Below are 288,358 nucleotides of genomic sequence, written 5' to 3' on the forward strand. Positions count from 1 at the left end.
GGTGCAGGCGCAAGGATTACTTCATTCCATACAGGACAGGACGTGTTGTCGGGGTTTTTTCGGGATGCAATTAATTATTTTTAATATTTCTGTCTTGAAATAAAATTAGAAGCTCAAACTTTTCAAATGTGTTAATGGTGTAAAGTAAGTACCTTTTGTAAGTGAAAAAGTACAAAATCGTCTGTCCCTATTTTTGATAGAGACTAAATATCATTCTTCAGTGGTGTAGCATCTTTAATTCACATCACATAAAACACAAAAATGAGCACAAATAGGAAACTTTTATTTTCCTGAATGCATTGTATAAAGGTATAAACAAATGTACAAACATTCATATAAAGCGAACGTGTTACATTAACCCAAATACAAACATGGATTCAATAAAAATGCGCATAACCGAAAACAAAGAAACGTATCATTGGTATCAAATGGACAATCCTTTATTTGACAGATTACGTTTGATGCCGACCGACACACCCAAGATTCCTAGCGAACTTAGTCGTAACTATCTACACCACTACCCAACCCACTACTAGATCTCTACAAAATGGTGTCTCTAAATGATCAAGGCACAATGAGGTCACGTTCGAATACATCATGTATCAGTTTTCTGAAACAAATCATTCACATGACAATGACGTCATCAACAAAGTACAGTGTATCACTTCATTAACAAAATACAGTATATCAATTAACAACACTTTTCAAAAACATCGGAACTATTAACAGAATTTTTATCCGTTAAACGCTCACGTGACATTGTACCCTTGGAAGTCATTTAAATGCAACAAAGACGTTCGCGCAACCACTTCTTCCTAAACTTAAAGTAACGTGACAGACGATTCCATGTACAAAGTTGACCTTATCATCAATCAAACTATTCACTTGCCTGCCCAAATCGTGTAAAATATTCACATTCATACGTGATTGGTACCAACGTTTTCACTATACACAGAATGTAAATTCAAAACTACAAAAACACATTCATAATGCATTTGAAACACGTACTACACCAATCACAACAATTTAATATTAGAATATCCTAGAAGTTCATACCATTATCATGATGGTGGCGGTGGTTGTTGATCAGGAGGAAGAAGTAAGTCTGAATACATAGCTTCCGGATCTTTTTCAGCCTCTTTCTCTTTTATATCCTCTTCATCTTTTAGGATTTTTTCGTCAATTGTCTTTATAAAGTTTTTAACTTCATCGTCCAGCTCTTCGCGACGTTCTCGCGTTGCCTGAAGCAGATTTTGCTGTCGAATGGCCCGTTTGTTTGGTATTCTATCTGCCAAATTATCTACGTGAGATATTTCTTTCAGTTTGCGTAAGGACATAACTACAGGTTTAACAGGTTTGTCACATATTATTTTAAGTCCGCCCTCTGATTCCGGGCGGCTTGATATTGTTGTAGTTGACATGGTTCTATAAAACGGTTTCGAAGATTTTGCCCTAGAGTTTGACTGAGTTTGAGGTCTTTGACCTTTTGCACCTGGTGGAGCAGATTGTTGTCTGCGGATCCGCGGGATCGGGACGTCAGTTGCTGGAAGTACTGATGTATACCACTCCTTCGGAAATTTCTTTCTTTTATTCTTATTGATACGACGTAACCTTGCAACTCTTTGCCGTTCGTCTTCCTCTTCGTCAGCCCTGCCGTTCGGAAGAGATCGGGTTTTCCCTGTAGGTTTTCTGTAAGCAAAATCCTCTGATGAATCTGAATCACCTCCCCATGAGTCTTCCGAGTCAGAATCCCTCTTCTTTTTCTGTTTCGGACGAGGACGACGTGGTTTATTAGCGGACTGGGCTAGCAGTGGGTGTTCTGCTGTACTTTGTACTGCTTTAAGACCGACGATGCTCGCTTTTTGGTCATTGATATCCAATTCGTGCTGCAAGGTAACTCGGTGAAAATCTTTGCATAGCTGTTCGATTGTCCGAGATAACTCGTTGTCGAGTCGGTCGTTTTCGAAGTAGACGTCACTGTGGTCGATGTGAAGAAGTTGGTCTAACTTGTTTCGTTTTTTGTCCTTTTTACTCTTTGAATTCATATTTCACCTGACCTTTTCATTTTGGTCACTTGTACCTGAAATAGAAATAAAAATTATTTAGTAATTAGTAGTATACATGTACAACGATAACGTAAACAGTTAAAGTTATGTATTTTATACCAAACCACTTAAGGATTTTATTTGGATCGTTCTGTAGCTGGTCAGTGGAAATTCGCGTTGTCTAAATCAAGCCTGTTGGCACTTATTTTCGAGGAGTGGACTTAATATTTTGCAATCGAAATTTTCTTAGCATCTTTAACGAAACACAAAAGGTTGAAACATGTATGTTTCATGCAATAGCATTTCAAGGGGCTGAATATCTGTGTCTTTTGAGCAATCCATTGAGGGTATACTATTTCATAATTACAGTTCGTGTTTTTAAGGGAAAGGCATATCTCACATATTATTTTCATTATTGTAGTATTTTATTAGAAATTTATATAATCTTATTCTTATTACTTTCATTTAATTTTACAAAAACGGTTTTTGGCTTTGAATCTAAATACAGAATACAAAATGCATTCACATTCGTGTTATTGTAGAAGGTATGATGCATTCAGATGAAATATTTTTCTTCCTACTTGGATAACTTTTCTACAATAACTAAATTAAAAGTTACATTTATTAAAACACGTAGAGATCCCCGATTTGAAAACAGCCAATTCGTGAATGATTTTGTTGTACAAAATAAAAACAATGACTAGTTATATATGACTGAAATGTCTCTATTGATACTATAGCTATTTATCTATGACGCGATTGAGTGCTCAAAGCTTTGTTTGGTGACCGTGTATATAACTATACATAAGGGTCTTGCAGATTGTCCCTACGTATAGGGAGAAGATACGCCTCAGAGGCTATAGATTGTCTGCAGATGACACTTCAACGCCTCATTACACTAATTGGACGTATTGCGACACGTTTGCGCGTGTGTTGAGAAACAGGGCCTTTCTTAGCGATCATCTCTATATGACGGTCACTTATTTAATAAGAATAATAAACTCTAACATGAATCTTAGTAGACAGGAATATCTAAACCCGAGTGGAAGATTCTGACTGGTCAACCCGAGGCTTGCCGAGTGTCGAAAGCCAAAAGCTTTCACGAGGATAAAACTATCTATACCCATCTATCAGACCAATGTTTACATGTTTATTTCGTCTTGACATCATCACAAGAACGCCATAATGCGTCAAAATTGATGACGTCGTCGACAATGTTGATGACATCATGATATTATTTAGTGGATGTGAGCTGTATTTTCCCTGTCAGAACTTACTTTTCCCTATCAACTCTAGTCATAATGGAATGAAATAGGACTACTTTCTTTTGGTACAAAGTGTCAAATTTCAACACAATCGTCTATGAGTTCTTCTTTGTACTCCAGAAAGACAGGTTGGACTGGGCATTCAAGATCATCACTTGATTAGTTTCAACATTAAAGTTTTAAATGTATTTGAAATGAAAAAAAGCAACAATGAAAATCGTTTGTTTTCGTTGTCATTTATTATTATTACTTTAGCCCTTAATACAGGAAAACAATATCTAAAGTCTATGGTGCAACCTCTGATCACTTCACAATGACAAATGAACGGTTTCGAGGTTGCACGGTAGGAAATATGTTATGTGTAGTAAAGTCCTCTTCATTCATTCTTAACCATCTTCAACAGATATACTATGATGACATTTCATTAAATTTTATACAATTATCAATCAGTTAATAATTTTGTCTCAAAAAGTCCTATAGGGGCCAAAGTTTTTCCTTTTAATCATACGAGATTATGAGTTCATATTTTTATGAACTATTTCTAGTAGAACTTTATCCAAGTTGGATTTTATTCTGTGTCGTCTTTTGTTCAACCCCTTGAGAATCAAATTATAAATTGTTTACATCTCAATAGTGATTTGACCATTCTGTCCTTTGTTTACAAATAATGACCCTATGGAATCCAGTACACGATATACATGTACATGTATTGCTAAATACGAAATGTATAATGTGAGTAATGACTACGATATTGTTGTTTTAGTAGTTTGGAGAATGCTGTAAAATAATTAATTTATTTAATTGTTGAATTCATTATCTTCAACACCGAATATAACAGGTTAAAAACATAATCGTTAGAATATCTAGGTGGCATTTGAAATGTTAATCCTCTGTTGTAATAAACCCCTAACAGGTATTATATGTAAATCAGTGGCTGGTAATGAGTATCACCTACAGAAATAGATTCTGGTATTCCACATAATTTAGTAGGCCATACGCATTAAAAAGATTAAAGAACTGAAAAAGCAAAGTAAGCAGTCTAGAGAAAACAGACGACGACAATATCGATGTCTCTATCAAATTAATTAGCATGTAATTATTTGCGGGGGTTTTAATTTCGCTAAATTCGCGATCAATCCACAATCGCGAAATTTAATACCTCGCGAAATTTATCAAACTCATGGCTTTACGTATTGTAGCCTGTCATAAAAATTGGAGTTTAAAAGACTAGAAAGATAATTCGCGAAATAAACCCTCGCGAATAAGTTCAAAACAGATAATCGCGAAATTTTACACCCGCGAAATTTGACAACTATACAGAATTTTAAGAAATTATCTCATATCTAAAGTTACAACATCGCAGACCGTTTCTTTTTCTAGAAAATAAGAGAACATTTTGGACTTTTCATTTTTACCTATATAGTAGGAAACCCTTCGTTTATTAATCTAAACACACATTATCACAAGTTACATTTTAAAACCATATATAGATTATTTGTTTTAAAGGAAAATAATAATTTAAAACATACCCTTTACTTTTTTGTATTTTATTATCAATAATGTTTTATTCACAATGGCATAATAATGATGATAGGTCCTTTCTCACCTAGAAACCACGAAGTGTAACAAGAGTGACTACATTGTGCTTTATTATATTCTTAGGTCGTGTGTTCCGGCGTTTGTTTGTTTAAGAATGTTTATGAAGTTAAATAACACTAGAGGAAGTAAGAAGTTATAAAAAAGAAGTAGACAATACGAACTACAGGGGTTCTTCTGATCTTGGTGAATTTACTTTGACCGTGTTTTGATACTAGGAGAGTGTTTTAGAGCGATTGTGATACTGATTTATTATGTATCATCGTGTGGGAGAAATGTCTTTACAAGAGAATGTAAACAGGTGATATACACTGTGGTAACTGTAGAGTATTTCTCACCGCCATTGTGTTACAATCAGTCACTATACATATCCTTACTTTCGCGTAATAGCAAAATAGTAAATACAATATGTATATTATATTATCCTCATATGAATGTTACAAAATATTATAGACATTAAACTTGATACAAAGTTAGACAAACTTCAAGCATGTTTGAAACAAATTTGGTCAAGCTGATGGTTTCAATATTTATCAATATATTACGTAATTTGGTAAAGTTATAACATGGTTCAAAATATAAAAGTAAAATGTCGGCTCTTATTTTCATTTGTAATATTGATAACTCATTCATCAAATAATAGGTTTCTTTTTTTTATCGTAAACACTATCCTATCAGGTTGTGATATTTTTTTTTATTAGTTTCACTTTTATCACCATTTTCGGCTCGAGGAATCAATGACGGGTTCTATAAGAATAGTGAACGAATTGGTTACCATATACTTGAGTACCTAACGTACGTAAATGATAGTGATGCTATGATGCTTCCTGGACTGTTGGGTGATAATGATACTATATAGGGGATATTGATTAAGATCCGGGACTATTAGGTTCCTACGTGACATTCCTAGTTATCTGCTGCGTATCTACAAGTAAAACTATCCCCCTTTTAGATCTCTTTATCAATGACAACATGTTTACTTTTAAGATTGTCATTATATAAACATACGAATTATCACAGCTTGTTTAGTTTATTTTTCAACAAAATTATAAAACTGCGCTAACAAATTTATGAAAGGCTCTGTACATATTTTGTTATGGTTTTGGTTTTGTTTATTAATAATTAATTTGTTCATTAAAGGTAATATCATAAACGGATTTAGAGGATATTAAAATGTCGTGTTTCAGTAGTACCGTGACATATGTAAACTTTAAAATAACGTTTACAATCAAAACCAGAAACATATACATGTATGTATGTTTCTGTCAAAACCAAATCAACCATGCAGGTTATTGTTTACAATGTTGATAATGATTAATGTTGATTCATCCCCAGTTATGTTTTAAATTGTTTAACCATTATTTTAATAATTGTTTATATCACATAGTTTAGTTCAACTTTTACACAACTTAAATAAATAGCAAATCAGATTATAAACAAACATGATACACATACATGTAATTATACTATTGATGATCTTTAATATCTATTATAATGTGTTTTAAAATACTTAATTGATTATCAAATGCCATACGCACCTGCTGTAGCAGTGTAAAGTGACCCCTCTCCACAGAAATGACAAATCACCACCGGGTTGTCGCAAACTTTGCTCTTTAGTTGTAATAAGATGTCTGTCAACCTCAAAGTCCGGCCATAAACGACCGCTCGGATGTCACTATGTATACGGGCATGGTATATTGTTATGTTGGGTGCGATCGAGTGAATACCATTTTGGGCCCAAACCTGGCACGATGTACGGGTATACATACAGTCTGATGGCTATTGATCCACATGTAAAGGATTTTGATGCGTAATCTAGAATAAAAGTCTCTTTATAAATGGATTGTCTATCAAATAGACTATACACGTGAGGTTGGATAGGTAAATATAATAGTTGATTAAAAAACTTAATGTTTTAACCAGATAAAATGCCATGACACAATACGGACAATGCCTTGCACACCGTTGACTACACAAAGTACCCACCCCCTGTGTATCACCGCATGGAAACGTTACTGAAACACATTTGGTGAAAGAGGTCTAGCAAAGACCTAATTAAACTCCAAAACCTCAGGATCACCTTATGATCGAGTTCTTGCAGTTGGAACGTAAGGTACTGCAGTAATCGTATTTTAGAGATAAACTTATTTGATTATAAGCGGTTGTCACATCTTATCTATAATTGGGTATCTTATTGTAAGTACATTTTAATCACATTTAAGTTGAAATATTATTGTATTGATTATTCTATACAAGTTAAAATATTATTTCAGCGCTTATCTTACATTGGATGGAGTGTTATTTCATCGATTATTTCCTAGTTGGAATATTATTTTATTGTTTATTTCTTAGTTGGAATACTTAGATAAAATGCATTACATAATTGATACCAAAATGTATGCAAAATCAATTATCAAATGTAACAAACATAAGTAAATATTATTAATAATGAATACTGATGTCAAATTTGTTCACCAATGTGAATTTCTGCTATACGCCATTTCTTTTACTTTCTTTTTGTTGATAATCTACTGAAATGGGAAAATAAGCGTTTCCTATACATCATGTTTTTGTTTTAAATGATATTGACAATAAACTGTGTCGGTTCGAGGGTATCTTACTTTGATTCTTTAATTTGAAGAACGTAAAAAGAATATTACCACCAATATACATCCAATTATTTAACGTTGCATACTTATTGTATGAATCCAATTCTTCCTCGTCATAAATGTTTGACGTCCATACCCTGTTGTGTGAACGTATCCATGTACCGCTTCACACCATATAAATGTAACCATTATCAAATGATATGTTTAAATAGATGCAATGGTTTAACTATGCCTATTCAAATCTGTCCTTATGAGTCGGTGTACGGCATATTTATATAGTAGCCACGGGTTTAATTAACTCATTATGAGGGAATGTAGACACAGAATTTACTATTCATGTTTGTAGCTTTTCTGTTCATGTTCACACGAACATTAAAGGAAGGTTCACTTCCGTATTTATATTTTGATGTTTGAGTATGATCCAATAAAGGACACCGTGAACACAACATTTCAGACAATGTATCAAAATACAATGAGAGATTTAGCTTTAAATGCAATACATGAAGTATCACGATTACACTGAGCTAACATGGTACTTATTATTGCTTTCTGAAAAAAATCTATTGTAGTTTTTATTTCCATTCATAAAAATTAAAAAATAAGGTTCATAAATAGCTTTTCAACCAATTTAACAGCTTTAGTAGCTGTAGTAGCGAAATCCGGTCATTTTTGGCCAATGTTTATAGTTTGCTATAGTCTTAATACCTGGTAGAGCGCAATCTTAAATCTTAGGAGAATATGCCAATGGTGATAAATGATAGGGTGGTGACGAATTTAGAGGCCAAAAAGAGCATCAATATTCATATCTACTGTTGAATTTTATATGCTTCCACAATTTTATCCTTTCGACACGGCCTGTATAATTTTTTCATCGTCATCTGATTCTATCCAAGAAAAGAAAACGATATGACATACAAATGTATATACAAACGAAATGGGAATGGTTGCATCCTGAAATACAATCCAAGCCTTGGCCTGATCAAGGATTTGAAGTGAGCAAAATGGCCATATAGTACAATCCGTTTAACTTTCATGGAAACCGGCGTTGTCAACCATGGAGAGAAAAAGAAAAGTCGTTATTTCACTGAAGCATGGGACTTTCGAACATCATTGGACATCTTTCCTTGTGATTAATCAATGTGTTGATAGAAAGGGAGGGGGGAAACAAGGTAAAAAGAAGTTTTGGACCAATACCTCCACTGTCAATTGACCACCAAGTTTAACAAAGATCAAGAAAGAAGGAAATCTACTAAGTCTCTGCATATAGCTACAAAAAAACAACCCAAAAAAAACCAGAAAAATCAACATCAAAATCAAGCCTAAGCTCAATATTTTGTTATGTTATTCTTTTTCGTTTAATTCGCGATGTATGGATTATATCATGAAAATAACTCTCATATTTAAGGCCAAACAAAAAAAATATGTCTGTTTAGGGTTACCCGACCGACCCTAATTTTATACCCCCGACCCTAATTTTTTTTCCACTTTTCTACAAAAAAAAATGAAAGTCGCTATTTCGATCACAGACTCCTGTTACGGTTTTAGAGTGAAAGACACTAAAAGAAAAAGGAAAAAAAACCTAGCGACCCTATTTTTTCCAATGTTACCCTAATTAAAAAAGAGATAAAAAAAATTTGCTTTATCAATGTATCCTGGTTTCACTACTAAAATTTCAAAGGTTTGAAAAATATAGTCTATATATTTCTCTTTTTCTCTCTCTTTTTCCTCTTTGATGGAAATTTCTTTTCTTTTTTTTTCCTTTATTATAAAGCGATGTGTTGATAGGTTTAATAAAAGTTGCGAAACCTGGGTCCGTTCTAGTCATAGTTCTAGTAGAACGAAGAAATATGTAAGAGTTATCTTCCTTATTTAGTACTTCTATTGGCAAGAAGAGGGCAGGACAGTAGCCGTAAAGTGATTTTGCGACATAGCCTATTTATTATTTGAGTTAGGTCTACTTTGGAAGTTAGTTTGTATTCAAATTTATTTATTAACTTTATTAATTTATGTATTATGGTGATAAACTCGTAAATAACGTTAGGGTTAATGCAAAGTAATTTCGACAGTCGTAAATAGGTCGTTGACAACACGCATGGCACGTGTGCTAGATGGTGTTCCCTGGCAGACAGAAAATAGCATGTAAGATGACAAAATGTAGTTTTATAACATAACTATGATATTTCTGACTTGTTACGCTATTTTTCTTGGTAACAGAATGGGTGATCTTCAACAAATACGTCAGCAGGAGGGGCACCTTGCTGCTCATCACTTGGACCCTTCTCCAGTTCTCGACTGATATTTTTTCGTCTCTTAGAAGAATGCTTCGTATCGTCTGTGTCGTCCCATCAATGTTCAGTGGTCACATCCCAATATTCCCTTGTTTAATATTTAATAATGCAATTTCAACACCTTGAATTCTAAATCCAGGATGTCCCTTTGAAGTTATCAGGTTGGGGAAAACTGATGGTTATGGTTTTTTAGGATCTACAAAAAATAAGTGAAAATCTAAAAACTGCACATGATTTACACAGGTTGGACACATCCCTGCATATGCGTAACAGTTACTCAGTTGAGTAATCATTAATTTAGTTTCACAGAATTTCTCATTTAGGTAACTCTAACTTATTTATTATTCATAATACTCAAATTGGTAACTAGCTGTTACCCATATGCAGGGCTGTTATATATACTCACAAGTTATAAGTTCATCATGATCATGTTTTATTTCCAGAGATTAACCTTCAAAATGATTTCCGCTGATGCTGAAGATCTTGACGAACTTGTTGACCTGGGTGGTAACAGTGATGATGAGGTAATTATACAATGATCTATATTTTTCCTGTGTGAATCTGGCGCTCTGTTCATAGGACATTAAACTAATCAAACCAAATCACAATCACTTGCTGGATCACGCCCTACCAACTAGGCTACCTTGTCAACAATGATTGACCGCACAGTCCAGTTCTGTAACAGTTATAATCACTATTCTTCAACCACACATACTCTAAAATATATATATATATATATATATACAAAATGTATTGTTAAATCTGAGAATTTTATGATGCAAATTAATATTTTGGAACATCATTTACATTTACAGGTGCCGGATGCAAGAAAGCATGCCCAGCTTATCGATGCTATCACTTCCTTAGATGGAAAAAAGAAGTAAGAGGCAGAATATTTTATATTTTTATCTCACTTGGTCTGAAGGACCCAGGTGAGCTTTAGCTGCAATATTGTAGCTCAAAAGACTTTTAAACAGATAATGATGTCGTCTTTAGAGCTACAATTGCTGCTAATGGAGCAAAGTAATAGTTATGCAAACCATTATTAAAACGTTTGCATGCATTTTATTTTATTTATTTTATATTGTTTACCTATTAGACAATAAAAATTAAACCGTATAAAATATCAAATTCTCAGCTAGACATTATTTTTTTACATATACATATGAAGGCCTTTCTGAAGAGAATTTTTACCGGAAGTCTTCAAATTATGAATTTGACGTCTTGTGAGCGGTACGGTAGATATTAAAGAATGGTAGTTATGTTTGTTTAGGATAACAACATTATGTAAATGCTTGTATATATGCATAAATTAATCGGAAACCTACAACAAAGTAAAGAAAATTGTGCCCGAGTGATTTTCGGAGGCGCTGCTCCACTACGACACATAGGGACCAATTTGTACCCGGCCAAAAGATATAGTAGGCCGGGTACGTATATTCGTTCTAGCCTAGGTGAGCTTATGCCATACCATGGCGTCTGTCAACAATCGACTTCTCCTCCATAACTGTGGTCAGAATTCAACAAATTTTGACTGGTAGCATCCTTATGGGTTACTTACTGAAAATTGTACAAATGATGGGGTTGACCCCCCAGGGGCCTGAGGGGCGGAGCCAAAAGGGGTCAATTTGGTTATTTCCATATAAGGGACTTCTTCTCTGAAACTAAGCATGGGATTGCACCCATAATGCAATGGTAGCATCCTTATAAGGTGGGGATTCAAAATTGTACAAATGATGGGGCTGACCCCCCAGGGGCCTGAGGGGCGGGGTCAATTTGGCTATTTCCATATAAACAACTTATTCTCTGAAACTAAGCATGGGATAGCACACATAATGCAATTGTACATCCTTTTAGGGTGGGAATCAAAATTGTACAAATGATGGGGCTGACCCCCTGGGGGCCTGAGGGGCGGGGTCAAAAGGGGTCAATTTGGCTGTATCATATTAACAACTTCTCTGCAACTAAGCATGGGATAGCACTCATAATACAATGGTAGCATCCTTAAAGGGTGGGGATTCAAAATTGTAAAAATGATAGGGCTGACCCCTGGGGCCTTAGGCGTGTAGCCAAAAAGGTTAATTAGGCTACTATTTTTATATAAATTACTTCCTCTCTGAAATTATGTATTGCGTAGCATATTCGTATGGTATCAATAGCTTCATTATATGGTTGGGATTCAAAATTAAACAAAATGTGGGGTCAATTTGTCTTTGTGATTTTTGAGTCACTAATTACTAAATTACAGAATTACTCAAAAAAACATAACCAGGTCAACGATACAGGCCCTCTGGGCCTCTTGTCTTTTAATTCTTTGATATTTTGTAGATGTTGAAATAATAAATATACCATAGCTTTTAACTCTTTTAAGTGCATTATGATTTCAAACACAAGCACTATCTTGGTACAATGAAGCTAGAAACACTACTGTATGCTAAATGTATTGTATGTTTCATAATTTAATATTATTTAGATAAGGAAATGGTAGATATAGGCCTTAACTTCTGAGAGGCCACTGTGACAATGTCCTGATTAATTTTGTGTTTTGTAAGAATTTTCTTTCTGATATTATTGGAACACCTATAACAGATTCCTTTACACAGAGAAAGATATAAATCAAATGAAAAACTTTTTCATAATATAATTAATTTTCAAAAAATGAAATCATTGTGTCTACATTTGTGTATAATGATGTTGTAGTCACAGACTTAGTCAAAGAACGGTCCCAACAGCTCAAGTGTCTGAGTTTGGCTTTACTGGTAGTAATGACAGTAAGTATAGTCACAAAGATAACTTTTATCTTATCTCAAAAGAATAAAGTAACACTCAATATTAGTAGTACTATATTATATTGCAGTCATATGTATTATTCAATCCAATATTAATTCTTTACTGTAAAATCATACAAAAACAAGTATTTATTAGATATTTGTTTTTGTATGATTTTAAAATGTACCTATTTGCAGTTATTGAAAATCTAGATCACTGTGAAGATATATTCTTTGTTATAGTCAACATATTGAGATTGATATGAATATTAATTTTGATAGAAGTAGATAAATATCTTTCTTCATTAAAAAAATGATCCCTCATCAATTTAAGCTTTATTTGTTTACATCATCCAAATCATCCAAATATTTGTAGCTGGCTTTTATGTAATTGATTGATTAAGTATAATTGTATTTAACAGAAAAATCCAAAGTAAGACTGCATGAACTGGTAGGTTCACTGAAGGATACTACTAGTCATGGGGAACTGAAGAAACATCTCCGTACTATAGACAAGCGCAGCAAAGTAGTGTCTGTGCCCTTGCCCAAGCATGAACAAGCAAAGGTAAGCTGTTTCATAGTGTAATTTTTCTACCTGCAGTTAAAGTACAATAATATTTTTGAAAGGCATCATATGTTAACAATGTAGAAGCAAGTCTCGGCTATCACATATGCATGTTCATAATATAACTTACAATGAACTTCTGTTTTAGATTGAGCGGTCAGTTGCCTATGAGAAGACGAGCGATGAGCTGAAGAAATGGGATCCAGTTATAAAAGAGAATAGAACGGTATGTACTGGAAGTTAATAACAACATATACAAGAAATGCTTATTGGGTTCTAAAAGAGTAATGTTCAGAACAGTACAAAACTAAAGAAACAAAATTTAACAGTTATGAAATGAAAATTTCTAAATACTGATAATTTGCCATATTTACCCATTTTTCAAAAGTCAACATGCTCTAAGGTAGGTTCCATATAAATGTAAGGGGTAATCGCGATCGGCCAGTGCTCTTTTAACACTTATTTGTCCTCCCCCATTAATATTGATTGATTTTAAGCTTGCATAGATTGTTTTATTAAAGGAATATTTGTCAAATCAATAAAAGTTTCAACTTAAATAAACTACATTTTATGATAAACTTTACTCAATGCATTAAGATAGATAATTATGTACATGCAGGCAGAGCAGATTGTGTTTCCTTTAAACCAACCATCTTTAAAACTACATACAGCAAGGAAATTTGCAGGAATCAAAGTGAGTACAGCTATTAACTGTTAATATTTTTTTTCTAGCATTGTTTTAATTATAAATTTTAGGTAATCAAATATTTTACTCTATTCTGACAATAGATAAACAGCATTAGAGGGTAGTTGTTATTTGACTGTTTAGCAACATGTTGAGAGGAATTATGTTTCACTTTCATTTTCTAAAAATCAACAAATCAATTGATGCAGGTACATTGTATGATTCATGAATATACATTCAGTTATATTTCCACATTATCTTGAAATGTTAAGGAGATACATTTTATAATACTCTAGTAAGCCACAGTTAATAGCTCTTGGTCAACACTTTCTAAAGAATAACTTATACCATTATTTTTTTTCTAATTCTTAGATCTACAACTTACAGTACATACATGTAAATGTAGTTCTAGAGTATAGCAGTTTAATATAGCCAAGTTAACTGTAGTATGACCCCTATGTCATGTTGCTATGTTGTTTAATGTTGCTTACATGTTACAGCCCAGTACTCCTCTCGAGATGGAAGTGGCTGCATTACTGCATGGTAGTCAGAACGTTCCAACTAATAATAAGGAATTGACAAAAGCTGAAGAGAAAGCACTGCAAGCTATGAGTATTGAGGAGGTCAGATTTTGCTCCTGTTTATTTGAAGTTTATCTTAACCATCAAAAATTCTTATTGCATATTAAATTAAGCATTTTTGGCAATAATTTGATACTATAACTCTTGATTTAATATCATAAAGGCATACATATGAATCTTGATGTAATTCTATGTTTGCATAATACAGAGTTATCCCCCCTTGTTGGTAGGTATTGATTGTGACATGTTTGTTTGAGCCTAGCGTAATAATTTTGAGAGAAGCATGCATAAATTCTGCACAGATACCTCTGTAAAGGTTACTATGCAAAGACAGAATGCAGGTATATTAAAACATATTTTAGTATTATGAAAGCAATTATCATACTGAGCGTTGACACTCTGTATTGCACTGTTAAAGTGAATAGTCGGGCAAAGAAAACCAGTCTAAATGCGTTCATTGGCCTTCCAAAAGTTCTCACATATTAATAAGACGGTCAAGTTCTGCTTAGTTTCCCAGTTCTGACCATTAAAGTAAAGAAAAGTTGAAAGCATTGAAAGCGAGGCTGTGTGGAAATGTAACCCGGACATAGTGAGCCGGGAGGACGTTTTAGAATTCCCATACTTTAAATTAATTTCTTTGTACGCAGACAGATTTTGACGAGAGATTTTTATTTTTCCATTTCATAAGAAATTATACTGGATACATTCACACCATTTTTACCGACTTTAGCCATCCCTGCCCGACTGTTCACTTTAAAATGTTCTTTGAATATATATGTGAATTAATGAATTTTAATTAGTCTTTATACTTATCACGTAGGCAAAAGAGAGAAGAGCAGAGTTACAAAAGCACAGAGCACTACTCTCTTACAAGGAATCCAAGGCCCGCTGGCAGAAAAAGATTAAAAGTAAAAAGTAAGTAACCACAGACATTTGTCATAAACATTATTGTTATTGATATGTTTTACCTTATTTCACAGGAGATGAAAATGGATAATACTAAATAAAAAATCATGATCCATTACTTTTCATACTTTTATGCTGCATTGACTGTTTTTAGCTCACCATCTGATGATGGCTTTATTCTAAATCGCCTTTTGTCCGTCTTCCATGGTAAGACTTTAAATTATGATTGTTACCGCTATTTCTTGAGAAGTACTCCACAGATATTTCTGAAATTTTACATGCATGATTTCCTTGGTCTCTAAGAGTGTCATGCTAATTTTGAGACTGCCAGGCAGCCATTTTGGATTTTGATGGTTAAAGTTTGTTACTGCTGTTTCTAAGAAAGTACTGAAGGGATCAGTACTAAAGCGTTCTGTCTCAAATTTCATATCCATGTTCCCCCTAAGGCCTTTGTTTTGCATATTGCATTTTTTAACCAATCAGTGAACAAGAAGGCAGACAGGCTGCAATCTTAGATTTTGATAATTTAAGTTTGTTACCACAATTTCTTAGAAAGTACTGGATATATCTGTCTAAAATTTAATATGTAGGTTTCCCTAGGACAATAGTTGTGCATATTGAAGGGATCTGTCTCAAGTTTAATGTGCAGGTTCCCCTAGGGCCCTAATTGTGTATATTGCATTTTGGGACCGATTGGTGACCAGGCCGCCATCTTGGATTTTGATAGTTGTAGTTTGTTTCCCTTATTTCTCAGAAAGTGTCGAAGCATCTGCCTCAAATTTCATATGTAGTATATTTGAAAAAGTTTAAAAAGCAGAGAAAAGGTCCCTTTTTCCATTGTCAGACATAGATCATTCTTTGGTGGGCAGATCCCTCTAGGATTTCTTGTTAATGATAAGTTTGTGCTGCTGCAAGAGTTGATTCCTCTGAAATAGTTGATCATTTGTAGAAATGTTTATATATTTTGAAGTTGAGATGTTAAAGTTAGGAAAACCATTATAGCACAAATACAGGAGTAATTTTTTAATGCTTTATATGTAAAAGTGTCACTTTTATACATACTTATATTGGTAAATAATTGAAAATAATGCAAAAGGTATCCTTCGTAATAAAATACAATTGTCACTCTTAATATTTTAATTCTCTTAATTGTTACAGATATCACAAAGTGCTTCGAAAGGAGAAATTAAAACATGAGAAGAAAGCACTTGATGAACTGGAAAAGAATGATCCAGAAGGTTATCAGGAAAAACTGGATGATATTAACAAACAGCGCATACAGGTATACATACATATATATGGATTTTGCATATCATTTGTTATTTAGAGCTACAGATCAAGTACTGGCCCTATCAACCAGATTTTTTTCCTGAACATTTTCTTAGATATTTTGAGAAACAAGTTCCATCCTAAACAATATAAACTGTACACAATGTTTTTTGGGGCATCACTTTGATAAGAGAGGAGTTTCAGTTAAGCACAGAGAGAGGGTCATATCAATTTTCTGTTGGCAGAAGGTGTTCTTAAAAGTTTAAGTAGGGATTATTATACAGGGTCTGTGCTGCCTTTGATTGATGCTTTTGGCGAATAATATTTGATGGAGTTAGGCCCTGATTGAATAAAAAGTTTTAAATGTTTCTGTGCATTTACAAAGCTTTGTAATAAGATTAAATGCTCAGTCTAGTGTGTTTGACTCTGCCATTATTTGGAGGATTAAAAGAATTGTTTTCTGCAATTTCCATTCAAGAACTGAAGAAAAGATTTTTTTGATTTACTGCTGGGAATATGTTTGAATACCATGATGATTACAACATTTAGCAAGAAATAAATGTTTTATCTCATTGATATAAAATCTTTATGCCTTTTCCATGAAATGTACACCAATGTCCTCCAAACTTGATATCAAGGTCAACCATATAAGGTTGTGTTTGTCAGACTTACAGCCCATTGACAAACTAAAAGCTTTGTTTCTTGTTGAAGTATTTTGATTGAAAAAATGTCTTTTATTTTATGCAGGAAAGAATGAACCTGAAGCACAGGGGTGGCAGCAAATATGCTAAAAAACAAATGATATATGCTAAGTATGACGACAAGGTAAGTTATCAAAGATACCAGAGTTGCTCATGTAACACATGGGTAGAATATCACTTATTGAAAATTATGTATTCCAAGATGTATGTACCTGGTAGTATAACTAGTAATTTGTATGAGTTTGATTTTTCATAATTTCCCAGGATGTAGGCATAAGTGGTAGTCACGAAAAATTGACCAGTTAAATAATGAGATATGGATAGATAAGATATATCAATAGTGGACCTTTGTTGAGGTCCATATGTTGTTATATAGCACCCTTAGAATAAATAATGCCCACAGTCATTATTTCAAATTCTATAAGGGCAATATAACACCATATGGACCAAAACAAAGGTCCTTCCTTAATTTTTATGCTAGATATATATTGTTTCTTTAACAAATGTCATAACAATCTCTAAAGTGTATATTAATTCCAAGAAAAGCATTGGTCAAAAAACAACACCCTGATGAATGCAGAATTTGGGCAATGACGTTCGCAAAGAAATATTGACTCTGTGTTCCTAGAAATGGAAACACAAAGTCATATGCTATATATTGAATGTCACATGACCATGTTTGGGTCAATGGAAATAATGGAAAATTAGGGCATATCTAATATATGCTCTTATGTCTTATGGCCAGATAAAGGAATTTTTCATTTATTTATTTTCTTTTTTTCATCTTCCAAACATTTTTGCTATAGGAAAATAACCGGCTTTACAGTATGCATTAAGTCAATATCTTTACTGGGAAATCTGGTTTATTTTTCAGGCACGTCAGTCTGTTCAGGACATGTTGCAAAAGAGTCGAGATCTGACCAAAAAGCTAACTACAGAAAGTGATAGTGACTCCGATGGAGGAGTGGCAATGGACAGTGATGACGAAAGAACCATGATAGAAAGTGAACTGACAGGAGACAGGAATAACCAAAAGAAAAATCCATGGATGTCAGCAGGAATCAAGTACCCTCAAACTACAGGATTTGAGAAACCTGTAGCAATAGATAATAAGGAAATTCAACACGACAAAACAAGCCCTCTTATGGGAAGGGCAGAGACATACTCAGATGATGAGGATAATGTTGATGAAATTGAAGTAATCTTTAAATCTTCTAGTGAAAATGCTAAAAAGGAAATCAGTAAAGTAGAGGCAAATGTCAAAGGGAATACTGATAAAAAGCAGTCAAAGAAGAAAGGCAAAAAGCAAAAAAGTAAGCAAAACAAATTGAAAAAAATCAAGTCTTCAAAAGAAGCCACAGATGAAGATGAAGAAGATGGTGATGAAGAGTTGATAACAGAATCACTGACTAGAAAACGAACGTTGGAAGATATCAACGATGGATTATTTGATGAAGATGATGATGAGGTAAACCAAACAATGTCTGCTAGTGACAAAAAGGCTGCTAAAGAAGTCCCAAAAAAGCATAAAGACAAGAGTGTTGAGGTACAGGTGGACCCAAAGAAACTCTTTACACTAGAGTCAAAGCTAGCTAACATCAAAACTCCAGATGTTGTCACTGGAAGTGATGATGATGATGATGATGATGATGATGATGAGGATTTAGATGCTGATGAACAACAGAGGTTAACGATAGCCCAAGCATTTGAGAATGATGATGTCATAGATGAGTTCACTAAAGAGAAGAAGGGAATTGAAGATAGAGATAACCCCAAGAGTATAGATCTAACACTGCCTGGCTGGGGCGAGTGGGGAGGAACTGGTCTTAAAGTGTCAAACCACAAGAAAAGGAAGTAAGTATACTACTCCGTCAAGATTTGCAATTAATAAGCTATGGAAGCCTTCATATACATATGTATGTATTCTGTATTTGCATATTACAAAACTATTTGTCCCTGTGGGTAGGTATTGATTGTCAATGTTTTTCTGAACATTACGGCTGCCTTCGACTGGCAACTCTGGAGTTTAAGTGAGGTTATTTATAGAAATGTCAAACTCTCTATCAGTTGAATGCTTTACTCCAAGAGTAAGGCCGTTTTGTTTATACGGTTTGACTGGTTGGACTTCTAGTTGTTCGTTCGTGAATTAAAGACAGATCTGATGGTATTACATCATTTCAAACGAGCCTTGATAAGCTTGTATCAAAAACTGCATGTCCAGGATGATTTTTACTTGAAATAGTAACTTTACCAAAAGGCCGAACCAATTGTTCCGAATAAACAAAAACGGCCAGCCTCGTTTCGTAATTTTCACTCTGATCAAACTCTCAAAATATGAAAACGACCTTCACCTTCCGTATAAAATCTATTTTAAGCATACTCAAGCGTTCAACTGCTCGAGTAATAACTCTGTCAACCCGAGAGTTGCTATTCAAAAGCAGCCTACGTGAGTTTCGCTCACATACTAAATGACATCATAATGGATACCTACCCACAGGGGAGGTAACTCTGTGATATGCAAAGACAATATCACGGGTATTAAGTTAAGATTAAATGAGTTTGAAAATTCTAATTTTGTTAAAGAAATTAATTTCATTGAGTTCTACATATCAATAAATTACTGTATTTAGTTCTTTGTTGAATTAATTATTTCAGTTCTTGTTCTTAGAATAACATCATTACCTCTGATTTCTTTGCATGGACATAATGATAACACATGCACAGTTGTTCATTTGAATTTGACAGAATCATGTGAACATTTTGAGTATCCAAGTAATTGTGATAAGTTTACTATACAGTGAAAGTGGTGAAAAATCTATTCTGAACCTACAAAAATACAATTAAACTGGGTTTTTGATTTATATGAGTTCAAGTTAAAAAGGTTTGACTCCATATTATTTGTTTGAAAATTATGCAAATGAATTAATTGTTTGAATATTTTCGGTTCAGATTCACTATCAGTGCTGGTCCGGCCATCCCTAGAAAGGATAGCCAGTTGGGACATGTTATCATCAGTGAGCTGAAGGATGAAGCCATGAGAAAACATCAGGTAATTCAAAGCATCATCATCTTAATGAGTTCACAGAGAAAATAAAATACACAACTCATTTCATTGTAATTACTTTGCTCTACTAATGATGGCAACCACAGACTAGTGACTTCATGCTAATAAACAATAATACCTGTTCACAAAGCTGGTGCAAGTAACTACAGCTACCTACATTACAGGAAGGGTAGAGAAAAACTACACAACTCCTTAAGGTATTAGCTTTAGGTCATGTTTATTGATATTAGCCATAATTAATTTTAAGTGCTAATTAAAGGAATCAGCCAGCACATTATGAGAAACGTGACAAGGCTAGTGTTTTATCTTGATCCTTTCTTTTCCAGGTATCAAAGCTACCATATCCATATGCGAATATCCAGCAGTTTGAACAGAGTGTCAAAGCACCTGTGGGTAACACCTGGAATCCAGAGACGACCTTCAAGGACCTCATCAAACCCAAGGTCATCACCAAACTTGGGTCGATCATTGAACCAATCGAAAAGGCTGAAGTGTTCAAAAACCAGAAGACCAATAAGGTCAAGAGGAAGGCAGATATGGCATTTAAAGACAGTGACAATGAAAACAATAGTGACAAGAAAAAGAAAAATACAAATTTCCAGAAACGCAACCCAAAACAGAAAACAAAAAAGTAGCAACCAAAAAAAAGATTTAGCATACAGTAGATGAAAAGAAACATTCTCTTGTAATACATATATTCTTATGATGTTCATTCTTAATTGAATAAATATTTAAGTGAAATATTTTTCAATGAAATATTGGATTCTAGTCATCAATGTCTCTTTGTATATGAAAAACTTGTCTGCATAATGATGTAGTACAGTAAAATAGGTTTAAAACGAACATGCTCACAATGAATTCATGGTTATAACGTAATTTTGGTCCCCCCATCATGGTTTTTCTAAGATGTCTGTTATATGTGTATAACAAACTAATTTTATCGGTCCACAGAGGTTCCTTGTACAATGTAACCATGTTTTACTGTAATAATGTTTTAGTGCTTTGTATGCCACACTTTTTGCACAATACTATGATTGCACTAATTATATTTTCTGTATGCAGACAGTATAGCAATGATTCTGAATGCACAAATTCATCAATCCGCTAACCTGTTCAAAATCAGTAAATTTGTATCATTATTATCTTTTCATTTCAAGAGTCAAAACTGGACCTAGTATCATAAAACTTTATTTCATCAGAATAAGTCTTCTTCCTTCTTTGAACATTTATTCAAATTCCCTTACAAAGAAGGTTTAAAGGGAGAAATTCTCATAGGATTACTTGTCTCTCAGATGAATATATTATTCACTGATAATGTTCTTTCATAAATTCATCAAGATTTGGCTTTTCCTTTGATATTAGCTGTAAAGGGAGATAAATCTTCCTCTCTTATTTTTGATAATATTAAAGACAATCCTAAAAATAATTAATTTATATTTTAAAATGACATCAACAGATGATTTCTCACTAATGTCATGGAGTCACTAAAACATATGTTAAATGGGTTTATTTATAGTCCTGGCAAGTCTATCAAAAGACTCGGATGACCATACACATGTAAGCTTATGTCAATATCTAGCAATCACTATCCATCATGTGTCTGTCTATGAAAACAGGACTATTTCATAACCACTGATTGGAACTTATCTAAATTTGTCAGGAAGTAGCCCAAACAGCTGATGAAGCAATATATATTTAATATTCCAGTGTGGGATGGATTCATTCAATGGTTGAGGTGCCTATCCCTCAGTTTAAATAAAATAAGGGAACATTAACATTAGTTAATTTGACTACATGTCTTTTATGAAACAAGGTAATGGATATTGATTGAGCTCTTCTTCTAGTTAAAGTTTGTTAAAATGAATGACCTTGACAATCATTTAAGGTCACAGGGGTCAAATTGGCTAAATTCTTTAAATGACATGTCAATAACTAAGAGGTCTAGAGACCTACTACAAATATTGGGTTTGAAGCATGCTGTGATGAAGGGCTGCAAAGTTTGTTCAAATGAATCGCATTGACCTTCTTTCAATGTCACCTGGATTAAATTGGATAAAATATATAAATAACTTCTTGTCAAGTCTAGAGACCTGCTATTTGATCTGTAGCATGCTGGGATGAAGGGCTTCCAAGTGCCTTGAAATGAAATTACCTTGACCTTCATTCAAAGTCACATAGGTAGAATTTACTTAGATCTTTAAACCACTTATTTGCATTAGCTTGAGAGGCCTTGTACATGTAGTATTTTGGAATGAAGGTCTTACCTACTTTCAAGGTCACAGAGAAGTCAAATATGTGAATGTTTTTCAACACTGTCCCCTGGGGACTCCAGAGAGGAATGGGGCACTACCAGAGCAGGTACCACTTACAAGGCCTTTTTAAATGTTTGTCGTATAGAAAGGAGGAAAACCAGTTGACAATTGATGTATTAATATACATGTGCCTTAAGATTTCAATTTAGAGAGTAGTTGGTGTGTGGAACTTTATCAAAGGCTTTGGAAAAATCTAGGAGTACAATATCCAGATGTGACATTATATTACTGTGTATGATAGTTCTGGAAGTTTACAGGTTTAACTGGTCAGAGAAACTGGACGATAGTTTTTGGCAGATTGTTTTTCACCCTTCTTAAAAACAGGTACAATATTGGCGACTATCATGTGGAACAGTGTCATAGTCTAGCTAGTGACAACTGGAATGAAAGTTATCAAGGCTTTTGCTTGGATGTTGTCTGGGCCTGTTGCCTTATGTATGTGAATATTTTGAAGAGTTGTCCCAGAAACATGTTTCTTGTTGTCCGAAGGTACATGTACCTCTGTATGCCATTGTTTTCAATTAATGTTAAAAAAAACAATATCGAGATATTATTCATTCTGATACAATTTAGATCTACTAGATCTATTACATGTATAGGCCTATTACAGAATGTCTGTGATAATCTTTAGAATTTGAATGCCAACAGAGACTTAAATATATCATATTTTATATACGTATGTAAGGCATATGACTTATACATGAAGCTATATATGATAACGTAAACGTTATAAATATTAGTCCTTGAAAGAAAATTCGTAGAGATACATTTGTAGATCTACAATCAGAGATTTATAGAGTATTATATTTAAATCTCTGCTACAATGTATCATCAAAATCTCATATTTGTTGTAGTCTAATTTCTTCAACGGTTTGAAATGGTTTTATAGCCTACAGGTTCATATATATATTTGGATTTTAAGCTCTGCTGAAATCATGATTGATTTTACTGTCCTAAATCAGTGGTGAAATAGCCTAAATTGAGCTCCTAGATCTGTAGGTCTATCGGGGAGAGAGATGGGCCCATATATGGCAAGTGTACGTCTAAATGTACAGCCACTGTTAAGAAGTTTTACAAAAAAGAAAGGAATCCACGTTATCCAAGTGAAAACTTTTTTCATTGGTTGTCGCTATGTCACGTGATGTCAACAGTGGGTGATATTGTGATCGGCTGCTGGCCATATCATACACATGTGTGATCACTGTATGGACGGTGACCTGGGAAGAAGGCATCTACATGGTAAGTATGTTATTGAAATGAAATATTGGCATCTTGATACATTGATTTATTTCCCTTTGTTATGTGTTATTTAGACAGTTTTATCGTGGTGCATGCGAGGTTTTTTTTTCAGTTGCTGTCATTGACGAACTCTAACTTCGTCGTTCTAACAATGCTGAACAATAGAAGGAAATAGACTGTGTCAAACAACCTGGTAATGTCATTCAATAGCCAATTCAATATTCTTAATGCTATTGTATTTTTGAAAGGTCTGATTAAAGGTCTAATCTACCTTATTACACAAGTGGGATTTAATTGAACACGTGTATACAGAAGGTCGTGTGGTAATCGTCTGCTAAGTAGAGCAAAAATTACAGAGTAGACCTAAGTATCCTTCATATTCAACGTTGTGATCGCCGTGAAATTATGGTAAGATTGATTTTGAATTATTGGCAATCTACATGCATAATGAAACCCTAAAATGTAGAATTAGACAGTGCAGCATAAATGTAGACCTAACTTATACATGAAATCTACTTTGATATCATTACTCAATTATGATTGATACAATTGGAAACTTGCAAATACTAACGGCGATTTCAAATTATCTATTTCGGAAAACCATATACCCGGTAATGTTAGCTAATTTCGAATTCACATACAGCTGTTTTTTGTGGGTTTTTTTTAAATATTTTGCTTGGCATTTTAATTACTTTCAATTCTTGATAACACAATCAAACGAAGGCGTCAGTTTGAAATTTCAGTAAAATAGTGTTATGACTACAGTACTATACACATAACTTATATACAGTAGACCTGTTCTGTTTATCCAAGATCAATTTAAATGTAGTGCATTTCATGCTGTGGAGATGAAACGAATAAATCCACTTTTTTCCAGCTATTGCAATGAAAATCTTTGATTTGAATTAAAGAGAAAGTGGTTGACTAACAGCTACTAGTCATAAACAGTTATACATGGAAAACAGCAATAAAGATCAATAATGTGCTGTGTGTTTATCTAATGACACATTGTTCTACCTCTGACAATAGTGTATCACATACCATAGTGCTATTGACCTGGGATACACATCCACAGATAATAGTGATTGATGATGACAGGATCATGTGGTATTGGGATTTTGTTGTATACTGTAATAATTAATTTTTCTTTGTTTTCATACCAAATCTGGTTTTCTGATTGGCCAATATTTTTTTTGCATACCACTATGAAAAAAAATCCGAGAATGGCGCGAAACCCGACGTTAACGTGACGTCACAATAGAGACATTGACGTTGCGTATTGATTCGGAAAAAAGAATCCCTTGAAAAACCACTATAATGTTACATTTAAACATACTTCATTTTATCAAATAGAGTATAAAATTAATTATAAGTATTGATGTCACTATTTTCTAATTTTATCGGGTTATGAAAAAAAAATTGTTTGCAAACTTTTGTGAGAATCCGCTACGCGGATTCACACAGTTTGCAAACAATTTTTTTTTCATACCCCGATAAAATTAGAAAATAGTGACATCAATGCTTAAGTAAAAGAATCATTATAAAACCATTTGTTGAAAGCCTAGTTAGCTTGATACTATGAAATATTATAAGATATTTTCAAAATATCTGAATTTAACATGATATACATGTAGAGTTTTAATGGATGCAATTCATTTTTCAGCTGTATCCATACTTTTAAAACTTTGTGTACAAATATACAATACCTACTTAAAAATAAACTAGTATGTAACAGCTATAATTTGTTAAAATATATTTTGTATCAGCAACATATACCAGGTAATCAAATTCTCAAAAAATTATGCTAGATTATAAAACTAATGAAATCATCTATCTACACTTCTCTAAATCAATGAACATTATATTATTAATAAATGTCACAAAGAGATAATAATAAATTTGTTGGAGAATGATGGTGTTCTATCATTAATAATTTCATTTTTATTTACAGCTTTTCAAAAATAAAGCTAATTTAGTTGAAATTAATATGGAGTAAGAACTAGAAAGAAATGTTCTGCTGTCACTTGATATATGTATCATGATTTTAGATTTATAAAACCTGTTTTGGCACTAGGTGTATATACTTAGATAACCAGTTACATACATTAGATCCTGTCGGTATCAATGCCTTCGGATAAAACTGGGATCCCAGTCATTTCACATACTTAGATAACATTGATTTGTACATGTGTACTCTGACCTGAAGAATATATGTACATATGTTATGTAAGGTTACAAGGTAAGAGGAACATTTTAATTTTTTAAAGATCTCTTTAAAGAAGTTTGCAACAGCAAAATTTATGCACTGCAGAATGTAAAGTGTATGTATTGGATGAAATCTTTTTAAAGGTGTTAGTTATTCCTGTTAACATGAAAAGTCTTTTACATGAATTTAAAAAAAAAAATGTATGACTGTTCATTATCAGAATATAAAAAGGATTTTATGTTTCGCAAATCCTGTTTTATGATGATGTAAATGAATCTAACAAACAGTATATTTATTGATTTTTTCTTCTTTTTTTTTTAGATTTTGTTAAAGGGACAATTCACTCATGCTAATATGCTCTTTTACATAACCAAGAAGCAAAATATGGCATATATTTATTGTTCTACATATCTTAAACATATTACATAAAATATTGACAAATTCCACGTCATTGTTTAGTATTTTAATTGATACCGTTGTAATTAAAAATCGTTGATCAGTACGACTATGCAGATACAATATGCACGCTGTACCCATACCCGAGCAAAAGTCACAAATGTTAAACAAATGCAATACATAACCACTGTGGAGGTGATCAAATTATTTTTTAGGCAAGACAATTCACCTAATAAGGTAAACACACTACTGTCAGAGTGATTTGAGCAGTTCTAGACAAAAGTAGGATTACTCTGCGAGCATGGGGCAGGGTTCGGCATACAAGATGTTTGACCACAATGTGTAATGGCAGACAGCGAGTGAGTTTGAACATTGCACACACATTTCACCACCATGGGCTTTTCTGGCATGTCACAGTAAAACAGACTGGTCTAATTTCCATTAGAACTGGGGTTTTTTTTGCGATATATGTACAAATTTAAATGTTCTCTTAGACTGAATTGTCCCTTTAAAGACATGTGAACTTCTATGATTTTTAATTGTTCAATTATTTTTTTTCCACCAGGAGATGTCATCAGCAGTAGCATGTGTTTGAAGTGTAATTGTCGGAAATGTGACGTGTGACCTAGGTTGACCTTGGGCCGACCTTGTCCTGACCATGTCGGAGAAAGTGGGACAAAACAACCGGTTGATATTCCGAATCAACGATCATGGTCAGGGTCCGGAACTCCTAAGACAGGTGTTCCTGGAGAGAGGCTGGATTGAGTATGATGAGGATGACCAGGAAGAACACGAATGGAACCTTTGGTGGCGCACGTCACGTTTCCGCAATTGTGATTACGACCAGATCTATCCATGGCAACGGCTGAACCACTATCCAAAGTCAACTGGCATCACAAAGAAAGACTGTCTGGCTCGTAATCTAAAGCGGATGAAAGGTGTACATGGGGCAGGGGTGTATAATTTCAGTCCAATAGCTTTTAATCTTCCGAATGATTATACCAGATTTGTTGCAGAGTATGGAAAGTTAAAACAGCAGCATTCTGAATCCAAACATATCTTATGGATTTGTAAGCCAGCAGACCTGTCCCGAGGCCGGGGAATATTTCTGTTTCGTGACATCTCTGATTTGCAATATGACTGTAATGCTGTTGTCCAGCAATATATCTCCAACCCATTCTTGATTGGAGGATACAAGTTTGATATCCGTGTGTATGTAGCTGTGCCGTCCTTCCACCCCCTGAATATCTATATATTTGAAGAGGGACTTGTGAGGTTTGGGACAGAGAAGTTTGATCTAAATGCCTTACATAATGTATTTGCTCATTTAACCAACACTTCCATCAACAAACACAGTCCTGGATATGCTTTGGATAAAGAGCGTGTGGGTCCTGGATGTAAATGGACAATCACACAATTACGACAGTACTTTCACCAACATAACGTTAATGACAGTACATTATGGACTAGAATCATCAACATTATCATTCTGACTTTACTCGTACAAGCGCCACAAGTGCCAAAGTGTGAAAACTGCTTTGAACTTTATGGTTTTGACATCCTGATTGATGAAAATTTGAAACCTTGGTTATTAGAAGTCAATTTTAGCCCAGCTCTTAGCTTTGACTGCCAAGCTGATCTACTAGTCAAGAAACCACTACTTCATGACCTGATGAAACTGCTGAATTTCAAAGAAAAAGACTTAGAAAGAGGCGGAGATTTGTTAAAAAAGCATTACAGTCGAAACAGATCTATGGACCCATATGATCGCCATTCGTCTATGAGTCACACCAGTCAAAGGGGAGGTACTCTTAAAAAGACAACATCCTTCCACAAAAACCTGTCCTCTTTAAGTAAGCAGCAGACTACTGTGCAGGAAAGTTTCATCAATGAAATACCAGATTCCAAAAATGAGGAAAACATGTGTTTTGGATTGCCACTTGCCACACCAGGAGATGATGGTCGACCTAGTAGTGCAAGTTCTGGAATCTCTAGTGTGGATAGTGAAAAACTGGAGGGCACAGAAAGGGGATTGCTTGAAAGGCAAAGGACATTAGGCATGATGTCAGAGCGATCTGCCACTGCATGTAGTCGGCGGTTGATCAGTAGAGATGGTCGTACAAAGCTGGAGGAGTATCAGGAGTTCAATAATAATAGCGTTAAAGGAAATCTCCATATGATGGAGAGATCAGCCACCATGTCATCTGTGGTCCGAAGGGCAGAATACCAACAAGGATCACAAACTCTTACAGAAAAGGGCTCAACCAAGAGTTCCTATACTTCTGATAGTGGTATATCAAGTTACTCTAATTCTAGTCATGAAAATTCAGATTTAACCTCTAGGACAGAGGGTAGGAGAAGCAGCAAGCTGTTGCCTCAGAGATCACAGACCAACAACTTGCTACATCCCCAAGGAGACCAGAGCCTTAGAGGAAATGAAAGTCCTGCATTGGGTCACAGGAACAGCATTCACAACATCAAATCTCTTCAGCCTAACGAAACCTCGAACACACTGAAGAAGATTGCAGCATCGGGTATGACAAACTCTCAACAACAGTATCGTGGTAGTGGGATATATAGTGGCGCCGGAGATAAGAAAATGCGCAGAAACTCCATGTATCAAACACATTCTGCTGTCCGGTACCCTACACCGAGGTCAAGCCGCGAGACAGCTTCCCGTAGGTACAGCAATGCTCAAGGTAACAATAATGCTATATCAAGTTCAAGGAATCAACTTTATGTGTCCACATCACCTGTACCTAGGAGATTAACTCGGAATGCAGAACGACAAATTGCTCCTCCTGTACGAAAGAGCCAGAATTCACATCTTGCCATGAATACAAGGAACCGTGTGAACTCTAATGGACCCAGATCAAAAGGCCCTTGTGCAAAAGTAGGAGACATGTTTTTGGTGTTTCCTTTCAGCGACGTCACACTTCGAACAGCTAACAGCACCCTGGATCCACATGTTGTCATCAAAGAGACACAGAGACTCCTTCGAGAATCCATTCATTCTGTAGACAAAGGCTCTTCTGTACAAAAAGTGGGTGGACATTTGCCCTATGGTCACCCGCCGGATGCTGACAGACTGTGGGGACCCATCAAACAACTACCTGAAGAGGCTGCTTGAGTAAAGGTAAATATTATATCATGACTGGATTTATAAGAAACTCACTTTTTGATCAAATCATACAATTACCTGGTACCAAGACATCATTTTTTTTAATATCAAATAAACAAGTATAACAACAAGTATATATATATGTCTGTAAATCTTTGGTTGGGGAGCAAATTGATTACCTCAGAGAAAAAAACGTGTCCAGGAGTTTATATTTTATAATACTACAGATACTGCTATCTAAATGTATTTGACTATATATTTAAAAACACATACAAATCCAACAATGAAATATTATAGTATCATGCTTACATGAAATGAAAGGATAGCATGTCATAAACTGAAAATGGCTTTCACCTAATTCCAAGGTCACTGTGGCTAATTACTTAATTTGAATTTGAGAACAAATAAACTTCTTTCATGAATGAATAAGTTAACTGTTAATGCCAATATTATATAACTGGTATTCAGCCTTCAATGTCTTATATAGATTCAGTCATTTACATGGAGGTCCAAGATACCACAGTTGATAACATCTATAAAAAATATCAGTAACAAATTTATCATGAGCATCATTTAACATGTTGCTATAGCTCTAGGTTCATGTATGTGTCTAGCAGAATGAAAAATGTATTCAATGAAATATTTACAAAAGTATATTTTTATCTTATATCAATCCATGGTCCCCTTTCGGTAATTTACCAATTACATATTTAGAAGCATAAATGTGAGATAAATTCCTCCATGACAAAAGTATGATAATAGATTACATTTTTAGTCAGCAAATGTATTACTGATATAGCAGTTTTTTGTATAAATCTATAATATTCAGTAAAACATTGAGTATCTTAAAACAGCTGTAGGAGTTCCAGTAGAAGTGAAATGTTTGGGTATATAGACATAATTCCCCTGACGTCGATAGCGATGAGGTCATCCTTCTATGTGATTAGCTAACTGTATTATGCACTTACATTTTATTGAACACTAATTTATTCAGCAGACTGAATAGGGAAAAATAAAATGTATAGAGTCTCTTATGTGTTCTTTAAAGCTGGCAAGATCTTGTTTATATACCTTAGCACTTTATCCTTTTACGACTGTATAAAAAATCTTTTGATAGTGAATTAAATTCAGACGTGCCACAAACCTATACAGCCTATAAATGGTCTATACTTGTAGTCTGTGTCATAGAGAAGTGACAAAAAGCTTTTTATAGAGTTATATAATTTGCCTTTTATAGAGTGTGCAATTTTAGAGCTCTTTACTCCTTGGGGACAGTAAGTGAATTACAATTTTGTAGATTAGACTCCTATCGATCACAGACAGGCTGTTTCATGTATACTACCTGTATATTTTAGTGTGTGTAAACACCCACAAATCTCTCTATAATAGAAAGCAGATTATCTGCAAACTGCCATTCATGTTCTTTATGCGTGCACTGACAACATAAGCCTGTAGCCATGGAGCAGAGCTACCTGTATTGAACTGCTTTCTTTTTAACAGGTAGAACAGAATAATATAGCACAGGCACCACGTTATAATTGGAAAGTTCCCAACTAGTACACTGTGGGGACACAGTGTGTATTTACTGTGTTACTGTGATCCTATAATAAAAGACTGTATCAATACCGCACTAATATACATGTCACAGACTGGGGTAACGTTAATACATATCTTATGTCAAGTTTTGATTAATTGAATTAACATGACACAATGGAATGAAACGTAGTCAAAATGTATAACAGATACTGATATTATCTTGTGATATATAGTCATATGAACTGTTATGTTTATAATTGCACCACCAAATTATTAAATTAAATTGAATATTATATATGCACTGTAATATATCAGTTACTTACTTTTTAATTGAAAAAGAAGTCATAATTATACAATTGTATCAAAGTTATGTTAACCAAACAGTTAAGAATTTTTTTAGGAAGATTCTAATTAGTTAATTTTAACAAATTAATTTAATCAATAACTACCAATATTAATATCAATATTAAGATTTGTATTCCTTTATGAATCCTGGAGTAAAAAGGATGTTGCTCGTTAATCCAATTTGTTAACTAATCATGCAATTTTTTCATCAATGTTCAAATTATATTTAACATAGTACAAGTTAGATAGATTATTCGTTTATGCAAAGTTTGGACAGCTACCTAATATTCACATTCACAAGTGAAAACAGACAAAATAGTGCCTCGATATCACAAAGAAGGGTATAGGGTAACCAAAGCTAATTACAGGTATTCTTCAGTATTGTATACATTTACTTGATAAATTATTCCCTTGCTAAAGCCTTGCTGAGCTTTATGGGCATATATATTTCACTACATATGCTAGCATTACAAGGGTTGTAATACTCTGAGGACCAAATTCAATACCACAGAAGACAAACCGATGTGAAACTCAAATCTTCATTGTATAGCTGAGGTCATCAATAATTATCAGGAATTCTTTCATGTTTCTGGTGATTAATTATAACATGAATTATTTACTTCTCTACAAATTGGAAAACAAAGCAAGTATGCGACCTAGTTCAGTTCATGAACAATAACATTCCTTCATAATTTTCCCCAGTAGGCCTACTTCATACGCAGATGAATGCAAGAATTTGGGTGAAGAAACGGTTGAACTATTTGTATATTTCTAGATATAATTATTTAATAATTACAAGGTTAATTTCTCATTCAATGCAATACAGTTAGTTGTGTATTTTAACACATTTTGGTCATCTGACCCAAAGGGTCAGTAGATGACGAAAGGGTCAGGATGACCTATTGTCATCCTGCATCGTCCGTCGTTGTGTGCTTTGCGCCATCCGTCGTCCACTGTGTGTAAACTTTTCATTCAAAGAACTTCTACTCAATAACCGAAAGGCACAGGGTACTAATATTTGGCCTGTAGTATGCTGGGATGAAGAGTTACCAAGTTTGTTCAAATGAATGACCTTGACCTTCATTCAAGGTCACAGGGGTCAAATAGGCTAAAACCTTTAAATGACTTCTTGTGAATAACTAAGAGCCCTAGATACCTGGTATTGGGCCTGTGGCATGCTGGGATGAAGGGCGATAAAGTTTGTCCAAATGAATGACCTTGATCTTCATTTTTTACAGGGGTCAAATAGGCTAAAATCATTAAACGACTTCTTATGAATAACTAGGAGGCCTAGAGACCTGATATCGGGCCTGTGACATGCTTGGACAAATGGCTACCAAGTTTATTCAAGTGAATGACCTTGACCTTTTTTTGAGGTCACAGTGGTCTAATAGGCTAAAATCTTTAAACGACTTCTTATGAATAACTAAGAGGCCTTGAGACCTGATATTGGGTCTGTGACATGCTTGGACGAATGGCTAAGATTTTTCAAGTAATTTTTCAAGTGAATGACCTTGGCCTTCATGCAAAGTCACAAGGGTCAAATAGGTTAAAATCTTTAAACGACTTCTGGTAAATAACTAAGAGTCCTAGAGACTGGATATTGAGTTGTAGCGTGGTGGGGATCAAGGGACCTTCATTCATGGGCTAATTCATCAAATATATCAGAACCTGAACTTCTTCTATTAAAAGAGTTTTTTGTATTGCCTTAATTGTTTGCCACTACTATATTCTTTGAGGTGTTGTACTGTGCCAATAGTCAGATGACCATTAAGACCCATGGGCCTCTTGTTAAATTGCATGTCAATATTTTACTGTTGCCATAGGAAGTTGCAACTTTACAGTGGTATATTACCTATGTCATTATGAGTAGACCCTGAAAAACACAATTTATAATGAACACATGTAGCTTTTACAAACATAGAAATATTGATCATTTGTCAAGGTTTCCCGGGTTGATGTCAATAAAATAATGTATTTAGATTAAGTGTATAGATATCAAATTTTAGATGGGGTAAATGTACAATATGTCAATAAAATAAGCACCATTAAATGTTCCAGTAATTTGGAATATTAATTAGCATTTGTAAAAAAAAATGATATCCTATTTATCTAGGCATATTATGGACTTAAGATAAAAAGTTTCTCTTCTGCATGACACATAGAGTATAACAACTATGTTTGCTCTTATAAGCAACCATAGTGCTTAAACAATTGCTATCAAATGGGCAACTGATTTTGATACAAGACATATATATGTAAATACATTTTATTGATGTCTGTATGTCATCTGTAGATAATTGCTACAGCATTTACCTGTGACTTCCATAAAATTATAAGGGAAAAATTATTATATCTAGGGAGACAGAAGGGCACTATAGTCATGTATATGTATGATTATAATCCATCATGCATGCTTTATGAAATAAGCACCAAGGTTAGGCCACAGTACTGGTATTTCTCCTTTAAGTATCATATTCACAAACCTGTATAGGACACATGTTCTTGTCATGTTAAAGGCATGTTTCTGTCATGTGCTTTTATATAATTAACATTTTGCTTCGATCAGTACTTGCTTTGTCACATTTAGAGTTCAAAACTATCGACCTTCTACCACCAATATATTCATTAAAGAATCAAGAATGAGATTTGTTGTACTTTTCATTGGAAATAGCATACATAATATATATTGGCTTGAATACCAGTGTAACAATAGAATGTCTGTGTAAAGCGTGGCACAACTCACACCAAGTAATGAAGATTGTATTAACGCATTGAAAAATCACCATGAATTGTATAGGTGCCTATTGTTTGATTTTGAGTACTAATTTAAATGAACTTTAAATTGATATGGTATGAATCATTTGGACGTCATGTAGTGTGAAAGAGAGGTCGAATCAATGATGTGGTTCAATGATGTTTTATTGGATTTTAATTACACTGCCAGACTTTTCTTGATCATAATACAGTCTATCTGATAAAGCCACACAGTCGATAGGCTACATCATATGTAAAAACAAAATAAGAAATAAGAAATTAGAAATTATTAGATTAAAAAAAAAAAAAACAAAAAAAAAAACACAGGTATAGATCATTTTGTACGATTAAACTGTTATTGAAATAGCTTTCCTTAAAATGTCTAGCTGTCCTTAAAAACATTCTTTAAAAACTAGATCTAAAATCATGCATGAATTTTTTTAATTTAATTATTTTGCAATCCATAAATATTTAATTTTGACCCAATCCGAAAGTTCACTTTTCTTACAATGACAGCTTTCCAAAGTGGTACTCACTAATATCTACATATATATGTACATATACCTTGTACATAAAGCGATATCTAAGTTTTGACTTAAATTAAGTCTCTAATTACAGAACCATGGCAACCGAAATGCAAGAAGGTTGACTTTTGGTTGATTGCAATAGCCTTTGAAAATTCTAGTTACAGAACCATGGCAACCGAAATGCAAGAAGGTTGACTTTTGGTTGATTGCAATAGCCTTTGAAAATTCTAGTTATACAACATAATGATTGTCACTATGACCATGGAAAAGGCATATTGAAGAGTTTTCTTGTACAACCAAACCCCAATGGAAAATGTAATTTTCAAGACTATTCAAATGGACAAATCTTAATCAATGGCAAAAAATGAAAACAAAAATCAGCAGAAACCCAATAAGTCTTCCACTTCATTTGAGCACCTAGATGTTAAGGTAAAGTAATAAATATTAAATACTTGAGCTTCTTTAAATTATTACCTTTTATTAAAAGGGAAAATCAACATTTTCATAATTTTCGTCTTGATCCACGATTTCCACATTTATTTCAGTGGGATCACATTTCATATACAATTACCCTACGGACAGTCTTAGTTTGTGAAGGAGGATCATGTCTTAATGTTATTTTGTGCCTTCTGCTTTATGTACGTGATGTACCTTGAAGTTTTATCTGTTAAATGTAACACTGTACACTTTATGGTACAGTGTTTATATGTATGATTATTGTATAGCATGTTCTGTGTGCAATAAAGTGAAACCAATAACCTAAACGAATCAAAAGTTCAAAGGTTTTGTGACTTGTTTCTTGTGTATTTTATTTTATCTTGACAAGATGTTTCTGCTTCATTAGACTCTGTTTAATAAGTTAACACGCAAGTCACAAGCTCACGTTGTAAAATCTTTTTTCCAGAAGATTTCACTATCCTATGACATATGTTTACCATTTCAATGGCAATGCCCCTGTCATAGTGTAGCTACTTAAGGAATCTGGTGTAACAGGGCCTTTTCTGAAGACCGATAGGATTTATAAATGTGAAAATATGTTCAGTGAAGCTTGAATAATGATGCATTCAAATAGTGTTTACGCATAGACGGTAGCCTTGAAATGTAATAATTTTAGTTCTGAACAATTTAAAATATTTTCTAAAATGTTTTCAACTTATGTTAGTCATACCATTTGTTGTCTGAAATAAGAAGGAGCACCTAACTGTGTGATGTAACTATAGAAACCCCCTAAAAACTCCAGGCATCTAGTTGCTAACCTTTGAACATTTGCGTGTCTTAAACGGGGAACTAAACACCAGTAGGGGGACGGATGAAAGGGGAATGTCTTTGCAGTGTACCACATTGAAGAACCATTAGAAATGCACCTATATCGCAATATATTTGAAGTTTGAACTTGTCAAACGTTTTAAGGTAACATGCATGTCCTTTGTCGTGTATCTATGATATGCTTTAATCGATATAATTATAAACATCGTTTTGATATTTCTTTTCTTTATTGGCATATGCTCCAATGTCAACATTTACAGTTTGAATCAAAGCACTTCTAAGTTATGATCTGGAAATACCTTTCTCCAGTAATCGTCTGGAAACAGCAATTGGACAGGCAGACAAAAACACTGGGTACCCCACCATGGGAATAAAACTAGTCTTATCCGGACAGTTAAACTAAACCCAGCTTACATTCGGTGTGAGGAATATTGTTCATTGAGTGGACACATTTTAGTGTAGTAATTACACTAGAAAGTATTGGAAGAAGACCAAGATAGGCTTTGTTCATGTAATTTTATAAATCAGTCTCTGGTAATGTCATAATTGAATTTAATGTTACAAACCTGTTGGGAACTTTTGTAGTCATCGTATAAAAAGATATTCTTCCCCAATATTGGACGAGGTGGGAACATACTTTACAAAACTGTTTCTTTGTTAATGCATTTGTATAATTATTTTAATGGTTAACCAAAGGTTCTAACAATTTTCTTTGAAGACTCCTATGGGAAATGTATATCAAGCTTTACAAAACACAAATGGATCATTCTACAATTGCATACTAGTAGTTTTGACGGGAACTAGGAAGAAAGGATTTCATTGTGGTGCGAGAACGGTTCCTTACTTGTATGACATCTGTTCACAAACACTCCACTCTTTATTTGAGACCTTGGCATTTTCTGAAAATGATTTTGTAACTCATTCAACATTTGTTAAAACTCCCACATAACGTTGCTAATACAATGCGTTGTACTGTGTCAGTGGACAAAATATTACCTGCGAAGAGAATTCCGAACATAAATCAATTAATTCTGCATTTTGCTTGCATGTCATTGAACATTTAGCCATGTCATTGAACATTTAGCCAATAATTATTTGCTGCAGGGTCATGCTAAATTGTTGACTCAAACATAAAGTTCTAGACCTGTTTATCCATAATCTTAATACCTGAATACAAAATGGAGCATTTTAGTTTATTTCCGTGCCAACCAAATGTTGAAAGTTCATGACAAATAACTATTGTAAGAGATTACAGTTGGCATATGAAGACTCTCGATATTGCAGACTATAGTTTGTTAACACTATCTGTTAAGAAATATCTGTTAAGAAATAACAGTGAGGCCCCGTTTTCCACTTAAGAGGCTACTTGAATTATATAGTATTTACTTATCAACTCACACAAAATGAATAAAGAAAATTAGTGCTTTTGTGTCTGGACTTTAAATGGTGGTGAGTGCAAACTTTGCCGGGTCATGTAAACATACCTAATGTATAAGGTTGAGAACAAACAGATATTATGGGTCCCTTTCTCCGCGTGGAAGCTTGAGTGGCAGCTGGAATTGGTGTTAACATTGTATCCGTGTGAATACTGATAGTGATAAGAAGATTTTTCCAGCACCAATTCACATACGATATGTATATATATAGGAATCTGTAATAGGATAGGGTTCCAAATACAGTAACATACTTTAGATAAGCCAGCTAAATTGTCTTATTTATAGATTTTTAACCTGCCTGACAATCTGAAACGTCAAGGTTTAATCATTGTACTTTCTCATTCGTACCTGTTGGGTTATATATTTCAATACTTTCGACGTTAAGCAATGCATGCTGATATCTCAGCATTGTCTCTAATACATAAGCTGAAACAAACTTAACACCAATAAAATAAAATTTAGAGTCCCACAAATACGAATTAGACCTGTCTTAATGTATCGGAAATGTCTTGGGGAAAAAATTCAACTGTAATCTTTGTATTGATGTATTTTTTCAACAATGTCGGTACATATATATAATTGGATATGGGAATTTGATTTGAATTTTTTTCATTACAGCTACCACGTTTGCTGGATCAATTCGAAGCGTTCAGATTGATTACAACACGGACTGATAAAGTCAAATCGATTTGCATTAGCTACAAGAGTAGGATCACCTGGAAATGGGGAGAGCCATCAGTATTACCATACCATGTCAAAAACGTGTACCTGTGCCAGGGAGAACCTAGATACTAAATTGGAATTCCTATGCAATGTTGCTGTTTTTGTCTTAGATAATCAATGCGTTATTGTAAAATGAACTGCTTTGAACAATTTTGTCATTCTATTTGCTATGGAACCCAATATTTTCATTGTCTGGCGTTCCAAACTAGTATTGCAAAATAGTTATTTGATACAGTATTATTGAAAATTTATGTTATATGAGCGTCCGAAAAGAACATTTGATCAATAAGTTGGTTATATTTTTATCACTGGCTCGTGTTGCACTGAAATGAAGAGAGAACGAGAACACATACTGCTTAGTTGCTAGATTATCCATTCTTTTGTTTAATGTAACATACAAGCAGTTTGTGTTATGTTCGTATGTTCAAGCTATGACAAGTGATTCTTATTTGCGGATTTAAAGTTGATCTAATGATTTTAGATAATCGTTTCCAGAAGAGATAGTACATGAAAAAGAAGTAGCACACACTCTCACAGTGAAAATCAAGGCCAATATCCTAGTATTTTACGACTTTTTTAAAGTTCATTAAAAGAACGATCATAAGAATGGTTATTTAAAAAGTGGTGTCTCAATTAGAATTTCTTAATGAGTTTATATTTTTGGACTGCTAATGGCGTCTTTTAAATGACCTTTCTGAAAAAATTGTTGAATATTTAATTTGTACTTAGATACACGGAAGTGAAGAGTAAATTAGATCAATACCTATGACAATACCCTACCTAACGTGCATCAAGTTTCGATGTTTGACGAAGGCAACATAATCCCATTAGTCAGTGCCATATCATGGCCTTGTGTTCCGTTTATACTCCTGACAACATTATTTATCTTGTTTAGATATGTAAATCAGCATTTTCTTACTACGGTGGGAACTTTATTTTGGACCTTTATTTAGAACATTGCATTAAGTGGAATAGTATTAGCATATCTTTATCCTTAACTGAAATGAGACACAAGACAAAGTTAATCGAAACTATTGCATTATAAATACAATGTAAATGTTTTTCCATTACTGAAAACAAATAAGAAACGCGATTTCTGTAATATTGGTTCAATTATGTTCTTATATATAACAGTATTTAGTGTAAAATATTACTTGAACTAGTGTAATATTACTTGAATTAGTGTCTTAAGACACATTTTTTACAAGTATCATATAATTATCAGTTCTATGCGTTTTTCTTTGATTTAAGACACGCTCAAGTAAAACTTTCACAGTTCTAGCTTACCAACATAAGATCAATGGTGGAAATGTCCGAAAAACTGAAAGCCAAGTTTAACTTGTGTGTATTCATTCACCTTAATGAAATTTCTATGTGATTAACTGTTTTGACGTTTTATGTAGAAACGTTTTATGTAAAGGTTTTTTCGAAGTACATTTGTATAATTCTAAATCATTATAATGATTATTGATATTTATAAGATAATGCTAATTTCTAAGTGTAGTATTATGGATTGATACACGGGTTGCGTAGTATAATGCTATTTATATATACTTGTAGCTGTATCCTGTTAACCTGGTGAACTCTCTCTGTTGATCGAAACGACCGCCCAAGAAATCTTCAACTCTGTTGCTGTTGGTAGTTGAAGGTTTCTAATGGTGGTTACTATAACGCTGTTGTTTTTTATCTTGTAGTTATTTTATTATTTCCCGTGTTATTGTGATCCAGTGTTGACTTTTATCTCAAGGTTTTAATTATCAATAAGTTATTTGTGTTTGATTATATCTAGATAATTTGCCCCATCCCACTCAATCTATGACCTCGTTTACTTTTCCTATTTATAAAATATGAATTTTTTTTAATATTAACTTATTTTTTTTCCTGAGTATGAGGGAAGGCATATTCACGTCATATTAGTTTATTATACATGTGTGTTTTATGTTTTGAAGTGCGAGTTTATGCATGTTAATTTATTTTTGATTTCAGCCGTCCGTTCTTTTTTCTTCTTGGATTAGCTTTTGTTACATCAATTCTTTCTTTTTTTGTGATGAATTATTCTGCTTTTAATCATCTATGGTGCTCTGGTGCTCTTGGAAACATTAACTATGATAATGTGTTTCAATCTCATACTTATGTAGTCAATTTCTCTTCATGTCGTCATAGTTTTTATTTGTTATACAGTTATATGAATATATTATAATATTTTAATGTATAACTTATTTAATTTCATGTATGGAAGATCCTAGAGACGTTGCATTTTGTTCGTAAGACTACTGCAATAATGTAATCAAATATACACATGGAAAATATGTTATCGTTACAATATACCGCACATGAGAAGGGAGATAATTCAATAGAGATGTAATTCATTCAGCATTCCATAAATGTATCAATGATTGAAGGTCTGCAAGGTTTTCAAACAGTTTTCATTTTTTTTGCTTTAGGTTTCCCCGATTTCCTCCTGTTTATTGTCAGGAAACCGATTTAAAAAAAAAAATAGGCCATACCAGGTATATGGAATAAACTATAATTTAATTTTATATGTACAAGCAAAAAGTTGGAAATAATATACATTGTGTATGAACAGTAAACGAGATTGTAAATTAACAACGGCTTTAAGGCAAGTCCTATCGGTGTTCAATGCTTAGTTGTTAACAATGAAAACTATTAATGTAAACAATCTGATCGGTATTAAACTTAGGTGTTATCTAGCTTCTTATTTTGTCTAGAATTCCTTACGTCCTGTCGTTGATTGTGTGCTGTCATTGTTTACAGTGTTATGTTTGACGGTGTATTGAAAAATATTTTGTACGAATCTCGACTTTTTCAAAGAATTGGTATAGATATATTCAGATACAACGAATGTATGTCGTCAAGAGAATCATATATCACATGGATATATTATGAATACTTGTTCAATATTTCGTCTCTTCATTATACGAGTCATCAACGCTTTAACGAAACTGTTAGTTAATGCAACATTTGTCTATGAGCATTAAGTCATCCACTTATTGGGGGAAAATATTATATTTAAGAGTAATAATCAGTACTTAGCTGATAACTGCATGATGAAAAGAGACGTGTTTGTATGAAGACATGTATTCATTATATACTTTATCAAAGTGTCATTAATATTTGTAGACAGGTGATCGATATAAAGATAATTTATGATGAAGATCTAGATCTGCATATCACTGACCTTTTTTTTACGATGACTGTATACAGAATATTGATGGACTAAAACACTGTCACGTTAAGTCTTTGACGAATTCGTGTGTATCACATGTTCATTCTATTATTTATTGAAGAAATAAATAGCGTTGCTTTTATTCTATATTGTTATTTTCTTGTTATTTGCCTGTTTTATGTCGATGTATGTTGAAAAGTGTTGAAGTGTATTAACAACATGAACACGGTTAATCTTTCTCTTTTGTGGTTAAACAATTACAGATTAATTTTAGATAGCAAAAATGGGACCGAATCGATTGAAGTGTCACAAAAACCTATCTTTTTCAAATGAAAAGGAAACCAACGGGTATACAAAAGCAGGTCAAAATATTAGCTTTATACATGCTAATTAAAAGTGAAATTGCAAGTTGGACTGGTATGTAGGTATAGAGGATGCAATAGCTTGTTGGAGGATAAACTACTTCGCTGTGTACTTTTAAAGGTTTTTTAATTTCGCGTTGGTGTCACTTTTACCATAGAATACCTTAGTACTAAGCAACATAGCTTATAATATTATGTTCACAAAAATGTATAGTGTCGCATAGGGAAACATAAGCGGTGAAATATCCCTCGCATAATTATTTTTATATTAATCACATAATTTATTTCCAAGTTACAGTAAATTAATAATTTCATAATAATGCTGCCATTTAATAGATACAGCAGTTTCCATCTATCCCCAATCAGCTGATTTAAAGTTGAAATTGTTAGTAACCAGACCGGTATTTACGGCCGCTCATCAAAATATGTAGCACGAGTGATAACGTGAACTATAATGTCAGAATGATAACAATTTTATCAACATCAATCGATGTCGATGTCGTATTGGAATTCTGCTTCACGTGTTCTACCGCAAAGCTTGGTGAGAACTTGTCCTTCCTGACGAATCCATTTATTGACAACTGAAAAATTGAAGAAATTTCAGTAATTAATCAGTAAATAATTCAATATCGATTTTAAAATGAAGTATTAACGGGGTAGTAAATTGTAAAGTTAATTAAGATATGCGTATTAAACTAATATAATATAACGAAGAAATGCTTCAAGAGGTGTTATATAATCATTATAATGTCCTTTGTTATTTCCTAGAAGAATTTATAACTACAGTATACTATGTTATTTCCATAAACAATAACAGGATTGGTGGAGAAATGCTGAGATTACGTGTTGAATGTGGCCGAATTCAAAACTTATTACATATTATGTACATATGATGTAATTGCCTAGGAATAAAGATTAACGAATGAAATATGACATCACAGAAACATGTGAAATTCTGCTGCTAAATAATGCTAATGTTTAACCTTTTTTCTTTTATAATGCACAGATAAGCGGTAGAATTTATTTTGCGTTTTAGTCTGCTACATATCCCTTGTGTCTTATTTCAATTATCATGTCGGGGTCTTCAAATTAAAAAAAATCTCAATCTAAGTCATATAGGCAAAAAATACAATTAGTAATTGAATTCGTCTATCGTTAAAAGAATTGAGGACCGAAATCGCTGCCATATTTGATGAGGAAGAAACTTACCCCATTTTGATCCGAGTAAAACGGGACAACCAGCGTGGCCCATTCTTTCATCCTTGTCGCCATTAGGGAGCAAGTTATACCAGAAAGCAGCAGCACCCTATCAACAAGTATGTCACATATATTCCATAATCAAATGAAACTAATAAAAATAAGCAATACAGAAATCCGATTTCAAAATTGATTAATTGTGTCAAATATGAACACACCTAAGCTACATTTTTAGTTTTGATATTCCTTTTTAAGACTAATAAAGGTAATATGAAAACCATTCTAAACGTTTTAGCATTTCATATAGAAATATAGTACAATGTTAATAAGACCATGGCCAAGATTTATCAAAATTCCCCAACTTACAGAAACTCCTTGGCTCACAATCTGCCATAGGAAAACATAACACAAGTTAGGAAAGATTCTTTATCTTTAAGCGCTTTCCTATGAGGAATAAGCTAAAGAAATCCATCAACGCGACTGTTAATGGATTATGGTACTCCGGAAGAGTAAGCGTCCTCTAATTCATCGACGAAACCCGATATAAAATGTATGTCAAATTCTTGTGTTATTTAGGAAAGGTTAGAAGGGAACGTCTCACCTCCACTGCTGGTACCCTCGCTCCCAGATTAGGAAACACTGTTGCTCCACCAGCTTTCACGGTACTTAGCTACCAAATGTAAGTTAACGTTATAAAATTCAATAATAATTTTTGGTTTATATCATCCTCGATACTCCAGGTGTTCCGATCACTTACAATCTCTCGAATCGAATGTTATCGGAACCCATGGAATATCGAGAATGGGTTTATATTAGTCTTTAAAACCTATACTCGATATCAATTATATACTTACATACAAATACAGATAGATGGGGATATCATTCACATTGCTGATCAATCATGCAGTAAATTAAATTTTAAAAATTTTCAAATGGCAAAATTCAATTGAAGAACATGCTCATTATTTAAGCATACCAGTTCGTAGAGTCATAGAATAATGAGCTATATGAAATATATCCATATGTTCCTAATTGTCATCCTCTAAACAAGGTTTTAAGATTGCATTTAACAAACAATTTGAAATTAAAAATAGCTTGAAACTGATTTGTATTACCACAGACATATTGCAAAACTGGTTTGAAACTAAAATTAGTTCTACCGTGATATGGTACAACATCTTACATAAAACATCCATGTTGCTATTCTTTCCCCACTCTCTCTTATCTCAGGCGATACGTCCTTTGGCGTTGGTCCCCAGAGAGGAATATCCTAAGACAAAAAAATGTTACCGATAATTAACGTGCAAAGTTTGGTCAAATACAATTCTACGCTCTCATTATGAAATGAAATGGTTAATACACGAACAGTACTAGTATATATAAACAAAAAAATCGCTTACATTTCGTGTAGTTCGCTTGCGATTCGAATAAAAAAAAAACACCGCCGTGAAAAAGCTTTGACTTACGTAACAACACGAGATTTTCAACTGGTTTTTTTTCGCGAAATGAGATCGCTGTATATAAAAAAGCCGTAAAAAACTAACCTGTGGATTTACATTAAGGCACCGCACATTGAGTTGGTCGATAGTCAATTAAAAGATCTAGCTATACATACCAACCTATTAGATTTTGTTCGCCTGTAACTCTTTTATACATGGATTCGTTTCTATGTCGTTACACCCTTGATTTTTCAATGTGACGTGATTGTAAATCTTGTAAATGCAAGAATTATGTACATGCAAATTAATTACTTCTACTGTGGCCAACATTTCTGTTTTAAAGATGCTACTTATCATTTGAACAATAGCTGATGTTTACTCGTGCATATACAATATATGTCTAATTAACACCGATATACATACAAAATAACTTATTTTGCTTTTAGTGCATGCGCAAGCAATACTTCATTTATTATAGTTCATACATGTACTACCACTGATTAATGTTTTTGATGAAGAAAAAAATACCATTCGTCAGCGGTGTAACTTCTTTAAAAAGGCATTTTAAGAAATCATTATATAGCTAAATTGATTTTACCAGAACGTCAAGATGAGGCGTGTAACATCCTCCTATCCCATAGTTTAACACCTGAAAAGGCAAATGTAAAGAATGAATGGAAGATCTTAAATAAGTGTCAATTTCATAGGATTCTTGTATATTACACCGCGCAAATGATATATCAATTTAACGAGAATAACTCGTTCTGATTTCTTTCAGTTTTGAATTCAAATGCTTTTTCTGTACCCATTATATACACGTTATAATGGGTCTAAAAGTTCGAATAACCGTTATTGTGTCAATATCTACACAATGTATGTCATACCTGATATTGCTCCACGCTACTTCTTCGCTTCCTGAATGTAGTATCCAGTCCTGTTATAAGGCCTATTCTTCTGTTTAGTTTCAGTAAAAAATTGTTTTCTGTTCTGATGTCATGCAACCAACCACTGTATTCCAAAAGAAAAAAAACCACCACAACATCATCCGAAACACGTAGGTTTTCTCTAATAAAGCATTTAAGTCGACCAAGTCCTATTCATAAAGCTTTCTACGCAAATGGAAGTCAAGCAAAGTAAAACAGGAGTAAAAACGGCGTCACCTTTATTCCATATTCTTATATAAGCACAATGCTTCTTGGTCTGGCGACTTCTTTTTCAAAACGATATGGCCTTGATTTCAAAGAATTTATTTAAGAATTAATTTTAATGATTGTTCATATATGATATATAGGTTTTCAATGTTAAATCCTGCAACTTGAGCGCGATCCAATATTGTTAAGCCGGTGATGGTACTGTCGGATTCCGTTATCTACAGCCCATATACCGTACTACGTTGTTATCTAGATCCCGTATAAAGCTTAAAGTTTTCTACTTACGTGTAACTGACGCGAGTGTCTTTTACAACGCTCTCGTTTTTCACCCAGACAGTAGATCTTGTCATCTAGAAACAGTAGTCAGGTGCGTTTATCTTATTTTATAAATATCTTATTTTCCGGTGTATTTATTGTTTTCTCAACTGTAGCTAATGTTAACTTTATATGTAACTTTAAAAGAATTTTGTTCATACATTTTTCGCGCAACAATTTCTAACGAACATACAATACATTTTTACGACATGGGCATGAAAAACAAAAACGAAAATTACAACAACAGAAACTATTTCCACTTGCAAACCCCCGCTCGTATCTCCGAAAATATCAAAGAATTATGAAAACAACTTACTTAGTATATATTTCATCACTTCTCAATAGAAATCGAATTGTTTTCATATCTCAGATTAAGTAAGACGATGTTATGATAAGGCTAGAAATTACTCACCACGCGTGCTCCCGACGCTCGAATTTGTGCCATTTCTGACGTAGAAATTACATCATGGAAAATAGAAAGTCGCGGAACGTTATTCATAACTTCCTCTTTTGATCGGTAATAAGGAAAACTTGTAGGTCTTAGGTAACATTTCAGGGATGACAACTGTCGTGCCGTCTGATTTTAAAAGAGAACAATACATAGTTAATAAACACCCATCAGCATTTGAAGAAAAGATCACTGTGCATTGTTTCGGTATAAAACCATCTGTCTTATCAAGATCGACTATTTATCTAGCACTCTGGAGGTTTTTGATTACGTAGGGTAAATGCAAGAATTGAAATATGTTTTATGTTATAGGTCTTATAACAAGTACAAGTCTATCTTCATTCATCACAACCTTTATGTGGTACTTACCCTTGTCTCTCCTCTACACAATGCTCTGTAAGTACTGTTTCTTTCAGACTCTTCTTCCGGCTCCAACACTTTGGAGTGTACCGGAATCCTGTAGCTCAGTGACATGTATAGATGATAGTCGGCTTTGATGCTCTTATTATCTAAAACGCAGAGAAATGTATACAGCGAGACAATTTAGTTTAATTTCCGGTTTCAGTCTGCTTTTTAACCCACTTTAATATATTGTTCGCAAATGTTATACTTCTTACAGATATGACAAATAATTGCGTTTCGACAATGGCAAGATAGCAATACACTTACCTAAATGCAGAAAAGGTTCTATAATTTCTGCAGACTTCCAAGGCATTCCAAACTAAAAATACATGACAACACACAGGTCAATACAAGTGATTTTGGATGTATGCTTTTGATCAAAATTCTATATCTACGGCATAAAATGTAAAGCGGAATAGTAATCTCTGCTGAATATCGCGAATGATTCACAGTTTTGAATACGAATATTTACATGTTAATTGAAATAAATGATTCTATTCTTGTAAATGACTGTCGTTGCTATTAAATAAGATTTGATCGCAAATACCACATTTGCACACAAAAATGGTTCTGTTTCCTGGTTTCTTCTTTTTGAAGAAGTGACTGTGTTGGCGGTATACAAACCTCACTATATTCTTTGGCTAAAGCCGATTTTATCCACATGTCTTCCTCTTCAGAAACATTGTATCGCTCCAACAACTTTTCAAGCCACACAATTTTCTGGTATCTTTTTGCAAACTCGGATATGTACATAGCATCTGAACTTGTAAGAGGTTCTGACTTTGAGTCATATATAACGCCTGACATCAGTTTGTCCAGGTCCAGTTCGTACGTCTGCCACAACCTGAGTATTGCCTCAGCAGCTCCCTGTATGTCCTCCGATGTTACGGGTAATCTGTCGCCACTATGAATCCTTAGTATTCCCTTTCTAAACTCTGAAAAAGATCATGAATTCAGGTTATAATTAGTCCACATGAAACTTATTACAAAGAGTATGTTATTAAGTTATGACTATTTACCAATGTATGGATATATAGACATTGGGGCATGAGTCTGCAAGAACATATTTCCAGAATGGATAATGATTTTCATTAGCAACAGAAAGAAAGATCAAAGTATATGGAAATATCAGGAAATAGGACCGTATTTTCCGGACTATAAGCCGCGCCTTTTCATCTGGAAATCGGGAGTGCGGCTTATACTCAAGTTTGACCCATCGAATAGAACACATCATCCATTTGCGATGTGTTTTATAGAGGTAGACAAATTAACACATTCTTGAACAAAAATGGAAAACAAGACATGTCATACATGGTTCTGTAAAACAAATATAGAAATATTTAGCACTGTGTGTCACGAGTAGAACAAAAAAGTAGTGTGTGTGTGTGTGTAGGGTAGGGGATGGGGTGACATTTTTACGGTTTATTTACGTCTCACAGTAGCTTTGTCCAGACAAGATTCGCAGCATATCATGTCGATGATCCTGTCCCATTCTATGAGAACTCTCTGTAGCAGGTGGAAAGCTATGATTGGGTTATCGCCGAACTCTGTGTTGGTAATATGAGGCACACGCACATCTCTCATATGAGAAAAAAATCTGGCGATAAAAATGCATTCATTTTACATTATAAAAACAATGAAAAAATACCATCTTTTATTTCAGATAATAAAAGCAAATGGTGATTATCGTTTAGAGCTTTGGTAAGTTTCTATGTTACAATTAACTTACGTCAAAATATCCTGACTGACATTATTCCCGAGGTTCTGCTCTGACGTAACATAATCGTCCAATAAGACCAGCATTCGTAACTCCTTTCTTGCAACAAATTGAACTTCTCGCGTTGATGAATAAATGTTTGCTTTAACCACTCTTGTAAACAGAAGAGCAGTCATTACTGCATACATCACCACTGACATCGCTTCGGAAAGAATACGTTCTATTCACGGTAAAGTAACTAATTCTTTATAGTCGGTTTTCGAATGCCCAGCTCAGACCCGTTGCCTGCGTTTGGTGAACCGGAAAGTCTTATTTTCTGATTACTTTATTAATTTCGTTGTCGAAAATAATAGTTACAATATTTCGTAACATCAAAAATAACATCCTCTTTTCATCTTGGCGCTTTCCACGTAAAATGCCTCATAACAATTAAGAATATTCAAACTTTACTTTGTGTAAAATCGAGACATATACTCGGAGGCACAGACCAGGTGAATGGTGAATTAATAGCCTGTAAAAAAGTGAAAAAATGTAGTATCACTTACAATTGTTCGTCTCGCTTCATTTATTTGCTGTACATAATGAACTTATGTTTGTTGTTAGCTTGCCATGAGCGAGAGACCGAGGCTGTAGTAGCAACCATATAATGTACGTATTGACTCACTGAATTTAAAATACCATAGAGGTAATATTTAAATAATAATTCAACCTCTCTTTGTAAATTAAAAGCGTATTTATATTTTCAGTTAAATATTCAACATACTTATGTTAATAGATAGACCACGTTCAATCTTTATGAACAAATATCACTATCACATCATATGGAAAAGAGCATAGCAGTTGCAGAAATAAAATTTAGGTAGAAAACCAGATGGAGAAATGCCAAAATTCTGGCCGGATGATGCTAAAGCTATTTGAAGCGTTATTGTAACCAAAATACGTGTTTAACTGAAAGCGTGACGAGAAAGTTCACCCTCAAGGCCTAAAACAATGGTTTTTAAAATGGTCGTTATTTTTCGGGTCTTTTAAAAAGAGTTCAATATGATCAATGGATAAATCTAGACGTAGACCTCCGGGGTTTCTCGCAATCATGTAAACACACGCCTCGTGTCTTAAAAATGATCCCATTTAAGGAACATTCAATGTATTTAAGCAAAAGGTCCGATGCGAGATCTGGAGCCAACATTGAAGGATTTATGTCAGTCAATGGGATTTTTTTTCACGTTCATAACAACATGCATAAAATTAAAATGCCAAATGATAAGGATGTCTGTCTGTCGTAGTGTTCTTTATTTGTTCCAATCAAATCATAAAAAGGATGCATCCCTCCATATCATTATGGGAATTAGCCAAACAAACACAAGATGGCTGACTGCCATTTTGGCCATTACGTTTCCCGATCGTTCCCGAAGTGGAATATGCACAACTATAACCAATTTTGTTTTTCAATCGGTCACTTAATGGAATAGGCACTATAATAGACCATTGGGAATGGGAAAAGGTTCCCTCTGTGGACGAAAGAGCAGACGACGGACAAGGGATGGAAATCTATTTGAACAGACAACCATCTTATTTTTTGGACTAATAGAACCCGAAAATATCCCACAAGTTTGATTGTTATAGTATGGTAACTAAGTAAGACTATTAAATAAAACAATAAACGCTCTCATACGCATATATATACATACACTGATTTTCATCTAGAAACTACATTAGAAAATGATTTGTAAACACAAGGATTGGTACAATTGCCGTTATAAGACCCCCATTGGATGCACGTAATATACTCTTGTGTTTTTGATAGTCCTTCCTAGAACAGCGATTTTTTAAAACGGAAATAGCCGATGGAGAAATGCAAAGAATTGACTCGTATCCTTTGCTGAAATATATTTTAAAAGGAAGAAATGCATCATTCTGTATGCAAATATTGTATATCCTTTACTAGTAAATACATATAACACAACATACACATAGCAGAATGTCATTCGAGAAAAAACGTATTCCATAGCCAGTTGAACCACAGGGATCTGATAATTAGTTACAGATTATAATTCAATTCAATTCAATTCAACTTAATTGCTTCCTTACACCCATACAAAAGGGATCGATAGCAAAACATCCATGTACATAAAACACAGTAGATCAAAACAACAACTTAAACATTTATCAAGCCAGCTTTCCTCAGTTCAAATGACTTTTTAACAAAGAGGCCTAAATCCTGCAGAAGTTTTAGATCATTAGAAGACAAGAGTCGTATCAAATTTTCAAAATCGGTTAAATGGTGGTTAATTACATCTTTATAACTATTAAAGAAAATTGTTCTCACTGCAGAGTTAACGGAATACTTAAAAATGAAGTGGGTTTCGTCCTCAATTGCTTTACAAAATTTGCATAACCGCAGAGAACGGGGAATCTTTTTTACCCTACCCGCCTCGATTTCTAAACTGTGGTTGCTAATCCTCAGTTTATTATCTGAATTATTTATCTTAGTTGTAAAAATGGCTTTGAATGTGCCTTGTATCTTGAATAATAGTTTCACATTACGTTTAAACGTCCTACTAGGATTGGCATTTTCAAAGTTATAAGAAATCTTATTTTCCTTTATGATATTAGAAACATAGGAAACCAAGAATACGTTCCATATGCATGTATATTTTTACTGACAGCCAGTGCTTCTTTCACCAGGACGTTGATGTCTTTTTGTGAGATCCTTCTTTTTTATATTTCTTTTATTTTTCCAATTTATCGTACATGTATAATACACAACATTATATCAATCATACTTCCACAAACAAACAGAAAAAATAAACACACACGCAAAGACACACATACTCCTCACACATATAGTCATATAAACAAAACACTGCACAAAAGACAACACTAAAACTACATTTTACAAAACATAACAATATACATTAGAAAAGCATTTAGATTAAATTATATAACTTAAAAAAAGACTATGGTGGTCAACTACTTGGAAAAATATACCTGGTAAAGCATTAAGAGAGAAAGGTATGGCGACAATTTTTTTTTAATAATCATGATAATTCTAGTAAACTTTGCCATTTTACCCATTTCCTGTCAAATTTAACTTTCAGTATATTATCACTAATTTGTATATTAAATTTCTGAATAGTGTACTGATCTTTAATATGATTGATGAAAGCTGTGATGGATAATGGTGTTTTTAGACATCTGGACTTATATATATACCATTTAATCATAAGAACTATTTCATTATCAATTTCACTATTTGTTACTCTATTATGAAATCCGAAATCCTGAGATCCTGAAATTACAAGATCCTTCTTAAATAGCTTAAAGCTCGTGTATTTATGAAACAATTTAAAGTAAACTGTCCTAATTCAGCCCTGGAATCTATATTCAATGCATACTTTCCAACACTCAAAGTCATTTTGCAAAATTTCAAATTAATTTGCTCGAATGGTGATCAATTAAGGAAAATGGGCCAAACAATGCTTTGTTTGAGCAAGCTCTTTTACTAGCATTTGCTATCTTGCTATAATAATCAGCATACCAATTTTCAGAGTTATACGTCAAAACTGGTCTGACTAGGGAATTGAATAACTTTTTTCCAAAGCCATATGGGTATATAATTGAGAATAAAACCTTTTTACTTTTCGCGGAAAGTTCCTTAACAGCAAGCGTTATCACATAATTTTGTACCCAGATATTTATACTCATTTACTTGTCCAATTTCTCTGCCATTAAAAAGAAATGGTTTAACTTTAATACATTTGTTTTTAGTGATGCTTCTCGTTCTAAAAATCGTCGTTTTCGTTTTTGTTGTATTTATTGATAGCTGCCACTTTGCACAGTAGCTTTCGAGCTCGGTTATTGATTTTTGTAACCCTTCTGCAAAAGATAAGCTACCTACTTCTACATCTCCTAGTTTGAGTGGGTTTTAATCCAGAATGCTTGATAAGTCGTTTATATATATAATCATGGACCCACCAGAGTGGCCTAAGACCATTTTTAGACGTTTTAAATGTCTAGATTAAACAAGAGGCCAATGGGCCTTAACGGTCATCTGACTATTGGCACAATACAACATAGTCATTTAAAGATTTTAGCCATTTTGACCCCCGTGACCTTGCATGAAGATCAATGTCATTTTTTAAAAACAATCCCTTTAGCCCTTCATACTAGCATGTCACAGGCCCAATATCAGGTCTCTAAGCCTCCTAGTTATTCTCAAGAAGTCGTTTAAGGATTTTAACCTATTTGACCCCTGTGACCTTGAATGACAGTCAAGGTCGTTAATTTGAACAAACTTGGTAGTCCTTCATCAAAGCATGCTGCAGGCTCAATATGAGCATCCTAGACCATTCGGTTCTTGAGAAGAAGTTGTTCAAAGATTTAAGCCTATTTGACCCCTGTGACCTTCATTAAGGTCAAGGCCATTCATTTGAACAAACTTGGTAGCCCTTTATCCCAGCATATGGTAGGCCCTATATGAGAACCCTGAGCCTTTCGGTTCTTGAAAAGAAGTCATTTAAAAATTCATTTGAACAGACTTGGTAGCCCTTTATCCTAGCATGCTACATGCCTAATATCAGTACTCTGGGCCTTCTGGTTCTTGAGAAGAAGTCGTTTAAAGATTTTAGCTTTTTTGACCCCTGTGACCTTGAATGAAGATCAAGGTCATTCATTTGAACAAACTTGATAGCGCTTCATCCCAGCATGCTGCTGGCCCAATATGAGTATCCTGGGCTTTCTGGTGTTTGAGAAGAAGTCGTTTAAATATTTTAGCCTGTTTGACCCCTGTGACCTTGAATGAAGGTCAAGGTCATTCATTTGAACAAACTTGGTAGCCCTTCATCCCAGCATGTTGCAGGCCCTACATGAGAACCCTGAGCCTTTCTGTTCATGAAAGGAAGTCGTTGAAAGATTTTAGCCTATTTGACCCCTGTGACCTTGAATGAAGATCAAGGTCATTCATTTGAACAAACTTGATAGCCCTTCATCCCAGCATGCTACATTGCCAATATCAGTACCTTGGGCCTTCTGGTTATTGAGAAGAAGTTGTTTAAATATTTTAGCCTTTTTGACTCCTGTGACCTTGAATGAAGATCAAGGTCATTCATTTTAACAAACTTGATAGCCCTTCATCCCAGCATGTTGCAGGCCCTACATGAGAACCCTGAGCCTTTCCGTTCATGAAAGGAAGTCGTTTAAATATTTTAGCCTATTTGACCCCTGTGACCTTGAATGAAGATCAAGGTCATTCATTTGAACAAACTTGATAGCCATTCATCCCAGCATGCTACATTTCCAATATCAGTACACTGGGCCTTCTGGTTTTTGAGAATAAGTCGTTTAAATATTTTAGCCTTTTTGACCCCTGTGACCTTGAATGAAGATCAAGGTCATTCATTTGAACAAACTTGATAGCCCTTCATCCCAGCATGTCAGGGGCCCAATATCAGGTCTCTAGGCCTCTTAGTTATTCACAAGAAGTTGACGTTTAAATGATTTCAGCCTATTTGACCCCTGTGCCCTTGAATGAAGTTAAGGTCATTTATTTGAACAACTTTGATAGCCCTTCATCCCAGCATGCTACAGGCCCAATATCAGTACACTGGGCCTTCTGGTTTTTGAGAAGAAGTCGTTTAAATATTTTAGCCTTTTTGACCCCTGTGACCTTGAATGAAGATCAAAGTCATTCATTTGAACAAAATTGATAGCCCTTCATCCCAGCATGTCAGGGGCCCAATATCAGGTCTCTAGGCCTCTTAGTTATTCACAAGAAGTTGTTTAAAGGATTTTAGCCTATTTGACCCCTGTGACCTTAAATGATTGTCAAGGTCATTCATTTGAAAAAAAACTTGGTAGCCCTTTCATCATAGCATGCTACAGGCGCAATATCAGTACCCTGGGCTGTTCGGATATTGAGAAGAAGTCGTTTGAATGAAAAGTTTACGCACGGCGGACGCCGGACGCCGGACGGCGCACGGCGACGGACGGTGCATGATGACAATAGGTCATCCTGACCCTTCGGTTCAGATGACCTAAAAACGATAAAAAATCATACTCTACATGGTACTATATACGAGAATTAGAAATTCATACTGGCTTCATGGCAGATATAATATGCATGAGCGAGGCTTTGGCTGCAATCTCTTTGGCCGGCTATCTCGGAACATTGTACATCTATATATGGATTTCGCCGTTACTATTCAAACATATACAACTGTGGACTTTTTATAGCCGGCCAATGAGATTGCAGCCGTAGCCTTGCTCATGCATATCATATCTGCCACAAAGCCAGTATGAATAATAGATGATTTTCAAGATGTTTTTCATAATGGGGCTTATATCGTCTTAATGACGGCATGGTATGATTTTTATCATTTTTTAATCTAGACCTCTAAAACGTCTAAAAATGGTCTTTGGATACTCTGGTGGGTCCATGATTATATAATCTGTAACTAATTCTCAGATCCCTGTGAGTTGAACGAGTCTCTCCATGGACGACAAAAAAAATCAGGGCCCGTACAAATGTCCATGGTGAAATGCAACATTTAACAGAAGTCTATCAACAATATTTGGTGTAACACAACATATCTATTTGTGGCCCGAATACTAAATATTCACTAGCTGTCCCAGTGTCTTTGGTCAATGGCTATCTAAGTGTTCTTTCATAAAAATACAATGTGTTCGATTGCGGTCAGGGTGTTCTTAAGAGAATGAATATATATATGAAATTCATATTTAAAACTGTTTCAATACCTTTGAATGAAATTCAGCCCATCAAACTATCTCAAAAAGCAATGTTAAAAAATAACTAAAAGCAAAGCAACATGGCTGGTCCCTTTTAATGAACTTAACATTCATATCGTACAGATCTAAGAAGAAAATATGATCATTTTAAATGATTATCAAATAGAAATGAATTAACTGAATATGGTTTGTAAGACATGCAATTTGGTTAAAAACAGCAGATGAAATGTATCACAGTTTTGTACAGACATTTGATATCATAAAATTCCAATTTATATAATTATAATTTTAGATAAAAACAATACACTAATCCAACGTAAGACGTTTTATCAGACTCAAAGACAAAAGAAATTTCATTTTGAACATCATTTAAACACATTAAATACAGCCAGCTGTTTCATTTTTATTTTATTTTTTTTATAAAATGACATAATTATTGACCATATGTCTTTATATACCAATCCTGCCGCTGGTATATCTTTATCCAGAAACAAAACAAACCTACAAAAAAATAGCCTTTAAAACAAATTAACATAATTATCACGTCACCATAGTCTGCTAAAGAAAAAAGGGAAGTAACTCTGAATATCAGAATGGACTTTCTTCAATACTCTTGCATAACATAAAACCACAATCTATCACAGAAACATAGAGTCAGAAAAATAATGGTGATTTCATTAAAAATTCTCCATTTATTACAAAGTTTGAGATATAGATAAAATAACTTAAATAAGCTACTGGTCATAGATAAAATAGTTCATATGTTGATTGGACAGATTGTGCAAATTTGAAGCAAAGACCAAGTTAAAAAAAAAACCCAAACATGTAAAAATGTAATAAACAATAATTGATATGCCTGAGTAAAATAAAAATGTGTCGGTTTGCGATTTTCCATATTAATCAAAGTTCTTGTCTGATGCAAGTTTCTCAAATTACTTTTGGTTTCAAATTTTCAAGTTTTATAACTCTGATGGTTGAACATAATTAAAAAAAAAACCTAAGAAAACAAGTACACAGAATGAAAACTTCTAAAATTGACAAACAATGGTTTCTAACATGCACACACAGCATGTATAAGCTATTGTCGGAATCAGACAGTGTCTCGTCATTAAATGGAAGCAACATGGCAAGTTTTGCAACAAATGTACAATAAACTTGAAAATATTTGGACGGACATAGAACAATAAATTAGTATATTGTCATAATTAAAATTATCATGTATTTAATATACAAATATGATCAATTGCACATTTCAAAAATCATAGCATGCTGAATTCAACAGCTCTATTTAGAAAAGCAATTATCTTGATTACTTAAAAAAAAACCATATTTATGAAAGAATCATCCAACAAGCTAAGTTGTTTTATTTTTACTTGACAAAATATTTTAAGAACTAGAAACGTTTGTAAGACATGAATTCCTCGGCCTTGAAATCAGGATGGCATACAGGATATTTTCTGGAAGAGCCTTAAAAAAACTGTAATTGTTTTTACATGGCCTTGAAAGATGATCATGAATTTTTGGTGATTGATTATCAAAGCCTTAATGTAATGTTTTGGTAACTAGGCCTGTATGTAGTAGTAGAATGTCGGTATATCAACCACATGGACACCAAAGTCTATTTTATAATGTATTCCTACACTACTGCCAAACACTACAGTATGACACATACAACACACACCTAAATGTACCCTTTCACACATCTCTGACAACCCTGAGTGAAATCTGTAAGGGACGGATTTCTAGAGGACACACAAGTAACATTCGTTTAAACAAGCAACAACAACTTGCTTGGTTTTCTAATAAGCATTTTAAAATCAATATCAGTAGTTTTTTCCCCATAAAACTGGTTCCACTATGAAATATCACATTTATTTTAGTCACATGAAATGTAAATATACTAAATAAAACATGCTGAGGCAACAGTAGCAACGATGAATGGCAACACCCTGTATGTAAATCAAAGATACAATGATGTACACAACAGCTAAAACATTAAGTTTCCCGCAACAGCTAAAACATTAAGTTTCCCGCTGAGACTAGGATTTTTTCTGCCGTATGTGAAGCACAGCATTGGGTGTGAGACCAGCAGATTCTAGTGTTTCCGAGTGGTTATCATAAACTTTGGTGGGGTAGGCCGACACTATCTGGTAATCCGGTAAACCCATGGGTCTGTGAAGGAAGGAAAAATAAAATCAACATAAACATAATACAATATAGTTCCCAGCATACTGGGGATATTATTAGCAATATCTGTACAACTGTACTACAAATTCACCCAGCAATAAGCTCCTGCTTGGTAATAAGCCTCCCCCATCCCTCTTCATTTAGTGTCTGGCTATTGTCTGGCATCTTTTCAACATACCATTATCAATGTAAGAACAAACCTTCTGTGAAAATGTCTTCCTCAACTCCTTTAAACAGAAAATCTATTTTTTTTAATTCCTCCTGAATACAAACTCAAGCCATGCACAATTTGCAATAGTAACCTCTAAATACATATCCAGTTATCTACCACTAGATCCTGTCGCTATAGGACGTCCAAAATCATTTTAAAGATTATTCGGATTTTCTGAATGATGACATGATCTACATTCTATATTTCTAACCAGTTATATAAGTAGTACTGTTTTATAGGAACTGAACTGAAGGATAGTTAACATACCTGTGCATGTCGATGTATTTTCTGAGGTCCCCGATGGTTTCCCAGAACTTCATCTTGAGGATATATGTTTGATTACCGCTGTCAGACTTGACTCGGAGTGTGCTAATATCTCGAGGTGTAGAGGGTCGACGTGATTCCTCAATTTCTAATCTAAAATTAGATAAATTGGCCAATTATAATAATGAGATTCCAGAGAAATCTGTATGCCCATCATTAAGAAATCTAATGATCTTTTACTGGATCTTTTCTTCTTTACTTTCCATTAAAACATTTGATAACATAGGCCTGAGAAACAACAGATGATGCTAACAACCTTTGTCAAAATTCAAGATATATACATGAATGAAAGTTTGCTACTCCATCAGTCTCAATATGGAATAGATACAACATTAAAGGACCATCATTAAAGGAACCTTCATGCTATTTGAGAAAGATCCTGTTAGTACTTTTGAGAAATTGCAATAAGAAATGTCATAACCAAATATGGCGACCTGTCTTATTTGATTGGACCTAAAATGAAATATGCACAAAAAGGGACCAATGGGAACCAGAAAATGAAATTTGAGAAATATCCTGGACGTTCTTAGAAATAGCGATAGCAAGTCAGGCTTGTTTATTGAAGGACAATCAGATGGATGACAGACTGCATCTGATGATGGTGGGTTATAAAACCTAGAAATGCTACATCATGAGTTAACCTCTTGTTATTCTTTCCACATTTAAAGATTTCCTCAGTGCTTGTTTAAACAAACATAGACACTATAAAATCTTGTGATGACGGACAACTTACCTCTTCCTCATATCCTTCACTACATCAGTATCCACTACAGTGACGGGGGGAACTGTAGATGTTCCTCCCTACAAACATTTAATAATTACTTCATTAAACAAGGCATTACATTTCTGAATACTCCCTTCTACAATGACATAACAAAAATTTGATAATTACTTCATTAAACATGGCATTAAATTTCTGAATACTCCCTTCTACAATGACATAAGATATGTATTCAACCTTAATTCCTTAAAAATACTATTTAATTGATTTTGGAACAAGTATATAAACTTATTTGAATGCTCCTTGTTGGTGAACATGGATTCACAAGATGAGATCAGTTCTGTGGTGTTCTGACAATACCTTCAATGCATTACACCTACCTTCAGAGTGTTGTTGACAGAATCTCGGATGTCGATCACCTTACCATCCTTTACAACATTCTTTGGCAGTTTACTGAGGAATTGCTCTGTGGACAACTTTCTTCCTGCAATTTTAATAACAAGTTCTAGTTATATTTTGTTTGTTTAATTTTTAAATTTGTTTTTATCTAATAATTTGTTAATGTTTGATATGGTCATTAAGAGCTCTGATCAGTTAACAATGTGCCAGGTTAATAGCAGTTTAATCATTTGTGTTTCACATTCTATCTTTATTTTTATGGTGTACATGTAATTAATAAATAAGAAATCTGGTGTTGTCAGAATAAAATACACCAACCTAATTGGCAATACTGGCCTCTAACATTTGACAACATGAAATTATTTCTTGGATAAAGAGTGATAAAATTTCATAAATAATGGTTTGTCTGATGGTTTTAGACTACCTAAGTATGGTTGAAAATCATCCTTGTTGAGCTTCACACATACCTAGATGTTCACTTGTGACCTGTAGTCTCTCCTGTGTATTGGAGCGGTACATATCAGCGACTGGTTCTGACACCTGATTGGCCTTGTCCAAATTGGAGGGAACCAATCGAGAAGGCTTTGTATCTCCTCCTAAAACTTGTCCAGCTCCAGCAAATACTGCTGCTCGCTTGTCCTTGAAATGCACTGACCTCAAATCTCGAATCTGGAAATTAATAGGTGAAATTAGAAATGTCTGTATTAAGGAATAAATGTCTCTTCCATGTGAAATTGTGTCAGAAAGCGACAAGACATGAAACAACTGAAATGGATATAATGCCTAATTTCAAGAGAGTGGAATAATTTTTTTTAATTTTATTTGTCAATATATAAATATTTTTTTTCAACCTATCAACAATATTATTAAATGATAAAATATTGTGGACCAAAATAAATACTCCAGCATTATATGTTGTATTTAGAATTCCACAAGGTTATATACCTAGGTTAATGATTGACAGTCTCATCATTGGCAATCACTAAAGAAAGTCAGTGTGGTGAAGAATTTTCAGATCACAAGTTCTATTCATGGTAACAGTAACCTAGTTTCTGACTCCCAAATAAAAGTGTTTTTTGTGTTTGTGTGTAATTTCATGTTAATCAGATAAGATAACTTATTGTAAGACAGTACTGTATCAGCATTTTGGAAAATGGACGAGGAACAGACTTTAGATGGAGAATGTGATATTACAATGTCATGAAAAGAGCACAGAATAGCTATATCAAGTACATTCATTGTATCCTTGAAAAGTCACCATAAATATAAATCTCTTTCAGAAAAAATATATACCAAAATAGTCACGAAATACTCACAATAAAGGGAACACCATCTGGGTATCTATTCTGTAGCTCTGACGGGAAGTAACCATCCATGATGTCACGAATAAATGTCTGAGTCATAGGGTCAGTAAACGGCCGGAATGGACCGCTGTACAACATGATACCATTGGAGTATAACGTAAACTGGACTGGGTCTGGAGGCTGAAAAACAAGCATGGAAAGGTCAGTAGTCAGTACTTGGAATATCAGTCATGCATGAAGCATGAGAAAGAAAAACTCTGACTGACATTCCAGAAGAGTAAAGTATGTAATCAAGACAGTGCTTTGAAATCTTAAAATAAAACAATTACAAAACTTAACTTTATGAAAGGTGATACATTACTAGAATTTCAATATGACTCTCAAAAAGTATGAAAGACAAAACTTCTGTGAATCACTTAACTCTGAACAGTACTTCCATAAGGAACTGATATAGCCTTAGAATAAGCAGAGGTCAAATATGAGTTCAGGGATGGATGGATGAGTTTGATTTTGTCACATACAGTACAGTATAAATAACCTGAAAAGATTATGAAACATCATTTGTCATTTCATAAAGCAGACAAACGGGTATGAGCTAGATGACTGGAGGTTGGACAGTGCATACAATATATATTATATATCTATACAATAGGCAGAGTTATATAGGCAGTAAACAGTAAGTAACAAACTAGTCAGTATACCTTGAGTCTGGCCCCATCTGTAGTATGCTGTATCTTAGATACACCTTCTCCTGCCAATACATTTAGCTCCTTGATATTCTCTATAATGACGTTGAAGTCTATCTCAAAATCTGGTTGGTTGGATACAGAGGTCCCTGGAAATACAAAGAAAAGAGTGAAAGGAAGAAATGTCCTATAATATCTTATTTGATAATATATTTAAAAAATGGTTGTTTTGTTTTTGTTTTATTTGATTAGTTTAACTTCCTATTATGTCAAGATCATTTAAGGAAGTGCCGGGTTTATAGGTGGAGTACCTGGAAGAAAACCACAAACCAGCCGTCAATACCTGGCAACTGCCCCACATAGGATTTGAACTTGTGATTGTAGTACATGTATATTCATTTGAATTCAGTAATTCACTGTTTACATACCTGGTCGCCACGAGTCCCCTTCACTACTGGTTGTAGAACTACCTTCGTCATTGTAGACATCTGAGTTAGGATTGCTCTTTTCTCCAACCCATACCATACCATAATCAGCCAAAAACGCCTGTAACAATGTTGACAAAAAAGCTCCATAAGACTTGATAATGGTAATGCTAATACGGCAGTTTCAATATCCCAAAAAAAGAAATTTATTTACTGTTGTCTAGTTCCACCATCCAGTTATTATGACATCAAAAAATCATGTCAAAAGATGACATCATAATCACTGGAAGATAGGACTTTTCACCGGTAAATTGTACTTTCCCCACATCGTTTTGTATCTTGACACGGCTGTATTAAAATCATCTGTTTCCTTTATACTTTGCTACATATCAACATCTGAGATCGTGATCAAGGCCATGTCCAGATGACATTTATAGCAGTACCAAATTACCAAATGTTTGACTTGAACTCTCTCACATCTTTAGACCCTGGTACAACAATGCTGAGGTGTCTCAAGACATAATAATATCAATGAACAATAACTTCAGTCATTCATTTGCCACTAAGAATGCATCAAAAATTTAACAGATCTAAACAGGACTATATTTTGTAGATATTAATTGACATGCATGTACCGTACATATGTATTGCAAAAACAAATTGATGATAACATGAACAGCTATTTAAAATTGAAATTAGGAGCTCTGGCCCTCTAAACTGACCTATCCTCTGTTATGTTTATAACCATGAATTTGTTATCAGCAAGTTTTAAATCACATTGTGCTCATTGGTTTCATTTTTTTCAGAGAATTCTGTTACATTACCGGTAATTATATTTTACCGGTAAACAAATCATTAATGGAAAATTATCTTACGTTCAAGTATCTGAATATAAAGTTCTATTACAAATTACCGTAATCAAATAACAGAATAATGTTAGTAAGACAAAATGAAAATGTTTTGTCTGAAATGAAACAACAAAACGAAATAAGAACTTAACTTCTGGCCAGATGCCTTCAGGGTGTTTAAAAATAACAGGAATTATAAATTAAATTACTTCACTGTTGCTGTCACTTACCTGCTGGTAGAAATATCATATAATGTGTGAGGATTTTTGGAATATTCAATATTAATAAACACGTAAGAGTAAAGTATCTTATTGTATGTGTACCTTTTGAGATTAAGGTCATGCAAGTATAAGAATGTTATAAAGGTAATACATGTAATTCACTACAGTAATGGATTTAATGATATTGGTTGAAGGAGTTGTGATTAATACAAGACAAAAAGAATTACAAGTAACACCTGATGGATTTTGTAAAATCCTGATAAAATATAAAGCTTACCTCCATCTCATGCACCTTTTGCTGTAGTAACAAACATTTCTTTTCTGCCTCGTTAACCCGGCTCTCACTCGTGTTGTCTCCTGGTAAATAGTAAATAAAACAAGATGAAATTGGGTTGGGATCATCCTCAATATTCTAGGAGATACTATCACTGTCGTTATATCCACCCTTGGACTATGTCTTAGCAAAACTGAAGTCTATGTGTGCGACAACAGTTGAGACAGGTAGATTGGTCCTTTGATGTACATCAAAAAGAATCAAATAACAGTAAACTTTAAGACTTAAAAATTGGGCACCACTCTCTGTTAATTTCAAAGGATGTCTCTGTACAGGCCTATGATTGGTCAGTTTTTTCTCCTGAAATACCTAAAGTTTCACAAAGACATATAGTCCAGGGGATGATATTACGATAGCGACAGTAACCTTGTTGTATCATGGATGGGATGCAATTTGAAAGTATAGGATGGGATGGAATTTATCTCTTTATTTCATTGTGCAGATATCGAAATGGTCTGGTTATATGAAATTAAATGTATAGTTATTACTCCAGACTTGAAATATTATTCAATGGTACAAAGTGTATTAGGCAGACTCATTAGTTTAGAAATGTCATAATTCCAGTATAAATCTTGACAAACCTAGTCTTAAGTATTCTGACTAATCTGTTTAGACAGATCTATAACCAAGTGGTCAGATAGTCTGAATCCTTTGGACTAGGGGAGACCATTCTGATATAGTGAATGTGTGTTCAGAAACTATAGTATGTTATTACCTTGTGATTTCTGTAATATTCTTAGTTTCTCATCCATAACACGGATTCTCTTATCCTGAAAAATTAACCAACAACAAATAAACAAATAACACATCCATCAATGGAAGTAGATATCAGTTATAAAAATGTTAATAGTTAAACATCTAAGTTTCTAGTATGTGAATAATGGAATCCAGCTTTTAAGAACTGTAAAGAATTTACAAAACAGTATTACCATTTTTTATTAAGAAAGTAACACATAATGTGGTCTGCATCCTCAACATTCAAGAGGTTTCTATCACTGTCGTTATATCCACCCCTAGATTTAATATGTCATACACTGTAGCAAATTAAAACTGAAGACATTTCAGGAAAACAAACCTGACCAATCACAGGCCTTTCTTTGATGATTACAGAGAGTGATACTAAACTTCAAAGTCATAAAATGTACTGTGATTTGATTCTTTTGACATACATCAAATTTTAAAGGATCAGTTTCTTTTGATGTCAAGCACAAAGCCTTCAGTTTTGCTATTACAAAGTTAATGGGTGGAAATAACGACAGTGATAGTAACTCCTGGAATAGTGAGGATGTGTAGTCTGATAAGTTAACTGAAATTTGTTTTTATTCATTTCCTATAACATCACTGTTCATATTGTACACCATACCTTTTCCACTATTTCCTTAGTTTGATGGGATACACGCTGTTCTAACAGGGATATTCTGTTCATCATGGCTGTCATCAGTTCATGGTCATTTGGAGCTGAAAAATCAGTGGGCATAGTGAGATAAAATGTATTATAATAACCAGGTAGGTTAAATTCATGTAGATTAGATTTACCTATTACTTACCACCTGGGATTTGAAACATTCTATAGAATCAATAATTCATACAAAACCTTTGATTTTTTCAGTTACCTGTATGAAGCCATATGTTACATTGTATATGGTGAATCTAATTTTAACTTGATACAGGTGATAAAATCTTTCAGGTTTTTAACCAAACTGTATTAAGGATTTACCATTAGCTAATCTGCTTGCATATTAAGAAAGCACCTTATTAACATTGAAAACATAATAGCATCTTAGCTAAATTCAAAGATCATATACTAGTAGTCTTTCATTTAAAACTACCATCTTGTAGCATGTTTCCCATGATTGATAAATCACAGTGAGTCTGCAGATATATATCATTTCTAAGTTTAGGTAAATCACAATTTAATATTTCTGAGATGTATAAAGAAATTGTCATAATCAAAAAAAAAAAAAAAAAAAAAAAAAAAAAAACCCCCCCCCCCAAAAAAAAAAAAAAAAAAAAAAAAACAAGTAAACACATACACAGCTGTAATGGTACAGCCATTTAGGATGGAAAAAACTGGTTCTCTACCAATTACCAATCTTTGAATTTTCAAATTTACAACAGAATTTCTAAAATTCTAAACAGTTATCTTCAATAAACATTAATTGTTGTATTAAAATGCACATGTATACAAAATAATTAATTACCACGATTATTGACAACAATAAACACTGCCATCTACAGCACACAGAAAGGTTTAGATTAGTAATTTATATCACTCACACCATTACTACAAAACAGATTAATATGAACACAAGACTATTAGTTTGCTTAGTAAGGAGGTTTGGATTTTTACTGAAAAAATGTAACACAGGCTAGCTTAGTAGCTTTTAATTAGTATGAAATGTTCAGAAAATTAGTTAAAGTTAGGAAACAGAGACAATTAAATGAATGAGATGTTAAAATCCACATTGAGATAGAATTGAGAAACAAGATTTAGATACATATATTATAGTCCATAGGGTCTTCATCACTCATTTTGAAATATATATTATTCAATCATAGAAGAAGGATCTCAAATAAATATGACATTTCAACAAAAGGATTCTTCCAACAATCATATAACTAATTAACTGCTCAATATGAATTCCGAAGTTCAAGAAATGCCTGGAAAAAATCATTCATTGAATCATTATGGCCATCATATCAACCCTTCTTTGAGGTTGATTCCTCAGTCACATGAATTTTCTCTAAGATTAAGATTTCTACAATTTTACAAATATTCTAACTACTTGAAGAATGAATGTGGTACATTTACAAATAGCCTATCTAATAGTACTAGTCAAAACATAAACAATATCCATAATACTTATAATTAGTTCCTATGAAAAATGTGTTATATGTCAAATTGGCAATAGTTTTGTAGAATCCCCATGTCACCTTGAAGTGAGTAAAGGAAGGGCTCTGCTCACATTTTGTACATGATAGGGGGTTTTTGCATCTCTACATTCTGAGGACTGATACTATCAGTGAAACTCAGTAAAATTAATAAATTCATGGCTGTATTGCAAAGCAGATTGAAGTAGCATTTTAAATGGATTTGAAAACTGCAGCAGTTCATACTTTTTGAACAGGAAAACTGCATGTTACCATAATCATTGGTTTACATCAGTTTAAAGAAATAGACTATATGCTCAGTATTTATATAACAGAATACTGGTACAAATAGTAGATATTTTCACATCATGAAAACAAAGCTCCACAAACATTACCGGTAGACTTATCAAACATATAAAATATCAATAAATGAAACTATGTATTTAATTGTATTTGAATAACAGTACATATAATGCCATGTACTTATATATTGAAAAAGAAATTATCCTCCAAGGATAGGCTATAGCCAGCCATTTTTTTTTTTTATTTTCTTACACAAGAGAGAATATTTTTAACCAAGTAAAAGTTTTGCAATCACATCAATTTTCCGCAGAATAAGGAAAATATCTCCTTAAGACTAACCAGCTACACAGTATTCATTGGTCAAGGATGCTAATGTCTTACTTCACATTTCAAACTTTAAACTTATGCTTTCCTTTAAACTCAGTCTACTCCGGTTCTGCTGGCTATAATCTATCATTGTAGTATTCCTTTGTAACTAATATCAGTAGTTAATCATACTTGTACATCTATCAAACGATCACTGCACTCCACACTTCCTATACTACATGACCAGTAATTTCATTAATTAACTGATTAATTAGTTATTTACTGTACACAACCTTTAACTATGATCAAAATGTGTACAAACAAACTTACGAGATTTGCTGTGATAGTCCTTTGCTATCCCTAGAATTTTAGGTTTCACATAAGTTGTATATTAATAAGATGAAAAATTTACAGAATTTACAATATTCTAAAGCTGCAAGCTTCTGAAAATATTTTATAAGAAAAGATTTTGAAATAGGTTAATTAGTATGAAAGAGGAGGTATATAAACTGCAAGCCAAGGTATAAAACGATAAAAAAAATCTATACAGAGCTGCCGTTATATCATTTGGAAACGAGCACTAAAGCTTACCTGCCGTGAGAAATGTGTTACTGGGACCATCAAACCCTGTACTTGATGCGGCACTAGATGGCCGATCAAATACTTGGGTGCTATTGTCATGGTAACGACCTAAAACGTACATCACCAATCAAATTGAAAATAAGATTTGTTACGAAGGACTAACGACTTGACCAGTGAAGGACAATACAGGTCTCGTTGATGAGTTTAAGTAATTTTTTGACTGTAGTCAAACAAAACTGAGTTTATCCATCATTTTGACTTCATGGTAAGTAATACCAGTATCATAAGCATCAGAATTTCGCAAATGGATCATGATCTTCATAGTAATTATTTTTTCAGACACAACAAAACTGAACATTTGAATAAATGTTTAATTTGTATATATAATGTACTTAACCAAATTCAAACAAATTCAATGACTTCATGGCTCTTCTTTGGAGAATGAAGCAGTTTTTTTAAATTATCCTCACACATGAGACAGAAATAAATTTACATTTTGTGAATAAACCAATTAATACATCTTTCACAAATTCCTTCTGATTTAAATGACACTGTAATTTGCAAACATTTGATCATTTCTGTCTGGACATACATAATGAGCCAACGTATCTGTGAAGAGCAGATTTCTTCGATGACAATACAAACATAATGTCTGTAAATTTCAATAAACAAATACACATAACAAAGGATGTAATGCATAAATCAAGGAGTTTCCCCTTTTTTTTAATACTTTACCTAAAGAGCCAGGATTGGACGTCCTAGGACTATTATGGGCTAGGTGGGGATGTCGTAGGTTATCTAGTTTTGGTAAACCTCCTGAGAATGGGTCCCTTGTTTTAATGCGGTGGTTAGCCATGTTGTTTGTGATCTCATCCAGAAGTTTGCTTTCATCTTCTGTGAGAAAGAAAGGAATCAGGTGCTCTATTATCTGATTAACTATTTATTGTTGTACTCGCTGACCCCAAGATCTGATACAGTAACATTGATTACTGTATAAAACTTTAGGCAGTGCCATAATCACACAGCTTACACACAAATAAACAGTTACACATCAACAACTAACAAGACAGATAGATCAAATATTAAACAGGACCATATGGTGATTGAAAGACAACCATGTTTTGATGTCAGTTATGAAGATCAAGAGCATGTACTGGTGTCATCTTTAGGGAAGTATGTAGTTTATTATTAATTTCACTCTAGGGTAACATTCGTGATGCCATTTTGAAAAGAACCATTTTTTATTGCTTGTATGTGGGAACCATGCACTGATGTCATTTTGATGGAATTTGAAGGAAATAATGCCAGTTAGGAGGGACAGACACACCTTGATGCCAGTTCAATGAAAAACATGATTTTTTTTGTGTTATGCCAGTTTGAAGGGAAGTAGATATGCATTGATGTCATCTTTAAGGAAAGTCATATAAGGTATTGACAGTGTTAAAGTAAAATAGGTGAAGCATCTCTTATTGGCACTATATAATAATGATGTAATAAAAGGGATCAAATCATTGATGACTGTTAATGTCAGGTCTCCAGAATTTATAGAAATGAGATTTCCACTAATTCAAATCCTGAAATCTATTGATAGGCATAAGCCTATTTTTGGGTCTTCACTAATATTCCATAAAATCGTGAAAATATCCCCAAGAAAATGACCAGCTATACACTATATATCTCAACAGCTGCGCACATGTTAAGGTGTCAAACCTACTAAAACAATCACCTAGCTACCTGATGATTGGGCAAACACAAGATAATGGACATACATAAAAGGGTATATATCTTCAACCTTACAACTGAATACATGTATAATGCATACAGTTACAATGTCAATACTAGGTAAGAGACTCAGTAATCTTTATGTTAGATAATTGTCTAGATCTACACCAGTTCCTATTTACACAGTAATTAAAGACATGGCTGAACATCTGGTTCTCAATAAGAAAAGTAAATTTTGTTGGTTTATTTTTTTTTTCAAATCATTACATAATGACCATAATATATAGATATGCTCTAGGTTTTGACAGCTGAGGTAAGCTGGGGATAAATTTTGATTACCGTATTCGACCAAATAAGCGCCTATGGTGTTAAAAAATGGTCTTATGAAAAGGTGCTTACAGTAATAAGACCAAATTATTGCAAACCTATGGTTTTGATAGTTTTGGTCTTATGCCCGGGCAATTGAAATAAGGCCTCAAAAAGTAGAGGGCCCTTATAGGGAGATGGGTACTCATTGGGTTGATTACGGTATGTCTGGACATATAACAATCATAAGTGCTACATACAATCAAATATTTGCTGTAATTTTCATCATCAATCCAAAGTGTCAAAAGGGAAGCCCTACTTTTTACAACAGAAAGCCATATAAGTAAATTAAAATTAGAGCCAGCTTTATATCCAGGTGATATAAATCAGATAGACTATAAACTATATTACAACACTTCCACATGACTGAACCTACTATCTGACATCTGGCAAACAACCTTAAACACTTTAAAGCTTGTCAATGACAAGGAATCCAATAAAACGAGATTTACAACAACCCTTGAATGATAAGAGTATCTACATATATATTAAACTCAAGGTGACTGTTCACATAATAACTACAGCACATACATGTACAGTATCCAGTAATACACTTTGATTGATATTAGTATTGACTGATGATGTTGTTAAAACTAAATATTAATACATGTACACATTTTCAATTGCTCCCCCCCCCTCCTATGGTTTACAGACTTTTGCTGTACATATGCTTTAAGTAAGACACATGTACTACACAAACATAGACTAAATAAGCAAAAGTGAGTTTCAATGCATCGGTTGCATGAATCCCAAAACGATGTAGATAAAGTAGATTTACTGTTGACATGTCCAATCTCCTTCCGTAAGTTCCTGTGATTGTGATGTCATATTTTGACTTGATTTTGTGACGTCATAACCAATGGAAGGTGAAACTAATTGGTGGTAAATTGTACTTTACCTAGGGGAAATAGTAAACCTGAATTCTATTCCAGTATACATGTTATACTTACTAAAGAGACCAGAATTGGACCTTGACCAAGGATAGTCCCAGTCCATTTCTCAAACAAATCCAAATTGTAAATGTATGTACTTCAGATATTGTCAGAACTTATATTCACATAAACAATGCATCCCGTGTACACCACAGCTCCTCATTTTGTACCCATACTGACTTCAGCTCCCTGTACCAAATAATATCCTCACTGTGTTGTCATTTCCACAGGTATATATAAGTAATTTTACAGCGACCATGTGCTTTGAACAGTCAGACATAAAAAAAACAACAGGCAAGAACTTGTGTTGAGACAGATCAGCACTGCTTTACAGAGCCACCCAAGTGGAGCAAATCTCTCTCATGTGACAGAAGTGGATATTTAAACATTGGATCAAAATTTAAATCTAACCCAGAGGGTGCTAACTTTAAATGACTAAAGTGATTAAAACTTTAATTAACAAATTTAGCGGACAATTCAATTACTTAATAAATCACTTTTAAATGCCACATAAAAAACCCCTTTTTTTCCATTTGATGCACTTTTTAGATGTATTTTTCTCTACCTGTATACAAATGTGTTGAAATGATTTAAAGTTGACAGTAAATATTTGTATGACATATCAGCACAGACAGACCACCAATGCTATCTGACATTTAAATACCAAATCCTTGGACAAAACTTACATGTATACAAAGATGTGCCTCTCCAAATTCATCCCGATAATATGTACATAATATTAAACTTGAGTTTGTTAGGCACATCAATTCTAAGGGCACATAATCATGTACCCATGTACCATACAACTCCTTGTGCCTTTGTATTCTGGCCATCTTTAAATGAACAAAAGCTATACAGTATATAATATATAGAGTCCATTTAACCATGATTATCTTGGTTGGAAATGATGAAAGCCTGCAATCTCACAGTGGGTGGGAAACAATGGGGATTTTTAATGCTTCCAGTAACTCCAAATTCTTTGGCTCATACCATTATCATTTAAAGCTACTGTGCACAAAATGAAGCACCTGTAATACTACCTGTACAACTGAAACTGTGGATTGTCATCATGTACCTATAGACTTAACATTATTGATGACATCTCCCTTTAAATCAACACCTAAACTGTCAATTAAAAATGTGATTTGATTCTGGAGAAAAGGAAGAGTACCAAGAAAAAAACCACTGACCTACATTCATAACCCTTCGTAAGTTTCGAATTAAAAGTCAAGAACTGAAGGACTCCTTTTTAGTAGTAGAACGTATACAGACCACTAAACCAAGCTGATTCGACCTTATGGCAGTATGCAGATTTCGTCTACAATAATTGTAATAAATTGACCAAATCACAAATCCACTAAATATATCAATGATTATAGTAATACTATCACAATACCTACCTGTATATCCTGGTCCTTTGAAGGGCACTTGTTTCTGTCTGTAGAATATAAAGTAAAACATAAAATATTAAGAGAATCAAAATTACCTGGTATGTGTGTGGGTTCTATTAGATTAACATTATATAATTTTGTAAGTACTCTAAGAAGTCACTATTTATCCAATTATACAAAAATGGCATGTACATACTATGCCATACTCTTACTGATATTGGCTAAAACCTACCGCTAATTAATATTTTCTGAATTCAGAAAAAATGAGCAAATTGATGACATTTTTTAAACTGAACATTTTTGTCAGAATTTTTATATTGAGCATTTCACAGATACAGAACTATAATTAGTTCTGTATGTAAACATACATAAGACGTACATAATAAAAAAAAAAGTATCCACAAATATAATGATGATATACAGTGTAACTTAATATCTAAATCGGATGTTACTTTAACTAGCATATTTGGTTTCTGGTTTAATACAGATTTTAATTAAGAAGGAAAATGACATACAAGTACGCTGGAATACATAGGGTTTCAGATAAGACAAGGGCTAGTTTTGACAAGTTTTAAGATGTAGTATCAACAACAGCTCATATCGCTATATATCACACTTACCTTGCAGACTTATTATGTAAACTTATTTTCTTATGTGTAAATATATCAAAGATTTTTAGATCCATCCCATTGTGTACAAGTATGTAAATAGTCATGTAGGTTTGGCTTCTTAGATACACACTAGTGGTACAGAGAGAAGGCAAACACACAATGTTTCTAGCCAGGTACAGTGAAAGACAGAAATCAATGGCACACACACTGGGTATATAAGATTACAGATAATTAATAGATTTATCTCTTCCTTTACCTGAAGTGTGATTCAGGTAAGATTATCCCTTAAAGTACATACATTCCTTCACACACTAAATGTAAGTCTGTAACTACAACTGTAAACATTGGATTTAATAAAAAAAAAATCATTGGATTTAATAGGTATACTTTCTTGTAATTATACACTTTCCTGCTGGGTAGGGAAAATATATCAGTAAGTTTTTATTTACCGATATCAAAAGTCACTTTTAATTTTTGCTTGATCTTATAAACCTTTGTGCAACTTAAAGCAGTAAATCATCTCACCTGAGGTCATTAAACATTGTATAAATAACATGTGTCTTAATTATGACATTTATCATAGGGCTGCTGAAGCTATAGCTTATGAGTATACTTATAACTAACCACATGTTGCTGATAGTTCATTATTACAGTTTCAAAATAAAGATTTCAACAAATAACATTCAAGCCAGTAAGACATTATCAAGATATTTGTTTACAGTGATCTAAAAAGCAGTTTACGATAACTTTTTTTAAATACATGTACAATTTTATACCAGCAGCATCTTACTAATGATACCATAATGTAATAATAAATATGGCTGGACCTTAGGCTTATTGTTAGTTTAAAGTTGCTTAACTTTTAAGACATTTACACATTCATCTTAACTTAAAAATGACTTAAACTTTAATCAGCAAATTATACTTACCAGGTAATAAAGATAACATAAAAGAAACACAAGTGAGATTTGAAAACAAAGTATTTTCTACAATACTACACTAAAATATAATGAATTTGGGTTATCTCAATGGTAATGTTGGCCCTTATTTCTTTTAAATTATATTAGGAAATTGTTTTGACCTAGAAAGACAGAATAGCACTAACTATGAAAGGAAGAATTAAATCACTTTATTCTAAGCCTATAAGATATGCACTAGATAAGTAGATATTGGGTGGTTGTATTAATTTATTTTGAGTGAAACACATAACAATTCATATTAACACAGCAGCATCACACAGCACACACTTACCCATCATGCGAAACTACCTCTCTATCAAATCTCCTGTTGGTATATGAAAATAATTTTCTAAATTGACAATTTTTTTATAACTTAAATGTACAGAAGTGAGATTATGGTACATTAAGAAACCAAATGAACAGAAATGTATTATAAGTATAGATTGTATATATATAATTATCCCAGCTTGTGCTGTAAATTGCAATGTAAATAACAGCTTCTTATATATTTGAAAAACAAAAATAGGCAAAAATAAACCCAACCAAAAACCGCTCAATTAAAATTAATTATATGTAGACACTTGTCACTATGAAACTGGAGAGTAGAAATTAAGCAAGCACATTATGTCAAAGCAATCAAAATTTGAAGACAAGTAGACTATTTGAATTATATTTTTGGAGGTATGTACATTTGTATGTACTTTTAAATATATAGATTATACTTATAGCTATAGACTGATAACCAAAAGTTTGGATGGTATCCAAGTACTAGCTAACAAAGATTAAATTTGTAAAGTTGATTTCTGATCGATGTCTTCTTCCAGCTTAAGCTTGTTATTACCCTATTTCACCGCAAATAAGACCCCCACCCAGAGAAGAGATACAAGTGTCAAAAGTGGCGGTGTGTGTGCATGTTGTGTGTGTCTTATTTGCAGACAACTCGCTTGATAACTGGTAAATGAATATATAGACACATCAAGTGAATATTCCAATATATTCATTCATGATTAATTATTAAGTCCATAAGTTTATGTCTATAGGTCCTAAGTTTCGAATATTTAGGTGTAAAACAAAAATGTTTGCACAAAAGAAACAATGCTTAAATCTTAAAATAAAATCAATGAATAGATACTCACCCAAGAAGAAGTGGATTTTTGTGAGATTTCCTCAAACTGGACAATGGTGAACTCATGATAGGCCTAGTGCCAATAATGGAAACAGCAAAACAGGTTCTCTTTTATGTGCTGTAATACGTCAATCCGGTGAAACAGAATTATGTTATTGAGTTAACAGTTTATTCAAAGACCATGCATTGTATAAATGCATTGAATAAATAATTTTTGTAGGTTGTTACCTTATCATGTTCTCTTATTTTCTTTGTTTTCAAATAAACATTCGTAACGTTATCGTTGTCCCATAGGATTCTCCAAACAACAAATAAAAAATAATGTTTACCTTGTTTATGGTTATCAATATTCTTTGAACATTTCAAATTGAAGGATTTGATAAAATGATGCTCTGTTTGTTTACATCCAAGGGCGCCATATTGAATTTTTTTATACCGGATGTACCCTTTATTTAATACTTTTAGAACAAAACTCCTTTGCGGAGTTCCGGAATAACATTTTTATGCTTATGTTTACGTTTATAAAAGCTGTACTGCAGTTGGAGAAAAATAACACGTGTAAAAACAATATTGCGTACTGTAATTCTTAAAATATTTACTGAACTAAGAAAGGACAGAGAGAATATAGCTGATAGATTGTAGAACTAAAAGTAGCACAGACATCTTAAAAATAAAAACGCATTAAAAAATTTAAAAAAATTAAAAAATGCCTAAAAAATGAATTCTAGAAATATTGATAAAAATTTTTTTCCAATATGTAATGTTAACGAAATAGATCGGAGAGAGGATGTTTTGACACATTACTTACATCAGAAATATATATATAGCTTATTTATTTTCAGGTACGACTGCGATATCCCTCAAGGGGCCTCCCGATGCATTTTGTGCCTTGTCAGCTAGAATAATGACGTCATCAAGTATTTATAGAAATGATATACGGGAGCCCCCGATACAGAATATTGCATGTTTATTTCTAAACTGTACCTCAGATGCGGAAGACATAGTTTGTAAGGTGAGCATATTGATACAGTAGATAGACTAATAACTTGTATTTGAGAGCTTATTTGATAGATTTGAGAAGCGGATGTTCGATGAGCGATTCAATGGGGATTCCCCAAAACAAACGCAGGTGACAGGAGCTACATGTAGGATTCCAAGTTTGTGAAGAGTTTCATCTGCTGCATGTGTATTGCTGTAGTATTTTTACCCATGTATGTTAATTTTTCATCAAATATTTGTGAAAAATGGAATACATGTACTGTCAGACATTTGATTTGTGATAGAACATCAAAACTACAGTATAAAAAATAACATCTTAATTTGTTAAGTACAGAATCACATGCATAACAATACCATTATACTAGCCTACTGCTTCTTCCTCATTCCTGGTTCTGTGTTAGCTATATAGGGAAGAATTGTGCAATCTAATCTAAAGTCAGAGGGAAGTCTGACAATGTAGTTGGACATATTCAGATACATTAATTGTTATTTATAGTGAGGATTATTGTGCTCCAGCATGATCAGTGCTATATAAATATAGTACAGTATATTATAAATAAGGACTATATATTGATTGTAGAGTTACTTAATATAACATTGACTAACAGGTAGTAGAAAACAGTTTTTAGAGTCTGCAGTGCAATGTTCTGTGTGAGTGAAAGACACATTTTATTTCAATGCAAAAAGATCTGGATAAGTTAAAATATGTATAAACTTAAGGTTAAGTTCATAGTTATAAATAGACATACCTGGTAGAGGAAGTAATCATAAGCTTCCTGCATTGGACCTAGACTATAGGGCAGTATTTGAAGCTTTAATTTATATATACTAACAATACATGTATTATAATATTACATAGTGAAAATTAACCATAAAAAGTTAATTACATTTTATTGATCAACAGAACAAATAATAACAACAGATCAGTCCAATGGATTTTGGCTCAGATTACGTTTATGCTTACGACACCTTGGAGTATGAAGTCATTTCTGATGAGGAATTTGAAGGTGGTATGGACGTCAGGTATGTTTACTTGATATAAAATAAATGGAACTTGACACTATAAAGTATAATTCAGTTGTGTGCATGTAAAACAATATTACACATAAATTTGTTTTCACTAAAACCGTTGTCCCCCTCTCCTACCCCCACTCATTTGAATATAAATTCCTTAAATAATTAATCTTTGAAGCATTAAGTAAACATAGCCAAGTCTCATGCAATGATTTGAGATTCACTTTGGTTTATAAAAAATGTTTGAATATGGATTTTTCTTTTGGAATATGATTGATTTTTTTCCTTGTTTTATTCTAACAGTGATGAAACTGACTCCGACTCTGATGATGATATTTCATTTGGTAAGTTTTCAATTTAATTTCCAATTCGGATAATATATATAGTATACAATTAATCACTTCTTATCAAAGATTGTTTCTCAACAAGTAATGATATCTTGTTTCCTGACATTAAGAAATAAAGTGATGATTTTGATAATGATATTTTCTAGATGGAATTTCACCTTTTAAAAGCTGATTTTTATGAGTATGTGTTTAAAATACATTTTGTATGTAAATGCTTATATATTGTACATCTGTTCATGATAAACAATATATTGACTATATATATATGGATACACACCTGGACTGGAGATTTAGGAAGATATTGCCTTTTACGTACAGTATGTACACACAGCTTATGTATATCGGTATATTAACTAAGTTAATACTTTGATTGCAGTTGTAAGAATTTGTCTTCTTTCTTTAATTTATCATACAGGCAGTATAGCTGAAGTAGCTGCACCCCCAGCTCCAGGACTACCACCTGCAGGAGCACCTCCACTATATGAACTGCCACCCCCTCCTCTCCGTAGAGCAACAAAGGCAACCAAAGCTAAAGCCCCTGCCAAACGGGGACGTTGGAGGAGTGCGCCTTCTGAGGGTAATTTTGTGAACTAATATTCAATATTACTGGTATGACTGAAACTAATTTCACAATGCAGGTGCAAGATTACATGAACCTGTTTTAATTTATTGAGAAGGACATTCAGTCAGCCTGTAAGGTTGTATAGATTTATTTTTATCCCCCGCGAAACGCGTTTGCGGGGGATATTGATTTGGGCTCTGTCCGTCCGTCCGTCCGTCCGTCCGTCCGAGTATCGGGAGTGCTCTAGTTGTGCCTTTTGCTAATGGGAACCTTTCATTTTCGGTACTTTTTCTGTTACCATGGAAACTTATTCAAAAATACCATATTATTAAAGTTTCCTTTCTATTCCGGGCTATAACTCGAAAACCGTTCAACTTGGCTACACGAAACTTTCTGTACATGTTAGGCTAGTGCTCTTGTTGTGCCTTTTTCTAATGGGAACCTTCCATTTTCAATACTTTTTCTGTTACCATGGAAACTTATTAAAAAATACCATATTATTAAAGTTTCCTTTCTATTCCGGGCTATAACTCGAAAACCGTTCAACTTGGCTACATGAAACTTTCTGTACATGTTAGGCTAGTGCTCTAGTTGTGCCTTTTGCTAATGGGAACCTTTCATTTTCGATACTTTTTCTGTTACCATGGAAACTTATTCAAAAATACCATATTATTAAAGTTTCCTTTCTATTCCGGGCTATAACTCGAAAACCGTTCAATTTGGCTACACGAAACTTTCTGTACATGTTAGGCTAGTGCTCTAGTTGTGCCTTTTTCTAATGGGAACCTTCCATTTTCAATACTTTTTCTGTTACCATGGAAATTTATTAAAAAATACCATATTATTAAAGTTTCCTTTCTATTCCGGGCTATAATCGAAAACCATTCAACTTGGCTACACGAAACTTTCTGTACATGTTAGGCTAGTGCTCTAGTTGTGCCTTTTGCTAATGGGAACCTTTCATTTTCGATACTTTTTCTGTTACTATGGAAACTTATTTAAAAATACCATATTATTAAACAATAACTGGATCATTCCCTGTACCCTATTCAGATCATCATATTGTGTGGGGAAAGCTGTCAAGGTTATAGGAGGTAATCTTATATTTATAATTACCTCATAAATTAGGTATCCGAATGCTCCATAAAGTGTTATCCATGTACACCACCAGCTGTCATATTGTTTTTCAGTTTTAGAATACCCATATATTGTTACTTGTGAATTTGGACAATTGCTTTGATGCAGTTCCATCAACATAATGAGATGTAAATTATGCAATGTATATATTTAGATATGTTTGTGTCATAAAAAATATCATATTCATATTACTTAAACATGTTACATCAATTCTGTGTTCTTTTATTCTTTTAAATGTCATGTTACTGGAGAGCGGATATATTGTTGTATGAATTTATTCAAGGACAATACTAAGCTCTGTTCAAATAGTTAAACCTACATGGATGACAATATCAAGATTTAAGCTCTTAGTTACAATGAGCTTCATTTATTTTATGTTTGAGCTTTCATACACAACTGGGCGCGGGGGATGATGCCAAGCTTTGCGGCTCCTTGTTTTATTTTAATTTGTACACCGAAAATGGAAAGCTCGGATTGAAACCAGATAACCAAATCAGAGAAAAAACAAGTTATATCACAGAAGCTTTTTGTCAATATTACGTCATTATAAGCAGTCTCTTCATTACCTTGCTGAAGTGTGAATGGAGCATCATCTATGAGAAAACCTGGCATGTGATATTCTACCACTAGTCATCTACCTCTTGGTCATGAGTCTGGGGCTCAGGTGGAAGAGCTCCAAGGTACTGGACATAGATCAGTCTGTGTCTTTTCTGTAGGAGTTCTATTGTTTTTTTCTTCAAAAACCGGTTACATCTAAGCTGTTGATAGGAAGTTAAGGACAAACCATCCACAGAGAAACCTGATAAACCCAGAAGATCATTACACCTTACCATTTTATTGACCAGTTTTTGTTCCAGGCATAGCACATTAGCATACACATGTATTTACGTCTACTTGTTCATCGCTTGATGAAGAGTTTGATATTCATGTGGCAATGATAGTTGCATGGTACTGAGAGTAGGGCTGTGTTTTTCCTCAAGGAACTCTGGAAAGGCATATTTGAGCTTTGTCTAGTTGTTCAGTATTACATTATATATTACCCAAGGTAATGGCATCAACTGTCAACAGGTAACTGATCTCCATTACTTTGAAAGTTGAAACATTTCTAAAGCTTGGCAATTAATATTTTAGATGTCCAAGTATCAGAATTCACTCCTGGTCGAAGAGAACGGCGAGCAGACACCAACATTGTATCCATCAATTTCCAAACACTGGTCACGCCAAGTAATATGCATACAGGTGATGCCGTGTATTGTGAGAACTGTCAGGCCATTCTCTCTCATCTCTGCAAGCTTGAGGACCAAGGGGAGGCCAAGGTAAAAATTCAAAATAGTTACGTACATGATAACATTTCAGAACCACAGGTCATCTATATTTATGTAAACGTGAAAAAGGTAGGTACTACATTTGACCCATGTAAATAAATTAAACACTACATGATATATCCTTTAAATTAACTACCATGTATTTTAATTTTGTAAGACAAAAAAAGCTAACATATATGCAGCATTTCTCATTTTAATCAAATGAACAAGTTGCATTGATTTTGATATTATGAGCTTATAATTACCACATGTGATCACTCACCTTGTTTCTTTACTTTAGCAGATCATCATATATATAGATAGCCACACTTGTATGATCCAATATACCTACATGTACTGGTATTCATTATCATTCCTATTACCAGGTGTGGCGTTGTGAGTTCTGTGGTCAGCAGACAGAGGTGGACATTGTGGAGGAAGAGAAACCTACTCAGGACGATGTGACCTTTATGTTGACCCCTGCCCTTTCCACCACAAGTAGTGGACCCAAAGGCACAGACAACTCACTGGTCATTTTCTGTGTGGATGTCTCGGGCAGCATGTGTATCACTACAGAGGTAAGGAGCAGTGACAATATTGTTACATTGTATGTCAGAGGTCATGTGAAAAGGCCAGAGTTCAGGGTTCAAACTTTGTAGTTTTGGATGGAAAAAAGTTTTTGTAAATGAGGAAAAATTAAAGGATCAGAGTTGAAGGAAAATAAATTCAGGAATAAAGTTTATAGTTCATGGTAGAATAAATCTGCTGTTAAAGGTCAAAGTTCAGGGATATATGATAAAAGACAAAGAGTTAGGTACAAATTCTAGACTCCATCTTTTTTACATTATAATTAAGTCTGCTTTGACATGTAGACAAGCCAAACAAAATAAATTCTGACAAATATTTGATGAAAGTAAACACAAGCTTTGAGATTTGTTTAGTAGTAGAAGCAGCTGATTAATAAACTGTATGATGATTTTCAGGTACCAGGGAAATTGAAGTTGCGGGGAGGAGGCAGTGCCCGGAATGTGCGTCGGATGCAGGATGATCGCCGTGACCAGTTCCTACCAAACCAGAACAGAAACGTGACGTTTGTGTCAAGGTTACAGGCTGCTCAAGCTGCTGTTGATCAACAACTAGAGGAGATGTCAAAGAACCACCCAAACAGACGAGTGGCCTTAATCATCTTCAACAATGAGGTTTGTTATTAAATCATATAGCTGGTTTATATAAATTGGTCAGAAAAATCTTTCAAACAATTCGTCTTTGTTTTTGAGTTTTGTCTCATTGTTGCCAAAAGAACTTTATTTTGTGTAAGGAACCACATACAGGATATACTTTTTCTGGCTGTATCCTGTATATTATAGGTTGTTTCTTGTTGTTTAGTGTATATTATAGGGTGTTTCTTGTTGTTTACTGTATATTACAGGTTGTTTCTTGTTATATCTTGTATATTACAAGTTGTTTTTTTTGTTGTTTACTGTATATTACAGGTTGTTTCTTGTTGTTTACTGTATATTACAGGTTGTTTCTTGTTATATCTTGTATATTACAAGTTATTGTTTTGTTGTTTACTGTATATTATGGGTTGTTTCTTGCTGTATTCTCTATATTATAGGTTGTTTCTTGCTGTATCCTGTATATTATGGGTTGTTTCTTGCTGTATCCTGTATATTATGGGTTGTTTCTTGCTGTATTCTCTATATTATGGGTTGTTTCTAGTTGCATCATGTACTGTATATATGTCCATCTGATATTACAGGTTGTTGTGGTTGGTGATGGTAAAACAACGCCTGTTGTCATCGCTGGAGATAAACTCACAGAAAAAGAAGAACTGGTGAAGATAGGTACAGACCTTCCTGTTCCAGGGGACATTAAATCTACACGCTCAATACTCAGTAGTAAAATATTCGAGTGAGTATATTTTGTATCAGGCTTCTGTTCAGTAGTAGTTTGTCATATGTTGACTGAATGTCTTGTTTGTATTCTCTCTGATCAAATTTTCATTTCATTATTTTCCCTAGTATGAATAAAAATTGCCATAATGTATATGCAGTTCTGTTGAAACAATTTATGCAGTAAATATTAGAGTCCTCTAGCAAAAGCCATGGAGACCAAGTGGTTAACATATCTTACAACCAATTTGTTAATATTGGCTTTACTGATCACCATCGTCAGATACCCATGATCCACCATAAAAGCTCTACAGTTTGTAGAGCAGTCCAGGCTCAGAGGTTTCTGACAATGCTGATCAGAAGCTAGAAGTCTATATGGGGATTGGGGATATTACCAGGCACTACTGTAGGTCTGTGATTTTCATCAGGAAATTCCACCACAGAAACCATAAAATGATGTCCTTGAAAACCATTGGTATTGATACAAATTAAAATACGTAAAACATTCAATTGTTACAATACAACCTCACTTGTGATTGTGATTTCAGGTTAGAGGAAGGTGGGGCTACAGCTCTAGGGCCTGCCTTACTTGTTGCCACGACAATGGCCTCCCAACAGCCGGGTTCAAAGGTCATAATCTGCACTGATGGTCTGGCCAATGTGGGTCTTGGTCGCCTGGACATATCTACCACAGAGGTTCAGGAGAGTTCCCTCGACTTTTACGAAAGTGTGGCTGACACAGCTGCTGATAAGGGGTAGGTAAAAAAAAAACCACCATAAAGTAAGTAACAAAAGGTGATACTGAGATTAAATAAAACCATAACACAAATTAAAGATTGATCAACATAATTATAGAGAAGCTTGAGTTGAAAATAGCACAAAGACAAAAAGCTTCAAATGTTTTGTTTTACTTGTACATTTGTACATATTAGCACTTAGCTTAAAGGCCCATTACCTTTCCGGAGCAAAATATAAAGGTTTCTTAAAAAACATTAATAACACCAGAAAATGCATACCGATGATCTAAAATAAGGTTACGACACCAAACATATGCAAGATTGCCTGCGTAATATATGAAAACCGTAGAGAGTCAATTTGTGTTTTGCCTTCTGGAGCAGTGATAGTCAACTACCGCGCGGTATTTAGGACGACGGCGGGAAACATAATACGACCCGCGTTATGAAAACAAACATTTTATTTGTTTTAATCAAATCGTTCAGAAGGTGATGATAAATGTAGTATTAACGGTAAGTTAATAATTTTTAGGACTCTACAAAATTATCGATCTTGTTTTACATTCCCATTTTAAAAACTAAAAGCCGTTTCGGAAAGGTAGTGGGCCTTTAAGTGATTATGGTAATAAAAATGAATATTTTGCATACCTGGTAATATTATTATGTTGTTAATTAATTATAACACACCAGTAAAACCTGGTTAGCTGAAACTTAAAGGAAATACTATGGTAAAACTTTTTTATCAAAGTGTTTGAGCGAAACAAGTTCTATATGGCTCTATAATGGGGTTATGCTGTGGCCAAATGGTAGATTGATTCCCTCCAACTCTTGGTCATGAGTTTCACAAGTTTCTAGATTCTACATTACCAGCATTTCATGTTATATGTACATCCTTAGAATGATTAGGTCTTAAATTAAAGTTAATCAAACAGATAATAAATTTGAGTTACCAAGGCTGGACCTGATGGTCATTTTAATTGAGGAATGCTATATTGTAGAGTTTCTGTCTCGGTGATCAGTATGAAGGGCACAGACTGTAAGATGATACAGCTCGGTAAAGTGGCTGACAAAACTGGCGGACAGGTAAATACTAGTGAAGGAAACCAACTAATAGTTTTATGATTATTATGTTGTTTTTTATTAAGATATTATTAAATTCATTACGTTACTGTTATACAAATTCTGGCATTTAATAAGACATTTTACAAAAGGCTAATTGCTTAAAGATGCTCCACCGCTGACAAATGGTATTTTTTCACTATCAAAAACAGGAGCAGACGATTAAGTATTTTTCTTCAGTTACAAAAGTTACTTACTTTACACCATTACCACCATTGAAAAGTTTGAACTTCTTTTTTTACTTAAAGTTAAAAATATGAAAAATAATAAATTGCATCTCGAAAAAATTCCGTGGTACTATATCCTATATGGAATGAAGTACTGATTTGGCATGCACCAAAAGCAAAATAAATCATTTAATATTACTTTGTGTGTTAATTAGACATATTTACACACGATTAACCACCAATTATTGTTCAAATGTTTAAATAATAATACATAGACCTATACTGTTGATATTTTTTTGAGGATTTTTCTTTGGTATCAAGAAAACAAGTTTCACATTTTGAGGATTGTTCGTTGCTATCAGAGTAAGAAAGCAAAAGATTAAAAAACATGAAACGTACATAAATAACAAAGTTTTGAACCATACTTTATAGTGATTTTTTTATTGTAAACCATGGCAGTAGAGAAATTAGATCAAATTTTGGTTTCACAGATAAACATTGTGGACCCACTGAAGCTGACACAGGAGTTCTCTACCATACTGGAAGGTCGCATCATAGCAACAAATGTTGTGGCTACACTCATACTTCACAAACAGCTGTAAGTGTTCCATATATATAGCTTTTCATTGTATACTCCACCTGTTACCCAGTGAATTTTCTAATGTTTCTGGATATATCATTACAGCTCTGCCAGACAGGAAATCCATTGTGAAGACACCATATGAACAATATGTGATGTTAGAAATACGTTACATCAAAATTCAAGGATAACATGCTATGACCAAATGTGTGCCTTTAGCTAGATATTTTCAACACAGCATGAAATCCTTCACAATGCAGGTCCTTGTATACATATGTTAGAAATTCTGTATTAAATGTATGTGTACATTATTGCTAATTCAACAAGCCATAATTTGCAAAGTTACTTATTTATTGCAGATGATCTGTTCATTTACCTGGTATAATCGATTTATTTGCATCATTTATCCTTTTTATTTAGGTTCTTCCACTTTGAAGAGACTGAAGAAAGCAAAGTAGTGAAAAATATTGGAAATGTGACGTCTGACACTGAAATCACTTTCGAGTATGGTGTCAGAACCAAAGAAAAGAAAGACCAAGGTAAGGATGGAAAAAACACTCTAAGGTTGATTTGATCTTTGATGGAAAATGATGAAAACTCAAATTCAAAGACAGTAAAAATAAATTTAAATTAGGATTGTTCTATACTACAAAATTTGCTTTAATTCCATTACATTACCTCTTCAGCTCCATCTTCATCTACTGCAAATCAAGCCCCACAAGAGGTTGCTGTTGGAGGTCAAAGTTCGGAAGCAGCCGGTCAAAGTTCAGAAGGTGCAGGTCAGAGCTCAGAAGGAGCCGGTCAGAGCTCAGAAGGAGCCGGTCAAAGTTCAGAAGGTGCAGGTCAGAGCTCAGAAGCAGCCGGTCAAAGTTCAGAAGGTGCAGGTCAAAGTTCAGAAGGAGCAGGTCAGAGTTCAGAAGGTAGAGATACTGATGAGCTTAAGGAGCTTCCCTTCCAGTTGCAGGTGAAGTACACCGATGTAGATGGTGCCACTGCACTTCGTGTACTTACAAAGACCAAGCCTGTCACAAGGGACCGGGCTCAGGCTGAGAAAAGTAAGTTTTAGTTTGGCCTGTTGAGTTTTAGTCCTTTAAGCAGCTAAATACAGTCAAAAAATGAATGTTATATACAGTGTAACTTGTCTAAACCGGACCCTGTATAAACCGGAAACTTGTCCATACCGATCAAAGTGTGTGGGGTCCAGGCAAATTTATTAATAAATTATAGTACATAAAACCTGAATAATCCGGAACCTGTCTATTCTGAAAACCGGACTGATCTTGGTAATTTTACTCTACTTTTCTATTCAAAATTAACTTGGGTAATCCGGAGACGATGTTTTCACAGCACAGAACAATCAAAACAAGCACTATCTATTCACGCCTTTGATTCAAAGCTACTGTCCGATCATAAGGAGCCTACGGGAGTTTTACCTGTACTCAAGACAGTGACAGCTTTTCACTTGTACATGTTTTGTGAATACTTTTCACGTAATCGTACCCTGCCTCTGTTCCGTTCCGGGGAAGGTCTGTGGAATTATATTTCTGTCGCAGAAAAATATTTTAGGTCATTCGTTAAAGGTGAACTGTATTTTTTTTTTTTAATATATTTGGAAAGCGAGAATTTCTAACAAGAAGTATCATGGTGGCCATATGGAACGCCATAGCTGTCTCATATGGTTCAAATATACTATATAAATTTGTGTTCTCATTATATTGTATGGGGTCAACTGCCTGATCATGTGGGGTTTTCTCCAGCACTACGGTTTCCATCTGCTGTAAGACCCCTTGCGCACTTACATCCAGGCCATCGAAAGTGATTTGCATAAGTTGTATAACTGTTTCATAATCAATGTAGCATTAAGTTTATTTATTTATATTGATTAAATGAATATAAAAATTGGTGTTGTTGTATGAGCTACAGTCAAGCGTGACAGTTGGAGGCAGAAAAACAGTCACTATAGACAGGTTATCTTTTACTACATGTTTAGCTTTTAACACTTAAATTACTTAACTACTGTGACCTATAAATTACCTAAAAACTGCTTTCTTGTAGAAATGAAAATGGATGTTCTGGCTAAGCATGCAGCACAGGTATCAGCAAATCTTGCCTTAGATGGAATGTATACACAGTCTCGCAGTAGGGCACTAATGAACCAAAGGCTTGCATGGAGACACAAGAAGTAAGACTTCACCACACAACTATCACTTTGGAATACCTATAGTTCAACATAAAGATATCATACTTATGACATATTTCATTTTAGAGTTAAATCAGACATGGTTCCATATATATATGGATCAAACTCAATAAACACAGATATATAATTTGATAGTTAGCCTTGTAAAGAAATTAAAGTCAACATTGAATACTATTAGAATACAAATTATACTTTATGTAAATTTATTTTTGCGCACATTGCAGTAGTGAAACCCATGAAAGTAAATCACAGAGAAAGGCGGCCCATAAAACGTATGGAGCAGTGTTTGGGAAGGTCAAATCAGTCGAAAACTACCTCAACATGGCACAGAAGGTAAGACGTTCCCAATGTTAAAGTTGTTGATGTTAAATCTGCGATATCATTTGATTGCATCTCAAATTTAAATTAGAGGTAATTAAAGGACAAGACCGAAATTCATTTTTAGGGTAAGGGAAGAACTGTGGAGTTCTTTAAGAAAAAAAGTATTGAATGAGCTACTTGGTCACTGAGAACCCTCACACATTTAGTTCTAAGTGATGGATTTGTAAAGGAAAGAATATAGCTCTTGTACATCCACTTGAGAATAGCCACAAAGAGTATACATGCTTGAATTGTTGTTGTTTGATATCCTTTCCAGAGGGAAACAGCATGTCAGGGAAGAACCTACAGTGATGAGGAGGAGGAAGACGATGATGGTACCAGTGAAGCTAGGGCTGGTTTATTTTCTTTTGGAGCTTCCAGAGCTACTGGAAGTTCATTATCTGCACCTGCAGCTTCTGGAAGAGGTGGATCTCTCTTTGCAGGAAAGAAAGGCAAAAAGAAGGTATGCTTCATATACATTATATTTCTGTTGTCTTAAAAAGTAAAACTTTATTTTACAAGTATTGAAAAAGAAATTAATGTAAAATTGAATTAATTATACAAATTGTTATTCAGATAGAATTACTGAAAGAGACTTCCTGTAGGAGTACTCTTAGAAAACTCACATAAAGGGTAATAAATACCCAGCACTTGCCACCTAATACCTTCTTATAAAAGCTTAAAATTGACCCAACAGTAATATATACCGGTAGACAAGCATCACTCATGATGACAAAGTATGATTGAGTATCTCAAATCATTTATTTCCAGCAAGACGGTTCAGTACTAGATTTTGAACAAAAACAGTTGCTCTTAAGCCAATTTCACAGTTGAACATATATATAGTTTAACATTTGATTTATAAAATCTCTTGGGTTGTATTAGGTACATTCAGATTACTTAATTGTCAGACTCCTACATAAATCTCCCCTGTCCTGAAATTAAAGGAGATGGGTAAAGAAGTATTAGGGGTATATGACATAGGACTATGTGCTTGGATAGACAAATGTTACTGTGGTCCTGCCACCTGTGAGTTTCCAACCTAATAACTTAGGTATTGATCAGTTGCTATCAAAAATACTATGTTTTAGCAGTAAATTTGTTATATGTTCATTATAAATGTTTCATTACCTGGTAATTGTAATTATATTTAATAGGTTGATCTTTTAATGTATCTGTCTTGTTTTTGACATCATATTTTTATCAAGTTGTTTTTCTTACTCTTAACTTCTCAGATGTTGAAAGTATCCAGAACAAAAGAAACTTCAGATGAAGCTGCTCAAATGCTGTATGATCTTAAAAGTGCCAGCAAAGTTATGAAGAAATAACATTCCAAACTGTTGATTCAAAGCATTCAACACTGTATGGGCTTTTCAACTCTGGAGGAACAGGCAGCATGCAAAACCAGCTTCCAGGACTATAATCATGGTTCAGTGTAAAGAGGGGGTTTATCAAGTTTATTCTCATACATGTGTATAACTAGCTAGCTGTAAATCCATACCTTTTGACAAAATCCAGCCTTTATTTTAAACTGTTGTTAAGTTAATTGCTTCAGACTTAATCAGGAAATTCTGAATCTGTAATTATATGATCATTTGATTCAGAATTCCATAAATATGGAGTAATTCATGCACTCAGAACCACAAGGATATATATATACTATATAAATATCATTATTCTGATTGGCTATTATGTTTTGAAAATAAAGTTTAAATGAGGTTTTTTTCCAAAAACTGTTTTATTCAAAACGAGCTGTTTTGTGTTGATTTAAATAGTCAGAATTTTCCCTTTACATACCGTTAATTGTACCATTTGTAATACAAATGAACCACTGTTTGTGATATGAACAAAAATCGCAGATATTTTTCATCAAAAACAATTACCAGGAGGCTAATTAAATTAAGTTTTCTGCTCTAATGTATCTACAGGTCAACTTGCAATTAGCTCAATTCAGTGATCGCGTTTTAAGGCTACACAAAGTAACTGGAATAATTAGATTCAGTCATCAATTAAAGATGCCCCACCACCGTCAGAGCATAAACAATATCTATCATTTGGAAAAGAATTGATGTTTAATCGTGTATACACTGTACCATATGTGTAATTAACACAAAAATATGTTTTGCGTTTGCTGGCTACACAATCGATACCTCATTCCATAAAGGGCATGAATATATTTTTTAGGATGCATTTAATTATCTTAAATACTTGTATTCTGAAGTAAAATAAGAAGCTCAAACTTTTCAATGACGGTAATAGTGTTAAGAAAGTAACTTTTGCTGCTGAAAAAAAAAAAATTTTCTGCTCCTGTTTTTAATAGATAAAAATTACCATTCATCAGCGGTGTAGCACCTTTATATTTCCTCCATGCAGGGTACCAGTAAATGTAATGATCAACGTGTGCTCCATGGTAGCCTGCTCCATATCATTTCCTGTACTAGGGTATACACCCAATTAGCTAGGCTGTGATACTTCAATGTTTATGTGGTGTGTGAATGGTCATAAAAATCCTATCAAATCTAGACTACAGTAGGTGCTTAACTTTGTACCACAAAGGTTTAATACATGTATATTAATAGCACCAATTCATTTTTAGGTTGGAGTTTTCATTGGGATCTTGAATCGATTCATTCTTGTATATATATATATATATAGAAAAACTTTTCTTTCTTTTTTTATTATTATTTATTGAATTTTAAATAGCACTTGCCCACATGTTGTATATGAATTCTTGTTAACATATTGTTAAGATTGCATTTTTTTTTTTTTACTTTTTATATATTTCCAGTAAGTGAATTGTTTGTGATTTAATAGTTGATATTTTTAAATAATATCGATTATCTGTTAATGTTGGTTATTTATATTTTGTGGACACCCCATTGTTTTTGTAATTCCACAAAATTTTACTTGTTATAATATTAATGTATCTGTAGAAAGTTGGCTTGTAAAACATCATAAATTGTATGTTGAATTTCGATGGCTTAAGTCTGTATTAATTTTATTTCCTGAAAAGCCATATATATGATTAACTATAAACACAACTTCAATTTTCTTATATTTGTAGTGTCTGCTGTGAGTGACTAATTCTACAGCTGCAATATATATACAGCTCAGGAGATAAATCGACAGACAAATCCCAATAACTGATTGTTATTGAAAACACATTATACTTAAGTAGTTGCAAAAATGTACAATGTAACAAGACTTGGAATTGTTCTTTCATTAAATGTCATTCTGAAAACATTAAAATTACAAAATAATCAGACTGTTTGTCCCATGGTATATCAAGGATTCCTCAGAAGTAGATGTGTAGCTTGTGACTAGTTATTGCACAAAAACACATTTTCTACGGATAACAAGTTTATACTTCATTTGTCATACTGGCGTTCTTCGGTTAAGCCAAGACCATTTGACCTTCAGTTGAGTGTCCCTGACTTTTTACTTAATTTGTATATAAATGGTTCAACCAAGCATATGCTAAACCTGAGGAAATGAAATCGAAATGGTCCTGAGTGGTTGTGACATTTATACAATGCAATTCATACAAAGTACTTTAGATCAGGAGGATCTGAATGAAGTAGGATCTTGATCCAAACAAGGGAACTTAACTTAGCTCCACTAAATAATAACACAAACCATTTTTCTTATTTTAGCTCAAAGGATCTATGCAAGATTATAATATATGTTTAACTTTGAATTGGTGTCCAGTGTCTTGCATTCAAAATTGTACATCAAATGGTTTGACTGGTCAACTGCTCTAGGCCCCGAATTTGGCAAAACTGATATAATAAACTAAGCCAGAGGTATTCTGTATTTGCATATTACAGAGTTAGCTCCCTTGCAGGTAGATATTGATTGTGACGTCATTTGTTTGCGAGCTTATCATCATACTTTTCGGACAATACGTGAAATGCATTCACAAAATAATGTCGTCACAATGGATACCTACCCGCAAGTAAGTGAACTCTGCAATATGCAAAGACGAATTGCTACAGCTCGATACACAGTAATCTATTGGATGGAGATTCAAAGTTGTAAAACGGTCAGACTTGCCCTCCAATCCTTCCTACTGAAAGGACAAATGAAATTTGAGAAAGTTTTCAGTCGGGGAGTAAGTTTTCATAAAAACAAGATCGAGTAGCTATATATATAGATGATGGGTACAATTATACTTCCATTAATCAGCCGAGAGATCAGACCACCAATATTAGAAATACCAAACACTAACCTGAAAGGTAACTGCTTGTCCTTGTGGGCTAGATTCCAAATTGGTTCTGCAGGCTTAAATACATAAGAATTTGGTAGCAGCAGGGTCCCATTTTCTTTCTTGGACAGACCTTGACAGGACAGAAGGCATATAGCAGATTTGGTGTACCAACACTATCCCACCTCATTGTTATGAATTTGAATCCCATGTGAGTAATGGCCAGATGCTAACCATAGGTAGCTTTTTACTCCTGCTTTTTACCATTTTCTAAGTATGAAACATCTTTACTGGTAAATGACCAAGCTGTTCGGCTATGAAAACACCCACTGAAAGATTGCTGTCTTCATCAGATTATTTTTTCAGACATCTTTTCCATTTCATTACTTTGTCTATCCCATCTCACATCTTTTACCTATTAAAGATTACAAAACATTTCATATGTGGAGATGAAGGATAGAGATCTTATATTCTACCCTATGGTCACAAAATGTAGTAAAACCTGAGGCTTGCTTAGGTTTTCAAAACACCCCAATGATAAAATATCCCTATCCTTCATATTCCCATGTGACAGAGTATTTTTCTCTATACCTCAATGTTTTATTATATTTTTACAATTAGGATAGCCAACCATTTTGAGAAGCAATTTCGAAGAAAACTGAAACAGCAAATGACTTCTCCATACATGTGATGTTTTAAGGAAATCCTGTTGTTTGCTTTCTTTATCTTAAAACCAGCATAGGTTCTGAAAAGAATGTTAAAATTTAGATAAAATAATAATTGTTTACACAGCGATGCAACAAAGTTGTATTGCATGGGTAGCCATGTATCCTGTACTTCAGCCTCAAGCGACACGGGTGTATTGCATCAGATAGACCAGCATTACAAATGTAGGTCACCGTCGGCAACCCATGGTTGATCATACACTATATTATACTTATTAGTAGCAAGTATAGCGTGATCAAAAGTGGGTCTCCGACAATGTACGTAGGTACGAGAAAAACTTTACTCTGTATATGAACAGATAAATTATTTCATAGGTCATTGCTTTTTATAGCAGTTTATTTCTCAAAATATGAGAAACAAACTAGTCTTACATGTCTTTATTTTTTCCCTCCCTTCAGACAAAGTATGTAGTATTAACAAGGACCCGCAAAGCTTGGCATTATCCCCCGCGCCCAGTTGTGTATGAAAGCTCAAACATAAAATAAATGAAGCTCATTGTAACTAAGAGTTTAAATCTTGATATTGTCATCCATGTAGGTTTAACTATTTGAACAGAGCTTAGTATTGTCCTTGAATAAATTCATACAACAATATATCCGCTCTCCAGTAACATGACATTTAAAAGAATAATTTAAAAGATCATGTACAGAAAGTTTCGTGTAGCCAAGTTGAACGGTTTTTGAGTTATAGCCTGAAATAGAAAGGAAACTTTAATAATATGGTATTTTTAAATAAGTTTCCATGGTAACAGAAAAAGTATTGAAAATGAAAGATTCCCATTAGCAAAAGGCACAACTAGAGCACTAGCCTAACATGTACAGAAAGTTTCGTGTAGCCAAGTTGAACGGTTTAGGAGTTATAGCCCGGAAACGATACTCGGATGAAATAGAAAGGAAACTTTAATAATATGGTATTTTTAAATAAGTTTCCATAGTAACAGAAAAAGTATCGAAAATGAAAGGTTCCCATTAGCAAAAGGCACAACTAGAGCACTAGCCTAACATGTACAGAAAGTTTCGTGTAGCCAAGTTGAATGGTTTTCGATTATAGCCCGGAATAGAAAGGAAACTTTAATAATATGGTATTTTTTAATAAATTTCCATGGTAACAGAAAAAGTATTGAAAATGGAAGGTTCCCATTAGAAAAAGGCACAACTAGAGCACTAGCCTAACATGTACAGAAAGTTTCGTGTAGCCAAATTGAACGGTTTTCGAGTTATAGCCCGGAATAGAAAGGAAACTTTAATAATATGGTATTTTTGAATAAGTTTCCATGGGTAACAGAAAAAGTATTGAAAATGGAAGGTTCCCATTAGAAAAAGGCACAACTAGAGCACTAGCCTAACATGTACAGAAAGTTTCGTGTAGCCAAGTTGAACGGTTTTCGAGTTATAGCCTGAAATAGAAAGGAAACTTTAATAATATGGTATTTTTAAATAAGTTTCCATGGTAACAGAAAAAGTATTGAAAATGAAAGGTTCCCATTAGCAAAAGGCACAACTAGAGCACTAGCCTAACATGTACAGAAAGTTTCGTGTAGCCAAGTTGAACGGTTTAGGAGTTATAGCCCGGAAACGATACTCGGACGGACGGACGGACAGAGCCCAAATCAATATCCCCCGCAAACGCGTTTCGCGGGGGATAAAAAATGAGGAGTTGCAGTGGCGGAGTGGTCAAGATGTCCCAACATATTACCACAATTCCTTCAACTCTGGGTCATGAGTTTGAATCCTATGTAGAGCAATTACCAGATACTGTCTGCTGGTCAATGGTTTTCTTTCATGTACTCTGGCTTTTCTCCACCCATAAACCTTGGCACATCTTTAAATAACCCTGGCTGTTAATAGGATGTTAGAATTATCAATCCAAATGCAGTATAATTAGACTTTAGTAACTCCAAATAAATTTCGCCTTCTTCACACAGCTATATTATGGTCATCTCAAATTATATTTCCATTGATTAAAAGATGAAACATTTTCATGGGCTATATTACCATATTCAACCCAATATGCGCCACTCAGTCAAACGTTTCCAGATATGAAATGTCTTTATCATGGTACCAGTAAATGGAGACTGGAAAAAAACTTGCATCTCTTTATTTTATTCCTTTGGCATTTTTGGTTATTCGAGGAATGATTTTGATAGAAAGTCTAAATTCAGACAAATTCAAGCCTTATGGCTCTCCCTCAGTTTTCTCATTTTTTAAAAGCAACATGGGCGCCTGTTGGATAAAATAGAGTACATGTTCACCATGAACTGAGGAAATTCCATCAAAATTCACCTTTGAGAGAAGTCATGAAAGTTTTGATAGTCTTTCCTTGATTCATCTGATGTACTCGACTTTAAGCAAGGTAAACTGACGATTGTGCCCTACTTTCTGACAGGATAGGTAATTAAATGAACAAAGCTTATTTTGGTGTTCTGCCCAATAATTTATTTACAAGAAACAGCACTGGATCCATGAACTGCTCCTCTAGAACATGATCATCTGGCCCTGCAAAGATACAAAAGTAAGGAAGAATCAGACATAGTTGCTAAAATAATCCAAATCATATTGCAATATATGAAATCTATATATATCCCCAAGTTTCCCACAATATTGTTGGCTATCATTTCTATGATAAGTGTAAACAATATTTAACGTGTCAGAAAACCCCCGACAGAATGATAAATGAAGGGGAATAATTTACTGTTTCCAACAACGTCCAGCTAAAAAGTGGCTAGCCAAGCCATTTAAGGCATACCAGAAAATTTTCTACTAGCCCAAGGGCTAGTAACAACAATATTTCACTTGCCCTGATCAGAATTCTACTAAACCTATTTTTTGTTCATTTTTAAATGCACATTCTACTCGATCTGGATTTTGTACAGTTTTACTGAAACAACTCAACATGAATCCTGTGCTGGTAAAGTGATACATGGAAAGCTATTGACAACATGATATTTAATAAGTAACTTTATCTTGCCTATTTTCGCAGAACACACACAAGCTGTTAAATGTGCAAATAATGTAGCATCCACAAAAAGGCTAAGTCACTGAACATTAAGAAAGAGGTTCGACTGAGCCCATACTCCATGAAATGCTGTTTTATCTCCTTCCTTTGCACGACCCTTACTGACACTGACCAGTCTTCAGCTTCGGTGCTTCCACCGAAGACGTGGTCTACAGAATTGTCCATTTGTGCAGGAAGGATTTAGGTAAAACTTATGTCTTTTCAGCATTCCATGGCATTAAGTCTGATTACTTCTTAAGAATACAATGCCATGTTTTTAATTTGGCACATCACCATGAAGGTAATTTGGTTTGAAGTATGTTATGTTTTCTTATTCTTACCTTCCTCTTCTTGTCACCTCCCAACTCAAAGTGCTTACATCTTTTTAGTGACAGCTGTTTCCTGTACTTGCATGTTGTACATTCCATTCTCAGTGTGATTTTCTTTGTGGTCTTTGCCTAAATTTAAAAATATCAAAACCAGTGCACATTTGAATATTTTTCAAACACGAAATTTAATCCTTAATATTAGTTTGTAAATTTTTTTAACAGACTGTCCATCTAAAATAGCAGGGATCATGCATGGGTTACTTTCAAAACAATGCAAAATCTTGATAATTCTTAAGGACCAGCAAGTGTAAAAAACAAAGGAATTTCCTTACCTATACTATAGGGGTCTTTATTTCTTTTCTATTTTAAGTGGGGGAAAATAACCAAAGAGCATCTTCCAAAATGATCCCTGTTATAAAGTTAATGTATTCTTTACCACAATCACTGTTTTTGAGGTAATACCTAGGGCATGCAAATTTAAATAACTTGCAAAGATTACAGTTTCAAAGTGAAGAGATTAGAACCTCGCCTGAGCCATCATGTTTTCTGAAATATGGAGTTCCACAAACAAATTAAGTAGTCTGACTAGGTAAGGGTCAACTTAATTTTAGTGTGCAAGAAAGTGTAACTGTGAACTATGTGAACATTTGACTGAAGTATGTGACCTTAGTCAATTTTGAACTGTTGGTAAAAAAAAATAAACAGGTGTATATACCTTTTTTCGGAAAATAGGCTTCGTTTGACCTCCATATCCACTTTGTTTTCTGTCGTATCTTCTCTTTCCTGTAAACAGAATAAACATAACAGTATTAGGTTTTCAAATTCTTTTTAAGGCCAACATCTCAAGGACTATGCAGACGCATATGTATCACATTAATTTTGTAGCATCCACAAAAAGGCTAAGTCAATGAACATTAAGAAAGAGGTTCGACTGAGCCCATACTCCATGAAATGCTGTTTTATCTCCTTCCTTTGCACGACCCTTACTGACACTGACCAGTCTTCAGCTTCGGTGCTTCCACCGAAGACGTGGTCTACAGAACTGTCCATTTGTGCAGGAAGGTAACGATAGTCAAGAAAAAAATATGTACTTGTAATTGTATGTTCCCTATAAACACTTATGCTTAGATATTAGAATAGGCAAATTTTTGTCTTCAGTTATTTATATTTTTATTTTTCTTAAACAAATATGGAGATCATGAATTGCTGTCTTGGTTGACCAATTCAAATACCTTAAATCTATACACATTTCAGAGTAACCAAAATATTTTTAATACAAAAACATGGATACCTTAATTCCTGGCATTTTAGGAATTAAAAGTATTAATTAATCTAAACTTATGTATAAAAGAGTCTAAAGGGCCATTAGGTCAAGAATGTCAAAGAGCCCATCAAAATTACATTGAATTGTTACATTTTCAGTTCTTCAAACTTTCTATTTGAGTGCAATACCCTAGCCTAGTATATATACATGTATTGGATTTGTTTGTAAATTATCTTTGAAATTTTGTAAATACATTGCAGATGCATATGATGACAAGATAATAATATCAATGCTGATTAGTCAATAAGCTTTTCATTTACCTTGGGCATAAAGAGAAGCCCTTCCTGTCTTGTACTGTGTAACTTTGTGAAGGGTGTGCTTCTTGCACTTTTTACCCTTGCAAAAGGTCTTCCGTGATTTCGGAATATTCACCTGAAATGAAAAAGAATTATCAATAAATGGGGTTGTATATCATTTCTCAAGTAGTTATAGTAAAACGTTGTTTTTGTGATTGGCCATGAATTGATCATGTATTAAAAGTCGAAGAGGATGCAGCAGATAACTATTAACATAAACTTTAAGAATTCAGTTTGAATTACATGCATAAAGTGAGTAACCGATATCTTCTTAACTGTACCTATTTTTTCATTAAGCTTGTAAATACTGTTGACTGCATTTACAAGTTTCAGGGCCCATTTCTAGACTTTACAACAGAAGTTAATTTCTTTTAAACTCCAATTTAGGGCTGAATAAATCTACAATCACACGTTTTAAATACTTGCTACATCGTGCACATACATTTCAATAAGATATTCGAACAAAGTGAACAACGGATGTTGATTTAAATTGAATGTGATGGGGGGGTTGGGGTTATAATGGTGAATAACATGAATTAGGTCAGTTCATGTTGACTTTAATCCGGGTTCATTTCCCATTCCATTCTATGAACATACCATTTATAGCAGCGGTATTAAAACTTTGGTCAAAGAATATTATTTACTCAGCTAAATTATTAGAATAATTTTGGTATAGTACTAAAATCGAGTACATGTTTACAAGGGAATCACGTTTCGAATAAATCAAAATAATGCAGTAATTATTTACATTTACAAAAACTAAATATTTCGTGATATAGGAGAAATAATTTTCTTTAATTTGAGCATATCGACCAACAAATCGATGAAGAATAACAATGGATGGTTGTGGATTTAAAGCGGTGGCATCCTGAAGTATTTCTCACCATTTTGCAAACTTGATGGAAAAAGGAAGTGAACTTGCGCAGGTCAACGAAATCTTGGCAGTGTGGATGTTTGTAAGTCTTATATCACGCTTACGATATTCAAACACTTCACTGACTTTGACTAAACAGGACGTACCGAAATCGAAAGCAGAATGACACATGTGGATGTTGTGATTGTTTCTGCAGTTAGGACGCCAATAGGTACATTTATGCCCCTATGTGCATTCATGCGTATTTAAGCTGGTTAAATTAGCTCTTTCAGCCTTACCCAAGTTTGTTTCTCATTGACAGAGTTCATATAGCCAACAAGTAATGCGTCCATGGTGTTGAAGTCACAGGGGCTTGTAACATGACATTGGAATGAGATGTATCGTAGTGTGTATATAGACACTATACTAAATAAAGGAAAACTAACTGAAAGAAATACCATTTTCACAAAAAAGGTTATTTGTATTTCCGAGAAAAAGAGTTAATTGTATACACACAGCATATTCATTTCTGTTTGGTTTGCACAGGGACTTTTAAAGCAGAAGGGGGTCTAGATCTGTCAGTTTTGTATTACTAGAGTACAGTAGAGTTCTAGTTGTCATTTGGTAAGCAATTCGAACATGCATAAATTATATGCTGGCGAATTTGAAAATAATCTTCTTCTTTTTTCTGCTAAAAACTGTAGAGCACAATCTAGAACAAACTCAATATATTTATTGTGAATCTTTATTTAAGATAAAAATCACTCAAAGTAATGACATTTTAAAATTTGCTTAATTTTGGCATATTTTGGATGGTTACCATATTTTCAACTACATCTGCAATGGTACACAGATGTCTCAAACGAGTTGTATCAGGGAATCCCCGATAAAATATTTGAAATCATGTAGCGTATATATATATAGGTTTATGAATGGATTTTTCGGAATAGGGGAAAAATCTTAGTTTATATCATGGGGTAGATGCTGGGTTGTACATTTGTTCACTCCTATACAACAGCTATGTGGTTTCAATCTCATTCTTGTGATTACCATTTATAAATTATGTTCACTTCAGTGTGTATAACATGAATCATGCACGGCATGGGAATTGTAAAGCTCTACTTGTTTATTTTCTTTTCTATTTCAAGAAGAAGACATAATTCAAAAGCAAAAGGACATACAGGGATCAATCTAGCTCTGATTTATTACCGTTTATGGGTAAATTTCCCCTCAAGGAATGAATTCCCCTCAGGCCTAAAATTCCCCTAAAGATTTAAAACTTCCCCATTTGAAGCTAAAAAAATGACCGGTTTTGTAACACAATTTCCCCTGTGACTTACTTTTCATTAATTTTTTTATACTTTTGCTTGGAAATTTCTTCATACTTATCATATAGCTACTGCATATTTTATGATAAACTCAAATTTTTCATTATTAATTAAGCTTAAAATTTTACTTTATTAAATCTAAAAATAAAATTAGTTGTTTTACAGTACTTTTTCGTCAAAATGAATATAATTATGGACATAAATAAGAAGATTCAAATTCCCCTATATTTTGCCAAAATTTTCCCCTATTTTGAAAAAAGGGTAGTTTCCACCAAAACCTAGATTGATCCCTGACATACTTTCAAACGAACAAATTTCTATGTACACAAGCTGATCTGACATACCAGACAGTCCCTGGACAAAACAACAATTACAAGCTTTGATTTGATTATTCCCTATTTAACTTTTCATTTAAAAAGAACCCAAAGATTTGGATTTGGACGTTGATTTTGTTTGTCCATGCAGTGCCAAGTCCTGGGGTGCCGCATATGCAAATCCTATGATTTTGTGCCATTTGTTAACATGAATGTGATGCCAATCATGATTCCTTGTATACACACATTTTGACTGCATTTCATAGCGATTAATTTTCAAAAGAATTGTTATTATTATTTTAAAAAAAAAAAGTTTTATTACTGGATCCTGCCAATGAGCAGTGCCGTTGCAATGCATAAACCAAAACAGGTTAAACTGGAAATACAAAAAGAAATAGCCCTTCATGCATGTCATCAATCTCGTGTACATGTTACCAGAACAGAGCTTCGAAAGAGCTTCAATCTTATAACAAGAAGCTACTCATAAACCTTGCCATCCTTGAGTTCAGTAATAAATTTGATATTTACTGGTTGATACTCAAAAGTGGAGAATCGTAATGTTAACTCTGACATCCTAAGACAGTTATTTTTACCTCGTGGATCACTTTAAACTTTCATTTCAGGTTCTTTCAATGGCGGTCTTTCAACTCTTCCTGCACATGACCTAGGATCAATTTGCATTAAAGAAGCTCTCCAACGCGCTAATTTAAAAGGAGAAGATGTTTCAGAAGTTATTTTGGGACAAGCCCTGTCAGCTGGTGAGTAGTGTCCTAGATCTTTCTTTATACTTGTACTATTTATTATATATATATTTTTAAAAATATTATTTTTCATATTACATGTAATATCAATACAAATGTATCACTACACGTTGAAGGTTCCTTGTTATTGTGTATGTAGTATGGACTAACTATTTTTTTTAGAATTAAAAATCATTATGCAGTAGATGTATAGAATTGAGACAAATTACAAAATAAAAAAACCACTTGCTCTAATATGCTTTTAATGTACATTTTGGTATTTGATACTATTAAAGTATCAGGTTTATAAGTTTATGATCATACGGTAAATATAATCTCATTAAAATACACACCTTTATTCTTATTCCTTCCATAGAGGTTCTGACAAATTCCCATCAGGGGTTACATTCTGGTTACATTATACTTCAAATTCTTATACTTGCGTTCAAATTCATTTTCTCCACCAATCTTCATCTGCTATAAATGACCTTTCATCCCAGCCAAAATATACTGTAGTCTTTATTGTGCTCTTTGGACGAGATCATACATGAAAATGATTCTGACAGCTCTTACAAACTATTAAGTCCCAAAACATTTACTTCAAAAGTTTGGGAAGTGGCAATTTTATTTGCCATTCAAAAATGTCACCAGAATGTGATCCCTAATAGGATGTTGTTTGATCCTCTATAGATCAGACTAAGAATAAGGATCTGTATCAGATTGATGTAAATATCTGGTTATATGTTCACATTAATGTAATGCAATATTTGATTAAGCATTCAATCGTTTTACACCTAACAGGACAAGGACAGAATCCAGCACGCCAAGCGAGTGTTAATGCAGGAATTCCTGTGTCAGTGCCTGCCTGTGGAGTGAACATGTTGTGTGGGTCAGGACTGCGTGCCACAGTGATGGGATTGCAGGCGATAAAGTCCGGCGACGCCCAGGTGGTGGTGGCAGGAGGCCAGGAGAGCATGAGCAAGGTGTGAACATTTAATATAATTTAATTTGATTTCATTGTTATATATATTATACATCATGTAGGTATGTTCTTAATTGTTTTACTGTAAAAGTTTGGCTTGAACTATCTTTGAAATACAATTTTTTTTAGCATAAAGGTTCATAGACATAAAATGAAAATACAAATGATGTTTAACAGTTATTAAAATAAAGATTTATATTTCAGGCACCTCATTGTGTACATATGCGGTCGGGGACAAAGTTTGGGGATGTTTCTATGACCGATACTATGCTGTCTGATGGACTGGTTGACGCCTTCAACAAATATCACATGGGCATCACAGGTAACATTATCTTTAATTTGATGTTCTAAGATAATATTTATAGCATGATACATCGGCATTTATTTAAGTAAAACTGTCTGTGAGATGTTGTGTAAAAATATTAGACTTGTATCTTATTTCAAAATTTGTAATTCTTAAATATGGGTACCATTCTTTTCACAGGTCTGGGAGATTGATGGTTTCAAGTCACTTGGCCTATGGCTTTACATTAATTTAGAGATGAAATAAGCATATTTCAATGATTCAATACAGTGTACTGTATTTCTATTCCATACAATGAAGTCCAAAAACTGACAGTACTTTGAAATATCAATACAAAGAATAGTTAACTGCCGTTTATTTTGAACTTCTACAGTTTTCTTATCAATTGCTTCATATTTATAATATACATGTTCATAAATGTGATTGTTTGGAAATTATTTTATTATGTACTTGTTTGTAATATTTTACAGCCGAGAATGTGGCTAAACAATGGAAAATATCCCGAGAAGACCAAGACAAATTTGCTCTGAACTCTCAACAAAAATGTGAAGCCGCCCAGAAAGCTGGCCACTTTAGTAATGAAATTGTTCCTGTTACAATCAAAACTAGAGCAGGTGAGAATTTACTTAACTTGATACAAGTTATTATAAATTCTATTTTGTTTACTTGAATTATGAGAATGATGGTGGTGAAATGGTGAAGATGTTCCGACATGTTATAGTGGTACATTGTAAATCATAACAGTGACACTCACTTCTCACCAATTTGATGTGATTCCATGTGAGAAGATATTGGATTAGACCATTACCGCTTGACCATGTGTTTTTAATATGGCTTTGGTTCCACAGATAGACTTTTGCAACCTGCCTTTTGGGCCAACAAATATGATCTGTAGAAGTTGCACTAAATGAATTTCATTTTCTTCATGCAGGTTCTACCCAGGTTGGGAAAGATGAGTTCCCTAGATCAGGATGCACACTGGAGGGTCTTGAGAAGTTACGAGCAGCCTTTGTAACAGACGGTACTGGCACGGTCACAGCTGGTAATGCTTCTGGTAAGGCATTCATTTATTACTACAGATAATTGTATTTCTGTTTCACAAACCTCATCAATTAATTTGCTCAAGCCTGTAATATACTATGATATCTCGTATAAGTTGAACAACCAGGTAAGATTCAAGGAAGTATGTCAACCAATAGGATCCATAATTTACCATAATACGTACTTTTAGTTTAATTTTCTCTCCCAAACTTACCAATAAAGACATATTCTGTTGTTACCCGACTCTCTTTATAAATGTAAATGAAGTAATTTCGCCTATTGACTGGTCAGTAGTTTGCCTGTTGACCGGGGCGGAACGTTTGCACGCGTTTATTGTTGACGTCATCAACACTGGCGCGCTGGATCGACCCAAATGCCGATATTCTTTTGGCGAAAGTCTTTCTCACCGGAGGCTCAATGATCAGTTTATCCTCGGCCTCGGGAAACAGTTCATCGGGTTGGTTCCAACACCTCGGGAAAGAGTTTTGACTGTTGACTGGAAAGGCATGAAACAACTGTATACTATTCTGCTCTGTGAAATTTTACTATTACCTGCTGTTTACACAGGATTAAACGATGGCGCTGCCTGTGTTGTGTTGATGGAAGGGACCGAGTCAGAGAGGCGAGGCCTTACACCCATGGCCCGAGTAGTTTCCTGGGCCCAGGCCGGGGTAGATCCTTCTGTCATGGGGACAGGACCTATACCAGCTACAAGGAAGGCGGTAAGTGACATTGACCTTTAAGTGTACATAAAGATATCAAGTTTGGAGGTTATTACCAGATATTTAACACAATGTGACCCCCAACAGCAACAAACAGAGGTATCTAGCCAGTAAACCAAGTAAATAAATTCTGTGTAGCTTGTAGTTAATGAAGTCTGCATTTCACCTTTCTTAAGAGCTACACGATACCAACCGTTTAGATCTGGATTTATTTAATTTTTATTAAGCCCTGTTAAAAGTCAGGGCTACATGATGTATACATTTTTCACCAAATTGTGATGGTTGAGAAAGTATTCAGATAAAATACTAAAATAGTGACCTGCATTTGGTACCTTGAGTTGCTGCTACTCATATAGCCACCTAGAGGTTAAGTTCTTTTGATATGTTATTAGAATCACTTGACCTATGCAATTTAACAGCATAATAATCTAGTACTTATTAAGAATGTACTATTTTCTATTTTAGCTGGAGAAAGCTGGATGGAGCATTGGTGATGTGGACTTATTTGAATTAAATGAAGCATTTGCTGCACAGTCAGCTGCTGTGGTGAAGGATTTGGGCTGTGACCCTAGTAAAGTAGGTACATCTATTCATATTACTGTCTCGTGTATTTCTCCAAGGGTAGTAGATGGTGAGATATTGTCAAATGTTGATTCCTTATGCTTTGGATTGTTAGGTTCTGTAAAATGGATTAACTAAAGAGAAAAAGGATCATCTGAATCACAGATTTATATATTGATCAAAATCTTTACTTACAACAAAACAGAGGATTGCCATGACAACTGACTTCTGTAATTATGATTATTTAATGTATTTTCTCACTGAAGAAAAGGAATCACTGGAATGATAAATGCATTGACCATTAGTCTAAAAGGGATCAATATGGCAACAAGTGCATTTATCTATAGTTACAATTAACTCCATATATTTGTTTCAGGTAAATATCAACGGAGGAGCTATAGCGCTAGGTCATCCCATTGGAGCTTCCGGATCTCGGATACTTGTCACCCTTCTCCATGCCCTCCACCGGACAGGGGGTAAAAAGGGTGTGGCAGCCCTCTGTGTGGGCGGGGGTATGGGAATAGCTGTATGTGTGGAGAGGATGTAGGAATGGGACATAAAGTATTCTATTTAAGGACTGGTGTACATATCTGTTACAACATGGGCAATCAGAATCGGTTATTATTAAACTAGTAACACTTTATAATTATAGTTTGAATAATGCAGTTGTATGATATTATGGGTTGTCTCCCTTTCACATACGACTCATTTTCACTTTCTATCAGTTGAGCAGTGCTTGTTAACTTATTTCATTTCTTATTGTTATTGATATAGTTCACAATTATTTTGTTATAACAAAGTAATCCTGATGCACTGTATACCATATCTGATGTTGTTTTTCTATCTGTGATATTTTATGTGTGGCTAGTGTGGATGTATATATGTAACTAAATTGTGTAATCAGTCGGCAACCTTGGGCCGCAGACCTATATGATCTAGCCGGCCCATCTATCAAATCATTCAATATTGATGGAGTCATTTAACATTCCATTTCATTCAAAACCATGACGAAACATGATACCTACTTTTTAAAGAAGCTCCACCGCTGACAAATTGTATTTCTCCTCTATCAAAAACGGTGCAGACGAATTAGTATTTTTCTTCAGTTACAAAAGTTACTTACTTTACACCATTACCATCATTGAAAAGTTTGAGCTTCTACCGGGTACACCATTACCACCATTGAAAAGTTTGAACTTCTAATTTTACCTCAAGAAAAAATATCAAAAATAATTAATTGCGTCTCGAAAAAAAAATTGTGCCATTATGTCCTTTATGAAATGAAGTACTGATTGCGCATGCACCAAAAGCAAAATGAATTATTTTTTGTTATTTTTTGTGTTAATTAGTCAGATATATGCACGATTAAATACTGATTATTTTTCAAATGTTGAGTATCGTTTATACTGTAGGCGATGGAGCATCTTTAAATTGTTTATAAGTTAAGAAAGTTGCTCATAGCCTAATGTTGTTTAAATAGAATTTTAAATCTGTATTATTTCAGAAGCAAAGTCCAGAGCTTTATGTAGGATTATCTACATCCTGGGACAAATGCATACAATTTGTTTCTTTGTTTGTGAAATGAAAATTTCTTCAGAGGTTTTCCTAGCTAATCCATTTTAGTTCTATAAAGTCAATTTTACTTGTTAGCTGGGAGCTTTGTATTATAAATTATCAAACGTGTTTGGTAGTTATTGTCTACTAGATTTATGTGAAGTTTCAAGTAGAACATGGTTGCAGATTGATCCACATTGAGGATTTACTAATAGTATGTATCTAGCCAAAGTGCAACAGTATTAAATCATATATTTCATAAAATTCATTTTACAATCAGAAATTTATATTTGGTTAAGATGCCCCAACAGTCTACCACAAGCCCTTTACCTTTGGGTCATGAGTTGGAAACCCAAGTCAGGGCAGTTGCTAGGACGCTGGATCTGATTGCTGGTTGGTGGTTTTTCGCCACCTTTCCTTAACTCCAAAATCTGGCAGCATGCCCTGGCTGTCATGGTTAGCCCAATCTGTTAAAAGAATATTGAACAAAATAAATAGGTAAAAAAAACTAAAGCAATAATGATTTTCTTTATATACTGTAGTTTACTCTGTACTGATAAAAAATTGTATACTAAATACCGTACATAAAGGCTATAAAATGACAAACATACTTATCCACTCTCAATTTGGGAATGGGGTACCTTATTTAGTAAACAGTACAGACGATACATGTGGCATGAACTGTTATTTGAACTGAGCATTTTTCATCATGGTATGTTGGTAATATGTTAATTTGTCAAACAAATTTATTTTTATACTCATTCACTTTTGGTATTTATGAATAACAAAAGAAGTGTGGAAAGTAAATGAAAGGTTGAACAAATGTAATTGTCTGTGTTCATTATTATTATATTCTATACTCATCTGTTCGAAGCTAAATGATTTTTCCCTATGTTAAACTCACCTGTGTTAAGGTAGTGAGCTAATTTCCATGTTTAAAAGTAATGAAGCTATGTCTAACTCTTCTGTCCAAAGTAAAGAAGTTTATGTTTTAACTCACCTGTCCAAAGTAAAGAAGTTTATGTTTTTAATCACCTGTCCAAAGTAAAGATTTTTTTTGTTTAACTTATACCTGTCCAGGATAAAGAAGTTTATGTTTAACCTACCTGTCCAAAGTGAAAAAAAGTTTATGTTAATGATGAACTCACCTATTCAGAGTAAAGAAAGTCATATCTATGTTTAACCCTCTTGTCTAACGTAAAGAAGTTTACCGGTATATCCATGACTAACTCACCGGTCCAAAGTCAAGACGTTTATGTCTATATTTAATTCACCTGTCCAAAGTAAAGCAGCTTTGTCTATGTTTAATTTACCTGACCAACGTTAAGAAGCTATTTCTGTGTTTAATTCACCTTTCCAAAATAAGGGAGTTTTTGTCTCTGTTAAACTCACCTGTCATAAGTAAAGAAGTTTATGTCATTGTTTAATTCACTTGTCCAAAGTAAAGAAGTTTATGTCTTTGTTTAACTTTTTTGTCCAACGTAAAGAAATTTATGTTTTAATTCGCCTGTCCTGCGTAAATAAGTTTATGTCTTTGTTAAACTCTCTTGTCCAAAAGTGAATAGTTGCTCTACATTAAAGTAAGCAATCTTCCCTTTGTAAGATTTGCTGTGTTATTACTAAAATGAAAGTAGTAAACTCGACATAATCTTAATGTTCTATCACTTACTTATCAACCTTAGTTTCCAACAATTCATTTACCTTATCTGTAAAAACTAACGTCTTCTGAAGAACCAAGAGGCTCACCATTTTCATACCTGTAGATTGCTAGATTGAATTCTAACAATAGATATAATGTTTGGTTCAACTATATCACAACAAGGGTTAACTTCTCAACACTCCTCAACAAACAATACACCTAGATCTTTGGGATGAAGGTTATATGAATGGATGATTTTACCTTCAACCAATGTCATAGTCATTTTACTTTACGATTCATACAATTTCTATATGCAAAGTAAATTAAATCCGGACGTCTCAAATGTGCCCAACTGCATGTAAGTTCCGCGTTAATGTATCACCACGAACGTTTTACGTAAGAATACATGTATTGGTCTCATTTACATAACAACGAAACTATTTTCGCTATAATTAATCCCGATAAGAAATCTATTGCTTTAGAGAACTGCCATCAATAAACTCCAATCGCACTGCCTAACTCGGCGCTAAAAAAAAAAAAAAAAAAAAAAAAAAACACATTGATCGATTACAGATTTTATAACTCTCTGTTTTCTTCCTAAATCGATAACTCAAAGTTCATGAATTCTTAAAACGTTCGGCGCTCAATTTTATACCAATCACGGCGACGAGACGCAATCCTTTGTGGCAAAAAAGATTCGTCCAAAAGACACCCCCCCCACACACACATCCACTACATAATTATCGATCCCGTTTTACATTTCCATTTTGAAAATTAAAAGCCGCAATTTACTGCAAATGAGATTGTTTTCGCGAGTGTTTATTTTGCAAATTTCAATGATAAATCATAAATGTAGAGGCCATTGACATGATAAATCATAAATGTAGGGGCCATTGACCTATAAATACACAGTTTCCAGTTGTACAACAATGCTTTTATGAAATACTAGTACATAATTATGTAAAAGATTTATTATACGCGTGGGCAGATACATTTACTAGTATATGTTTCTAGCGTGGAAGACTAAAACCTTCGTTTGTAACGAACTTAAAAAATGCAAATATACTTTACTTAGCGTAAATTTCCCAGTTAAAATAAGCATATATTACATTTCAAAAACAAATTTTCATTTCGTGAAAGAATGGGTATGATTTAACCATACATTAAGTCACAACTATTATCCAATCTAAACGTCTTCGGTAAATATATTTTCTTATTTTGAATTACATGCAGTAACGAGCGGACTTTATCAAAACTCGCCTGTATCATTATAGGTATTCAGTTGATATCTCCGGTGCAGTAGAGAAACCACCCGTTGTGATATATAGATATAGGTAACACACGTAGATAGCGTGTTGTATAGTAACAATGGCTTGGTGCAAGGCTGCATTATTTATCCTGCTGTATTTCACGCTGGCCACATCCACAGGCAAGTAATCTTTAGTTTTGTTCTGTATTTAATGATATCGTAGTTTTTTTGTTGATTTGATTTTTTTCACAATATGCATCGTGCACAACTTGACCAGATTAGTTCGCATGACAACCGACCAGTATCATTTCAAGATAGAATTGAAAGTACATTTTGTACGTGTATCATACATGATCACATTAATACCGCTGTGGAAAAACATTCATTTAAGCATTGGACGTCTTTCAGTTGGCATTCATAGCCAATATGAATGCCAACTGGACAGAGGCAAATTTCATGAAACAAAATAAGGTGTTTCAAATTTGAAATTGCTCTATAGACGAAAATGAATATGTTGCCTTCCATGTGATAAATAAGATAAAATGAAAACAGATAACAATATACTGTTACTAGTTATGTTCCCGTTTTGCTATCGTTATTGATATTGACTTAGATGATTATCGACGTTAACGCTAACCAACTAAACTCCGAGTTCATAACGGACTTCAACCACAGGGATCCGAGAGTTAGTTACAGATTATATAATTATGGACCCACCAGAGTGACCATAGACCATTTTAAACTAATTCTCAAATCCCTGTGATTCTAACGGACCTGGAGATTCATTTCGTTATACAAGTAATTCGCTGTACAGATAGAAAGAATGGAAATAAACCGTTATCTTAGTTTTGTTATATGTGTGAATTGCTTAGAAATAAGAACACGCGGATTAAAAAAAGAGTCCGTTACGAATAAAATTGTTTTACTTGGTATATTACCAATATTATATAGTGCTGCAGTCAGGAGTTTGCTATTAAGTAGATATACATGACAATTCGTCCAAAACCGAGTTCGTTATGTATATGGAGCGTTTTTTACAGCATTACAGCTTGATAAACACAGCTAAAGCAACATTTTAAAATCCCTTTTCATATAGTCTAAGGAAGCAAACAAATAACTAATAATATAAGCAGGTTTAGCGGATGATATATAACATTTTAAGTCAAAAAGATTACAAAAAGACACAGAATGGCTAAACCACAGCCTCCCAAAACAATGCACTCAGAGGAAGGCGTCCTTATATGACCCCGATTGTTTAATAAGAATGTGAAACCTGATAAATCAAATGTTTACCAGGAATATGAATTAAAATGGCGGTAGACAATAGAAACTTTTATTGGAAGATATATACAATATAGTTTCAACCTACACAACCAAACAAACGAAAAGTGACCGTTGAGAATTTTTGAATATCTTAAAATTGATCTTAAATACTAATTTTGCCCAAACTAAAAAAAACACTAATTACTTAAGTTTGTTTCGTATGAATCTGGGCCTAGATTTAAAATAAGTAATCCACAATAGTTGAGATGACGTAGTTGTGAACGACGGGCGAAACATTTCTGATAGATGGATGGTGTTGGGCAGGGTATGACATTCTAGATCCCAAACAGTTGAGTCACATGAACTCTAGAGATAAATTACAATTGTTTTAAGTAAACTCAGCTCCTTTTTCCTCAGAATTTGAAAATTATATCCTTTTCACCAATTTTCTTCCTGAAAACAGCCCTTGTTTCTTAAAAATAATAGTGTTGCCGAGATACCTTAGCATGTATTTTCCGTCCTGGAGTAAAACATTTATATCGTTTTTTGGCTCCCTGACACCAGACAAACTTGTTACAACATGTTACCACAAGGATCTCGTAATCAATTACTCCTAGGCAATTGTTTTGGCTTCCCGGTGAGTAAGGAAAGGTAATCTATTACCTTACTTCACACCACCTTCTGATAATAAAATAGGTAGACTATTTCTTTGTCAACAGGTAACATCAACTATGTATATATTTATCTATTATCATTGATATTATCACCTTGTACAGACATAATCGTTGCTCATAAGCATCTTATATTCTCTGACAAAAGTAATAAGCCACCGCTCTCAAGTAAGGAATAGACTATCAACTCTATAGATATGAATCAAGGCGCGATCTATTCAGGGCAGTTCTGGATGTATTCAATATGAACCATTATCACTCTTTTGTCTTTGATAATGAACGTCCTGGGTTTTTTTCCATCCGGATTTTAGCGTTGTCGCTTCGATTCGGTTTTCGGTGCGGAAGATAAGTTGAACGGCGGATGAAATTTCCAGTTTCAAAATAGTTAAGATAAACGTATTGTGAAAGATATCAGAAATAAAAAATAGTCTGTTTAATGATGATTTAACTGGAAATTTTGTCTTAAGTAGAATCAGGTCGAAACGAGTTATTTCCATATTGTCAAAAACGAACCATCACCATTAATATTTTATTAGGTCATCTGACCCGAAGGGTCAGGATGACCTATAGTCATCATGTTTCGTCCGTCGTCGTCCGCCGTCCGCCGTCCGCCGTCCGCCGTGCGCCGTCCGCCGTGCGTTAACTTTTCACATTTTCAACTTCTTCTCAAGTTCTACCAGTGCCATTTAGCTGAAACTTACATGAAATGATCCTGACATGGTCCCGACAAAGTGTTGTTATTTTTCGGTCGATCCGAAATCCAAGATGGCCGCCACAGCCGCCATCTTAAAACACATTTTGAACTTCTTCTTAAGTTCTACCGGTGCGATTTGGCTGAAACTTGCATGAAATGATCCTGACATGGTCCCGACAAAGTGTTGTTATTTTTTGGGTCGATCCGAAATCCAAGATGGCCGTCACAGCCGCCATCTTGAAAACACATTTTGAACTTCTTCTCAAGTTCTACCGGTGCGATTTGGCTGAAACTTGCATGAAATGATCCTACGATCCGAAATCCAAGATGGCCGTCACAGCCGCCATCTTGAAAACACATTTTGAACTTCTTCTCAAGTTCTACCGGTGCGATTTGGCTGAAACTTGCATGAAATGATCCTGACATGGTCCCGACAAAGTGTTGTTATTTTTCGGGTCGATCCGAAATGCAAGATGGCCGCCACAGCCGCTATCTTGAAAACACATTTTGAACTTCTTCTCAAGTTCTACCGGTGCGATTTGGCTGAAACTTGCATGAAATGATCCTGACATGGTCCCGACAAAGTGTTGCTATTTTTGGGTCGATCCGAAATCCAAGATGGCTGCCACAGCCGCCATCTTGAAAACACATTTTGAACTTCTTCTCAAGTTCTACCGGTGCGATTTGGCTGAAACTTGCATGAAATGATCCTGACATGGTCCCGACAAAGTGTTGTTATTTTTCGGGTCGATCCGAAATCCAAGATGGCCGCCACGATCCGAAATCCAAGATGGCCGCCACAGCCGCTATCTTGAAAACACATTTTGAACTTCTTCTCAAGTTCTACCGGTGCGATTTGGCTGAAACTTGCATGAAATAATCCTGACATGGTCCCGACAAAGTGTTATTTTTTAGGTCGATCCGAAATCCAAGATGGCCGCTGCAGCCGCCATCTTGAAAACACATTTTGAACTTCTCAAGTTCTACTGATGCGATTTGCTGAAACTTGCATGAAATGATCCCGACATGTTCGCGACAAAGTGTTGTTATTTTTGGGTCAATCCAAATCGAAGATGGCTACAATGACACTATATCTAATTAATTTCCTATATGTTAAGGCCCTTGGGCCTCTTGTTAAAATCCATATTCAAAATCGTTCATTAACCGGTGATTATAAATTTGTAAAGCATAAATATGTAATGAAACACTTCCCACTATTTCAACATTAAATTGGCCTAGAGTATACGTTATGACCAGTGAACTATCATGAATGTTAATTTCATTGAAGTAAATACTGCTCAATACGTTATAATGAATTTTTAAATTGTAAAACTTGTTACTTATTTTTTTTTCAAAGTGTGTGATAAAGACAATTTCGATATCGCACCCTGAACCAGCCCTTGGCCCCTCGGGCTGATATTGCGGTCAAGATCTCTGGCTGATAAGTCATATAATAACCACTAAATCATCTACCTTTATTGGAAATGAAGACATTTATTATCTACACGAACCTCTTTAGTTCTACATTAAAACTTTATTCAGACACCATTTAGCTCTTTTCACCCTAGCATAAAGACACTATTTACACATCTGGTAATTAAGGATGGAAAAAGACAGCACCCCCCTCTTGTAGTTCAAATAAGATATTTCTAGTTCAGGAAAAAGACGCGTCTTCTTGTTAGGATTAGGACATCCTCGATACTCCAGGGGTTCCGATCACTTACAATCTCTACAGATCGTGAGTGATCGGAACCTCTGGAGAATCGAGAAAGGGATTAGGACGACGGCAACATCTATTATAGTTCAGAACTAAGATACATACCTCTTATACTTTAGGATTAAGATACCAGTTATATCTATAAGTTCAGGATTAAGACAGTTTTATATATTAGTTCATGATTTAGACACCTCTTAGTTTAAGTTCCAAATAAAGACACTATATAAAGATATCTCTGCCTCTGATTTCTAGATTAAGACACAATCTAAGATTTACCTCTTATAGGTGTATAGCTCAGGATTATAGCGATGTTTACGTCAATTAAATCTGGATTAAGACAACATCTAAATCTTAAAGATTAAGATACCATCTGAGATCTACCTCTTTTAGTTGTATTGATTAATAAAAATACCATCTTAGCCCAGGATTAAGGCATTGTATACATCTATTAAATCTGGAATAAGACAGCATGTAAATCTTAGTTTAGGATTAAGACACCATCTACATACATAAGTTCTGGATTAAGACACCATCTAATAAATTAGTTCGGGATTAAGAGACCATCTACATATATTAGTTCGGTATTAAGACACCATCTACATATATATATATATATTCTGGATTAAGACACCGTCTACATAAAGTAGTTCTGGATTAAGACACCATCTACATATATATGAGTTCTGTATTAAGGCACCATCTACATATATTAGTTCTGGATAAAGACACTATCTACATAAATTAGTTCTGGATTAAGACACCATCTACATAAAGTGGTTATGTATTAAGACACATCTATATACATTAGTTCTGAATTAAGACACCATCTACATAAAGTGGTTCTGTATTAAGACACCATCTACTTAAATTATTTCTGTATTTAAAGACACCATCGACATATATTAGTTTTGTATAAAGACACCATCTACATAAAGTAGTTCTGTATTAAGACACGTCTACATAATTAGTTCTGCATTAAGACACCATCTACATAAAGTAGTTCTGTAATAAGACGGCATCTACATAAAGTAGTTCTATATTAAGACACCATCTACATACAGTAGTTTTGGATTAAGAGATCATCTACATAAATTATATTTGTATTTTTGTATTAAGACACCATCTACATAAAGTAGTTCTATATTAAGACACCATATGCATCTATTAGTTCAGGATTAAACATCATCTACCGGTATGTATCTTTCATTTGAGGATTAAGACAGTATCTACATTTTTTAGTTGAGTATAACGGCATCATGAATTTGTATTAGTATTTAGATACCATCATCCTCGTAGTACATCTATATCAGGCCAAAAAAATATGCCTGTTTAAGGTAACCCAACCGACCCTAATTTTTTCCCTACTTTTCTACGATTTTGTTTTATTAAAGTCGGGATTTCGATCTCAGACTCCAGGTGTTTTTTTAGTGTCTTTCACTCTAAAATGATGGCTGGCATCATTTTAAAGTACAAGACACTAAAAAAAAATCCTCCCGACCGACCCACCCTATTTTTTTGCCAATGTAACCCTAAACAGACATATTATTTTTTTGGCCTCATTAAAATATTATTAAGACAAAACTTTCCTCAATTAGTTGCAAATAAAGACACCAACAAATCAGAATCCGTTAGTTTCAGACACCATCTTGAACAATGTATCTGGATTGGTTCCGGATAAGGACATTAAGGCTCCGACTAAAAAGAATCAAGATAATCACATATCTTATACTTATCATTGCTAGATAATATTTGTATTTCCATTTCCACTTTTCTATCAAGGTTTATTGTTTTTGTGTTATGTTTTCCTCACAGGCCAGAATGCTGACCACCATGAAATTCATGGCTGTTACTCGGAGAGAATCTTCCCTAAGTGTAGTGATGGTGAGAAGATGGCTATCCTTGACATGAATTACGGAGTGAAAACTCCATCATCATTTTGTTTGCCAGATAAAGTCGAAACAGCGACACAGGATGAATCCTGTTGTTCCTTTAAAACAGGAGATTGTTTAATCAACATTACAGACTATGATACCATACATAAATACTATGCTTCGTTTTCTGGCTACACGATTCCACTATACCAACCGACAGTGGACTGGAGGCGGATTGAGGTCAGCGACAATTGTACAGCTGGCAGAACATTCTCCAACTTCATATCCATAATCTACCAATGTATTCCAGGTAAGCAATATTGTAGAGCTTTTATTCGCTAAGGATTTGTTTTCACTATATTTACAGTCAAATCAATTTTCACGAAAACCATTGAACTTTTGCGCACTTCTTGTTAGCATCTCTAAGATATGTTTTTAAGATACCAAACAGTCTTTTGGCTTATCAAGCTTCTATTGGTCCAGTGGATCCAACAGTTGACTGTGGATGACTGCCATCTGCCAGAACAAGTAGAGCACAGTAATGCCAAAAGAATACCAAGCTATGTCTCTCACTCATTGTCACAAGCAAAATCTATACTGCTAAAAAAGGTTTTAGGCGACAAAATTACAAACTGGCCTTTTAAAGAGAGTTACATTTGCTATATGGTTTCAGATATCATCACTAGCCCATCATTTCTTTGTTCACTTAGTCATACAATGATACAATCCAGCAAGACCCTACTGGAGGATTATGGGTGGAAGTGTAACACAAACAAACCAAATTATTACACTTTACCACAAACCAAAAGAACAGTTAGCATAGAGTATGTTTTGTTTTCAGTTGAGATTCGTTGTGGTGCTAGTTCAAAGATTAAAAGTAAGGAATAGGTACAATCAGCGTACAAAATTATCACCTGCTCGTCTGCCCTTTATAGTAGGACAGACAATTTTTAGTCCTTTGACCGACAACTTGTTGGTCCAGTTCTGACAGAGTACTAAAGCTAAAAAAAAACCCAAAAAACAGTAGTATTGTAGAAAGGTTAAAGATCAAACTGTACCATTTTTTTGTAATATTCTGGTTTTTATTCAACTTTGCTGAGAGCGTGCGATACTATTAAACCAGATATGTGGATATTTTTGTTAGTAAAACTATTACTTTGCTAGTATATAAACTACAAGGATGAATTGTAACTTTCAGTCAGGACCAGCAACTTTTAGGGTCAGCCAGTTCTTAGGACCAGCTGGAAATATCCTAAAGGGAGAACACCGAGTACAATGATACATTTTATGTTTCCTTTTCTTTCTTTGAAAATAGACAAGAAGATTATTTCTATGGCGACGACTGATTCCCTAGTATCCAGTGGGTACGTGTCCACAATGTACCCCATTATAGGAGGTGACCATGCCCTCAAGAACTGCACATGTACGGTCACCAGTAGTCAGCCAGGACTGAACGTCTCTGCACTGGACATACGTCTGGAATGTTACACTGGATATGAAAACACGACATGTACTGGGAATCACACGTTAACATTCACGGATGGCAAACAGACTAAGCAGTTGTTCAGTGAGATCGACACAGTGCTTGGAGAATATCAACCAATCTTTATCACAAACGAGTCAAGTATGACGTTCACATTTCTACGTGACAATGGGACCCGTCCACAAATGGTTTGGTTTGGGGTTCAAAGTAAGTGAAGTGTTTAACATTTTAATGTCACACAAAATGACAGCTTAATCCTTTTGACGGCTTAATCCTGTGTCAAAAGTGTTTTTTCCAAGTCTTATATTTGGTAATATTTTATGCCTGTTGATGCTCTAATTCAGGTAATACGGCTGCTGCAACCATCACGATTCTATGTAATGGAGCGGAGGCACCTGCTGCTGGAAAACCTGGAGGTGGGACAACAAACACATCAACAGGAAAGGATAAGGGTAACTAATAACTGATACTGTTTTTAAACCCTAAAATCTAAAGTATTGATTAAGTAATGTGATGTGGGTGGTCAACTTCTTACCGTATTTTCTGGAGTATAAGTCGCGACTTTTTCCCTTGAAAATCGGGAGTGCGGCCTATATACCAGTGCGACTTATCCGTGGACGAAAACCAAAATCTGACGATGTTTTTGCATTATTACGTCGTGATTCGTATATGTAAAATTGAGTGTATCAAGAACTCTTTTTAGTTGAATGATCAGCATCAAATATTTTCAATAAAAGTTTCTTTTTTATTTTTCAGAATCCGATAGTCTCCCAATAATTATCGGTGTAACCTGTGGGGTTGCTGTGGTTGTCCTAGTTATTATCATCGTCGTCTGTAGGTGGTACAGAAACAGGTAACATCATCCTACACCTATATATATTAAACACATATTTAACACATAATTAAGTAAATAGTTCGGCAAAGTAAGGGTGAAGTCGGTAAAAATGGTGTGAATGTATCCAGTATAATTTTTTTTTAAATAGAAAAATAAAATCTTAATTAATTTATATTAGAGGAATCCTAACTTGTCCTCCCAGCTGGCTATGTCCATGTTGACATTGTTAGGCAAATTTATTTTTAGAACTTCTCCATTATTTCAATGGTCAGAACTGGGCAACGTAAGCAGAACTTGACCGTCGTTTTGATATGCGAGGACTTTTGGAAGACCAATGAACACATTTAGGCTAGTTTTCTTTGCCCGACTATTCACTTTAAACTTGTATATGGTATTAGTTTACGAATTGTTTATACTTCTAACAGAAAATTAAACAATATTGAAAACTTCATTCAGGGTATTCATGATAAAGCAGAAGGATTTGCACAATGTTATATAAATGTATATTATTTCAAATACCAGTACCTGGTTGACTTTTTATAGACTTCCAATTTGAATAGACAAATTACACAAACTTTGTACCTATGTTAAAATCAAAGTGGAAATCATACTTCAAACATACTACATGAAATGAGATTATATGTCTGTCTAAAAATTATCTTATTTAGATCTGCCGAGGCAGAGGAGAAGGCACTTGCTGCCTATCGGAGGAAAATCAGCCAACAAAATTCAGACGTGCAGACTCGACATGTACGACAAAATGATCAGTCTAAGCAAAAACATCAGCAACAAAACCTGAGGAAAGAACAAAGAGAAGAAAGCGTCGAAAGCAACATAGACCAGCCAAGGAGAAAAAAGTTGAACAAAAATCCTCTGAAGGGTTTGGAAATGAGTATGAATGATCCTGTATACCACGATGTCACTATTCCTAGCAAGGGACCCAAACAGGCGGAGGATAAACATTGATCATGACACCCTGTCATCAATGGGGAAAGGATCTAAGTAATGTAATATTGATGCCAAGGTTTATACCAGTGTTGGAGAAATAATTTTGAAACCAGAGTGATACTGGTATAGAAATAATGACTGTCCAAATACATGGGAATTATGAATGCAAGTGTCCTTTATAATTATTCATCAAGCCATTGTCTGTTATATATTCATATTGCCTATCGTTCAATATTTTGTAATGTATGTGAGAGTACCCAATTGTTCATCACATGATGGTTCAAACAACTTACCGAGTAATATATCCAGTAGTGATCACACCGTGAACAAATTCTTTCACAGTTAGACACGTTTACTGTTAAGTATTAATTATCACAATAACATGGTCTTTAGACAGCCACATTATTTTACAAGCTTTAAATGGCATGCCATGGTAGGATAGACAGTAAAGTGCCGCCAATACATGGCCTATTTTGACAATGTTGTATGACTGGTAATATACCCAGTAAATTGTACATGTCATTGAGTTGTAAATATACTTTCAGTTAATAACGAGGAATGACTGTATATTTTTTTATAATTTATCAATTGTTTTGTACTGGTGTTACACTTTGTAGGTTACTCCACAGTATTGTAACTAATGTAAACATCCAACACAGATCTTTAAAGAAGCAAAGGATAATAAGAAAATAATTTTTTTTTTCTTTTCATTTATTTACTTCATGTGACAATAGAAAACATTTATATCAATGTAATATTGTGTTCACAATATAAAAAAAAATCAAGGATATTAAAATATTGTCATAAACGGTTATTCTCTCAATATCTGTCATAAAATAATCCAGAAATGGCAGTGATTTACTACATATAAGAATGGTTTTTTTTTGTTCAAGAATTTGACAATCATAATTTATTTGAGTACATACAGTTATACACCTTAAGAAAGCTTAAATGATGTACTGTATAGAATATTGCTGAATCATTTTCGGGAATTATCTTCAGATACAGTACTTTTTTTTAAGGATTCATATACCGTAATTCCTACGAAATATTACCCGAATTATTGTAACGATGCTAACGGAAATATAAACAAAACTGAATCACTGCTTAACATTTTTTCCATAATTTTTCAATATACATTAATCTAAGAAACACCTTCTATACAATGTTCTAAGATTCGTACATTTTATATAAACTGCTAACAAAGGCCAAACAAAACCAAATCACTGCTCAATACAGTACTACTAACAAGTCTGGTCCACCAGAGGAATACAACACGGTATCCAGAGAGTGATTTCAACACTTGTCACATGATTTCTCTGAGATAATAAAAATCATAAAATGAAGATGATGAAGATGAGAGTTGCTGCAGTGTGATGAGTCCAGACAATAATTGCTGTATCTACACACACATCACCAGGAATCTCCAGACTTCACTGGAGGAAACATTCTCCCAGCATTATGAATATAAAACAATGTAGTATGCCTCTCAATGCTTCCATTCGTCGAATCACTCACCAGTCTTTCTCTCTTGTGTATTTCAATGTTAATGTGAGTCATTATAATGTATGCTGTATCACTGTACTTGTTGTATCAATGTGATGTTGTCTCCCTTTAGCAGAATTCGTCCTGAAAGAAAAAATAAAATTTGGTGCCATTTTGGTATATAGAGAAATTCAGTTCATTCTAAATCTGATGGTAATAAAAATACAAGAATCTATGGTTATGTACTTAAATGAAATGTTCAATATTCACTAATAGACATGAATCCCTCCAACTAGATATATATTTAATGTTGAAAGAACAGACATTTGTACCACATTATGCTCACTATAATGCTATTTGGATGGGGCACACAAATGTCTCGCAACAGTGTGAACTAAAGGAGGAAAACCGTAAATTGACTTCAAGTGATACAAGTATGTATGCTCCCAATCTGATTAAAATACTTATTATCACTGTATCCCATGCATAGAGGGCCACATTCTGCCTGGTGACTTTCGATTCATTCTCCCTGTACTTCAGTTCAAATTATCTCCGCCAAGCTACATCAACTGAGAACAACATTCATCCTAGCCCACATATACATTTAGCTATATGTAACGTTGTGCTCTTTGGTTGAGACGACTACATATGTAAGCTATATAGATAGCAAACTGTTTCATCCCCTAAATTTTTACTTTGCAGATTCAGGAAGTAGCAATTGATTGTCCAATTTCAAAAGTTACCAGAACGTGACTGCTAATGGGATGTAGTAAGATTCTTTACTAAACCAAGTGAGAATAAGGATCTGCATTTTAATTAGATTGACATGTTCTATAAGTTTAAACCAGATTAAAATCCTTACAAGTGGTATTAAAAAGGTAAAATTATCTAATCCTTCTAAGTACCATAGAGATGTCTTGCCTTCAAACAAAATACCTCTCTATATGACCTAACAATATCATTAAAGTTTGTAGTTAACATGTAAAGACGTCATACTAACTGAAGATAATCTACACGAATTGTGAAGAATTTGGAAACCTTACCTAATGTTTTCCTTGACTTTGTTTTCATGTGTACCTCTTCAGCTTCATCCAACACCAGGTTCATGTATTCATCAAATCCCTGTCACAAAACACATGTACGTTACAAAACACATGTACAATAAATACTATATAGTCACAAATGTTACTGTCGACGTTACTTTGAAAGGCACGGCTGCATTACTTCCTTGATATGTGCATCTATACACACAAGCGCGGTTAATTTATTCTGCAGCGCTTGTTTTTATTGGTCTACGCATTTCTATGAACATGTCCATTTCCCCACAAATAAGCATCAGAAAAAATGTGCGTTCGAACTATCCAAGTTGAAATCGGTAAAAATCAGTTTTAGCACCGATACATATCTGATATAAGCGACTTAAAGCAGAACATTTCTAGGAAAAGCACACATTTTGCTTATTTACCTGAAAGATGAATTTTCACTTAACGTGAGTATTCGTAAATCAAAATTAGAAATGTAATGTTGATTGTGTAACAGAAGGCATGCGTGTAGTCAAGGCCCCAAAACAGCACCGTTCATGATCGAGGCCTAGAATTTACATCGACGTCCGTAATTATTTATTGGCAGTAAACCACTGAAAATCTAGTTAACTAATAGTCCTTTGTTATATTTCCTAACTAAATATAGTTTTTAATTATAAATAAAGTCGGTTGCATTTACAAAACTGCTGCTGAAAATGTTTACATTCTGTTCGTAAAATTAGGTCACAGTCGAACTGTCAGATTGTCTAACCCCCGATCGCAGATTGTCTACGACTAAATTAGAAACATAGACTATGTTAATGAATTTAAATTTTAAACTGATGAAAACTATGTATCTTTTACCTTTACATTGTTAAAATATTGCCAACAAGTGGATTGTTTTGGCTGGAGCTGAATACCCAGCGTTCTCCCTGACATGACACCTCGTAACTGGCTTGCCCAAACCAGGCAGCATCCGGCACATGTTTACATGCATTAACAATTTGATCAGCTGACAAAAGAAAGACCAAATGTTGAATTTTAATGATGATTTTAAGTGATATCTTTATCTAGATTGGGCCTAAGAAACATTGGCGATTTCTTCCACGTACATCAAGTACAAATATACATTGTTGGTGTGCTATTTTGTTCACAATATGTTCATTTTAATTCATTATCTGTTGTAAGTGTCATTATAATGATTATTAATACAGTCTTTAATTAAAAAATCTTTGTGGCAATATTTAAAATACTGTCATTTTTGGGGATCCCATTGTGCCGATTTCCAGACAAAAATCTTGCCTTAACTTCGTTCATTTGACTTGTTTGAACTGTCACTAACTAAAGAATTATTGTTTTTTCCAGAAAAAATTGTGTGTTTGAACTATCCGTTGGTTCAAATTAATCAGGACATTACCATACAGTTTATATGTACTATGCAAAGTTAATTAAAATATCGAGTTGTTTGTTCTACATCGAAACTGAGAGGCCATGTCACTATGCCATCACATCTAGGTGAACACGACTGTCAGTGTTGTTTATGGGACGGAGCTTATGAAGTCAGACTCGACCAATCGCCACGCACATACTTATCCCATTCAATTTGTGCCTGTATAGATCAAAGGAACTTCATCCGTCTATCTGGTTAGTACTACATCTGTGCCTTCAAAGTAATCCAGTGTCAACAGTAAAAGAGAAAAAAAATCTAAACTTCTGTTGCAATTTCAAACTAATTACTTCTATCTAGTGTCAAGTTATCTCAGATTATAATACCTATTTATTATTAGCATTTGGCCACGAATCAATGAAAGTTAATCTAAACATACAGGGTAATATGTATGAAATTTTAGAAAGATGAAATATTTTCTGACGTACAAAAACAAACCTCAATTTTCAAAATCGATTTAAAATTAACAGCTGTCGACAAGAGTAAGGAGATCAATGGGAGCCTATAGCTACAATACATATAGAATATGTGAAAATCTCAGCAGGATCTTTTTGAGAAATACGTGATATTTGAACAGTGGACCTTGGATGTTTGAACAGTCTCCCCATAATCATCTGATAAAAGTATACCGGTATATACTGGCATTCAACAAACAGAGCTCAAATCCAGGAAATTTGCTGGCATATCTATCAGGGCATCCAGTAGACCCCTGGGAGTCAGTATGGTTTTGACTCCCAAAAACAGAGTTGGCTCCTGGCTTTGAAGCACATATGTCTACCGGTATTTGTCACAGGCTTAAACCTTTGACTCTTTAAAATTTCTGAGAAGTGGTTATTTGACTTCTGAAAACTACTAAAAGAAAAGGGTCAACTAGATGTCCTGTTTTTATACTTGACTTTTGAAGTCATACCCTGCCAGAACAAGAGTAAAACTCTGTGAATGATTATTTTTTCTATAATATCATACTCACCACAATACATCCCTCTATTCTTAGATTGGTCTGTTCATAAAGCCAAACCTGAATTCTTGACCTCTGTAAAATTACAAGTGAATCACCATTCATGAAAAAATTGCTTTGCTATTCTAAATACCAGGTTAAGAGATGCCTGTTGAATATTAACTGTACAAATTAGGTAATTACCTAAGCTTCTTTGCATTATATAAATTAATAAAGTTTTCATTCATTTATATGGATAATTGAACAGGTAGTGTACATATACTTACATTTTGTAAATATCTGAAAATCAAGTTCTGCTCAGAGTCAAGGAAAAATAAACAGCAGTTCTAACTAAATCCTTATAATAATTAGTAATAGAGTCAGTGCAGCTCAAACGGGTCAGTGATATACAGGACTCATCTAGACAAGTCCTGGACTCAAGATTTTCCTGCGGGGCTCACCAAAATTTTGAGAACCCTCTTTATTTCCTTGTAATGGGACTCATCAAAATTTGAAAATTAATCTTCTGGACATGTCTTAAAAAATCTTAAATTTAAACAAACTAAAAAACATTCATAAAATGTAATCCCATAAAAGTGATTTTAAACATAATATTACAATAACATGTCGTTTTAAATCAAAGGGTTAACATCTACTTGTGCCGGATTGTTGATCGCTAAAATCCACAATATAAGCTTGGCTCACGGCAATGTACGTATGGCAAAGGCTAAAAAAACAGCTTACTTGAGAACCATTTAATGGACAACAGAAAAATATCAATTTGATATGTAGATATTGTAAGCAATTATTTGTGTGCATACAAAATTTTACACTTGGTGTAAACCATATAAAGCATTTCCTAAAATATTTACATCGTTTTTCTCTGCCCTAAAGTAGACAGTACTTCTGGTCATGTGCACAAGCATTGCAATCAACATATGTCTTCGGTAAAAACTGAATAGATGAAAGGCCCATATCAGTATCGATTTTATTAGACATGACAGTTCAAGTTATAACATTTTTTAGTAAAGAAAATGTTCTTTGAGGTGGATTTTTTTGTATAAGAAAAATGTGTTATTTGTTGATCTTACAATCGATATCAATGTGTAATGTTCTGATACATTACTCTTATACAGGTTGGGGACCATCCCGTATATGCAGGATAGTCCTGCATATGAGTAATAGTCCTGTATTTGAGGGATAATTTTGTTACGCAAATGCAAGATTCTATGAAATGAAAAGTGATTAAGTTGATTTAAACATTGTCATCAAAAAAGGGCATCATAATTTTTATATGGCATCATCACTAATACAACTTTCCACATTATTACTCAAATGGAAACAAATTTCATCATCTAAATGTTTGTAAAAGTCACAAACAAAATCACCTCTATTGCTTACTATGGGTCTAAAAATAGAACACAGGTAAAAGTCAATCACCATGACATTTGCACTAAATTTCCCTGATGGCTATACACTGTAGTCTATGGAGAGCACCTAAATTGTCACTTTATTACAAAGTGAGATAATAGAATTCAATAGTTCATAAACAAATACATAAAGTTTTCAATTAGTTATATGGGTATCTGAAAATGATGACGCCCTTTTTTGATACAATTTTTTAAAACAACTTTATCCATTTTCATTTCACATAATCCTGCATTTGAGTAACAAATTTATCCCTCAAATACAGGACTATTACTCAAATGCAGGACTATCCTGCATATACGAGATGGTCCCCAACCTGTTATAAGCTACGGGTAACCAGGTAAGGGCCGATTTTCAACAGTCGGGTACCAGGGCAAAATTTTTGTTGTACCCGTTACAGCCATAAAAATGCACTAATGTTCAAATGCTCCGCTTTCTATGAAGTTATCCTAAAGACCAAATAACAAAAATGTTAAGGGCATATTTTGATATCGCACAAAACGACATGGGCGAAACTGACACAAATATATATACGTCTTGTTTAGTGTCCGACTGTCGGTAAATCAGATAAAACACAACCATAACACACCAACACCCCCCCCCCTTTCATTGTAACACGTGAGTAGTGCATGGTGCAGACAATATTCGAACATTCAGACTAGCTAAAGTGTGCAATAATTATGCATATCTTCAAAAGGATACGATAGGTTGCACCATCACTTTCTGCACTTTAGGCCCGCCTTTGTACGCCATGGCTAAAACTGTGTGTCGAATATATGATAAACAATGCAAAACGTTGAAGAAGCGAAGCCGGGAAAATGGCGGAAGTTGTGTTGTTCTCGCGAGATTAGGACTATAAGCAATGGCTCGCGAATAGAAACAATTTATCCGGATATTTGTATTTGATTATTCCAAGGGAAAAAAAACATATGTCTGTTTAGGGTTACATTGAAAAAAAAAAAAAAAAAAAAAAAATAGAGTCGGTAGGTCGGGATTCTTTTTAGTGTCTTTCACTCTGAAGTAAATACCGGAACCGGAGCCTGAGATGGAAATCCTGACTTATATTTTTTTTCGTAGAAAAGTGGAAAAAAATAAGGTCGCGGGTAAAAAGTTAGGGTCGGTCGAGTAACCCTGAACAGACAATTTTTTTGGCCTAACTTTATGAATGTTTATATACGTGTAGTAACTTTCGCCCAAAATATTATACAATTTGAAAATAAATTAATAAAAAAAAAAACTAAAAAAAAAGTTTCAACATTACTGAATGAGTTTTTGAAACAAAAGTTTCTTTTAGCAAGTCAGGCTTGTACTGTACAGTATGTAACCTAACAAAAAACAAAAAAATCTATTGTTTTTATTTTTTTTGTCTTTTTTTCCCCACACACATTTAAAGACCATTTTGAAAACGTGCATTTTTTACACTTTGTAGAGTGTTGAAATCACATAAATCGCCTAGCTGAAGACATAGCTTTATCAAGTTCTTTTTTTGCTGTAAATCTTTTCAATGTTCTTGTGCTGGAAATATTGAGCAGCGTGTAAAATTACAAAGTAGTGTTTTAGGGGAAAATCAACCAATCACACTTGCCCCCAATTTTTATGCCGAATTTCGGAATAGCATTTTTTTTTCTTTTGAACTGCGGAATTAAAATAAATAGTTATCAGAAATTTTTCTGAAAAGCGTCATAAATTGTGAAAAATGAGTATCTAAAATTGAGGAGGTAGGGGTAACATTCATAATGGGATTCACTGTGTGATATTATTATATATTTATTTGTTAATTATGCGAATATTCATACTTATCAGACTTAGAACCTAGCCAATGAATTATTAGTGCTAATGTATTCCTTTATAAATATACATGTACTGTTATACAATATAATTCCTCACTACAAATACTGTTTGAATTGATAATTCACTTTTACAATCAGTTTAAGATTTATAAAGTCTGCTTATTCAAAGAAATATAATCATAATCGCTTGTAAAGCGATACTCATAACTTAGTCCGCTTAACCTGCCTATATAATTAGGCTTTTTCTTGCCTTTTTTATTAGGCGAAAAACAAAAACTGTAATAATATAGGCAAGTTTAGCGGACTTCTCATCATTCGGCGTAAATTTCGTAAATTTTCCGCTCTCATCCTTTATGTTACTTCAAGTTTACATTATAATTCTACTTCACCGGGCTTCCACCGGCATATACACACGAGATTCACTGTACAGCAAATTGAATTCGGCTTAAATTCAGTATTAGCGTTGCAGCGTTACGTGATATTTAAAAAAACTCAAAAAGAAAAAACGCAAATTATTTTATTTAGGACTGAAAATGTTTATGTTCATACCTTATCGGTCGCATGGCCATAATAATAATCATCAATTATGTACATACTATATGCACTTTTCTATCCTACACCTTATATCAGTATTTGAAAAAGATAAAAAGCATTGTTTTTACGGAGGTTTACCGTATACTCATTCTTGTACATCCATAAAAACAGTATAAAGTTTATTTGTAGTGAATGACAATATATAAGGTGTATATATAATAACTTTATATCCTTTTTATTTAATTTCAAATTTGCTTGTAAACAATATCATAGCACTTTATAGGATTATAGATGAGAAATTACCCCAAAGAAATCATTTTAAACCAGCAATTTATATATTAGAGAGATTATCAACTGTCATTTTTTTAACAATCCGCAATGCACCCCATGTCCCGGTACTTTCTATGTGCCTCCGTCTGAAAAAAAATGGGAAAATCTATAAACAGGAGGTCCCTCTGTCGTCAGCAAAGACAAAGAAGGAGTTTCCCAGCACACGAATCACAGGTTTACAAGTGTAAAAAAAAGAAAATACTATTTTTTGCGCGTCGTAAACCTGTGCATGAACACCCATGTGTCCCATAACAACAGACGACTCTTTATCCATTTATTAACGTCTTCCTAGTTAAGACCGCTAGATATCGCTATACTTTTTGTTATTTGACCAGAGAAGAACAGCCTGGCCCGGTATATTTTTACTAAGTGGGGAGCCCCTGTTTTGAGCCATGCATAAAAGTCAAAAATCAAATATATTCTGAAATTGGTACATCCAATATGGAGGGTTTGATTTAAGTTTCATTTTTTTTCAAAAATAAACATAACAAAAATGGGTTAGAGATTACAATTCTGGGCTCCTCCGGAAGCGCGTCTTGACCGGAAATGCTAGCTTTACATGAAGGAAAATCATTGAAAAATCCACACAATCGACATATGAAATAAATTAGCTTTATTTTGCCATTGTATTAGAAGTGGTCAATTTAAGGCAGGTCTTATTCATGCATGTGAATACGAATCCCAGTTAAAACGGCCCCACTGTTAAAACGGCCCCAGTCAGAACGGCCCCGCTGCAATAACGGCCCCAGTCAAAACGGCCCCGTTACAAAAAATGTTTAAAAAAGGAACACATGTTTATTTCAGCTTATATTCAGCGTTGATTTTGTTTATTTTATTTATAAGAATTTATATATTGTCTTGTACATTATAATGATAGAAAAATACGAAACACGGCACCAAGGACGTATATGAGACATATAAATCCTTGACGGCACTAATTTGTAACTAATCATTTCATTATACATGTAGAATTTATGCCTAGATATTCTACAATGCTTGTTACAGTGAAATTGTTTAATATCTTTGATAGGTTTTCTTGCTGTGTTTTGTTCTTTCTTTTGTACAACGTATTTTTTTCAAATTGGAAACTATTTATTCTAACAACACTACATTGTAAATTATACACCTCTGTAAAACATTTCTTTGGCAGAATAAATGTTAAATTATGGATACTTTTGTTTCTGATATTTTATTATTAGATCAACGAATGATCAAATTGGACGCAAATAGCCGTGAAATTGGTCACGGTTCTAGCGATGTACATTTAGTCTTTTAATATAGTCAATGAAATATACGTGTTTATCACGGAGACTAAGAACGGACTGTGGGTCATAGACACAATCATATTTCATTCGAAAGCTTTAATTTTATTTTTCCATAGCCTCGGTAAAAAAACAAAAACATTAATACAGATGGCTTTTGCTGGAAATACTTTCGAATTAACTTCATACAAACATCTTATTATTGCATACATCTCGGTTATCTGCATAAGGTGTAAATATATATAGAAAGGAGAAGAGAAAGGAGAATATTGCATTTTGCAATAACGATAGTGAGGGTGAATTTTATTTCCTTAAAAGTGCAAAGTGTATGAAGATTTCATATTAGAAAACCATTTTTTGTCCGATATTCCAACATGTTTAAGTTGGTTCAATTACTTAATGCTCAATTACTTAATGCACAAAATATAAAAGAATAAAATAATCTTTGTAACTATATTTCATTAGCCCTAGAAAAGAACATTACTGTAATTAAGATTAAGACCAAGTTTTGTGCTCTCTTTCTCTACTACAATACATTTCAATTTTATCAAGAATGTATGTTTTTATCAAAGTTGTGTGAGTGTGGCGTATATCGTCACTGTAAACCCAAAGCAAATAGAGAATCTGAACCCATAACAAGTTATGATTGACAGTTGTCACCACAAGATGAATTAGCCGTGGTCAGTGTATACCTAATTATATGGTAATTATATAGTGTATACGGTGTAATTGTAAAGGCGCTGATATCCCACAAAATTACGGTAAACTGTACGGGAAAGAACAAATCAAATCATGAATATATAAAGGATACAATTCAATTCTGCCTCATACATTCTGTTGGTCTCATGTAAAACTCAAGCCGTTCTCTTCGAAATTTCAGTGCATGTTATCATAATTCACATAATTAAAACTTATCTTAACGTCTTTCATAATTAAGAACAAACATTTGCTCAAATTCACTAAATTTTTGACACATGTACATTTGATTTCTAATAGTTTAACAAAATGTTTCACATACTATCATTTGGACGTTTTCTATTTAATTAATGAGAAAGATAATCTATTTCTTGTAATTTCTTAGATACTGATATGTGAAATGAAATGAAAATGAAAATAAAAAAATGAAATGATTTTGATTTTACTTTGAATTTATTTTGGCCTTTTATTTCGGATTATTAATATACTAGCTTTATACCGTTTTTCCTCATACTGATATGTGAGCTACATGTAATTCGTTTTGTAAGATAATGTTACAAGCAAAACTTACCACATATTTTACAGTGAACATTTAGAAGACAAATGTATATAATCAACACACTGAACATATTGAAAAATTTTGCAATAATTAAAGATTTGAATATATTTATTACTTTAACTGCATTCTCAATATTTTCCGTTTGTCAAAATATCAAAAACTCCTACTAAACAAGTACAAGTAATTTCCGAGTTAAATGCTAGCACTTCCCTTTTCAACAATATCTTCGTCTCAACCATACATGAATCGATGAGAAATCAATACTAAAAGTATTTTGAAGACATTTCAAATTGATTTCTTACTTGAATATTAGATCTATCAAACGCTGCTAGAGATCGTGAACGTAAAAAAAATCATCATTTGAAACATCATTTACTTGTATATGTAGGTATACAGTATTAACCTAACCAACCATCTTTAATAAGATAGACAACAAACATGTTCATTCATTTAAATTTACTTTTAATTAATCTCAATGTGTTCCGTCATAAGCTTTGTCTTATATCTGCCTACATAAAAGTGAGGCCGTTTCGACTGGGGCCGTTTTAACTGGGGCCGTTATTGCAGTGGGGCCGTTTTAACCGTACTCCTGTGAATACCATGGTAATAACAAAAAATGCCTGAAAAATTACAAAATATCATGATTATTAACCCAAAATTGCAGAAAATTGTACTCATTTTTTTCTTTTCAATAATATATATACTTTTGTACAGGTATTTTTTTTACAGTAAATGACAATATCTATATTTTTAAGGTATGCGCCTTATTTTCCTAGATTGTCCAAATCTACTGTTTTCTGCTACCTTTGCTAGTTTCTGTCAATCCGTATATAGCCATTTCCAGTATACGTTTTTTCTGTTACAACACAATATTGACTTCCGGCTATCGTACAGCATCTTTTTTGTATTACTTCAAAATGTCGTTTTTACTGTTTGTTTGAAGTATCCTTATGACGCATAGTGTTGAAATATTTGTTCTGCATTTTATCATATTCGAATAAAACATTTTTATGGAAATTGTATTTTTATTCTTTGACATTAATGGCGAGCCTGTTTTGCATACCGTTGTTTACTTCCGGTGATGGACGAAAAAGTTGAAGACAACGACAGGATAATATTGTAGCACGTATGTTTCCTCAGTTTTCTACACAGTGCACTTGGTATGTACTACATGAAAACAAGTAGACACCATTGCTTTAACGTTTAACAATTGCTTTTGAACATTTATGTCAGTATGTGTAAATATCATTCATGAACCACTGATGCAATTGTAGCGGGATTGGATTAGGTCGATCATCGATACAAGTCGCACCGACCCGCTCCTTTTACACAATAAATCAATCCAGTTCAAAAGTATACCATTCAACCAGTTAACATGATCTACAGTAAATGCACATACATGTATGTTACAAAATAACGAAAATGGTTCATGTATATTTCAGACTGACTAAGAATATGTAAGGATCCTGTGGTAGTACATATATTGATTAAGCTACCAGTGCAAGGTGAAACAGGAGCAATGAATTCTATTTTGGGAGGATCACCTGCTCCAGTCGCATATGAAAGGAATATACCAGGGAGTGCTCGTAGGCCATCTAGTGGTAGACCTCCCAGCGCAAGACCCACCTCTTCTCGTAATCCAATCACGGTAAAAACAACCTCCATATAATCACCTGGTCAAGATAAAAACTCAACTAATTGCATGAATATTATAAAAGAAAGTTGTAGTCTAGATGACAAACAGTCAATTACAATTGTGAAATCATGTTCTACTTCATGTAGTTGAATTGAATTCCATATAAGTATATATGTTGCAGTTGTAATATGAAATATATGTGTAACTTGCTTATTTCAGGGCGAAGTTATAGAAAATCGGCCACCATCTAGGCAAATGCCCCGTCCAGAGAGCCGACCACAAGGGTGGGTAGCTATGTATATGGTGTGACATCAATATAAATGTAACATATATGAAATAATATAAATGACCAATTCACATTTTAATTAATTTATTTCTATGGAAATTATTGATGACTTATTTACTGATGCCAATGGTTAAAGATGCTCCACCGCCAACAGAGCATAAATGATCTTCATCATTTGAACAATAATTGGTGTTTAATGGTGTATGTATATGTCTAATTAACACAAAAAATGTATAAAATAATTTATTTTGCTTTTGGTGTATGCGCAATCAGAATTTCATTCCATATAGGATATAGTGACACGGAATTTTTTCGGGATGCAATTAATTATTTTTTATATTTTTAACTTAAAGTAAAATTAGAAGCTCAAAATTTTCAATGGTGGTAATGGTGTAAAGTAAGTAACTTTTGTAACTGAAGAAAAATACCTAATCGTTTGCTCCAGTTTTTAATAGTGAAAAAATACTATTTGTCAGCGGTGGAGCATCTTTAAAGGATATTTATTTATAATGCAAATTCTATTTCAGTGTTCCAGCTTTGAATTTGAATTGTTTCACACGAGATGCAGAGGTGACTCGTCCGATCCGTGTGGATGACTATGACCTCGATACTCCTGGTTCAGCTGGCACTTCTGTTAGGTAGGAAAACTTGTTTGTAACCTGAATATTATTATTATTTTAGTATTTAGTTATGATTTTATTAAGCCTTAAATCCTGTCAACAAATATTGATAAGCTGCATGGTGTATCATGCTGATGGTAGATATATTTGTGTATGCTCAGACTCAGTCACATTCTGGACTTTAGTTTTGAATTAATTAAGATTAGGAATGAATGCTTACTTCAGAGAAAATACGAAGTGAAAGTGGAACAGGCACCACCTATAATTATGCATCTTTCCATTTAGTTGGGGCACACCATGTGGTACAGATAGAAGTGAGCTTCGGTCAGCTCGATCAGCCAGGGTACAGAATCAATATGATGTAAGTATATTGATATCAATCACACCTACTAAACTTAGTACAAACACTAATAGTGTCTACTGGGTGATACAAAGTTACTTGGTATTTATATCCCTAAGTCTTGATCATCATGATTATGTAGACTGGTGTGTGATGTGAATGACACACCATACATTAAGATACATTTTTAGGGGATCAGTGACAGATTAACAGTATTTATCTTTAAGTTTTCTAAAATAATAATGGTTTAACAAGAAACACAAAATGATTGAATAACAGTTATCACAAATGTTTTAATCCTATTGCACACTTAGTCTTACCTTTCAGTTTCTGTGATGTAGTGTGATCTAATTATTAATACTGGTATTTTTAGTGTGAAGGAAATCACCACTTTACTAATGATCTAATCTAACTTACTTAATCACAGTCCAGGGGGCGGGGTCAACCTGTGCCCAAGGGGCAGGGCAGTGGGAGGAGCAGTCGTCCTCAGGATGTCCCAGAACTTAATCTGGGTGGAGACCTCGAAGTGAGGTCAAAGGTTATGACACCTAAACCTAAAACACCCAAAGAGGTAAACACATGACTTTATCATATTGACAGGTTGTCAGATATTGTCAGATAAAATGTGTATCAACATCAAGCATTTCAGTTGGAATTAGATTGATTAACACATCAAGGCCCTTACTAATTGGCTAAAGAATATTAACATAGAAAGTATGATACACAGACTCATTCACGTACCACGTGATACCCGATAACGTTTGTGCCAGACTATTATTTCTATTGGTGATGGAATGACATCAAATGACATTATCGTGGGTTAACGTCATTTCAGCTGGAAGATTACAAAGAGTTATGTTCCATCACCACTGGTGATATTAGTCCTGCACAAACATTATCAGGTATCACTTGGTACATGAATTAGTCCCATTAGCTAATGTAACATAAAAACAATTCAAACTACATGTGTATCTGTAGGAATTATCCTACAATTTGTTATAAAGTGTAGCTAGCAATCTACAAATTATTTTCAACAAAATTCTTGGTTTTTATTGTCAAAAGCAATGAGAATCATAAAATTAATTTCTAATCTTCTATTATATTCACAATTTTCCTTCCATTTTTTGGCAATGATTTCTTCACAAATCTGTTTCTATTCCACCATTTGTTATCGTTTTCATGTGAAAAAAGTGCTTCTGATATAAAAAAAAAACCCAGCAATATTGCTTTCTTTAGCCATCTGCCTGGGATAAGGTTCCACTTCCTGACGAGTTGCCTCCTCCATCAGCCAAACACCAACAGATGTACAAACAGTACGAGAAGGAAATGAAACAGTCCTATAGAAATAAAGGTCATGTAACAGAGGTATGTAAAACATGGCCATCACAAGCGGCAATTTTCATAAGAGCAATGGGAATTCATAGCAAATATTTTTTTTTAAAGATTTCAACATAATTCTTTTTAACATAACCTAAATTTTGTTTAAACAAATCAGAATAGCACTTCTGTCATTATACTATTTTCAGATTTTCCTTTGTTATATGAACATTTGTACAACATGCACTAGGTGTATACAACAGAGAAATCACTCATCCAAAAGACCCCTGCACAATGATGCGTAACTTTGGTGAAGAGATAATACTCAACCACTTAGACACAAGACTATGTAGCTATAATGCCCATATTCATAAATGATCACATTTGTTTTGAATTCTTAAAAGTTGTCTCATGAGTCTATAACAATGTAGTAATTTTGCTCCTGCTTGGTTTGCATTTACGGAGTTAGACAACTGGTTTGTCATGATCAGCTGTCGCAGAACTGTACTCATATAATGTTACTGGGTGGGGTGTTTTGCTTATTGTCTACTATAGCAATATTTTTCAATGAAATAACACCATAAATAAGACAATAGGTCCGTTCTATCACAAGGAGACAAAATTGATGTAGATACTATCATGTCACTCAAAATACCCAACCATCTCATGTTTGCATGGCTTGTACAATGGGAGGATGTCTGTTGACCAGATTCTGATATTAGCAAAAGTGAAAAAAAAATCATTCTTTGTATATTAGGAGGATGTTGACAGAGAGGTAGCAGTAATGAAGCACTCCCGTCCGGTAACCTATGGCGACGTACGGAATGAGGTTGATCGGGAGGATTTAGGTGACAGTGCAGATGAAGATGATGTTATTGATTATCAGTGGGCAAATCAGAAATCCTACTCTACTCAACAAATATTGAAGAAAATGGATGCGGTATGTATTCAAAATGAAATAAAACCTACCCAGTACATTAGATTGCTTTCAATTGTAAACTGAGTAATTGCTGATGTATATGCCTACAACACATGAAAAATGTATTTTTAATGTCATTTGAAAATACTAAGCTAAATGTCATTTTTTAGCTCACCTGGCCCGAAGGTGAACAGGGTTTATATAAATTTTGACTCTGATCCCCCAAATGCGGGAGGGATGGGGCTCAATAGGGGAAATAGAGGTAAATATTAAAATTCCTTTAGAAAAGAAACAATGAACCTGTATTCAGAACATAACTTGGCATTACAAACCAGATGAGCGATACAGGCCCTCTGGGCCTCTTGTTTGGCCATAGAATTACCAGTTCACTGTAATATTACATAGATATTTATTTTTACAACATAGTGATAATTGTCTTGTAGGAGGAGATGCTAGAATACAACAAGAAACAGAAGCTGATCGAGACCGTAATGATAGATCAGCTGTCAAGGTAACTCACAATCCAGATGGAATTATCAGGAACAGATTTAATTTTTGGCTAAGTAAATGGAATCCGGCAGAATGCATAATTTGCAATCCAGACAGTTTTCCTGATTGCTAACAGATGTAAAATGCATTGTATGTTAAATGTCACTACTTAGTACATTCTAATCTGATGATATGAAAATTGTCATATGTTGCTAGACATACTTGGGTACTGTACAGCTAAGTACAAAATCTCAATGAAATCCTTCATTGATAATTATTTTGAGTAACTAGGTTTCAAAACCTTTTGATATACATTGTACTGTGGGTTTGTATCTACAACACTTTATGTTCGAGATATTATTATTCTAAAAGTGATGTAATTATTATATCCACAGAGCCGTGATCAGTGATCCAGACCAGAACACCAGGAGTACCAGTAGGACGGGCGACACTCGTCGAGCACGCGGCTCTAACAGGTCCCTACATGATTCCAAGTAAGTACCTCTGACACCTAAAATAGCTATCCATGAAGCTTTCTGTTGTATGACAAGAGCTTTTAAGATATTTGTGTTAGTAATTCTAATGATAACAAGCATCACAAACATATTGGTGATCAAAACACAAATTTAACATGGGGACTGTTTCCTGTACTGGTATACATATTTTCGTGTTTACAAAATGTTTTAAAACCAAAATGTAATCAGATTATTATGGATCTTTGAAATGTTTCAGGGTGAGAACTAGGAATACAGCAACCGAAAACCTTTTGTCAAAGAGGATCCGCTTTGGTGCTCGGGTAGTCACCAGGTAAGCTTTGATAGAGGTGGCAAATATTAAAAAAAGGTTTTTCAGTGTTTTGTGATTAAGAGACATATGACTCTGCTGAATATCAGTTGGTTTACAATACAGTGTAGCAAGACGGTTCAAAGATAAAGTACCAAATGGTTACCTTCATCCCATAAAAAGTGTTTTCACTTTGAAAATTTATAGTTTGTGGTGTTTTCAGAATAATTTTGTTCTGTTACCTGTTTGTGAGGAATGTTTGTAATATATAATTTAAATTTAGGAAAGATATGTTTTGTAAGATGAGAACTTTAAAAAACACTGACATAAATGTCATTGTTAAATATTGTACCTATGCATAACAAAATGGACAAGTCAACAAAAACTTTCCTTGTTTTAGGAATGGTCATGATGCAATGAGAGAACTGACAGGATTTTTCTTCAGCTCTGATAACACATTAACCATATATGAGTTCAGACAGTTTGGGAAAAGGTGGGTAAATCTGCCAGGTACTAACCATTGGTCAGTGCATGCTATTTCTCAGGATACTCAACAGACATGTTTTCTTCCAACTGCTATGTTCAGGACCTGACATGTCCTTAAGAAAATCTGTCTGTAAATAGGACATAAAAAAATAGAAAAATATTCTTTCATATTGATTTAAATATTTTATGAAATAGAGTTTTGTTTAATTATTTGATTTATTAAGTGATGATATAAAAATGCATTCTAATTTTGAAAGATCTTCATGTTATAAAAGTAAAACAAAGTATACATTTGGTATTGGTTACTTTTTGAATGTTACATTTTACATTTATAACAATACTTGTTGATTAAATGCAGTGCCAAGGCCTTACCGTTTATTGTCCGAGGTAAATACTGCCATGTACATGGACCGAGGAAGGATGAGCCCTACACCCTGGCAGACATTGTCCAGGTATACTAAAACATCTCGCACCAGATTTGTAGAACTAATTGAATTTAAAAAAAAACCAAATCCAGTCGAAATAATGCTCTCAAAATCTCTATCAGTATACATTTAGTAAGTCTACAAGTTTCTCTATAATTTGAATGAGGTGTTTTTAAGACAACAAAGTTCAATTTTACATTATATTTGACTAGAGTTCATTTAAATACTATCTTGTTGATAAGACTCTGAGATATTCCTGATAAACTTCTCAGGTGTGTTCGAAGCAGTGATTCCTATATTCAAACCCTTATATTTGTTGATATAACTTTATATTTCGTCTGTGTTGATATTACTTTGATTTTCCGTCTGTGATATCCAGGGCGGCACCTTTATAGTCCCAGCCGACTTTAAGTCTGTGTTGATATAACTTTGATTTTCCATCTGTGATATCCAGGGTGACACCCTTATAGTGCTGGCTGATTTTAAGTTTGCGTTGATATAGCTTTGATTTTCCATCTGTGATATCCAGGGTGGCACCTTTATAGTGCTGGCTGATTTTAAGTTTGCGTTGATATAGCTTTGATTTTCCATCTGTGATATCCAGGGTGGCACCCTTATAGTCCCAGCTAAAGGCCAACACTCCTTGCCTGACACCCTGAAGAGACAGGACCTGATTTACTTCACACTGACAGATGTGGAGGAAGAGGAGAAACAAAATGTTCTGTAAGTCTTCTGTAAAAACTCACGTAATTTGCAAAATGCACTCAGGTAATTTTTTGGTCCTGATAATAATCCTTTGTTCAGTCAATACAGGAAAATCTCAAAATTTGTGTAAACATGACTTCATTTCATAATAATAAATACTTGATAACTTACTCTTATAATTTTAATACAGGTTTATTCATTACTTTTATAGAAATCATTGGAGGAAATCCTTGTTGGCATACTGTATTTTTGCATGTTTACAGCACACTTTTTTTCTCTCCATATACCCAATATTCTACAAGTGATTGTGATTCCTTGTGTTGGCATTCATAGACAACTTGCTTTAAATTCCTAAACCTGCTGAATTTTTTGTGCATGTTTTAGTGTCTACAATTATATCTGATCAACTTAATTTGATTTCAGTTTAAGTGATGTGCGACCTTCAGCAAGAATGGATACCTATGCTAAGCTCCATATACAGAACAAACACGAGTACCAAGACCGCATCTTTTTATCTAATCTTCAAGGTTAGCTGCATTTGCAAAAACTCTGACTATTTCTTTGAATAAATTCTGCATAAAACTTGTACAACAACAAAGTTTTGTGTCATGCCCTCAGGACTGACTAATGCCCTTTCTACTTCAAAATATTACCAGACAAATTTTGTTTTCTTCAGATTTTAAAAACGAAAAATGCCAGCGTCTTGATATCATTAATTAGATATTTTTAAATGTCTAGATCAAGATACCATTTTCATTCTTCAATAGTCAAGGTGTTGTGATATATCAAATCTGCATTAAAATGTTTACAGTGAGTGTCTTAATTTTAATTTCATCATTGTATTTGATAGCTGAGGTGAGGAAGAAGCTGAAGAAGAGAGGTGTTAGAACTATGACTGGCCTCGGACGTCACTACAGAAAGGCAGACAAGAAAGGGACAGGGGTACTCTACAAGTACGAACTGGAGGACGGTATCATCAAGTTCCATATAGATCTTACCCCTGATGTACGTAGGACTTTGTTCCATTGGTAAATGATATAAAATGGGCCTATTCACATTACGAGTATTTAAACAAAAATGTATACAAAGAGTAACACCCACTATTATAATTCAGTGATTTGCTTCCATAGAAGAATATCTGAAATAGGAATACCATATTTTCTTCATCGCCAAATACACATTTGAACGCTTTCAATTCTAAACAAGGCTGAATGATATCAAAGTTTTTATAAAACATTTAATGGCGAATCCATATGTCAATTTTGAGTTCTTGTTTTGAAAAAAAAAAGCTGTTTATTTTAAGGTAGAAAATGACTCTTTTTAATAAATAGCATTCACTTCAGTGTTTTAATTTGTATTCAGCAACTTGATGGAGTATTTGAGATTTTGGATCCCGAGGATCGTGGAGAGCTTGACTACACAGTCTATGTGCATGGAGTGATCGGTAACATGAATGAGTTCCGGAAGGCTCTGGTCAGGAAGGTATGTGTTTGTATGTAAATCTCACATTGAAACACATAGTGTCACCTATATCTGTCCCCTTCCATGTAGTCAAGCAGACTCTCTTCAATATCTATTCCTATGTAGTTATGGGTATTGATCTGTAGTACTGACAACCTTCTTAAAAATAATAAAAATAAAATCATATAAATTTGATAAAAACATAAGTAATCAATACATTAAAATTTTTAATGATGCCTAAACACTAATACAGTTCTACATTATTTTTCAGGCTTTTAGGAAAATTGATGCTAGTAAAAGAGGCAGAATTACTCTAAATGAAATAAAGAAATTCTTCAACTCAAGTTTCCGACCACATTTACATCCTGCACGTAAGTATAGTCCCAGGGTGGTTCATTGCATATTACAAAATCTATGTAGATATGTTACCTCCGTTATAACAATAACGAACACATTTTATTTCTGTAATAAAAATTTATATGAGAGTACAGGTAGGATAAATATCAATATAAGCTGAAAACTATTTGATATCTTTTCTTGTGCTCAAATGATAAAGCTTAAGAAAAAATTCTTTAAATTTTTTGCTGATATCAATTCATCAGGGGTATATCTATCTAGTTTACCACTATCACATCCTTTTCTTTTTTATAGTTGTTAAAGGGACAATCCAATCTAAGACAACATTAAAATTTGTACATATATCGGGGAAAAAACCGGTTCTAATGGAAATTAGATCAGTCGGTTTTACTGTGATATGCTCGAAAAGCCCATGGTGGTGAAATGTGTGTGCAATGTTCAAACTCACTCGCTGTCCGCCATTACACATTGTGGTCGAACATCTTGTATGCCGAACCCTGTCCCTTGCTCGTAGAGTAATGCAACTTTTGTCTAGAACTGCTCAAATCGCTCTGACAGTAGTGGTTTACCTTATTAGATGAATTGTCTTGCCTAAGAATCATTTTATTACCTCCACAGTGGTTATGTAGTTCATTTGTTTAACGTGCGTGACTTTGGCTCGGGAATGGGTACAGAGTACATACTGTACCTGCTTAATCGTATTGAGCAACGATTTGTAGTTACAACGTTATCAATTAAAATACTTAAAAATAACGTAGAATTTGTCAACATATTGAGTTAAATGTTTCATAAGAAATGTAAAACAATAAATTCATGCCATATTTTGCTTCTTGGTTATGCTAAAGAATTAGCCTGAGTGAATTGTCCCTTTAATATTAAGTGACAAATCTTTTTATTAATCATTTTTCTATGGTTGGAAGGAATGAGTTCTGTAAGGAGGGAGTGTCAGATTCACCATTCAAACAAAATCTGTTCTGCTTCCCCAAGGATGCTTCTCTCAAATTTTAGTTCAAATCATTTGAGTAGTTTGTGAGTAGTAATGATTTAAATGCTGTTGACAAATTTACAGTGGACTTGCAATAATCCAGATATTAATAGTCTAGGAAACTCACAATTGGAACAGAGGTGCCAGGGAATGGATTTGATTCGAGTTCGGCTGAATATTGACTAATAGATCGAGTTCGGCAGACTGAATAGAGCATGTCACTTAGAGGAATCTATTTTTTGGAGGGTATATTTGCTGACTGAATAGCTAATGATAACTTTTTTATGTGTTTTCAGTCTCTGGTGATTCCTCAACAAGTGCACTGCATGCCTTCATTGATAGTGTCCAGGAGAGTCCAAGTCAGGAGGAAGTCACATACGAGGCGTTTGAGGATTACTATGAAGGTCTCAGTATATCAGTGGATAGTGATGACGATTTCGCCAACATTCTCCGCAACACCTGGAGTATATAACAGATATTTATTATACAAAGTAGCGTATGGACTCTGTTTCCTTTTTTAGAAACACAAAGTCAATATTACTATCGTTTTGTTTGACAGCCGAGTCAATATTGTGCTTTTGAACTCCACTACCCTAACTTGGAGTTCATCAGGGTGGTGTCCTATGGCCATTATTTTTCTTGTAAGTAACATTATATCAAAGAGTCCTACTGGGATTTAAAAAAATTGTTGAGGTTAATATGGTGTTATATCACCCTGGTAAAGTTCAAAATAATGACAGAGGGCATAACACCATATTGACCTCAACAAATTTCTGCTAGAATATTGGCTTTACAGGTGCTGAAATATACTTCTATTACAGAAGCACTGTCTTGTACCTTTACATTATGTGTTTTAATATTTCACTTAAAAATTGTGAGTCTTTCAAATGCCTTGATCCTTGGTGTACTTTTATGGAGTCTAGACATGTTTCATTGTGTAAATGTGGTAACAGAACTATCTTTGCATGTAACATTTAATGTACAATGCATAGCTTTTGTTCAACAAATACCATTGTATGTACAATGAGGACATATTATTTACTATACCTACACAATTGTACCCACAAAAATACTGAAGTTCAAAACACTGATAAATTAATATGCCTACTTTATACTTTTGTCATGTACCACGTAGTTGACCTTCACCAATCTAGAGTATTAGTCAGTTTGTCTCAAAAGACAAACATGTTTAAAGTTTATGTCATTAAAATACATTCTGCATCTAAATTGCATAATGCTCAATACAGAATTTGCTTGTAATGCAATGATGCTATTTACATCATGATGATCACAACTGAAACTGTCCTCATGTTAATATGCTTTTTAGAAGAGTATGGCTAGAGATTCATAAACTTGGAAACCAATTTGGATGTAATTCCCTCTTTTTTGATATATTTGTGTCATCTTGAAATCCAGACATTAACTAATGCCGTCCCGTTATATGATGCTTTTATAGAAATAATTATAAGTACAGTGTGTAAGCTTGACACAAAAACTAACGAAATTAAATTTTCTCATTTGATATTTTGTGAGCTATATTTACATTTTGCTTGAACTCTAATGTTATGCTTTTAATTGATAAAAAACATTCCAGCTTGTATTTTTATAACCTGTTGAGCCTGGACTCAATTATTTACAATATGTCCGTCCTAATGTTTATAAACACGATACATTCCTCTATGTTTAGGCTGGGATTGATGCTCTTGATATATTTGTGTCCAGAACAAGGGTTTTATATGTACCATTACTTTGCTTTCTTTGTTAATCTATTGTTTTTTTAATGTACTGTAAAACAACTTATTTTTGGTGGCGATTTAATTTGGCGTTTTCTTGCCAAATAACTTTTTCACAGTGACTTGTTTAAGAACAAATATTAAAAATAGAATACTTCAGAATTATTGTCAAATTTTGATGATTTGAAAATTGTTAAAATGTGATTAGCCTAATCACCTTTTTTTAGCCTAATCACCCTTTTTTAGCCTAATCACTTTTTCCAATAACAGCTGGCATACTTATAATTATTCAGTAAAATTAATTTTCACCAATTCTAATTAGCCACAGAAATAAGTAGTTTTACAATTATGTATCTTATGTCATTGTTTAAGAAATGTACCAGAAACTTATTGATGATCTGTGATATGCCCTTGTCTGAAACCCAAGACACTATATAAGTACCAATGATCTCCCTTAGTTTTCTTTTCTCAGCCAGTTTGTTTTTTGTCTGTAAAGCTGGTAGTGGGCGATAGATTCAATGGCTGATTCTAAAACCAGGAATATTTTTCAATGACTATTATTGTTGTATTATTAAGAAGAAAAAAAATCTCAATATGATTTTGATACTTATTAATTGAAGAAATTATCAGCTGTGAAAGAATGATAATTGCTTGTTCTCACAAAGCAAGTAACTGAGTGTGGTCCCATTCTCTGGTTATCTTCTTCTTTTGTCAAAACCAGAATTTTATCTATGTTGTTTTACCTTCCTTTGATGGAGTGAATGATCATACTTTGTAGACCACACACATTACACCTCAATTGGATTACCGGTAATACATATATATACAAAACATTTCCAGAGAGAGAGAAAATTTGTTTTATTTATATTTATTTTTAATGAGAGCTGATGACTTATGAATCAAGATTCAAGAATTTTAGTAATGAACTAAACACATTCATAAAATGTATCATAAATAAGCTCAATTAGAATAAATGAGAATGAAAATCCAGCATTTCAGTTGTATTGTCCTTTATTATGAATTTTTTTTCTGACCTAGATATCAGGGATTGTATTAATGAAACCATTCTCATACTTGAATATTATGTTGACATCACTTCTTTTAAAGCTTGATAAAATTTTAAATACGAATTAAAAGAAAATTATCACAATCACTAGACTAATGTCAATCACCTTCAGATAAATAGAAATTTGTTTATACATTTCAAACCATTTTCTGCTAGAGACTTCAATCATTTATGGCATACTAATCAAGATATTAAATATCTAACCAAACAGCACAGGATGTAACTTGTATATGAGAATAGATTTATGAATACAAGACCAGAATCAATACAATAATTATTTGGAAGTGTAGTGCACGTCAGATGCTACAAAGTGTCTAAGCGCTGATGGATGGACCGACGATAGTACCACACTGTACAGAGCTGATGGACGGACTGACGATAGTACCACAATGTACAGAGCTGATGGACGGACCGACTATAGTACCACTCTGTACAGAGGTGTGGTAACAAGGCAAGGGTAGATAATCAAGACAAAAAAAACATGTTTATATTAATTTGAAAAATCTAGAAATAATTTTGTTACCATATTCGACCCAATAAATTCCTATAAATGCCCCTCCCTCTATTCAAGGACTTAAATATTAAACACAGACTGAAATATGCTATTATTATTGTATTCTTCTGCAAATTGATTTTTTGCTTAATTCATGCAATCATCTTTTGATAGGTCAAAATTTGGCCCTATTGTGCCCCTCTATCAATTTAAGTGACCTGGATGCTTATTGGGTTGAATACAGTTCACTATATCCAAGTAAATAATTTTTGACCAAACACAAATGTGACAGTCTCCTTAATTGCAAACCTGACACTGACACAGTCGATCTTCTTTCATTATCTACAAGTGTTTAAAGAATTGATAACTTGATTAACTAAGTGCCAATGATTGTACAATTCTATAAATTTAATGATATTATTTATTTCTCTATTGCACAGTGGTTAATTGATTAACTAATGATATAATTGATACATGTACTGATAAAGAGTGCTTATAAAATATACAGTAAATATTCATGGAATTCCAAAGATTAAAATAAAGTAAGTAGAAATGATTGAAAAGTGCATTGTATCAAAGCTTATATAAAAATAATGGATAAATATATGAATTTAAACATATACATTAATTTGATAATTAACTAATTCTTTATACATGTTTATTGAACAAACAAGTAAACAAAAAGATGCAAAGAGCCTTAATTGCTCATATGCTCTTGAAATTATTTATGAAGTGAAGACTTTAAACCAAACTACAAAAGTTTTTACCTCAAGATTTTGATTTTCAGACAGAAGGAATTTAAAGGGATTTGTAATGACTAAGATCTGTACACCATACAAAAACTTAAATATTCTATAACACTTTATAAAAGAAAAAGAAAAAACACACATTAACATTTTCATATATCTTGAGCATTAATTGACTCATTAAGGCAAGTTTTGATAACATTTGAGACAGTTATAAAGTACAGACATTGTTACTATGGTTGTTTGGTTCTATGGAAAACAGGACTAGTTGTTTGTAACATTAGCCGCTAGTACATGTTCACTAACATTTGTGCTTTTAAATTACTTTTTAATTACGACAATTGCTATTTAGGCTAAAAACTGAGAGGAAAACAAAGTCCCAAGACAAAAATCATCAACCTATGGTTGTCTACGAGGTCATGGTCCCACATACTGAGGTAAGCCTTAAACTAACAAGGATAAAATGAAGGATAGTTATGAAATGTCAGACACCTTAACCACTTTGTCACCAAAGCCCCATTGTGATTAGACTAGACAGAAGCTACTGAGGACATACAGCAAATGTGTGACTTACATAACATTTAGTAAGCTTGCAATAAGATATCCATTTCTTCTTCTTAACACAACAAGAGGCCCATGGGCCTTAGCGGTCACCTGAGTTCGGATACAGAATGAAACAAAGACACAAAAACACTATATATTGGCTCATCAGGCCCTTGAAACCAGTGAGTGATTTTATAACTGACTTTTCAATCTATGAAGAGTATCTGGTTCAGAAGATTTTTTTTTTCTTTTTTTAGTCATTTTGACCCCTTTTGGCCCCGCCCATCTACCCCTGGAGGTTGGCCAGGACCAATATGGATATGATGCTAAAATGCTATCACAGGGTAATAATTTTAACCAAGTTTGACCTATTGAAAATTACCAGTAAGCAAATAATGCTCATAAATGTGTTTTTCCAATATCAATTAAAATAGATTTGACCCCTAATCAGGGGAAAGTCAGAGATGCCAGGGCCATGAAATTCACAATTTTTGTAAAGGGCCTTAAAAAGACCTTCGAATCTATGAAGAGTATTTGGTTCCATCAAATTTATAAATTCAGAAGAAAACTTTTGAAATTTTAGCCATTTTGACCAATTTTGGCCCCACCCTCTGGCCCCTGGGGGTCGGCCAGGACAAATATGGATATGATGTTAAAATACTATCTCAGGCTAACAATTCTAACAAAGTTTGACTCATTTCCTATTACACATGACCAAATAATGTTTAAAAATGTGTTTTCCCTATATAAACTATAGTAAACTTGACCCCCTCCCCAGGGGAAAACTAGAGACCCCAGGGTAATATAATTCACAATTTTTGTAAAGGACCTCAAGACCTTTTAATCTATGAAGAGTATTTGATTCTACCATTTCTGGAATTTCAGAAGAAGATTTTTGAAGTTTTAGCTATTTGACCCCTTTTGGCCCCACCCCTCAGGCCCCTGGGGGTCAGTCGTGGAAAAATTGTTAATAGGATTCAATGGCCATCTCATACTGATAATTCTGACAACATTTGACTTATTTCCTATGACAAATGACCAAATAATGCTCAAAAATGTCTTTTCCCTATATAAACTATAGTAAACTTGACCCCCTCCCTAGGGGGGAACGTGAGACCCCAGGGTCATATAATTCACAATTTTTGTAAAGGACCTCAAGACCTTTCAATCTATGAAGAGTATTTGATTCTACCATTTCTGGAATTTCAGGAGAAGATTTTTGAAGATTTTGTCTATTTGACCACTTTTGGCCCCACCCCTCAGGGCCCTGGGGGGCTGGGACCATATAATTCACAATTTTGGTTGACCTTTGGCTATGGAAGGTTTCTGCAAAATTTCAACAAATTTGGTTCAGTAGTTTTGGAGAAGAAGTTGAAAAAGTAAATTGTTTATCGCCATACGACGGACGACGACGGACAAAAGGCGATTAGAATAGGTCACTTGAGACTTCGCCTCAGGTGACCTAAAAATGTTCAATAATGATCAATAGTAGCACTAGCTCCTAAGGACACAAGAAATTGAATTTTTTTCTTAAATCCAAAAATATCACAGATAACATGAGAATCAACAATCTTAATGAGTTAATATAGTGGAGTGTACCCTTATATATCAATATAGACTCTTAAAATAAAATATACCACAATAATGAATTAACAACGCTATTGCATAGTTATATACCTCCTAAAATCATTGATTAATATGTTCCACATAATTAATCCAAAACCTCAACAAACGAGACCTGGTCTCATAGGTGTACACTTGTACTTTGTTAACTCAAAGACCATATCTATGAGCTCATTGAATTTCAACATTTCAAAATCATGGTTCAAATGCACTCGGAGCTATTACAATAAAATATCCAACACCAACTAAAACCCCAGTTTTGTTAAAATGAGCCGACCATATTATATATACATGCATTGCCGTGAAATAAAGGAAATCAGTAAACCAAAAAATGATCTGTTTTGAAGTCCTGAGGCCAACTTGATTTGCGCTCTTTTCGGAAAAGAAATCTTACAAAAAAAGCTCATAGATAAAAGATCTGAACGGAAGAGCTACAGATTTGCAGCTATATTCTAGAAATAGAAGAGGCAAAATCCAGCTGTTTTCCTGGGTCAGATGGATATTTTGATGGAATTTCCCTCATTGACAGTAAGAAAGTTGTGTTATTATCCACAAGAAACCCCACCATATCCTGTGCATATTTTTACATTTCAACAATCAACATGAATAAGGCAAATTCTAACACAAGTAGAAAACTCCCTGAGTTCTGTTGAACTGGAAAGATGACAATACCGCTATAACTAAAACAACTAGGTTTATAAATGGCAACATAACTGCCCTAATGGACGGAACATCTGTCAAAAAAATTCACAAACATCTCACAATAATTTAACAAATTTAACACAATTTATAAAACTTATATCTGAAACAAACATGAGACAAACTTTTGAATATAATTCATAAACTAAAGTGGAACTTTGTGAACTCAATACTCCTCTTTGGACCCTGTTTATCTAACATAAAAGTAAGTAACGTATATTTTGTTGGTTAAACTCACTTCAATAACTTCACTATCAACAGTTGTCAAGCAATAAATGGTACTGTATGAAAAAGTTCCTCAATTTGCAATTTTCTTTCTGTTTTTGTGATGTGAACTGTCCCCAATATGCTATCTAAGATGATAATGGTTTTATAATATATAATATCGCCTGCTTTCCTATTAAGCCAATAGTCACATGGTACAGAGATACACAAGTACACGATAACACAGAAGGCACTATTATATCATAACAGGTCTATTGTATACAAGGCTATCATCTCTTCCCTTTGGGTTTAGGGCGCTTCTTCTTCTTGTCATCAGGCTCCCCTCCTATGGGTCTGCAAGACAAAAACCATATAAAACTTTCATAATATAATACTGAATAGAACAAGAAATGTTTGTGGTCCATAAATGCCCCCTCTCAATAAAGTTGGACAGGACGTGGCGAGACAATGCCCACTCCATATATTTCATGGTAGCGCATAAATATTTGGATGTTTTACCAATACTCATTATAATCATTCCCGAGGTGAATACAATTTCTCAAAAGTCCTAAAAAAATCACTTCTATACATAGTTACATCAACCACTACCTTATCTCCATTCAATGAATCAATAACCTTTGACCTTTAAAGTTAATACTTGTATCTTTGATTTGAGTAATACCTACATGTTATAGGTTTCCAGGGGCCATTGTATAAAGTAGGACCAAACCCAGGGCTGTGTGATTCCTTGTCCGTGTTTCAGTCGAGTCATGTTGGAGCGAGCCTCAAGGTTTCGTTCCCGACGGGCGAGAGCAATCTCTCGACGGTGAGCTAATTCCTTCTGCATTTGTTCACGAGCCTCAGTTTCAATTCTATGTAACTGTTGGTAAAGAGAATGAACAAATTATCAACTTTACAATAAATGTTCATTCTGGTAATCACAAAGTGCTGTCAAAATTGCAGAAATGACCTGTTCTCTGTTGTGCTTTATTAAATGGGCAGTCAATATGATCAGATCCTTGAAACACTGACTCTGTATTTCCTCTCGATGGAGGAGTAATGTACATGTATCATATATTGTTGTAGATAAGATACAGATTGTTCTCTTGAGAAAATATTTGATTTGAATGATTTATACGCTAATAAATCACCAAGCTCTAGCAGTACACCAGAGTAGATATTTATGTCAACTGTAGTCTTTGTAACACTGTGGTTGGCCTTTACAGCCAAATCAGATAGTGTTCAGCAACACAACTCTTTCAGCAACAAGAGGCCCAGGGCCTTAACGGTCATCTGACTATTAGCAAATACAACATAGTCATTTAAAGATGCTCCATCGCTGACAAGTGGTATTTTTTCATTATCAAAAACAGTAGCAGACAATTAAGAATTTTTCTTCAGTTACAAAAGTTACTTACTTCACACCATTACCACAATTGAAAAGTATGAGCTTCTTATTTTACTTCAAGTTAAAATTACAAAAAATAATTAATTGCATCCTGAAAAAATTCAGTGACACTATATCCTATATAGAATGAAGTACTGATTCGGCATGCACCAAAGGCAAAATGAATTATATTATTTTTTGTGTTTATTAGACATATATACACAAGATAAAACACCAATTATTGTTCAAGTGATGAATATAATTTATGTTCTGTCAGCGGTAGAGCATCTTTAAAGATTTTAGCCTATTTGACCCCTGTGACCTTGAATGAAGATCAAGGTCATTCATTTGAACAAACTTGGTAGCTTCTCATCCAAGCATGTCACAGGCCCAATATCAGGTCTATAGGCCTTCTAGTTATTCTCAAGAAGTCTTTTTAGATTTCAACCTATTTTACCTCTGTGACCTTGAATGAAGGTCAAGGTCATTAATTTGAACAAACTTTGTAGCCCTTCATCTCAGCATGCTACAGGCCCAATATGAGTATCCTGGACCTTCTGGTTCTTGAGAAGTCATTTAAAGATTTCAACTTTTTTTTACTCCTGTGACCTTGGATGAAGGTCAAGGACATTCATTTGAACAAACTTGGTAGCCTTTCATCTCAGCATGCTACAGGCCCAATATGAGTTTCCTGGGCCTTCTGGTTCTTGAGAAGTCTTTTAAAGATTTTCGTCTATTTGACCCCTGTGACATTGAAAGAAGGTCAAGGTCATTCATTTGAACAAAGTTGGTAGCCCTTCATCCCAGCATGCTACAGGCCCAATATGAGTATCCTGAGCCTTTCAATTCTTGAGAAGTCGTTTAAAGATTTAAGCCTATTTGACCCATGTGACCTTGAATGAAGGTCAAGGTCATACTTTGAACAGACATGGTAGCCCTTAATCCCAGCATGTCTCAGGCCCAATATCAGGTCTATAGGCCTCCTAGTTATTCTCAAGATTTCTTTTTAGATTTCAACCTATTTCACCCCTGTGACCTTGAATGAAGGTCAAGGTCATTAATTTGATCAACTTTGTAGCCCTTCATCTCAGCATGCTACAGGCCAAATATGAGATTCCTGGGCCTTCTGGTTCTTGAGAAGTCATTTAAAGATTTTAACCTTTTTTTACTCCTGTGACCTTGAATGAAGGTCAAGGTCATTCATTTGAACAAACCTGGTAGCCCTTCATCCCAGCATGCTACAGGTCAAATATCAGTGCCCTGGGCCTTTCTGTTATTATGAAGAAGTCGTTTGAATGAAAAATTTAGGCACGGCGGACGGCGCACGACAACGGACGGTGCATGATGACAATAGGTCATCCTGACCCTTAGATGACCTAAAATTCTGTACGGTAGTTATTCTACTATTACAGAGTACACATTACCTCTGCCAGTCGTCTCTTCTCCTCTTGTAGTTTCCTGTCCTCTTCCTCCGCCCTCTTTAACCTTTCTGCTTCCAATCTCCTCTCTTCTTCAATAATAACTTGCCTGAAAAAAAAATTCAAGTGATACGATTCTTCATTCACAAAGTTATTTCCTGTCATAATGGTAACCAATTGTCAACAATTACCTGTAGTCAAACACATACCTTAAGTATGTTACTGCTGCTATAACATTATTAAATAAAGATATATTAACAGCTAATAAGATGATTTGACCCCTTTAGGGACCACAATGGTCATCTTGGATTTATGAAGGAAAAGTAAAACCCTTATTGCACATCTTCATTGTACAAACCATATCAGTTATCACTCGATCTTTGCAATATTAAACAATAGACTTATTGACTTTCCTGGAAGTCTCTGTAAACTATAATGGAAGGATAGACATGGTCAGAGAACAGTCAACACACATTTCTGATGCACAGCCCTAATAATGATATAACAAAATACCATGATATAACCATGACGTAAACAGCCTGAACACAGAATTGCATATATTCACATGGCTACCATGTAAACAGTCACAACACAAAATTACCTATAGTGAACATGGTTACCAAGTTAACAGAATTACCTGTAGTAAATATACGATAGTTACCATGGAAACAATAATATAATACAAAATTACCTGTAGCTACTTGATTACCATATCAACCATCAAAATACAGTATTATTAATAAGACAATGGTTACCATTTGAAAAGTTAATTAATCTGTATTCCCATCATATGTCACACCTGTATTTCTTACAAATAGCCAAAAATACCTTTTTCTTTCTTCTTCCTCCTCAATCAATCTTTTCTGTTCTTCTATTTGTCGCTTCTTCCGTGTGGCTTCTTCTCTTTCTTCAATCAATCTCTGCATGGCTTCTTCTTCAGCCTGTCAAAGTCACAAAATAAGAAAATTTAAGTTAATATATACAATTGAATTATGCATTCCTGAACCAAATGGTCAATTGAATTGTATAACTTGAAGAATCTTATTTAAATAAAAAAGAATGTCTTGTTACAGTAGTATATCACCTTACCTGTCTCTCCAACTCACGGAGTCTCTCCTCTTCTTCCTCAGCTAGTCTCTCCGCCTCTCTCATTTCCTCCTGTATTTAAACATTGTATCAAATCAATATTCAAAATTGGCCAACCCTAGCAACCTTGGACATTAAGTCCTAATTTTTGCCATTCTAAGCGGAGCCTGTGGTGTAAAATAGGTATCTTGTACAAGAAAGAAGATGGCAAAATCAATTCTATGTAATTATCGGTTGTCTTTAAACAAGAAAACATGAGTCAATGCCTCGTATAAAGATAATGACTTAGTTACTGGAGGTGACCATATACTGGCCATCAAATAGCTGATGATCACGGATACTACTCATTTGAAGACATGTTTTACTGGTATTTAAGGTATGTGAAAGTCACTTTTAAATTTCAACATACCGTAGAAAGGTTATGTAATGGAACACTTTCAGCTGACATTATCTTGGTAATTACAAAGAGTGTCAGGTATTACATCATTCATATTAACATGTATAAAATCGTGTGGAGTAGAATTCTACTTCAATCTACAATACTTTCCTTAGGGTTGAATTTTATACAAAAATACACTTTAATTTATAATAAGATGACTTTAATTTAATACAGAGACTTTAACACAGAGTCATATTCATAGCAATAAGGAAACACAAGATTTGAATCTAAATCCCATTTCATGACATGCAGGACTTAATTTAGTCAAATCCTCAGAATATTGATATTTCTTTATAACAGATTTTTTTTAAGTTGATTTAGTGATCACTGTAGCGTTAACTTGATGGTCAATATAAAACAAGATCAAAACTACCGACAGACATCTTGGTGTAGGATAATTGATATAATATCCGGAGCTGTTGCCATAATCATGCCACATAATTATATCAGAATACTCCTCTGTCACTCAGAAATATCAATATGAAACATTCAGCTAACATGGAAATAGACTTAGAACAGGCAGCCCCCCCACCAATCACTGGTCAACCATCAACAGAGTTGTGGTATCATCATCAGTCAAAAGATAAACATAAAGATGGACTTTTCAAAAATCAATGCTTCAGTCAAATTTCATCATAATCCATTTCTTGTTGACATATAATAATCGAAAGGACTTTGTTTTCTTCAAATTATCCAGAACTACAGTATTGTACATTGATCAAAATGGAAAATACAAAAATAAATTAGCTTTCCTTCATCGAAAAATCATCTTGATCAAACTTGATCAAAATACTTCCAGCGATTCATTACAAGTAGTAGATTACCCCTTATGAGCACATCCCTGACAGGCCAAAGCTCAAGGAAGCAACAATTTCAAATTATCCCTCACCCCCAAATCTTTCTAGTGATTATCAAAATTCAGTAAGTAGTCAATCAGTTTGTGACAAGTAAAGTCATCAAAGGCTAGAAATGTCTGTAAGATGTTACCAAGTAGGGTTAGATAGGACACGAGTAAAACTACGATCCTCCCCAATATCACAATTGAATTCATTCATTTGGCCCTGTGTATCAATTCTACTGAAACAACTGTAGAAGAACTATACCTCTAGTCGTTCCTGAGCCAATCTTTCCTCTTCCTCCTGTTTCTTCTCCTCTTCTTCTCGCTGACGTTTCCTAACATTGGCGTCTTCAATCTTCTCTAACATTTCCAGTTCTTTGTTTTTTGCATCCTCCATAATTTTCCTCTCCTTTTCTCTTCTCTCTATTGCTAACTGCTTTTTTCGTTCCAGGTCAGCCTTTCTTCGTCCCTCTCGTTCTTCCCTTTGTTTTTTCCTAGCTTCAGCCAGTGCGTATCTTACTTCGTCCTCTGCCTGTTGCATCTCCTCTGCTTCCCTCTCTAGTCTTTCCATCTCAAGCTCCAGTTCCTGTAATAATGTCCAGAGTTTTGTTTTAGTGTAAAAACCTAATGATGTGTTAATTACTAATAAACAATAAGTTAATTACCAATTAACAGTAACTTTCAAAGGGTTTAAAAATCAACAGCTGAATACAACTAATAAATCACCGATATGTTACACAAAAAGTGCTTGTTTCTAGAATACACAGCGACTGAAATTCCAAGTTTACTTATAATGTAAAAAGACACATTAAGAACTTTTTAAAATTCTCAAGTCATTAAACATTTAATCAAATTCAATGACGTTAACATTCTTGCCTCAAATGGCTTTTTATCCCAAGTCTCAGACAGTAAAAACATTTAAATTGATAAATCTAATTACAATGTAATGAAATGAATAGACCATGAGATCTCCCTTTGGGGGGAATTAATACATCAGCTAATTGATATAATTAATGAAAAATATTTTTCTTATAAAACATTTGACTTTCATCAACTATTGAAGACTTCCAATACAAAATTAATAAGGTCATCATTTCAGGTATTTTCATTTATTAACACGAAGTCAGTCCGTTAATGAATTTTCATCGTCATGGGGATTTCCAACACAATATTAGAAAAAAACCCAATTTGTGACATTTTAATGTGAATGTCAGCACTAGGGTATGTAAGCCATGCTCACAATAAGTTAGGATTACATAAATATACCTGTGACGTTAAACAACTTGCATAGTAAAAATGCATAAGACTTTGACTTTAGTCGAACAAACACTTACAGTGTAGATGTTTAAAATAAATATAACCATGCATGATACTACATTTGAATATGAATTTCATATATCAATTAAATATTTATAAACAAATTATTACAGTGATAACAATACATACATCTGATATCAATTTATCTACTATCAAATTTCTTTTCACTGTGAATTTTAACACTACATGTCTTATCCTTATTAGCTAGCCTAAAATCATATGATAAACCAGTTTTGTAAATTCAAAATACATTTTTACATGCAAAATTAATTAAATCTTTTAAAAGTGTGTTAATCATATTAACTTTTTATCTGACTTTGGGGTGATATCATGCACTGTTAACCATGTGAACACATGCATCAGTTATCATTCTAACATGTGATGGACAACGTTGTTAATCGTAAACAATCAAACAAGAATTAGCTGGAACACAAACAACACACACATACATACCACATTATCAGTATTCAGCTGGTTTACACAAATTCAATACAGTTAGTATTTATTGGCCTGAATTTAATTCTTGATTTTACCATTTTAAGAGGCTGTTATTAATGTTACTATAAATTTCTATTTATCACACCTATGGCAAAATTATGCTGTGAATTATTCTGAAATCAACTAATGAAATCTTTTTTTTTGGCTGTCAACTTCATCACTAAATTTTCTGAATAAAGAGTAAAACCTGCTTAGTGACCACCCCAGTATCAACACCACCTGCTTAGTGACCACCCCAGTATCAACACCACCTGCTTATTAGGACCATTTTATACAGAATTGCCCATTTTAGTTCAGTTAGGCTGTTTGACTGCATGTAGTTATAACAAAGTTAAGAAGCCTTGAATCTTTAGAAATACATGCAGTTTAAAAAAAATCAAAATTAAAGGGCAATAAACAAATATGACTTCTACTGGTAGCATTATAGAAAAGGATTAAGGATTAAAAGTTTTTACTTTAATGTAGGTCAAATGTCAAAATATACAAAAAAGACATCATGTATGTATACTGCATCATCTATGTGATTTCATGGATAAAATATGAAGTTCAAGCAACAGATTTATTTGATGTAGGTAAAACAATGTTCAAAGATACATTTGCTATCTGATAAAATTTCTAAATCTTTGAATGAAGTTATAGCATACTATGATAAGAAGTAAGAGAACAAGAGCTGTTCAGAAGAAGTTGATGTTCAAGTATTTACTATTTAACAAGAGATCCCAGAGGGATCTTGGCGCCCACCAAAGAATAATCTATATCTGACAAAGGAAAGATGGATCTTTTCTCTACTTTTTCAACTTTTTCAAACACACTACATATAAAATTTGAGACAGATCGCTTCAGTACCTTTTGAGAAATAGCGGTAACAAACTTCAACTATCAAAATCCAAGATGACTCCTTGGCGGCCATCCTGTTGATCAATCGGTCCCAAATCACAATATGCACAACTAGGGCACTAGGGGAACCTACATGTGAAATTTGAGAAAGATCCATTCAATGCTTTCTGAGAAATAGCGATAACAAACTTTGAATATAAAAATCCAAGATGGCTGCCTGGCAGCAATTTTGTTGACCGATCGGTCCCGAATCACAATATGCACAACTAGGGACCTAGGGGAATCTACATATGAATTTTGAGACAGATCCCTTCAGTACTTTCTGAGAAATAGCGATAACAAACTTTGAATAACAAAATCCAAGATGGCTGCCTGGCGGCCATCTTGTTCACCGATTGGTCCAAAAATGCCATATGCACAACAAGGGCCCGAGGGGAACCTACATATTAAATTTGAGAAAGATCCCTTCAGCACTTTTTGAGAAATGGGGATATCAAACCTTAACTATCAAAATCCAAGATGTTTTTGTTTTTCCGATCAGCCTCAAAATCTGTATGGCACAAATAGGGACCAAGGGTAACCTCCATGTGAAGTTTGAACAAAATCCCTTCATTAGTTCTCAAGAAATATCGATAACAAACTTCAACTGCAAAAATCAAAGATGGCTGCCTGGCGGCCATCTTGTTTTTCCGATCAGCCTCAAAATCTGTATGGCACAAATATGGACCAAGGGGACCCTCCATGTGAAGTTTGAACAAAATCCATGCAGCAGTTTTTAAGAAATAGTGATAACAAGCATTGTTTATGGACGGACGCCGGATGCCGGATGCCGGAGGACGGATGACGGACCACGGACGCAGGGCGATTTGAATAGCCCACCATCTGATGATGGTGGGCTAAAAACATCAAGCAGTGCCCTTAGTCTATATTATTTTGACGTGGAAATATGACAAAGTAACAGACTCAAAAAAACCCTAAAGGGCCCCAAATTGGTTGTATTATCACGTTCAGCATCCATACACATTAGGAAAATAAAATCATAAACATTTATGATGACTTAAGCTTAAACAATTGACAAAATAGAAACTTGCTCAAAAACTTAAACATGGAAATATGACAAATTAACAGACTCAAAAACCCCCTAAAGGGCCCCATATTGGTTGTATTATCACGTTCAGCATCCATACACATTAGGAAAATAAAATCATAAACATTTATGATGATTTAAGCTTAAACAATTGACGAAACAGAAACTTGCTCAAAAACTTTCACGTGAAACGGGACGCCAACGCTGACGCTGGGGTGACAACATTAGCTCCCCTTATTCTTCGAATAGGCAAGCTAAAAAGGCTTTTTTTTTCTTCTTTGATATACATAAAAGATGGAGATCACAGTGACCTACTTTAAATTCATGAAACACTTCTTGAAGTTCAAATGAGTGGAAAGAAGGACAGATAGACATTACAGAAATCTAATGCCTGAACCCCTTCCTTCATTATCAATGTTGGACTAATATTAGTGAGTAGTAAGAAATTACATCTGAGTTTTCACTTTAATTAATTATAAAGCAAATTTAGATTAATGAGCAACTTCAAAAGTTAAATATATAACAACAAATTTAATCTTCATCACACTGTAAAACAAAATCAGCATCTCCAGCAATAAATACAAATTAGCCAGCCAACAAAAACTCCAGACAATCATCCTAGTAGACCTACATACCTCCCTCAAAGAGTATACATTTACTGCAAAAGTGTGGAGGCTGTGTAAAATTGTCAACATTGAATTATCATAAATGATTACTTATGTAACAGTAAATTAACCATTGATAACTTGATTCAATCATATATTATTGAATTAAACAAATTACGTATATTACTATGAAAAGAACACTAAAAAATTTTGGCAAAAATTTAGATGGTTGTATTATCACTTCAAAATCACCCCATATTTTAAACACGCAATCTTGAAAGTTTGATTATAAAATGACTAGTGTTTTTACAAAGAGATCTTTATAAAAGCTTGATCACACATTTTCCCTGTAAATACATGTTTATTGCTTTCTCAGTTAGCAAACAAATTTAGATGAGCCATAAAAACAGTCTTAAAACAAACTGGGCCAATTACCTATACACAGCCTAAATCTTTGTTTCTTGCAGTTTTTCAAAATAAGTTAAGAAGATACTTGACAGGACAAAACCATCAATGAAACCATGTTTTAGTAATCTAAATTCAAATAGTATTTTTTTGCCTATAATCTAATAATTACCACTTCTTTATACAATTAAGTCCTTTATTGACAAAAGCTAGACCATTTAATTAAAAAGATTGTACGTCAAAACTAAATGAAGTTGACCTACCTTTCCTTTGTCGCGAGCTTCTTTCTCCTTTGCCTTCCTTAGTTCTCGTTGTTTATCTATCTTTTCTTGTAATGCCCGAGCTTCTTCAAGTCTTTGCTGTTAAGAATTAATAATATTCATTCCATGATACAGATTAACATATAAATAACCTTACACCATAGTATATATTGTATCTTTAACACATTGAATGACATTGTGTGTTTGATTTTGTTACATGTCCTTTTAATATTTATGATAAAAGGAAGTACTAATTTTTGACGTTTTAGGAAAGCTAGAGTTCTAGAAAACAATCGCACTGACTAAAGCAAATAGCAACAACATTATAAGTGTGCAATTAACTTGTAACCCATACCTCAAGGGTTAGTGGTACAACCACTTATGAACAAAGCTAACAACCTTATTAGGTCATCCTTCCAGTTTAATCTAGATTAGGCATCGTCAACAGTTTAGAAGTGACAGTTAGAAGCAACAGCAGCAGGAAAAGAAGAAGAGAAGCAAAACAAGAAGAAAAGAAGATTTGCATATAAGAAGCATCCTTGATTTATTTACCTGGCAACTTCAACAGTTTGGAAGTTACGGTACGATGAAGCAGCAGAAGATTTACATAGAAGACAAAGAAGAAAAGAAGATCTACATAGAAGAAGCACGACCAATACTGACACAGTGCGATCTGTCGCCCTTCCCTGAGAAGGGGAGATAATCATATTTACTATAACGATACAAAGCATAAAGGTAAGTAATACCTCTTTTTCTAGCCTTCTCATTTCTTTGAGTTTTTCTTTTTCTTTGTCCACCTCTTTTTTCTCTACATTTTTCTTCCCTCCTTTCTTTCCTGCTGGCTTTTTGACAGGTTTTTCCTCTCTAAGTGTCTGTGGTTTTTCCACTCTTTCCATCATTTCCTTAGCATCTGCCATTTTCTCCTGTCAAAAAACAATTACAGATGTAGAAAACATTTACACAGAAAACGTTGCACATAGCATGTGAGTTAAATAAATATTTAGACATACTGATAAATGTAAAATCCTTTACTAGATTTGAATGCAAAACATTCATTGAGAAGTAGGAAAGGTCACAGCATTTATAGCAGATAAAGTAAATTCTAACAAGTGTTCAGTAATGTCATATCACGATGTTGTGATAACTTCCCATCATGTTCAATTTATCGATATACAAATGAAGACAAATGCCCCTGCCTCCATATATGAAAGCAAGACAGGATGCACAAGGAATTTTGGATAGGACAGGGCAGGACAGTACTGACTAAGGTGACAACATCAGCACCTAATTTCATGGTGGGGCCTATAAATACAATCTGTAGCTCTTGGAAGAAAACTTATTGAACATGAGTCGTCTGTTCCGTCTAAAAAATATCCAAACCCTTTATATTGATTGATTGGTTTGGCGTGCCATCAATTGCCGACTTTTGCACCAGCAAGCAAAATCTTTAACATAGTTTTGATATTACTGTTCATGTAAGTATCTGTATTTACCAGGATTTGTTTCTGGGCCAGTTCTAGCTCCTTGTCTGTGAGTCCAGCCTCACCGTCCTCCAGCACTGTCCCCGACATGGTGTAATCCACAATCTGGGACACTGAAACAAAAGGTACAAAGGGTTGGAAGAGTCAAATGAAAATCAGTGTAAATCTTCCTGATATTAAACTAAATGGAAGTCATTAGTACTAGTATTGTAACACGTTATTGATATGTTAGATCAAGTTCATGTTTTGGTATATGTAGCTGACAGTAGTAAAAGTGAAAAAATATTTTTTCCCAACTGAAGAAATTCAATGATACAGATTATTCAAAACACTTGTGTTTCTGAGATATATTATACAAACAGGTGAACATACCATACACTAGGTAAGTTATAGTATGTAATCATCTATAGATTCCCTATCCAAATTTGATCAGAATATGATCTTATTATAGATTATATATAAGATAAAGTGTCCATTATAACAGTTAAAGGTCCTTAATTGTTTAAACACTTACTCTCTACCATTTGTTTCTCCAGTGCCTCCTTGGAATCCTCCTCCCTCCGTGTCGCCTCCTCAGAAATAAAGTCGGGAATAATGACCTCCTCTTTCTGAGGAGCGATCTTGACAGTCTTGTACACAGTGATCGCATGCTCCTGTCAAAATAATTTTCATAATGTGCTAGGTTAGTTGTAGGTTTTACAACCATAGTTGGAGATGTAGTGGTAGAATGTAAGGACACACACACCACTCAGACTCAATGACCACATATTTTCAAAATGAAAGTAAACACTACTGATAATTAATCAATAATTTATACAAAAAGTACCATACCAGTATCATAATGTTAATGATTGATTAATAAGCTTGGTATTCATTGATATGATTTTTCTTTCCTGTGGTAAATCTCCAATTATAACTGCTGATTTTTTCCATTTTAATTCTACAACTAAGATAATAGGGATGTACCTTTGGTTTTTCTTCTTCGTCAGGCTTTACGGAGGAAATGTCAATCGCCTTGGTAACATCTTTCTTGGCTTTCTTACCCCGAGGTAAATGTCCTCGGCGTTGTTGCTGTGTAAAAAAGACATTGGAAATTCAATATTAATAATATATGTTTGGCAATGGCCTGACTCTATCCTTTAATGCACTTTAATGCAAACCAACCAAACCCCCCCCTCAATCTCACTATCTTGACTATCCTTCCTCCTTTCCTGTCTCCTTTACTCAATCTTTAACCCTTTCTGCACCCTTGACTATATCCTTACCCCTTTCCTGCCCCCTCAACTCTATCCTTACCCCTTTCCTGTCCCTCGACTCTATCCTTACCCTTTTCCTGTTCCCTTGACTCTATCCTTACCCCTTTCCTGTTCCCTTGACTCTATCCTTACCTCTTTCCTACAACCCTTGACTCAATCCTTACCTCTTTCCTACAACCCTTGACTCAATCCTTACCTCTTTCCTGCCCTCTCGACTCTATCCTTACCCCTTTCTGCCCCCTTGACTCTATCCTTACCCATTTCCTACTACCCTTGACTCAATCCTTACCTCTTTCCTACAACCCTTGACTCTATCCTTACCCCTTTCCTGTCCCTCGACTCTATCCTTACCCCTTTCCTGTCCCTCGACTCTATCCTTACCCCTTTCCTGCCCTCTCGACTCTATCCTTACCCCTTTCTGCCCCCTTGACTATATCCTTACCCCTTTCCTACCCCCCTTGACTCTATCCTTACCCTTTTCCTGTTCCCTTGACTCTATCCTTACCCCTTTCCTACCCCCCTTGACTCTATCCTTACCCCTTTCCTACAACCCTTGACTCAATCCTTACCTCTTTCCTGTCCCTCGACTCTATCCTTACCCCTTTCCTACCCCCCTTGATTCAATCTTTACCCCTTTCCTGCCCCCTTGACTCTATCCTTACCCCTTTCCTACCCCATCACCTATCCTTACCCCTTTCCTACCCCCCTTGATTCAATCTTTACCCCTTTCCTGCCCCCTTGACTCTATCCTTACCCCTTTTCTGCCCCCTTCGGGAGGTTTAGGTTTGGCCTCCTCTTTAGTGCCGACTGTTAACCCAGCAGTATCTGGTGTTTTTTGTTCCTTTTCCTCTTCTTTCGGTTCTATTTTCTTTTCCTCTACTTTAGTCACATTTTCTTCCACCTTCTGTTGTGGTGTTGTAACCTTTGGTGACTCAACTTTAGGTTCCTTTGCTGCTGAAAGAAAAATACAATGCCACTAACATTAAATATGTCTTGATCAGCAGTTCAATACAACACACTTATTCTTTTGTCTCATTTAAAAAAAAAGATATGGTAAACTTTTAATGAATTTAAAACTCTGACAGTTATCACTTGTTCTGAAATTGGAGGTGTGTTATTTAATAGCATTTTATTGCTATAGATCAGATAAGTTAAGTAAAAGCAAGTTTAAAACCATTTTGTCAGTAAAAATTTTGATATAGGTGGAACTAAGAAACTGAAACCTTAATTCAAACTAGACCGGTATAATAATAATGACATTAAGACTTACTATGACACTTAACTAGGAAACGATACAGAAATGGCAATTAATCACATCACAATCAATGGACGTACTCAAACTGCACAAATTTACTTTCCTGAGGCATCTTTATTGTGTGAGTTAATTTACACAGATTTGAATTGTACATATGCCATTGATCAGATAGAAAAAATATATTGATGTAAGTGCATATATACCTGGAGCTGGCAGGTCTGTTTTGTGAGAGGCTGGCCTAGAAGTACTTGTTTTTGAGACAGGTCGGGACGAACGCGGGCTGGCAACTGCAAAATAAATTGTTATTCATATAAGGGACAATTGACAAAAATGTTTTGTATCATATGGGAAAAAATCTTTCATAAAGTTTATCAGAGAAATTTTTCAAGTTAGTCTGCTTACAATCACATTCAAAACATCTCTACTCGTACAGCTTACATAAAGAGTAACCTCCCCTGCTGATGTCTGCCTATACCTTATGCATCCTGTAGTCATATTACATCTTTATAAATTATCTCCCATGGTGATCTTTTTTTTATTTACCCCTTTATATTTAATTTTTATTTGTTATCATACTAAATCCAACTTTCTGATTGGCAGATACTTTTTTTTCATATACTATGAAAACAAAATCCGAGAATGGCGCGAAAACTCGACGTTATCATGACGTCACAATAGAGATGTCTATGTTGCGTATTGATTTAGAAAAAATAATCCATTGAAAAGTCAATGGAATTGTATGTTTAAACGTATTTTATGTTATCAAGTAGTCTGAAAAAATTAATTAGGACATCAATGCTTAAGTAAGGTAGAATTCATTCAGTATATTCAAATTTTTACCAGTAAGAAATAGTTATCTATAGACCTATCGTGACTACAAAAATTCCAATAAAAGATATAGCAGGTAATCGATACATTTTCATACCTTATAATTTCTTAAAAGACTGTTAATTAAGGTCTATAATCTATTGTTTGTAAAGGGCAGTTTAATCAGGGGTGTTGATGGAGTTTAATGGTAAACTTACCTGGTGCTGGTGGTACATCATCTTTAACCATTAATCCTTCTCCACTGGTCACAGAACCTATAAACATACATTTATGTATATAGGAAATAGATAGGGTTTTTTTTATTTTCAGCATTTTCTGTGGCTAATATCATCAACAATATAAATTGCAATTTACACAACAAATTAATGTTGGCTTATTCTGCTTGGGTTTTGATTACACTGAAATCACAAACATCTGTATATTTTTAAATTGATCCTTTCTCACCTGTGTACTGAGGTTGAAGTGGCTGTGCTATACCATTCACAGGTACGCTGAAAAATTTCAAAGATATGATATAAACATTTTAAATAAAATTAAAAAAAAAAAAAAAAAAAAACATAATTCTATTTAATATATATATATACATCAAGGGCAATAACTCTTTCACACCTAAATAAAAGACTGTTACCCTCCAGGCTTGCAGCATGTTTAATCTAGAAAATGTAGCAATACTTTGCAAAACAAACTTCATGAAATCAAATGTGTTATCAAGTAATGACATTTCTTTAAAAGTAAGATTATACCAAGCAATTAACTAAATAATTTACAAGTGAAAACTTTTAATTAAAAAATTAAATGATTATGTCACTTACCTTGCCGTCTCACCTGAGGAGATATAAATAAGCTTTAATTAAATTACTGTATATTGATGTGTGACCGAGCTTATACCGTAGGTTGATCATCTACATGTCTTAAATTAATCATATAAAGTTGTTTGTTCAATGACCTAGCTACAGATGAAAAACATACAAGTCTTGAAACAAATTAAAAAAAAAAAAAATAGACATACAAATCTGCCCTAATTAACAACCACCTATTTACATATACTGACAAATCACACTAAACATTGTATTTTTCCACATTACAAATATGAAATATGAGCTACTGCTAAAGAGATTAAGGAAGGACATTAACACCAAAATGTTCAATTATTTATATTTTTCTATTACCTGTTATTTGTTTGTTCTTTTTGTGTATTTTTCTCAGTTCTATTTGTTGTGCTTTATTTTTATCGAATTTTATTCACAGCAGGTGAGATACAAAATGCTTCAGTTAATTAATATTTGTTTCAAGAAATATTGAATTAATTAGGGGGTTCAATAATTGTAATAATCAACAGGATCCTTACCATTGCTTGCTTCTCCAGGCTCATCTATAATGGTCAGAAAGTAAAATATAAAGATAATTAATATTTTTGAATATCAATAGTCTATTGAACCAGGTATATAACAATTAGCAATAGACATCTATTTTATCATTGTTGCAATACTCACTGTTTATTTGCAGCTCTATCACCAAAACAAATAAATCAACATTAACATATTTTAAATGTATAATTCTTACAATAAACAAGGGCAACTTCACTAGCCAAAGGTATTCAGTGCGATACTGATTTCAGGTAGAATATATGACTGAATACCCTTGGCTAGCGAAGTTGAAACAAGGGGGACATCTGAAGAAACATATTTTTTGTTTTGCTGTAGTGGACTGATTATCAATATGCATGTAAAGTGTATTTGTCCTTATAAGTTTTGAATTTCTGCTAAACATGCGTGACTTCAAGTTCCTCATATACAATTCATACCTGAACACCTCACTGAATCTGAATGTGTAGTTTAACATGTATTAATTTCAGATTTAGGTTTAAATTGTGATGGTAATCATTGTTATTTCTATTCAGTAAACATTAAAAGTACCAGGATCAGCGAGAACACTATTGTAAACATCCGTATAATCGCAGATCCATCATTTAACACATTCAGATTGTAAACGACTCGAGTGATTTAAAAAGAAATCAATCTTAATTCTTGCAATACACAAATGTTTCAACATGCGTTCATGCTTGTACACAAACAATAAATAGGCGATTGAATTTCTTGCAATAGTTTTGTTTGACTAATTTGGACAAAGGACTTTCTTTTAAGCTGGGAGGTGCTACGTTCGAGAGGAATTCTAATCCGAAATCACTACCAAAAGGTGTATGCAAAACAAGCTGGAACAAAACTCAGTCATGCGTAAGATTCAATCATGCAGGCTGGGAAATTGATTTGGTTGCATTTAAAATTTGAAAATATCTAACTCGAAATCTAAAATTTATTTCAACAGGGAACTTATACATCAAAACCTTAGCATATATATTTTAAAGTTTTAGATGTTCAGAACTGACATTAAACATGTATATATTTTCATCATATATATGTAGTCTACTTCCTTATCTTAATCAATACATTTTTTGTATTTCTCATAAAGTATATACTTTAAATTTCTAATTTTATAATTGGCTGTATATCAATCTCCTACTACAGCTGTTTCTGTGAAAGATTGTCTAAACAACGATTTCCATTTTGTAAATTTATTTCTCAGACATAAAAATCAAAAGTTCACTGTGTTAATTTTCTAGTTTTTAGTCCAATCTCGTATGTTAGTCCTCAAACCAATTACCATACCTGGTATAACAAAAGATTTGCTAAAAGAAATTAATTAAATGTGCATTAATGTTACCTAAAAGGTGATATGTTATTAACATTAAAACCATTGACCATCCTAATTCTTTTCTCACTTATTTATGGTGACTGTATCTTAGTGATTTTTTAAAGTGTTTTCCACAGTGGACATACTATATAGAAAGCCTTAGTTACAGTAACCTATATCTTTGCGACATTTTTAAGTGTTTTCCACAGCGAATGCACTAGATAGCCTAGCATTAACCTATATCTTGTGACATTTGTAAGTGTTTTCCACATTGGCTGTACTAGATAGCCTAGCAGTAACCTACCTTGCGGTGGCAACACAATGTCCTGTTCTACCAGGACAGAGGAAGCTATGCTGGCTACATCCTCTAAATCTACAGCAGCCTTGGCTTCCATAGCAACTAAGGTCTCTGTGTCCTTGACCTCCAGCTCTTGTGATGGTGCCTGCTTTTCTGCATTAATTTTTGCTGAAGACTGTCTTGAGGGAAGTTTCACCGGGGTTGCTTCCCTTCTTGGTGACTTTCTGCCTGAAGGCACTCTCTTGGCTGAAGACTGCCGACTGCCTGCTTTGGTTGGCGTGGTAACAGACCTAGGAGAACCCTTGCCTCCACTTGAAGCCCTTATTGGTGTAGAAGGCTTGGATTCCTTTGGAGATTTAGTAACATTTTCAGTAGCTTCTGTACCAGTAGGTATCTTGACCAGTGGTGGCTGGTCACTGTTTACATTATTTTTATCCAGCGCTAGATGTGAGTTGACCTCTGACCCATCCATGTCTGGGCCCTCCTCAGGGATCGGGCCTGTAACAAGGGTATTGATGTCAACTTTGATGGTGACAGGTTCTGTGGTGTCCTCACTGACCCCAGTGATACTGGACTCCACATCACCCACATCATCAGCGACCGACAGCCTGTCTACACCAGGGCCTGCCAAGGAAAGTTTCTGGTCCTCTGAGAGTCGAGGAGGTTCTATAGAATTGTCCACCACCACCTGAAGATCACACGAGAGAGGTTGTTGAGGATAGGGGGAGGGGGAGGAGGAATTGTCATGCTGCTCAAACTGAGTGGATTTGTCATGCTGCATGGCTGGGGAAGGGGAGACAACAGATACAACACCATCACCATCCACAATATCTACACTACCATCCACACCACCATTACCCGCAGTATACAACATTTCTATGTCAGAGCCATCGCTACCCTCCGACAGTTCTTCTAACCCAACACCATTTTTATCACGCCCATCACCTTCCACATCCTGGGAGACACCTTCACCCCGTTCCATCAGAGATTGACCTTCACCTTGCTCTATCAGTGAGTGACCTTCATCCTGCTCCTCTGGTAAGTAACTGTCCCTGTCAAGGTTAGATGGAATGGAGACATCTTGGACGTCAGATCCTGTGTGATACGTCCCTACAGAACTACCTCGCCACTGACCTTGTTTATAGTCACTTGGCTCTTCTTCAATACTTCCTGTGATTGAGGTCTGCCCCAAACGCTGTGTCCTTGACCTCTGCGGTGATCCAGTCCTGACTGAGTCATCATGTGGCGGTGACCTTCGTGTGACCTTGGCACTAATGGTTGGGTGTGTACTGGTGCTCTGATCATCACCATCCTCACTATCACCGGCTGAAAATATAAATGATTGAATTAAACTATAGATACAATGAATACACAATTTATATCAAACATACCGTTACAAAAGGGACCGCAGAATCAAACCAAAAATAGAATCCTAGAAATCCCCTTTTGGAGACAAGATTTCATAGAGGGGTGAATATTTCGGAGGCTGCTGATTGGGTATTCAGGGTGGATCAGTTTCAAATGTTTAATTTGTGAGTTAGGCAATACATGTAGATGTAAAGTGTGTAAAGAAATTTTAAAATTCTGTCAAGTCTGTTTCTGACAGGGGGAGTTAATAAAGATTGGAATGTTATGAAAATTTTGGTCATTTTTTGGTGCGGAATTCAACATAAGATGGCACCCCGCTCTGAGAAGTTTAGCAAAATGGTAGATTTAAAAAAAAAAACCTTGCTGGTCCATGAAGTCTTTTTGGTTGAAACTAGATATGTCTTGAAGTGATAAATCAGAGTCCTAGACATATGGAATTTTGAAAGGACCCATAGCATTTATGGGAAAGGGTCACTTTAATATTAAACTATGGGACCCATTGTCTTTGGTAATATACTTAAAGGACCAATAAAAAATAATTATAGATTGATCACTGGACACTTAAAGACATCAAATATATATGTCCTCAGATCCATATATATCAAAACATGACGGGATGGGACCATGGATATAATGCTATATGCTTTCTGTTTCATGGCGGCCACAATCTTAAAATATATTCACCTGCCACAACACATTCCGATCTTTTCCTAACTTTTCTTTGTGTGTGGAAAACATCTAGTATGATCTTTCATACTTTATATTCTACTTCCAATGAAAGTTAAGTAGTCAGAGGACTTAAGTTATGGTGAACTTTTTCAGAAAAATTGACAGCAGAAATATTTTGTACCAAAGGCAGGTAAAGATTTCAAATTCTTTTAGTCGATCACCTGATATATAACGTGATCAATTTTGGCACTAATACATTGTGATATCATGAAAGTGTTCATGTGTATTGTGCCATTCTCATTGCTGAATCTATTGTACATTGAGGTTGATATTCATGAAAATTCAATAATGACATTAATCATAACAAAAATACCGGCTAGGTAATTATGATATACAACATATCAAATGAACATTGACACTTTTGTAAAGGCCTTTCTCATATTTTGGTAAACAGAAAAAGTTGGTTCATCAGTTGATCGTCTATATACAGTGTGTTTTGTAAAAAGACTTGAAAATAATAACTAGAAAGCACATACCTTATAGGTGATACAGTGCACATACATTAATGTTTCATACTTTCACAAACACATTTTAATTTAATAACGTTTTCAATCAATTCAATGAAACCTTACATTAAAGGTTACAAGTACAATGTAACTAACAAAATGAATCCTGTTGTGCATTCTAAACTTACAATTTGTCATTTTAAAATCCCTTTAAAATAGAGTGTATAATAAGAACTTAAGTCTAGAAGAAATAATTGATTAAAATCAATAACAAATCCTGTAATGGTCATGTATAGGCTATAAGTCTGTTCTAGTGACTGCCCATCTTTAACAAAAATAAGCAGATTTTGGCTTCTTGATGGTGGAATATTTGCTACATTTAGATACATTGTACTTTAACCTATTGCCCCTCACAATTTTACAATAAATGCATGTCAACTTTGACCTCTGAACAAAATCTTGTAATCAGTCATTCCAGTAAGCTATAGGCCAGATACATGTCAAAACACATAGGGTAAAGTTACGAAAACAAGATGCTTAAAGGGATAAATTGGTACAGGAAGGATGAATGAGGCACTATATAGCCTAATATAGCTCATTTGGCCTTCAGCAGGTCATCTCACATTTGTATTGTACAAGAAAATCTGCTGTCTTCTATAATGACTTCTGTTAGATAGTATCAACTAGAGCTGCCAGAAGTTGGACCTGATGGCTCCACAGCCTTAATCTAAATCTATACTCCAGTAACATATTTGTACAGTTTTATAAATCTGACAAAATCATCTGAGCTAACTTTTACTGCACTATTTCAATACACGAGAAAAATTCATGACATCACATAAAGAATATGAAGCCTTAGCTCAGCCTTAGCTCTCTGGATATATATATATATATATTCAGTAAATATGAACAAAAAAAGTATTATTTACCAACATTGTTTTATTGTTGTAAGAATTGGAACCTGGTAACTGTTCTCTATTTAAACGTTCCAGGTATATAGTACCAGTTTTAGTATACCTACAGCAGTTCATTGCCTGATCCATACCATTTTATTGCCCCAGCGGTCACCTCATGTATGGTTAATCACTACATCATTTATATTGAACGTCCATCTATTAGGCTGAGACAATTAATTAATAGCTCGTTGGGTTCAGAAGAAGGTTATGTGAGATACAGACACGACAACCTTACCTATGGATGTCTGTCGGTAGGTGTTCAGGAGAAGGTTATGTGAGATACAGACACGACAACCTTACCTATGGACGTCTGTCGGTAGGTGTTCAGAAGAAGGTCATGTGAGATACAGACACGACAACCTTACCTATGGATGGCTGTCGGTAGGTGTTCAGGAGAAGGTTATGTGAGATACAGACACGACAACCTTACCTATGGACGGCTGTCGGTAGGTGTTCAGGAGGTCATGTGAGATACAGACATGACAACCTTACCTATGGACGTCTGTGCAGAGTATGTAGATGACCCTTCGGCGTCGTAGGTGTTAGAGAGGTATGTGAGATACAGACATGACAACCTTACCTATGGACGCTGTCGGTAGGTGTTCAGGAGAAGGTCATGTGAGATACAGACACGACAACCCTATGGACCTGTCGTAGTTTATGTGGATACGACAGACAACCTACCTAGACGCTGTACGTCGTAGTGTCGTGAGTAACAGACAACCTTCTATACACTGTCGTAGGTGTTCAGGAGGTCATGTGAGATACAGACATGACAACCTTACCTATGGACGTCTGTCAGTAGGTGTTCAGGAGAAGGTCATGTGAGATAAAGACACGACAACCTTACCTATAAACAGCTGTCGGTAGGTGTTCAGGAGAAGTTTATAAGAGATACAGACACAACAACCTTACATATGGACGGCTGTCGGTAGGTGTTCAGGAGAAGGTTATGTGAGATACAGACACCACAACCTTACCTATGGACAGCTGTCGGTAGGTGTTCAGAAGAAGGTAATGTAAGATACAGACACAACAACCTTACCTAAGGACTTCTGTCAGTAGGTGTTCAGGAGAAGGTCATGTGAGATACAGACACGACAATTTTACCTATGGACGGCTGTCGGCAGGTGTTCAGGAGAAGGTCATGTGAGATACAGACACGACAACCTTACCTATGGATGGCTGTCGGTAGGTGTTCAGGAGAAGGTCATGTGAGATACAGACATGACAACCTTACCTATGGACGGCTGTCGGTAGGTGTTCAGGAGAAGGTTATGTGAGATACAGACATGACAACCTTACCTATGGACTGCTGTCTGTAGGTGTTCAGCGACTTTATTGAGGCTGTCAGTTTCCGTGCTGATAAGATGGACCTTGGTGTGGTAGTACCAGATCTACAACAAAAACAAATAAATCACTTAAACACTACCATATAATATTTACCACTCAATGACTCAAAGTCACTTATTGGACACATTTAATCAGTTGAGTTTGGTAGAGTAATACAGGGCATTGGAGATCAAGTGGGTGTTTTTTTCTCTGGGTACTCTGAATTTCTTTCAACTAAACACAAAACCTATGGCACATCCCTGGTTTGATTGGTTAAATGTCCTGTTAACAGCCAGGAATTAATTTTAATCCTAGATGATTCAAGCTGATCATGAAAGATAAAACCAAATCAAATCAAATCCAGAAATCTGTAAATCAAATTCAATGGATATTGACTTTTTCATTCCATAAATTCTGCTAAATGATACTTTAATCTATTCCAATTTAGCTATCTGTAACTGAGCCAAAAGACAATTGTTTATTTATTAACAAATATTGATGTGCCATGTAAAGGAACAAACCAATAATCAATTTTCATGTCCAAATTTCATCAATTCCAGTGTCACCTGATATTAAAATTGAAGTGGATAGGCTATCAATCTAAAATTGTCAGCCGATATGCATGACAGCTACCCCATACAGTCTACTGAGTACCAGTAAATATGACGTGGCCTTCTCAAGTTCTCAACAAAATGGTGATAAATATATACACGATTAACATTGTCTGGTTTTTAATGGTCCCTAAACGAGCTTTCTGGAATTACAAGGCTGTATTTACAGTTCATTATAACAGTGAGATATTGATTTTCATTATTTCTTTATTTATCTCTCTGTACGGTCAATATCAATCATACTCAACTTACTAACACAAGCAAATAATAAATGTAATGTAGAGATTTAATGAGACAAAATTCCTCCCTTAACAATACAAGTATATATAGTCAGTATAAATAAATAATTCTCCAAAAAAATCTGGGTTTCAATCATTCTGTATGTGAGTGAGTTTAGAATGGAGAACATAATGACTTTTGAAAGAAATCCCACAAACAAAATATCTGTGAATTACATTTAAAGTCTGGCATCCAAACACAAAAGTCAAAACACAGGAGGCTCGGAAATCTTGTGTCACTAACTTATGATTAAAAAATCATAAGTTAGTGACACAAGATTTCCATCTTCTTTAACTTCCTTATGTACAATACAATCAGGGATCAATCTAGGTTTTGGGGGAAACTACTCTTTTTCAAAATAGGGGAAAAGTTTTGTAAAGTATAGGGGAATTTGAATCTTCTTATTTTGGTCCAAAATTATATTCATTTTGACGAAAAAGTAGTGTAAAACAGCTAATTTTATTTTTAGCTCAATAATGAAAAATTAGAGTTTATCATAAAATATGCAGTAGCTGTATGATAAATATGAAGAAATTAGCAAACAAAAGTCTAAAAAAAATTAATGAAAAATAAGTCGGGGAAAATTGTGTCATTTTTTAGCTTCAAATGGGGAATTTTTTTAAATCTTCAGGGGAATTTTAGGCCAAAGAGAAATTCATTCCTTGAGGGGAAATTTACCCATAAACTGTAATAAATCAGAGCTAGATTGATCCATGACAATTACCAGTGTGTTATATTGATGTCAATGCCATATTATAAAACAACTGTAAGACAAATGCATATGACGGATGAGATCAACATGGATAATACTATAATTTTTCCCTGTCACACCCTTCCCCCTCCCCCAATTCTAATTAATTCTTTACTAATTGCTCCATCCTTCAATACCATCTTTATATAGCATTTTGATTAGTTTGTAGAGAAAATGCTGGATCATACCCTAATTAATACTTTAAATAATAATCTCTCCTTACTTCGGACACCTTATCTGTTCTAAATTAGAATTAGTAAAGCCAGAAACATTATCTGATTACTCTTACTTACTTAAACACAAATGGAGGAAATAATGTATGACACTGTAATGAATCAAATCGGATCAAGGTCTTTGTAAACCTTGAGCCCATTATGACTCATCTAGAGGCTTTAATACTGTGATTATAAACCAAATTGTCAAGTCACATGTCACTAAATCTTCCAGATCTCATTAGAATTAAATTCACTAACAAGAAATTTGTCAAACTAGAATCATATTGAATTTAAGCAATATGAAGAGTATTGACGACCCTTATGCATATAAAAAAGTACTTTATTACAAAATCTATTTATATACATTAGTTGATCACACAAGCACAGAAACTAATTTTAAGGCTAATAAAGATGGTGATTTTCATCTGATTTTAAACAGCTATATAATCTTGATGTGACTTGAAAGGTTGTATACATGTACACTCCTCCACAAAACAGCTGTACTATCTAACAGCCGTACTATAATATTAATTTGGTTTACTGATTTAATAATCCCCATTCCTTGGGTGGAGGTGCAGAATTAACCAGATTAAACCTAGCGGTAATGTAATGTTTATAGCCCTGTGTTACTGAAGATATCATAATTCTCTGACATAAAAGTCTGGCATGTTGTTACAGTTGAACAATTAACACAATGAGACCTAGCAGTCCGTTGGTGAGCTCAACAACCCTCTCAAAGAGAAATTAATTGTAGTTATGTATGAGTCGGATGCCAAATACAGCACTAGGATATGATCAACAAAAATTTCATGCCAGCTGTGATGGCAGTCTTGCTAAGATCCTTTATCAATTGTTTTGTGATGGTGAACAAAACCTGACCTAGTTGACTAGTTTACCATATGTATATATATACTTGCTAAGATCCTTTATCAGGTGGGTCAGTATCGACATAATCTCAATGGTTGTACAATGTTAGGTTATACTGATAGCTATATTGGCTCTTTCCATGTGGTTTCAGGCTTTTCTTTCTTCATAGTACGGTTGACCATGTTCATTATTTGTTTTTTTTTATAGTTGACCATAACTGCATTAGGTTTTCAATATTAGTTGACCATAGTTCAATGTAAACATTTTCCATGGGTGACCATACATGGTGTTATTGCAATGGTTAATTCCCACTGCTGTAGCTATATACATGTATATATAATGTCTGCATTGTGGCTGTCCATTGTTGACTTAAACGAATTGGCGTTTCAATGATTTATCATCATGTGTGTTAGGTTCTTCATGACCTATAATGGAAACTTTTCTGTGATATCATAGCCATGGATGTATGGAGTGTTCTATGATTGGCCATGGTTTTATAAGCTTTTTACAAGGTTGATTATGATTGTTTTGCTGGTTTCCATGTTTGACCAAGACTGTATTGATATTTCAAACTGCAAATCTCATCTAACTCATCATAAAGCTTCCTCCTGCATACCTCATGATAACGATCAGATATGTATATGTTATTGTGTGAACTTAAAGTACTAGTCTGATTGTTATGGTACACAATGTAATTTTATAGTAATACACTAGGCTGTGTTTACAATGTAACTACCTGTATGTTTGGCCTGTCATAAAATACATATTTCAAAAAGTTTTGAGATTCAACATTCTTTTTTATCTTATGATAGATCAATATTACATAACATAAAAGGTAATATTAATCAAAACTTTTCCAACGGTTTGAGAGGGAAATCTTTTTTTCAATACCTATACCATGATCAATGGGAAATCGAAAGGTTCATGCGACTTTATCAATGCCTGTCAGTCACAGTAATACTTGTAAAGTGTTATAGATCGGCGTTAGAAAACTAATCACTCTCGCTATTATTGTCGCCTACAATCCTATTTACCGATAAGGCACAGACCAGGTATTGAAAGTCGCCGACAGGTAGGACTATAGGAGCTAGCAGACGTTACCTGTAATTAAAGAACCAGGTAAACCAACAAACTCTACAGGTAACACGTACCAGGTGTATAGAGAGAATCCTTTCCACTAAACACAAACTTACTGATAGATGCGAAAAAGTCATGTTGATACTCTGACAGAAGTTCAGAGACAATTTGTATAATCTGTCAGAAGAATTTTCTATAATAGTCATGGTAACCTTGTCCTTGACCTTCATTGGCAATAAATTGACAAATTGGGGCCGCGGTGGCTGAGTGGTTAAGGTGTCCACAAGCCCTGGGTCAGTAAATGCAAGGTTCTGACCTCTGGTCAGTGGTTTTTCTGATTTTCTCCGTGTACACTTGGTGTTCCTCTATCTCCTAAATTCAGCATGTCCTTAAATGACCCTTGATGTTAAACTAATCAAACCAAATCAAACCAATGATAAGTTCATCTTATGAATTGTTTTACTAAGGGCAACCATGAACCTTCCTTATACCACACTGAAATGTAAACAATATAGGTCAAGGTCATTTTTTAAACAAACTTATTAATCTCTACCCCACAAGCTATAGGTCCAATATAAGGTTTTGTTTAACTTGTAGACCCTGATTTTACTCCACATAAACCTCTGCAACTTCAAATGTAGGTCAAGGTAATTTATATCAACAAATTATCATACCTACATGTACACAATGAAGTCTACAGACAGACCTCTTGCAAATTGGCTATTGAATTTTAAGTATTAGTTACTGTACATTACCCATTCGAACAATTTTCTTTGTTTTACATTATGAATGTTATATTTGGTGCCATTTTGAGTATTTTCTTTGGTATGACATTATGTACATGTTCCAATAAAAAAGATGATGCCCAGTATAGGCCATTGTACACAGGTGTTTTTGGTTAGCAATAACTGTAATACTTACAATATGGTGGATAAATTAATCTCCACTGAAGATCACAGGATCTATAGCCTAGCAGAGATTTTATACATAAAACTTTTGGTATCAAGTAATGGATTTATTCTGTCTACTTGCATTGGTGACCAATCTGTTGACTTACAGTGATGTAGGATTCACTCAGCTTTAGCCGTCAATCAATAGATCCTTATCTCTAACAACTGTACAATATTGTCAGTATTTCAACATAAAACACACACAGACCACCATTACCTTTACAATATTATGTGTAGTAAAACATATAACACATATAAAACTGCCAGCCTTGGGTATCATCAAACAAATACACTGCCATACTGAATGGCAGGCAGTATTTACAGCACAGAAGATTACAGTCTAAATCTGATATTAATTTACATTAACTTCCTTTCCTCTTTTTCTATAAACTATTCCAAGCAACAAAACAGATTATGAAATATGTCTAATACTTATACATGAACTAGCAGCAAAATGATCAAACTGTACAATATAATCATACTTGTGTAATTAGCAATAAAGTTGAATAAATCTTAATAGCAAATATACATTGTAGCAGCCAATAACTTGAGTAATTCACTAGCTATATGCCAATCTTAAATCATGGTATCTTCACATTTAAAAAAAAAAAAAAATTATAGGAAACCAACATCAAGCATGTAACACTGGATAATAGATTGGTAGGTTCAGTTTGCTTTTACTTCGCTCAATTTTTCATGAACAATATAAATGATCCTTTAAAGATAAATATCCTCTGATTGCTCCATCGCCGACAAATGATATTTTTTCTCTATCAAAAACAGGAGTAGACGATTTAGTATTTTTCTTCAGTTACAAAAGTTACTCACTTTACCCCCACCATTGAAAAGTTTGAGCTTCCCATTTAACGTCAAGACAAGAGGCCCAGAGGGCCTGTATTGCTCACCTGGTTTGTAATGCCAAGTACTGTTGTGAATACTGGTTAATTGTTTCTTTTCTGAAGGAATTTGAATATATACCTCTAATTCCCCTATTGGGCCCCATCCCTCCTGCCCCCGGGGGGTCAGAGCCAAAATTTATACAAGTTCTGTTCCCCTTTTCCCAAGGATGTTTGTGGCCAAATTTGGTTACAATACATGCAGAACTCTAGGACAAGCAGCGATTTATAAGATTTACCTCTACTTCCCCTATTTGGCCCCGCCACTCCTGCCTCCGGGGGACCAGAGCCAAAATTTGTACAGTTCTGTTCCCCTTCCCCCAAGGATGTTTGTGGCCAAATTTGGTTACAATCCACGCAGAACTCTATGACAAGTAGTGATTTAAAGGATTTCCCTCTATTTCCCCTATTGGGCCCTGCCCCTCCTGCCCCCAGAGGTCAGAGCCAAAATTAATACAAGTTCTGTTTCCCTTCTCCCAAGGATGTTTGTGGCCAAATTTCGTTACAATACATGCAGAACTCTAGGACAAGCTGCGATTTATAGGATTTACCTCTATTTCCCCTATTGGGTCCCGCCCCTCCTGCCCCCAGGGGGTCAGAGCCAAATTTTATACAAGTTCTGTTACCTTTCCCCCAAGGATGTTTGTGGCCAAATTTGGTTACAATCCATGCAGAACTCTATGACTAGTAGCGATTTATAGGATTTACCTATAATTCCCCTATTGGGCCCCGCCCCTCCTGCCCTGTGGACCAGAGCCAAAATTTATACAAATTCTGTCCCCCTTCCCCGAAGGATGTTTGTGGCCAAATTTGGTTACAATCCATGCAGAACTCTAGGACAAGTAGCGATTTATAGGATTTACCTCTATTTCCCCTATTGGGCCCCGCCCCTCTTGCCCCTGGGGGGTCAGAGCCAAAATTTATACAAGTTCTGTTCCCCTTCACCCAAGGATGTTTGTGGCCAAATTTGGTTACATTCCATTCAGAACTCTAGGAAAAGAAGCGATTTATAGAATTTACCTCTATTTCCCCTATTGGGCCCCGCCCCTCCTGCCCCCGGGGGCCAGAGCCAAAATTTATACAAGTTCTGTTCCCCTTCCCCCAAGGATGTTTGTGGGCAAATTTGATTACTATCCGTGTAGAACTCTATGACTAGTAGCGATTTATAGGATTTACCTCTATTTCCCCTATTGGGCCCCGCTTCCTGCCCCGGGGGGTCAGAGCCAAAATTTATACAAGTTCTGTTCCCATTCCCCCAAGGATGTTTTTGGCCAAATTTGGTTACATTCCATTTAGAACTCTATGACAAGTAGCGATTTATAGGATTTACCTCTATTTCCCCTATTGGGCCCCGCCCCTCCTGCCCCTGGGGGATCAGAGCCAAAATTTATACAAGTTCTGTTCCCCTTCCCCAAGGATGTTTGTGGGCAAATTTGATTACTATCCGTGTAGAACTCTATGACTAGTAGCAATTTATAGGATTTACCTCTATTTCCCCTATTGGGCCCCGCTTCCTGCCCCGGGGGGTCAGAGCCAAAATTTATACAAGTTCTGTTCCCCTTCCCCCAAGGATGTTTGTGGGCAAATTTGATTACTATCCGTGTAGAACTCTATGACAAGTAGCGATTTATAGAATTTACCTCTATTTCCCCTATTGGGCCCCGTCCCTCCTGCCCCCGGGGGATCAGAGCTAAAATTCATACAGTTCTGTTCCCCTTCCCCCAAGGATGTTTGCGGGCAAATTTGATTACTATCCGTGTAGAACTCTATGACTAGTAGCGATTTATAGGATTGACCTCTATTTCCCCTATTGGGCCCCGCTCCTCCTGCCCCCGGGGGGTCAGAGCCAAAATTTATACAAGTTCTGTTCCCCTTCCCCCAAGGATGTTTGTGGCCAAATTTGGTTACAATCCATGCAGAACTCTAGGACAAGTAGCGATTGATAGGATTTACCTCTATTTCCCCTTCGGGCCAGGTGAGCTAATAAAAACATTAAAAATAAATTGTGTCCCAAAAAAATTCCATGGCGCTATTTCCTATATGGAATGAAGTACTGATTGCACGTGCACCAAAATCAAAACAAATTATATTATTTTTTGTGTTAATTATGGTAAACATATATATTTAATAAAACACCAATTATTGTTCAAATGTTGAGTATCGTTTATGCGCTGTTGGAGGTGAAGCATCTTTAGTAATACAGGAAACTGATATGGTCATATATTGCGTTATATCTATATTGTTTAATTATGGTACATTTGTGTTTCCCTGGTGACATAATCTATAATGTCTAGACCACTTGCCTTTTAAAGACCATTACGGTAATTGTCCTTAGAGGTCTTCTTTATAAATAGGTTTGAATTTGACTATAAATGTTATATGATATTGACTTGCATCTTTGAATCATCTTCAATACAAGTTCATGTACTAGTGTTTTTGAAATGCAAAATTCATTTGGTTATGTTCATAGCTCTATCTGGCCTAGTTAAAACTGTTTACCCTTCCACAACAAGTTCTGCTTAATTACCTCCCAATTTCTCACCTGTAAAGAATATCAGTTTTTTAGAAACTTTCTTTCTTTTTTTTTGGTTGTTATAGTATTACAAATTCAAAAACAATTCACTTTACTCAGTGACATGTTCAGAGAAATCTTCAGGATAAAACTTTTAGAACTTTTATAAGTTCAATAAAACATCAGCTAAAGTAACTTTTATATGATAGTTTCTTCAGAAGTAGCTTACCATGAATGCTCAATCTAGGACCTGAAGCAATTAAATCAATCAACCTGAAATTAATGGTATTGAAATTTTCAAGAATTTTTCAAGAACTGCTTTATATTATGCTTTATACATTTTCCTCATATTGAAGTGATTACTCACGCTGGTGATCCCGGCCTGGTTGAACCCCGAGAACTCGGCCTGGTGAATTGATCTGCATAGGTACTAGATTTTTCTAAACTTGGTGCCCCTTCGGTTGAAGAGTAAGACATAGGCCAACGGTTGTCTTGGAGACCCTTAAGAAGGGCCCGTAACTCCATTGTCTCGCGACTTCTTGGAAGATATGTGGCGCCATGACAACTATTGGAAACAAAGAAAATAAAAGAATGATTCATTTAGATCTTTAAATATCACTAAAATAATTACTGAATAACTGTTGAATGTGATAGAAATAGAAAGAAGCAATTAAGATTTCAATGGTACGATTAATTCATGTCATTTTCATGGAAAGACACAAATGGAATTATTAAGTGCCTGTATTCCATATGGTTATACAAACTTGTAAATACTTAATAAGAACTATATAGCTCCACAAGACTTAAGACTACTAGTAAAAATTATCAATAAAATTCTCTGTAACATTGAACTATGTAATACTATTGATTACAAAACACATACAAAGGGCATCCTCATTTTAGCATTGCATTTGGTATTTTATCCCAAAAAATATTTGATTCTACAAAATAAGGCAAGGTTAAGATAGGCCATGCATGACAACTACCATATTCGACCCAATAACCGCCATGGGCGCTTAAAAAATTGAATCAAATTAGGGCACTTAACAGAAGCTTTGTGAAGTAAGTGAAATTGAAGCCCCAAAAAGATGGAGGGGCCCTTATTGGGTCTAATACGGTAATACTATTAAAGATGCTCCACCGCCGACAGACCATAAATGATACTCATCAATTGAACAACAATTGGTGTTTAATCGTGTATATATATGTCTAATTAACACAAAAAATAATATAAAATAATTTATTTTGCTTTTGGTGCAAGCGCAGTCAGAACTTCATTCTATAATGAACATAGTGCCACGGAATTTTTTCGGGATGCAATTAATTATTTCAAATATGTTTATCCTGCAGTAAAATTAGAAGCTCAAACTTTCCAATGGTGGTAATGGTGTAAAGTAAGTAACTTTTGTAAGTGAAGAAAAATATCAAATCGTCTGACCCTGTTTTTGATAGTGAAAAAATACCATTTGTCAGTGGTGGAGCATCTTTAACATTTCACATTAGTATTATTGCCAATAAAATACTTGGAAATTGAAATTCTACAAAATAACTTAATTTTAAATATTTATGATCACGCAATGACAAGTCAATACCTGCACCCATATGTTATACATGAAAAAAATCTTACTCATGGATCTCATTTCTAACAAATGTCCATATTTCATTTCTTCCATTTTAGGAGCTTGATGCTCAAGTATTGTGAGTTTGTATTTGACATTGGTAAAATCTATTACCTATCATAAATATGTCTCTTTGTTCAGATTTAATCAGCTAGCTGATAGAATCCTCTATGGTTGTTCATCAAGTCGACATATCACCCGCAATAGGTCTTGCTCCAAGTCAACAAATCTTCTTAATGGTAACAGAGTAAATCAAACACTTACAAGAAATCATGGACTTGTACCAAGGTTCTTTATATATATAACACATTGAGGGAAGCCCTATATCATTATATACGGGGACTCAAGTTTCTAAAGAAAAATCTTCAGCCTTGTGGTGAAAAATCAATCTTCTCCAATACACTATTCATTACTGTTCAAATAATCTAAGTCAACAATTTGAAGAAGTGTATGACTCGGGCCATTTATACATGACCACTATGGTCCAAGAGCAATGGAAGGTAAGGGTATACTGGCTACTCTATACTAAACCTACACTTCAATTCCTCAAAATTTTGTGGAATAAAATCAGAAAGACAACACTCAATCACAGTTGCTTCTTGCATTGTGTTATGGTGACCTCTATACTGAAAAGTATCCGATACCTCCCTAGAATAACACCCCAAAATGTATGAATCATGTAATATGTACGTTAAACAATCTAACAGATATCTTATAATTGGGGAATTGTCTTTGGGATTCCTGTTCTGGTTCCAAATAAGCTACAAGTAAAGGAGGTTGCACATATTTATATGCTCCCCATGAAATTGAAAACTGAAAAGTAGCTCCTAGAAATATGCCCCAATAAGTTACCCCTTAATTTTTGTCCCCCCCTATTCTTTTAAATCCGGGTTCTATATTAGACTGAAAAAGGATTAATTAAGTGTTAAGTCTGTTTATGGCACTATCAGTGTGACAAAAAACATCAATGACATTACCTATTTTCTATCAACAAAATAACTGACCTCTATGTGTCATTCTTTGTTTGTGAAATATTTCTCTAACATTAACTTTAATATGGCATCACTTGGTCTCGTTTTTTATTGAAAAAAATGTTACTAACTATGAACCAGCTGGGTATATACACAAGTAGGATATGTTTACATTAGTACTTATTCAAGCTATACATGTAACTTTGATATACAAGCTCCTTCAGTAATCCTAAATGGACATTTAACTTTCAAGAACTGTACTACGGAGGAAGAAAACCGGCTGTCATGCTAAGCTAGAAATTTGCTATCAGCATTAAGTACAATGTAGTGTTCAGTACATTTAGTTTTGAAAGAATTGTAAATTTGTTCAAGAGAATACAAAAATGTACTGTGGCGTACTGAGGGTATGGTGTGAAATAAGTAAGACAAACTTTTACCAGTTCAATTCATGTTTTTATTTTTGTTTGGTAAAACTTTTGAATTATTTAATGACAGCAAATTTTTAGCAATTTACGAAGCCTACATATGCCTCCTACATTAGAAACTGCAGTCAGTTGCTAAAGTGTTCAAAGTACTAGATATTAGCTAGCTGGTAATAGACTTACTACCAGTCTCTATTAAAATCACCACTAAAATTTGGCTTAATAAGTTTTTTGTCTCTGTTATATGTCTAATTCTAGACTAAGTTTCAAACTAAGTAGGGCGGATAATATATTTTCTTTTTGAATTCAAATTGTCTCTGAAGCTTTTGTACCCACTTTTTAATTGGTCTCTTTATAAAAATTGAATTTTGGAGTCTGATTGGATTACATGTATTCACATGTAGGTATGTAGTAATTACCTGAACATGATAGCAAAGGGGTTTACTATTTATAACACTATATACAATATGGCATTATTACACTGACCACCTACAACGAGCAATCAACAGAATTATAACAGTGGCTGGTCATTTAAAAGTACAATTATGTATACTACACTATGGCACTAGTATATACACATGTACACTACAATGGCTAAAGTACTCTTAGAAAACTTTCAGCAAACATAGACTTCAAATTATTTGAAAATAATACTTGTATTTTCGTTTTGAGAAATAATCTTCCATTGTTCAAAATAAAGTAAAAGTACCATAGCATAACAACTATACATCTTTATTTTTGATATTATTACCACCAATTCATAATTGTGTTACTAAAAAGATACTCTATTGATTTGAAACCCAGCTAGTAAATTGTCCACAAGTGCTTCAAACCCCTAACCCAGAGTTGGAAGATTAGTGATCCACACATGATAATATTTAGGTACAAATTCACCACTTGGCCATTGTGCACAGTACCTATTATCCTCAGAATATAATAACTTTTGCTTATGAATACAATTTGTTTTCTTTTGCATCAAGTAGAATTATAAGTTAGGCATTGGTCGACTTAACCTTCTTCATCCAGAAATAATCAAAGTATTTAAAGTTAATTTGCTCTCCAAAACATTTACAGTTCTGTTAGAAAATTAAATTACAGTACCAATTTTACAATAGTAGTGCTTGGGCACTTTCACTCCATTATGATACAAGTTACCCATACAAAATGTTGTACCAGTCTCTTACCTGGATTCAAATCAGAGGCATGTTGCCGGTAGATGTGTTTAATTAGAGGCCAAACAAAAAAGCATTATTCCTTAATTTAGAACAAATTTAAACCAGTGAACCCAACAATAGATATTGATCCAATCCATTTAACACAAACAATTTCTTAACAAATTCAACAGGATATACAAATATGGGAATGAATGAGCACTTAAAACCGCCACACGGAAATCAATACAAGCGTTGTGTACCTGTACATACAGAACTTTATATGTAAAGGTGAGAATATTGAAAAGTTGGAGTGTTTAGATGGTATTGGACAGGTGAATACACACCCCAATTAATTATACATAGAGGCTAGGGAAAGTCTTCTGTTCTCCGAATCAATTAGTCAGCCTAGCTCCTCATTCCTACAGGTATCAAACAACTTTTGCTCCTTTGATTGACAAGTCGGACAGGTGTCTGTAAATGCACTTTTGTCAGGAATGCAAGAGGCATTATACAAGAATTCAATGTCTCCCTTTACAATACGTTTATAATTATGTAACTTCTCTATATTTGAAGTGACAGCAGCTAAATAAATGTATAAAAGATGATACATATTTTCTATATGGAATGTTCTATGAGCATCTGTATAATCTTCACGTGTGAGTGACATGCAAGCAGCATATGTGCAACTGTTTAGTATTTTTTGGAGCCCCCAGTATGTTTTTGTTTCATAATAATTTATCAAGGAGTTGAAGTTTGGCAGTAAACATATTATAAGATATTCTTTAGTATTAACGTGACAGAGAAAGCATTACATTTCCAATCTATTCAATATTTATAAAAAAAACAGTCTCCACATCACGGGGACTTTGATACAACATCTAAGTGTATACATTTCTATCTGAATTATTGATCAAAAGTACCAAGCTCAAGAAGCAAACCTTGCCATAATTCATTAGTTGGGAAATTTTGTTTAGTACTGAATGTATTTTCCAGAGATGTTCTGCAAACCAATGAAAACACCAATCATTGTTTGCAATGTTGCTATGTCCCCGGAAACATTACAAACAGAAAATGCACCTTTATCAACAATCTAACGGAGCCAATGTATTCCTACACAGGTTTGTACATTAACGTGATAGCTAACTCGTGTTGAGTTTATAGTGTAAATATCTGTTACGGGTACTAAGTGTTTACCCACAGGAATCCTGAGTAGCGGTATACGACCCCTTAGACACTTGTGTCTGTCGCCTATCAATAAATCAAGACCTCGGGTAAGAAAGCGTGAACCTAACACAGAACACCGATCAAGCACCGATCAAACGACTAGGGTGAATTCTCCGGCAAATTTCCTTGTCACTGATGTCTGATAGGTTCCCGAGACACTGATGTATTGTTTCGATATACATGTATATGACTGTTAGCAAGGTTTTGACTTATTCTGATGTCTCATAAAGGCTTGACAAATATCAGCGACTAAATGTAAGGTTTTTAAACCATATTCACATATTGAATTTGGCAACCAAAGAATGATGATAATCTTTAGCTGGCTTTCCCTATATACAATCAGATGGTGAAACAGAAATGTGTGTTTGATCTTATAATATATCTATCATCTATGGCCACAAGGAACCATAGCATTTATATATGGGTACATTTCATGATCATTAAACTTTGATATCATAGTAATATTTCGCTAGCAGGTAATTATGAATTGTTTCCAAAACAAAACCACAAACATCATGAAAAATGAATAATATTCTTTCCATATGTATGATATATTACAATAATAATATACCATTTATCAATTATATGACACCTTCGGTGTGACAAATATGACGTTTACTTTTTAACGGCTAATCAATAGAATTGAATACAGTGAAAAAACCTGTTTACTAAAACGATTACCTCTGATCTGTGTAAAGGCCACTTGCTTGTTATTAAGACCATTTTCTTATGATCACAAATGGCCATCTACAACACAATTTGACCTGTGTATAACGACCACTTGGCTATAGAGATCACTTTTCCTTTGTCCCTTGGGTGGTCTTTATAGACAGGTTGGAGTGTAATGACTGAGGATACATAGTGAACATAAGTTCACATATGTATAAATATCTAATTTGCAGTTGCATAAAAAAAAAATAAAAAAAATTATTACAAAGAAAGTCAGTCTAAGAACATGGGTATACAGACCAAATAATTGTGGTGATAATACTGACCTTGAGCGATACTTGAGGTCGCGGAGGTAGGAGGAAAGCTCACTTCCAGGACGAACTCTGCTGTCCACATCCCGATCATCAAGCGAGTGAATGAAGTTCAACACCATCTTATTTTTTTCATCAGCAATGCTGGTGTTTTCTCTATCATAATCCTCCTGTGAATGTAAGATCACTAATCATCACCATTGATGTCCTTGGTACAAAGAGCAATGATCTTTCTAGAGAGGAACCAAAGTTTGATGGTTTATGAAAGCTATTATTTTAGGGAAAAATACCGGACCAATGTTCAGTAATGTATTATGTGACATCTGTCCAATATTATTTTAGAACAAAATTGAGCTCACAACCCAAAGATGGAGGTTTATATGTACATATTACATATACATGACATTGTCAATAAAATTGGGATAGCTCTATTACGTCCTTAACTGCAGGATAGGTCAAGACAATGAGTCAGCATGTTTGATTTGTTTGGGAAAAGAGGGGTTACATAATGTGATGATACTATGGATATGGGCATTTCAGCCGCATAGTCCATCAGCTAGCTTTTGTGGCTGTGCGGATGAGTGTCGGTACTGTGTATCCTAGTTAAGCAAAGGTGATTGAGCGCTTCCAACTCTTGGAAGAGTGACCGCTCCATTAGTTCTGTGGCACGTTACGATATTATTTGCATTTCTGACACATTTCAAATTTTCATCTGATTTTCATCTATAGCTTTTCTTATATTCATTCTTGAGACTGTATAATTCTACACTTTCATCAAATTAATATTAGAGCAATTTCTACAATTTTCATTTCCATGGTACAAAAGTTGTTTGCTGGCCAAAAAGAATATCTATATGTATAGCTAAATTTCTGTTAAGTAATATTTGCAACACATTGGACATCTTGTACCTTAATCTTTAGATCTGTAGGCAGTGATTTTCAAATCAATAACGTATATGTATATATATATTTAAGGGGCCTGTACCTTTTGCATTGGGAAAAATTACATTTCATCTTTGTTGAAACATATATTGTGTTACAGATCTAGAGTTTTTGTTTATCTGGAAAAATATATATGCTATAAATAAATGTATATTCCATAAAATGTACACCATATTAAAACCAACCAATAGCATGTACATGGTATACAAGCCTACATTATATTTACCTCATCTCCATACTGCAGTACTGACAATGACAGCCTATCCAGAGTACCCAGAGCAGAACACGTTTCTATAGCATTAAACTTTTTTGAGAGTGCGGATTTTTGTCTGGATGAAGATCTGGACACAGACCCTGTATTGTCTACATCCTCTTGTGAGGAAAACAGAATAAGTGCCCCTTTACGAGTGGTGAAGGTTTTCGGGATGTTGAGCTTGCCGTCAGAGCGCGGAGTGAGTGTACATGTTAGAGGCTGTTCCTTTGTTGACCTCATAGACATAGTGGTAGGGGCCCGGGATCCCAGCCCCACTGTGATCCCATGTCTGTGGGTATTTTCCCCAGGGTCAATGCATGGCAGAGACTCGGTGTCCTACAAGGAAATTTACATAAGTGTATAATAAAAAGCAGTGTTACATAGTTAGGTTTATTAAAAAAATGCAACATTCACTTGTCAGGAATCTTCCAATATGGGGGTTTTGAGATCCCGAAACGATGTAGGTAAAGTATACAATTTACCATCGATTAGTCCTGCCTTCCAGTGATTATGATTTCACGAATTTCATGTCAAATGATGAATATCTATTAATCTTATATTAATTTTTAATATTTTTATTAATCAAATTTGTTTTACAATGTATATGCATCGAAAGCATAAAATAAATGTGATCTTTATATATATATATAACATATACAAGCTAGAGAAATTAATTAATAACAGTGTTGAAACCAGAAAAGCTGAAGACTCTAAATGATTTTCGTTTATTTGATTGATTTTTTTTTCATTTCAACATAATTAAGATAAGATAAGATAAGATAAGTTTATTTCTGGTTCAGGACTTATATGTAAAGTCCTCTATACCAGACTCAGACAAAATATAGAGTTTACAGTTAATACATTTTTATCCGGTAATAATAATAAATTAATGATGTATAAAGGCTTTGTAGTTGTATAAGAGTTCTTGTTCTTTCCAATGTTTGTCTAACGCATTTTTGAAGGAGTTTATATTTGGCGCCATCACTACATTCTCTAGTAGATCGTTCCATATCTTAGTAGCTCTTAGTGAAAAAAAATTCTCCTAATCTCATAGTTTGATCTTGTATGGAATAGCTTCCTCCTATGCCCCCTGCTGCTCTCGCGGTCCGTTGCATCTTTCCATAAAGATAAAATGTTACAACATTCGGAGTCATATATTCCATCTAAAATTTTGAAGAGTTCTATCATGTCTCCTCGTATTCTTCTATATGCCAATGTTGGTAATTTCAGTTTCTCCAGCCTTTGACTGTATGCTAGATGTGACATTCCTGGTAGACATTTTGTCGCTCTTCTTTGGACACTTTCTATCATTTCTATATGCTTCTGTAGGTAAGGCGCCCATACGGGGCAAGCATAGTCCAAATGAGACCGAACTAAGCATTTATATAGCGGAATAAATGATTTGATGTCTAAAAACTGAAAAGTTCTTCTCAAAAGTCCAAACATGGAATTGGCTTTTTTTACTTTCTCTGATATATGGGTGTCGAAGCTTAACGTGGAATCTACAACTACTCCTATATCTTTTTCTTGGTCTATATGTTGCAGTGTTTTTCCATTGAGCTGGTATTGTATAATTTCCTCACGTTGGTTTCTTGTTCTCTGTTTGTGTATCCTCATGTGTTTGCATTTATCTGGGTGCATTTTTAGAAGCCACGTTTCACTCCATTTCGACATTGTATCTAAATCACTTTGCAGATCTAAAGCATCATCTTTGCCACGGATAGCCTTGAATATTTTAGTATCATCCGCAAATAAGTATACGTCTGACTGCACTATATCTGGAAGATCATTAACAAATATCACAAATAATAAGGGTCCAAGAACCGATCCTTGTGGAATTCCTGATGTTACACTTGACCATTCGGAATTTTTGCCATTCACTGTTACCATTTGATGTCTTCCTTTCAAAAAAGATGAAATCCAAGTTTTCATCTGCTGGTTGAAATTATATGAGTTTAATTTATTCAGTAAACGGTTGTGCGGAACTGTATCAAAAGCTTTCTGATAATCCATGTATATACAATCGACTACGTCACCTTTATCTAAAGCAGTTGTCCATTTATCCAAAACTTCTAAAAGTTGTAATGTTGTTGATCTACCTGATAAGAAACCGTATTGTTTGTTGGAGAAGTACTTGTTTTTCCTCATAAATGTTACTATATGATCCCTTATTAGAGTTTCTAGTGTTTTACAAACAACTGACGTGAGACTTACAGGCCTGTAGTTTCCCGGTTCACACTTATCTCCTTTTTTGAAAATGGCACACACTCGAGCCCTTTTCCAATCATCCGGGGAGTTCCTGTTGAAATTGATTGGTTGAATAACTTCGTTATTGGATATGATATTGTACCAGAGGTATTTTTCAGGAACATCGGGTGGAGTTCGTCTAGTCCGGGGGATTTATCCGGTTTGAGATTTTTTAGGATCTTTGATACAGCTTCTTGTTCTATATTCATTTGTGACATCTCTTCGGCGACTTCTCTTATGTACAGATGAGGGGTCGTGTCCGATTCCTGTATGAATACACTGCAAAAAACCGACATAACACTTCAGCTTTTCCCTTATTTGATGTAACTTTAGTTGAAGTTTTGTCCGCTGGTTTTGCATATAGTTCTCCAATCTCTGATTTCGACGTAGATTTAGATTTTATATAATTCCAAATTGCTTTTGGATCCGACTTTGCCTTTATCGCTATATTGTGCTCATATTCTTTCCTCAATTTGCGTGTTAATTTCCTTACTTTATTTCTGACCCTATTGTATTCCTTTTCTCACGTTCATATCCTTTGTAGTTGCAGCCTTCCTTGATAACGAATGCTTCTTTTTTATGGCTTCAAGTGTTGTTGTATCTGCTGGGAAACTATGCTTGTTGTTCCGACCTATTTTAATGATTTTTGTAGGGACATGGCTTTCTTCTATTTCTTTGACCACCTTTTTGAAAGTGTTCCAATTCTCGTTGATGTTGTTAGAGTTCATAATTATTTCGTCCCAGTTGGTATCACTTATCTCCTCGTTTATCCTTTCATAATTGGCATTTTTATAACTCTTTTTCTTCTTGCTTTGTAGAGCTATCTTTACTTTACAAATGACCTTAAACAGTAGTACACAGTGATCACTTTTACCTAAAGCGCTTTGATATTCAATATCTGATAGTGAATGCTCGTCTTTGCTTATGATAAGATCTAGGACATTCGGATTGTCTTGACCTCGCCATCTTGTTGGTTCTTGGACATGTTGGAAAAGAAAGTTGTCTTGGAGTTTTTGAATGAACTTGTATTCTTGAGAATCTGTATTCTCGCTCTTTGTATTCCATGTTTCCCAGTTTATATTTGGATAATTAAAGATGGAGAGTGATCTGCCCCTGATCAAAAGTTTGTTGTGTTTATCATTTATTATTCTCTATGAAAGTGAAACAAATTAATTAACTCTTTCTAACTACCATGCATTGCAATTAAAGTACCTATTTCTTTGCATATTTGGAATCAAAAAAGGTTTTGCTCCATATTTTAAAATCAATATGAATATTTAAAAAACAAGAAACACTTAAACTAAATTAATGAATAAAATACAATTCATTAATATTGTATTAATACTAGTAGAAAGCGACTGATTAATAAAATTGAAATTCAATTTCATCATTATGCAAAATAAATAAAATTAATAAATATAATTAAATATGCTAAACATGACATTAGATGATAGTCTGCTAAACTTGCCTATATCATTAGGCAGGTTTTTTCCTATTTTTGAACCCCTTTTTTTTTTCTGCCTAATTTATATTAGATATACCATCAGAAAGAACAAAAAAATGCAAAAATAATAATTCTTATAGGCAGGTTTAGTTTAAATACATGAAATTACCCCATGGACAAAAGTTTTGACTTTGACTACATACATACAACAATGTGTATGTTAATAGACTATCCTAATTTTAATAAAGAACAACATGTATACAAAAAAGGATGATAATTTCCGCTTTAAGAAAGCTTCTTAACTTGGATGAATTATGTAATAACAGTAGGAAATGTCACCTGTAGTGTTTGTCTGTACATGTTTGTTTTCAGCCTATATACTCACAATATCATCTTTATATGGATCATACAGTTCCCCAGACCAGGTTCCATAGCCTCTGGACAACGGACTGAACATAATTACAATTATCTTACACTCTTTATAAGTAAAAAAATAAATATTCCAACTTCCAAGTAATTTACACAAGCTAGTTGTGTTTCCATGTGCTTTACCACTCGTTAATTCCACTTTTTCCTGTTAAGATCCATTTATCTCACGTTTTACAACTTTTTCCTGACAAAATAATGACGGGAATTTTTACACTTCCCGCGTGTCTCCATCTTTATATATTGCTGCACGCGACTACTATCACTACTGACTGACAGCTTCATTCATTATTTACTGCTGATAGGGAAACAAATATAGACGAGTCCAAAAGCATATTTCTGAAGGTAAAGACAAACAAAAGTGAAAGAGACTTACTTGAATAATATTTTGTCATGAATAAAATTATAGGTGTATATCTATATCCATCCCAAAATAGAAATGTGGTCAATTTTCTGTATCATTACTGCTTCAGAATGAATAAATTTTATAAAATTTTAATTATTTACCGTCCCCTCACTTTTTCCCATAATGGACTCGTCTACTTTCACCTTTCAGCCATGCGCACACACAAGCACCTGCAACTTCCGCTACTTCCGTCAACGCCAACACCGGCAAAATGGTAAGTAGTAACAAGAAATTGGTTGTTGTACTGAAAACTTTTTATCAAAATTTACTTAACCTGTTTCGTTTACAAATAATAACTAATATTGAACTTTCTTGTCCGTCATTTTTTATATTTCATTGAATTTTCAGCTCCCTAAACACATTTTAATCTGATGTCGTATCGTCGGCAGCCACGTTGCAGAATGACTGCCACCATAACTTGTTTATAATTATAGTTTAGGGTAGCATATACGATCATTGGTGTGATATACAGTTTAATGATGGATATTAAGGAAGCATATACAGAGAAGTAAATAGGTTGAAATAAAGGTTGTCGATATATTTTTCTTTACCTAACCACGGTAGTTTTAGCTGTCATACAAGGGAAATAACTCATAACAACATTTTTTTTCATCTTTAGGAAGTCTTATTACAAGGATTTATAAGTGTGAAGGATTTGTCATTGTCTCTTTACACTGCTAAACACCACACGAGACGCCTATGAACCGTGAATTAAACAATTTTTCTCAACAAACGCTTGTCTTATTATTTTGAGTCAAATGAAACACCAATGTAAAGCTTTACAACAGCTTATCCTTTTTTTAAGGACGAAAAATTTCGAAGAAATGTCGTAAATTTTCATTAAAAAACTACAACATATCATGACGGCATGCTTTTGAAAGTAAGACAGTACCCGTAAGCTACATCAAAGGTTACGCCAGCGGATATCAAAGGAAAATCGGTCGTCGCCCAACGTCGTGGTCGGTGCACAAATACAAAAGCGCTCGTGATGTATTGATCTGAAACCCTGGGTGACTTATTCTTCTCACCTATGTCCATGCTTAAAATGATGGCTCATGTTAATGGCATCTCGTTTTCTGACTGTGGAAAAGAGAACATTAAAATTTGCACACATATGGGAAATTAAGTTTTATAAACCAGTTTGATTGGAAATAAGATAAGTTGGTTTTACTGTGATATGACCAAAAAGTCCATGGTGGTGAAATGTTTATGAGGTGTTCAAACTCCCTCGATGTCGGAGCCGCCATTACACATGCATGGCGGTCGGATGTCTTGTATACTGAACGTTAACTCTGCCACTTGCTTGTGGACTGAGTAATGTAACTTTTGTCCATAACTACACTGTCTGTCCATCCGTCTGTAACACTTTGTTTCTGTGCAATAACTGTAATATATGTAAACCGATTTTCTTCGAACTTGGTGACAAGGTTAAATGCGTTAAGGGCTCGGCCAAGTTTGATCGCAGCTGTCGATGGACTTTATTTAGCGGAGTTATGGCCCTTTGCTTAAATTAAAAAAAAAAAGTCAGTTTCTGCCACTTCCATACAATAACTAATAAATATTAACCTCTATTCTTCAAACTTGGTAACAAGGTTGAATGCCCTAAGTAGGGCTGTGGATTGTCTAACATGTTGCGATCCGATCCGATCCACGATTCAGGGTTGACGATTCATAGATCGGACCACGAATCACCAGTTAGATACAAGCAAAAGATTCAATTGAAGTAAAACTGTTTTTATTGATAAATCAATAATGATAAATGTTTGATTGATAATAAAACCAATTTTAGCAATTTTACATTCCTTATCATTAAGCAATAGAGTTACAGGTGAAGTACAGTAGGATTCAGTCACTGTAACTGTAAAAAAATCAAATCATTTGAATTTTGAAATAACGTCCTCTCAAAAATACTGCTGCACATGAATTACGGCATGAATCAAAGTCAACCCATCTGTGAACAGGTACACTGTATATAAATTATCATGGTAAGGCATAAATCACCATATCAAAACATTTCATTGTTACTTTTATTTTGGTCAAATACAGAAAAACATTGAAATTAAGAAAAACAAGTATTTAAAATCAATAAGAGAAGTTACAATTTACTTTGGTTCTAGGCCTATAGTTTTTATTTTTAATCAGGTGATTTATGATTTTGACTCATAATTAGGCCTACCTTTCGTTTTTGACATGGGGTTCACATCTACAGTACTCAGTTGCCTAATATAATATATTCGTATTTTTACATATTTCCGACCCGTAATGAAAACGAAATCGATAATAATCTTTTACATCTCTAGAAGTCAATTATTATGATTTATCATTATTATTTTATGAAGAATTTACAACATTGCATCGAAGCGTGGGTACGAAAATAACATGTTGCTAGCTTTACTCCCCCAGCTCTTGTGTACTTCCGGTCTACTTCAAAGTGAAAACATCGATGATATTCAGACTTTAGTGTACATTCCTTCACATTTTTGAGCTATGACAGCATTAAAGAAGGTATTATGTTTTGCTTTCGAAAGATCGCGATCCACAAATATCAGGAGTAACGAATATTCGTATCCGATTTATCTCAATAATTCGTGAATACTCGAGTACTCAGATACTCGTTACAGCCCTAGTCCTAAGTGCCTGGCCAGGTTCGATCAACTCTTTCAGCGGATGTTATTTATCAGAGTTATGGCCCTTTAATTTATCACAAATGTCATTTCGTAGTTTCTGTGTAATAACTAACAAATGTTAAAACTAATACATGTATTGTTAAAACTTGGTAACAAAGTTAAATGCCTTAAGGGCTTAGCCAAGTTCGATTGCCACTTTTGGCAGATCTTAATTAGCAGAGTTATGGCCCTTTGATTAAAAAAAAAGTCATTTTCTGCCATTTCCCTGCAATAACTCTAATAAATATTATCTCATTTTCCTACAACTTGGTAACAAGGTCAAATGCCTTAAGGGCTTAGCCAAGTTCGATTGCCACAGCATGTTTAAACCAAGGTTAAACCTAACCTCAATAATGTTTACCTATTATATGTCCTGAAAGCGGGGGATTGAAATTCCACGAATTTACTTGTTATTATTAATGTATATTCTGTTTCTTATCTGAAAAGCAATGACCAAGAATGTAATTATTATTTTTCAGACGTTTGAACTGGAATCCATGGCTCGGTATGTGAGCCCCATCAACCCTGCTGTGTTTCCCCACCTGACGGTTGTCCTACTGGGTATTGGGATCTTCTTCATGGCCTGGTTCTTTGTGTATCCTTTTTCTCTGTGTCTCATCAGTTAGTGTGATGGTGAACAGGACTAAATATCAACAATATAGTGTGCTGATGTTTAAAAAATACTGTATTTGACTCAAAAAGCGCCCAGGGCGTTAAAAAAAATTGAAAAATGAAAAGATGCTAATGAGACGAAATTATTGCAAATCTAGACAGTCTTGTGTAGTTTTGGTCTTTATTTATGCGTGTCCAATTGAAATCGAGACCTTATTTATGCATGAACAATTGAAATTGAGGCCTCAAAAAGGGGGGAGGGGCGCTTATAGGGACACGGGCACTTATTGGGTCGAATACGGTAATGATAATGATGGTGACCATTTCAATGGTTATGTAAACACATGTTATTTTGTAAAATTGTTAATGGTATTGAGGTATAACTTTTATCATTGTTTTAAGATTTGTAGTTTTTGTATAATCAATAAATATGTCTTTTGTTAAATCGGCTTGTAGTATTTATAACTATTGTTATACGCAACAATAGAAAAGTTAATTTGCTAAAAAAATCTATTTTCATAAAATGTTTTAGTATGTTTTTATTTGTTATTACTGTGTGTGTAAAAAATATAGAATGCCAATGGCAATTTGTTTTTTTCAGAGACCGATACATAATGGGATTATCTTAAAACATAGAAATAGTTTAATAGTATGTAAATTAGTAATATTGTCAAATGAACATATCAAACAAAGCATTGAGTTTATGTGTGGGTAACATTTCCTTAACCAGACCTAGCTATGAAGTAACATCTAACAAGTTCACACGAGACCTGTACAAGGAGCTTTTGGTATCCCTAGTAGCTTCAGTATTCATGGGATTTGGAGTGTTATTCCTTCTACTCTGGGTTGGAATATTTATATAGCATTTACTAAAGGTAATTTCTACTCTAATTATTCTTATTGTTTATTTGTTAGAGAAAATTTTCATGGAATCTGTGTGTTATGTTGCAAAGAGAAGTAAACAATTTTATTTAACAGTGTTATTGTGTATACACAAAAAACTATCCAGATTAGTGATTGATAATGAAATATTTATTTTGATTCATTCCGGTAAACATTTTCATTGCCACTTTTATAGAAGTTATCTCCCCTTGGATTTCAGAATCTACACGTGCAGACAAAGATGTGTGGAAGGCTGTGTTGCAGTTATCTCCCTTCGCAGTGACTGACAGCACAGACAAATGTATGGGTGGTTGGGACAATGGGTGAATGGATCGAGATGTTTAATTGTCACAGTGTGTCCTCATTGTGCTGTTTCATTGTAAATAAATTAAAAACATTTTTAGTCAAAATATGTGGTTTGTTTTGCAGTCTTGATATACACTTTTTGTTAAGATGAAGTATATTTTAGAAAAGTGATACTAGGGACATATGTCTGGATTTTGCTCATATATTTCAGCTAATTCTTATATATATGTATATGAGCATGGCAGTAATTTCATTAACATTTTAATTGCTATGTTTGAGTTAACAGAAGACCAAGGTGCACTTGGTCTACCAACACTGGTTGCGCTATATGATGCTAGTTTCAACACTGGTTCCCAAGGGTGGTTGCATTCTATCTGCTTGACCAATATATGACAACTATGTATGGTCTTAATGTAAATACTTTATAACATCTTACTCACAGACGATTACAGATTATGATGATAGAATTACTGTAAAAAGTATGACAGAATAGGGTTATTGGTTAACTCTATAGACCTAGCCTCGGTCTAGAATCAGTAGGGCTACTGGTAAACTCTATAGACCTAGCCTCGGTCTAGGACCAGTAGGGCTAGTGGTAAACTCTATAGACCTAGCCTTGGTCTAGGACCAGTAGGGCTAGTGGTAAACTCTATAGACCTAGCCTTGGTCTAGAACCAGTAGGGCTAATGGTTAACTCCATAGACCTAGCCTCGGTCTAGAACCAGTAGGGTTACTGGTTAACTCTATAGACCTAGCCTTGGTCTAGAACCAGTAGGGCTACCGGTTTACTCTATAGAGCTAGCCTCGGTCTAGAACCAGTAGGGCTACTGGTTAACTCTATAGACCTAGCCTCGGTCTAGAACCAGTAGGGCTACTGGTTAACTCTATAGACCTAGCCTCGGTCTAGAACCAGTAGGGCTACCGGTTAACTTTATAGACCTAGCCTCGGTCTAGGACCAGTAGGGCTAGTGGTAAACTCTATAGACCTAGCCTGGGTCTAGAACCAGTAGGGCTAGTGGTAAACTCTATAGACCTAGCCTGGGTCTAGAACCAGTAGGGCTACTGGTAAACTCCATAGACCTAGCCTCGGTCTAGGACCAGTAGGGCTAGTGGTAAACTCTATAGACCTAGCCTTGGTCTAGGACCAGTAGGGCTAGTGGTAAACTCTATAGACCTAGCCTGGGTCTAGAACCAGTAGGGCTAGTGGTAAACTCTATAGACCTAGCCTTGGTCTAGAACCAGTAGGGGTAATGGTTAACTCTATAGACCTAGCCTTGGTCTAGGACCAGTAGGGCTAGTGGTAAACTCTATAGACCTAGCCTTGGTCTAGAACCAGTAGGGGTACTGGTTAACTCAAGAGACCTAGCCTTGGTCTAGAACCAGTAGGGGTACTGGTTAACTCAAGAGACCTAGCCTTGGTCTAGAACCAGTAGGGGTACTGGTTAACTCTATAGACCTAGCCTTGGTCTAGAACCAGTAGGGCTACTGGTTAACTCTATAGACCTAGCCTCGGTCTAGAACCAGTAGGGCTACCGGTTAACTCTATAGACCTAGCCTCGGGTCTAGAACCAGTAGGGCTACCGGTTAACTCTATAGACCTAGCCTTGGTCTAGAACCAGTAGGGCTACCGGTTAACTCTATAGACCTAGCCTCGGTCTAGAACCAGATGGGCTTGTGGTTAACTCTATAGACCTAGCCTCGGTCTAGAACCAGTAGGGCTACTGTTTAACTCTATAGACCTAGCCTCGGTCTAGAATCAGTAGGGCTACTGGTTAACTCTATAGACCTAGCTGTGGTCTAGAACCAGTAGGGAAACTGGTTAACTCTATAGACCTAGTCTTGGTCTAGAACCAGTAGGGGTAATGGTTAACTCCATAGACCTAGCCTTGGTCTAGGACCAGTAGGGCTAGTGGTAAACTCTATAGACCTAGCCTTGGTCTAGAACCAGTAGGGGTACTGGTTAACTCAAGAGACCTAGCCTTGGTCTAGAACCAGTAGGGGTACTGGTTAACTCAAGAGACCTAGTCTTGGTCTAGAACCAGTAGGGGTACTGGTTAACTCTAAATACCTAGCTTCGGTCTAGAATCAGTAGGGCTACTGGTTAACTCTATAGACCTAGAATACCTAAATTTTAACAAGATCGACCGACTTAATTTGACCAGCGCAACGGACCAGAATACTTCAATCTTTGTGCTTAATGATTTGTATTGTGTTCCTCACATTCAACTTTATATGAATATGCAAAAAACTGACATTGCTGTCGTTTTGAGATATATACCGAAGTATGCCGCGTAAGACACACTGAACGTTACCCCACTAGGTCACGTTTTATACTGACAACGGGCAAACCAGTCGTCCCAATCCCCATACTAGTAAGCTGAGCACTTTGCAGGAGCAAAAACTACCACTTTTACAGACTATATTATGTGTGTCTCGCCCAAGGAACAAAACCTACTGGTTTTCTTGTCCCCTATCTAGTAGGCATTGAACTCGGATAGGAAAGGGATGTACAAATGAAAATAAAAAAATTCAATGTTTCGTTTTGGTACATAAAAGAGAATTTCGATGAAAGACCAGAATTAACAATTTTATTGATGTTATATATATATGTATACAACATTCAACCTATTATTATCCTTACTCCATTGTTGCTGGCCCTGAAATGAAAAACGAGCTATTGTTATATAGGTCAAAATTTCAATCTATCTGCAATAAAAATGTAAAATAAGAAATGTAGAATTAATTCTACGTCAAATGCGATCATCATGTGGCTTAATTATCCTGTTTGCCACAATCTTTCTATGATTTTCTATATATCCGAAATATTAAAATGACGGATATTGTACCTTCGGGATCACAAACTTTTGTGAAACCCTTGGACGCCTGGTACGGTTACTAAATATCTATTTCATCACCCTCAGATAGAATACAGCTATCCTTAATTTATTTGACGATTAATTATCATGTGATGTACTAATTGTTCAAAGTGTATGCTGACTTCGCTGATCATTGCTCAGAGTGTTGCTTTCAGATGAATTTAATTTAGTACATCACATGCTAATTACTTGGAATGCGATTGGATAACAGCAATGGTCTATTTTGCGACAGTTAAGTTCCCTGTCCTTCTTGACTACGGAAGACTATACCTGACTACTTCGACACTATAGGAGAACAGTTCCCTCTGGAAAGGGCCACAATACAATAATAGTCCGCTAAACCTGTCTATATCATTTGGCGGTTTTTTTTAAATGTCTAATAAATATATTAGAAAAAAAAACCCAAAAAAACACAATATAGGCAGGTTTAGCAGACTAAATTTAGTCGCAAACTTCAATATTACAATTGTATTTGGTTGAAGCATATAAATTGACACTTTTAAAAGACTTTAAAAATTAATTTCAAATCTTATAACTTCAACAACATTTCGAAACACGAAAACGCTATTTGTAATTGTATAAAAAATACCATATAACATATTTATACAAACGGCTGTGTTGATAAATTGTTGTTTTTAAAAAGTTGAATTCATCGTCCGAAGTAACCATAGCAAGATATGAATGCAGAGCATTGCAGAAGGACTGCAAAATAAAATTTATCAAACATTTAAATTGTAATTCGAAAACATGTATTATAACATAAGATCACATAAAATTGCACAAGTAATAATCAGAAAACATATCGTTTGGCATTGTGTAGCATTGTGCAGGCGCGGATCCAAGGGGGGGGCGGACCCGGCGTACGCCCCCCCTAAAATAGGAGAGAGAAAAAAAAGAAAAGGGAAAAAGAAGGGAAAAAGAAAGAGGGGAAAGAAGGAAAAGAAGGAAGAAAAAAAGAGGGAGAAAGGAAAAGGGAAAAAAGAAGGAATACGATAAAGAGTGAGAATTAGACAGAAAGCTCCATTTCCTACCTTTACCGTTTGATGTTATCATTTTAAAATCTAAATGTATTCGACTTTGTGGTACATACATGCATGAACATACTTATATCCAGGCGCAATGGTATAATTTATATTTTTTTCGTGTAAGTTAAGGTTTTATCTCCATCGCTTAAAAGGTACAATGTAAATCCCGTCAAGTATTTACTTTTTCCTAAAAAAAACGATAAAATCCCAATATATTAGATAATTTATTGTCATTAATTTTCAATATTGACAGGTTATATCTCGATATCCTTAGCAATAAAAGAAAAGGGGGAGGGGGTGGGTGGAAGGAATTGTAGCTGGCCATGAGTCTTCGCTGGTTGACTATATGTCATGCCCTTCGTTCTTCAGGTTGTAAATGATATATTACACACATTTTTGAATCAGCATTATAAAGTCCTGTATTAAATCCGACTATCAATTCACAAATGTGTGCGTACTTTCAAGACGCCAGTTACAAGATCACTACTGACGTCGAATGCTTCTAGAAGCCTTTTATTTGTCCTCAGAATGTGTGTAAAGAAAAAAAGTGGAAAATCAAACCAAATGGAGAACCAAATGCAACAGAAAATGAGAGCTTCTAGGGGTCTGGGTGCACCCCATGGCCAGATGCCTTCCTTTTCTGTTTCAACAAAAACATATCTTACCGATAATGTTATAAGATAGGACAAACGATGTTAAAAAATTAATGCACATGACATAAGGCTCCCTATTAGAAAACAGGATGATAGTAATAATTCAAGCAAATTCCAAGCAGCGTCTGGCCATAGACAGACCACTAGCCTTCTTTTCTTTCACTGTCTAATACATGAATTATGAAGATTGTGTATGTTAGTGAAAATACATTATCTAATCTGACAGATAATGTATAAAAGTAAAAGCTTATATCGTTAAAAAAAGTTCACATACATTTTTATTAGTCCTATAAAAACCTTCAATAGGCGACCCTAGCTGCAATATTGTAGCTCAAAAGTATTTTAGACTGAAAATGGTGTCTTCTTTAGAGCTACAATTGTTCCCTATTACTGCTAATGGAGCAAAGTGATGATTATGCAAACCATTATAAAACGTCTGTTTGTATTATATCGTACTTATTTGATAAAGCTTACCTATCAAATTCTCATCGAGGCATTATTTTTTTACATTATACATATGAAGGTCTTTCAGAAGGGAATTTATACGGCAAGTTCACAAAATGTGATTTTGACGTCTTGTGAGCGGTACGGTAGATAGTAAGCATGGTATTTATGTTTGTTTTGGACAAAAATAATATGTAAATGCATTTATATGCGTAAAATAATCGGAAACCTTCAAAAAAGTATGAAAAACTGTGACCGAGTGATTTTCGGAGGCAGTGCTCTACTACGATACATAGGGACCAATACGTATTCGGCCTACTATGCCTTTAGGCCGGGTACGAATTTGTCCCTATGTATTCGTACCCGGCCTAATGGCATACTAGGCGGCCCCCAGACCCCCATCCTTTTCTTTGCTTCGTGCCTCTATAAATATTCAGATTTTAGGCAGTGCAATTCTGTAACTTTATATTCAAAATATGATATTAGACGTCAAAAATAATAAACGAACATTTTTACATGGCTTCAATTATTTTTTGGAAAAAGTGTACATCAGAAAGCAGGATTTATTAGCATTTATTCGAGGGCTTCTGGGGGCCTAGGCGGCCCCCAGACCCCCACCCTTCTTCGTTTTATGTCCATATCAATATTTAAGATTTTGATATTGCAATTCTGTAAGTAAAAAAATTAAATCAAAACATCAAATAAAAAATATGACACTTGACACGAAAACCATAAATAAACATCCTTAAATGGCTTCAATTATTTTCTGGAAAATGTGTTCATGAAATCCTCAGAATGCAGGATTTTGCACCATTTATTCTAGAGCTTCTGGGGGCCTAGGCGGCCCCCAGACCCCTCGCCTGATTTGCTTGGTCCCACGCCCCCTCTAACCTCAAAACCTGAATCCGCCCCTGTTGTGGTTATATGACGTTTACTGCATTGTTTCGTCATTAAAATGGCGTACTCAAAGCCGAACCGGGTACCGGGAAGTGGAAATCATTATATTTTCAACATATAATGCGGTAGGAGAGTAAAATGCTCGTTCATATGCTGGGTATGAAGGTTAAAGAATCTTTTTTTTTAATCAAAAGTAACACATCGTCTACAATATCCCTATTGTCATATCCTTCATATCCTCATGTCTTATACTATCAGAGATGCCTTTTCCTCATACATGTTGGGAGGGCATAGGCCTGACAATGCAAGTTAAAATATTCTTTTTTGAAATAAAAAAAATCTTTCAAATGGTTTGCAGATAACCCCTCTATATCGGCCATTATATAACATTATAAATCAAGATACAGAATATAAAGGTTGAACTAATTGCGAAAACTCGAGTGTTTGGTTTTATTTATCGTCTTGAACATAATTTGGGCTATGATAAGCACTGACAATCTTTAGGTCAATGACATGTCAGGTGAGTGCTGGTTCGTGTTGTACAATGTAGATGGGCACGTTCAGTGTTAAAATAATGACATGTTTGACAAAACTACTCTGTTTATGTACCGTTGTATATCAAAAGCGGTTACTAGGTGCCCTAAAGATGTTTAACTTCCTTAGAAACGGTGAGCAAATTTTAAAGAAAATTAAACGAGGGGAAATTTTTGGGCCTAACTGTATCGAACCACCTTAAGCATGACAAAACTCATTTGGTGAAATATAGGCATGTTCATCATTTTCGTTGTTAATTTTTTAAATTATAAACAAAACTAATGCCTTATCAGAATATTTTATTTAAAGATGTAAAATAATTTGATTTGATCTATTTTATAAGATATGATATGATTTTGTTTTAATACATGTATAGATATTTATATGAAACTACTGCGTAATCTGGATTTTTTTATCGTTAAACGATAAAACTATTTCATTACACGTTTTTGAATCATTGGAAAGTGTTTTAGGGACAAAAGGTAAGACATTTTGCGATGAATTTTATTAAACCTTTCTTTAACCATAAAGTAAAGAATCCATATTTATGAAAAATAACACACTGACCTTTTGACAGGAACAATGCCAGGAGAACAAAAAAAAAAAATTTCGTCATGGTTTGATGACATCCAGCTGTTTCGGACAATGCCTGTGTATGAGATCCCTACATGTGTTGGGTTATTATTACATAAGGACAACAATATGAGAACAAGTAAACACATTATCAGTGTCACGATATTAATGTCACCCTTCTATTGAGATATTTGGTTTTATATCCCTTTAAATCGCCAGTAAAATCTCAATGGAAGAGAATTCATACAGTGAATTGAAATGAATATCAATACGATATGTAAAAGTTAACATGGGAACAAGAGAAAATTATTTACATGGCAGAGTTGTATTGTAAAATGCAAGAATTGATTGTTGATAAGACTGGTATTTAATTGATGTTTCGTATCAATGACAAGAGGCGGAAGGGCCTGATCAGTCATCTGACGAGAACCTTGGCATTAGTAAAATGAAAAGTTACAGTTTTTAAAGGCGGCGATTGCTGTTCCCTTTTGATTTCGGCCTGGGTTTTTTTTTGTTTTTTTTTTTTTGTTTTTTTGTTTTTGTTTTTTTTTGGGGGGGGGGGGGGGATAAAACATAACAAAACTTCTAAGGCTTCCCTTTACCGCTCTATAGTTACAGCTCAATCGTACCTCAGTAATAACATGGAAAAGAGGGTTCACCTTATGGGATTTTGAACCGACCCGGAATCTAACAACACTTGGTAAGGACCATCTCGGGATCATTCAAGGCAAGTTTCAGCTCAATCTAATTGATTGAACATAAGAAGATGTTCAAAATAGCTTTTGAACTAAAACAAAACCCGTTATTGCGTAATCATGTTATCCTTCGGGTAGATTACTTAAATTCCAATCAGTATCTGGTATTTTGTGGTTTGACATACTATTATACAAGGTACCTTTCAAGATCTGTTGCCAGTGCGTTAGTTATAATTGCACTGTTTGCTAATATTCCAATTTTAGAAGTAGTACAGATATACCCTTGTCATGTTCGGCTTTCAATCTTTGCGACATGGTACTTGTGAATCTAGAAAATCCGCTTAAGATTTCTTCAAGGGACATTTCCCTTTTTCAAGGATATATCACTTTTATTTTTAGCGTGACTATTATCTATTTTGACTCACTGCTGCTTTTCTTATCGTCTTTCTGGTAGATATTGGCCCTCGATATACGCACGTCATAGGGACATGATGCAGGAAATATGACAATGGCAATGCATCGTTACAAACCTGAGCACAAATCATCGCGATTATCTATTTTATCACACAAATGAGCTAGAGAAAATCAGATGATTAAAGAGCTTTAATGTAAGATTGGACATAATTATTTGATATTCTTTATAAAACTCAGCCGAACATCATAGTGTCAGTCTCGTCGTTGTACCTAAAACATAAAAACGAGCACCATAAAATAATACAAATACGAAAGAATAAATAAAACTTGAATTAGGAAATCAAAACTCTAATCTGCAATAAAAAAAAGCAAACCAGAAAAATATAGTATAATATTAATGGTAATGGGTTGAATGAAGTATCATTAGTCATGGGTTGAATGAAGTATCATTAGTCATGGCTCTTTATGTTATGTAGTTTTGTAGGATTTTAATAATGTTTACCACTCAATTGAGTAGGAAAAAGTACTTACACTGATTGACAGATGAAGTTTAAATGTGTCTCGCAAACACCATCGGCGGTCTGAAAACCACTTCCGGACCATAGATGGAGACAATTAGCGTGCTGAGTTTGGTCTGGTTGTCCACGACCCCAGTTAAAATAGGTGATCTTCTGATCGATAGATGCCCATCTCCACACACCTTCAACCTCTTCGTCTGTACCGTCTATCCAGTACTGGTTACGTTGACCTATTAAAAGTGACATATACAATCAATACTATAAACATTCGTTGATCATAATTTAAATTGATGCCCACGTATTGACGCCCGAGTTAAATTATCCGTGGTTTTTTTTTGTAATTTAATTGACCTTATTAGTCATGATTTAGTCCAATACCACTTATTATACTTGGCTACTAATACAACAAGTTACTTTATAATAATTAAGTATGAAGACAAAATTTAAAACCATGGAGAATAAAAAAAGGAATATGTTTGCTGAGAACGAAAATTTAACGTAAATTAAAGAGAACATACAGTTAAACTGACTTCTATTGATTTAGTTGATGGAAGGTTCTTCGACAAGACTTGAAAACTTACATACACAGTTAATTAGCTATTGTATGAAAAATACCATATCTTTTTACCAACCGTTGCGATGAATAATTGTCGATTTCAAGAAATTGAATTCATCATCCGAAGTAACTATAGCAAGATGTGAGTGCAGGGCACTACAGAAAGACTGTAATGAAATTGGAATTAGAAACCAGCTTAATTAAAGATGACAATACAAGTAATAAATCAAATATGATAATTTCGAAATTGATAGAATAGGAATAAATATGTTACTGTACTGGTTTCAATTTCTGATTAATAATAATGATTTGAATTTACTAATTGAAAATGTAACATGAAAATGTGAAGATTTGAACTATTTTGATGGATCAAATATTACCGCTGCTTCACTCCACGAGGTTCTATCCTGAGAAAGCAGGTAACAGTTGGAGTCGAATCGCTCCCAGCCATCCCTACAGCCACCAGAGGCTAGACAGGAATATGAATGTGGTATTGAAGAAAAGTATTTAAATGTAAGACTCTATAAAGGATAGGGATATTCTTCCCGAGACCAGCCAGTATTACACGTGTAGGTATGAGAGAAATGTAGGTATTGCAAATTAGTCCTCTAAACCTGCCTATATTATTAGGTTTTATTTCTTAAAAGTATTTTGCTTAATATATATATTAAGCAGAAAAAATAACAAAAATTGAAAATTAAAAAAACCCTAATATGGGCAGGTTTAGCGGACTTATTACAGATATCAGACAAAACAAATTTTAAGGAGATGCGCTCATTGATAATGAGTTGGCCTCGAAAATTTGACAATCGGTTTGTTCACACTATAAAAAATACTCCCTTGCCCTAATATTTTATTATTTCATGTAATTCATATCCTATAGCTATGTGTTTGAATGAATCTATGGCACTCTGTATTGTTTTAATTGAAGACTCTGTGGTTGGTCAGTTATTTCTCCTGAAATGACTTCAATTTCTTGGTATGGATATCATGGCAGTGATGGTAACTCCTGGAATATCGTGGATTAGAAAACTAAAACGGCTGACATGCTGATCATATCATAGAAACAAAAACTGACCTTTTTTTCTAATATAGGCCAGATTTGTCCAGAGACATGCTTTATGGTTTCTCATTCGAGACATATACAGAAAAGGATTCTGTATCTAATTGATAATAAATGTTACAGTAAATATATAAGCATTGCAAGTATTTAAATCATTATTCACTATTCTAAAGAATCATAAAAGTGAAAACTCAAATTATCACATTTATCGAGACGCAATTGTAAAGAAATCATATAAATAAACATACTGACCTTTTGACAAATATAATACCAGCAGAACAAAAACAAATTTCGTCATGGTTCTTGGATCTTTTTGTTCCGGACAGGATATGGAACTGAGCGTGAGACCCTACAGATGTTCAGGTCTTCTTAAATAGGGAAACTTATGGACGCGTTATCATTGTCACGTTCGTACAGTCGCTCTAGGAATTTTGTTTCCTATCTCACTAGTTCGCATAGTTAGAATAAGAAATAGAATAAGAAAGGGATATTAGAACCGCAGAATCCAACTAAAACTAGATTTCCTAAAATACCCTTTTGGGTAGAAGATTTAATTTCATAAAGGGCGAATGTGCGGAGCCTGCTGGTTGGTTAGAGTGCATCATTTTCAAATGTTTAATGTGTGTGTTTGGAAATACAAGTAGGTGTAAAATATCTAAATTAAAAAAAAAACATCTAGTCTGTTTTTGACAAGGGGAGATAATCAAGAGTGGCAATGCTATGACAATTTGGTCAATTATTGATGCGAAATTCAAAACAAGATGACAACTCTCACCTAAATGTTTATCAAGATGGTACATCTTTTTAGATTTTCAATTCACATGTGAATTCCAAAAAACAGTTTCAAAAGATCAAACTTAAAAACCTTAAAACCTAGACATTTGCAAACGTTACCACTATCGTCGGGAAACGGGAATGGATTGTCAACACGCCCAATACAAAGAACGTGAACAACACAAAAACTGCAATTAGTTTAGTGTGATAATTTTTAATATTGTTATTGGTTCAAATACATTTCAACCGACAACTGGTAAAGTTTCGCTGTTGGCCCTGGAATATAAAAATGGATGTGTATAATTCAAATGATATTAAAAATGATACATCAAAGAAGAAATCCTTTACCTACTAAAATTATATGATGATATTGCTACATACAGTCTGATTAGAATTTCTTTTTACGAAAGAATGTCCAGTAGATTTCAAAACAATATATGAAAAGAATATTTTGATTCAGCAAGAAAGCTTTGATGCTACTACTTTTTAACATATAGTATTAGCACGTCAAGATGACGTGATTAAGTCTCTGTGAAACGTGTTATTCTTTTTAAGACACGGATATCATTATGATACTTTTATAGGGACCAACCAACTAAATAAAAAAGACCTTCGAAATGGCCCCCTGTGTATACAAGATTGAGCCCAGGATAGAATTTTAACCCGGCCGCCGATTGGCTGGCTAATTATGAATTTCAAAAGAAAAATGTTTTCTGACAGGTAATTATTCCTAGATAACCATGATATGAATTTGAAATTTCATATTGAGATTTAGGTTCAAAATATCAATTTTGATAATGAATAGGTAAAAACATTAGAATTTCAGGATTTTTAGTGCAAAATGCGCCTGATTTCAATATAGCTGCCCTGGTTAGAGTTGGAGCAGAAGGACCCAAACTTTTTTTTTCTATCTAGTGTTATATGAGAACCTAGATTTTAATTATAGAACACAATAGCTAACTAATATTCCTTTAATTAATAATACATTACAAAGTTTAACACTGTGGTCTATGTAAAATTATCTAGTTGGTTGTTCTCATAATTATATTCCAATGGTCAGTGCCTTTCTGTGTGACTGTTAACCATTGCAAGATTTCAATATAAATCAATGTTTTTATACTTCTACTACTACGGTGCTGACGCATGAATGATGACGTCATATTGACCAAATGTTGCAAGAAAAACATTAAGAAAATTGTTGCCATGTTGACCTACAAATGTTTTTTCGGCTATTTTGAAGTGCATATTTTTTGCAGCCGAGAGCCTGGTTCTTGTTTTCAAAATTCAACTAAATATTGGACTTTGAGAGTGTAACATGATTTACGAAAACCTTGGTTATACAAACATTTTTACCCGACTATACTAAATTGACATACTATTTCGAAAAGTATAAAAACGGGGCTCTTGCTGGTTTGCTGGTATTAAAACGCATTAAATACCTGGTAATTCTTATCATAGAACCGGATCTCTGATATATAAACCAATGACACTTTCTCTTTGATCTACATTTATAAATAATTTTACAATTCTACAATTTATATTTTACTCAATAGACCATTGTAAAAAAGTCCTTACGTTGTATGGCAAATGAAGTTTAATCGTGCTTCACAATAACCATCATCCATAAGGTAACTCAGAGCATGATTCAAATAGATGCAGTTACTGCGTTGTACTTCGGCTGGTTGCCCAGGACCCCAAAATAAAATAGGTTATCTTCTGGTCGTTGGTTGCCCATCTCCACACACCTTCAACCTCTTCATCTGTACCGTCTATCCAATAATTGTATGAACCTAAAAGAGGTAAGAACGACAAGTACATTGATCAAGCTTATATACATGATCATAGAGTCAAGTCATATCCAGTTGACTTTGCTTAGTCTTTGAGCTGTCCAAATTATCATAACCAGCTTATAATTCATTGGAAGGAAATTACTTTTTCAAAGCAAGTGTCATGAATAGACAGAAATTAATGACATGGATAGGTACACTAGAATACAATATGATGATGACACAGTGTCAGTAGCGGTTTGGACAAAAGACGCAGGCGTCCCTAACATGCTCAGTGGCCTTGGGTAATTGATCAGTGACCTTGGGGTAATTGATCAGTGACCTTGGGGTAATTGATCAGTGACCTTGGGGTAATTGATCAGGGACCATGGGGGTAATTGATCAGTGGCCTTGGGGGTAATTGATCAGGGACCATGGGGGTAATTGATCAGTGGCCTTGGGTGTTATTGATCAGTGACATTGGGGGTAATTGATCAGTGGCCTTGGGGGTAATTGATCAGTGACCTTGGGTAATGGATCAGTGACATTGGGGATAATTGATCAGCGACATTGTGTAATCTATCAGTTGCCTGCCGTTGTCTTGTAACGAACCGTAACGTTATTGAGGTTTAATGAACGGTAATCCTTCTGGAAGATAACTGAACCTATGAATACATCAACATGGGATTTCTCATATTTTGACCCTCACCATCTATTGTCACAAATCTATTGACAACGATGAATTGAACACGTATTGCCGAATCCCTGATCCACCATTACTGTCCACATGGAATCTAAAGTTCATACAATATGTAAATATGAAACTTTCTTGTGCTTTTCGGATAAGCCATTTTATGTACAATGTATGCTAAAACTGCTCTAACCTTGCTACACGAAGACGCCGTGTCAGAACTGCACGAACTTCGGGACGCCTTTTGCAAATATGCTCATACAAACCTTTTCATATAGTTCTGATACTGATTCTCAGGTTCAAAAATTGTTTCGAACCGTCAAACTTATTTTTAGATTGGAAATGCTGATGTTATGGTCCTGTTGCAATAATGTTACACGTGACTCTCCAGATATATGTTTAGTTATTCGGAGTATAAACCGGGTTCAAAATTACTATAATGAGTGCTTATCAATCAAAATACTATATATAATGATACCAACCTCCGCGATGAACAATTGTAGATTTCAAAAAGTTGAATTCAGTGGCCGAACTAACCATTGCCAAATGTGAATGTAGGGCATTGCAGAAAGCCTTCAAAATAAAATGTATTCCGCTCTATTTCAGGGTACTGCCAGTAATCTACGTCATGACACGCTTACCATTGATGTGATACAAAATGGCTGACTTTCAAAATACAGCCGATTGATGACGTCGATTGGCACCCCTGTATATATAGCATGTCAAATCATCTGGTTTTATTTTCATTTTAAATGGATTTTGCTCTCAAAATCAGACATATATTGAATAACAGCATGGGCGCATACTGATACACCCGTTTCTCACATCTGAAATCTTGTAAGATATGTAAAGCAAATGTGTTATTATCGCAGAACGGTACAAATATATCAAATTATATCAATGGTTATGATAAGAAACAAATTGGTTTCTCTCATTTTGTAAAATTATAATATAAAAGATGATATAATTTAATTACCGATGCTTCACCCCATGACGCAACGTCCTGAGATAGCAGGTAACAGTTGGTGCCGAATCGCTCCCAGCCATCCCTACAGTCACCAGAGACTAAAGAACGGAATTAATTAAGAATCAATACGTAAGCATTTCCACGAGAAATCCTGCCTGTACTGGAAGAATCCGGATTTGTGTTGAAACACAACATTAGTAAAATTCAGTACAATTTCTCCGAGGTAAAAGACATTGTGTCGATAGGCTTGTAAAGACCACAGAATCAAACCAAAAATAGATTCTTGTAAATCCCCTTCGGAGTCTGCTGATTGGGTATTCAGGGCGCATCAATTTCAAATGCTTAATGTGTGGGTAGGGCAATACATGTAGATGTGAACTATGTAAAGAAATTTTAAAATTCTGTCAAGTATGTCTATTACAGGGGGAGGTAATCAATATTGGAATTTCATGAATATTTTGGTCAATTTTTGGTGCGGAATTCAACATAAGATGGCACCCCCACATAAAAGTTTAGCAAGATGGTAGATTTTAATTTCTTTTTATTCACAGGTAAGCGAGATGCCATTCTCCAAAATTAGTGACAGGTGACCAGACTTGAAAACTCCATTTAACCTGGACAGTGGCAAACGTTAACATATCGTATATAGGGAAATCATTTGGTTCTGCGGTCTCTTGTATAACTTATTACGTAATTACTGCCACCAAATACTGTATGTAACAGTATTCCTTTATCGTGTTTTTATGAATCCTTTCTGACATATAACTGAAACTACTTATTATGCATAGAAAGCACGTCTTTAAAATCTTCATTTAACATACGAAAAATAATTAATATTGCATATGCAGAGAACGTATTTCACTTTTGAAATAAAGTTGAAGTAAACATATAACGAATCTAACTGATACTAATTAAGATTTAATACCCCCGTTTAAACTAGCGATTTTTGTATGCCTATAAATCACTTCGTAGGTATACTTTAACTTAACATAGTTTGTATAAAGTGTCTATGCATCCGGCTTAACCTCAAATATTGCTGTTGACTCGTAGATTGTTGGGTTGTTTGTAAATTTGGGCAAAATATACAAAAAATGTACATTGTGCATTTCAGTTTTGCAAGTCCACACGATTCAGTGCATATTTCTGTCACCAAATAACCATGTCATTATGTTTACTAGTGTTTATAGCATGTGGTAGTAGTTTGACCGAATTCGGCTTTATAAAAGCATACATATCGAGTCTTTTTGACCTTGTCAGGAAAGTGGCATGCAAATATGGCATATGTGGGACGTCCCAATTAATACCAATGTACATATTCAATGTTATAATGTCATCTGAACATACTGGGAATAATGTTTTTAAGAAAATGTTTAATTTAAGAGTTTAAGTGCATTTCCACTAATCTGCACGTTTTGCCCCAAATACAGCAGTTAAATATTTTTTTTTTCAAAAATAGTCTTCGTTTCATGTTCAGTGTTCCTAAAAGTATATAATACACGTATTTGAGATGATTGAAATGGCTTCATGTATGCTATATTTGTATCAAATAATCTAAAGACGCCATTTTCTTGACAAGGTCAAAAAGGACTCGATGAGTAAGCCTTTGTAAAGTCGAATCCGGTCAAACCATCGCGCCTACTACATGCTATAAACACTAGTAAACATATAATGGCATGGTAAATTGGTGACAGAAATATGTACTGAACCATGTGGAACATTTTGCAAAAAATTACAAACAACACAACAAGCTGCGCTCAACATTAATTAAGGTAAAGGTAGATGCATATACACTTTTTTTAGTAACTGAGTTATGTTCAATATGAAATGTCCGAAATATATAGGCCCGGCCGGGGTTCGATCCCCGGAACGGACGTGAAAAGGTTAGGGGTCACCTGCCCGATCACGTTGGTTTTCTCCGGGCACTCCGGTTTCCTCCCACTATTAGATCCCTTGCGCGCATACATTCGGGCCATCGAGAGTGATTTGCATAAGCTGTATAACTTGTTTTGTAATCGATGTAAAATAAATAAAGTTTATATTTACATGATACACATAAGCTGGTTATTGTTAAAGATGCTCCGTCGCCAACAGAGCATAAATGACACTAATCATTTGAACAGTAAAATTAGAAGCTCAAACTTTTTAATGCTGGTAATTGTGTAAAGTAAGTAACTTTTGTAACTGAAGAAAATTACCGAATCGTCTGCTGCTGTTTTTGATAGAGGAAAAAATACCATTTGTCAGCGGTGGAGCATCTTAAACAAAAGAGAACTTTTAAGAAGCAATTACAAACCTCCTTCGTTAATCACAAAGAATACAAACAGAACAAAAAATGTCTTCATGTTTTAGTAGCTCCTACTACCTTAGTGCACATATAGATAAGACTGGATGTGAGATCCAAACAGGTGTACGTATAGATAGATGGTTTTGTAAACGAGAATTTCGCAACCTAAATAAAACGTTGCCAAAATGTTGTCCGGACGTTATGTGCCCACTGGGTTCTCAAGGATACAATACGTATATGTCCATGCAGTGAATCTCGTTACCTCGAGGTTTACGATATCGTATTATAGCAGTAGCTATTCCACTTAACTTGAACATATGTAGTAAACATTTTAATCCTGACTGAAAATTAAACAACGTCTTTGGTTTCAATTTCGTGTTAAGTATGTAGACCAAAGAAGTTATGAGATTTTCAAATACAATTTATCAATATCTGTAGCAAGTTGCCAGTTGCAAATTTTGTCAAAAATAAACATTTCTATTTTTAGCATATTTTTAGACGTGAATTTTAAGAAATGGCCCATTTTGTGACCATATAAAAATTGTTTTGTTCGCTTTGAGTAGAACCACAGTTTTGTTCGCTTTAAGTAGAACCACAATTTTAACATTTTTAACTGAAATTGTTTTCACTTAGATCATCAATGCGCCTTCATTTTTAGCTGTATCGAGCTAATTTTTGCTGTAAATCTTTACTAGGTTCGTGGTAATTAAAATATTGAGCAATGATATGTGAAATGATACACCTTTGTCGCTGGTATATTTTTCAAAGAACACTACTGGAAAATAAATTCAACAAACATCCATACAAATCACACACCTCATTAGGAAATTATGATTTTAATATCTTCTGTGTATGGTCAAAACGGCAATATTCCCATAAAATTCAATATTTTGTCAACTAGGGTTGTATGAAGTTGGCTCGATATACGACGTCAATTAGATATCTTTGAGTGACAATAGCTCAAAAACGAGCACATGGACATATGTTTTTTTTCTTTCATTTCCTTTTATGGTATGAACTTCTATTTTTCAAAATCTTTATGAGAAAAAGTTTAATACAAGAAAATTTTGACTTCTCAGAAGAGTACATCATTAATAGGGTCCGGCTGTATATATGCAAATCTTTATAAGGTTTGCAATTTAAGTAAAACGTTCACAAAAGTTGTAATTTTTGAAAATTTATTTATCAATAAGCTAATGTTCAATAGACCGAATTAATTGAATGTGTATTCAACTATCACCGATACAGCCTTCAGGAATATAGTCGGAAAGGTACGAAAAATGAAACAAGTTGGGAGGTTAATAGAAGTGTGGGGACAAGTTTGATTTGATTTAGTAGTGGTAAAAAAAAAAAAAAAAAAATAAACGAGACACATATAAATTGGTCACAGTGACCTACTTTAATGATACTGGTTTCCATTCAACATTTAAGTTCATTCTTTCCTTCAAAAATAATTTCAAATACATATATTCCTATACACATTTACAAACAAGAACAAGAAAATGTGAAATCACAGATGTTTTTACATAAACTATTGAAACATCAACGAAATATTAATGGATAAAAGACAAAATTCAAACAACATACCCTGAAAGAATGACTAAAATAAATGTCATTTCGGTACAAGCATATCGCAGTGTAACGTGCTTTGTTCCATTTTGGTTTCCGGAAGTGATTGCTAAATGTTACACAGACATCGCCATTATCAATAAAGTTGTTTACCCTTTACATCAATTGACATACTAATATAATTGCTTTTCATGGGTTACTTTGAAATTTTTGAACGCTAAACACCTGGCAATTTCATGAAAATTTATCTTTGGTGCCGATTTCCAGGCAATGAACGAAAAATCTGATGTCGTGAAAATTACGATTTTATAAGCAAATGTAGAGAAATAAATCATCATCCATAACGAAATTGTCTAAAACTGTCCGAGTTATAAGTTTGCCAATAACAGTCGATTTTTAACTGGAATTAGGACTTTTGATAATTTTAGATTGAAATCATGATTACTTTATATAAATGTAAAACGTACACACTTGGGAATCCAATGTATAATGTAACTGTGGCAATAACAAATGAAACCTTTGTATATTTACTGTTTACATGCGATCGCATTTTTGTTTCATTATTGTTTAACAATCGCAAAAGCAGGTATATACGACATGCAACAATGTTTGCTGTAAGAGTAGTTTAGAAATGCAAACTATTTTAAGCTAACAAAATTTTATTTCCAAATGAATAATATTAGAAGTCACTCTTGGTTCTTTTAAATGACAAGGGAGACGAACTTCTCCAGCAACAATGTTTATTAAACACTAAATTCGTCTATGAAACATTTTAACATTATCTAAATCAATCTTATAATATTATAGATAAAGTTCTCCTTATCCTCAAACCATATAATATTATAGATAAAGTTCTCCTTATCCTCAAACCATATAATATTATAGATAAAGTTCTCCTTATCCTCAAACCATATAATATTATAGATAAAGTTCTCCTTATCCTCAAACCATATAATATTATAGATAAAGTTCTCCTTATCCTCAAACCATATAATATTATAGATAAAGTTCTCCTTATCCTCAAACCATATAATATTATAGATAAAGTTCTCCTTATCCTCAAACCATATAATATTATAGATAAAGTTCTCCTTATCCTCAAACCATATAATATTATAGATAAAGTTCTCCTTATCCTCAAACCATATAATATTATAGATAAAGTTCTCCTTATCCTCAAACCATATAATATTATAGATAAAGTTCTCCCTATCCTCAAACCATATAATATTATAGATAAAGTTCTCCTTATCCTGGAACCGAATGCACCAAAGGCGAAGCTGATAACAGCGAAAGCGTTTGGGGTCTTGCTATCATTTGGATGTTTTTAGATGTTATAAAAGAAACAGTTTTGAAATTGACATTGCATCAAAAGCAGATGTGGATATCAGACACAGACATTTGATTAATGTTCATTTCACTTACACATAGAAATATATAAAAGGACCATAATCATTATATTAATAGGTGGAAATACATAATTATTATGTGGATACAATGGAACTGATAACTCTCCAAAATAAAACGCACGAAAAGGCAAGTATCATAAGTATATAATTCAGACTGGAAATAAGTAAACAATGTACATTTGTATTATAAAACAGTACCCCCATTCTCGTACGCTAGACATCTTGTAAACCTTATTTTTTAGTTATGATTTACAGGCAAATGCTAGAATTTATAGAAGTTATCTCCCTTTGTTATTGATGTCACTGCCTATGATTTACAACAATAACATTTATTATATCTACTGTTATTAACAATCAAACGCAAATTGTTTCAATGCATTGATGGGCGGTCTACGAAATGAATTTTCTTTGGAACAATTTACATACATGCGTTACACTGTATAGCACCCATTTAAGCAAGCTCACAGGCATATGAGGGTCTATATATACACCAAATATCTATTGTATTATTTCAGACAATACAATCGATGCTTAATATTCCATACGGCGCAACGAAAAATCAATTTTTGATAAAAGAAATTTTGTCACGGGGTATATGTTTTATTACCCCAATCAATCTATTTCTAATATATCTGAATTAAATTGAACCAAAACTAAATCAAATTAACTTACAAAACCCGGCTATGCCCATCTTCAGTTATGAATTCAAAAATTTAAAGCTAATGAGAAATACATTGTAGACACTGTATCATGAAAATGTATACACAAAGAAAGGAATATTTGTGACAAAATATAGATTTAACTTATATATTGTCAGAAAACTAATTCATTTTTAAATCATTTTCTTAGATAATGCCACATAGCGATAGGTTTCCTTAATGACGTCATCATTTGGTTCCAATGCGAAAGCTCTGTACCGGAAGTGTTCGCTCCAACAATGATATGGCCGAGAGATGGCGTGCGATTCTCAGGAATCACCTCAGATACTGTAATCCTAAGCTGGACAGTCTGTAAGAACAGTTAGCGTAGACATTTAGAAGTCTTATGACATATAGGATCAACATAAATGCACTTTTGTATATAAAAAAACTTTACTTTTATGTGTTTATATTAAGAGAGTTTTATTTTGTTCAGTACATGAAAAGTCCTGTAAAATATTTTTTCTACGATTTTTTTTGTTGCGATATCGAATGGTCGTTATCAAAATAATTAAATTCTCTTAGAGCAACATTTGTGATTGGAAATTAATCTTATTCATATTTACATATAAGAAGAGTTACCATCTATTCTTAAAAATAACTTTAAACGAATTTTCTTTAATAGTGAATTTCGCAAAAGTAACTCGGACGCAAAAGAAAATTGGTTCAGTGTATATAAGCTAAAAAAGATCAAGCCATGAACAAAATTTTTAATCAGATTTAAAAATATCCAGGAGAATATCACAGTACAAATGGTTTCACTATAAAATTGAACTAACAAGAAAAGAAAATTAAGGGTAGTTATGAAGCTTTAAAACCAATTGGAGTGCGTGCTTGTTATGTCAATATACCTTCTTTTCTCATTCGAATATAATACAGCAAGGACATAGTCATTCAGATCCCCCGCCAATGGAGATATGAAAGCTGAAGTAAGTTTAATTGTGGAGACTTATGTGTATGAAAAAAAAAACAACAGGAAAAAGGAAGTTGAGCTAAAGAAAGATGGAGTATAATTCAAGTAGAGCGGGGCTGCAATTGTTGAATCAGGTATACAGCCTTGACATTTATATTAGACTATATACACAAAGATGAGTGGAGTTTTGCAAAGTAACATTTACCATTTACCATGATATTTTCAGCAATGTTTCCATGGTAACGGAAAAAGTGCAAAAAATGAAAACCTAAAAATAGCAAAAGGTACTAGACCATAACAAGAGATCCCAGAGGGATCTTGGCGCCCACCTATCTATCTATGATCTATGTCTGACAATGGAAAGAGGAATCTTTTCCCTGCTTTTAAAACTTTTTCAAACACACTACATATAAAATTTGAGACAGATCGCTATAGTACTTTCTAAGAAATAGTGGTAACAAACTACAACAATGAAATCTAAGATGGCGGCCGATTGGCCATCTTGTTTATTGATCAGTCCCGAAAGGCATTATGGATCAGTCCTTAAAGGTACTATGCACAACTAGGGTACAAGGGGAAACTATGCATGGAATTTGAGAAAGATCCCTTCAGTACTTTCTGAGAAATAGCGATAACAAACTTTAACTATTAAAATCCAAGATGGCGGTCGGTCGGTCATCTTGTATACCGATCGGTCCAAAAATACAATATGCACATCTAGGGTCCTAGGGGAACCTGTATATGAAATTTGAGAAAGATCCCTTTAGCACTTTTTAAGAAATAGTGGTAACAAACTTTAACTATCAAAATCCAAGATGGCCACCTGTCGGCCATCTTGTTGACCGATCGGTCCCAAAATGCAATATGCACAACTAGGGTCCTAGGGGAACCTGCATATGAAATTTGAAAAAGATCCCTTCAGGACTTTTTGAGAAATAGCGGAAACAAACTTTAACTATCAAAATCCAAGATGGCCACCTGTCGGCCATCTTGCTCACCGCTCGGTCCCAAAATGCAACATGCACAACTAGGGCCCTAGGGGAACCTATATATGAAATTTGAGAAAGATCCCTTCAGTACTTTTTGAGAAATAGCGGTAACAAACTTTAACTATCAAAATCCAAGATGGCCGCCTGTCGGCCATTTTGTTTACCGATCGGTCCCAAAATGCAACATGCACAACTAAGGCCCTAGTGGAACCTATATATGAAATTTGAGAAAGATCCCTTCAGTTCTTTTTGAGAAATAGCGGAAACAAACTTTAACTATCAAAATCCAAGATGGCCGCCTGTCGGCCATCTTGTTCACCGATCGGTCCCAAAATGCAACATGCACAACTAGGGTCCTAGGGGAACCTATATCTGAAATTTAAGAAAGATCCCTTTGGCACTTTTTGAGAAATAGCGGTAACAAACTTTAACTATCAAAATCCAATATGGCCGCCTGTCGGCTATCTTGTTCACCGATCGGTCCCAAAATGCAATATGCACAAATAGGGTCCTAGGGGAACCTGTATATGAAATTTGAGAAAGATCCCTTCAGTTCTTTTTAGAAATAGCGGAAACAAACTTTAACAATAAAAATCCAAGATGGCCGCCTGTCGGCCTCTTGTTCACCGATCGGTCCCAAAATGCAATATGCACAACTAGGGTCCTAGGGGAACCTGTATATGAAATTTGAGAAAGATCGCTTCTTCACTTTTTAAGAAATAGCGGTAACAAACTTTAACTATCAAAATCCAAGATGGCCGCCTGTCGGCCATCTTGTCGACCGATCTGTCCCAAAATGCACTATGCACAACTAGGGTCCTAGGGGAACCTACGTATGAAATTTGAGAAAGATCCCTTCTGTACTTTCTGAGAAATAGCGGTAACAAGAATTGTTAACGGACGGACGGACGGACGGACGGACGGACGGAAGGACGGAACCCATTTGTATATCCCCCGCCAACTTCGTTGGGCGGGGGATAAAAAACTGCACTTTCTTTCATTAGTATTGACTGTACTTCACTTTATTGTTATGTCACAAAATAGAAGGATAACAAAACACACTCTGAATCATTTCCGAGCTTAATGACTTTTTATATTTGTAAATGTGTACCATGATGAGGATGGATACTTAAATACAAGTTTATGTTAGTTGGTAAGCATACGGATGTACATTCTATCTTAAATACCTTATATTCTACGATATAAACTTACATGAAAGGACGCGGCAAATGTAATGCAATATAGATTTTTTTCGTTTAAGAAATAAAAGTACTTTATTAGACACTCTTTTTGATGAACTTACAGGTAAGGCCATGGCGGGTGTAATATTATAGTGACATTTTCTATAAAGATGCCAATATTATGATATAAACTTACAGGTAAGGCCGTGGCGGGTACCGAGAAGATCATTGCCTCATTAAAAGTTGGGTGTCGCTCGCGTCTCTTCACTGATGTCTTCTTCTTACTGACCTTTCTCCCGTTCTGGAGGAGGTACACCTTAACAAAGGTATCTGTAAAACATCAAATGTCATTATTTATCACTGTATGGAAAGATAAAAAAAAAATCATATTTCACAATATCCTGTTTTCTGATTAATGATTAGTTGGACAAACATCTGGATATTTTGTAGTAGTTTGTAGCTGAAACTTCAAAAACGTTTCTATTTTTTGACCATAACATTCAACATGATCTTTTTTTTTCAAATAGAGATTGTACATTGTTTTGATTGCGTTAAAGGTGGTATGAACGCAATGGGATACAGACATATTCTACATGTAGCGCTAATGCGCTACATGTAGAATATGTCAGCGCTACATGTAGAATATGTCTGTATCCCATTGCGTTCATACTAACTTTAACGCAATCAAAACACAGTTCAATCTATATATTTACATAAATAAGTATCTTTTTACATGTTCGTGATCAAATTTAAAACGATGTTGGTTGCAAAGCTGAGTAACTATAGTTAAACTAATAAAAACTCTTATGTCTCAACTTACGTCACAAAATCTTATCGAGGCGTGAATTAGAAGTAGTCTGAACCTGCATTGCGTTTGTATTCATACGTCATTGCGTTTACGCTAATTTGAACGCAACTCCCCTCCCATTGACTATATAGGGGCATATGTAATATAACTTTTTAATACATCAATAATTTTGCAAATGTATTGAATGCAGGTCTTTAGTAGCCATTTTTTTATACTTCTTGGTGTGGTGTACCATCATAGCAACATCTACGTGTGATTTCATATAGCATCTCCTAGGAGTTTAGAAGAACGAAACCATTGTAATGTTCAATCCTGTTCTATTTAATGGTTCTAAATAGCTACAAAATGTATGATTAAAACATATTAATATTCGAAATAAAATGGCTGGGAAAAAGTAATATATCAAAAATGAGATATTTCGTCGCTGCGAGAATAACTTGTCGAATAGTAAACTCTTAGTAGCGAATCGCTACCGTGGATAGCTCTAGGAGTCGTAAGGAATAGTCATGTCATGTGATGTTGGCACGAGTGTCAAGCTCTAATTAGATATAGGTACATTTAGATATCGGTTTGTTTTTCCTCATTGTTTCTACTATAGAACACTGATTTCTCCCCTCTAGTTGTAAGCACAGAAGTTAATGCTCAATAAACTGAGACTGTCTCCTCTAAACTGTTCCCACAGGTAGCGTTGTCGGTGAAACATTTACTTGTGTAGGAACGATGTGTCCAGGGATGTTAATGAAATCTATCTTACAAGTATATCCAAACATAGTCACAGAAGCATATTTTGTATGTCAGTTTGTACACAGAATTATTCAAATATACTCAAGGCTTAAAATGTGCAAAAGTTGTCTAAATTGTAGAGCATGTTCAATAATATGTTGCGTTCATATACACATGAAGCGGTTAAAATATTCATGATCAAAATGTTTCAATTTTTGATATTTTTGATTTAAAAACGTTATATAGGGTTTATAGTTTTTGCCTGTCGCCGATTCCCATTGTCGCTAACATCTGAGCAATAAATTTTCCTGAAATAAAACAGATCCAATGAAACGGTAAATTTCTGCACATCCTTTACAGGTGATTTAGGAATGCTACAAGGTTGATCACTATATCCTATGGTGTTTTAAACAGTATTTTACAGAAAACAAAATTAAGACGACGTCATCCCTGCACAAATTTTAGCTTAAAGTTAAAAGTCACGTCCACTTTGACCAATAGGTAATATGCTACAGATCTGTTTTACGTCATGCAGACGCTTCAGAGGTTATTAACCCGACAATAAATCATAAGAGGAACCCGGAGATATCCTAGGGTCATAATTGTTCGATGGAAAACATGTGATATTTTCAGAATTGCTTGCAAATAGAAGACAGACAGATGGGTATAACCGATACCGAAACGATTTCTTGAGCCAGATTGACATAAAGGCAATATATATCAGACTGTTCTCATCAAACGGCGTTAATCTTTGGGGGTTTCTATATCTATGATCAGAAGTAAGACAAATGGGCTCCGTCTATCGAAATTAATATGCGGCAATATTGCAACGCGACAGACAGAGACCCATAGCGACTTCCTAATTGAAAAATGAAAGTATCAATTGCGATGTAAGAAATTGATATTGGAGGCGATTTTATAGAAACAGTGTTATCTAAAAGGCTATTATTATCAAATTAGAAAATAACTTAGAAAGAACATTAATACTTTACATCTATGTGTATATTGTGAAAAAGAAGAAAGACGTCCCTTTTAATTATTCTGACTGCATCGTAGATATGTTGGTAATCAGTCGGAGGAATGAAACGAAAAAAAAACCACCACCCCCCGCCAAAAACAACCCCACCCTCGACAAGAAAAAAAAGAAGAATATTGGCAAAAGTTTTGACCTGTAGACTCCGTAGTCCGTTGTTTAACGAAATCTTATATATTATTATACCTCACAGATGAGTCACAGTCGCTGATTGGTCAAGAGACGTCAAGTGTGAGGGCGACAAACCATCGTGTATCCCGCTGAACGTCATGTTCAAAAATCATGTTTCCCCCATGCGGAAACCCTCTTACGTTTGGAAACAGTTATCGTTCGTGTATTCTCCGAGGTATTCCGATAACAAACAAAATGGATGGCAGACGATGTTTCCGTCTGCCTTTGACAACAAATTTAGTAATATTTTTTATGATACAAGATACAGATAACACAATTGCACTCAATGTAATGTTTATATGATGTAACACGCTAAAGGGAGTTGATTTGGGCTGAAAGATACGGTAGGTCTAACTTATTATTGAACAATAACTGTAACATTAGCCCAACACGGCAACGATGTTTTGGGCAAAAAACATAAGTCTAGCCATTACGTTAGACTTGTATTCTAGCGCGAGAAAAACTTTGTTCGATATATTAAACAATTTTATTGCCCTGGAAGTAGGGAGACGTGATGCTTAGTTTACCCGCGGCAAGTCACATTTCCCTCGGGCTACGCCCTCGGGAAATATGACATGCCTTGGGTAAACAAAGCATCATGTCTCCCAACCGCCAGGGCAATAAATTTTTATTATTTGTATGATAAACATTATACATGAATAATATCAATTGAATTTCAATGGTTGTACGTAAGTTTTATCAAACAAATGTATCGTCCTATAGTTTGTATCGCTCGTGTTCCTTTGAATGGCTTCATCAGTAATAATGCATAACACGATGCGTCGAGCGAAAAAAACAAAAACAATGTAGCCGATGTAATAGTCCAAGAAGGGTTTACTTGGCGTATAAACGATATCCAATGCCATAGGGACACATCTCAGCAGTTTAAGAGTTTAACAAAATCTGGCGTCGGGTTTTAAAGGCTACATAACAAATTAGGTTATTTTACCTATTATATTACCGTGTCTCTGAGGCGAACGATGATAGCTCTCAAAAACATTGGCTCAATAACCTGTTGCATTGTATACAAATAGATTTAAGCGTGCACTATTGAAAGGATTTCAGGATTTAAAAGAATAAGGCTCTGCAACCCAGTGGCAGTCATGGAATCATGCGGTGAACAAACAGACGAGAAGAGGAATTTAGATACACCATGCACGCAAAGGAACAGTGGATGGAATTGCATATTTGACCTCGATTGTCAAGTTTTGAAAATTAGGTGCGTGTGTTGTTTATCGAATGAAGGGATAGTTCCATCGACTTTAAATGGATCCGGTAATGGACTGAATCAGCTAATCTGGACAATACCAATATAAACGAAGTGTCTTATCAGGGAAACAATGAAATATGCATTCCGTGTGGGTTTCCTGTGTATATGAGTGGGCCGCCAGCCAGTAACTATTGGCAGACATGTTAGATCTGTTCAATATATATAGTTGTGATCGCACAGGATAGAGGTCTGAGAATTCAGTCAAACTATTACAGTCGATTATAAAGTAAACACACACGAGGTTTCATAAAAGCAAAGATGTCTCACTTTTATGCATTGGCATCATAATATGGTTCATAGTGTCATACATGGAAAAAAAACAACAATGCAAATTCCAAAAACCAACTTATCTCCGCATTGACCCTTGCGGGGCTTTCCAAGAAATTAAGTTTTTCAAAGAAAAGCAATGATCATTCTATTTATGACTTGTTATAAAGCCCGTTTAAACACAACCGTTGACAGGGTATTAGTAAGGGTAGAGGTATTTGGAAATTTTGTCCCCCGAATAGAATCTTTTTAGCATATTGAAATGGCAAAAAAGAGTAAGCATATCATTTGCCACTGAAACGTAATTTTGTAGTACAAATATGTATATATGGCATGCAACATTATATGTATACGTCCCGCGTATTTAAGAAAACCTGGTTCTAACCATGTGTATTTTACGAACACGTACTAACCATGTATATTTAAGCGACATGTGCTGTACAAGTCACGTGTATTTTAGTCACGTGTATCTAATAAACGTGTACAACTCACACATATTTAACAGACATCTCCAAGCCCCGTGTGCATTTTATGCTTTGAAAATGCATCAGATTAGCTTATCAGAGAACCTCAATGACATTCATTTGAATGTATAACCTCTATGTGAACTTAATTCATACGCTGATCCCTAAAACATATTTGTGGTACAGACATTTCATTTTACCTAAGGGACTAACAGTCTACTTATTGTACTAAAGTCCCCAATCTAATCCAGGTTTGTGCCAGGTTCTGAGCGTGCTTTGGGTATATTTTCACGACAATACTAGATATTCTATTGATCATGCAGCGATAGCCAGTCTCTAATACCAATTAGCTTTTACTCCGTTTCATATGAGATTCATTTTATCTATTTCTGCTGCACAGCGCTGTTCTATACACGCAATGCCCTTTGAAAGGGTCGTTCAAAGACACAAACCATATAAGCGTAATCGTACACATTGGATAGTAAGCTAGACTGCACAACGCAACTATTTCGTCCTTCTAGATCTTTCCAGTGATGCGAAAGCACATAAAAAAATGATGATAGGAACATGAAATAAATCGTCTTCTTTTTATCAAATGCATTTTAAAATGAACCCTAAGAAGAGGTGTTAACAGCATTGAAACAGCAGTTTAAATATAACCAACCATGTGGATGGGATGTACACTAGTAAAATGTACCATCAGCAATCTACACCATCTGTGCAAGGGAACAACCAACTAAATTAAAAAAGACAGGATTGAGTCCAGGATAGAATTTGGCCCGGCTACTGATTGGCTAATTAATAATGAATTTCAAAAATAAAAATATTTTCTGACAGGTAATTATTCCTAGATAAAAATGATATGAATTTGGAAATTCAGATTGCAGTTTAGGTTCAAAGTATCAATTTTGATAATGATAAGGTAAAAACATTAGAATTTCAGGATTCTTTAGTGCAAAATTCACCTTATTTCAAAATGGTTGGAGTTTGAGCTGAAGGACCATAATCTTTCCTTCCATCTAATGTAATATCACTTATATGAGAACCTAGACTTTAATAATAGAACACAAAAGCTATCTAATAATCAGTTGTTTTAATTAAACTTAAATTAAACCAAACATCAACAAACTTTAACACTGTGGCCTTTGTAAACTTATTTCGTTGGTTGTTCTTTACAAAGGACTACCGAAATATCTAATCATATTTGATATAGGTACTTAACAAAAAGTATTTGACGTCCACACTTGCCTATCCTCCTGATGAGTATATGCATATTCAACTTCCAACTGTCTTTGTTTGTGAATCACTTACCCCCGGAATCTTTATTGTCGCACCATTTGAGGTTCCTTGCCTTTACCACTACCACGGTAAGACGTTGAGCGGTGGGGAGATAACTCAGGGAAAACATGATGTCGCCATATTCTGTTGGTTTCTGTAAAAAAACATAAAAAATGATTCCTTCCGTCCTTTGGTATATAATTATGGAGTTGTGAGAATGTATACGTTGTTAAGTCAGCTATTGATGCAGGTAACGTTTAAGGATCGTGTATGTTGTTGTGGTCCTCAAATATGTTAAAATGTTTATATGTGTGTTAAGAAGCAATGTATTGGAAAAGCTGCATCCCTGATACAACTGCACAACTACAAATACTCTAGATGTTCTATGATAACCATGGACAATATGCATTTTTGAGAATCTTACTTAAGCAGTTTTGCATTTTTTGGTCAGAGATACAAGGGATCATAGAGTCTTTGATAAGAATAGTGGCAACGCGTATTTTAAGTTGTTTCAGTTTCCTTCCGCAATTAAATATTTTCGCAAATTTTAATAATTTTAAAACTGACAAATTACATATAAAATAAAAACGCAATTTTCGTACCATATATATGAAGCTTTTCCAAATAAAAGAAATTGCATGACAGTTCACGCTTTATAGATATTAAAAGTTATATGTTCTGTATGCTAAATGGAACAATTAGTTGTCAGTTAGATCATGACTCTACAAGAGCTATGTCCATAGCGAGACAGGAAGTTGTGTAATGAACGGAGATTGATTGGCGGAAGGCCGATCTGGAAGTGATTATAATGACGTCATGATGAGTGATTATTGGCGGAGCAATCTCTGATACTCTCTGATGGATAGAAATGGGCATGTCAATAAGAACTCCCACGTACAATCACGAAGTTATTACAAATACATTGTTTAATATAAGGATTTGTTAATTCTGACAGCAACGGTTCGCGCAACATTTTAGAAATAAAACGTTGCAGCAAATAACCTAAGCAAGGACGCACTGTCACCGTTCATATTTTAGTGGTATTAATATTTTAGAGGAATTTGTGCTAGAAATTTTGCTATAATTACATTTTGCAAGTCTTTGATCCAGCGAGAATTGTGAATGTGCAAATTCAGCATTCTTCTGTAAAATCAGTACAGCGCTAAAATTGATATACGTAAGTAAGTTTACATTATTTAAAGGAGATCAACAGAACCCTACTGTTAAATGTGTAGATGTAAGAAGATCAACCGAAAACGAGAGAGAGAAACAAAATAAAACCTCATTTGATACTATTTTGGGACGAGAAAACTGAGGGCTTTACGACTGGGAATCTTAATCCGTACCATTGATTGTAAATTTAAGTATAAACCAATTACAGCTGTACCACAACCCGAATATAGACAACACAGCGACTATATATCCCGAATTAGTGTGGATATGAAACTCTAGGACAACAAAAGATGTTCTTACCGTCACCATTCTTTTAAACATTCTGATTTAAGTTAATATAGATAAATAGCTGACATACTTTTAGAATTTGAGGAAGCACGACATAAAACCATTTAATAAGCAATCAAACATCGCTATTGAAAAACGAGAGAAAAATAATACGAAACAGAAAAATTATACCAAGTATGTCAAAACACTTTGTGCCCAGTTTCAAGAGCATTCCTTAATTGGGATAATTCTTAATATAAAATTTCCAACAGGAAATAAGCTGAAGATGTTTTTTTTCTTTTTTTTTTTGCTTTTTCGGAAGACGGTTACTAGATGTAACTGTAATGCTTTCACGAGAAAAAAATAAAGAATTAAGAAATTTTCAAACGTTAAAGAAAGTCATGACATCGATGAATGCTCTCATTGATGTCTCAAAGACATAGCCACATATCGAGAGATAAATGAAAAGAACATACTTAGCTATACAGAAAGCAATGTTTAAGAATACGTTTTAGAATGCGGTCTTACCTCATCGATATCCCGCAGATTGAGCCACATTTTGATGGGTAAACGGAGGTCAATGTCACCCACCCGGATTTCCGATTCCCCAATCACCTTATGACGGGCATATTTATCTACAGAGAAAACCTGGAACAGAATGATCCGACTGTCCAGGTCCTCGGGCTCCACTCCGAACAGGAATCTTTCCTTAAAGATGGGATCTGTTGAGTTCTTTTGAATCTGTTGATGTTAAAAGTTGTCATAATATCATGGACTTTTTAAGTAAGAAAACAAGACGCAGAGGAAGTATAGCTTGGAACATAGCAAACTACAACTGCTTGGGCAGAGCAATTAAACGTCAACTTATTTGATTTTGATTTGATATTGATGGAAAAAAGAACGACAATTCCCTTAGAACTCCTGGTCGTATTGGTTTGTTTCATTTCTGATTGTACGTTTGGGTGATTTTGTCAATTAATGTGGACGGAGTTATGATTTAAATGGAGGTTAAATAGCTTAGAATAATACTAAACTAGACGCAAAACATAAAAAATAGGTCACCAGGCATTAGTTACAGCTATTGATAAATGACTTTAACTTATACTCTACAACATTTTTCTTTATGGACGCAGCCTTGTGAAACATGATGTCATCAGTAAGATGGTAAATATCGGTCCTAGATCATAATCAACCAATACGATCCTACCTTGTTTTCAATCTTGGGTTCTTAATGCTGTACAGCATGCTGTGATAAACCTTTTTAATATTATAATTAAATGTAGCTAAAATGATGCATCAAAATATAATTTGAATGGAACCTACGAAGCTCCAATGCTAATGAATGCATTTTATGTGTTGAAGAACAAGTGGTCGACCGATTGATAAATATATGAAAATAAATTGTTCAGGATTTAGTGAATTCACAACGAAGTACCTATAAGCATATGCGCACGCATGACCACTAAAGTTATATACAAACAATCATAAATCAATCATTGTCATTAATCAGTGGTGGAGGTTTCCTGAAATCAACATCAGAAACGCATTAAACACTCGTCATATTAGGCCTAAACAGGTTGATATTGAATGGATGGAATAATCACTAGGAATACATCGTGATACGACGACAGCTTTATACAAGTATTTAATTGAATCTGTTTCCTGGTTCTAGCGAGACCGAGGAGCTGTCAGTACCGGCGACCGCTCAAGGATCTCTAGAAACAGAAAATGCCAAACAAAGTTACACACAATATAATGAACATGACAACGTGTTCTAATGGTTCCAGAAGGCAAAACGAGATTCTGCCGTCAATATACCGAGATGGAAATCCGAAAACTCTGTATTATGAAATGAATTCCTTGTTACTGAAATCGACTACCAGTATTGATCCGAGCAAGGACAATTTTATTGCTTATCAGCTAGCATGAAAGATTATTTTCACCAAACGATGAAGGATGAAGATAAAGCTGTTTATAAACGTTTTCGCTCCATCTCTATTCCCCTGATGTGCCAGCAGTATTGCAGTCAACCTCTTGTATCTTGAGTTGAGTTTATTAGTATTTTTCTGCATCATTAATATTTTTGAAGATGTTAAGCTGCACAAAGCATAGCAGCATCTACTTATAAATTAGGAGCCGTGTTGTTCATGTACCAATTACTTCAGCTACGGATTATTTTGCATTTAAATTGGATTGAATCGTCATTGACATTATTATGTTAAAATTGTTTTGCTAGTGAAAAATAATAGGATGAGTCACTTACTTGTGAGATATTTAATAACTGAAGAATCGTTAGATTGCAATGATTGGAGATACAAATGCAATCTGAATGAATGGCAGCTAATTAGCATAATTATTCAGCTTCCCAATCATAATCCTGACTTTTGAAATATTGTTTTTGTCAATTTCAGAACTGAAATAGTTAATTTAAGTACAGTGACAATATTCCCGCGCGGACCAACTTGGTGTCGGTAAACAGAACTCCCATTCATGTATATAGATATTACTACACTAAGTCTAGTCTGCATTTAATCACTCACAATACAGATCTTGATCATCATTAGAGTAATGGGAGTCTGTATGGCAAAATAAAATATCATTGATAAAACACAAATTCGTTATTTGTGTTCATCAATTATTTCGAAATGTTTATGCATTATATTTTATCATCGTTGACATCGTTTTCAAATACGTGTTGTAACGCTAGAATGTTTCACAATCGAGTTCAAGCAAGGACACAATACTAAACAATGAGCAGAAATAGGATTTTATTTTATTACGAAATCAATTCATTACAATATTCCTTGTAGAAGTACGCTTATGTTTTACATACATGGAGATGTCATTATGAAAACGATTAGGAGTGTCTCAATCTGTTTCCCGTTTTAGACATTGCTAGATACATAAACGGAAATGGAAAAATGCGTTTTCGGACGGATACGTGAAGATTAACTTGTCTGATGAGGTTTTTTGCAGAAAACTATTTCATCAAATAAATATGCCTGTTCATGTAGCAATGTTAACCTAACGGGTTGGTTCACAATGTTTGTACACACTATCTCACAATTTATATAACGACAAGCAAAATTCGTTTCTCTCTCCAGCTTTACATTTACAGGGACTCGTGAAGGTACAGGGACTCGTGAAGGTACAGGGACTCGTGAAGGTACAGGGACTCGTGAAGGAAAAAAATAATGGAAATGAGTCTTTAATACAATCAGTTGTTTCTTGTATCTTGTATCAGAGCCATAGTCTTATTTTGGATGTGTGATACACGGAAAACAAAAACCCTCAAAAGTAAGGCTGCAACAAATTACATCATTCTATTATCTTTGAAGTCTCATGAGTCATCATAGAAATCCATATTTTGTTTCTATTTTCCTTTTTTAAATTCAATCCAGTTTGGCTTATCATTTCGTTTTTATATATCCGTACATGTTGGTCTTTGATTTGACACATGCTTAATGTGATTTCAATGCTGGCAAGTTAATTTTAAAACTATTTTACGTTATTTTGATACAATCAGTTTACCGCTGACTCAGTAAATGTTATTATGTGATGTATACCTTTGTTTGTAACTTGGCGTCTGTGTCTGGTTGAAGAATGCCCCGGATGTACGTGTCCAATGTTCCTGAATACTGATTGGCTGTCAGGTCACGTGCCTGTATGATACTCACCACGAGCTCGGATACTTCCCTGATCAAAATAAAGTTTATGGAATAAATCCACGATTTTAAATAATCAATTAGGTAGACATGTCACAACTCAAATGTAATCTCAATTATAAGATAGACATTTAAATATATGAGTATTAATGACAACAAAGTGAAGGACAAAAGAAAGTAAAAGAAAAAAGGAAACATTTTATACAACGTTTTTAAAAACAGCGGTACAGCCATTGTTTGTAGTTAGACAGTGTTTAAGCTTTTAAAGTCGTTCATCGCACTTCGAGAACTATGAAAAATCTGTCGGTGATTTATGATAGCCTTGTCAACTTATCTTTAAATGAAGGAATTAGTGAGAGATATCTTATCTTAAAACTCGGATTATTGGTTTAATGATTTTAATATTTTAATACATTTCTTCAAATACAAATCAACATTTTCAAACTAAACGGTTGTACATGCTTTTGTATGTACTAGATGTACAGAATATAGCTTTTTGTATTCACGTAATATAAAAAAGTAGAAGTAATAAACATCTACTCAGCATCAAAATTACAGACAGAAATTCGACTACTTTATGAACAATGATGGAAATGACATAACATACGTAGGCATAAAAATGGCCATGTACATGTATGTATATTTATTTTCGTATAAATATTAGACATATATGATGGATTGTACTGACTGATATAGTGATTAAAATCGGCTTCGACCAGTTTGATGGCATTCTGATCAATACAATGCGGATAAATATAGAACAAATAATTTTAGTGTCAGCACTAAATGAACCACATGATACCGACACTTTGTACCACGTGACACCGTAAGACTCCGCGATATCTCCTGACCATCGCTGGTACGGAACGTTATCTTTCCCCGGAAGACACTCCTTTAGTATAGATTCCTACGATGGTCCGGGAATGTTTATGGCAATTGCTGATATAAAACAAAATGGACGCCCTAGTGTTGTCATCTGATACATTACAAAGGATAGGAAAATCTTATTTCAAAACGTGACAATGGTATTGTCATTAATGGCCGTATCACGACTTGTTTTATGTGGTGAACAATAAAGTTATATAAAGAAATAACTTGACATGACGAAAAAAATAAAAACCATGTTTCAAGTCGTGATATCTGTTCTATCAAAGAATGACTTCCTAACATACGGCATTCAGAGAGAATCAAAATCAAAATCAACATAAGTATATTCGATTGGAGTTGATATGGAATGAGGAAATAGTGACCAACCTGTCGTATTCTAATGCAAATTCTAGTTGTCCGATCTTTGGCATATCTGGCTGCATTTCCAGTACAGAAGAGTCGGATGCCACGCTGTCACATGACTCTGCTCGCCGTATGCTGTGGGGAATCTCTACCTCTGATGCTGTAGCAATACAATAAGATAAATGCTAATGAATGTACATGCAGCAATGGCTGGAATGCATGTAACATTCTCAATATAATTGTATTTAATGATGACAGGGTTATACTAAATACATGAGTTTCCGGTTGTCATATGATTTCTCCTGTGTGGACTAATTACAACTATTGGCAGTTATAAGCGATTGTTGCATCATAATTTGATATTTAGGCCAAATTGTATAGTATTTTTACGAAGGATGCAAATGTATGTTTAAGTGTTCTCGTCTCTGAGCTTTTCGCCATTTTATTTGAAATAAACCCGCGAACAATGTAGCTTTGAAAGAATTTTGATGTGCTGTTACTAGAATACAATTTGATGAATATATATCCATCGGCTCACAGAATATTTGTTAAAACAAGAACTCATTTTTAAGATATAAGAAGAAACATTCCTCTATGAATATTCATACGTGTCATTTCGTGTCTAATTTGAAATGAAACAAGGAAGAAAATCAATGTAATGATGTTACAAGACTTATAAAGATGAACTAATAAAATCAGTAAAAAGTAGCGATGATTTAATTATCGGTAGGACGAATGGTTTGTATCCGTGCTCATACTTTTCCGTCACCAGGAAGCTGATTGCTAGTAGACAAGTGGCTCACTAAGTTGCCATAGCCTGGTAGTTTGTGTCTCGTCTTAGAGCAGTATATCCCGGTTAGTGAAGAATGAAATTACTCCGGCAGTGACTTTTATGTTACTTCGTTGTACTTTTACTAGTTGCCGACATCTCAATTACATTAGGACGACAACAAGTGTTTTTTGAGATTATTGATGAGACTTGCTCAGAATTCCTTAACATATCTTGTTATTTCATCCCTATTTTGAGATTGTAACATACCTGACTTGGGAAATGATTTTTATTTTTGATGTCGTCGTAGAGAAAGAATGCTTACTTCTATGGAAAGGTTATATATATTCTGAGGGAGGACGCAGTCTAATGATAATAGCATTCACATTATGTTCCAATGCCAACTTTCACTATCATTCTGATACATCCTAATGTGGGTGTCTGTATTAAGGTAGGTCCATACTTTTGAAAACCGCGCCAATTCATATGACGCTTTACCGGAAGTTGCGGAGGTTGTTTTGAATTCCAGAATGGTTTCCGATACGCCACGACATCCCACTTGGATATTTTTTCAATAGGTGAAAATTGTCTACATATAATATTGAATGTTTATAATCATTAAATAAATCAAATAAAAGCAGTGAAGTGAAAATTATATGCTATCTCTGAGGTTTTTGCGTTCCCTGTCGTAAATGGGAATGGATTTTCAAACACCGGAAGTGCCGTTCGTCGCTATAAATGATAAGAGGGGACCCGGCCGGACCGAAATTCCGGAATTCTAAAAAAATCGCATACGGATTTTCTTTAAACACAAAATTTGGAGAAAATCATAAAAACAAACAGACATAAACCAGATATACTATCACAAAAACATATGAACTGATGTGGAATGTTCTTTTGCGGCATGATTTTCAAAAAATAGTCAAATATGACCCATCTTAGCACTGGATGAAATGGGGGTAGGGTTGTGAGTTACAAACTTCAAGCTTACAAAATTGTTAAATTTTGATCGAGGACCCCATGTTTTTATATGATATTTGAAAAATATATTATATTGGGCATATCATATACAAATATTGTGAAATTGACATGGGTTTTCATTTCCTTTTTGGCCTATTCATTGATTTTTTACGGGCGAAAATATGGCAAAACATGATAATTACGTATAGAAACGGTCCTGGAAAATAACAAAAATTAGTTAGCATTTGTAAAAATACAAGAGTTTTGTTTATTGTTCTATCGTTAGAAATTTAGGACAAAACATCAACAGGATCGAGACTACGTTCACCCTAATATTACAGAAAACATAATTTTATGAATTTTTCTATTTTCGGCCAGCAAATTTGCATGGATGGTATATTTCAAGCTCAAATATCTCAAAAAGTAGTTCGAGAACACCCATTTATCTTTACAGATTTGAAATCTACATGAAAAATGCAAGAAAATAAGACCTGTTAGAAAAAAAATGACATGGGTTTCCCCAAAAGTATGGAGCTACCTTAAGATTGGGGTCTTGTTTACAACATGATCATTATTACTAAATATCTATAAGGAAATTTCAATACTTATTTTATAAAATATAATCTTGAGATGGCTAACGTAACCAGTGTGCTGGTAATAAATACAGACAAGCCTTCACTATACTCAACTTACCTACTGAAACCGGACTACTTCTTGCACTTTCTTCTTGTCGCGGAGGCGAATAACTTCGGGGAGGTGAGTAGGTTTCTGTTTGTCCATAGTTTGGGTCGGACTGGATAGTATCGTATTGCACAAATTTCCCACTGGTGTCCAGAACAAAGTCTGATTCTGAGTTGACCTGTTTAATAACAACATATAGTCCAAATGTACCACTCTTTTGTTATAATATAAACTTCATTAATCATACAACTGGCTTCGAATCAATTACTGTATCAACTGAAACAATAACTCATATTTTTAATTTAGATGGCAGCATAAATGGTTTTTACGTAGGTATACAGTAGTATCAAGAAAACCTCACGTTATCTGACAAGATGTTTTTTTCTCACATAGATAGCCATGTAAGATAGAGTTGTCCCATGAAAGACAGCTATGTAAGATAAATCTATCTTACATAGCTGTGACGTCACAATTGAAAAAAAAACAATGAGATGACGTCATGTCAGCCAAAGTTGACGTCATTTTTCTTCTATTTCGATTGATTTGTCGGATTTATTTACCATTTCATTTGTTTAATTTGCATTTCAAACCGTTTTACCTAAGATTTCTTGTTTATATTTTCAATATAAACCAAACTTTGATGAGCTCTTTCGAATGGCGTTCTTATTTTTAAAATCGATCGATTATTTAAGAAGTTAAGATTTTGTCACAAAATGGCTGCCTCACCTTTCGTGCAAGTAATTCGACAAGCAATGTGAGAAAATAACTCTTTCATATGTAAATTATGTAGGATAGAACTATTCCACCCTCGGGTACAGAATTTTGGGTCAGAAACCTCGGCAAGCCTCGGTTCTGACCCAAAATTCTGTACCCTCGGGTGGAATTGTTCTATCCTACATATGTACATATGAAAGAGTCATATAATGTGTTTAAATATTTTTGGATTAGGGAATGACCGAATCAAACCATCTTCATGAAAGTTGCATGAGTTCATTGCACCTACCGAACATCCTCAGTCATTAAGGAAGAAATGATCCCATTACCAATACCATGAAATGTTATATTTGGTATATACGTTTATTCCATGGTATTACATCAATAATATTTCATTGATTGGAAAATATTTGAACATTGAAGCAACGGCATTAAATTGATAATGTTTATTGAAGTGTGCAATGATTGCAAAAAATATATATGGTTTTGTTTTTGCTTCCATTTATTTGGACATTGTTAAATGCAATATCAAATCACTCGTTGACAAAATACATAAATGCATTCTAACCCCTACTTTACGATTATCTCACATATCTGCATTCATGCCAAATAATGATGATACTAAATGAAAAACGAAAACTATTTTAGGTGAGCACTTTTATCACTAAAATCATTGTCATTCATAGAATCAATAAAAATCAATATACCCAGGATATACAATGACGCATTTCCGAAGTAATGGACAACAATGGCCTTTTAATGTCGATAACGTTCATGTTACGAAAATTTAACAGCTATTATCACTTGTTTCATTGTCTGTACGTGTAGGTGTATAGAGAGTATGGAATGAACTTTCATAGTGCTGACCCAATATTTCATATGCAAGACATTGTTTTCATGTAAATCAGCATTTTTGTTTCAATTTCTCTACTATGTAAGATTTTCCCGTCACTGGCAAAAGTTAGCGTATATCTTAAAGATCCCCACGCATGACAACTAAAAGGCTAGATTGTGTTTTAATATAGGCAGTAGACTTCACTGAGATAGCACTATAAATTGGGAAATAGAGGATAAACCGACGTTGTGAAATACAAATACGGTCGACTAGTCACATCTTCCGGCGATTGTGACGTCAAATTTTGACGTAATTTTGTGACCTTAGAATCGCCGTAAGTTGAGATTAATTATACTCGTATCTTGAAACTCCCATATCCACCGCACTCATATATGCAACGCTTGGCGTCCTCAATAACCTTGGTCCTTCGCATTTATTTAAAATTTAAAACCAAACATTTAAAAAAAAACCCACACAACATAATAGGTTTCAAGCAATACACAATACATTCAAATTAGATAGAATATATCGGTGGCTGTGGACATTTATGGATTCGGTGTGCAGTAAGGACGAGACACAATGGGAATACTGTCAGATCGTTTACTGGGTATCAGACTGTGATTGTGATACAGATAAAAGGAAGAATGCGTGTTGTGATAAATACCGATCCGAACACCATTAATTAATATTCATGCTACAAAGCACAACATCTAAAACCGTTCATGTCGTGTGTAATCACACAGAGCATGTCTGTTTTGTCCAGGGACGTAACTTTGCTCCGACACTGACATGTAGTCGGTACTGAGTGGAATATAGACGCCATTCTTACCATGAAAGTATTGTCTCGTAACATGCTTAACAAAATACGGTTCAAATAGTCAAGTCTTTGATTGTGTGAATGATACTTTTATTGATATGCGATGTACATACCGAGTCTATTGTCATAGTAGAAGTGATAGTAAATATATGTTCGGTACGGCATGCAATCACGAATAATGCCAATTAAATTAGCGTTGTTGTCGACTATCTGTGTATCAGCCAAAGGTTCCAATAACGGGCGAAGAGTTATCTCAGAAACAGACCTCTTGCCCCAGGGACTCAATATTTGCTGACGAGGCTTACGTGGCAAGATGATATCGTATAATATGTTCACCAAGGAATGGTTTCACTCCTGAAAAACTATCAATACCGACTTCAATGTCAAAGATAAATTAAATTCTTGAAGGCTTAGAGATCCATCACGATGTCAGAAGATCTTAAAATAATATAAAGTAGACACAGGATCAAGCAAAAATGGAAAAAAATCGTTCTGGGAGAGACTGAGAATGTCAAATACTGTCTTAAAATTAAGGTAGCTGAGGCGCTAGACAAGACGACCATTTTAGGCTATAACCAGGGATCTAAACTCACCATTGTTGAATGTCAAGAGATGTACAGCAAAAAATGGTAATAATCAATCACAGAATAGTGATAATTCACGAAAGGTAAAACCTTTATGACATTTCGATCGGCGTGGTATCTTCATTCACCACCATAGTTCATATACAATAACAAACAAGTAAATAGAATTTTGCCAAAAAATAATACATATCATCCACTGGTTAATGCAAGATGATGTTGACAGTACATACCAAGTTTTGTTTTCAATAAATGTGATGTTTATTGACTAGTCTAAACAAAATAGCTACTTGGTATGTACTATCAGGGAGTAATTATCGTAGACTACTTGGTATGTACTGTCAGGGAGTAATTATCGTAGAAGTTTGTTAGTTTATTTGATCACATTAACATACTTTTAAAAGAAACCATGTTATCTTAAGGACGGCCTCCCATGTATGTGTTGTTGCGTGCGTGAAGTACCTGGTGCGTGATTTGGGAGACCGCGGTATATTTCTGATGTATCTTCTTGTTACAGTCATTTTAGGCTCAGGTAGGAGCACTTTTATATACTAAAAATGTGATGCGTGTCAATGGAGACATTAGTAAGAATAGAAAAGATACAGTCCTAAATTTAGTCGCCTTTTAGATTTTTTTGGGGGAAATAGGGAAAGTATGTACAATTATAACGCCCTCCATGCTGGTTACGTAATAAAACGATTAACGACCATTAAACTATGGTTTTATTACATATCATCAGTCTTATGTACAATGCATGTCAGGAGCATATGTCATACTGTACACTGTTCAGGATACAATACAATGCAACTGCAATAATGTACGCTCGTAATACGTGACAGGAACTATGTCGTCACTTCCGTCATACGTGACTATTGTCATACGTCTCCGTGTGACCACACGCAGGAGACTATAATAACGCTGTGTTAAAGGTTGGCGATAGCATGCTCGTCAATAGCAGGAATTCCAACAGGTTGCTGAAATATGCGTTAATCCCAGTGTCTCCGTTATTGATCTGCATGCATGTCACATCTTGTTGTCAGACAATGCATTACTGCTATAGCTGATACGGTGCTGTCCGTAACGTACCAAATAGGGCTAAACTATCATGTCTAGAATGTGTCTTGTATACAAATAAAAATGAAAAAAAGAGAATAAGTCAAAATGTTATTACAAATAAAACGTGTCTTTTAAATTAACATGCATGTATTAACTGTCGAATTAACTATTTCTTTAAAATGGATCCTTTGAACTATTATGCATGCATATACTGTCTAATGAATCATTTCCATAAATGTAAAATTATATAATAACCCAGAGCTTTAGTAGATGCAAGTTGTATGAAGACTACGAAGAAGTTCTAAGGTCAACTTCATTACTTCATCTTGACAATCGTATTCTCTGTGAAAGATATTCCTATAGTAGCTTCGCTATCAATGACATATGGGATCACAACTTAAATTCATTTTGTAACTAGATAGTTTGGCGGAAGTAGCTGTATGTACCGGTTAGTTGAGTACTGTAGCAGTATGTAAGCTGTAATAAAGTGGTTGGGGTACTATAAAAACATTTTAGCTACACTCACCATGTATCCGTTGTACTGTTCATGTTGGGTTAAAACCGCTTTCTCTTCTCCACTTGCAAAGCAGGATGTGACATTGTAAATTCCAAAAAGGCGAATTAAAATTGCAATCACAACCGCAGCCACCACACAAATCCCTAGAACAAGGAGAGCGATCCCAACGTCACTCATATCGCCATGGAAAGACAGACCTCAAGTGATGAAGATGTGGATTGTCTCAGGAAGTACTCCCACGGAATAGAGCTATTATTTCACCTACGGTATTGATGATTCATGATTGATTCTGAAAGATATAAACCTAAAATTAATAAATATGCATTAAATGCAATGTATCATGGTATGTTTGCAGCATTGATTTTGCCAATAAGAAATAAGTATATATTTGAGGGAAACGTTAATTTGTTTTCGCGTAATGGGCTCGGAGTGTTATAAATATTTACGTAAGCACGACAGTGGTATGATAACTCAAACTGCGCGTTTTCTATATGACTTTTGAAATTTTGTTTTATTAAATTCCTGTTAGGATGTGTGTTTAGAAAGCACAACCAATTTTATGTATTGGCCGTAATAAATGGAAATCGATGTTGAACTTCAGCATTAATTAACTTTCTAATTTACCTCGTGAGACCAGATACCACAATTAAAATGACACGGTGTGTCCATGACACAAAGGTGTAATGGGAACTTAGTAATTGCTCCAAAATAACAAACGACACAAGGAGCATCGTTAATGAGACCTGGTTCATGCATTATCAATGACAAACATCATGGTAGCTTCGTTCAACTACGAGGTCATACCGTATCTAACTACATACAAACAAGGAAGGTAGTTAATCACGGTGAATACTGTTTCATCAAGTTTTCATACTTTACTAAATGACATAAAAAGGGTAAAGATAACTAGAATACGATATAATAGATAATTTACGTGCAATTCAATGGTATGTCAGTATGTTTACGTTGTCTTCCATGTTTCTACAAAATATCAATCACATTTTAGATACAATCGTACAATTTCTGTGTCTTCTTTACTTCAAATACAATGCATTACTGCTATAGCTGATACGGTGCTGTCCGTAACGTACCAAATTCTAATGTGTCTTGTAACTAAGTCAAAATGACGTGTCTTTTAATAACATGCAAAAAACTGTCGAATTAAACTTTAAAATGGATCTTTTGAAATTTTGAACTGTTAATTCATTTCATAAATGTAAAATTATATATCAAACCCATGAGCTTTAGTAGATGCAAGTTGTATGAAGACTACGAAGAAGTTCTAAGGTCAACTTCATTACTTCATCTTGACAATCGTATTCTCTGTGAAAGATATTCCTATAGTAGCTTGGCTATCAATGACATATGGGATCACAACTTAAATTCATTTTGTAACTAGATAGTTTGGCGGAAGTAGCTGTATGTACCGGTTAGTTGAGTACTGTAGCAGTATGTAAGCTGTAATAAAGTGGTTGGGGTACTATAAAAGCATTTTAGCTACACTCACCATGTATCCGTTGTACTGTTCATGTTGGGTTAAAACCGCTTTCTCTTCTCCACTTGCAAAGCAGGATGTGACATTGTAAATTCCAAAAAGGCGAATTAAAATTGCAATCACAACCGCAGCCACCACACAAATCCCTAGAACAAGGAGAGCGATCCCAACGTCACTCATATCGCCATGGAAAGACAGACCTCAAGTGATGAAGATGTGGATTGTCTCAGGAAGTACTCCCACGGAATAGAGCTATTATTTCACCTACGGTATTGATGGTTCATGATTGATTCTGAAAGATATAAACCTAAAATTAATAAATATGTATTAAATGCAATGTATCATGGTATGTTTGCAGCATTGATTTTGCCAATAAGAAATAAGTATATATTTGAGGGAAACGTTAATTTGTTTTCGCGTAATGGGCTTGGAGTGTTATAAACATTTACGTAAGCACGACAGTGGTATGATAACTAAAACTGCGCGTTTTCTATATGACTTTTGAATTTTTTTTTATTAAATTCCTGTTAGGATGTGTGTTTAGAAAGCACAACCAATTTTATGTATTGGCCGTAATAAATGGAAATCGATGTTGAACTTCAGCATTAATTAACTTTCTAATTTACCTCGTGAGACCAGATACCACAATTAAAATGACACGGTGTGTCCATGACACAAAGGTGTAATGGGAACTTAGTAATTGCTCCAAAAGAACAAACGACACAAGGAGCATCGTTAATGAGACCTGGTTCATGCATTATCAATGACAAACATCATGGTAGCTTCGTTCAACTACGAGGTCATACCGTATCTAACTACATACAAACAAGGAAGGTAGTTAATCACGGTGAATACTGTTTCATCAAGTTTTCATACTTTACTAAATGACATAAAAAGGGTAAAGATAACTAGAATACGATATAATAGATAATTTACGTGCAATTCAATGGTATGTATAAACGTCAGTATGTTTACGTTGTCTTCCATGTTTCTACAAAATATCAATCACATTTTAGATACAATCGTACAATTTCTGTGTCTTCTTTACTTCAAATGTGTCTTATTCTAAAACTTCGATAATCACAAAAAACGGGAAATTTTGAATTTTATCAAAAATCAAACAAAAAAATAATAAAAAAAAAATGCAAGGAAAAATAAAGAAGGCCTACAGAACAGCGTAAAACTGGACTTTGTGAGAAATATGTAGTTTGTATTAGAATCTGTACCCTAATAATACTACAGCGATAACAGTATACTTATAACTTTATTTTATAAAATATACACCCTTATTTAGAATGGTAACACAAATTAATAGATTATCAAACAAATAACCGAAAAAATAAACTCATAATTAGTTCGTTTTCCTTAGTAATATGAAATATCACCTGCTTGATTGCAAATTAATGCATATGTATTCTGTTATTTGGGATTTTCCAGTGCATGGAATCCTCTGAGTGTAGCAAAATAAACATTAATAATAATAATAAAAAAAAAAACCAAATAAATAAAACAATAATTTCGGTTGATATATATATCATGAAATAATTTCAACACAGCGATACCCTAATCTAATCCACGTGTCTTGAAGTATATAGATTCTGTTGTAAGTATTTTGGATCCTTCCCGTATTCACTGACAATAATGAAGAATGTTTTCACATACTGATACGAACCAAGTCAATAAACTAATGTTGTTTCCGAAGGAAATGATTGCAGAGTGGATACAACCGGACGAGCCAAATAAAATTGTTACATTTATTTATAAGGCTTATCATCGCCTCTATTGGAATCGTCACGATTGTTTGCATATATGTTACGAAAAGATGTGGTCCGCCTCAGAAACAGTTCATACAATGCTTTTCGTATATGGATGTCTGTCATAAAAACAACCAATCCATGGGAGGGGCAACCCGTATACAAGGATTATGTTTAGGAAGATTATCATGTTTTTAGTTATAAAGGAAATCTGGCGGAAACAATCAGAAAAAATGTTTATACTTAACCTAATCAACACGAAGGTGATACTTAGAAATATCATTTGTAGTATCACCCAGTTACTACTGGTCGAATTGGACAATACGATTATTGTTTTATTAACATTAATTCCTCTTTCAAGAATAATTAATGTTTTATTTTTTTAAAATTAATGTTGAAATGTTCAAGTAATAGTTGTATTTCTGTATTTCTGTATATGCTCTTTGTACCCATGTCAAATCTCTTCAAAAATAATAATAAATAAATCAAATAAAAAGAAATTTGTATTTCAATATTTAGACTTAACCATTAGCTGGTGGACGGTTTTTCATTTCAAGTAGTAAAAATATTGATTATTCCCAAGCGTACTGATCGTAGATAACAAATCAAAGTATTCTACAATTATAGAAAGGAATTTGCTGCAATGCCGAGAATAAAAATTAATGTGTTATCAATTCGATCATTATTTGACCGTGTTACATAAATCCAAAGCTCCTTCGGTGGATACCTTTTCTAGCTAGATTTATACTTCTACAGCTAGTGAAAAGTAAATCAACACATTCGGACATCAAATAGAGTTGGCTTATAAATATGAATAATCTTCCTACTCCCTAACCCTTTGCTTGAAGAAATCATTGTCATAAATCATAGTATGTATGGAATAGTTGCATGTGCCATAGAAGATTGACCTCATCAATAAATTGTAAACTTATCAGTCCGAGTGTTTTAAAGACTTTATGTGACATATAGTATTAGGAATCCTGTGTCAGACCTGGCAGACCAAAGTAGGCAATTAGACATCCTAATAAAGATGGATGACAAAAAACCGTAAAACAAGTCGTGAACACCCTGGCATCTATCGTAGTAGGACAAGGAGAATCGATATGTAGTCTATAAAGACAGAACCGTACTGTCGAGACTGACAGCGCCGACTGGTGGCTTTGGGTAAACACCTACATAAGCCCCTCAAGTATTCTTATGTAGTAATTAAGTCCACCGATAACATTAGTTACAATATCTACCTCACGGCTAAGCTAATAAAGATGTGGTTCATATTTCCCTCCCTTAAAGTACACACAAGTCTTCCTCATTTTCATTAATAGCCAAAAACACTTGAAAGAAGAAATTTGTATATCTCCATAATAACGAGATATTTTATATTGTTAAAGATCGACAAAATTTAAGGTGAGCTGTTTTTCAAATTGAAAGTTAAAATCCCACAAAAAGGAAACAAAATCATCTTTAAACTACATTTATACAAAGTTAGTTTATTAGTTTTGCTCTGTATTTTTGAACATTTATGATCAAAGCGATGGTTTGCCTAAAGCCCGATTTCACGCATACAAGGCAAATACTGACATGGATAACAGATGGTCTCTGTTTGGTCAGATTCCCGTCCTTTTAACAGTCAGGGTCATGGCCTTCCATGTATATGACTTACTATTTCGATACACTAGTTTATTACTATAAATGTTAATGTATATCTTACATTGGATGTATTGTATAAAAATACCCGTTATATTGCGAGTGTGTAAACCAAGATGATATATTTTCTCACATTAGAAATCAGTGAAAACCATCCACCTGCAGCTTGTTTCCGTCTTAGCACATTTTAAAAATTATATGGCTTGTGGAAATGTATATTAATATGATAGTGACATGGTGTACTTGCGAGTGCCATGTAGTATCTTTCATAGAAATCAAAATAATGACGGCACAATCGATACCTTTGCGCAAGGGAAATAACTCTGTACTTTGCAAAGACGTAATGGAATTGTCTAGGTTGACTATATGAGTCTCTATATTGTATCAAGAGTCGTAGGGATTGTGGTGGGAGTCTAGAATATTTACCGACCTAAATGAAATCTCCTGTTGAGTCGTGCTGACTGATAGTTAGGTCAGTTGTAAAATTAAGGGTTGCTTTGTCCATCGAGGTCAGGTCTAAATGTCGAGTAATTAGCCCCAGACGTCATCGATTTGTTATGAGTGATGAAATGATATATCATACCGTCAAGTTGTTGGACCAACTAAATACAGCACGGTCTGTCCGGTGTAAACATCACACGCTAGACGAAACGGCAATTCCAACTGAACATGGTAGAAAATCGAGAGTAACATTTAACCAGTCATCTTATAAATGGAATGCGTTCTCTTCGATATTGAACTTATTTGTATATTTCAAAGCTAAAATTGATAAAATCTTTTCTTAACATGTCCTTGTACTTGTCTTGTACATGTACCTCTAGGATTAGAGGAGTTTAAAAAGAAATGCACTGTATATCGTTCTGAAATGGGGGTGGTTGGGTTGGATGGTTGTTCGTTATCGCCCAATTTTCTCATGTTTACGTTATATAGGGCGTACACATTACATATGTGTAAAAGACTGTAGGATTTTCTTTTTTCTGACGTCTTCCTATTAACTGTCCCACTTTCCCCCTCTTAGTTGAACTTCAATTTGAGAAAGGAGTTGAGTTATATTCACTTGTAGAGGCACACCAAATGATTGTTATACAAATGTTTGCTCGTGTTCTTCATTCACCAGAATAAAAAAAAGGATTTGTTGCTTCAGTATCTTTGACAGCACTATAAATGGACAAGGAGCTACATCATTACTATATTACCACAGCCTCCCAAAAATGGTATGCATTGACCACGTGATACATAGGGCATGCGAGGGAAGTCACCAGCAAGGAGATACGATAGTGATAGGATGTCAAGCGATATAATACTATACCAATGGAACTTCTCCAAACTCATGCTGACACAACACAATGAGGTAAGAGCACAGAAAGAGTACACAGCACCATTTTCTTTTTATATACCAGCCTTGTATCCCTTGTATAGACATGTGCGCCAATTATTTTTGATTACACAGAAAACGTTAATAAACACTGGAAAATTGGTATTCTTATCGTGTTTTCCAGAACAACGTAGGCGGTGAAAAGCGAAAGTGGCTGCTAATTCTAAGGTTGACATTTACCGTTTTTTGTGTCCCATTGCACCACCTAATCTTCTTACATGTTTACCTACCATATTTCTCACATCCTAATTTGGCATCGGAAGCCGTTCACCTGAACCTAAGAACCGGTCTCTGTAGCCTAGAGGAAGTACAGACATTCTAAAAGAAACATTCTGCCGGGACATTCTTGATCCTTTGATATTTTAGGATCAGGTTTTGGTATAACGTGTTTTAAATGGAAATTTTGTTTTCTTAGCAGATGTATCGTTGTTAAACGTCACGTGGTTGTTAAAAGTTCCTAAAAATAAAAAAAGTTTGTGGTATCAAAGACAGCCATTTGGTGTCGTTAGGTTAATGATTAAGTAGGTTTGTATAAGATTGTTATTGTATTATCTTTTAGTACTGACTGTGGCGGTCCAAACAATTACAGCTGGAAGGTCAAAATTGCAATGTCAAATACATTAACTATTATTATACCTCATTTTCATTTAAAATGTTCTTATTGTATTAAACTGGATACATATCTAACATTGAATAAGTTAGATATTTCACCGTAATTGGAAGAAAGTTGAGGGGAAGTGGACGTCGCATGCAACGTCAACTAACAATTGCAACCTTGTTGCTTATTTTTTACGACAAAGATGCTACAACAAATGTCTATGCAATGTATCGTCAGGGCATGATGTTGATATGTCATTGACGGCAGTCCGACGGATTTTAAGCAAAGTTGTTAGGGAAGATTTAGATTGCTTGTTGATAATGGATGTAACAGATTCAAGGATGTATCATTATTTAATTTTGTTTGGTTTAATACCATAATTTTGCCCCACTGTGGTGGCAAAACATCTAGAATTGTCTCCATGAAAAGAGTTATTTTCTCTCTTCGCCCTCGAGAAAATAACAACACTTTACGGGGAGACAAATCTAGATGTATCCCTCCATAGACGGCCATAATTGTATACTTCATCACCCATACTAAAGAGTGTACAGCTTGTAGACCATAATATAAAACACATATGTATCATTTGCGGATATCTAAAAACAGCTTTTTTAATGTTGCATCGTTATAACGTTATTGTGAATCTCAATATTGCCACTATATACATTTAATTTCATGTGAGCATCTTATAAATCTGTACGACCATGAAGAGTTGCCTTTGATGAGAGTAGTCATTGTCTGTAATCAATGATTCATTCGATTATAGCATGGACATTAACACATGTGATATTAATTACATGACAACATTGATATTTCCCAAACACAATGACAAACTTTATAATAAGATTGAACGCTATGGTTTGATGTAAGTGTTTTCCTGTACCGTAGTTTATGTTTGTCTGTCATGGTCTATTTGATATAACGACATAACAGCTCGTCCAACTCGACATATTCTTATACTCTCAGACGCCGTCTTGTGTAGGATTTATGCGTGTTTAAAGTGGCAGGTTGATATGCTGGCTAGGGTACGATCCAGAGGACCTTGCGATGAAACCATTAGTGAGATACATGGCGCTTAGAACTACACAACGGTAGACAGATACGCCAACCTGAAGATATCAGTATAGAATTACATAACATGGAAATAAGTAATGAATCCAGCTTATCTGGAAAGATTCTATCCAGCAGTCACCTGCAGATTGATGCTCAAACCTTAAAACATTTCAAGGATATTGTCTTACTTCGAAATCTAAGGAAACTTTCTCTGTGTACAATGTGATGCGTGTGTGAATATCTGTATGTTTTGGGAGGCTGCGGTATATTCGTGCAATGTCGATTGGAAATAAACGGCTTGTGAATTTAGCGTTCATATTATTTTGTCTTAGTTATGATATTTTTGATGAGTGTGAACTTTTTAACGAATATTTATATCATTACGAATCAAATTAAACGTAATAAATAGAAATAAAGTATAGAGAGAAAGTTTAAGAACCAGGTGCCCCAAAAGAGTTAGTTAATGAAATGGATTTATTTTGTTACGAATGAGAGATGAAACGGTGTATCCGGACAAAAGCCGTCAATATACCCGGCATGTCTGGCATGTCCTCCACGTGGGTGTCGAACTTGACGTTGGGGAGCCTACCTTATATCGGAGGAAACGGTGAAGTTTTTATAAAGGTACATATGCCATTCAACTTGTTTTCTATTATTGACATTTACAAAATTGATTTTTGAACTATTTGTACACTATCTGTTAAACTAATCAATGTCATGAAATTATTTATTTACGCTTCAAGACACGAAAGTTAACATTACAAAAACATTGGTTGGCTGGTGTTTTGGTTAGCTTGACTTCATATTAACAGTGTCTTTTGTATGCGGCGTGCTACGAGTGTCAAGTACGTGACGTGTGTTTTGAATGACTTTAATTTGAGTCTCCTTGCAATAGAGGAACTCAGTATTATATCAATGAAAAATGCCACCGTAGACACCAAACAAGCACATCCCATCTGGTCACATTATACTAACAACTGGGGAACCAGTCGTCCCACTCTCTTAATGTTGATCGTTGAGCTGGAGCAGGGACTACCACTTTTATATACTTAAGTGTGTTACGGCTTGTGACAGACATGGGCGAACGCTCAACTGAAGTTTAAACTTGAGGCGGTGTCAAAGGAGACGTTTGAACGAAAAATTCCAGTAGGGACACGAGAAACACAAATGATGTACAGAACACACACTTCTCTTCGAAATCAAGAGTGTTGACAAGTTTGCCCTAAAATATTTGCTTGATATATATTTGCTATGTTCTTATTCACTGCAAGATACATGTACTGGCATTCTGCCCAAAACTGGTTGGCTGGTACATTATTTATAGATGTAAAACTACCACCTACTGTAGGTATCTATTGCGTCATTACTGCTCAGCAATTCGGTAATTTACACCAATGTCCATATAAAGCGATAACTTATAAATTGTTTAGACAAATCTGATGAAGAATGACACTTTAAGGTAATTATAAACTATACTCACATTAACTATTACGCTCGGTATCATCTCTGTTTATATGAATGATACAATAACCCGTAGGACCTGCAGAATGGATTATTTAATGGTCTATACTTGACAAAATTAATCTCCAAGTAAAACATAAAGTTGATAACACAGGTTAAAAAACATCAACAGTATTTATCTTTTTTATTTTGTCATGAACATTTAAGAAATCCAAAACTTACACGAAAGATAAATTACAGTATTCAAAAACAATTCGTGAAATGCTTAATTTTAATTGTGCGTCCTTCTGAGGAAAAAACCACTTATTTTACACACGCATCCCCTTATAATCTCTGCCATATATAATGCATCGTTAATCTGAAATGTGTGGGTGTATCTATATGTTCCAGAGTTAAACTATGTATTTACATGAAGTAAAATAGAAATTCCGTGTAGTTCTTCCATTTAATTTCATTTAAAATCCGCGTTTTATTTTATTTTATAACTTCTAGGAAAACAAACAGTTATTTTTAGATCCTTCCGAAATCAGACTAGGTACAGTATTATCACCTTTAATTGAATCAATTTGAGTTTATACGGGATTAATTCTCCCTATGTGCTAGTTAAGAGAGCAACGACATCCACATGGAATGTCCCGATGACATTTTTATTGTCTATATCTAATTATAGATTTCGATTAACTTGTCTATGGCTACTAGAGTTCGTTGCCCTTCACTAATTGAGTTTTGATCCTAAGTTCGTCCCTTGTCTTCTATAACGGAAGAGTCAATTGATGATGGTCACCAGCAGGTGTTGGTATCCTAAAAAGGGCAGGGGTGGTCAGTGTTAATGGTCTAATTACTTTTTCCTGTTCTGTCCCAGCTAATACCATTATCTGTGCCACGTGCCGCAATAAGACTTATTGCCCGTTATTAGAGCTGACCAGACCTACTTGTGGACGGACATTTCGTATAAGCGTAATGGCCATCTATTGGTAAGTGACCAGAGTATCATCATTATATTTCATTCAGTAATGTTTGTGGTAATTGCGGTCTATAATGTCTCAATGTTAATTACAATATATCGTATTCATCCGTAACTAGATTAAGAGTTTCGCAAAGAAACGCCCTTAACAATTAAACACTAACGCATTTTATAAATTTCCTTATTTTTACCATATGTTAGCACCATTATAGTATTTCATGTCTAAACTCTTTAATGCAAGAGAATTAAATCGAGAGCCTCTGATGAATGTACGCTTAATGCCCGGGATTGTCAGTGAACAACAAAAATCGCGAAATCGTCGCGGAAAGCAGACATACTTTCGATGCAATTCGTGACGGCGCATACAGCAGACATAGTCGGCACAAGATCTAAACAATCAAGTTACAGAATAGAGATTTCACGACTGTCGTGTTGTCAATGCTGAACACAGAACCATCCTTGATAAGTATATTTGGTGTTAATTGTCTTTTCCATACCATATCCTGCAACAAGTGCTGCGGACACACGCTGGCCACTGTTATAAAGCATTAAAACGTTGTATAGCATCCTCCTGCCAGACGCGTTATGGATTGGAGCCCCACAATTGTCCCTAAACAGGTACCGTTATACAAAAGTGAGACATGAACGATGAACACACGGTTCGAGTGAGGGAATTAGTCTGAGAAGGTATAATGCTATTGTATTATCATGGCTAAGGTATATAGATAAAAAGTTAAAGGCTTGGTCATCACGTAGCCGCCGGGGAATTGAAACAATACTGACAATTTCTTTGTGAAGCGTTGTCATGGTAACCATCCTATATCTTGACTGATCAAATATCTTTATCAACCAGTGGACATTACACAATGTGGCACCACACTTAGATAGGATACAATATCCTCATCTTATACATTATGTATCAAAATGCTGTGTAGACAGTTTTTGAGTATGGAAAAAAAAGTTGGTGCTTTTGTCTAAGTTCCGAGATGAAGGGTAAAGATACAACTCGAGAACATTTTAATGAAAGGTAGAAATGATTAGTTATAGCCAAAGAAAGAAGTCCATGGTAACAGAAAAAAAAATATTAAAAAAACGTGAAGGCCTCCATTTTTAGTCACAATCAGAACACTAGCCAAACATATACAGACAATTGTTGGTGCTTATTTAAACGTTTCTGGAGTTTTAGCCCTGACCAGTTACTTATTTAATTTCACAGAATTTATTGGGAATTGAAAAAACAACATATAACATATATATATATAAAAGGAACATTTAAAAAGACACATCAAAGAACATAACGAAGAATAATTAGACAAAAAGAAAAGCAGAACAAAAGCAAAACGTAGACGAACGGACATAAAAGAACCAAAGAACGTTAAACAAAAAACAAAACATAATTCCGAAGATAAATAACATAAAAATCAACTGTTATACATACAAAGTAGTGAAACAATGAAAAACAATTAAATGAAAAGTACATTTAAAACAAAACAGCATAGACAATGGAATCAAACGTAAAAGGGATCGTATGACAATTATCTGCTGCTGTTCGAAGCCTACGATGTAAAAGATCTGTTTATGTCATATAGGAAGCATGGCTGTTTAAACAAAGACGCCATCGGTATCCCCAGGCGGGCATCAGTGCAGTACAGGATTCAAGACTGCGGAGACGGTGTGACACAACATTACTTTAGATTTAATTGTTCAACAAGCTATTCTCAGCACGTCCGATAAATTTGTTGTGTTCATGCATTGTAAAGAGAAAATCGAATTTACCATTTGAAATGGCTAGACAAAAAGTGCAAACCTGATAAACACGTGAATTTTGTGAGTTGAAAGTAAACTGTAAACAAGAACATACATATCGGAAGTCGGTCAGCATTTCAAATGCATCTGGGTGTAATGACTTTCGATTTGATAATGTATTTGCCGATGTTATGATTGGCATTTATGGCGCACTTCGAATTCGGTCCTACCTAACAGAAAGAAAACTGCAGATAAGTCTCTGGTCATATTATTTCTTGCACTCGATATAGAATCCTTCTGCTTCAGTATATTTATGATCACCATCATAATGTTGATACAATTGAGAGTTAGAAGTGTACGCCAATGAAATATTAAAAACCTGAATAACATGTTATATTTCTAAGCCCGTACAGTGGGCAACTACAGTAAAACCCCTCTAACTCGAACCCGGATTCCTCGAATACCCCCTATTCGTCGAACTGGTCGAACAACAAAACCCCGGATCGACCGTGTCCCTATATCGATCTGGTCGAACAACAAAACCCCGGATAGCTCGAACAGCTATTCGTCGAATACCCCTTATTCCTCGAACAGAAATATATCACTGTTTGAGCAAATACATAGTATGTACCCATGCATTCGTCGAACAGGTGTTCGGCCCTTGATAATTGTTTACCTGTGTCACACCTGACTGCACCGACCGTCATGGATAATACCTCAAGACCTGTGTTTATACAAGTGTCGTATCAAGTCTTTCGGTAATTAATGGATTAACAGTGTCAGTATTACCTACCTTCACGATCGCCAGTCGTTGTTTGATGCAAACTTTATTTGAATATTTCAGAAAAGGCATTAAATAATCGATGTTTCTCTCGTAATAATCTTCACTAAATACGAAAAATAGAAAGTACGCATTGTGAAATGACAAAAGAGTTGGAAGAAATCGCTGACGTCCGACTTCCTGTATAAGTTCAATATTTTTTTTTAAATTTCTGTGTTCTTTTTCCAAAAGACATAAACGATACCAAAATTTGATAGTGCTAAGTACAAATCACATTGACCCATGTTCGATTTTATCAGTGCGTTCCGTATCTTTCCCCGCATATTGTATTTTCGTAACTTTCTTCGTGAACACGTGTAACCTAACGCTTTTACAAGGTAGACATAGGTATCGTTGTTTGTTCGTAACTATGCTGGTTAATAACTTTATAGTGTGTATTTATTTTGTAAATGTGTTAAATGATTTTTGTTAATTAAATCATCGAAATTGTACACATTGCCTGTTTTAACCAATATGGTACCACGTTTGACGATCGTTTACATTTGATTTACTTTGTCGTCAGTATTTTCAAACCCTCATTTTATGTAATACATATTTTTTTCAACTTGATATTGCTATCAAAAACACTTTCATAAAAAATCCAAAATGCTGAAATTACGGTAATTAAAATGTCATTGCAATGTATTGTTTGTCTTAGGGAGACCGGACATTTTGACTGTCAACGGTCGATCATGACCAACCTCGGATGAGTCGAATACCCTGTATTCCTCGAATTATTGATATGGTCCCCTGCTGTTCGAGTTATAGGGGTTTTACTGTATAGTCTGAAGGCATCAAGGTTATCCGTGGTGTAGTCCCGGTTGATTTCACCAATATCCTTCTAAGCTGATTCAGGTTTTATATGATAACGTTGATATTTTTGATAAAATATTTAAAAAGCTTTAGACAGCCTCCCATATGGCTAAGCCAGAAACAGCGTTCTTCATAAAGATGAATAAAGAGATCCGATATGCATATTTGTGCTTTTTAGTCATTGACATATATGATAACAAAAACTGAGGGAAAAGTCGATCACTGTCGTTGTGATAGAACTCGAAATGTGACAGACATTCTACATATTTATGTACATGTGCATATCTATTCATTATAGTTTTAAGCAAATATATTAAGAACTCATATGAGTCTATGTGTAAGTTTTTAACCTGCGCATGGACTATAACATAGTGGTTTATCGGATGTCAGACCGTTTGCCAAATGTAACATGCATAGTCCAGAGAGTACAACGGAGTGATCTACCACCAACGGAAAGGGTGACAATATTCAACGTTGCTTAACTTTGTTTGATTAATGTTAGTCCTATTAACATCCAGGGTCATGTAAGTACAGCCTCCCGTGTATGCGGTGTTAAATTGTTACATACACGAAGACCCGACATTCAAACGAAGTCACAAAAGTTTGCTTTCGTTTAGTTTTGATTGGTCATCAAAGTAAACTTTTGTGACTTCAGTTGAATGTCGTGTATTCTTGCAGCCTTGATAACCAAACCTTTTTGACTTCGGTTGAAAGTAGTGTCTTTATGCATGTAACAATTCAGTTTCCCTTCAAATCATGCAGTTTGAAATGTCACAACACCAATACGTAAGACATTAAAACTTTGAAACCATACGTCTGATTAATTTCGTAGAATGATTAAAAGTTTGCATTTCCAATAGTTGATTGCTTGCATGTTGACATTGAATCGAGAGGTTTTAACCTCAGTATTGCTAAAAAGACATATTTCATCGGCGAGAATGCTATCGGAAAGATAAATGTTATTGAATCAGACATTCGTAGTGAAATAAAGCACCGGGATCGTATCCCTAGTGATTTCTCTGTATTATTCATAAGACAGTTAATGGCTTTTACCGTTAATTTACCGTGTACTTATAATTCATATTGACAGAGGGTCGTCATTTTCCTCCATTTATAACAACTACTGGTTGTATAATTAATCTGAAACTGAGGCGCTGGTTTATCTCTCTGCAAAGCCATCCAATCAAGTTTAAGTGGTAAAGGGTTAATTAGTTGGTGTGAATTGATGTTTTGTGGTGTATTGGTAATGCGGCTGTTGCACTGCAATATATCCCCTTTAAAAAGCGATCTACTTGATGCATCATGTATCGGAGCACGTCAGATCAATAACCAAGGTTTCATACAAGTAAAACTTATTTGGTTGCATCATTGCTCGAACCGAGTCTAAAAGCATGTGTAAAAGCAGATGAGCGAAGAATATCATTTTTCGATCATTTTTATTGTCTATTGCCATACATGGTGTTGCAAAGTCGTCATTAGCATTGGAATAGAAATTGCATATTGAAATTTTACATCATGATAAAATGTAATCTCCTTCGTTTATGTGCTAATCTATAGTGATGTTATTCAATTTAAATCAAGATGAGGCCAGTAGTTTAAAGCAGACGGAACTTCCGGTAGCAAACAGTTGAACAAATTATCAGTTTTATCACGCATATCAGCAACTAAGTTCATTTCCGATAAATGGAAATCAAACTCGAGCAGCGGTTAATATATATCCCTTTTTGCTACTAACCGGAAGCGGATGTAGCATGTTCTTTCTTCATTTCTTGTCGCCGACACCTAAACATCTCATGCTTAATCAACCAGTAACATTGTCTCTCGGTTAATTGTGGATTCTGCTTTGGGGGTCGACAAGGAGAACTTTTTATGTGGCGTAGTAGACAGTTAATGACAAATGTAGTTTGATCGATTGGGAGACCCGCCCACACTGCTTTACCTAGCCTTTTAAGTGACATTATGCGGCTCTGTCACAGTTAGGCACAACCGCTACATTGACAGTATTTGATCAATAATTCACCAGGTAGTATCGGAAACAAGCGGCGATGATGGTTGGGGCAAGGTAAAGATACTTGAACGTTGGTAAATATTGACAATACTTCAGGGACTGTGTGTGTTTTAGGCACGGTTACCGTTTACATTACTTAAGGAGGAAGGTATTGATGTTAAAAGTCACGTAAATATTTAATAATTAGTGTGAAAAGGGGCCGCCATTAGAAACAAACCGCTGTGACCAATACGTGTAATCGTTCATGTACAGCAAATTTTAACATTTTAAATATTTTATTTTCCGACAAAAACAAATAGGTCGTTTGGTTCAGTCCATGTGTGTTTAGATATTATTCACAACTTTCGGCAGGTAAGTTGGAACTCTTGGGAATGAATGCCGAATTTTGGCCAAAATATGGCGTCAATTTTAAGTCATCCAATATAATAAATACGCAACCAAACATCCTATCAGAAATTTTAGGAGTATAATAAGAATAGCTAATTTCGTGATGGCATGTTCGACAAATACGCTAGATTCTCTACACACAACATTCAAAGTCTTTCTACACCTAAAATTTCAGGTAGAATATTTGGTTGTTAACTTACCTAACGTCCTATTACTAGAAATTAATGGTTATGGTGGTTAAAGGTGAAGTGTGAGCAGAATTTGTATGTCTTATGGGGTACGGTATGCTCGTGTGGTGTCTTCGTGTGATAGAGAAACTCTTGCCCAAAACCTTTTGACTGGCATGTCTTGGCAAGGGGAGGGAATGTTCAAGGCTCGTACTGTGATCCTATGGATATAAGTAAAATGGAGTGAAAGCAAACATTGAAAATAAAGAAGAGAGAGAGAGAGAGAGTAATTTAAAACAATAGTTAGTCGACATTTCATGATTGTGATAGAAAACTGAAATGGTCTTATTTTTCCTTTCTTCCTAACGTTTTTCTCTTGACATGCTTCAGGTTTAGTCTTGATTGAAATGAGCGTTGAAGCTAAACTTCAGTGCGAAATTATTTCCAATCACCAAAAGGAAATTGCAGTTGTTGTACCTGTTTAATTCATTCTATGTATCATGTATATATCATGACAAATTTATTTACATTTCATTTTTTATTTGAAAATCTACAGTGCTCAATGATACATTTTAACTAATTGTTCTCCCTTTTTATGGTTTATGATCTTTGTCCTTTCAATGAGTCTGAGTTATAAAGTTTTGGTATAATGCAATATTTTGTAACATTTTTCTTACATATTATTCTTTAATGTTTTTCATACATATGCCCAATAGCCTTTGGCCGCCACAGCACAACTACCAAATACATGAATTGAACTTGAAGCGCCTAGAGATCGACGGCTAAAGACATTGACTATTAATTCACAAGAGGCCTTATTAATCTCGTATCTACCAAATGCATAACTATAGATAACACCAAACGGGTTCAATCTGATTATTTGGCACAAATCAAATAAGACTATGGTCGGCTCTAGAACACCTTATATGAATCTATGTTTATAACGTCATATCTGAAATAACGACATGTGTTTACTGCTAACGGAATGTTCTGTACTCATTAGCATCATCAATATTTCACGTACCAGTGCATGTAGGTTCATTAAAGCATTCTTTATTGCGCAAGCGTTGACCTGGTCACAGTCGTCTCACAGACATCGGATGAACCAAAACTTGGAAATCCACCAATGAATTATTAGTGTGTAGAATCAGAGAAAGAGTCGGTATGTGGACAACCATTGTACATATAGATAACCGCTGCCAACAATAACCCTTGATGGAAGTCATTGATCGGATGACGAAGTATCCATATGAAACGTCCCTAGGGCTGCTGGCATCCATATGGCCATACATGGCATCACATGACGATGATATCACGGGAATTAAGTGTACCCATACTATTGATAGTTTAAGGATTTGTGTATACAGTACAAAACATATCAATGACAATAATAATCAAAATGACGTTTTATCGTGTGATCTGCCGAGTTTGCAAAATGTTTATTTTTCACATTCGCGGTAAACTGTCAATACGTAAACATAGAATTAAAGTTAACGTGCCTGTTGCGTAAACTTGTTTTTGAATAGCCAAATGCATTGTTATGCCATAAACATGCCCAACACGAGAAAGACACGCATACATAATTTATAAATGTAACATGTGTGTGTGTGTGTGTGTGTGCAGAACACGCGTACCTAACATGTATGTGTGCAGAACACGCGTACCTGACATGCAGAGAGTGTATGGTTATCTAAGATCCCGGTTAGTCTGCTTGCACTACTTATTAAATGTATACCCGTGTGTTTAACACACGTGTTGATTACACAATTGCCTAGTGTACATGTACCTGTATCTGGACCAAACACATGAATGAGAGGTCCCGTGGGGTTAACGTACAAACGATCAATACAATTAAATACAGATGTCATGTTCATTCGCGTCGTAAAATTGACGTAGGCTAGAGAGAAGTACTATTAAATATTAAGCACATTCTGTGTTTGCAGGTATAGAAGCATATCCACAGGAATATCTAACCAGAATTCTGTAATTCATATTACAAAAATGTCACCGTGTTTCGTCATTTGCACAAATATTTTGCAAATGGTTGACTCATAAGTGAGTAATAAGATGTCATATATAGGTAACCTGTAAATGTATAGAATAGGTCTATAATGATAACAATACCGTATTGGCAGTATCTTGTTATAAGAAAAACCGTCGACTACAAAACAATGCAGGTGCGAACTAGTGACGGGATAAGAATTATTATCGTCCTACGACGAAATGGATCGTACGAATATCCATGTTCTCGTAACACGAACACATGCAACACACACGTGCAAACACATGTCCACGCATACACATATTCTTACCTTTTCCTGGAAATATTATTCCTATTCTCTTCCAAACTTCCGACCTTCGGAATCTATGACTTGTAAGACTCTGCCTTAGTTCACATAGTAATAATCCTTAGTCCCAATGTCTTGTGGTTTCCGAAAGCGATAAGCAGTACACAAGCCAGCAGTCTGCTTCCTAAAGCGTCTAATTCTACCAAACAGGATCCGAGCCTGCTACACTTCGGCTTCAGATTGGATCGATATCGCGCGGAGATCTCCGAGCCTCTCGTCGGCTCCAGCTCTAGTCACTGATGCTGAGAGTTTTAGGTCTTGTGAGACGGTTGATTCACCAAGTTGGTGTTTGTTATTGTATCATAAATCTTGGAGATCTATCAATTCTTATATTATTTAAATGCTGGTGTAACGTTTCGGCAACATTCGCCACAAATCCATTCGTACCTGCTTGATGTATCTTTCGGTGTTAACATAACGTATTATGTAATACATTTGGCTGGTAAGAAGGTTGCAGTAAAAATAATTGAATTTGTGAAGTCAATGATGGAGACATGGCCCAATATTTACTTTGACAGCTATTCCTTATTGTGCTTAACATGTACCATTTCTTGTGACAGCACACACAATGAAATCACCAGAGAATTTTATAAAAGGGTTTTGGCTTCCATAAACAATTTCTAAAATTTTAATGTATTCAGATTGTATATTTCAAGAACTACCGCGGAAGCTAGCTGCCGGTAAAGGTATTAAATTTTACCAGCTGATGCCTGATCGTAAAGGAGACTAAATGTGGGATTTTATAGTTTATATTTTCCCCAAGTGACCTCCCTTAACACGTCTCATTAGTTGCTATATATATAGCTTTCGCCTCTGAGAGAATGGTTCATGTTTTCCCTTGGCTAATATAAATAGTAATTAATATAAATGGTATCTTCAGCTCCATCCTCGATACTCCAGGGGTTACTATCACTGACGTTATATCCATCCCTGAACTATCTCATTGTAAAACTTGAGGCAAAAGAACAGATCAGGTATTTTAGTCCTTAGATGAACATCAAAAGAATCGTATAATGGTACATTGTGGTTGACTGTGTGGCTTTGAAGTCGGGCATCGCTCTTTCTCTCTCTGCAGTCTTCAAAGGAAGTCTCTGCAGGCCTGTGATTTGTCAGACTTTTTCCTCTGAACTGTCCTCAGGTTTATTTTGAAATAGTCAATGGGTGGATATAACGTCAGTAATTGTAACCCCTGGTGTATCGAGGATGGTTCAGTCCCTGCTCCACCACGTTCGGTATAAAAGGATTGGAAAAAAATCAAATCAAGTATTGCATTTCAACAAAATTGGAAAAAAAACCTTCAAAATAAACTGATTATAGAATGCGCTTTCTTATTCACTTGGTATCAATAAAAGAGGTGGTTAGTTTCTTTACACTAGAGCAACACTTGTCCATATTATAGGGTTGTCCTATTGATGCATTCCACCGAAGAAACTAAACAGCACACTCTGCTCACTTGGTTTACATTGGAGGAACCCTAATGTCAAAGTCATTCACTAACAAAATTAAAAACACATGTTGATTATGAATTCGCCATACTTGTTTGATTGTTTGTTTGATTAATTAACGTCCTATTAACAGCTATGGTCATGTAAGGTCGGCCTCCCATGTATGCGTTGTGTTGCGTGTATGTTGTGCGAGGTGCGTGTTTTGGGAGACTGCGGTATACTCATGTTGTGTCTTCTTGTATAGTGGAACTGTTGCCCTTTTTATAGTGCTATATCTATATAGCGCCGAAGACACCAACAACAAACCCCACCCGGTCACATTATACTGACCACGGGCGAACCAGTCGTCCCACTTCCTGTATGCAGAGCGCTAAGCAGGAGCAGAAACTACCATTTTTAAAGACTTTGGTGTGTCTCGGCCAGGGGACAGAACATAACATGTACAGTCAAATGAAAAATAATAACACGGCATGCTTCAGCTATAAAAAGATATCAAACAAGAATATACCATGGCAACCCAAACCATTCATACGCCACAAATTGCACACAATGGAGGCCGTCCTTTGATGACCTTAACTTTTCATAGAACGTTAAGCCCAGTCAATCGATCTTACACAGAACTTTAATACATCAATGAGCGAATAAACGTTTTCTGAATATTTGATAAATCTGTACAAAACTATAATAGACATTTACTCTTTTACAAATAGTTACTTAAAAGATATATTAATGTTCCATAAATAGACACCGACCCGGAGTCTAAAACAACAATTTTTTTTTAATAGCAACGTTGTAATTTTTCATTATCTTAACGGTATTTTTCCCTCTGATGGCACGGCAACAGCGTAAAATTACCGTTTGCAAGCCAAACGTGAAACTATTTAATTAAACATTGTCATGAAATTAGAGACGTGTTAATAAGCTACTTAAAATGGACCCCTTGCGCAGTAAAATTGTTTTTATTGTGGCAGAGACAATCGTGCGAATCTACTACAAATAGTTCTAACGAAGGCAACGTTTAGTTAGGTTATCTAAGGCTTCAAAGATGTGGTAGTCAGGTGGTTAACTTGTTAGATATTCTCACATTTAACATTCACAAGTAAACTTTCGATTTAAAATCGCACGTGACTTAGGGCACCTGACGCGAACTCTTTGTGGTATCTTGTGTATTATCTTCACAACCAAAACCGTGTTTGTTTGTTTAATTAATTAACGTCCTATTACTAGCCAGTGTCATGTAAGGACGGCCTCCCATGTATGCCCTGTGCAGTGTGCATGAAGTGCGTGATTTGGGAGACTGCGGTATATACGTGTATGTCTTCTTGTATAATGGAACTGTTGCCCTTTTAATAGTGCTATATCACTGACGCATGCCACCTAAGACACTATGCAACACACACACACACACACCACATCACATTATACTGACAAATGACGAACCAGTCGTCCAACTCCCTAAATGCTGAGCACAAACTACCACTTTTGTAGACTTTGGTGTGTTTCGCCAAGTGGACAGAACCCAGAGCCTACCTCACAAGGGCGAGCGCTCAACAGAAGGCTGAGTGTGAGGCGGTGTCAAGAGAGACGTTATGAAGAATTCAGTTAGGAAGAAGAAAAAAGATAATATCCTGAATTTAGTCGCCTTTTTCGATCATGCAATAGGGACAGCAGGTAGAATTTTAACATCCTGCAAATATGCATACTGACTTAAACGCCAATCAGCACGTCCACCTAGTTGTCTTACTTCGTTTATGCTAAATATAAACCAGGAGCGGAAACTAGGACCTCACTCGCACTTCTCAGTGGGGAATGTTGCATTCGAAACCAAAGGAAAAAAGAGGATTTCTGTAATTAATGAATTATGAAAATACTACATTCTTAAATAAAAATGAAAAGTATTTATGGTCATCTCGGAGCAGATATCGGACTCTGAGCAAAAAAACCCATCTCGTCAAAAACAAATAAACGAATCCACCGTTAATCATTTTGCACTAAAAGGTTTCATTAGTGTTAAATCATTAGATGGGTTTGATTGTCAATAGAAGCTATACAACTCGCTGAAGCCATGCAATTTGGCCTGACAAACAATCAATGTGTATGTACGTTATAGTCCCCACTAACGATGTTCCTTTTGTGTCCGACGTGTTTACTGTTCCGGTGATTCGGAAACCGGACATATTCCCGAGGAACACGAAGGGAGCTGCTATATGGTACAGACGATCAAGGCTACCCATTATTATATACATTTGATGAAGGCATTGTCAACAGAAGCCTTTCCGTACGGACTTTACAATGTTATTTCGTCTATAAATCTTTTATCAGATACATGCATGGATATTTTATGACACTTATTTGTTCATTCTCGTTAATGAAAAATGCATGACCATTTCATTTATTGACAGTCTATGTGAATTTAGACATAACCGAATCCTTGTAGATGTTCTTGGCGATAGTAAAAAGGTTAAATATGTTCAGAAGCCCTTAGAAATTAAGCAGGTTCAATGGTTTTCCTGAATTTACTGTAATGTGACTGCGTTGATGTGCTTTTGAGCGTGGACATTACGAAATGATGAGATTCTACTTATACAAACTGACACAACACGAATATCAACACTGATCACATGAGATACAGGGGAGACCGCCCTTCTGTGTGACATAGCTATTGATAGGCGTTATGCATCATACAAATACAGCAAAACCATCATACTTAAATGTCAAGCAAAGTAATATAGAGATGTTCACAACAGTATAGTGCATAAGGAAATTGTTAATGCCTCCCTTGGCACCGCCTCACTTTTGGCCTTGAGTTGAGCGTTCGCCCCTGTGAGGAAGGCTATGGGTCCTGTCCCCTGGCCGAGACACACCAAAGTCTATAAAAGTGGTAGTTTCTGCTCCTGCTTAGCGCTCAGCATTAAGGGAGTGGGACGACTGGTTTGCCCGTTGTCAGTATAATGTGACTAGGTGGGGTGTGTTGCTTGGTGTCTTCGGTGGCATGCTTCAGTGATATAGCACTATAAAAAGGGCAACAGTTCCACTATACAAGAAGACACACCATGAATATACCACAGTCTCCCAAAACACGCACCTCGCACAACATGCACGCAGCACACCACATGCATGGGAGGGCGTCCTTGCATGACCATAGATGTTAATAGGACGTTAATTAATCAAACAAACAGACAAACCACAAGAAATAATCGTTAAATAAAAATATTTAAAAGAGAGAGAAAAAATCCTACCGTCTTTGATGTTTAAAAGTGAATGCCAATGATATTTCCTTGACAGAAGATTTTAAATTATTGAGATAGACGTTTCCGATTAAAGGTCATGAAACCCAATTTTTCAAAAGTGACGTATTGTACATATTACATATTGAAATGGATTTCCAAAAGAAGAAGTAATCAATGTTTCCTATATATACGTTTTACATTTTTATCTCTAGAAACCTTATATACGTTTCATTTAATGTTAAGACAAAATCGACATTAACGCAAAGTATTTCAATAAATTCAACACCGATTGTGATAAATTATGCCGATTATAACAGTTTTAATAACATAAAAATGATAAAATTGGCGTGATCGATGCGTTGAGTGGCGATTTTAGGCTTGTATCATATCCATGTAGGTAAATTAAAATATCCCCGCTGAGTGGAAAGTGTTGTAGCGTTTTGTACAAAACCTCGTAAATTATATATATTAGTATATAAAATCATATTGATGTTCAAACCACGCTAGTCAGAGAGTGCAGACTAGTCACTTATTCAGTTAGGTGCCACATAGTGTAGAATTGGTATCAATCGCCTACCTGTGTCAGTTTGAATTAATCAGCCATTATTATATGTCTTATTTACTGTATCAAATTTGTAAAGCGTGATGCAGCATAAGTCATTAAAAACGAAGACAACTATGTTGTACTTTTTAAACGTCATAACTCACCACTCTGGATTTATCCAAATTCAAAATGTTAACAAATTATTAAAATGCGAATGAACAGATTTAGTTAATAAGATGATTTGCCAAAATTCCTGAAAAAATAAGTTTACCATTAGTATATCCACAGATCGAGGACAAGCATAGAAATGAGCAATAAAACAGAGAAATAAGTTTGCCATGACAGACAAATCATCTGACCACCTAAACGATAATAATTCGTCAAATTTCTAGTAACATCAGAAGCACTTCAAAAGATTTTCTAAGGAAAGACAAACTTCATCATATATAGATATATATTCATAATATAGATGAACAAATGTATCCATTTTGAGTACTGAATCCTGTTTTTGATTGGCCGAAGGCTGTTGAAGTAAACAATCAAAGAAAAAAGGTAACGCCAATTCATCAAGAGATTCTATCTTTTCTTTTGTAATTTCGTAAGCACAAAAATCAACGAAATACACTTTAAACGGGATGAATTTCTGTTATCGAACACTGGTGTTTTCTAGGGAAGATCAAAGGACCTAGAGCTAAAACACTACAATTTAACTAGCGGTAACTTAACAGCGGAAACAGCTGCCATGTCTCCAAGAGTCTTTTCAGTAATTAGACTTTGTGTGCCGTAAACTTAAAGATGCTCCACCGCTGACAAATGGTATTTGTTCATGATCAAAAAAGGGAGCAGACGATTTAGTATTTTTCTTCAGTTTCAAAAGTTACTTACTTTACACCAGTATCACCATTGAAAAGGTCGAGCTTCTAATTTTACTTCAAGTTATAAATATGAAAAATAATTAATTGCATCCCGAAAAAAATCCGTGGCACTATATCCTAAATGGAAAAGTACTGATTGCGCATGCACCAAAGACGAAATAAGTTGTTTTATATTATTGTTTGTGTTAACTAGGCATATATATACACGATTAATCACTAATTATTGTTCAAATGATTAATATCATTTATGCTCTGTCGGCGGTGGAGCATCTTTACGTTATCTGAGTTCTAATGAACAACGAATGCTTGAAGAAAGTGATAGCTTTTACCATTTTAGCGGAACAAGTATGAACAAGATTTCATCAACTGACATAACACAATAACCGCCATGTATCTATAAAACTAATGTGCCCTACGATACATTTCATCTGAATCTACTAAAATGGTGATTTCATTTGTTATTTTTGCATTTGTGTACTTATTTAGTGTTTTTGGCAAGTATGTTTTTGTATAATTGTGATCTCAAATATCATTAAATACTAAACATTGATTACATTAACAAATCAAGTGAAACAATTATTGCACCAGAGATTATCAATTTGAAATACACTGCCCTCCAAAACATATATTACATAAGTTAAATGTTGCTGGGAATTTCTCTCTAAGAAAACAATTAATGAGTTATAGATGATAAATAAGTGGAATCAGTTAATACATGTAAATAATGTATACTCATGCCCATATTGAAAAGGTTTACATATTTCTGTACTTTATGTGGATATGTAAAACTGCATGTGTAACAGAAACGTTGGAGGGCAGTGTATATTTTTTTTATTTTCCAGTTTTGGTAGATAAACTCTGATTCATTGCTGGCTATTCTTTTTCACAATCCGTAGTCGGCTATTTTTGAGGATGATCTGAACTATCGGCTGTTGACAGCCTCCTACAAGAAGACATTATTGAATAAAGCCGATCATAATCTCCTTGGTGACGGTCTCCTGTGACTGTGTAATAAGACAAAGAACGTACAGTGTTGATACACAGTATGTGTTGTCGATGTATTCTACCTTCCTCGTATCGGAAAATCATTAGGTATCCAGTCATCCAATTAGGCAACTGTTGATGGTGTGAGAACGGCCACGGACCTTTGACCTGGTCTACATACGTCAAGTATATAGTAGTACTGTAAATCAACTTTTGATTGAATTGTGTGGATGATTCCAATTCGCGAAATTAAATCGCCAGAAAAATGTTTCAACTGAAATAAATATTTTACAGTTACCCGAGACGACGTATCAAGTGATTTATTCTAATCACCTTTTGTCCGCTGTCGTACGTCATCCGTCGTGTGTCCATAAACAATTTATATTTTCGACTTCTTTTCCAAAGCTGCTGAAGTAAATTCAGTAAAATATTTCACACACCTTCTAAGGCATAATGTCAATCAAAAATCCACTAGGGAGCTTAGGGCCAAAATGAGGGTAATGTTGACTAAATTTCTTCTTCTCCACTCAAAGAGAATCAAATACTCCAATCTGTTAAAAGGTCTAAAAGCCTTCTACAAACCTTGTGAATTTCATGGCACTTGGGGTCAGATTTTCGTTTGAGTAGCGGGTCAAATTTACTGTAATGTAGATAAGAAAACACATTTATGTGCTCAATTTTCATAGGAAATAAATCAAACTTGATTGGAATTATTAGCATGAGATATAGCATTTAACATCATATCCGTATTGGACCTGGCTGTCGATAGTAACTTGAACATCTAGCCTTACGTCTTTTGGCCATGATGTTGAGGTCTCCGATTGTCTATCATTATTCCTCCATCTTAACGTCTGTAATTGATGTGAGGTTAATTACCGCTTTATCCTTTGATTTCTAGTGGCGATGTAATTACTGTTTCGGATATTCTACTACTTGCTCTCAATCTCTTGGTTGCTGTGGACGAGAGTTTAAGGGTTAAACATCACATGTGCTTGTCTTGCAAGGAGGCCCTTAGGATTGTTTGCCCTGTAGGATGGGCGTTAGAATTGTACCTCCTGCCCTTATTGCATATCATAAAAGCCAACTAAATTAATGATCTTATCTTTTCTCTTCTTCCTGACTAGCTTTCTTCTTCCTAACGTCTCCCTTGACATCGCCTAACTTTTGGCCTTCTGTTGAGCGCACGCCCCTGTGAGGTAGGCTCTGGGTACCATCCCCTGGCCGAGACCCGCCAAAGTCTATAAACGTGGTAGTTACTGCTCCTGCTTAGCGCTCAGCATACAGAGTGTAGAACGACTGGTTCGCCCGTTGTCAGTATATGTTACCGGGTGGGGTGTATTGTTTGGTGTCTTCGGTAGCATGCTTAAGTGATATAACACTATCATTTCACTACAGCCCCACTATGTAACCTTACCAAGCGCAGTTTGCATTCATATAGTCTATGGACTTCAAGCACTTAATATGATGTCATTATGATTATGACGTCACAATTGTCGTGCCAGCAATCAAGGAAAATGGCTGTTCCATCCTTGAAAATATCGAAAGATTTATTCATTACAGATGCAATATCCCTTGGGATTTATCATAAAATTGTAACCAAATGTAAATAAAAGCATTAAACGTATTTTAGTTGGCATTCATAGCCAAAATAAAAAAAGACTAACAGTTCCACCTTACAAGAAGACACAACACGAACATACCGCAGTCTCCAAAACACGCACATCGCACTACATACATGCAACACACTGCATACATGGAAGGTCGTCCTTATATGACCCTGGTTGTTAATAAGACGTTAATTAATCAAACAAACAGTTGAGGTAGGCTCTGTGGTCTGTCCCCTGGCCGAGACACATTTACAAATATGTACAACCATATAACAATCTTTTTTAAAACTTATTTGAGTCAATTGTATCTCTCAGAATAAATCTTTACTAGATTCTAAAACATTTCCATATAGACAGCAGTTGGCTCATATGAAATGTAGTTTATGCACTTCCTTTAACTTACGAATTGATTAAGATGTATTTGTTGCATTTTTAGACTGCAGAAAGCCTTCGATACTGTGTGGCACACATGCTTGCTTCTCAAACTCTACAATACAGGGTTTAAGGGGAACATTGAAGTCTTATTAAAAACATGGATACAGGTTTTGTAAGTAATGTAATCTTTAAAGGCCACCAATCTCAACCTGTTCTTATGAAGAGTGGTACATTATGTATCTTACAAAGCAGGTCTTATTTGCAAAAATATACTTGGTTTCTTGTAAAAGATTTACTTGATGAAATGGAAATGTCTGGGATAGGTTCTTATGTAATTGACACTAGAGTTAATATACCTTCACAAGCGGACGATATGTTTGATCAGCAATACAGGTGTTAGTTTACAAGATATGGTTACCATTTGTGAAAACTACAGTTGCAAATGGAAATTTTTCATTTTCAGTTGATGAGAGTAAATTAAAATTTTTACAAAAAAGGATCTAGGAAAAGACTTTTGTCTATGGCAACCCTTTGCCACTTGTAGAAAGTATAACGCACGTTGGGTTGATTTTAAAACCAAAACTGAAAGCCTTAGAGATGAATTATATTGTATTATTTGTACGGATTTTGATCCTGAATTAAGTATTTTCCTCCACTTCCAGTTAAATTCCATTAATAGAACGAAGATCATTGAGTGTTGTTTATATTTTATAAATAAGGTGTTACTACAGGTGTATTACGAACGATAGTACAGAATTTTAATAAACTGTAATGTAATCATATACAATAGACATAGTTACATGAAACTGTTCCAGATTATTATATTGGATGTATTATATTTCTTTCACTTTGTGTTTGTGTTGGTACTTTTTGTACATGAGTATTAGAAATGGTAGAATCAAATACTCTTTATAGATGGAAAGGTATCAAGGGTTTTATTAAAAATTCCGAATTGTATGACCCTAGGGTCTCACGTTTACGCCTGGGGAAGTTCACTTTAGTTTATATAGGAAACAATTTTCATAGATTGTCTAGGTAAAGCATTTTAACATTCATATCAGTCCTCGCTGACCCCCTGGGTGGACCAGAGGGGCGGGGCCAACTAGGGTCAAAATGACAATTTCAAAAAGTCTTAGATGAGTTCACAGGTTTGATGGAAGCAAATACCTTTTCATAAATTAAAAAGTCAATAAAATCACTGACTGACTTCAAGGGACAGTATATAGTGTTGATATGTCTTTGTTTCATTCTATATCCGAACTCAGGTGATCGTTAAGGTCCATGGGTCTCTTGTCTATTCTTCCTAACGTCTTCATTAACATCGCCTCAATTATGGTCATAAGTTGAGCACACGGCCTTGTGAAAAAGGGTATGGGTTATGTTCCTTGGCCGAAAAACATCATAGTCCTATATTAAAATGATAGTCTTTGTTCCTGTTTAGCAATCAGGGGTTGGAATGAATGGTTTGTCTGTTGTCAGAATAATGTGACCGGATCGGGAAAGTTTTTGGCAATATGCTTCAGTGAGATAGCACTATAATGAGTTATACCATTACAAATTTTAAGAGTCACAACACGAATATAATGCAGTCTCTAAAACATGCACGCACTTTACACACACACTCATCATACTGCATGCAGGGAAGACTGTCCTTAAATGACCCCGGCTGTTAAAAGGACGTTTATATAAATTATCAACCAACTTCCATGTACCAAATCACTAGGTCGTTTGCTATCAGATACCGACTATCGCTGAAAAAATTTGTCTGGAGTCTGCTACATTTCCGGATTTTTGCTAATCAACAATACAAACAAGAAGTATTGTTTTCTATTCACTGTCTAACAGCATTATATTGATTTAGATCCCTACGAATGTCAAATATATCGATTTATGTAAATTGTGCTCAAATATGGAAACCTAAAGATAATTATATACATATATCGTATCTCTTAACTAGTAAATTGATTATTGTCTTGTACCCGGACATTATTAAAAAAGGATCCCGGTTACACAATAAAAGCCAATTTGCAATTCCATTTTTGTGTTTTATTTATTTTTTCTTATCTCAAGGGATCGGTATTATGTATTCGCGTGGTAATCATACTAATGCCATCATCTAAATAAGCTATTCAATTAGGTGCGTTTCGCCCTTTGTATATAGTTTGATTATTAGCTGATTTCGCCGGAAGGTGTCCACCAGTCATTTATACATGACGTTCGATCATAGGAGGTAATTATTGTAAAACAGGTGAGGATAAAGGAGTGTCAATTTGGGCCCTCTGGTGGCCATGACCGGTAAGCATTAATTTTAGTTTACAGATACCCGGGGGTTAGGACATAGTGATATGACATATGATTAAGGTCATTTCGGAGTCCTTTGTGAGATATGGGGGTTTAACAGGAGGGTCAATTTTCTGTTTTGTCCAGTTTTATTGGAACCAAATTATCTTTTTGATTGATTTTTTATGAAATATTATGCATTAATATGTTAAAAATCAAATATTTTGGAAAATATAACTTAGTGTCAAAATAGGTCACAGTGATCTGTTTTGTTAAATGTCAATTATTCAAGAATAAACATCTGATGCCATAATATACGAGACAAAATGCTATATACATTATGTTAAATTGCATTGAGCAATATATTTGCATATTATAAACTTAGGCAAAGAATATTATGGATTAGAAAAGATTGGGGAGGGGGAGCACGGGGAAGAGGTGAGGGAGATTTTTGTTTTTTAAACTTCCCAATAAGTGTTTTTGCTTATATTTAGAGGGTTATATACTTGCTCGAATACTTTGCTATAAAATTTTGAAATGCAATAACGTTTTTTTTTAAATGTTTTAGTTTCATATTGTATTATATATAATTAAATCTATCAAATGCGATTCATTACAGAAAAATAATACTATTTCAATCAGTTTATCTTACTTCTGATCATAGCAATACATGTATTGGTGTTTTAAATTAAAAAAAAAAAAATTAAAAAAAAAAAAAAAAAAAATCCTCCCCCCCCTGTTTCCCTTCCCCAATCCAATCTAATCCAGAATATTTCTTGCCTAAGTTTACAACATGAAAATGTATTACTCAATACAATTTAATATGATATATATAACATTTTTTTCTGGTTTATTATGGCACCTGATAATCTTTTTCTTACATAATTGACATTTGACAATATTTGGTCACTCTGACCTATTTTAAGACCCTAAGTTATGTTTTCCAAATTTTTTACCATATAGATGCTTATATTTCAGAGGGCCTGTATCGCTCACCTGGTTTGTAATGCCAAGTAATGTTCTGAATACAGGTTCATTGTTTCTTTTCTGCAGGAATTAGAATATTAACTTCTAGTTCCCCTATTGGGCCCCGCCCCTCCTGCCCCCAAGGAGTCAGAGCCAAAATTTATTGTAAACAACTTCTTTTCCCCTTCCCCTAAGGATGTTTGTGGCCAAATTTGGTCATAATCCATGCAGAGCTCTAGGACAAGTAGCGATTTATAGGATTAACCTCTTATTCCCCTATTGGGCCCCGCCCCTCCTGCCCCCGAGGGGTCAGAGCCAAAATTTATACATTTTCTGTTCCACTTCCTCCAAGGATATTTGTGGCCAAAGTTGGTCAAAATCCATGCAGAACTCTAGGACAAGTAGTAATTTATAGGATTTACCTCTATTTCCCCTATTGGGCCCCGCCCTTCCTACCCCCAGGGGGTCAGAGCCAAAAAGTTCTGTTCCCACTCCCCCAAGGATGTTTGTGGCCAAATGTGGTCACAATCCATGCATAACTCTATGACTAGTAGCGATTTAAAGGAAATGTTGACGGACAGCGCGCCGTGACATAAGCTCACCGGTCCTTCAGGCTAGGTGAGCTAAAATCATTCAAAAATATAATTTGGATCCAACAAAACTGGGCAGAATAGAAAATTGCCCCTCCTGTTTAACCCCCCATAACTCACAAGGGACTCCGACCTCACCTTAATCATATGTCATATCATGATGTCCTAACTCCCGGGTATCTGAAAACTAAAAATAAAAACTTATCGGTCATGGCCACCAGAGGGCCCAACTTGACACTCCTGCTTTAATGAAATTGGGATAGGAATATGTGATAATAGAAGTAAAGCCCATTTGTTTGATTATTTTAACGTCCTATTAACAGCCAGGGTCATGTAAGGACGGCCTCCCATGTATGTAGTATGTAGCGTGTGTGAAGTGCGAGATGCGTGTTTTGGGAGACTGCGGTATGTTCGTGTTGTGTCTTGTTGTATAGTGGAACTGTTGCCCTTATTATAGTGCTATGTCACTAAGGCATGGTGTCGAAGACACCAAGCAACACACCTCACCCGGTCAAATTATTCTGACAACGGACGAACGAGTCGTCCCACTCCCTGTATGCTGAGCGCTAAGCAGGAGCAGAAGCTACCACTTTTTATAGACTTTGGTGTGTCTCGGCCTGGGGACAGAACCCAGAGTCTCCCTCACAGGGGCGGACGCTCAACTCAAGGGGAAAGATACAGTCAGTTAGGAAGAAGAGAAAAGATAAGATCGTAAATTTTGTCGCCTTTTACGATAATACTATAGGGGCAGCAGGTACAATTCTAACGCCCTACCTGCAGGGCAGAGAAGTAAAGCTTGTTTGCTTGTTTGTTTGATTAATTAATGTCCTATTAACAGCTATGGTCATGTAAGGACGGCCTCCCATGTATGCGGTGTGTTGCGTGTATGTTGTGCGAGGTGCGAGTTTTGGGAGACTGCGGTAAATTCATGTTATGTCTTCTTGTATAGTGGAACTATTGCCCTTTTTATAGTGCTATATCACTGAAGCATGCCGCCGAAGACACAAAGCAACACACCCCACCCGGTCACATTATACTGACAACGGGCGAACAAGTCGTCCCACTCCCCGTTTGCTGAGCGCTAAGCAGGAGCAGAAACTACCACTTTTATAGACTTTGGTGTGTCTCGGCCAGGGGACAGAACCCAGAGCCTTCCTCACAGGGGCGAACGCTCAACGCAAGGCCAAAAGTGAGGCGGCGCCAAGGAAGGCATTAGGAAAGATAAAGTCAGTTAGGAAGAAAAGAAAAGATAAGATCCTAAATTTAGTCGCCTTTTACGATCCTGCAATAGGGGCAGCAGGTACAAATCTAACGCCCTACATGCAGAAATACAGACTAATATTGATAACAATTATGTTTTGATCATATGCATTCAATACATGTTCATGTTTCTGTCAGGAGAGCGCTACATAACATACAGAGCATTAAACAAGTATAACAATACATAGATAAATACATGATTCTTTTACGAATTCGAGAATATCACAATAATCCCCAAGCTTCTATAACTCAGCAACGGAAGCATTTCAGCTCTCTTTCAGTGGACAGACGCTATTGAACAACATATTTTCACAACAACCAACTAAAACAGACATTTTCTGTACTGCTCATGTCTAAGAGCGCCGGGACAAAGCACACAGGGATTAATTAATGTTATTCTAGATGCTATCACGTTTTCTTGAGAACGGAAGCCATGCTTCCCGCAAAAGAAATCCGAGTACTGTTGAGACGATGTCAAAGAGGAATAATAGTCAACTTTCTCATTTAGATGATGAAGAGCTTTTGCTGTTATATCCAATTTATGAGAAGCAGATTCATGTCAATTTGTGTTATTGATCAACTGAAATTTTGATAGCAATATTGGCTGTTTGTAGAAGTATGAATGCAATGTCAGCTGTTGTCAATTTATATGGAGGTGATCCAATTATATCGCCATCCATAGTAAATTTAAGATGCTGCTCTCATTCTCTACATTGACAATACCATTATACAATGTTCAGTGGATCAGGAGAAAATATCTCACCTAATATCTTGGCAGTGTTTAGGTCAGAATTGAAGAAGTCCTTATTGATAACGTGTTGTAACGTTATATGTAACGCAGCAGGTTGATATTTGGCTACAAATTTATCCAGCAATTACAGTTTTATTATAGCGAATTTTAGGCAATTTTAATGAACATTTTATAATGAAGAACCAAGAAGGCAATTTTATTGCAAATACGTAGGAATACATTAATTCGATTATAGGAATATTATTATCAATCATGCTATGTAACCGCGCGTGGTGATATAGGGAAATACTAAATGCATTAATCTGACTGATGAAAACAATACCGATGCAAAGAAAAGCAAAATTAAAAAAATGAGGCGTATCAAACCCGAGATTGCTTCAAATCTTATTAAGCCACCTTCACTCTGAACTGGCCAAGCTGATACGGATAACCTCCCTTTAAATAATATCCTGCAGACTAAATGTAAAATGTATAGTCTGGATAAAATCGTATTATATGTGTTGTGAACTGACTGCTCACGACACATTAACAAACATATTTGTCATGTTTTGCTAAAAAGTCCATAATGAAATTACGGCGCCTGAATCTAAATGTTTGAAGATTCGAGTACGAGTTATTTCCCTTATTTCATATATTGGGTTCCAGGAATGGATTAGTATTGATAAAAATACATTAAGCGACAAATATAACCATTGAAATACCGGTATATTTCTATTTCAAATAACTAACTAATAAACTAGACAAAACTTTTAAAAGCCCATTACCTTTCCGGAGCAAAATATAAAGATTTATTAAAAAACATTAATAACATCAGAAAAAGCGTACCGATGACCTAAAATAAGGTTACGACACCAAACATATGCAAGATTTCCTGCGTAATATATGAAAACAGTGGAGAGTCAATTCGCTGTTTTGCCGTCTGGCGCAGTGATAGTCAACTACCGCGCGGTATTTAGGACGACGGCGGGAAACATAAGACGACCCGCGTTATGAAAATAAACATTTTATTTATTTTAATAAAATCGTTCACAAGATAATGATAAATGTGGTGTTAACGGTAAGTTAATAATTTATAAGACTCTACTAAATTATCGATCTTGTTTTACATTCCCATTTTAAAAATAAAAAGCCGTTTCGGAAAGGTAGTGGGCCTTTAACTTGAATTTTTCAAAATTACAAAAACTTGAGATAACACCTTGTTGCTCAGGAACATACTTTGTAAACTATACATCGGGTCAATTTCGCGGGATTATTATTTTTCCTTTTTTCGTGTTTCTTCTAAATTCCTTGAATTCTGAACACCAGCGAACATTAAAAAACAATGATTGAGAACAAAAACATACTATACCATACATAATTTTCTTTGGAAATACGTCATTGTAGATTCACTGAAGCATGACAACAGTCGGGATATTATTGAATTGCTATTCTATTGAGCGATTATTCATTGAAAAGAAAATAGACTAACAATAACAGTAATTTCATAGAACCTCAAATAACAGAAGAAAATTGTATATATACCAATTCAATATAATACGATAAAGAGTAGAGGTAAATCAGTTGGTCATGGCAATATTTTTAGCCCACCATCATCAGATGGTGGGCTATTCAAATCGCCCTGCGTCCGTGGTCGTCCGTCCGTAAACAATACTTGTTATCATTATTTCTTAAAAATACAGATTTTGAGGCTGATCGGAAAAACAAGATGGCCGCCAGGCAGCCATCTTTGATTTTGGCAGTTGAAGTTTGTTATCGATATTTCTTGAGAACTAATGAAGGGATTTTGTTCAAACTTCACATGGAGGTTACCCTTGGTCCCTTGTTGTGCTATACAGATTTTGAGGCTGATCGGAAAAACAAGATGGCCGCCAGGCAGCCATCTTTAATTTTGACAGTTAAGTTTGTTATCGATATTTCTTGAGAACTACTGAAGGGATTTTGTTCAAACTTCACATGGAGGTTACCCTTGGTCCCTATTTGTGCCATACAGATTTTGAGTCTGATAGGAAAAACAAGATGGCCGCCAGGCGGCCATCTTGGATTTTGATAGTTAAGGTTTGATATCCCCATTTCTCAAAAAGTGATGAAGGGATCTTTCTCAAATTTAATATGTAGGTTCCCCTAGGGCCCTTGTTGTGCATATTGCATTTTTGGACCAATCGGTGAACAAGATGGCCGCCAGGCCGCCATCTTGGATTTCGATAGTTAAAGTTTGTTATGGCTATTTCTCAGATAGTACTGAAGGGATCTGTCTCAAATTTCATATGTAGGTTCCGCTAGGGACCTAGTTGTGCATATTGCATTTTGGGACCGATCGGTTAACAACAAGATGGCCGCCATGCAGCCATCTTGACTTTTGTTATTCAAAGTTTGTTATCGCTAATTTCAGAAAGTACTGAAGGGATCTGTCTCAAAATTCATATGTAGGTTCCCCTAGGGCCCTAGTTGTGCATATTGTGATTTGGGACCGATTGGTCGACAAAATTGCTGCCAGGCAGCCATCTTGGATTTTTATATTCAAAGTTGGTTATCGCTATTTCTCAGAAAGTATTGAATGGATCTTTCTCAATTTTAACATGTAGGTTCCCTAGGGCCCTAGTTGTGCATATTGTGATTAGGGACCGATTGATCAACAAGATGGCCGCCAAGGAGTCATCTTGGATTTTGATAGTTGAAGTTTGTTACCGCTACAGGCAACACACCGCATACATGGGAGGCCGTCCTTAAATGACCATAGCTGTTAATAGGACGTTAATAAATCAAACAAACAAACAAAAATCTCAAAAGGTACTGAAGCGATTTGTCTCAAATTTTATATGTAGTATGTTTGAAAAAGTTTAAAAAGTAGAGAAAAGATCCATCTTTCCTTTGTCAGATATAGATCAATCTTTGGTGGGCGCCAAGATCCCTCTGGGATCTCTTGTTTGTATTACGATTTTCTCAAACAATATTCAAATACTGCCACAATAAACATAGCTTTAGTTGGAAAAGCATGGTGTATCGTATCGATATGTGGAAACACTTTCACGTATTGACATGCTACAAAATGTATGGAAGAGATCGCTTCTTTTGACGTAACTGATGGATACATGTATAAATTGTCTAATTTGCAAAAATATCTTTGAAGTAAAATAATATGTGAAGTTACTTTATTTATAGTTTAAAATGACCAATCATTTAAATGAATAATTAGGATAGTAGTTTCTGTTCCTGCTTAGCGCTCAGCATTGCGTGTAATTACCATGGTTACGACAAAAGTGTTATTCTATATCTGAATTTTGATTCAGTTTGTTTTGAGATTTGTTAATAATAATTTTTAGAGTTCCCACTATTCCAAAGAGACACAGCACGTATCTAGCACAGCCTCCCGAAACACCTAACATCAGTTGTCCGCAAATAACCTTTGCTGTAGCACGGTAGCTTTTTGTATAAAGGGCGACTAAATTCAGGATTTTTACCTTTTCTGACTTCTTCTAACTTAATCTTCTTTTTGTAATTCCTTGTAACATCTATTTTGATACCACATTGACGTATATTTTGTGAATCTGTAGCAGATTACGTGTGTTTGCTATGACGTAGTGCTATATTGGCTGTTGTTAAAGCTCATTGTTTCTTTTTAATGGATACTCATGAAGCGTTTTTTACAGACATGTCAAAAATAAAATAAATAACAGAAACCATAATTCAAAACTATTTGTAAATTATTATTTTACGAAAATATACAGAAAAAACTACATATCTGAGCAATTAACTCAAAATTGGGTTACAAGACAGTAATTACATAATACAAAAACTCATTTATGAGCATAAAAATAACCTATAACAGCTCTATAAAAAGTGTCGAACCTAAAAGACTTCCCAAACCAGTGTGAACAGTTAACACAAACACTATTAAAACATTACCAAAAGGTTGTGAACCAAAAAGGGTCACTAAAAATACCAATTATCATACCAATACTGGATATGAGTAATGACACAAACTATAAGATCAGAGCCTCTCTCCGCAAACTCAATAAGCAATAAATAATTTCCAAAAATGTGATTGGGTAAAAAAAGGCTCTGTCGATAAACAAGGCGCGTCTTTGTCTTAGTGTGTGATCAAAATATAGCTCGCTGAGGGGAGACTACTATATACCGCTTAAAGTTAAATATTTATAATTGCCAGTGTTTCTGTATCGATAAACTATGTTGGGGCAGATCTGTTTATTTCCCGATAACTGGTGTGCAGAACGTGACCAGATTCGGTGCATATGAATACCTGTAAACATTGGCAGACTTCCTTTGTCATTCCACAAAATCACGTGCAAATCTTTACAAACAACACATGTACGAGACAATCGGAGACATACAATAAAACTCATTTTTTCGAATGTATTATTGCTATTTGACATGAATAAAATAACTGAAATATGAGAACTCTTTTTGTGACGTCATGGAAAAAAGGCCGGGATTAAGCGGTCAGTCAATTACTTTTTGAATGGTTGTTATGCATGGATCAACATGACGGCAATATAATTTTGACGGCGAATAACACAGGTAAATGATTGTATTTGATGTTTTTGTTGTTTTGATTGTTTAAAGAAAATATTGTAAATATAAGGAACCTTTTAGTTTACGCAATTTACTTCGTGCTCCATTGGGTTTATCATCTCATAAACTAAGCAAACTAAGAGGTTAATCCTTACATGTAAATACCCCCTGTAGTAATGGACGTAACTCTTAATCTTAATCTTAGAAATAATATAGATCACACAAAATTAAATATTTATGTTTGCACTAACAGTAGTGAGGCTGTTTTTGTATTATACAACAAATAATTTTACCATCTGAAGTAGATTTGTAACCTGATGTAACCTTTCCAAAGTGTATTGGCCTCGTCGGTTGTAAACATTACCTGTGTACGTGAAGAAGTATAGATTTACTGTACCACCGGGTGTGTTGATGTTGAAGCACAGATGCTAGATAAAATGATAACACCTAAATTACGTCCATAATAAGGGTATTAACCTCTAACCGGTATAGAGTCACGCGTCTCCTTTAAAACTGTGTCATTTATACAATGTATTGTCAAGAACTAGAAAAACCTTGTCTCGTTTAAACATGATGATTCGCTTCTATGCAATATGTGTGATAAGAGTATATGATGCGTTTCCTTTTTGGAGAGACTCTTTGATAAAGAGTTCAATTGTTAAACGAGTACCATTGCATGACATAAAGGAAATGTTGTAATCTGACCGCGCCAACAGATACACAACAAGGATGTCCTTGATCACATTTTAAAGTATTATAATAATTTGAAATTTATTTTCATTTATCATATGTACTCAACACATCGTTTTTTTTAATTAATTAAGGTCCTATTAACAGCCATATCATATGGACGGCCTCCCAAGTATGCGGTGTGTAGTGTGTTTGTAATGCACAAACTATATGGTAAGTGTAGTGTTATCTCACTGAAGCATGCAGTTAAGTGCCAAAGACACCAATCAACAGACAAAACAAGTCACTGACAACGCTGAATCTATATTCTGAACGCAACGCATGAGTAGAAAATAACAGAACCCAGAGCCTACCTCACAGGGGAGAGCGCACAACAGAAGGCCAAACGTGAGGCGGTGTAAAGGGAGACGTTAGGAAGAAGAAAGTTAGTTAGGAAGAAAAGATAAGATCCTAAATTTAGTCGCCTTTTACGATCATGCAATAGTGGCAGCAGGCACAATTCTAACGCTCTCCCTACAGGGCCGTCAACATATTTCACAGAAAAAACGGTATGATAGAAGAAATTTAGGGCAGTGCTATTTATTCGATGCTGCTGGATTTCCGGGCGATGTCTACGTGAACAATGTCAGTACATATGAGGCAAAAATACATTCAGTATTCGCAAGGGTTGAAATAAACTGTAAAATGATCAGGGATTGCTTTGTAGTAGTGAATGTCGTGAACATTTTTCAAAGGATTTTTTGTATCAATAGTCAATATTTATTAAGATATGATATTGCTTGTGATGATTTGTGTCCTGTATGGTAGTAATTTCGCAATTACTTTATACCGACTATTAAGATTAGCGAAAAAAATGAGGAAAAAAATAAAACATACCATAATCCTAGCCCATATAACGATTAACCGACGGACTACAAAAAGAAATTATAAAAAAAACCATAAAGATAACGGGAAATAGCACTAGAACATATCAAAATGCTAATCTAGCCTAAGGATCGCTTTAAGAATTCGAACCAACAACATTTTTTTTGATGTTGGTAGTTATTTTATGTAACTCCCCTGTGCCCTACAAAACTGCTTCAATGAAGATTGAATCTACTTGTCAGCGACTTGTTTGTAGTTTATCATTGACGATCTCAAATTGATGTGCAATTATGTCAATCTGATTAAAATACAGATCCATATAACCACTCCGTTAAATATATACCACGTGGAATTCATACCAAATCCATTTTCCGCACCTTGCTACATCAATTAAAAACGATATTTCGTCCCAGTATACATATACAATTAGCTTTGTTGTGCTCTTTGGGCGAGATGACTACATAAACCAAAATAATTCTGACACGTTTTTCAAACTATTTCGTCCCCTGAAATTCACTGTCAAAATTTTGCAAGTAGCAACTTGATTGGCCATTTTCAAAGGTCACCTGGACATGACCCCTAATGGAGTTTTCTCAGATCCTCTTATCAAACATAGTGATAATAAGTATCTGTATTTTAATCAGATTGCAATTATGTCAATAAGTTATCAAAGTAATTAATAGGACGTTTATTAATCAAACAAACAAATAATGTCAAACTAATTAATAGCATAACCTTGACTTCCTTGAATTTGCTGATGCGAAACAAGTTATCGAAATCTGCGAGAACGGTAAAGGAGGTTTTAACTACGGCGTATTTTGGAATGTGTGTGTAGGGCATTAGAATTGTACCTGCTTGACTATTGTATGGTTGCAAAAGGTGACTCAATTTAGGATTTTATCTTTTCTCTTTTTCCCAACGTCTCCCTTTTCACCGCCTCAATTTTGATATTCAGTTGAGCGCTCGCCCCTCTAAGATAGAATCTGGGTTCTGTCTCCTGGCCGAGACACACCAAAGTGTAAAATGTGATGGTTACTGCTCCTGCTTAACGCTTAGCATTATGGAGGTGGGACGACTGGTTCGTCCGTTGTCATTACACTGTGATCGGGTGGGTGCTTGGTGTCTTCGGCTGCATGCTTAAGTGATATAGCACCATAAAAAGGGTATGAGTTCCACTATACAAGAAGACACAACATGACGACTCGAGGGTGGGCAAATCGTCATGTCACACAGTTATTGTTTTATTATACGAATGTAGACAATAAATACCATATCAGAAAATGTAAATTAAGGAATACAGTTAAAAACAAAATCAAGAAAAAGAACAGTTAAATAAATTTAATTGGAAACAAACATTTAAATGGTGAAGTTTAACAAGTAAAAATATAGTTAATAGAATATGCTTGGAAATATTTCAACATTTTCAACAATCTGTAGGATTTCTACGTATCCAAATCTACAAAGTTTCAATAATAGTTGTTGATGTTGATTGTCACGGAGCAACCACTGTCAAATTTTGTTGTAAAATTCATTGTACTCATTTCTGATGTCTTGCTCAATGAACTACTAGTCGAGAGGATGGTTGTAGATGATACATTTGTAGGCTGTGTCAATCTCAAGTCTACTGGTTCCAATTCAAAAGGCAGTGCGAGAATGTCCATGAGTTCTTAGTCAACAGCATCATTGACTTGAGCACAAGATCCAGTATTTTCTGTAGCTGGAGGAACACTTACAGTTTCTGACCGTGCATATACAGTAGGTGGTTTGTCGCATACCTTTATCGAGCTGTCCGACAGAACATTTGATATCTCGCGTTTCTTGTTGTCATTGATGTTGTGAGAATAAGATTTGATAGATGACTCCGATGCATGATCCGACACTTTCATAATATGACTTGTATCTATTCCATACTGGTCCATGACGGTAATTCTTGTTGCTCTGGAACGGTTTTCTACAAATATATAGACGTAACCTTACATTAACGGAAGATATATTGATACATCTATATTATGAATTACTGCTAAAAATTTATGTAATATAAATGTGTAATACAAGCCTGCATATATACAAAAAGAATAAGTTTATACATGTTTATTATAGACCTACATGTACATTAAAGTATGTATATTTTTTATCATTTTTTTTACAATACTGAGGATTGTTACTGTATTTTGGACTATCGGTATTTACAGTTTTATGTTTAAGATCCCTACCTAGTATCTGGTACATTCTGCACTCTGTGTTACTTCCGTTGGAGTTTTACCTGTGATTCTAATCCATTTCATCAAATGCCTGGTACTACGCGTACCAGGCATTTGATGAAATGGATTAGAATCACAGGTGGCATCGGTAGCAATTTGAAACGAATTTTTCTTCATTTAGCGGAGAGTTTCTCTTCCTCTTCAACAAAGATAGTACATTATTTCAAACCAGACTTTTTGTTGTAACCCACATGGAGATCCAAGATGAAATACTGTCGTTTTCCCACAGTACAGAGATTTTAAATCCTCTTCAGATATGGGAGGGTGGTGGTTAGTTTTTCCGTAGCGCCTTTTCTCTAAGTCCCAAACCACAGCTTTATATAAACCGGACGATGATACGAAATCGTGTCCGTCGAAATCCATGTCCATGTTTTCCACAATATATTTCTTTAGGCCGTTTTTCATACGGTCCATGGATGAACTCTTCAATGGATTCCCATCCTCTCTTTGGAAACCGACAAAGAATTCTCCTAGTCGGCTGTCTAATGTTAACTTATCGTATGTTTCAAATGCGTCATCGCGGCCCGTAGACTTAAGGAAGTTCCGGAATGACTCAACAGACCCCTTTATAATTTTCTTGGTATTTTTAGAATCCTTCTGTTCCAAAATCTTCTTCATTTCGTCCGCAGAAGGCAGACGATACCTGCCTGGAGCCACCATCCTTGTATCACTCGGAACCTCTCTATGAATATCGGTCAGTAGTACATCACTACTAGAGAGTATCCGAAAGAGGCTCACGAGAGGGCGACATAACGATACGGGGGTGACATAACGGAATTTTAATCAATGCAGAGCGATTACAGATGACATGGCGATTGTTTTAATCACGTGATACTGTATTGACTAATTAGAAGCACTAATACATGGATCAGGTATAATAAATTGCATTGAATCCATGTGCTAAAACTTGTGTTGATTGTACTGACAAAACAGGGAAGGCAAATAGGCCACAAATATTTTTTATTTCACAAATTGTTAATAGTATTATTTGTTTTACCGATAAACTGACAAATTTTAGATATCAACAACAGTTTTAATCACCCAACCATACAAGTCAAACAAAGCTATATAGAGTATGTCGTGACATTCTTTTTTATCGGATTCTAAGTAAAAAAACAAATAAACCTTGAATTGTGTAAACAACATAAGAGTAAAAAGATCGCTAATTGTTAGGTACCTCAGCAGTGACCTATTCTAATCATCTATATATGGACCGTCCTCGTATTTTGTCCATCACGTGTCTCCACAACTACTTATTAATAAGCAAATTCAATGAGCTTTTCCACAAACATTTGGCATATGGCTAATCACACACAATATACAATTATGGCCCTCTGTGGAGGGATACATCTAGAATTGTCTCCCTGGAAAGAGTTATTTTCTCTCGAGGGCGAAGCCCGAGAGAAAATAACTCTTTCCAGGGAGACAATTCTAGATGTATCCCGACACATAGGGACATAATTATTTTATTATACCGAACAAAATCAAAAGAAAAAAAATCTCTGTTAAAAGAATCCATGAAGATATTTCCCAACAACAACGTTGTTAAATTCGTTGGGCTACAAAAAAATAAACAACAGCGTTGCCATTGTTGGTTGACGTTGCAGATGACGTCAACTTCCGGTCACGTGCGGAGCTTCCAAGGGGTTATTTCCCTGGGGTTATTTCCCTCGGGGGTTATTTCCCTGGGGTTATTTCCCTCGGGGGTTATTTCCCTGGGGTTATTTCCCTCGCCTTCCAATTCCGGGGAAACATCTAACTTATTCAATGTCATGTGATCAAGTTTAATCCAATCAGAACATTCTAAATAAAAGTGAGGTATAATAATGGTGGTTCCGGAGGCTGTGAGAGGGTCCAAAATGAGTAAAATTGACTATTTTTTCAACTCACAACTGTGATGGAATCATATACACAAGTTTTCATAGACAAAGACTATTAAGGCATTTTACAAAAAAAATTTCATTGCGCTGGGTGGTCAAATTTACCAATAGTTTATATTATATAGGGAAAGATCATTATGTTAGCATGAGAAAACATTTAACATCATAACCGAAGTGGTTCTCACTAACCTCCAGGGGTTAATTTTTCATTTTTGTAAACTTTTCCAGATATATTTTATTATTCTTTTACTATGAATTTAGATATGTCCAATTGAGGCAATTTATGATACTATATAATATCATATTCGTCCTGACATACTGATGCGTGTACCAGAACGCAGTTGATCGTTAAGGCCCCGGGGCTCTTTTTATGTGGAAGTGAATATCGTCAAAATATTTCGAATGATTCTCATGAATATTTCAATCTATAATAAGATCAGATAATTTTGTGACTCGGTATCATATTAAGTTAAATCTTTACAGTAATACGTCAGTATAAAAATGAAAAAAAAAAAAAATGCAGATACCATCATTCCGGTCCATAAACAGATCAACCGAATGGAAACAAGTGCAAAAATATAAAACCTCTGTCATAAAGATAACTGAAAATAGCACTAAAACATATCAAAATGCCAGATCTAGCTGAAGGATTGGTTGAATAAGAATCCGAGCGAACAACGTAACATACATAATTGTTTTAATCAGGTTAGTATATTCGTATTGTGTGCTCTACAGAAACGATTCATTGATGATTAAAACCATTTCTAAATGTTTCGAGGATAAACACATTATATTTGTAGATTAATTCTTGGTTAATGGCATCCAGGATTCCTTTACACAGGTCTACTAATATTAAAAGTATAAACAGCTGAGGTTAGGATCAAGGTAAGATAGCTACATTTAATTAAATGACATATTAGGGGACCGACTTTCCCGTCACGAGATATGATATTGTTGATGATATCTAATTGATTTGCAATTTAAGCTTACAATTGTCAATAATATCAGTATGCTGCCAAGAGCAACGAGTAGCATATCATAGACTTCAAAATTTGCTGATACTGGACAAGTTATCGAAATTCGTGAGAACTGTATATGAAGATGATTTTCTTTTCTGAAATTCTTTAACTAACGATGACAGACTTTGTTGTCTGATATATGTATGAGTACGTTTGACTGTGGTATGGCCTTGTTCTTACCCATTTCGTATTTCCATACTCAGTACTTCTGAAGCATTTTGCCAAAGATATAAAAGTAAGTCACCCGGTAAGACTATACCGGCAACTTGCAAACCAGTCCCCCTAATCAAGTATTATGTGACCGGGTGGGGTGTGTTGCTTGGTTGTCAATTGGTATCTGGTCACGTGACTTTGGTAAACAATAACAATTCACGGAGGTCCAGTAAAGTGAAAATACCGCGGTTATCCGAAGAGACCAAAGTTACCCAAAGACGGATAGTCTATTTAAGACTTCCTGAGGGTAGCCATCACAAAAAAAACATCAATCAGTGGGGAGAGAGGCGATGTAATCAGCTGAAATACGAACCATGTCAACACAGTCTTCAAAGAACAATGGCGGCGTCCTTAGCAACGCACAGAAAAAAATCCCGTGGAAGGCCTCCCGGCTCCAAAAATGAAAAGAAGAGATGTCAACTGGCTCAAATTTCATAACAAACTATGACTTACTGAATAACAGCGATGAAGAGGATTTGGGATGGAAATGCATTGATTATGATAATGTATTTTCCGATCCAGAGGACACAATGTTAGAATGTGAACGCTGCACATCGCGTCATTGTATACGATGTCTAGGGAAATCGGAAGATGAATATAGAATCCTCCAAGATTCTGATTACATGTGGTTCTGCATGTCTTGCAGAAAGAATGTACAGAAAAACATAGCAACAGATCTGAAGATCGAGGAATGTTGCAAGGCTATTATGGAAAAATATGAGAAAAGAATAACAGCTATGGAGGATCTGATCAAAACCAAATGTTCGCAGTCCGAGGTACGAAAAGAATGAGAGCGTCAGAGCAGGAAAACAATATTGAATGGCCTAAAATTACTGACATCCCTCAATCCCGATCACCACCACAGGATATCAAGAATGTTTTCTCTGAGATAAACGAAAGAAAAGCTAGAGAGAGCAATATAGTGGTATACGGTGTTCCAGAAACTGAATCTACGGACAGTAAAGTAAGGAAGGAACACGACACAGGTATTGTCTTTATCATCAGAATAACAAGGAAACAAACAGGAAAAATAGACCTATGCTTGTGTCGCTGAACAATCTTGAAACAAAAAAGAGTATTTTCAGGAACATCAAAAACTTAGGCCACGATCAGGAACTAAAAGATATAAGAATAAGCAACGATCTCACTAGGGCAGAAAGGGAGCAAGAAAAAAAGTTATGGGAACTGGCTAAGGAAAAAAGACAACAAAATTCCTCGGGGGAATATACCTTCAAAGTCCAAGGACCTCCCTGGGCCAGATCAGTGAAAAAAGTGAGGAAAACAGGTTTTTAAATGGAATCTTCAACCATGAAGATAAAGACAGAAAGCAGAGGCTTGTCGAACACCTAAATTGTATGTATACTAATGCGGATCAACTAAAAACAAAATGACAGAATTAAACATAAGAGTGAGTAACTACAAACCAGATGTAATCGGAATTACTGAAGTGAAAGCAAAGACAAGATTGTAAAGTGATAAGGAATCAGAATACAGCCTAGATGGAAATGAAAATTATTCACTGTTCAGCAAGAACATTGAAACCCCTTCAGGTAGGGGGTTACTGATGTTAATAAATTCCAAGTTCATAGCAAAAGAAGTAATAATGGAACCACAGTTTCGTGAAAATCTGTTTGTAGAAATTAAAACAGGGAAAACTACAAAACTGCTAATAGGATTGATATACATATCGGAATCGGGAACCATGGACAATGACAATAAATTACAAGATTTGATTGAAGAAGCCGCTCAGAAAAAAACACAACAAACTTTTGATAATGGGAGACTTTAATTATCCAAATATAAACTGGGAAACATGGAATACAAAGAGCGAGAATACAGATACTCAAGAATACAAGTTCATTCAAAAACTCCAAGACAACTTTCTTTTCCAACATGTCCAAGAACCAACAAGATGGCGAGGTCAAGACAATCCGAATGTCCTAGATCTTATTATAAGCAAAGACGAGCATTCATTATCAGATATTGAATATCAAAGCGCTTTAGGTAAAAGTGATCACTGTGTACTACAGTTTAAGGTCACTTGTAAAGTAAAGATAGCTCTACAAAGTAAGAAGAAAAGGAGTTATAAAAATGCCAATTATGAAAGGATAAACGAGGAGATAAGTGATACCAACTGGGACGAAATAATTATGAACTCTAACAGCATCAACGAGAATTGGAACACTTTCAAAAGGGTGGTCAAAGAAATAGAAGAAAGCCATGTCCATACAAAAATCATTAAAATAGGTCGGAACAACAAGCATAGTTTCCCAGCAGATACAACAACACTTGAAGCCATTAAAAAAGAAGCATTCGTTATCAAGGAAGGCTGCAACTACAAAGGATATGAACGTGAGAAAGGAATACAATAGGGTCAGAAATAAAGTAAGGAAATTAACACGCAGATGGAGGAAAGAATATGAGCACAATATAGCGATAAATGCAAAGTCGGATCCAAAAGCGATTTGGAATTATATGAAATCTTAATCTACGTCGAAATCAGAGATTGGAGAACTATATGCAAAACCAGCGGACAAAACTTCAACTAAAGTTACATCAAATAAGGGAAAAGCAGAAGTGTTATGTCGGTTTTTTAGCAGTGTATTCATACAGGAATCGGACACGACCCCTCATCTGTACATAAGAGAAGTTGCCGAAGAGATGTCACAAATGAATATAGAACAAGAAGCTGTATCAAAGATCCTAAAAAATCTCAAACCGGACAAATCCCCCGGACTAGACGATCTCCACCCGATGTTCCTGAAAAACACCTCTGATACAATATCATATCCAATAACGAAGTTATTCAACCAATCAATTTCAACAGGAACTCTCCCGGATGATTGGAAAAGGGCTCGAGTGTGTGCCATTTTCCAAAAAGGAGATAAGTGTGAACCGGGAAACTATAGGCCTGTAAGTCTCACGTCAGTTGTTTGTAAAACACTAGAAACTCTTATAAGGGATCATATAGTAACATTTATGAGGAAAAACAAGTACTTCTCCAACAAACAATACGGTTTCTTATCAGGTAGATCAACAACATTACAACTTTTAGAAGTTTTGGATAAATGGACAACTGCTTTAGATAAAGGTGACGTAGTCGATTGTATATACATGGATTATCAGAAAGCTTTTGATACAGTTCCGCACAACCGTTTACTGAATAAATTAAACTCATATATTTTCAACCAGCAGATGAAAACTTGGATTTCATCTTTTTTGAAAGGAAGACATCAAATGGTAACAGTGAGTGACAAAATTCCGAATGGTCAAGCGTAACATCAGGAATTCCACAAGGATCGGTTCTTGGACCCTTATTATTTGTGATATTTGTTAATGATCTTCCAGACATAGTGCAGTCCGACGTATACTTATTTGCGGATGATACTAAAATATTCAAGGCTATCCGTGGAATGTCACATCTAGCATACAGTCAGAGGCTGGAGAAACTGAAATTACCAACATTGGCATATAGAAGAATACGAGGAGACATAATAGAACTCTTCAAAATTTTAGATGGAGTATATGACTCCGAATGTTGTAACATTTTATCTTTATGGAAAGATGCAACGGACCGCGAGAGCAGCAGGGGGCATAGGAGGAAGCTATTCCATACAAGATCTAACTATGAGATTAGGAGAAACTTTATTTACTAAGAGCTACTAAGATATGGAACGATCTACCAGAGAATGTAGTGATGGCGCCAAATATACACTCCTTCAAAAATGCGTTAGACAAACAACGGAAAGAACAAGAACTCTTATACAACTACAAAGCCTTAATACATCATTAATTTATTATTATTACCTGATAAAAATGTATTAACTGTAAACTCTATGTTTTATCTGTGTCTGGTATAGAGGACTTATAAGTCCTGAACCAGAAATAAATAATAGCGATAAAATCCCAAATTAACTCGCTATTGCCAAATTATGCTTTGAGGACAGCAAGTTTAGTTCTAACGTCTTAGCAAAAGTATTTTGTGGGTTTTTTTATAGAATCCATGACCAATCTATACTAAAACGTGTGTTGTCTACACTGACAAAATGGGAAAGGCAAAAAGGCAACATGTACTTTTTGTCGATATTTGTTAGACAAAAATAAGATAAGTGTTTATTTGTTTTACCGATAAACTGAAAAATTTGAGAGATCAACATCAGATTTGTTTGACTATAAAGTTTATGTTTTTATTATTCAAGTCAAACAAAGCTATATAGAGTATGTTTTAACATCTATTTTGTCAGTTTATACTTATGAAACAACAAACGTTTAGTTGTGTAAGCAACAAAACACAAACGTTCATGATAATATATAATCTGTTTGACGAGCAAAAAATGAAAAATTCGAATTGAGTATCATCAGACTAATATGCAGGGAAACGAATGATAGATTATATTTATCATATGACTAATATTTGCCTTTGTTTCTTGCCGTTTGGAATTTTCCACCAGGTGATCAATCAGTCGATCAATTTAAATTCGGACCGTATTACTAGAAAACAAAAGTCGGTCAAGAATCAATGCGCCGTAATATCTAGTGCGAAAAATAGACAGTTCAATTAAAGTTGTATGGTCTGACTTGTTGTATTTTTGGCATAGAAAAAGTATGTAAAGTCTTCTACATATTTTTCTTCGCCTCTCTAAGTTTTAAACTTTCGATATTTACCGACTTCTGTAAAGTTTATATTCGCAAAGTTATTAAACAATTAAATTAAAATATTGATTTTAAATGTGTACGCGTTTAATCTAGCTCGGAAGTATCCGAACTAGTCTGATCTATTCCTATCTGTACGGGTATTGCCGATATTGACCACGTGATTCGGCTCGGGAGGTTCCGATCTATACGGGTATCGCCGATGTAGGTCACGTGATGCAAATCGGTTTTCCGATATTATTCGAAAGTTTGAAACATTGCGTTGACTGTGGCCGTTCTTTTAAAACGTGTGCTATTTCATGCGATATTTACCGCTATGTCAATAGTACATTGGTGCTTTTATTGATCTGAACCATCATATACAACCATCCATATTCAGACATTGTATGTTTTACGACAGCTTGTGATGGTGAAAATTACAAGAAATACAACTTGAAGGTATTTGTCTAGTTTTATCACGTTCTTTATAATCAAACTTTTACGTGTAAATGATTTTTAATTGAAGCAACAAATTGAATGCAAGGGAAAATGTTGAAATCAATTAATTTTGTAGCGCACAAGCGACAACAGAAGCGACATGTTATATTGTGACGTTACCTTGACGTCACAGATTGACGTTGGGCGCGAAAACACATTCCTCATCAGTCATTCTTAGATGTTGTCGTGCAGGACCGCCGGACGCCGTTTTTCCACCGCTTTGAAGTTTCACTGTTTGATTTAGGATAATTGAAAGATGTTTTCATCGATCATCATGTTCAAATCGATACAAGAAATTGAAAATTGATACAAAAATCTGAGTGTACCCTAAATAAACCACGAAGCGGTTTATGATGAGAGTACACTCAGATTTTTGTGTTATATCTCCATAACATAAAAATAATTTAAATATATTCAAATTAATGCTTATAATTCAATTTACTAAGGATAATCTCTTTAATATTCAAAATTCATTTTGGGACTCTTTTGTCTATGAAATCATTACGCCGTCATCTCAGCTAATCCGAAGCAACGTTATAAACGGGACGCCATTTTTCCTAAATAAGATGTGGTTATCAGTTCGTCAAAGATTAAAGTTTGAATCTAACGCGGCACTTTTGTGGTGCTACTTTAGCTGCAATATTGTAGCTCAAAAGACTTTTAGACAGAAAATGGTGTCATCTTTAGAAAGGCCGAAACGTATAGAAGGCCGGGTACGTAAATTCGTTCTAGTGTTACTACTGAAGATACAAATGTTTTGCGAATTGGATAAAAACTTGAACCGAGATCTCAAGTAAATGTATATCCATTTATATACCAAAATTCTACTAACTTGACGGTAAAAATCCATTATAAAAAGCGTATCGTAAAAGTATTGTTTGGGATGTCATTTAAATTTAGTTACAGTACTCATAAATGTTCGTGAACCCCGCATCTTTGAGAGTCATGCAGTTGCACGTGAGAACGGATAAGTCATGTTTATATTGAAGCTCTTACTTTACTTTTAGTCCAATAAGATTGTTTTGCCTCATACAAATGATTATCAGTGGATCGTCTACCCGTAAACATCTTTAATATGGAGGTGATGGTTTGAATAATATTCCAACAGTCTATTGGTATCCCAGTTAAGGTAGATCGGTCTAAATAAAACAAAGATGATTCCTGTAATGGAAGTAAATTATCTGCACGAAAGGCGATACTATCAACCTGAAACATTGTCATCTGTATCGAGAATATGGTTATTAGAGAGGATTAAGTGTATCACTGAGACGCTGGTCAGATGCTACATTGGCTTCGAAATGCCAGAAAAAAATACACGAGCACATCATAATCATAACGAACCAATCAGAATCGTCACTCTTCCGGACTGATCAGTGTTTAGCTGCAGAAAAAAATGGTATATCACGACAAACCTACAGCAATCTGTATTTAGCTAGAAATGACGAATGCTGACATTGAAAATTGAAATGAA

General features: G+C 34.7%; 14 protein-coding genes across 25 annotated transcripts; 5 read left to right on the forward strand and 9 right to left on the reverse strand.

Annotated features, from left to right (window-relative positions):
* Positions 1-267: 267 nt before the first annotated feature.
* On the reverse strand, positions 268-6,734 carry LOC138328096 (uncharacterized). The gene is made up of 2 exons (XM_069274717.1): positions 6,445-6,734; positions 268-2,080 (listed from the first exon to the last, which is right to left on the reverse strand). Exon 2 carries the CDS (start codon positions 2,043-2,045, stop codon positions 1,062-1,064), a length of 984 nt encoding a protein of 327 aa, XP_069130818.1. The 5' UTR covers positions 2,046-2,080; positions 6,445-6,734; the 3' UTR covers positions 268-1,061.
* Positions 6,735-9,389: 2,655 nt separating this feature from the next.
* LOC138328104 (uncharacterized) lies at positions 9,390-41,540 on the forward strand. Its single transcript, XM_069274731.1, has 17 exons — positions 9,390-9,480; positions 9,730-9,845; positions 10,247-10,327; positions 10,619-10,683; positions 12,504-12,574; positions 12,994-13,136; positions 13,285-13,362; positions 13,756-13,830; positions 14,322-14,444; positions 15,223-15,317; positions 16,467-16,590; positions 17,325-17,402; positions 18,153-19,132; positions 20,228-20,327; positions 20,669-20,833; positions 27,214-29,631; positions 38,102-41,540. Exons 2-16 carry the CDS (start codon positions 9,834-9,836, stop codon positions 29,623-29,625), a joined length of 4,602 nt encoding a protein of 1,533 aa, XP_069130832.1. The 5' UTR covers positions 9,390-9,480; positions 9,730-9,833; the 3' UTR covers positions 29,626-29,631; positions 38,102-41,540.
* Positions 41,541-42,041: 501 nt separating this feature from the next.
* LOC138326077 (prolyl 4-hydroxylase subunit alpha-3-like) lies at positions 42,042-48,624 on the reverse strand. Its single transcript, XM_069272242.1, has 13 exons — positions 48,437-48,624; positions 48,138-48,304; positions 47,332-47,642; positions 46,975-47,026; positions 46,675-46,814; positions 46,270-46,434; positions 45,828-45,892; positions 45,276-45,399; positions 44,990-45,040; positions 44,136-44,222; positions 43,554-43,622; positions 42,965-43,061; positions 42,042-42,336 (listed from the first exon to the last, which is right to left on the reverse strand). Exons 1-13 carry the CDS (start codon positions 48,622-48,624, stop codon positions 42,239-42,241), a joined length of 1,614 nt encoding a protein of 537 aa, XP_069128343.1. The 3' UTR covers positions 42,042-42,238.
* Positions 48,625-57,181: 8,557 nt separating this feature from the next.
* Positions 57,182-74,430, reverse strand: LOC138328109 (UBX domain-containing protein 11-like). 6 transcript variants are annotated; one of them, XM_069274744.1, is made up of 18 exons: positions 74,327-74,430; positions 74,008-74,115; positions 73,164-73,196; positions 71,311-71,348; positions 67,626-67,784; positions 66,900-66,998; positions 66,639-66,668; positions 64,192-64,286; positions 63,544-63,598; positions 62,772-62,851; positions 61,429-61,546; positions 61,016-61,149; positions 60,327-60,494; positions 59,478-59,679; positions 58,992-59,095; positions 58,624-58,691; positions 57,834-57,983; positions 57,182-57,340 (listed from the first exon to the last, which is right to left on the reverse strand). In XM_069274744.1, the coding sequence occupies exons 2-18, from the start codon at positions 74,061-74,063 to the stop codon at positions 57,208-57,210; spliced, it is 1,722 nt and encodes a 573-aa protein (XP_069130845.1). In that variant the 5' UTR covers positions 74,064-74,115; positions 74,327-74,430; the 3' UTR covers positions 57,182-57,207. The 6 variants fall into 6 exon arrangements, with proteins under 6 accessions (XP_069130845.1, XP_069130862.1, XP_069130878.1 ...); XM_069274761.1 differs by lacking the exon at positions 73,164-73,196; XM_069274777.1 differs by lacking the exon at positions 66,900-66,998.
* A 128-nt stretch (positions 74,431-74,558) lies between these two features.
* On the forward strand, positions 74,559-89,678 carry LOC138328141 (circularly permutated Ras protein 1-like). 3 transcript variants are annotated; one of them, XM_069274802.1, is made up of 17 exons: positions 74,559-75,009; positions 75,901-76,019; positions 76,314-76,354; positions 76,773-76,934; positions 79,188-79,372; positions 79,747-79,938; positions 80,344-80,559; positions 81,123-81,274; positions 81,804-82,010; positions 82,988-83,072; positions 83,767-83,873; positions 84,276-84,394; positions 84,542-84,910; positions 85,911-86,037; positions 86,280-86,388; positions 86,693-86,878; positions 87,651-89,678. In XM_069274802.1, exons 2-17 carry the CDS (start codon positions 75,928-75,930, stop codon positions 87,741-87,743), a joined length of 2,442 nt encoding a protein of 813 aa, XP_069130903.1. In that variant the 5' UTR covers positions 74,559-75,009; positions 75,901-75,927; the 3' UTR covers positions 87,744-89,678. The 3 variants fall into 3 exon arrangements, with proteins under 3 accessions (XP_069130903.1, XP_069130895.1, XP_069130913.1); XM_069274794.1 differs by lacking the exon at positions 74,559-75,009 and adding an exon at positions 75,058-75,208; XM_069274812.1 differs by lacking the exon at positions 74,559-75,009 and adding an exon at positions 75,631-75,647.
* A 4,076-nt stretch (positions 89,679-93,754) lies between these two features.
* LOC138328167 (uncharacterized) lies at positions 93,755-97,206 on the reverse strand. The gene is made up of 5 exons (XM_069274837.1): positions 97,173-97,206; positions 96,253-96,364; positions 95,384-95,451; positions 94,681-94,797; positions 93,755-93,840 (listed from the first exon to the last, which is right to left on the reverse strand). Exons 1-5 carry the CDS (start codon positions 97,173-97,175, stop codon positions 93,820-93,822), a joined length of 321 nt encoding a protein of 106 aa, XP_069130938.1. The 5' UTR covers positions 97,176-97,206; the 3' UTR covers positions 93,755-93,819.
* On the forward strand, positions 97,189-106,279 carry LOC138328158 (acetyl-CoA acetyltransferase, cytosolic-like). Its single transcript, XM_069274824.1, has 9 exons — positions 97,189-97,373; positions 99,407-99,541; positions 100,325-100,506; positions 100,710-100,827; positions 101,280-101,423; positions 101,741-101,863; positions 102,418-102,572; positions 103,038-103,148; positions 103,510-106,279. The coding sequence occupies exons 1-9, from the start codon at positions 97,325-97,327 to the stop codon at positions 103,678-103,680; spliced, it is 1,188 nt and encodes a 395-aa protein (XP_069130925.1). The 5' UTR covers positions 97,189-97,324; the 3' UTR covers positions 103,681-106,279.
* A 1,323-nt stretch (positions 106,280-107,602) lies between these two features.
* On the forward strand, positions 107,603-117,221 carry LOC138328175 (uncharacterized). The gene is made up of 6 exons (XM_069274849.1): positions 107,603-107,755; positions 113,733-114,101; positions 115,107-115,481; positions 115,619-115,726; positions 116,031-116,127; positions 116,778-117,221. Exons 1-6 carry the CDS (start codon positions 107,695-107,697, stop codon positions 117,073-117,075), a joined length of 1,308 nt encoding a protein of 435 aa, XP_069130950.1. The 5' UTR covers positions 107,603-107,694; the 3' UTR covers positions 117,076-117,221.
* Positions 117,222-117,960: 739 nt separating this feature from the next.
* LOC138328183 (small nuclear ribonucleoprotein E) lies at positions 117,961-124,236 on the reverse strand. The gene is made up of 5 exons (XM_069274863.1): positions 124,079-124,236; positions 122,236-122,262; positions 121,982-122,044; positions 119,586-119,664; positions 117,961-118,686 (listed from the first exon to the last, which is right to left on the reverse strand). The coding sequence occupies exons 1-5, from the start codon at positions 124,127-124,129 to the stop codon at positions 118,634-118,636; spliced, it is 273 nt and encodes a 90-aa protein (XP_069130964.1). The 5' UTR covers positions 124,130-124,236; the 3' UTR covers positions 117,961-118,633.
* A 5,322-nt stretch (positions 124,237-129,558) lies between these two features.
* On the forward strand, positions 129,559-142,079 carry LOC138328212 (calcyphosin-2-like). 2 transcript variants are annotated; one of them, XM_069274913.1, is made up of 19 exons: positions 129,559-129,707; positions 129,990-130,195; positions 130,403-130,467; positions 130,997-131,107; positions 131,375-131,450; positions 131,857-132,000; positions 132,666-132,794; positions 133,504-133,686; positions 134,109-134,176; positions 134,550-134,648; positions 134,887-134,961; positions 135,338-135,430; positions 135,782-135,875; positions 136,453-136,571; positions 136,977-137,080; positions 137,404-137,558; positions 137,916-138,035; positions 138,286-138,385; positions 139,653-142,079. In XM_069274913.1, the coding sequence occupies exons 2-19, from the start codon at positions 130,067-130,069 to the stop codon at positions 139,826-139,828; spliced, it is 2,040 nt and encodes a 679-aa protein (XP_069131014.1). In that variant the 5' UTR covers positions 129,559-129,707; positions 129,990-130,066; the 3' UTR covers positions 139,829-142,079. The 2 variants fall into 2 exon arrangements, with proteins under 2 accessions (XP_069131014.1, XP_069131022.1); XM_069274921.1 differs by lacking the exon at positions 131,857-132,000.
* A 3-nt stretch (positions 142,080-142,082) lies between these two features.
* LOC138328188 (apical junction molecule-like) lies at positions 142,083-189,429 on the reverse strand. 4 transcript variants are annotated; one of them, XM_069274900.1, is made up of 25 exons: positions 189,080-189,429; positions 184,977-185,339; positions 183,824-183,978; positions 177,806-178,003; positions 169,254-169,345; positions 165,449-165,775; positions 164,456-164,947; positions 162,809-162,832; positions 162,273-162,285; positions 161,905-161,951; positions 161,658-161,714; positions 160,836-160,919; positions 160,132-160,331; positions 159,088-159,192; positions 158,636-158,774; positions 158,134-158,234; positions 157,387-157,563; positions 156,644-156,739; positions 153,402-153,419; positions 151,897-152,217; positions 150,358-150,426; positions 150,097-150,209; positions 149,275-149,377; positions 147,150-147,343; positions 142,083-146,817 (listed from the first exon to the last, which is right to left on the reverse strand). In XM_069274900.1, exons 1-25 carry the CDS (start codon positions 189,149-189,151, stop codon positions 146,754-146,756), a joined length of 3,624 nt encoding a protein of 1,207 aa, XP_069131001.1. In that variant the 5' UTR covers positions 189,152-189,429; the 3' UTR covers positions 142,083-146,753. The 4 variants fall into 4 exon arrangements, with proteins under 4 accessions (XP_069131001.1, XP_069130984.1, XP_069130977.1 ...); XM_069274883.1 differs by having other exon boundaries at positions 160,132-160,328; positions 164,456-165,775; XM_069274876.1 differs by having other exon boundaries at positions 164,456-165,775.
* Positions 189,430-202,277: 12,848 nt separating this feature from the next.
* On the reverse strand, positions 202,278-204,611 carry LOC138328227 (perlucin-like protein). The gene is made up of 5 exons (XM_069274934.1): positions 204,493-204,611; positions 203,558-203,646; positions 203,254-203,344; positions 202,635-202,851; positions 202,278-202,373 (listed from the first exon to the last, which is right to left on the reverse strand). The coding sequence occupies exons 1-5, from the start codon at positions 204,536-204,538 to the stop codon at positions 202,337-202,339; spliced, it is 480 nt and encodes a 159-aa protein (XP_069131035.1). The 5' UTR covers positions 204,539-204,611; the 3' UTR covers positions 202,278-202,336.
* Positions 204,612-205,208: 597 nt separating this feature from the next.
* Positions 205,209-210,836, reverse strand: LOC138328233 (perlucin-like protein). Its single transcript, XM_069274947.1, has 5 exons — positions 210,732-210,836; positions 208,448-208,536; positions 207,954-208,044; positions 206,590-206,804; positions 205,209-205,290 (listed from the first exon to the last, which is right to left on the reverse strand). The coding sequence occupies exons 1-4, from the start codon at positions 210,778-210,780 to the stop codon at positions 206,674-206,676; spliced, it is 360 nt and encodes a 119-aa protein (XP_069131048.1). The 5' UTR covers positions 210,781-210,836; the 3' UTR covers positions 205,209-205,290; positions 206,590-206,673.
* Positions 210,837-212,096: 1,260 nt separating this feature from the next.
* On the reverse strand, positions 212,097-255,538 carry LOC138328241 (synaptotagmin-12-like). Its single transcript, XM_069274959.1, has 9 exons — positions 255,358-255,538; positions 236,770-237,049; positions 232,253-232,418; positions 229,855-229,990; positions 228,502-228,631; positions 225,464-225,676; positions 223,529-223,649; positions 217,678-217,811; positions 212,097-214,708 (listed from the first exon to the last, which is right to left on the reverse strand). Exons 2-9 carry the CDS (start codon positions 236,935-236,937, stop codon positions 214,538-214,540), a joined length of 1,239 nt encoding a protein of 412 aa, XP_069131060.1. The 5' UTR covers positions 236,938-237,049; positions 255,358-255,538; the 3' UTR covers positions 212,097-214,537.
* Positions 255,539-288,358: the final 32,820 nt, after the last annotated feature.

The sequence above is a fragment of the Argopecten irradians genome, chromosome 1 (assembly GCF_041381155.1).
Source record: "Argopecten irradians isolate NY chromosome 1, Ai_NY, whole genome shotgun sequence".
Lineage (NCBI taxonomy): Eukaryota > Metazoa > Mollusca > Bivalvia > Pectinida > Pectinidae > Argopecten > Argopecten irradians.

Excerpts from the sequence above, each read along its gene's own strand:
- LOC138326077 (XM_069272242.1), bottom strand. The coding sequence starts at position 48,624 with ATGTCAGTGGTGATGTATGCAGTAATGACTGCTCTTCTGTTTACAAGA. Across the intron at positions 46,435-46,674 it reads TGTGTAGAGGAGAGACAAGG|ACGGCACGACAGTTGTCATC; the intron begins GTAAGTACCACA and ends TTTTAAAATCAG. Across the intron at positions 43,623-44,135 it reads TAGCAACATGGATGTTTTAT|CTAAGTACCGTGAAAGCTGG; the intron begins GTAAGATGTTGT and ends TACATTTGGTAG.
- LOC138328212 (XM_069274913.1), top strand. The coding sequence starts at position 130,067 with ATGAATTCTATTTTGGGAGGATCACCTGCTCCAGTCGCATATGAAAGG. Across the intron at positions 130,196-130,402 it reads CTTCTCGTAATCCAATCACG|GGCGAAGTTATAGAAAATCG; the intron begins GTAAAAACAACC and ends TGCTTATTTCAG. Across the intron at positions 135,876-136,452 it reads CCCTGGCAGACATTGTCCAG|GGTGGCACCCTTATAGTCCC; the intron begins GTATACTAAAAC and ends TGTGATATCCAG.
- LOC138328227 (XM_069274934.1), bottom strand. The coding sequence starts at position 204,538 with ATGACGAAATTTGTTTTTGTTCTGCTGGTATTATATTTGTCAAAAG. Across the intron at positions 202,852-203,253 it reads GACAATTATTCATCGCAACG|GTCAACGTAACCAGTACTGG; the intron begins GTTGGTAAAAAG and ends CACTTTTAATAG. Across the intron at positions 202,374-202,634 it reads AACTTCATCTGTCAATCAGT|GTACAACGACGAGACTGACA; the intron begins GTAAGTACTTTT and ends TTTATGTTTTAG.
- LOC138328188 (XM_069274876.1), bottom strand. The coding sequence starts at position 189,151 with ATGTTCAGTCCGTTGTCCAGAGGCTATGGAACCTGGTCTGGGGAACTG. Across the intron at positions 165,776-169,253 it reads CTACAGACAGCAGTCCATAG|CCGGTGATAGTGAGGATGGT; the intron begins GTAAGGTTGTCA and ends TTATATTTTCAG. Across the intron at positions 157,564-158,133 it reads TGGCCCAGAAACAAATCCTG|GAGAAAATGGCAGATGCTAA; the intron begins GTAAATACAGAT and ends GTTTTTTGACAG.
- LOC138328096 (XM_069274717.1), bottom strand. The coding sequence starts at position 2,045 with ATGAATTCAAAGAGTAAAAAGGACAAAAAACGAAACAAGTTAGACCAA.
- LOC138328241 (XM_069274959.1), bottom strand. The coding sequence starts at position 236,937 with ATGAGTGACGTTGGGATCGCTCTCCTTGTTCTAGGGATTTGTGTGGTG. Across the intron at positions 232,419-236,769 it reads AACAGTACAACGGATACATG|GTCAACTCAGAATCAGACTT; the intron begins GTGAGTGTAGCT and ends GTTATTAAACAG. Across the intron at positions 214,709-217,677 it reads TACCCGCCACGGCCTTACCT|ACTGTCCAGCTTAGGATTAC; the intron begins GTAAGTTTATAT and ends CTGTTCTTACAG.
- LOC138328183 (XM_069274863.1), bottom strand. The coding sequence starts at position 124,129 with ATGGCGTACAAAGGCGGGCCTAAAGTGCAGAAAGTGATGGTGCAACCT. Across the intron at positions 122,045-122,235 it reads TTTTCAGATATTTACAAAAT|AGGTCAAGAATTCAGGTTTG; the intron begins GTAAGTATATGT and ends GTAATTTTACAG. Across the intron at positions 118,687-119,585 it reads AAAGTCAAGGAAAACATTAG|GACGAATTCTGCTAAAGGGA; the intron begins GTAAGGTTTCCA and ends TTTTTCTTTCAG.
- LOC138328175 (XM_069274849.1), top strand. The coding sequence starts at position 107,695 with ATGGCTTGGTGCAAGGCTGCATTATTTATCCTGCTGTATTTCACGCTG. Across the intron at positions 107,756-113,732 it reads CACGCTGGCCACATCCACAG|GCCAGAATGCTGACCACCAT; the intron begins GCAAGTAATCTT and ends TTTTCCTCACAG. Across the intron at positions 115,482-115,618 it reads GGTTTGGTTTGGGGTTCAAA|GTAATACGGCTGCTGCAACC; the intron begins GTAAGTGAAGTG and ends GCTCTAATTCAG.
- LOC138328104 (XM_069274731.1), top strand. Across the intron at positions 14,445-15,222 it reads AAGCTATGAGTATTGAGGAG|GCAAAAGAGAGAAGAGCAGA; the intron begins GTCAGATTTTGC and ends CTTATCACGTAG. Across the intron at positions 17,403-18,152 it reads ATGCTAAGTATGACGACAAG|GCACGTCAGTCTGTTCAGGA; the intron begins GTAAGTTATCAA and ends TTTATTTTTCAG.
- LOC138328158 (XM_069274824.1), top strand. The coding sequence starts at position 97,325 with ATGACACATGTGGATGTTGTGATTGTTTCTGCAGTTAGGACGCCAATA. Across the intron at positions 101,424-101,740 it reads TACAATCAAAACTAGAGCAG|GTTCTACCCAGGTTGGGAAA; the intron begins GTGAGAATTTAC and ends TTCTTCATGCAG. Across the intron at positions 102,573-103,037 it reads TACCAGCTACAAGGAAGGCG|CTGGAGAAAGCTGGATGGAG; the intron begins GTAAGTGACATT and ends TTTCTATTTTAG.
- LOC138328233 (XM_069274947.1), bottom strand. The coding sequence starts at position 210,780 with ATGAAGACATTTTTTGTTCTGTTTGTATTCTTTGTGATTAACGAAGGA. Across the intron at positions 208,537-210,731 it reads CTTTGTGATTAACGAAGGAG|TCTCTGGTGACTGTAGGGAT; the intron begins GTTTGTAATTGC and ends TCCGTTCTTTAG. Across the intron at positions 208,045-208,447 it reads CGTCATGGGGTGAAGCATCG|GCTTTCTGCAATGCCCTACA; the intron begins GTAATTAAATTA and ends TTTATTTTGAAG.
- LOC138328167 (XM_069274837.1), bottom strand. Across the intron at positions 94,798-95,383 it reads AGCCTATTTTCCGAAAAAAG|GCAAAGACCACAAAGAAAAT; the intron begins GTATATACACCT and ends TTTTAAATTTAG. Across the intron at positions 93,841-94,680 it reads GAGGTGACAAGAAGAGGAAG|GGCCAGATGATCATGTTCTA; the intron begins GTAAGAATAAGA and ends GTATCTTTGCAG.
- LOC138328141 (XM_069274802.1), top strand. The coding sequence starts at position 75,928 with ATGGATTTTGGCTCAGATTACGTTTATGCTTACGACACCTTGGAGTAT. Across the intron at positions 79,939-80,343 it reads GCATGTGTATCACTACAGAG|GTACCAGGGAAATTGAAGTT; the intron begins GTAAGGAGCAGT and ends GATGATTTTCAG. Across the intron at positions 86,879-87,650 it reads GAAAGAAAGGCAAAAAGAAG|ATGTTGAAAGTATCCAGAAC; the intron begins GTATGCTTCATA and ends TTAACTTCTCAG.
- LOC138328109 (XM_069274744.1), bottom strand. The coding sequence starts at position 74,063 with ATGAGTTCACCATTGTCCAGTTTGAGGAAATCTCACAAAAATCCACTT. Across the intron at positions 60,495-61,015 it reads CAGATGGGGCCAGACTCAAG|CCTCCAGACCCAGTCCAGTT; the intron begins GTATACTGACTA and ends CTTGTTTTTCAG. Across the intron at positions 59,096-59,477 it reads GGTCACAAGTGAACATCTAG|GAAGAAAGTTGTCCACAGAG; the intron begins GTATGTGTGAAG and ends TTAAAATTGCAG.